The sequence below is a fragment of the Corvus hawaiiensis genome, chromosome 6, assembly GCF_020740725.1.
Source record: "Corvus hawaiiensis isolate bCorHaw1 chromosome 6, bCorHaw1.pri.cur, whole genome shotgun sequence".
NCBI classification, from domain to species: Eukaryota; Metazoa; Chordata; class Aves; order Passeriformes; family Corvidae; genus Corvus; species Corvus hawaiiensis.
The window spans coordinates 28,191,596-28,460,000 of record NC_063218.1 but is presented as its reverse complement, the minus strand read 5'-3'; the positions used below and the strand labels follow the sequence as shown (position 1 = coordinate 28,460,000).

Below are 268,405 nucleotides of genomic sequence, written 5' to 3'. Positions count from 1 at the left end.
AAGAGTAAATTTTACTGCACAGATTTTGGAGACCTCCAATTTGTGCAGGCATAATGAATGCAGCCAACAGACAAATAGGTAGTTGTTAATTATCCCAGCAATTTCTTTTTTTAATGTGCTAAAAACACAGAATGTTAAGCCTTCATATTTTACACTGTTACCTGATGATCTCATCCCCTTTGAAAAGATGGTAATCTGAAGGAAGGCATTATTATTGTAAGTGTCCATGACAGTAAGTTGCATCGGAATAGTCCTTATATTTTTTATCATTTAATAACGTGTCAGAACAAAATCAGATTCTACGGCATCTTTCACAGTGGACTGAAGTTGTCTACCTGTATAATAATCTTTTTGGAGTAACTTAATCTTTTTGTTTTCTTCACATAATTATCCCAAAGCTTGTGTATACTAATTTAGTGTCATATTACTTATCAGAGCATTTTGTGGATGAATAATAACCACAGGGCAAGACCTATGACCTTAATAAGAACCTTCAACGAATTTTAGAGCAATTTGTGCTGTTTGCATAGGGGTCTTTTAAAGCTCTACTGTTCTGTGCAGAAACTTGATCCCTATTGTACTTAGAACATTGTTTTTGTTCCCTCATATTTAGTGAATAAATATTTGGATGGTCCTGGTATTAAGCACCAATAAACACAATAATTGAATACAGCAATTCATTGTTGTCGGGTGTTTAAGAAGTTGATTGTGGTTGTTTTGTTTTGTTTCATTTCCTAAGATGAAATATTTTGAAAACACAGGCAGGCTTCCTTAATGCATGGACTTTCACTTTACCAAGATGTGCAGTCATTACTCTTTTTCCCCCTATGTTATATTAATTTTTCTATGCATAAAAGCCCCAACATGGACAGGTTACTGCATTGACTCCAGTCTAATGGGTGACACAGTCATTTTGTTTGCTTCTATAATATTCTTTCTTCTATTATAAAATATATTTGCATAGCTTATTGTGTTGCTCTCTGTTTTCTGAACTCCCCATTCACATTGCTGAAGAAAATAAGAATAAAATGTACTCTATTTTCTAACAGAAGGAGCTATAAACTTTTGTGAAGTCTAACAGTTGTCAGCATGTCATTTATAAATACTGTTACAATCCTCTACCTTCCTAAAATTTAAATACAATTCAAAGAACTGGCTTCTATTGAAAGGCTGTTATTAGCATATAAATACAACAGAATTATTTTGGAATAGTACACATATCCCGAGTATGACATGGTAAAGAATTTACTCATAATTATAAAACCCATGAACTCTATTGAGTGTATAATACTGGTCTTTGTTGAAACCCTGTTACAATTGTGTGAGAAACATGCTTTTGTGTTGATGAAAATAAATTACTTTACATCATTCAGCTTTGTTTGTCAACTTAATTATTACACTGTTAAAATATTGCTTTGCATTAATCAGAACAGAGCAGTTTCCTTTTATATAGTTTCCTTTTCCCAGGGGTAAATTTTAATGCTCTGAAAGGTCATCAGAGGTCAGGACTTCTTGACTATATCTCAACAGTGCATTTCTGGTCATCAAAAGAAATAAGCCTCTGACCACTGGTAGCTGCTGTAGGGGTTTCTTTTATCCTGCACCTGTGACAATTACCCTGTGTTAGTGAAGCTAACAGGAGTCAGGTTGTAGGTTAAGGGTCAGGGCACTGTCAAGAGGAAGTTAGTCTTCAGTCCACTAAATCTGTTATCATTTTCATCTAATGTGACATCCATCTGTCAATCAGGGAATTTAGGCGATTGTCTTATTCTAAGTGCTGCACTTTATGCCTCAACCAGCTCACATTTTACTGCTTTTCCTATAATTACATTTTTCTACCTTGGAAAACCCATCTGCAAAATAAACAGGGAAAATCTTACTCAATCATTTTGAAGATCCAGGCTTTTTATGCTAAAAGCTGTTTCACTTACGAAATTGAGTGATTCCTCTGCAAAGTTTTATATTCATTTAATTTTCATTGTTATGGCTTTTTAACACAGAGAAAGAGAATAAAGCTCCTCTAACTACATGGATATCAAAATAAGTTTGCATGTAAAATTGCTTAATGCATACCAATCAAAAGGCCGTATGCCTCATACCCTTCTCAGAAACACCTTACCTCTCAAACACCACAAAAACAACATGCTGTAGGTTTGAATGGCAAGGATAAGTTTTTACAATGGACTTCTGAGGAATTATAAGATAACATATAGCTAAACTGACTACTAATAAGCAAAGATTTTTAATGTCTCCAGGTACAGAACCACAGAATGAAGTTCAAACTCTGTTAATTCGAATTCAGTGCTGGTCAATTTCAAGTACATGAACAGTGTCAGCCAGATACCAAAACACATAGCTAAATAGAAAGGCATAAAAAACCTAGGTGTAAAGGTAAATGCTCTACTGAATATGAGTGGGATTGCTCCTACACCTCAGTTGAGACATACTTTTAATTGCTTTGATGAACAAGAATCTAAATAGTTTGCCAAGCATAAAAATCGTGGTGTGGTTATATGATGCATTTGAGCCAATCTAACAGCTTGTTACCACTGAAAAGGATAGTAATGTTCCCCCTATTTCCTCCCCCTGCCTTCCCACCCCAGATTAGTTTTCTGCTGGGTTAGCAAATTTAATTGCCTCACCAAGTGGTTAGGCAAGCATGCAAGCCAGTGTAGGGACAGTGACAAGAGTACATGGCTGGAGCGAATGTTATTGGCACACCATTACACAGATCCAGTCATATAATTAAACTGGAGTTTCTCCTTTCACTTTTCCAGAAATTTCCCTTTTTAAAAATTACACCTAACCAATAAACAGTTTTATCAACAAACTCTCTAGGACATATGCTGCTACAATTTTGCTGACAGCAAAGGTGATAAATATGAGATAACTCTTACAGATTCTAGAATAGAACCTGTCCCCATACAGCAGCAATATTAATATTAACATTGACTGCATTACAGGTATTTTATTAGCAGTGCTTGGAAGAAGACTAGGATTCTCATTTGTATATTAGAGATGGGAAAATCAAGGCATTGAAAGGGGAAAAAAGGTGCCATAGAAGTCATTATGGAAATATAAAAGGACTCCAATATTAGATCCATTACAAATCTCTGTGCTCTAGGTGACAGTATTCTCCCTATCAAATTTGTCAGCTTGTCTATATATTGATAATGTCAGATGTTTAATTGCTCCAGAGCAGGCTGGGTTCCTCTCAGCACACATGCATTCTTGCACTCTTCTACTCTTACCGGCATGGTTTCCTGGTCTGTCCATACTCTGTGAACTCTCTATTGAAGGGTTTCTCTCCAACTACTCAAGGTTTTCCTTTTTGTAGGATTTACTGTACTTGTTTTTGTCTAATTTCTCCAGAGATGAGTTAGATATGCTTCCCTTCCTGCCACAACCCCATCGTTTAACTCTTCCTGACTTCTGGCTTTCATCATAGGCTTTTCAATTGATTCTGTAAGTGGTTTTTGATCAACTTATTTTTATAAAACCTTGCTTCACCCCGCCATGCAATTCTGTTTCTTGAAGAAGCCCATGACTGCAGAATCCATTGCAGTTCCAGAATGGGTACACAAACAGGATTATTCACACAAGAGAGCAGTTGTGAAGAGCCGGGTGCAAAGAGGTAGAGTTAATTTTAATATCTTGTCCTCACACTGTGGTCAGATTCTTGCTGGGTCATAAACATAGACATGGAAGTGGAGAAACACTTCTCCTTTTCTCATTATAGCTATGACTCTGTAAAAGTTTCAAGGCAATTGGTAGTTGTTAAATTACATGTCTATGTGGCTTGAGGGTGGTCTACCACAGTCTGGTCATCTTCTCACTTCAGAGCACCCTACATGCTCATAATTCCTTGATAGATTGAGTTAATCACATAGTAACAATATAGATTACCTTTGGTATTTGACATGCTGATATGGGATTTATGGATGAATCGTGATGGAATTGTAGGTACCATTTAGAGCATTAAAATATATGTTTTAAAACTGGCTGCAATTACAGGCTGCAATTTCCATACTCAAGGCCATAGGAAGAACTATCCAAGAAATGTATTTCATCGTAGGTTACCTTGTTTGTTGATAGTCAAATTCAATGGAATATTTCAGAAGAAATAAGTCAAAGTAAGTTCCTTATGCAAAAAATATACTGATAATAATATGAATCATCCATATTAATACTGTATTTTGTTTACAGAAAAGCATTTTACAGTTTTGGTACTAGCCTGGTACCTCTTACATGCTACATGTACTACAGAAGTGCAAATAAAATTATAGTACCCCTGCATGTTTGGATGTCAATAATTTTCCATTAAATTTCCAGGAAATCTTCCACCTGATATCCCTGAAATACCATTTTGTCATCCTCTCTCTCTATGTCTCTTTTATGACTAAATTAAAACCACACCCATTTATGTCTTTTGCTGTAACTCTTTTGGAAATTAGTAAATTCCTTAGACAAACCATTAAGGCTGAGCAAATCCAAGTAGGCATTTTTTAATTTTTTGAACACTGACAGGGCCTCTTGAACACAAGGGCAGTGACCACCTCTCTAGGAAACCTGTTCCAGTGTTTGACCACTCTCTCGGTAGAGAAATGCTTCCTAATATCTAATCTGAATCTCCCCTGGCACAGCTTTGAATCATTTCCACACATCCTGTCACTGGATACCAGGGAGAAGAGCTCACCTCCTGGTGCTCCCTTTCCCTCCTCAGAAAGCTGTAGAGAGCAATGAGGTCTCCCCTCGAGCCTCCTTTTCTCCAAACTAGACAAGCCCAAAGCCTCCAGCTGCTCCTCATAGGACATGACTTCCAGACATTTCACCAGCTCTGATGACCAGAACTTGATACTGACTGGACTCAAATATGCTCTATCACTCCCCTCCTCAGCTGGACATGGAAAAGAGCATATAAGGGAAGGCTCCTGCTTTGAGATAAGGGCCGGGAGTGGTTGCTCACCAATTACCATCACAGCAAAACAGACCCAGATTGGGGAAATAATTCTAATTTATTACCAATTATATCAGAGTACAATAACCACAAATAAAAATAATTCTTAAAACACTTTCTTCCTACCCTTCCCTTCTTCCTGGGCACAACATCACTCTTGATTTTCTCTACCTCCTCCTGCCCATTAATGCAGAGGAAGAGGGAATGAGGGTTGTGGTCCTTCATCAAGTGTTGCCTCTGCCGCTCCTTCTTCCTCAGTGGGAGGACTCCTCACACTCTGCTCCTGCTCCAGCATGGGGTTCCTATCATGGAACACCATCCTCCATGAACTTCTCCAATATGAGTCCTTCCCACAGACTACAGTTGTTCATGAACTGCTCCAGTGTAAGTCCCTTCCATGTAGTTCAGTTTTTCAGGAAAAGGCTAGTCCAGTGTGGGTCCCCCATGGGGTCACAAGTCCTGCCAGAAACCCTGCTCCAGTGTGGGGTCCTCTCTCCATGGGGTCACAGATCCTGTCAGGAGCCTGCTCCACCTTGAGCTTCCCATGGGGTCACAGTCTCCTTCAAGCATATCCACATGCTCTGACACACAGTCCTCCAGGGGCTGCAGGTGAATTCCTGCTCCACTGTGGTCCTCCATGGGCTGCAGGGGCACAGCTGCCTCACCATGGTCTGCACCGCGGGCTGCAGGGGAATCTCTGCTCCAGCAGCTGGACCACCTCATGCCCCTCCTCCTCTGCCTGCAGAATTGTTCCTCTCACATATTCTCACTCCTCTTTTCTGACTGATGCAGGTGTTGTGTGGTTTTTTTCCCCCTTTCTTAACTATGTTATCCCAGAGGCACTAGCACCATGGCAGATGGGCTCAGCCTTGGCCAGTATAAAGTCCGTCTTGGAGCATTGGCTCTATTAAATACAGAGAAAGCTTCTAGAAGTTTCTCACAGAAGCCACCCCCATAGGCCCCCTGCTACCAAAACCTTGCCACAAAAACACAATACAACAACATAACTAATATAAAAGAAAAAAACGCTTATCCACTAACACAAATATTATTTCTGTTTGTAGTTTCAAGGTAACCACACATTTTCTATGAATGTCTTACGTAATTTTTCATGGATTTAACTTTAATAAAAGAGTCTGATGCTTGGTAAACTGGTTCCAGTGTGTGACTAGTTTTGAAAGAAAGGTTTACAAGAGCTCATTCAAATTATCTTAACTTTCTGAACTTCATATTTGTTGGCTGCTGAAGTATAATAGCTTATGAATTATTATTATTATATGAATAACACGAATATTCTACTATATATATTGGTGTAACTGAAAAGAAAATCTGTGCTAGATCTTAGTGGCTGTGAAGTCACAAAGTCATTTTGTCAGTGATAGCTTAAGCTGAGAAAGTGAAAAAGCACCCAACTAATATGAGACCAGCTCAGGAACACCATCACATCCTCAGCTTTAGCACCTTGAGACTGCATATAGACCTAATGATTCCTATGGCTTGATGGAAAGTTGTGCAGCCTAGTTTTATGTCCAGAAGAAAAAAATTATCTAGAAATATTTATGCACTAAGTCTTATGTCCATATTTGGTTGTCATAGAAGGAATAATTAAAATAGCATTGATTTGGCTTTTTTGTTAGGTTCTCGCTACTCTCTGACAACAATTGTATAGGAAGCTATTAGGGTCTTCTGATATCTGTTGTATTTGTGCAATTCCTCCAATTAAATGAGGAATATCTGGCTACATTTAGCCTCCAGAAACTTTGGGACTACTGCATTTCCAAGCAACAGTTAGTTTTCCACATTGACTTTGAAAATTGTGACTACCATGGATTTGCAGAACCCGGTCACAGGTTCTCTATTAATAGGTTAAAAAATAAGGTTTTAATACACAAATTCTTCATGGAAATGGTCTGTGACAATTCTGCCCTTGCACAACAACTGGCCTCACTTTCTTTGATTTTTTTACCTTTAGCCAGTATTTGGAAGTCCCCAAAGGTACAGACTGTCTCATTTGTTTATCAATAGTGTATTATCTAGAGTAATTAGGCAACAATAACAAGAAAGAATAATTATAATTATCTCTGGCATAAAAAGATACTATTTATTCTCATATGTTTGGTTGGAGAGAGTGAAATTTACATGTGATGATAGTGTACACTTTAATGACTAACTTCATGACAAGTAGTAAGAGGTTAGATTTCTAAGAAGTAAGGCTAAGTAGTCAGAAAACAGTAGAAATTGCAACCAGGCTTTGAAATAGCTGACTCTTCAATGTTTTGTGATTAGGTTCCCATCAGCCCAGCAGAAAACCATCAAATTAGATGGAAATAGGATATGCTATCAGCTGCAAGTAGTCATCTTTTTATTAGCTCTGCAACAACCAATCAGTCACATCACAGTGTGCAACTGTAAAAAAATATAAATCTCTTTTTTTTGTTAGAAAGAAAACCCTTCTTTATGAATCTACACATGCCCTTTAGTCAGCTGTAGATGTCACTGCCAATAACATACTAGTCTTTATTTTTTCAAGTTTCTTTAAAGGAGCAGACTGTCAGGTATGTGAGGCATGGAAATAGAAGTCCTCAATTTATTCACTGAATTGTTGCACTGTATGTCTTATTTCCCTATCCAGTTATGATTGTATGCTAGAGGCAAGTGAGGGTAAGTCATATTTTTCCCATTAGAAATCTGTGTTGAGACTACAAGCAATTACAACAGTCATTACCTACTGTAATGATATCTTTTTAATTTTGCAAACACCCAGCCATTAAAACAGGACTGAAACAAAAAGTACTTATTTTACATATGTCTGCTAATGGTTGTCCAGAGGTAAAAACCTTGAGGGAAAGATTTTAAAATAACATGAGAATTAAAGGGTTTCAATTACTTGAAATATTCATATCTAAGAAATTAACTCCCACTGCAAACAAAGAGGGGTGTAAGCTGCTCCAACACAGCTTGGGCAGTTTAACTCTACAGCTGTGAGTCACAAGGTGGCTAAACTCACAAGGTAAGACCTAGACAATCATAAATCTTACAAGTCTTATTATCACAATTCCTCCTCATTTGACTTCTAGTGGGAGGAAAAGTACATTCCACTTCTGTAGCTCAGTCTCCCTGCCAGTATGACTTTTTACAGTGGAAACAAGTTACATTGACTGAAGATGCCTCTTGTTAATTTGGAGTGGACATTAGTGTCCTAAAACTCTGGTATGCACAAGGTAGGTTTCTTTTCACTTCCATTTGACTATGTTCAATGCACATTTTATGCCAGCCATTTAGTTATTTTCTGTAATCAGTAGAGAATAAAATTATTCCAAAGAATAAATCATTCATCTGGCTTTGATCCTGCATGGGGAAAGAATGAATTGTACTCTAGAGATTTGTAGCCCTGCATTTTTGTAGAGGGAGAACTGACAAATTGCTTAGACAGTTTAAAGTTAAGTGAGATGAATCCTGCCCATCACTCCTGACACACACCCTCAAAAGATAAATTTCAGCTCCTTGAAATCAGTAGGATTCAAGCCATCTAAATAATTTTTAGAATTTTTGTCATTCATCTTAAAATCTACTAGCTCTTCATTTGTGTGAACAAACGCACTTTTTTATCTCACAAGAACACTATGAATTTAAATGCAGTAAACACAGTAGAGCAGACAGTAATCATTGCAATTGAGGTCAGATACCTTGTGTAAATTCCTAATCAGTGGTATTTGGAAGAAATGAAAAAAAGATTTTATATTTAAGCAATTAGTGAAAAACAGAAATAAGTTGGTTTTTCTTGGTGGCTTCATAAATAAAACCTGCATGCATTTAAAATATTTGATCCCCTTCTGGTCTGAGCAACAGTTCTTCTCATCTGTGGTAAGGAGGATGTGTTAATACAGCCTTCTTTGAGCCTTTGTGATTATCCTCTAATTATGACTCTTACCTATGACTTATGAGTGAAGGCATTTGTGCATAGATGATAGATATATATTAAACATTTACTTCTAGACAGTGTGCTACTTCTCATTATTAAATCAATGCTGCAAAATTGACTTAGGAGTGCACTGGCAGAAATAATTTCCACCTATAAAAAGATGTCACTTAGGAGGAAAAGTTCCTATTAAATCAAAATTTCCTCTGTTGTTCTGGTTACTTTTGCTGAGAAGTGAAAGTCAGAGTCATTTTCATCCAAGGGGAGTAGGATTTTTGACTGTAATACTGAAAAGAATACATAAAATATGCATGGCAGTCAGGAACACTTGTTTCTCAGGAACTGTGTCTCTTTCCAGTCACAAGGTCAATGTTCAGTTGCTAAGCTTTAGCATCCACTTTCTTCTTTCCCTGCCATCATTTCCTCCTCCATTAATTACCATGTTCACTGGAATCCTAGTACATTTTTTTAAGAGAAAAAGTTTCTCTTAAAATTTCTACAGGCTGGCCAGCACTGAGAGAATAGTAGATAAGGATCTTAAACCTGGGTCCTCTGTATAACAGTTGGATTGCCTGACATGAAGGTTATCAGCTATTCCCTTTCTTCTTTCTCATACAGAAAGTTCTGATTTGTTCCTACAGCATGAGAAGAAAAATAACTGAAATCTTGAAAATTTTATGGGATAGAAAAAATTTTGTGGCTCATTTTAACACTGATTAATTATACCCATTAAATATTAAGTGGTTTATTTTTCATTCAATAACCTTCATATGATTATTACAAACTTATCCTTATATCATCCTTGAAAAAAATCCAGTACTTTCTGTAGCCATTTGTGACATGCTATTTTCATGTGTTAGATCAAGATTATTGTTCATTAGGGAAGAGAAATGTTAATTTGAAATCTGTCTCCTCCAGAGCAACAGTGTCTCTATGAGACACCTGCAGAGCCCTTCAAACCTTATTCCATAACATGTGCAAGTTTTGTTCTGAATGTAGATATGAATATACCTTGGGTATTATTTACTGAATGAAGCTCTACACTCATTACATGTCATTTGAACTACATTTATTTAAAAGAGGACCAGTAAATTTCCTACACAAAAGAATACACCTCCATATTTCAAGCTTTCATAAATTTAACTTTAGTTACAAAGTAGAAAATATAGTTCCTATTTGAAATAAATGGACTATTGTTAGTTTAAAAAAAATCCATTTATCCTTTCGTATTGTTCCTCTTTATCTTGGTTGATTTCTTTTTTTAAGTTCTGTACATCCTCTTCATAATCCTACTGGAATTCCACTGCTACTGCATTTACAGCCATAGCACACTTGCAGAATTCCAAAAGGTCTATTTTCTTCCATTTAATGTAGCAAAAAGAAATCTTGCCTGAATATAAAACATATCTGTTTTGATTATGCAAACTGTTGTGTGTAATTTTGCATCTTCTTTTTATATCATGTCCATTGAATCCATTTTAAAGGGAAATCATTTTCTAGACTAAAATGTTATCCTAAGAGCAGCTCCACTTTTGCTGACATGATTATGATTAGGAAATGTAGATCACTGCATATGAATACATTTGAAAAGAATTTTTCATATCTAAACTCTACAAGAGAACAAAATAGACCACAAATAAATAATCAAGCAGCTTTTATAAGTTTAAAAATAAGTCATGTATTTCAAAATTTTAAAAAAAAGTAACCAGTTTGATCTGAATAAAAACATATCTAATTTATAGCGGAGAGAATCCAGCAACATCATTTTTTAATTGGGTAGTGGAAGTGTTGAGGTGACAGGGCTGAGAACAGGTAAATCATCTAGGAATTGAAATGCTCTAAGACAGAAAGCCAGCTGGTGTAGTGCTTCCTTTGTGTCAGTGATCCATGTTGCATTCTGTAATAGGAACTGTTCAGACAGTCTGTTGCACAGCTGTTCTTCCTTAGAAACAAACAGCCAGGTCTGTTAGTGGTATCACTCTGCAGGTATTATAATGACAGTAGGGTTTTTTGGTTTGGATTATTTTATTTTATTTTATTTGAAAGTGGTATTCAACTTTTCGAGGAGTAGCTATATAAGGACATAAATTTAAGTTTCTTTATGTCACCATTCATGCTGGATTAATTACTTCTAATATCTCTGTAGAAGGAAAGTGTTAGAGGATGTCTATTTTTTAATGTATTTTTAAGTGTTGCTGTGATTTGTGTATATGGGAGGATTGTTTTGGTGGTAAGTATTATGTAATATTAGAAATAATGCTAAAGCACCTGCACTTTGATGACTTTATTTGAAGTTTCATTTTCACAGCCCACATTGGGTTTCTTCTCCATCACTTACTGCTGCAGTGGTGCAAGGAGATAGAGAAATCCCAAAAGACGTGTTATGTTGTTCAAACTTACCAAGCATATCCAGAAGAGGAAGATGCTCCTAGGGTAACTCTATTCTTTGACTCTTCCTGTGCCTAAGATTGATCTGGATCATGGACTGCCAGTTATTAAGGCAGGTTTAGTCCAGCAGTCCAAATATTTTTAAGAAAATTGGCAATGCTCTACACTCTAAACACTGTGAAGTTATTTTCCTCCAAAGCATAGAATCAAATCATAAAGAATCATAAATATTTTTAAAGTCACAAATGAACTGTGTCACACCACTAATTAGCTGATTATTTTAAAAACAAACACAAAATTAATTATGCCTGCTAGTGAGAGGGGTTTTTTTCCCTTCGTGTAGTCCTTATGGAAGGAATCTGGAGAAACAAATTGTGATGATATTCAATAATGGTATTCTGGGACTGGGTTGACACACAGACATAGCTGTGTGTAAAATAAAGCTTAAAGTCATACTGAGATTTTAGTCTATGCTGGGGATGAAATAGGAATGTGTTGAGTTGAAATCCAAGGTGGCATGGTTGATACTGGGCTTGAAATTCTCTGGTGAAAGAAATGACTGACATTATTAGGACTGAAAGAAGTTATGGAGTAGGAGACATTACAGATGCTGTTACCAGCAGTGACTACCAGTGTTAATCCACAACTAGACAAAGTTCTGTTTGCTGTAATGATTTTTTCTTGGCTTCCACACCACTAATGCAGACAGGATGTCTTCTTTGCCATTCTTTTGCCTCATCACTTTCAGACAAACAAACTGATTGTGTGGTCTCTGTGCTACACTTATGCCAGGGGCACCGCTAAGTGGAGGCCACTGCTCCTTTTATCTAGTGCTCAGTAAGACAGGAAGTAGAGCTGCCACAATCTCAGCCAGCTAAATTCCAGGTGTTAGAACAAACTAGAAGAGTTGCTGGTACAAGCTGACACAGGATTGTCCGTCCTTATCCCTTCTACCCCAGGGGTACCTTGTTGAATATTCTTTTTTTGAGCGCTAAAATTTATACCACAGTACAGACTGGTGTTTGGACCCAAATTTTGGGACTCAGTACTATGCAGACAGGAAAAAATTTCTTAGGAGAAAGGTCAGAAGAAGCATATTTGCAGTTTAACTGCAAAATTTTCAATCTCCAACTCCAGGTGATATGTATGCATGTTCCTGATTTCACTAAGCTACAGTATGTGTACATCCAAAGTAACTCAGAATCTAGATCTAGGAACCCCAGGGAATTCATGCTCAAAAAATTTAAAATGTGGGATTTAGCAGGACTCTCACTTATTTTGTAGCAAGTTTCTCTGCAAACATTTAAATTAAAACTAGATTTCTGTTTGTGAAAAAGTTGGAGGCTTTGAAGAATCAGTTCTATGATCAAAATAGATAGCTGTTAGGTACGCCAACATAAAAAGAAGCCTCTTATACTATTGCATTTATTATGATAAAATTTTTGGCAGAAACAGGACAACAAGGATACAATATCTCACATGGTGACAGTGCTAAATTGTCATTAGCCAGATAGGAGAAATCATTACTGTTACTTCAGAAGTGAGAAATTAGGGATTTAATCCAAAACCAGCTTGAGCCTGAAAAACACTATTGCAATAAGCACATAGAAAGGAACTTAAGGTAGAAAGTATCAGAGTGACACTGACGGTTTTGCAGAGTCAGTCAAAACAATCTATAATATTAGGGAAGTTTTGAAGGGTCGTGAAGGAAGAGGAGAAGGTGGTTATTTCTTTTTGTTTTAAGAAGCGTTGTTTTAAGAAGAAAGTGTTGATAGATAGATAGAATTAATTATTTTTCTTTCCCAAGTTGCCTGCAGAAGTACCATTGTTTTAAACCAATAAGCTGATCACCAAGGATCTCAAAGGAGATAACTAAAAATGTGCACTTGTAATGGGATGTTGATATGTAAGGAGAATGTTTATCTCAAGAGGCTACTGATAGTTTAGAACACTTCGGTTTAGCCGTTATATGCCAGTGAATTTAGCAAAAATTGAGAAGGGAGTTCTTGGGGCATTATCTTTCCTCCATCCCAGGGTACGAACCATGAAATTCTGTAAAAAGTTCAACGCTGTGTTCCCTGTGGGTTTGCTAATTTAGTCTGCTATGGAATACACTCTAAATCCAGTTTCTATGGCTTTTACATAGTTTACATAAATAATAGTGATCCTATATATGATAGGTAAAAAACATATTGTTTTCTTCTCTATTTTTACCCTTTCATACATGTTTTGTGCAATTATTAGGACATGATCTAGAATGACATGGGAATGATATGAACTGTTTTCTATCAGACACAAGGTCATAGTACAGAATAATAAAATATATTTGGAACTAAAAGTTCTGTGTTTATTAAGTTAAATTCACAGTTGACTGGAGGTAGATAAAGACTTACTTTTCTCTCTCAATACTCTGGGAATTTTCTTATCATGGTTATCAAGAATTAAATGATTCTGAGGATAATTTTGATAGATGCTGTCATTTTTCATTTATTGTGTATTTGATTTATCATATGTAATGCCAAATAGAAAGTAAAAAAATCTATAAAAAAATATAATCATCTAATAGGTGATTTAATTAGTGCATGTATGGAGAAATGTAGTCTCTGGTAATTATCTATAATTATGTTTTCCTTCCAATTTAAAATAACTTGTCTTTTTCAGTAGGGAACAGCCCTCTTTTTCACTTTTCACCACCTTCCATAACATTGATTGCCTTTTTGTCAAGAAAGAATGCACCACTTGAACTAGAAGAAATATCAAGGAGTTAGTAACTGGTTATAGTTATTCAGGGACAGAAATACTTTATATGGAGGTCAAATGGGTTATTTAATCAATGGCTATCAAGTAAAACAACAGTGTAAATTATTAAAGAAAATCTTCCCAACACCAAGATCTATTGCATCATTCAGAAGTCTCCTGTAGGAAAGTGGCAGAATCTGTAGTGTTTAATTTGTAACATGAATCTGGTGCTCGTTCATGAATCTGCTCTCTGACAGAGATGACGGCGGAAATGGAATGAGGACATAGGAGAAGAATTAACTTGGACTTGTACTGGGGAGACTTACAAGGCACTTAAGAGAATTTGCAAGGCTAGTAGGGCACAAATGTAAATAGATCTATGAGTAGAATCTACAGAGGTGTAGTAGAGATGGGTTGAAACCTTGCATGCATCTGAGCATAATAACACACTAGCACAGATAGCAAAGAATTATTACAATTCTGAAAGATATATGTGAGAAATTATCAAAATATGAAGAGGCCTGTCCAGCAATAACCATAAAAAGCCTGCATAAGCATTTAGAAATATATGCCCCAAATCCTGCATTCACAGATATGTGAATTGTAGAACTTGTTACTGAATTCCTATAGTAATGGAAATGTAAAAAATTCAGTATTAGAACAAAAAGATGGAATATCAACATTTCAGTAGGTTTCAATTTAAAATTTTGTATTGTATTATTTATGCATTCCTATTTCAGCCTTAGACAATCAGAAATATTCCACCTGAATTTTCTTGGGTAATAAAAGATTTTTATTTTCCATATAACATACAAATTCTCTGCCCTGTGATACTGCCAGAGTCCTTTATTTGAGCCTATACCTACAGTGGATCTCTAAGCTTTTGAGGCATTTAGCCAGTCTGAAAGACATGAATATTAAATGATTTCCGTAAGACAATCTGTTAACAGTAAAATTAAACAAATACAAAAAACTGATGAGCATATAGTTACAAAAAATGAAATAATATCAAAACCAAATAATTTAATTATGTGTTTCTTAATCAGAGACAAATATCTGGGGTTTGATTCTGTTTCTGAAAGTTGCATGATTTTCACTTGAAAAATTTGATAAGGATGAAAATATATTTTGTCTCCCTCTGACTGGATTGAACAGATATTCTGCTTCAATGACTATGTTCTTGACTTATGCTTGATCTTTGGTATTAAGAGAGAATTTGTTGGGCATCTACTTCTAGTGGCATAGTATACCATTAAGGATGAAGAGGTAAAGATAATAATGCAAACACCAGAGAAGAAGCTTGAGATTTAATTTTGAATGTGCTAGAGATATTATCAAGATAATACAGTTAAGAATAAAGGCAAGAAGTTTCTGTTGAATGAACAAAGGTATAGCAATAATGAATAACATATAGCTTACTTTTAAAAGTAGCTCAGATCACAAAAATATTAGGATTATTAACCGTCCCAGAGTAAATCACAGTGTTCATAGGTGTAATGAGAAGCTGGGCCAGCTAACATCTTCATGGTTTCATTTACCTCTGTCAGCCAAGAATCAGCAGTCAATGAGACAGGCATGTCAAGACCAGACACTATGCAAAGTGTTTCAACGACTACATTGAGAAAATATTCAGCAAATTTTCATACCCATATGGTCAGTGATCTATACTGGAGTTCTCCTCCCTCTATTTCTGAAGACCCAAGAGACAGGCCATAGCACAGCATGTCTAACACTGGTTCTTCACTCTGGCCTCTTTCTTGATATAGTTTTTAGATAGTGTTACTCAAGCCAAGGCTTCCTTACTTTCCAACACTTTTTGCACATAAAAGTGAGATTGAGACTCCTACAAAATCTTTTTCTGAAGAATTTGCAACCTTTTTAAAGAGGAAACCTAAGGGGAAGGGGTTGGATGGGTGAAGTGTTCTCAGAAAAGGCCTTTGCAGTAACTAGTTCTTAGGCAACAGGCATAGGTGACTGCTATCATATATGAGTAAGTGCAGCTTGAAATGTAACTCAGTTGTTTATATTGACTGGGATGTCTCTTTTCCAATATTAAGTAGCAGAATATTTTATCTGATGCTAATTTATGATTAGTTAATATTTTATGCAGACAACAGATCTTATCTGTATTATTGCCAAAAAAGTGTTATATTCTAACAGTTGGATTTTAAGGAAAATAGGAACCCGATTTTGGAATATGTAGGACAGATTAAAAAATTTGGAATAATGAAAGATTATAAAAGCTGCAGAGGGATGTTTCAATTTGACATCTGAAACTCTGCATAGGTGATTGAGATCCATGTTAAATAACAGTGCTCCTAAAAAGATGGCTTCAATCATTTTAGAAAAGACTGGTGCATGAAATTCACACTGGAAGCATAGAAGATTTTTTTTTTAAATTATTAATTCCTATTTTTCATGTTATTGGTCATGACATCCTAAGATGTCCGGAACATCAATCTGTAAGTGTAGTGGGTTGAGCCTGGCTGAATGCCAGGCATCCAAAGAAGCCACTCTGTCATTCCCCTTCTCAGCTGGACAGGGAAGAAAAAAATGTAGCAAAGGTTCATAGCTTGAGATAAGATCTCAGAGAGAGATCACTCACCAAATACTGTCATGGGCAAAACAGACTCAGCTGGGAATATCAATTGAATTTTACTACAGACAAAATCAGAGCAGGATAACGAGAAGTAAAATACATCTTAAAAAATACCTCTCCCTCACCCCTCCCTTCTTCCCTAGCTCTTCCTCCTCCCCACCAGCAGTGCAGGGAGATGGGGAGTGGGGATTATGGTCAGTTCATCGTTCATTGTTCCTGCTTCTGCTCAGGAAGAGGAGCCCTTCCCCTGCTCCAGTGTGGGGTTCCTCTCACAGGTGACAGTCCTCCGGGAACTTCTTCAACATGAGTCCATCCCATGGACAACAGTTCTCCATGAACTACTGCAGTGTGTCTCACTCTTCCATGGGGTGCAGTCCTTCAGGCACACCCTGCTCAAGCTTGAGTCCCCCACAGGGTCACAGGTCTTACCAGGCCACCTGTTCCAGCATGGGCTCCTCTCTCCACAGGTCTGCAGCTCTGCCAGGAGCCTGCTCCAGACCAGGTTTCCCCTGGGTTTATAACCTTCTCTTGGGCATCCACCTGCTCCAGTGTGGGTCTCCTCCATGGGCTACAGGTGGATCTCTGCATCCCACATACATCCCCATGGGCTGCAGGGGCACAGCTGCTTCACTGTGGTCTGCACCAGGGGCTGCAGGGGAATCTCAGCTCTGGAGCCTGAAGCACCTCCTTCCTCTCCTTTTCCACTGACTTTGGTGTCTGCAGCACTGTTCCTCTCACATATTCTCAACCCTGCTCTTCTCTGGCAGCAATTACATCTGCACCATATCTTTTTTTCTTTCCTTCTTAAATATGTTATCACAGAGGTGTTACCACCGTTTCTAATTGGCCCGGCCTTGCCTGGCAGCAGGTCCATCCTGGAGCCACCTGGCATTGGCTCTGCAGGACACGAGGGAAGCTTCTGGCAGCTTCTCACAGAAGCCATCCTTGTATCTCCCTCTGCTACCAAAACCTGGCCATGCAAACCAAACACAGTAAGGTTTAGAAATACTATTCATTTCTAGCCTGAATTTACTTAGGGCTCGTTTATATCTGATTTCTCTTTTGCCAACATCAATTAAATAGTTCATCCTTTCCCCTGACACCTGAAGAATCTAGAGATAAAAATTATTTTCTTTTTAACTTTTAATTTGCTTGGTTAGACAAACCAGCAAGGTCTTTCAATACTGTTTAGAAAAGATCAGCTCACCAATCATCTGTTCATCCTACTAGTGCCTCCTTGCTCCTTTTCACTTTGAATTTACCTTTTCTGCATATTAGTGTCCAGAATTATCAACGTGTTTCACATGAGATTTTATATATTTATAATAAATACATAAATACGTATGTATTTACATAAATAAATATATATTTACATAAATATATATATTTATGTATATATTTATTTATACTAATTGCATTGCCCAAATTTGTGGAAATGAGGTCAGACTCATGTTTTGCATTGAGGGACAGAGATTATGAAACTCAAATATCAAACAAAAATTGTTTCTTCCCTTCATATATTCCAGGCATTATATATGAGAAACAGAATCACACCAAAGAAAATATATTAATTTACTGTGTTATCCCTGTTTGCTGAATTTCTCCCTAGCTACTTTGAGGTGCTTTTTTTTCTTGCTTTTGGGCTATGAATATCAATGAGTGTTTCATATTTTTATTTCTAAAATATCAGTTCAGTTCTCTGTAAATTTTCAATATTGTGCAGCTCATGTAATTGCATATAACAATAAATCATGCACCTTTATCATACCACTTATTCCTACTCAATGAATATATAACTGTCAAGAAACAACTATGCCATCGTATTTCAGTTTCAGTAAAAAAATCTTATTTTATTGTGGCTTTCACTCATTTCCAGATGTCCTCCCTTCCTTGAAAGAGACAAGTCTGGGCGATGCCAGATTAAGATGAAATATCATCATCGCAACATATTAATTTTTCTTCAAAGATCTTAAAATAGCTTTCTTATGCTTTTGCTGGAACATTTTTCATCTCGCTTCAAGGGGAAAAACATGGATAAGAAAATCAACATCATAACTTCAAATTGAGTGGTATATCCTCAAAATGTGGGCTGCAAGTTTAACTGCAGTGGCGCAAACACTGTGCAGAAGTAAACAAATACATCCTGTTATACTGGAGAAACATGTCCTTTTGGAGTCTGCACCCTTTTTACATAAGTAACAAGATGAATGTTAATAAGTAATATTTTCTAGGCATACTTATGAGATATATGCAAATAAGATAAAAAGGCAAACTTCTCTTGTGCACATTTGAACACTATATAGTATTTTCTGAATAGGATGCATAATTTTTAAATTCTTAGAGATATATCAGCACAAATTTTGCTTGGAAAAAGAGCTTATAAAAAATGTTCATCTCATAATCACTGAAGTTATTTTCACCGGTCTAGTATCTGACAGTATCTACTTGTCTTAGTTCAAATAAGAGAACAGTGTTAGACTAATAACACATATGGTATGAAGTTTTACAAGGTAACTGTAGAGACACTTTCAAACAACCTAAAAGGCAAATAGAATATCAGTGCTATGTTATACAGGAAGATTTTAGGATATATGAATGTATCTCTAATTATATTTTGTTCATATGAAATACTTTATTTAAAAAAAGCACTTCAGGCTGGGATTACAGTGCCACATAATTGAAAAAGATGGAATTGAAAAGTGTTTGTATTTTCTGGCGCTTTCATTATCAGTCAAGATAACAGTGAGTTAGTGAAACACTACCAAGAGAACAATCAAGTGTGAGAAAGCAAACAAAAAAAAACCTATGTAAAACCACATTGGCAGAGAAACACCAAGTTCTGTCACTCTAGGCTTTTTATTTCAATGCTGAAGAGTGGAAATAGCTAATTTGGATTTTTATTTCTTTTTTTTCTGTCATATGCAGAACATATAACAATTATAGTTAAAGTCTCTTGGTTCATTTTAGCAGTTGTGTTCTGGCCATATCTCTCCCTGACGGATCGCTCATTTTGTTGGTATAATAACCAACCTCAGACTTAATCTAAATACAGATTGGATTATTCTAATTATTTTTGTTAGTGAGGAGACTTTTTCATCATTATCATACTGTAACTTGGCATTATGATGTGTTTCTCAAGACGTTCAAGACATAAACGTGCTTCCTGATATCTCACTGCAGACCAGAAAGCTCATGTTCTTGTGGCAAGTTTTGTCCCTCCTGGCCTCACTGGGGTCTTCACCTGGCCTATGCAGTTGAAAAAGGAGGGCTGAGAAATTAATGTGGTCCAACCTCCCAGTTTAAGCATTTGCCATTTTCATGCGTGTAGAGTAATTCACAATTAACTTTTTATGGTCAAGTGCAAATACAAGCATTTATTCATGACAGCTGAAGCAGACAACATGATTGAAAATGTTTATAAAAGACAGAAATGCTGAGATGGAAGGAAGAAAGCATATGTCATTTGCTTACACTAAGGATACATGAGGTGCATTGCTCTCTTTCACTTACCCAGCCAATTTTATGTCCTTCCTGAAAATGTGGCATTCAGGGCCATGGAGAGAGAAAGCTGCTGTCTGAGATTTCCATCAGAGAATGCTTTCAGGAGCACTCCCAAGGAGCCACCTTCAGAGGTATATTCATGTTCTCGGGCTCAATTTCTGTGAGACGTGATATTTAACTGCTCACAACCACTAAAAGTGGCAGAAAGAGGGAGAGAAGTATGAGAGTATAGGAAAATACTGCTTTTTTTCTTTTGGCAGCAGTAATCTGTTATGTCAAGATAACTGCCTTTGAGATGGAAATCTAATTCCTCAGCACCCTGAGATAGCCACATTTGGGAAGAGTATACTTGCTCATACAGTTCATCTGCTTTTTGAAGTACTACTATGATTCCAGAAGGTTTAAATTTTTTTCTAGAATACCACAACTATAAAATAATGAATAATTCAGTAAAATGTCATAAGTAATAATAAAACCATAGATGACAAGAAAAATTATTAGCAAGTTGTGGGCGCAGGGGATTTTATGTGCCCTGAAATTTTATATTAAACTTAGGCATACAACACTTACATGGTACCAAATATCTTCTTCCTTGATATTCTAAAATTTTAGCATGCGGACACAAAGATTCATTCACCTCGAGAGTTTGCTAGACTCAATCCAGACGTTGCGTTGTGGAGGCAAGAATGGATGGAATGCTGAAATTACAGAACCATGTATGTGAACGATTGGAATCTGTTATATTAAGACAAGGTCTATTCTGTGCTACAGTGAAGAACCTCCCTTGCTATCACTGAGTTTACCTTTTTGCCATGACTGTCCAGTGTCTCTTGCCTTTCCCTTTCTATAAATAGTGTCCTCCCACCCACCTACCCACATGCCTGGCCAGGAGATACTTATCCCATCCACTGCTTTGAGTTTGGGGGGTTGGTTAAAAGCCCAGCCAGGAAGCACACCCTGATTTTTCTAACAGTACACATTGCTGTTAAATAGTTGGCATGCTAGAAAAGATGCTCTGCAGGCTGCACGAAGTCCTTGAGCCGTATGTTATGCAGGTCTGTTCTCCAACTCAATTTTGTTTATTTCTCTGTGTGTCAGTGGTAGGATACGGAACTGTGATCTCTTTTCTTATTTAAATATATTAATGTATTTCAAAGGCAGAGGGCTTTTAAAAATCATTATTTCATTGGTGTGTTATCACTTATTTTTAATATGAATTTTTATATATGGTAGTTAGTCATCTCAGAGTAAACAACAGATGTATACACCTATATTATGGTTTAACACTGACATTACTACTAAACAATAATAAGAAAACATGTCAGAAACTTTAATGATTAATAAATATGACAAGAAGAAGAAACACTCAAAGTTCAGTTCTGCTTTCAAAAAAATGTCTGAAAAAGGCATGTACTTCTTTTCAGGACATTCTAAAATGCCAAAATTCCTGATCAGACAAGTCTATATTTGCTGCTATACATGAAGACTAATTTAGCACAGATTTGACTTTTATCACTATTTTCCCCCAGATCATGCTTTCCCCTGCTTCCAGGGTAAACAAGGAATAACAAAAGAAAAAGTTATTCCTACAGTGTAGCAGCTACAATAAAAGTGTGTAGATTTAGTCCTGAATAAAAAGAAAGGCTTGTTAATACTTGAAACCAAATTTTCTTAGCACTCTAGGAGTTTTGCACCTCACTGTTGCTCAAACCAATTTAGAGCATTACCTATGAGGTATCAAACATGACCTGTTACCTCTGCTAAAGGAGTTGAGTCAGTTCAGCCCTTGTCAGTGAAAACACAGCAAATCAGTGACTCCGATAAGGAGAAAGTAGCAGTAACTTAGGAAACAAGTGAAATAGAGTTGGTGTGAATGACTGCAGCACCTTCTAAGAAACTAGTGCAGGGCCAGAGGACAGATCTGACCATCTCAGGATATTAAGGGACATGTATTGAAACTTAACAGATTAATAAAATTAATTTATTTCAAACATAGGCATACTGCATGGTATAAGTTTGGTAGGAGATAATCAAGGCCATCATCCATCAGGATGGAAGTAATTTTTTATAGCTGGTTGGAGATGATGGAAAACATTCCATAAATTATCATGTGGTAGCTTACTGTCAACAGCATAGTCATGAGCACTTATGACCTGAATTGTTTAATTGTGTGTGTCAACCCACTAAGCAGCATGATTTAATACTTTCCAACATGATCTCTTTTTGTTCTCTGTAATCTCTAACAGAACTGTGATTTTTAATTTGACTATCTGGGCAGGGGTAACTCAGCAAAGAAGTAACTTTTTCATAATTGCGCAGTATAGGGATAACACTGAATCAATATATTAAAAAGTTCTCTCTAGATATCTATATATATAAATATACACAACATTGGATTTATTAATTGAGAAAGATTATTTCAAAGTATTGCAGGACTGTAGAGGCATAAAAGCCCCAAGTCCCGTTGATCAACTAGATGGAAGTGTTTTATTCACTATAAGCAAGAAAACAAGTTTACTTTTCACTTTGCAACTAACAAACCGCAACAGAATAAGAGTAACTGGACTTAAGAAGGAGATAGCAGGAAACCTTAGCTATGGAAAGATGAAAAATATCTTATCAGCAATGTAAGGTGTTACAAACTATTTTCCTGTCATCTACTCCATATTTGTATTCTTTCTGAGTGGTACAATGCAGCATAAAAGTGTGTTGCAGGCAATTCTTGCAGAGTATGAGAAACATAAGTTCAGAGGGTAACTCGTTCATCTGCACACACCCTTAATGCCTCTCAAGTTGTCCAAGTGAGGGATGCTTACAGATAAGACAAAACAATTATGTAAAAGCAAGTCCTATCACATCTGCAGCTGACTGCAGAAAACTTGCAGCCTGGAGCAAGGTTTAGCATCCATTTAGAATGAGACTACACCACAGAGATATATATTTTCAGTAACTGAACTCCATCTATGTTTCATGTTCTAAAACACTCTGTATTTTGTGAATTTTTAATATAACTCTGTTCCTCACTAATGGTTTTCCCCCATATGGCAGCTTCCACAGATTCCAGGTTCCTAAAGCACAAGAAAGGTTTTAGAATTATATCCTACACCATGTATTGATACATTAAAACTATTTATTAGATGAATGAGGAAAAATGCTATTGTAAAATGCAATTTCAAATCTTGTTTAAGCCTGTCAAGAAGGAAAAATAATTCCGAGTTGTAAGTGTAAGAACCACACCAATCACACTACTTTGTTGTTGTTTTCATTTTTGGCAGGTACATTTATCTGCTTCCAATTTTGGTTTAAAATACATTCACAGAACAAAGGATCATCCTTTTGTTCTGACTGTACACATTTGTACAGTTTGGTAATTAGACTCTAAGGCACTTCAGCCTTGTGTCTTTACTCTTGTAAAGACTTATCAACTCCCTGCTTCAGTCTGGTAATATTTATGATGGAACAATGAAGTGTCATTCTGCCTTAAACACAAGGTACAATAGTACCACTAGTGAATGGATATGATAGTTCTACTAGTGAGTAAATAACCACTGTCAGAAAAGTTATCTCCCTCTGCACAGCTCTTACCCCTTATCTGGAGGATGTGAAGGAAATCATTTAGAAAGTGTCAAATCAATGTTCAGTACTCGGCTCAGTATTGTTTACCTTATTCATCAATGCCTTGGATGAAGTTGCAGACCCCTCCTAAGCAAGTTCACAGGTGACACCAAGCTGGGAGGAGTGGCTGATACCCCAGAGGGCTGTGCAGCCCTGCAGAAGGACCTCAACAGATTGGACAGATGGAGAGAGAAGATCCTTCTGAAATTCAGCAAAGGCAAGTGCAGGGTCCTGCACCTGGGGAGGAATAACCCCATGCACCAGTATTGGCTGGTGGCTGACATGCTAGAAATCAGCTCTGAGGAGAAGGACCTGGGGGTCCTGGTGAACAACAAGCTGTCCATGAGCCAGCAGCGTGCCCTGGTGGGGCAGCAAATCCTGGGGTGCACTGGGAAGAGCATTGCCAGCTGGTAAAAAGAGATGGTTCAGCCCCTCTATTCAGCCCTATTGAGGCAATATCTGGAGTGCTGTGTCTAGTTCTGGGGTATTCATTACAAGAGAGACATGGAGCTCCTGGAGTGGGTCCAGTGGGGGCTACAAAGATAATTAAAATACTGGAACATCCCTCTTATGAGAGTAGGCTGAGGTAGCTGGGCTTGTTCAGCCTCGAGAAGAGATGACTGAGAGGGGACCTCATAAATATCTATCAGTATATGAAGGGAGGGTGCCAAGAGAATGGATCCAGGCTCTTCTTGGTGGTGCCAAGCAATAGGACAAGAGGCAACAGGCAGAAACTGATGCACAGGAAGTTCCACGTGAATGCGAGGAAGAACTTCTTTCTTGTGCAAGTGGCTGAGCATTGGAAGAGATTTCCCAAAGAGGCTGTGGAGTCTCTCACACTGGAGATATCTGAGATCCATCTGGATGCAGTTCTGTGCCATGTGCTCTAGGATGTCCCTTTTTTAGCAGGAATTTTGGACCAGATGACCCACTGTGGTCCCTTCCAACTCATTCTGTGATTCTGTCATTTTGTGAAATCAAATGAGCATTCCCAAAAGAGGGATGATTTAATGAACTCATCCTTGTTCAGTTTTAATCTGCTGTTATAACATTTTCCATTAATTGTTGAAAAGATTTCAATTTACCTTCACCTCAGTACTTTACAACTAACTGGCAAAGAGGAGGTTTTAAACTTACTGGATTTGAGCTGCAAATGACTTAAGCACTTAGGAGAATTGTATTATATAAGTTTAGGTTGATTTAAAATTGTGAAAGGAATTTCTGAGATGATAAAGAATCTTTTAACTTTTGTATGCTGAGTGTGAACGAAGACTACTAAAGGCCATAGAAAGTCAGAATCCTTGTTGGCAAGCTATTTTTAAGTAAACATGGACAGTATATTTCAAACTGAGATTGTAAAATTTGTTTTACTATACTCTAGGCATTTACCATTCCTATACATCTAAAAATTGCCTATTTTCATGTGACACTATATATAAAGAAATATATGTAGCTAATTTACATACGTCTATGCAGGTAATCCCAAGAAATTTATGGGTTTTGCATTACAGTGTACATTATTAGAAAAGCTAATTACAATCTAAAAGTTTATTTGAAGCCAGGGAAACTACTGACATAAAGGAAGTTAAAGTAATAAGTGATGGCAGTAACATATATATATATATATATATATATATATATATATGATATTTATGAAATACTGATTTCCACTACTAAATAAACACTGCACACTTTATAAAATTTTTTCCAAAATGGATGGTAAGGGTGTGATGGTATTGGTAAAGGTGATTGTCCCATTTAAGAATGTTTTTTCCAGAAATAACATTGCTGTGGTTGTCAGGCCCACTTGGTGAGGTACAGATAGGATACAATTCAGGTTGCCTAACTTTAGCAGCCTAGGAGACAACTGCATATTCCAACCTAAGGGGTGGCATCCTCTGTGATGAACATCTTCAGAAGGCAGCTGACACCTCCTTTCTCAGATAGCTCGGGAATTACCCTTCTGGAGGTGGTTCTTCCATTGACTACAGGAAAAGCTTAGAAGATTTATGCAAACAAGATGCTTAATTTTCATATATAAAATTACATGGAATAAATGTCATCATCTGACACACTTTTTCCAAAAATAACATAATTGTCATAAGTAGTAGTTAATTAATAGCCCCATTTACAGCAGTAGGGTGATCCAGGTGCTTTAAGTGCAGAAGTGCCTAAATTTTTTGCTGGACCTTGGTTTAAATCTGCATGTTGTGAGCATCTTTTCTCTTTCAGTTGCTGAAGTTTACCAACCCCAGACTGCTTTCAGTAGCTGCCATCCTTAGTTTTCCTGGCTGAGCTGCTGTTGAGATTGCTTTCTAGGCTATTAAAATTAAAATGAGCCAGCATAAACCACTGAAATAACAGATCGTTTCTGCTTGCCTGCTTTGCTAACCAAGTCACTTTGAAATAAATTAGGGAGTGATCACACAAGTAATTTAACCAGTGGATCTGGCAAGCCACTGTTCTCTGGCAAGAGGATGGCAATAAACAGTTGGGGGTTGGCTGGGGTTGGTAATCTCTTCAGCTGGTCCTGTGGGAGCAGTAATGCAGAAACAATTACACAAAGCTCCCAACTGTATCTTCTTTTGAGGGCCATCATTTGTTTTCATCCAATAGTCTTCAGTCCCCTCATTTACCACCAGAAATAATGCTACGGTTTCCTATTTCTCATGTAAATATAGGCAAAAGAAAGAATTTCATATTCTAAGTAAATAAACTTCACAGGATATGACACATTTGTATTAAGAGTATGCAACTCTAAATCATAAGGAAACAAGTTCTCAGTTTACAGATTGACTTTTTACTGAAGTTTTCTGTAGAAAAAGAATGCCTTAGAAATTCAAAACAGTGAGATACTGTAGGAGAATTCCTGGAGTTGACATAGACTCGGAAAAATAAAAGAAAAACAAAAAGAGAAAATGCTTTGCAACTGTTTTTTTTTTTTCTTGGCAAAGTCCTCTTGGATGTTGATGAGGAAAAATAAGAGTATATTTCTTTTTAATTCTTCAGATATAATATGTTTAATACTACCATTTATTCATTAAATTGTGTGTTAATAAGTCTATTGCTGGGAAACTTGTTCAAAAAGAAAATCTCTACAGTTTCCGTGTTGGTAGTGTAGCTATTTGACATTACTCTTATTCTTGAAGGAATCTAATTCTTTGACACAAGAAAGATATTCTGTTCAGCTCTCTTCTGCCCTTCCAAGCACCGTCCTATCTTGTTGCTTTATGAATTGTGTGAATGTGATCTTTAGGTGACTTGATAATCTGTAAAAATTTTTCTTTAAAACCTGTTTGCTCAGATTTTAAAGTTCATAAGATATCATCTATCAGTTAAGTTTTGCATGTGTAATTCTTTGCATTTTAGATAATTCATAATTTGCTTGGATTTTAAAATAGTGTTTCAAGTGTCTTGCAGTCAAGAGTTACACTTTTTAATGAATAAGTATATTTGCCAGCGCACAAAATTTATTAATTATTACTGCATTAGGCATTTTTACAAAATGATTGAAATTTTCTGATATGATGTATAAATTATTTGGCAAATCTCTGAAAGGAATTCTACTTGACACAGCTGTGAAACTACTTTAGGACGCTAAATCACTTCCACACTTGCAAGGTCCTTAATTGTTTCTATCATATATTAAAATTGTTCTCATAATTGTCTCTAATCACACAGAAAATGGGAGCCATCAATTTGTTCAAACTAATACTAGTTACTTTTGGCTAAATGTTTTTGTCTTGTGAAGAGAGTTTATATAATTTTGTACTATACTTCTATGATATAAATTTTGCACTATTTCTAATTGATGTGAGCAATCAGAATGCCACACTCTTTTCTCACTGTGGTGACTAGTCTTTGCTAGTAATTGAATGGTAGCCTTAAACAAGGTGAGGTCATGAAGCTTATTTATCTGACACCATGAATTCTATGCCTGTGTAAGAGGGAAAAAGGATGTTTTTTTGCCCTCAGGGTATTAGTCATGGTCCATAGGTTCGTGGGAAAAATGTAGGAAGTCTCAAAAGTTTGTTCCTATTATTTCAAATTTTCTTAGACTCCATTTGAATCCCAAAGTGAATTTTCTATTATTCCTTTGAAGGGTGCATAGGAGGGTACCAACAGTCTTTGAGGAGCAACACCTGCAGTTGCATTCAAAGGCATGACTTTTTCCAAGCAGTTTCTGAGCTGCCTGGTATTGTCCCAGGAAGGATAAAGGCCTAGGTTTTTTACCTGACTGGCAGAACATTCCACCACCAATAGAACTCTAAACATTGTTTTAGAAGTAATGAGTCCTGCTGGTTTCATCCTGCAAGACCTTGAAATCCCACAGGGCAATGTGGTTAGAAATAAAACAGAAGGCTGAGGCTTTTAATGAGTTTCCTATCCACAGATGCCATCAAGCTTTTATACTATTCATTTTATTTCTACAGCTTCAACAAAGGAACCCTGAGTTGTGGGCAATACTCTGACAAGTGCAGTTCACAAACTCGGCAGAAATCTAGAGTTTAGACAATAAAAGATCATTGAAAGAAGTAAAAGAAAATCAAAATAATTTAAAAAAATGAACTTAAATATGGGATACTTTACTTACAAAAAGTGAACATAGTGCAATTCAGATAAGCTAAACTGCTTGGAGCATAGAATGAGGACATGTCTACACGTTTCCATGATGTTTACAGAGGTTATGATGACAAAGAAAAGTAAACTGAATAGGGCCAATGAGAGGTCAGTGTACATTTTGGGGATGTTCTTAAAGCCATATTAAATTAACAATTCTTTTCATTGTGTGTGGATGAACTATTTGAAGTCTTCTATACAGTCAGAGAAAACGAAGAATTTAATGAAGAAGCAGTATGTTTCTTATGAGACGACGAGGAGGAGAGCATCTGTACCTATATACAAGAATGTAGAATATGCGTGTGTGGATTTGGGGTACATTACATTTTATATTACTTTTTCCTCTTTTTACCTAAGGAAATCATCCTTTTCACTTCTTTCAGGCCCTTCCTTATAGGAAGATCATGGCCTGGAATCAATGGGAATAAAGAAATACATGATCCATGGACCTCCAGTTCAGAATGAATAATATCACGCTGATTGTCCTCGATTCATCCTTAGTAAAATATGGAAAATTTTGTGCCTGTAGGATAAAAAAACCTCAACATGTTGAAAAATGTGCCTTTCATCTTATCCTCTCAGCCTCTGTTCAGATACAAATGAAAATTCTTGTTGATAAGCACATAAATATTTTGTTCTCAGTAGTTTCTTCCTGCCGTTGTCATGAACAAGTCTATGTTGAATGCTTTTGGGAGGATGGTCCAAACCAGTTCAAATGCCAGAAAATACTTTCATTGTAACATGAAAAGGGTTATTTTTTTAAGATTCCCAGTACAATTTTGAAGTCTTTGGAATATTCACCAAAAGATATAAATCCACTATAAACCAAATATCCATCAAGAGTTTTTCTTTTTGAGACGTGCACATCAATGATTTTTAGATGATGAAACTTTTGATGGCATAAAAAATAGACATTTCTGAAAACAATAATAGCATGGACTCCTTGCATATGTGCAATGCACTGTTCTCTAAATTTCAATATTTGTCTTTATTTTAGTTTTCATTGATACAAGAAAAGATGCAATTGTTAAAAAACCTTTATGAGTTGTGGAGAGCTATCAGAACAGATTATAAGTATGAGAATATTTTCCTGTTCAGCATTAAATTCTGAAAATGGTATTTACTTCATATCTAGATTTATATGTCTATGATTTCAGCTGGGGACTGCAAACACTGAGTCAGACTCAGCCTATTGACTCAGTCATGGCCAAGTAGGTTGAAAAGAAGAGATGAGTTTGAATGCCTCAAACTTCTGTGTACATTCACTCTAAGAATTTTCCAGGGCTCTCAGAAGCACTTAGACAATCAGTATTTACAGCTCCACATTTCAGCACTTCTCAAACCTGAACATCTCTCATTCTGTCTTCTGTTAGTATCTTACACTAATTAGCTGTACAGTGTTTAAATTTTACTATTATTGAAAGGAGACTCTCATTCTGTCTTCATGTTCTCTTTGAAATGTCTTTCTTTTTTCTAATATCATGTGTTTAAATTTAAATAAATCATGTGATGCTGTCATAAAGACAGCAATGGAAGAATTGGCTTTTGAAGAATATATATTGTGTATATGCTGCATAACCATATATGCATACATAGACATACGTACATGTACCATACATTACTATTACCAAACCTCATTTGTACTGAGCAAATTAATGCAGTATTGTAGTGGTTTACCTTTTTAAATGAAAAACTTCCAGATGATTATAAATTAAGCAGCACCTAACATATAATGCTGCCAGTAATGACTAACCAGATATCTGCTGGTATTTCCCAATACTCGTTATGTATTACAGCTTTTAAAATAAAATTGAGATTACTTAATATTAAATATATAGCTTGCAGTTACACATTCTTATCACACTCCCTAAATCCTTACTCCCATATTTCTGTCTGCAAAGCTTAATTCAACACTTTTTGAAATTAATTGGCACTTTTAGAATGAAATTTTGGCATTTCTCAAATCTGAACATCTCTCTGTTAGTATTTTCCTAACAATGAGCAAATCGTGCAAATCATTGTAGCATCTAGTTCTGTACAAAAGTCTAAAATTCCAGACCTATAGCTGAATCTACAGCAGCATATGTGTCTGCTCAGCACTCCAGTTCCTTCAAGTAGGCTCTGGTTTGGTATGAGAACCCTGAGCTCAACATTTGGTTTTGACACTGGTATTTGGCGCATAGACCAATTTTCTAGAAATGTCCACGCTGCTTACTATAATTTGATAACATCCTGAAAAAGGTACTTAATATTTAGTAATGTGAATGAAGGAAAATTAGTATTAAAGTAATAATGGTTAAAAAATGTTCTGCTTTGGGCTTATATGGCTGTTTCTGGTAAAGCCATAAAATTCCTTCTTTGTCTTTCAGTGACCTTCACAGTGAAATAAAGGGAAATAAAATATTAGAGAAGGCAGAATGACTAGTTTTAGAAAAATATGTTGTAAATTATGTTTTTTCTAGTTGAGTGCAAGTTTAGTGCTAACTAGTATTTTGAACACTTACCATGATATATCAAACAGCATGTGCTTTCTATTTATATTGGTTACCAATCTCAATATTCAGAGGAAGAGTGTATAAAGTTAACAAGCAATTATTTGGCAAATTAGTACTCAACAACCCTGAGTAAATAGGAAGTTTGAAACCTATCTGTTATACAGCTACTTTAATTTGCATAGCACACTGGTGTGTTTGCTTTGCAAATACTTTGCAATGAATCATCATTTGTACTATACAGTCCAAAGAAAAGCAATCAAAATTCACAGCAAGACAATGAAATTAATTATAACTGTTGAATTCTGTGGTGGTAATTCCTCCTCATGCAGGAAGATTAATTGCATTGCACTTTCCTTGCACTCCACTAAATGATCTGATGAATGTATAATCATTTACAGATTTTTCAAATGCTGAAAATTGATTACCTTTGATTAGCTCTGATCTGCACAAAGAGCTCTGACAGAGTATCAGTGAAACATTACAACATTACAGACAAAGTAACAAATGATTTAATTACCAGTGTGCTTATTAATGTTAGATTCCCTGCAGTGATCCTGGCAAATCAGGGACCTGTAATAGACCTGTGGGTTTCGCTGAATTCCATTAGGGTTTAAATAATATTTCTCACTATTTCTCAAATCCTTCTTTTCATGGCTTCTTAATAACTCTAATTAATTCTAATTTGCACAAAAATCCATTGCATCTCCATAAACTTTTAATTAGATGTAAAGTAAGATAAGTCACTGCTGTCAGAGACTAGGGAAAATGCAAACTGTGGCTTTATATGCTTCCAAATAAGTTTTTCATTAACAAAAGATATTTCTCTGCAAAGCTTTTTAATGAAAGTTTAGAACTAATTTTGAATTAGGCGTGTGTTTCAGCTATACACTTTCAGTTGCAAACATAATAATAGTTGCTTATAGATGAAGCGAGTGGAAAAAACAGGATGGTAAAATGTTTAGCTGACAAAATGGTAAACATAAATTTAATACTTTTTTTATGTATTGCCAATATATACATTCACTCATTTTGTTAATTGTGGTAGATAAAACACTCTGATTAAGCAGCTACACTGTACACTGAAAGACTATTTGAAAATTAAATAGCAAAGGAACACTAGCCCAGTTACAGACCATGCTGAATGTTGTTGGCACAAACAAATCAGGCTTTTCTATGCTTATACTCGTGAACACTTAGATCAGTTCAGATTGGCAGCTTCTGTGGTTTTCCCTGGTTTTATGTCATTATATATGACATTAAATTATTATGAAGCAATGACAATGAAAACCCAGATGATCAGAGAAGTCAAACAGAGCTAAAATTAAGCTCTGTTTCTGCAAGTGTTTCTTAGAGAAAAAAAAAAAAACCAAATGTAGGTAATTAAAAGCTTATTTAGCACTGAAGCACCAATACATAGACAACTTATAATAATATTTTTGTATTTCAGTTTTGTAGGAAAGGAGGGACTGTAATACCGCAGGTGTTACTTTGTCATTCGTAATGCACAAGACGGAAAACTTAAAAAATAGAAATATTCAGCCCCCAGTGTGGATGATTACATTTATTACATTCACTGCTGTCAGCAGCTGAAAAGCTATCCATCACACTGAAACAGCGATGAGAGTCAGAAGTCTCTTTTTGTGGAGAAATATTGAAGTCAGATTGTTGATGTCAAAAGTCAAACTCTAGTTCAGCTATCTGTTTTATGAATCTGACTGAGACACATTGTGCCTGTGTTCAAACTGATATCTAGCAGAGCTCATTTTAGCAAATGTGTGATTTAGAAGTCAGAAAAACATTCGTACCAGCAAAATATTAAGAGGAAACTGATAGGGCACTCAACTGCTTTTATATTTAAATATCACATCATTCAATAATAATGCATCATTTGTTTTTCACTGATTGTTATAAAACTTGCTGTGTATGATACAATGATGTTACCGTACTTGCATACAGTAACCACAAAAATATTTTATGTGCACAAAAGCATTTGAAATATGACCGCTTTTACTACACTAATGAAGTTTTTCTGTTGACAAGAGTATAATTTTTTTTCAATTTATTTTGGATACACATACATAGACATACATACACACACGTACACACGTGTGCGTATATATATATGAGAGATGATACATTCAAGTAGTTCCAAAAGGCAAGCAGAAGACTTACATGGAGGTATACTGACATAAGGATGAAGCAGTGCACATATAATAGCTGAATGAGAAAATCCAGTGCAGACATGATGAGAAAAAAAAGAATGTTTTAAGCCCTTAGAGCCTGATTAACGTTCACCATTGGAATTATCTGTATTTGCCGACTGCAGCTACCACTGTATTTTGCTAGCATAGGAGAAATTCTTAGAAAAGCTATACTGAATAAAAATGTCTAAATGTACTTTCAACTCTCTAATTCTTCAGGTATGACTTCTGAAAAAGTGAATAAATCAACTGCTGCTTTTCATTTCATCAGAATTTTTAAAACAATTTTACAAATAATTGGGAGGCAAACAGGTTCCAGATAATAAACTGTATTCCATTAAAAAGCACTAAAAATAAAACAAGAAATGTACTCACAGCTTGGGGAGTACTACTTAATATGAGTATCTTCAGTAGTTTACATTGAATATTTTAAAAGCGTTTCTTAAGGAAGGTGCTTTCTAGCTGAGAGAAAAACGTATGCGCTACACGTTATTGAACTTGCTACCGTCACCGCAGATTTTGTTCTGTTTAACAAAAACAAGCACAGTTTGTGAATTCAAGTCAGGGAGTTCCTTTTATTTTTGCTAATTTCACCATCCTTTCTCTTTTTAAGCACAGCCCTCAGGGTACATGATGTAATGGTCACCATTATAGTACAGAACAGGAAAAAAGGGTATCATGAAATGCAGAATTGAATGGTATTCTTAGAAAAGAAAAATGTATGCCAGATTTTTTCCAAGGGAGCTCTACTCAAAAACAAACAAATATGCAGATACTGTAGAAAGCTTCTTGAATCATCATTAGTGGTTAGAAAAAAAATTGGCAGAAAGAAAGTGGACGGTTTAAAAAAAAAAAAAGCAAGCCAAAATGGAAGGACTAATTCAATGATACCAGATGTAACACATGACTGTGGGGATTGAAGGGTCATGAGTTTGAGTCAAAACTCAACTTCGAGTTAATTGGCTGGCAGTGGGGCTGCACAAATTGCAGAGATAGAGTACTTGTTTCCTAGTGCAGGAGGTCAGCCTTCTTATGCATTTGCACCCTTTGCATGGCATCCAAGAACTAACACTTTTATTTGCTAGAAAAGAGTTTGCTTGCTTGTCATCTTTTTAAGGAGAAGAAAAAGAACTGGCTGAGCATAAAACAGAATGACACATTTAAAAAGATTCAAAAGCTGCTCTGTCTTGAACTACATGTATTTCCTTCTTCGTTTTTTTGTCTCTACAAACAATCCAGAAAACAAATGGTACACAATAGTTTCAGGGAATATTTTAACCCAGTGTTATGAATTCATTGATATGAAAACCATATATAAAATATGTAATCTTAACATATTTTCCCTTTGAAAAGACCAATATAGTTCTTTCCACCTTATCCAAGTTGAAATGTTATTATGCTTAAAAGAGGAAAATAATTGCGGTTACTGACTTTGCTGGGGGAAAAAAAATATAATGTTCCTTAAAACATTTAAATGGGCAAGTGGGAAGAAATTTTTTTAAAAAAAAGCTTCTAGCTGTGTGCGTGGAAACTCTGGCTATGTGCCTGAGACATACAGCAAAAAACAACATATGGAACTCACCAGTTCCTAAAATCCCTTTCCACAAAATTCATGCCACTCCTCACCACAATAAAATGACTCACAGAGGGGTGTGTTTTATGCCTCCCAGGCAGAACTCCCTAGTCCACAATTAGTCTATCTATTGAAAGGCCAAAATACCTTATTGTTTTACTTGCTGTATAATTATCTGTTATGATGAACTGTGATTCTAAGGACTATTGTCCCTAGGCTTGGATCTGTGTGTGGAGCAGTTCCCTGGCTGAGACCCAGGAGTGGACCTTCCATTTAGAATCCATGCCTGAGTGATTTCTCCAGTCTCTCCCTGGCTGGCTGAAACAGGGACTGTTTCTGCATGATTTCTTGGGTTGATGAGACGCAATTATGCCTTAAATGAAGTCATTCATGTCTGCCATTTTGTTTGCATATTTTTCAGCATTCACCTGTTATTAGACCTGTTTTTAAACTGTAAACTAGTTTCAAGTAGACTTTTGTGTCTAATGCGGTTTGGTAATCAGAAAAAAATATATATGTAATGTTTTCTTCACAAATCACTCAAGCAGGAAATCTAATAGAGTGATTTAGAAGTAAAATAGCATTTAAGAATGTCCCAGACATTTCATTTCTGAAGTGATAATGTATAAAGATAATAATCTTGAGATATTAAGTAGGATTTTTAATGTGTATTCTTTAAATAACCTTATCTGGTAGAGAAGATTGCCAAAACAGTTACTTTACACCACTTAAATCTGGTAATGTTGGCAGTGTAAACAAAATACTACTTTAATATTTAGGAATATATTTGTGTGTACAGCAAGGTATTGTGTGCCATTTTTCAGAATTCCTTTAATGTCTTTAAACAGCCAGATTTTCTTTTGCAAAGCATTTACTTCTGATTGCTCTTAAATTATTATAAAAATTCCTTCACTATGTATAGAATCTTCTAAGTAGTTAACAAATAATTTTCTGCTTTCATTCTCAGTGTCTGGTAAAGCTTTTCCACAAAGCAGTTTCCAAGGTGATGTTAGGTACAATGCTGATAAAAGGTAGCCATGCCATGAAAACAAATACTGTAGAAAGAGCTTTGTCAATTTGTATTAAGCTGGATATATTTTATGCTAATTTACCAAATCTTTTGTTGATTTGTCAGGCTTCTGAATGCTTTTATTTTTTTTAATGAAGATGAGTGAATTTTGATAGATGCAATTTATGTCTGAGTATCTCCTCCCAAGAAACAAATTGCTTTGTCACATTTTTCCCAATGGTAAATATAAAAGACAAAAAAATATGTAGTCCTGACAGATCTTTATGTAATTGTAAAGCTTAAAACACAAACCAATTTTCAGATATTTGAATGAATTGTATGTGTAGATCACTGATTAAAACTGTAAATGTGCTTAGAAAAAATTCCTCTTTTCATATTGAATAATCCCTATAGCTAAATATAATGAAATTAAACTGACAATATAACCTTTTTTTTTTTTTTTTAAGTTTATATAAAACATTGGAAGGAAGTTGTGAGTACTTCTAAGTGCATAATTTATCAGGGTAGAAAAGGGTTTTTTATTGTTGTTGTGGGCTGTTTTTTTAGAAGAGACTTGTACTAAGGTGACCTCTACTGTTTAAAAAAAAGGCTTGCAAAAGCAGCCCTCTCTTAAATCATCCAACAATCCGAAATTGCCAAGACGGACATGGATACTGCTGTGCTTAAAACTATTTATTTAATTCACTGCCGTTTGGATTACTACAAATGATTTTAAGGTTTCTTTCTCATACATTGGAAAGTTCCCCTGCCATTTACTTCCTAGCCATTTGCGTGCAGATTCTGCCTGTACTGGGATCTCTGCCATTAAATTTTCTTCACACTGAAGGGTTTTCTCTGCTCCTGGCGGGGCGAAGTCATGACCCAGAAAAAAATTGATTCATGAATTCTCAGGGTGCAACTAAAGAAGAGAGGAAATATGCCTTGGCTGAGCTCCTACTAGTGACAATTTAAAACCTGTAATTAGTTTGGATTCAAGCTGCAAAAGGAATCTGAATTTAAAATGCATTAATTCAAACTGATATATTAACTTTAACAAAGTAGATCAATTATTATGTAGAATCATTATTACAGTCTGTTTTGCTAACTGTTGGATTCCAGACTTTATTAACTTAGATTTTATTAGAAAATGCAAGTAATTGCTTGCGAACACTTTATCTATGTGATGGTTTTCTTGGTGAAAAAGAACTTTTTATTGGGGTTAGTTAGCTTTAACACCTCAGTTATGGATTCTATTTTTGTAAATTCCCATCATCCACATGCAGCACAATGGTTGAGGCCACTTACCCCCCGCTGATATCAGGACCCCACATCCCCTTTAGCTAACTCCCTGACATTTCTATGAACTACACAGCTGAAATGTTATACAGTAATTAATGTTGATCCTAGCACACACACAGCCTCCAGTACAAATTAGGATAGAAAAGGTTATCATAATATTTTGCTAGACTGTTTGGTAGACTTGAATTGCTCCCTGTGGGGGACAAACAAGAAAAGGTATTTTTAAGGTTTGCAAGCTGGAGGAGCATCCAGGTATTTTTTTCAGATAAAGTAGAAACTGTTTTGAACATTTGGTCTGGGAAATGTTAGTCTTGATATTGGCATGTTTTGATACTTGTGTGGTTGCAGTCCCTTAGGAGCAGTTTGCCTGTGGTATGTGTTTTCGAAGATGAAACAATGTATGGTGACTAAAACTCTGAACCAAAGCTCTGTTATCTTGTGGAGTTCAAATCCAGGTACAACCAGCAGCTGGATCCTCTCGGACTGTCAGTGGTGTCTGAAAAACACTCAGAGACTAAATAATTTAGATTACACCATTCTGACCTGTATAATTGTTTAAATGAGTAATGCAGCCACTAACTGAAAGAGGTCAACCATCTGTAGAGGAAACATAGAATTTGGTTTCATTTCCAAACAAACTTTTGAAGCGCCATACTGTGGGAGGTAGGGAAAAGTCTGCTGACAGATCAATGGCTTATCTGCTACACCAAGGTTAAAACTTCTATCACTTGTAGAAAGCAATGTTAATAGAAAATGCTCCTGAGAGAGTAGGCTTAGCACAAATAAAACTTGATCCACTCAATATGCCATTAATTGTCTTTTTAAATTTTTTGTGCTTTACGATGAATGTGCTTTAAACACTTGTGATTAATATTGTTGGATTCTCATTACTAAGGAAGACCACAACCTTATTTAAATATTTTTGAAAAATTAGATTCAACATGGAATTGCTGGGTGGTATATGGCCTGTCAGTTTTCCTTTTTTAGGGAAGAAAAAACCCTACAAAAATTGCTGTTACATTAGAAAGTACAATTTCACATCTCTTCTGAATACGTGAAGAGAACAGGTTCCTCATCCAGAAGCAGGCATTTGTGCACGTGTCCTGAATTTTTTTATTTAGCCCATATAAGTGCATAATATTTGCCTTTCGACCTTGAAATGTCTATTTTCATGAATAAAAAAAGAATTTTGCATGCGTAAGGATATTTTTTAAAAATTTAAGTCCCAAGGTACAATTTGCCCCACCAGTTTGTGCACAGCAAACTCAATGTGAAACATTCCCAGTGACTAATGTAATCTCTATAATTTTGATAGCATATATAGTGGCATCAAAGTTTTTCCCTGTCATTTCCTGTCTTGATTTTTTTTATTTTTTTATTAGAGAATATACTTTATATGCAGGCTGAACCTCACTTAACACTGCACAAGATTGCAACTCGACAAACATATATTATTGAATGATGCCATTCATCACATTCAGAAACAGAAGTGAAGGCCAATTTCATTTAACAGACAGTGTGAGGATTGCTGCAGAATGCACAAATGGTACTTTGTAAATATTGCACCACTCATTTATTAAGACTCTCTTAAAAGATAACTGTTCTTTGGAGACACAAGACAGAGTAAAAGATTTCGTACTGAAATTAGAGGAAACATGTTTTTCCCTGAAAACATGCTCAGACTCATATAAGCTCACAGAAACCAATACAAATTGATGAGTTGGAGAAATCCATTATGATTTCTCACCCAGTGGTGAACTTTGTTCTTTTATATGGGGAACAGAGTAAAGTTTGGATTTATCCCAAAGCTATGGTTACCAATCCTCCTGCAAAATTCTTATATAGTAGGAGGCTAGAACAATGTTCTCAAAACCCAATACAATAATGATGAAAAAGGATCATGTCTGTGCCTGAAAAAATATTCAACCTTTTCAGGTTAGGACCGGATTACTCCAACCCAGACTATTCTAGTAGGAAATATTCATCACAGGTCTGAGAATTAATTTGTCCCTTTATTTACTTTATCTCTGAATTCTTTGCAGCTCAGTGCCCTAACCTGAAGAAGTAAGGACTAAATTATGTCCCTCCTAAGACTGCCTTGTCACCAGATGCAGGTTTAAATATAGGAGCCCAGAACCTATATTCTCTAGCTTCTGGTTAAATATGTTAGCCATTGTAACATATCAGAAATATTTTGGCCCCTAGAGATACAGTGAGACAAAACAGAAAGGGATAATTTGAGAGTCAGTGAAGAATGAGAGCATGAGCTGTAAATCTCAGTATTCTGTAGGCACCTATGTCAAGATTTTAGAGAATCTTGACAGGTGTGTCACAAGGAGTGTATCACAAATAGGTCATATGAGGCATTGACTGGGAATAGGTATCTTCCAGAGATGGACGTACAACTTGTTCTCGTAAAGCAATGGTGTCTTGTTAATCTTGACAATTCAAACTCAGAACCGTTCTACCAAAATTCAGTCATTCAAGAATTGAAATTGAGTCACTGTCCTATAAATATTACCCCTCAATAATCTATATCTGACATTTCAGAGGAAGGTGAAATTCCAGTCACACACCGATAATTCATTTGTGTGTCCTGCAGTATCACCCAGGCCAGGCATTAGCATAGTATTATCTTAGAAATATTTGAGCCTTTTTTAATAGACCATTTTTCTGAAAAAGTTTTAGAAATGGGTTGTGGTATTTCAGCAATACTTTCTATAAGAAAATTTCCAATAGATATCCTTTTATGCCCATACATAGATCATATTTTTTAAAGTTTAAAATTTTGAATGTAAAAGTATAAAATATTGCTTTATTGGCACAAATATATTATTTTTGCTACCATAAATATTCTGTATTACAACACATTCAAAATTATGTAAATAATCAGATTCTGCTAATTACATTATCTTAAGTTAGAGTCAGTTGAGATAGTTGGATTTTAAATAGTGTGACTGAAAAAAAAATCTATTCTTGAATAGAAAGCTTTTGTAGGTAAGCAGGAATAGTCATCTGTATAAAAGATAAAATAGGGGCTAAGCGCTTCAGGGAATTTGCAAAATTGCTGCCACACACTCTGAGCACTTGACAGCTTGCACCACCCAAGCAAATGAGGTCTAAGGAATGGATATCCAGCAAGTATAAAAAGGCAGCATGATCTTCAAAATGGGCCACGTGAGGGAAGCAAGCAGCGACAGGTAATGACGTTCAAGCAACAGATCTTCACTGCCTGTTCTTCATTCTTTCCTAAATTACCGTGTTTCAATAGAGTAGACAGATAGATTCATAGAGGTACAAATTAGGATTGAAATTTACAGTCCTCATAATGAAATCTGTGAACATGAAGTTCTTAAAGAGTTCCAAATATGGCATTTAAATTTGGTGATTTTGTCTTTGCCAAAAGCAAGTAGATAGATGGTAAATAAATGGTAGATTTTATGGTAAAGGGTTTTTTGTGGGGTTTTGTTTGTTTTTCTAGGTAATGGTGAACATAAAAATGATACTAATGCTTTATCTGGTAACTAGTAGCCACAAATTAGATTCACCAAATTCGCTCTTAGAATATGAATATATTTTCTGATCTAGGTAAGGGGATCTGCTGTAAGTTCCAAACAGAAAGCAGACTATTTAAAAAAATACATGCATCTTTTAGTTCTAGTAGCAGAAGTACATGAGCAGAAAACAAAGTTTGTTCTATTTTGTGGTACATTAATCTCTGCTAGTTTACACAGTTTCTGCCAGTTCTTGAATATGTGCATTCCTAAACTAAGGTTTATGAACATCATGAGGAACACATGCAGTGCAGCTGATGTTTGTCATTATCTGTTTTATACATCATCAAAATCATGATGTAGGAGTGTCATGTTATGGTACTATACTGCCACATTTAAAAGATGGATATTTTAAAAGATGGATCTTTTAGGATCCTTTAAAATATTTTAATAGATTTCCTATCTGTTAATTGATAAGCCAGTTTTCCACATCCTGTTTAGATGGAAAATCTCAGGATATTGATGTGACATGATAAGCTCAGTTTCACATACCACCTACTAGAACTGCTTTTCATTCCTATAAGCTTACCTGTCAGGTCCCATTAGAGGAGATGCAGGTTGATAATTCAGGGTATTCACCAGTGTAGTACCCACTTCATGGTTAGTTAGGGCATTGGCCATCTATTTTGTATTTTGAAAAGATAACTTTCTTTTAAAATGATGTGCAGAAATGCAAATTAAAATAGACTCATATAGTTGTGATGACACTTTTTCCATTTGTTACAGTCTTCGCAATATTTTGTATTTTTCTTCAAGCATAATTTTGGACACATTTAAATATAAGAGACACTAAACTGTCATTTAAAAAAAAGTGTTTTGGTGAAGTGCTGGAAGGCCTAAAAGACTCAGGCGAGAGTAGGCAAATGAAAGGAACCAAAACTTTCTAGTTTCACACAAAATATTTTTATATTATTTTAATTTAATGTAATCATAGTACTGGATTATTGACAGTGTGTACTAAGGGTACAAAGTCCTGGAAAATGAAGATTGCACAATCTGCTGCATAGCTCACATTGGTAAGACACCATTTATTTTTACAGTGTTTTATTCTGTAAAGATAAAAATGAGTAATGATCTGGAGATTCTATAAGAGAATACAATTTCTTTAAAATCAATACAACATGAAAAAGAGATAAAATTTAATTTCTAATGGGAAGAAATGCTGGTTTATAATTGCAGTATACATTTGTATTTACTGCAGACAACATGCCTTCTCCTTTAAAGTATTTTAAGAACTGTTTAAGCCTCTTTTAAGTTACCAAACCTGGGACCTCTTGTACAAATCTGTGCCATCACATCAGCATGTAAGTGCACTCTGCATAAAAAAGGATGGGGATTGATTTAGGCCGCACTACGGAGCCAACCCCAGGCTGAGAGTAGCTTTATTCTCTGCTTGTTTTCTCAGCTTTTTATTCATTTGCAATGAGGGAGTGTGGTGCTTTTTTGAAAATGACTCTCTTGATGAGGCCTCTGATTGTAAAGTACTTTCAAACTGGGAACTTCACCACCTTTGTTGCTGAGTGGATAACTTTTCCATTAAAAAATATGAACCTGCTTTCCACCAGTCCCTTTCCTCCTTTTCATTATTGTTCATGTTCATCGAAAGCGACTTTCCATAGCAGACCACTTACAGGAAGCTAGCAAAAAAGATACCTGTGTTCCAGTGCAATTGCACGATAGCAACCAATATTTTCATAGCCAGATGGTACTAATAGCAGTTCTCTAAATGCAACTTGAGTATTTATCTAATCCACTTTATCTCTGCAGATCTCCTATAGGCTTCCCATCCTAATTTCATCTCCTTACAGTACCTGCACACCTAGCATGGAGATAGGAAACAATTCAATGAATTTTAGTTACAAAAGTAACTGATTTAATGACAGACTTTTAGTGAGAATTTGTCCCTGGAGATGCTATCATTTCTGCAGACTATTCCTCACTACCCACCCTACTTCCGCTCTTTGGATGTTTCTGCCTAGACCGAGCCCACATTGCCTTACTCTCTTGCTCTCTCTCAGAAATCTCTGCTTCCTTCCTCATGAAAATTGGATGTTTTTTTCTCATCATGATTTGGAATTTACCTCTTCTATACACTAACTGTTCTTCCTACTATTCTATGGCTGTAGCTGTCAGATCTTCAAATCAATGGTAATTTACCAGTGAAAAAAGAGATAGATACTTAACATTTTAGCAAAAGTTTGGGCAATATTTAGCACTTGAGTGTTAAAAGAAGTGAGAATTCAAATTGTCAGCACTTAGCACTTTCATTCATATTCACTAATCTCAGGAAATTATGTCCTGAGAAACCGGCACATACTTAAAATTAAAACAGGCTGTTTAAAAAGGAGTCTGTACGGCATCATATTTGTCAGTATTCAAAGTAGAGATGATTATTTTTCTTGTCTTTATTAGATTGGTAGCTGCATCTCTTAATAATTTATTGCCTCTTTGTTTGCGACATCCCGGACAAAATCTCTCACAACCCATTATTGGAAGACATTACCAAACTCTGTCAAATTTGGATGTCAGATTATGTTATACATTATAAATTACAGCAGCAGATGTTCTTTTAAAAAGTTGTGGTTTCTTTAAATGATCTAGCTGATGCAACTCTTTGAGTCACTGTGGTGAGAGACAAAATTGATGACAGGCTGATTTAATGGTGCACTTTTTAACCAACAGTTTGAAGAGATTAGGAGGTTGTCAGAAAGATATCAAGAGAGGTAAAGGGATTAATTTCAAAAGTAGTTTTAAATTAAAAAATAAAGAGTTTATTTGAAAACTCTTTTATAGGTGGGAGTACCTCTATGGAAAATGGGCCATGAAGAAAATTTTTCATTTAGTATTTTCTTTTCTTTTTTTTCTTAGGCAGATGATTTCTGGATGCTCAGTACCCTGCTAATTTTCATGGAAAAATGTAATGTGAACATTTCTTGGCAAACACATTAATCTGTTAGTTTTCTTAAATATTTCTTCATCCCTGGAATGTTTAAGCCTTAACAACAATAAAAGATATCAATCAAGTCAATAGACAGGAATGTGTTTGGTTTGACAGCTAAATATTTTAAATAAAACGTGTAATTGTCATTAAAGAAATAGAAATGAAGATAGAAAATTACAATTAAAATATTTTCTTTTTAAATCTGTTACAAAGTAAATTAATGTGCAGGAAATGTTAATTAAAATGTGTTTATAATTTTGAAAGAATTCATCAGAAAATGCTGGCATGGAAGATGGGATATAGAAAGATTGATAACCTGTGATGCAAGACAGTGAAGTTTCCAATGTTATAAACAAGCCCGTGCCTTAAAAATAATATCTGCAGGTCCACTGTTATTTTTTGGAAGGAGAAGGGCTATTCAAGCATACAAAAAAAGAGGACTGGGAACTCCCAGAGAATTTTACTCCTGGAGTTTCCATGCAGTGGCTTAAATTGTATGAGTCATTGTCCCAGGTACTACTCCCAGAAATAAAGTTGTTCAATTCTTTTCCATTAAAAGAACTATTTTTTCAGCATGTTGTAGCTTAGCCAAAATTTAGCAAACTTACCTGAACCCTACCCAGACTTCTATCTGAAATTTGACATTTCAGTATTTTGCTTAAAGCTAATTATATTAAATTATTTGTGTGTGCATATATGCATCTGCATATATATTTAAAAAAAAAAAAAAAAAAGAAGTAAAACAGAGCTGCTGTTTCTAAAGTAAGTAGATGGAAAATAACCACCACAAGCCAAACACACCCTCACAGAATTTGGTTCATGTTAAAAAATTACTGAATCACTGTAGTTCATTTGTTCAGATGCTCTAGTACATAGCACCTCATGTACATTTAAAGTACATATTGAAATTTGTTTAAAACTCACGCTGCTTCACTGACTGGGAAAAAAATCTGAGTTCACATGTAATCAGAGTTCTCCTCTCTGGGCAGTCCATCTCCAACCTGAGAACAGAACCTGGCCTTCCAGATCTCTACGTATCCCTTTTGGTTGGCAGGCAATGCAGGCAGAGGTGGGTATGGCCTGACCAATGTAAGCATTTGCTCAAAATATGCAAAAAATATAGCCCAAAAACAGAGGAAGTAGCAGAAGCTCAAGCAACACATTTACAGATGGGAACAGGATCCGTATGATGATATCAGGTAATTGCAGAGGCAGGGCTGAAGGGAGAATTGGATTGGGCATGACCAGGAAAAAGTGAGAAGGAAGAAAGGAATGAGACAAAGGCAAAGTCAATTGATCATTATGTTCTACAGTTAGGGTTAAAAACAGATGTCCTGAGAGCTTCTCTCTACTGCAGTTAAAAAGTAGTTATGATGTTAACCATTTCATACATGGACCAGGGTTGGTTCACATAAAGAGTAGTTACTGTGTTGATGTTTGATACCAGAAATTCCATAGATTCAGAAGTCTTCTTCGTGACAGGGAAGTCCTTTTCTTTTTTAAGTTAGAAACTGAGACATGAGATGTTTGCTTTCTCAGTTAATGAATCAAAACAACTAAAGATATTCTATTTCCTAAATGTTGCAATTAATAGTTTGATATAAATGCATAGTGATGCAGCCATTCACCAGATGATCCTATCCATTTTCCTCCAGAGTAGCCATATCTTTTTCAGTGAAACCAATAATTGCTTTATACCCAGGTTGTCACTTACAGAGCAGGGATAATAACACCATCTATCTTCACAGAACTTTGTGGAGATAAATTAATTAACTTTTTAATAGCATTCAGATGCTGCAGTAAGTGTATCAAAATACAGGAGAAATTTGTGGTGAAAAAAAGGAGATCACCCTTTGAATAACTAGTCAAATACTGAATAAATAATCATTCATCAAAAGAGGCAGAGGGTGTACAAAAATAGAGAGGCTCAAGCAAAGAAGCATAATCATGATACATGCATAAAGGGGCCAAAGTAAGAGTGCTGAAACTATTACAGTTTTAGCATTACAACAGTTTTATTTTCTTTTTATAACCTCTTTTTAAAACCTCAAGGCTATTATTCTATATGTCTGTCTCTGTATGAAGAACAAATAGGACCCACTATAGTAGAATACATGTTTTGGAATCTTCCTTTTTTATATGTTTATATCATATTCCTGTGAGTTCAGAACACAGTTCCTGTGTTTCTTTGATTTTACTTGTTTAAAGTTTCATGTGAATATTCTATAAAGTGTAAAAATTACTCTGGTCTTCCTTTTCCAGCTTTCATGTAATCCATCACATTACTTATTTTGTCCCTGTTTTAAAGGAGTGAAAACAAGTAACCTGTAAAAGAAAATAAGAGAGTTGAAAGGTAAAGTACTAATACCAAGTAAGGAACAGCCGTATAGGAATTGTGAAGTATTCCCTGTGCATTACCTGGGAAGTGACGTAATGCCTTGTGTTCCAGTCCATGCATGCATGTAGCACATTTAACAGCAAAGGAAAAGGGAGAATGAGACATAGACTCATTTACCTATATGCCATTGCCCTATGCTTAAACACAAAAGATAGTAAAGTGCACCATTAAGTATGTTTGAAGTGATGCAGCTGTAAGCAGAGCAGTGCTCTTTCTAATAATATATCTGTATTCTTAAAATTATCATCTTCAGCCTACTCCTACTGCCATGCAACATCTACAGCAACTGTTTGAAGTTTTCATTAATGCAGAATTTAACAAACTTATTTGCTATAAATTCTACTGTTCTTTATTTTTGCTTGCATAATGCAACCTCTTTTGCATCCTGCCACAATTTCTCACAAAGACAATGTAAATGACTGCAATGTGAAAGCAAGCATAATCTTTTAGTTCACTAACCAATAGATTATTTGGATTTCAACCTTACTTAATCACATTCAGATTACCACAGAATGGAGTCATAAATAAGGCTTTCAAATATTTTGGCAGAACACATGCTGTCCCATCCATTATGCCTCCCAGAGCGCTCCTGTATGGCTGTCCCCTATCCTATGCTGATAACCACACCAAAGCAGGGGTTGTGCTGCCTCCAGAAACACACTCAGAATCATGAGTTGGCCCAGGGCCCCTCAGCCTGTGCTGTGCCATCACCCCACCACCACCGACACTACTATCGTTACCACTTACTGTTCTTGATATTTCCATACCACCTGACTTCACATACTGCTCAGTATTTTTTAGCACTCATCATCCAAATGCTGTAAAACCCACCATCCAAGTGCTTCAAAATATATATGCAATATACATATATATATACCCCCACACTACCCACAAAGGAGTAGCAGAGCTGTAGACAAGCAAAACTGAGACAGCCAAGACAGAATGACTGAGCGGAAGGCTGGGATGCAGAGTAAGAATCCAGAACATTCTTTTTGAATGCAGAGATCAGACATAGCCAGAGGTGAATCCTTGGCCAGAACAGTCTGTAGTAAAAGTGTTCTTTCTCCTGTACTTGCTAGAAATCTGTCCAGTATCACTGAATAGGATTGAAACCTTCATTTCATGCCTGGTAATAAGACTTACAAGTATCTCCAACTGATTCACTGAAGTTTCAAGTACTGTAGATAGTCCTAAAACAATAGGCTTGTTATAAAACTCAGATATTTAAAATACTATCAGCAGTGACTCTGAAGACTGTTTGGGCTATAATTCAGTCAGACTGTTCTGCTGAATATTTTTCATGGAAATTTAATGTACTGTGTCCACTACGTGAGGTTGTTTAGTCTAAGCTCTAATGGACACAAAATATAATGTGATAAATTTGTCCAGAATAGCTGGCATACTAGTACCTTTTGGAGTTTAGAGGCACAAAGGGGTCAAGTGTGTACATGTCTGTAAGACCTAATACTTTAGACCAATCACAAAAACTCAGGACCTGCAGCTCAAGGAATCTGCACTTAAATTGAAACTGCCTACTCAGGGTTTTGGCTACAACATCTATGGCAACTGTCAGCTTCTAGGAGTAGTACATCACTGTTTCACAGGTGATACACATTTATTTGATTAGGACTTTAGCAAATGTATCCCAGAATAAAAAGAAAATATTAATAAAAAATATTTGCCTTCTTAATACTGCAGTGCTGTTTAAAGGATAACATAAACTACTTTTTTTTTTTTAATGGTGTATGACTGGTATGTAGTGTTCCTTAAAACTTCCCCCAATTCAGGTATAGACACCTTTTTCATTCTTTTAAAAATTTAGTTGGGGATAGGAGGGTTGGAGGATTTTAATTTGTTTGTTATTCTCAGAATAAGAGCAAGAGAGAGAAAAAAGAAACTTGTTGTGTAGCTGTCTAATCATGCTCGGTTCAAACTTTTTCATAGAATTTTCAGTACTCTCATATTAAGCTAAATTCTTACGTAATTAACAAATATGACATAGTTTAACTCCTGAGAAGTCAGTAAGCATGGTGGGTTAACTCTGAAATCTTAGTAGCTACACGTCTATATTTCGAGTGACCCTCGTTGTCCCTGTTCCACCTCTCTGCTGGAAGTGTTATCCCATAATCAACATGCAAAGCAATAAGAGTAGATGATATTAACTGGGGATCTGTTTCTGGGATCACAGACTCACTTGTGAAAAACTGCTGTGGGAAAAACCAAGGATATCAAGTGCAAGAGGACAAGAAATAAGAATCTGACCAGATTCCATATCCAAAGCAAGGACTTTGTCTTGACCATCTTCCTAGCTGAGAAATCAGTTTCAGGGAGTCAGCAACATCGGTTTTCTAAGTCTACAGTAAAACAGGATGCTACAGCATGTTTTCTGTTCAGAAACAGTAAGTCTGCTTCAATCGGGTTTTAAATGTCTTCCTAGTCCTGACATAATCCTAGCTGCAGGCTTTGTTGAACCAACTGGTGTTTATTTTGAAACTGACATCTTAATTCCCATAATCTGACTGCACGTTGTAGGTCATTATCTCACCAGCAATGTGCTGACCACTATACAAAAAGGTGGAAAGAGTAAAGAACCTTCAAATGATATGTTAAAAGTCGTACAATTTTGTTTGAATTTCTGTGAAAGTTGTATTCATGTTTCTGTTTTCAGCTCCACTCATCAGTTGTTTGTAACTATGCTAGAAAAGATTCTCTCCTGGCTGGAGCCCAGCAGATTGGTGCTCAGCTTGAGAGGAACAGTATTATTTAACTTTGAAAATATTTATTGATTCATGTTTTAATTAGCAGTAAAAAGCAATTTGTTTATTTTCAGAACACTTTCCCCCTCACATTTAAGGGCAAATTCTACTCGTTTTGTGTTTCACTTGCATAAAGGTGACATTTTCATAGATGCTTGCTTGGCACAAGGCAGAATCATGTACTTGGTATCCTGCCCTTGCTTTTTGAAAGATCCAGAATTGGCAGCTATGGTTATGCGTAGGGGGTTTTTGCTCTCTCTATAATTTGCTACCCAGATCAAATATGGAAATTTTTAACCCATATTTTGTGGCTTTATTGCATTTATGCATTTGTAGGTGTTTTTCCTGTAATATGCTTTGTTCTGACATTTAAACACAGAACAGATATGTTTGAAATGCTTATGCTTAAAATACTATTCATCATGTTTCTAAGTTTGTACAGTGCATTCCAATGAATAGTTAACATTTTGGGTCCCAAAATAATCTCTACAAAGCACCATTTAATGTAGAAGCCAGGAAAAATGGTGGCAAGTAAATTCAGGTTTAAATGATACTGTATTATTATCCAAAATCATGCATTTCATCTATCTCAGCAGCATTCAGATGAGGAACTTTTAACAATGTCACTAATGTTACTGGTACTTGCAATGAATATAAAGTACTGATAGAAAGTATTAATTATTATCATTGCAGGCTTGAAAGTTGAAGCAGTGTTATTTTATATGACAAATGCTTTGAGCATCCAACATTGCTTCTGAAACATTAGAACTGGGCAAAATACTCATGAAAAAGGTATCATTTATTTGTTTTCAACAACAGAAAAATAAAAAAAATCTATTTTCTAATCTGTAATTGATTCAGAACAAAATAATGACATTTTCAAAATAGTGAACTTTCATTATTCATTATTTAGTTATTTTCAGAAACTCGAGAAATATGTCCTTCAATACCCCTATTTTCACTCATGAGTACTTTAAAACCCTGACGAACTATATGGACACTGGGAGATGGTAGGTTTTTTCCACATTAGAGTCATTCTTACCAGAAAAATATTTTTAACCATTCTTTATGCATTGGAAAAGAGACGTTCAGACAAGTGAAGGCATATGCTTTGTATAGCACAAGTAAAGGTACTCTGATCTTTTGTGTTGTGTTGTTGCAGTGCACAGCTGACTATCTTGTTTCTTTGCTGATTGTTTCCAGTGTAGAGGACATGAAAGAGAAGCTAATAGGTATGCCCACTGTCCAAACCACAATGTGCTGCATTAATTCATTGGTGGCTATTGAAGTGCACGTACCAGGATGTGAAATGCCAAGCTCTGTTTCACTGACCAGCTCCCCTGATGGGGTGGCAATCTCTAGCAGAGAAACACAGCAGCTAGCTAGGGGCAATAAGGTTTCTTCCTTCCTCCACTGCTATGAAAAAGAATACAGGTGACAACACAAGGCTTGCTGGACAGCTGTTTACAGAGCAGATGTTAGGTGAGTTGAATGCCACACTCAGAGCGACTGCAAAGAAGTTCCAGCAACCATGGGTGCATTTTTGAGAACCTTCTGCTCATAAATGCCCATTTACAGGAGAAGATAGTCTCAGCAACAACGATGTCAGAATGTCTGGTATATCTTCTCAATCATCACTGTGACTTCTGCAAGAGAATACAGAACAAAAACCTAAGTGCCTGATGACAATCTTCAGAGGTCCTATACTCATAAACAGTGGTCTGATTTTCAGTAATATCTGTTATCTCATGCAGTTAGTTACAGGTTTTTAGTGCTTTGCTGAAAAAAGTTTGTGAGTTTGAATTAATTTATGGATATATCACTCTCATTTTGACCCACTGGGTGAGAATCCCTGTGAAACAAATCAGTGCACTCAAAATTCTTTAGATTAATTTTATATTCTTTTTCCATAGGCAGAGGGGAAAAAAGGAAAAAATATTGTTATTTTCCTTATTTTGAAGGACAATAACTCCTCTTAAGGCTTTCACTTGCTCATCTCCCCACTTCAACCTCAGATATTTCTAACATTCTGCTGCTACCTTTGTCTAGCAGAGAGGTTCCAAAGCTGCCATTCAAAGTGTTTCTCTCCCCACAGATGGGAGCAGATCTATTATCCATAGCATCATCAGTCTTTGTCAGCCAATCTGTCAGCTATGAAGTCATAAATTACAGCATCCAGAAATTCTTTCTGTTCATGCTTCTTCACTATTATTTAAAAAAATATTTTAAAAATATTTATTTCAGTCAATATAAATAAAAATCTGCATTTAACACTTCTTACAGTAAGATTCCTCTTATTCCACCATAAATCTCTAATGGTGGTGATGAAATGGCATAATCTTGGGGATTAGAGCATGTCTGACTAGAAACAAATGCCGTGAGTTACAGTTTACAGTTTCCTCTAAGTGAAGAGTTTAGATGAGAAAAAGGGTTATTTTGTGTCTGAACATTGTATGTTTTAGTCATGCTGTGTAATTCCATGCAGTTGCACATCTACTAAACACAAAAAGAACAAACAATTTTCACCTACAGGCCTATACAGGCTCTGTCTCCATTAGTGCCAGAGCTTGTATTCAGTTCTGCTGCCATTCCTGTAAAGGAGCTTCAGAATCACTGTGTCCATCACAATGCCACCACACAGACAAGCAATATATATGTGCAAGTTTCTCAAGCCCTCAAAGCTGGCTAAGCAGCTTGCCTGCACTGCCAGCAGGGTGTTCTTGATATTCACACATGTTCCTGAACTCTTTGGGCCATCTCTCTGTACTTCATCTCTCTATACTAATCAAGGCAATCTCTATTAATCCCTTCAGATAAGATCCACCTCCAATCATTCCAGTAGTTCTCTTCAGCAGCTTCAGAATGATCTTATCTCCAGTGACTATGGATGACCACAGCTACACACAGTAGTAAAATGATCCTGTCAGTTTCTTGTGCAAGGGCATTCGCAGGTACATGGCTTTTCTGGAAATACTTGATTAATCCAAAGTTGGTAAAGGAGAGGATTGTCTTTGCTTTTTCATCTATCTTTTGGCAATGAACATGAGTCAATTAAATATAAGAAGTGTTTCTCTTCCTCTATGTTTTCCAGATAATGATTTATCATATATGTTTCATTACATGTCTCTAATTTCACTCCTTAGTATCTTGATGCTGTCCCATGGAACATTTGGATTATGAATACCTCCCTCTTTTGTCATCAGAAAATTTCAAAACAATTTTTTTTTTTTTTGGTCAGTGTTATTAATGAAAATGTTAAGTAGCACCAGATCCTGCTCAAGTCCCAGGAAAAACTGGAAATCTCTTAGCTTAACCATTTGTTTTCAGACCAAGTAATTCTTATCTCTCTTTTAGTAATCATACACCACTTTTATTCATGTTCCTCTTATGTCTGTCCAGTTAAATTAATCACTATTTAAGATATCCTCAGATTGTTTATATAATCTGCTACATTTCCACATGAAAATGAGTGTGATGATTAGTTTGTTGAAATGCAGTGGCTTGAAGAAATTCTGCACTGTCCTTGTGTCTCACTAACCTTGTTTACTCAAGTCCTAGAAGTCATTGGTTCTTTGTTTTCTTTCCTCTACCTTCTCTTTTTCCATTGTCTTCCGTGTAATTCTCATTAGATCTCTCACATTATTCCAGAGAGTTAAATTCTATCTTCTCAGTCTCTTCTTCCTGATTGTAGTCACATTTCTTTTCCATGGCAAACTCTAGATGATGTCTTTTCTTTCTGAACACAGTAGCCTGGTTAAAAGCTTTTTATATCACAGAGAAACAAATTATTCACCAAGTTTCTCCTCTGACATTGATGATACCTGAATTTTGTTCATGAAGTAATATACCTGAAGACTGCATGTGTTCAAGGTCCTTTAGGAGCATGATTAGCTCCGTGTGGCACAAGTATTCTAGGGCTATGATAACTTTATAAAATTTAGGTCATTTATAAAGAATCATAAATGTTATAAAAATTCTTAAAAAATATTTTCCTGGTTATTTCTTAAGTCAGCAAATCTTTGGCCTCTTGGATATATACAATGAAGAAGGAAAAAATGCAAATTGACAATTGTCTGCATATATTTATACAGAGGCAATGCTTCCATGCATGGGCATATATATATGCACATACATATACATATGAATATAGATGTATATAAATGTATAATATTCCTAAACTAGTTACTCCAAAGCAGTTAGAATGTATAATGCAGATTTCCATGAGGTGTCACACTGCTTGCAGAGAACTAGGTAAGAGACTACTATATAATTCACAGCTCTGAAAGATTATGTAGCCAAAGAAAGAAGAGATCAGCTTTAACATGTCTTTTTAGTTTTAATTTATATATCCGTTGGATATAGTTGCATTATTAAAGATCCAGCATCTGGAAGGACACTTTTAGTAAGAGTAAATTAAATATAGTTCAAGTGAAAGCTTTACCAATGAAATGCATGGTCATCAAGAAGACTCTTAAGAAATTTTGTCTCTTTTCTGCTCCAGTAATGTCATTGTGACAGTCAGTGAATTGGGTTGCTTTATGCAATACAGCAGGTATCATTTTACCATGTAATTCATTATTCTAGTTTAAATGCAACACTGTTGATGATCTGGTCTGTAGCTAACTTGGAGTAAATCCCCAAGGTAGCCACTCACCTACCCTTTTGCTACTGAAAAAATAATTGAAAACACCTGAACTTTCAGGGTGAAATAGAAGAGCAAGGCATTGCCACCAGTAACCCCTTATCTGGAGATATTTCATGCAATGCTCCAACAGGAGGATTCTACTGAACTTTGAGCCAATAAGTGAGTTAACTCTAAACTTCTCTGAGACGTACAAATGAAGGTTCCAACTGCAACTAGAATATTTCAAGTATATGATTTTGGTTATTTTGCATTTCTATTACACAGTCAATATATTTATTGTGGGGTTTTTTTAACTTGGAAATATCTGATTTACACTACTTAAGTTAAAATTTTTTGTCACTGTAGAACCTTTGGAAGGAATATCTGTATTCACTCACAAGGGATGAAAGGTGACTGAAAACATGGTGCAATGGCATGGACTTACTCTAGTGTGTTTATACCATACAAATCGAGGGCATGGAAATATTTTGAACTTGCTCTGAGTTACAATCTGAAAGTGCTGGCTATCAAATACATATGAAAATGCTGCTTTGAAAGAAGCAACGTGAAAACAATGTATAACCTTTCTCAAAGGGGAAAAAAAAAGTGTGGAAAAGAAAGAGCATGCAATACCCATGTTACCAAAAAAAGCATGATTTGTTTGTTACTAAATATAGGGCAATTCTCTCAACAAGGTTGCAGACTTAAATTTGTTTTTACCAATGCCTGTGATCTCTTTCCAATAAAAGTTGGATGTCAAAGCTAGAACAACAATATGAAATTTAAAGCAGGTGTTTTCTAAAATAATGTTCACTGAATCCTACTAACTTTGTACTCAGGAGAGTGCACATATCCACACAAAGAGAACATTTTTTTCTTTAACCGATCTTTAGGACTTTTCTCTTAATCATGCAAATGTTTTTCACCCTGCATTTTCTTTCCATTTACTTCTCTATTGAAAAATAAAACTCAAGTTTCCACAGTATTTAGCTACACTATCAAAGCTGAGCTTTACTTTACAAGGTTTCCTGTATAATGCATGTCTCTTAAGGATTTCAGTTCTATTTTATACAGTTCATACTAACGAGATCTCTGTTTTGGGAGAACAGGGCCAAAAAGACATTCTTCTTGATAGAGAAGGTACTTCTAAAGATATTATTTCATCATGAAATATAGACATACATGAAATACAGAGTTTTACATATTCACAGAAGCTGATAATCAAAATTGGTTAATAATGAATTTATAATGATTTAAGTAAATTTATATTCTGAGCCTGCCCCTACATTTTGAATATCACAACAGCTTTTAATATCTGATCCCTAGCTATTTCCTCAAAGCTGTCATAATTTTATTAGACTATTTATTATTATATTCACTGAAAGGCAGCTATTTAATAATAATTAACATGTCTTCCCATATAAAAGATGAAAACATCTTTTAAAAAAAACATTGCTCTACTTTTATTCCATTGCAGTAGTCTTAAAAAGAACCATCTTCTTCCTCCAACTGCATATTTTTAAAATTATGGAAGAAAGAAAACAATGTTTACTACCTTTTTTTCCCTTTTTTGCCTGTTACATTTTTTTCATGGTGGTGTGAAAATTCAGGATATCTGACATATATAATGCAGTCAAATAATTTTTGAGAAGTCAAAAATTATATTGGTCATCTCTCTTTCTTTCCTCTTTGTAATGAAGATGTCATTTTAAATCAAAGCTTTCCGTTTATAAAAGTAGTGATTTAGTTTTAATAGCAATATGGTGTCATTCAGAACACTTCTCAGCATTCCCACGGTGAATGCAGAAATTTATCTTGACTTAGTCCATAAATGCCCTCTGGTGACTATCTCAAAAAATGCAAGCAGTTTGTCCTTAGATATTACCTTTTTCAATCACCAGTACGGTAGTTCAGCCAACTAATGTTGAAATCATAACAGGAAATAAGCAAATAGAAATTTTAGAGATAAAACTTCTGTGTGTAAAAGGCTTTCTTTAATTTCTGTTTGGTATGTCAAGCCTGAGGTTTTAAGGGAAGAAATGGCAAGACTGACCTGATGCAATTCTCAGTTCCTATGGATTTAAAATGCTGTTCACAAGAAAGTTATGATAGAAAACCTTAATTTACTTAAATAGCAATTTGAAAAATAGAGATGCGACCAACAGGTCAAAGAGAAAGCAATGCTGAGAATTTAGAAATCAGAAAAATTGTCCATAAAATGAATATTAAAACATTTTTTGAACTATAGAAAGGTTTATATAAAAGTCAGACTAGTAAATTGAACTGAAGCAGCTTTCCTTAAAATTTCAGGTAAACTACAAAATTATTTACACATATTAGAGCTTATTAGTTCTTTCTTTACCTAACAAATTTCCCTATGTGTTACAGATCATTGTTCTCTAGGTTGCAACAAAATTACTGAATTTGATACCATTTCATCACCTGTGCATAGAGAGCACTTATAGTTTGCTCTTACAGTGTGTCCGTACTTCATCTCTTGGATTTTATCAACTTAATATAAATAAATATTTGAAATTTTCATTTGTAAAACTTATAGGATCAATAGAAAAATCTCCAGCTTATAAATATGCACTGCATACTATTTAATTTGCTTGCTCAATTGAAAATTTTCCTCAGAAGGGTTCCTCTATTTGACATCTCATTCAAGGCAATTCTGGAAATCTCTCTAAGAGAAGGTCAAGAAAAGCTTTCCAGGTTAGTCTGAAGATGCACAGAATGAAGGCAATGGCTCAGAACTGTCAGTAGAAAGAAAACTAAGAATTTTAGAAGTTGGAAAGGTAAAGGTAGGAAAATATGCCATTACCCACCTGATGGCCTGGTAAGAAAAAATGTACTGTGTCAGTTCCCACAGCTCACTAGGACATTCCATGGAATGGACCAGGTTAATAAATACATACATGTTTTATCCTTTCCTTAGAAACATTCTAACCAAACACTGCATGTCTTAATAGAAACAAAGAAAAAAAAAATCAGGTTACTCTATCCTCATTTAATATTTTTCCCTTCAAGCACTAGACATGTAATTTAAAACAATATAAAATGCATTGAATTTGCTGAGACTAAAACAAGATAGCCTGAGGGCATCCAGAAACATTCCAGCAATGAGTTTGTGGAATGCTTTTGTAACAGTTGGTTTGATCCAAAATATCTGTATTGAAAAATAATTTCAAATTTACGATAGCCTTAACCCCATTAAAATAATGCACTCTCATATGACGGAATAAATATAAAAACAAAGAAAAAGTCATACCTTGCAATTCAATTCTCTTTGGGGAATCTGGCCAAGAACAAAAAACCCATTGTTGTTCCATAAGTTAGCAAAGAAATGCTCTTCTTTTACAATGCTCTGATAATATACCTAGAGAATAACAGCACTCAGCAGTCACATTGAGTACAGATTTGATTTGCTACATTATTTCAAATGCATCATTAAACAGTGAAAAGCATGTCTTATAAAGATATCTTAGCTGTGTCAACAAGTTAATCTTAAGAAAAAGGTTTGATTTTTCCTGTGTGTGACAAGATGCCAAACCATGATGTTTCCTAAAATATAAGATTTACTATACTCAGTGTTCCTAAATCTAAATATGTCCAGAAAACTAGTTTGCTTGACAAGCATAAGCACTGTCATGACAGACAAAAAACCCAATACAAAACAACAACAGCAAAAAACTATATACAAAAAAAAGACCCAAACCCCTAAAACTATGCCTATACTATTGTAAGTACAAATGGAAACATCGATCTTGTGTGTTAACTTTTACTATTTTAGAAGTTAGCTAAATTACCAGATAAAAATAAGCCTTAGTATTGATTGAATAAAAGAAAATAAAATAGGTGGTTTAAGTGCCCCATGACTGTTCCTTTCACTAAGAAATAAAAATAATTTCCTTTAGGACTCTCTGTGTTATCTAGTGTCAGGGCTTGGGACATTAGGATAGGTGGAACTAGATGATCTTTAAGGTCCCTTCCAACCCAGGCCATTCTAAGATTCTATGATTCAGTGTTTGTGCAGGAGGCAATTGTAATAGGCAGGTAGGTAGGTAGGTAGGTAGGTAGCTCTCTAAATCCTTCAAATGCACATAAAAGTAGCTCCTGTAGCCGTGAGTTTTACCACTTTCATCTTCATCTTTCCCTAGTTTCTCATGTTTAGGTAAATTCACAAGTTGTAGAAATTTCCTTATAAGATGTTTGCAGGTTCTGTCATCCCTTCCTGTGTTTTTGTCACATTTCTTCCTTAGTGTGATGCTGACAAATAATACTTCTTATTAGATATGGCAGGTGGAATGAAAATATTCCATGTAGACTGTACCCCCTGGAAATGATCAATAGCTTTATTTTTACATTGCATGTGTTTTTGGTGTGTCATTGTTATAGACAAAGGAACCCTGCCCAGTATGAATACCATACTTTTATCAAGATGAATCTGGAATGCATCCTAGGTTATACATCTGCTTGCTCCATCTAATTTACATATCAGAAGATATGCTGACCAGGGGATATGGAGAGTAATTATATGTATTACAAGTTGTTAGGCTACTATTTCTACAACTGGCAAAGACTCATCACCACCACCCCCTAAATCTAAATAAGCTTCTGGTGATCTGGCTGTCAGAAGCAAGTTAGAATGCTTGTGTGCCAGATACAACTAGCTCTACTGTGTTTACATGCTATCGTGGACATATTGCAAGATTGTCACAAAGTAAACATTTTGCCACTGACCAGAGGACAATAGCTTTTAAACATCCTAACATTATATATTGCACTTAAGATTCTTTATCCTTTCTGACAGCTTCCCATTTCTTTACTAATTGTTTTTCATAAGCTGTGTTCATCTAGTTGATGAGCTCTGGACAAAAGCAGTGGTAGAGGCAGATTGAAAATAAATGAGCTGCCTTTAAGGAACAGAGTCTCTTACAGTAGCTGCTATAGCTGGTTGTCCTGTCCCTCCAAACACACAGGGACAGTGTCAAGACAGCAGAACACCACTCTTTGCTCACAGTGTGCTTCATAAGTGAAATGGCATATTAAAGTGAGGCCAACACTACAGGAAACCACCTAAGTTTTGCTACTGTGAATGTTGCTTGACACATGTCCAACAATTAAGACAATAATTATTGGGTAGTATAATAATTGGTACCTTAGTTTTAAAGAACTTTAAATTGGTTTGAATCTCAGCTGTCAAACGGTATATGTCAGTACTCAGGTGAGTTACTAGAGAAGAACTAGTTTTTGCATGTTTCCCTTGAGAATCCAGCACAAAAGTTGGCTTTTCTTTGTTTTTCCTGCTGTTCTTTGTTCTTCGTGCCCCATCAGGAACGCTGAAACAGTAGCCCAGGTCTTTTATACACACGCAGAGTAAGTGTATAGCATTATACACAGTGTCAGATCCAGAATGCTTGAAAAAAGATTAGCAGGGAACATGCAATCTAAAGTAGATATGTTGGTTAGCAGTGACAGTGTCTAAGGGGCAGACTGTCATTTTGTAGAGAACACCTTGGTGCAACCACTTAAACATGCACTTGTATATAAACCTTTTGGCATGAATCTGAATTTGCTCTGAATTACAAAGGTCAAAATTCTGCTTGCTACTGATTAAATGAGAAATGTAAAATTAAAATTCTGACAGAGATTTTCAAAAGTATCCAATATTTTTAAGTAGATTTAAATGCTGACTTAGCATCAGCAGCTCAGCAGAAGGCATTGCTCCATCTACTTACCCTGCCACATATTTCCTTCAGAGAAGTAGGACAGTAAAATTGTCCTTAACTCGCCCTTAAAGGACTGGTAAGGAATGTAGGACGTCCAGCAAGAGATCTTTCATGTCTATGCTGTTGAAGAAATCAGGGCAAAATTTACCCCAGGTCTGGGTTCAGATAAGAGTCGACAATTTGATTTGATATGGACACACTGAGATTTCTTTGCTTGTTAAAAGTGTATGCTCAGAAAAGCACATTTCTTGAGAACAGGTTTCCTCAATGATGTGCTAATACACACTTATGTTCTAAACTTCAGTAGCCACTTTTGAAAAATAGCCTTTATCTTCAGAATCATTTGTATAAATGTTTCAAGTTAGTAGGTTTGGCTTGTACAAAGAGAATGACAATAATAACTGTCACAGAAAGTCCCATAACTATGACTTGTATGTAACAGTAGTCAATATTGAAACCTTGTATTAGTGGTGATAGGGTGTAGCTAGAAAACTTTCATCCATTGATTTAAGCTTTCATATACATTAACGTAATGACTTCTACAGAGAAAGCTTATGATAGTTGTTTAGTACAATACGTATTTAGTACATATGTTTCTAATCATACTTAAGAATCTTATTTCTCCATAACAGTTGTGAAACATGCACAGTCATCTAAAGAGAGGATACACTATTCTGTTTGATAATGAAAAATGTCTTGAATACTTAGGTCAAAAGAAAAACATTATAAATTCAACATTGAATTAAGTATATTAAGTTCTTTTTATTATCTTAAGTAGTCAGAAATCAGTCAGAACCAAAGTATTCCAAAAGCTCAGGGTCCTGAGAACATTAGAAAGTAATTGATATTGCACTCTACAGTAGGTAAAGAATTTCTTATTTATTCAGTAAGTCACCACACTTCCCTTATCTCATACTTTCTGTATATACATGAAGAGATTATTGATTTGATTCTCCTGTCAGAGGTGGTGTGATGTCTGATCATGAGGTGAAAGAAAATTTAAGTAGGCTACACAAATTTGGATCAGATGTGCTATATAACTCCCATAAAAGTTCTGCAATCCTCATGCTCACAAGCTTTTCTCCTTCTTGTTTTTCCTTATTAGATACGGTCTTTAGAAATATGAGGTGTTCAGTGTTACCACATGATCTTGTATCAGTACAACATCCAGCTTCCAGCATGGAATATCATTTTAGAAGCTAAGAAAATGTAAAATTTAATTTCCTCAGCCAAGTTAACCATGTGCTGGATGTTAGCAGACATCTATAAAAAGCTACCAATAATACGGAACTGGGTTTGTAGTATTGCATCTAGCAAGAGATTTTAGCTACTCTATTAGCTCTTTATAATTATAGCTGGTTTATTTGCTATATCTGGAGATTATTGAATATAGTACCTACATTATTTGAGAGCCATCCAATATGAGCAATCACATTCATTAATCTTTGAATTGCACAATATTAATCTAAAAAATATTAAGATCTTAGTCTAGAAATGGAATTTGGCTGTACAGGTGACAAATACATTTTAATGGCTAAAGTGCCTTCAGTTAAAAGAAGTCTTATTTCAGGCTTTACAGATTTATTTTTATTCTTCAACAAATAAAATAAAATATTAAGTAGTTACAAAAATTAGATATAGTATTTCAACATTGTTTTCTGTGACTCTGATTCTGTTCCATGATTGTATTCCAGAGGCAAATTATTATACATTATATTACCATAAGTTTTTCCTTTTAACTTTGGAAAAGTTGTTCAGAAGACTTAATAAGATTTGATGCAAATAATTTGTGAGATACATTAGAAAGTTTCATAATTGTATTTAACTAAATCCTCTTAAAAAAAGATCCCACAGCATTACAGATTTGCTAGGTATGGTCCAAACAGGTTTAGAATTATTTCTTTTTTATTTTTGAGAAAGTAAATTGCCCCACTATCTATACTGTGACAAGAAACTGAACTGTACTGAACCTTTCTAGGATATGTGTGTTAGTCCAAGTAACTATAGAACTGTAAACATTGATGATGACTTATTAACTGCTTCTTTGGGATGTGCAACAGACAGAAGTTGCCCTAGAAAAATAATTTTTTCTTGATAGTGATATCTAAAATATAATGCTGTTTATTTTAGTACAGGGTTCTCAGTGTGCATTCCAGATGTAAAAGGTCTGTTGTTAAAAACATCCATTTACAGGTGTGCAATGATCTAAGAACAAGAAGTAGGGGTGAGACCATTCTGAAGGTGCAGACTATAACGAGAGGAATTACCTTTTCTCCTTCTGCATTTCTTTTCCTTATCAAATATTTGCAGTGCCTCAATTCACATTAAGTATCATTTATGTCTACACACATATATATTCATATGTACTTAAATGAATAAAATGTAAGATATGATCACTTAAGGGAACAGGATACTTTAATTACAGCATTTTAGCGGTGTTAAAATTCTAAGAAACATCTGGAAGATCAGATAAAAGAGATAAATGTTTAGCTTTGTTATGAGTAACACACTAACATACAATTAGGTTTTAATGGTTGTAACTTAACAGAACTGTTGTATGAAATATTTTGTTTAGCATTCATTAAAAACTGCTAATGTACTTGTGGCTTTTCATGGACTATATTTTTATGCATATTATTAGTGGAATACAAATATGCAAAAACCAACAGTTTGGTGCTATAATGTGAAAAGAAACTTACACCAATCTTATTTTTAATTTGTATGGGAACAATTTTACCACAAATTCCATATTTTAATAAAACTATCCCAACTCTATTTTTTAAACTCATTTTGTCACTGTTTTGTAACAGAAACACTGTAAATATTATAGATGTGGTAAACTATTATACTTGTTTTCTTATAAATGAAATGATCTGTGCCAACACTGACAAAATGAATTAATGTGTTACTAAGGCAACAGTCACATTATATGCTTTCTCTTTCACAGTATGCGGTAGAGCATATGGTTTACTCTTAATGGAACACTAGCTTCTCATTAACATACCAGTAGCAATGTCAGAACTTACAAACCAGCATAACAGAGAAATGGAAAAACTTATAAATTAGACCCTTTCAGTATTATTGAATAGAAAATGACTGATGTTCCAAGGTACAATATTTAGCTAATACAGTGCCCTTTTCTGCATCTTTCTTCTCAAAGGAAAGAAAAACAAAAAAAACCCAAAGCAAGAAACCCACAACTTTTTCTTGTTACAAATGCAAATATTGAGGTCCTGTTCTACTTTAAAGTGATTGACATTCTTATCATTTTTAAAAACATGTTTCAATATTTCTCTTTCTTATGCCATGTTTTACATAAGCTTTGTCTTCTCAGGAACATATTAATACCGACATCTACATGGGGAAATAGAAGTGCTCACTTCTACAGTGGATTATCCCTACAGTAGATACAGTAAAACAAACAGGAATTGTAAAATGAACTGTGAAGTTTCCTTGACCATTCAGGATCGTGCAAAAGAAATGGATATACCAGTTCGTTGGATCATCCTGTGGGAACAAAACCATCCATCAGATTCTCATCGGAGTGGTTTGGTGTTGGCTACCATATAAAAACCAGTTTCCCCAACTGGAAAAGTTACAACTAGTGTATGCACACTGAAGTATTTTATCTTTTTTGCCTAATGTCTTGGGAGTGTCTGTGGCAGGACAGCACTAGGGGGTAAGTGTGTGCTGTAAGGAGAGAGACTCTATAAAGTTTTCTTATTTTATGCCTTTACAAGGAGATCGAGTGTGAATTCTGAGTGTGAGTGACTATGGCAACAGCAGAATTAAAACTCCATGCGTGATTAGTACTTCTAGTTTAAAAATCCATAACAACTAATCTTTCCCTCTGGAAGTTAAAAAAAACCTCCAATAATGAAGAAAATACATATTTATACTGTATTTCTTTTGCTTCAGTACTCTTATTGCTACATCTCAACACATCAGTGATAACAGCCAGACGATGACCTGGTGGTAAGTGCTTGTCTTCTAAGTCACTGCAGGGGTAAAACTTGAACTGTCTAAGGCTGGGTCAGTTCAGGGTTCCATGAGAACTGAAATCTGAAGTTGAAATTCCAAATATTTGATACCACAAACTATTGAATCTCTAGACCCTTGGTAGGCTGCAAAACATACCAAGGAAAAGAAAGTGCCACATCCCACTGGATTCAGCATGAATCATTACTTTTCCTCACAGTGAAACTCTTACTTCAGCAGTAGCTGGTCCAGTGAATCAGAGAAATTATATAAAATAACTCTTGGAGGATCACCACAACCTTGTCTTTTATGTTATATTAGTTTAAAAATTGTAACTATAGGTGGGTTTTAGAAGTTTGAATGTTATACTGTGTTGAGGGCACAAGAAAATCTTGATTAAAAAATTATGTGTCATGAAATACAGCGATACCATTTCAGACAGACATTTAAAGTAATGAAAGACCAAAAGTTTGCTCAACTTAGTCTGCTGACAATTTTCTTCTTACTTATTATCAATTAATTTTTGAACCCCCTTTTTCATTCTTATTCTTCCATTTGTGCATTTCTTTTAACTCTGCAAAATGCTCTTCTGTTGTTGGTGATGTTTCTACAAATAATATTTAATGACCTAAGCTCCTTAGAGTCAGCAAACAGTAACCACAGGCTGAGACCAAAGAAAGACAAGGCTCCACAGTCCGAAAGCAAGAGCTGTTTATACCCAGGTGCTTGTGGGGGTGTGTGTCTGTGTGGGTGTGTAAATAAACACAGTAAGGCATACTTCATTTGTGGAATCCTATTCTTCCATTGAGAGGAAGTCATCAACAAAAAAAGTGTAATTATCAGACTGGCCTAGCTTCTCTTTTTTTCAACTGTATTGTGTATCTGCACCTGAGTGAACCCTTATCTCACCTCATCGAGGACACCTAAGCTGAGTATCAGTTTAACGTCAATAACACAAATTGTTACTGCAATTAGTTCTACACTAATTTGGCAGTGATGTCTGTCCTGTATATATTTTTACTAATAGAAGTAGTACATCCATATCATTTGTAGAATATAAACAGGTTAAGGAGGAGGAAGCTTTGCAAACTACTTCAACTTTATGAAACAAAAAGATAATTTCCCTAAGTACAAATTGCTTGTTAGCTCTATTCTTTCACAATCAACCTCTGCTAAAGAAGCATTCATTTTTAGCATTCACCTCTGCACTTCAGCATTACAGGAAGTACACTACCATTGAACAGTAATGCTGCTAACTCCTTCCACTTCAATAAAAATAAAATGCAAAGGGTTGCTTATTATTTCAGCGTAGACTCATCACTTGATCTGGTCACTTCCTCACTGGACTATACCACTTCTACAGGGAGAAATGAGTGTTTGTGAAGGAGTTGCACAGTTATTTGTAACTGCTTTACAATACAGTACATGGTAATAAATGTCTCTTAATGAAGTTACTGATTCAAACAGATAATTAAAACATATGTCTATCTGACTCCAGTTTCTGCCAGTTTTATGTGGCCACTATACTGCCAGCATCTTTGTTATGTTTAGATAAAGAAACTCTGTGTGGCACTAACAATGAACAATCTATGTTGTTTTAACAATACTTAAGGCAATTGCTGAAATAAACATTTGGTCCAAGCTGGAGAATTACAATACTCTTGTAATTCTGGTGAGGTGCATATACTCTACAGTGGTTTATTTTCCTAGGAAAGCATTATTTCATTGACTTTCTGCTGGTGTTAAGACTTAAAGTCTTAGCTTAGGCATCATGCAATGCCAGGTATTCTCTTCAAGAGAGAAAATTAATTAGAGAGCAAAGGAAGCCAGCATGCTTATCATTTGATCAGGTCATTGACATAAGTGCTTCGCACCTTTTTAAAGCCAAAAGCTGTCTTGTACACCTGCTCAGAGGTCTCATCAATTTTATTTGAGCAAGGCAGTTTTTTTAAGCTTGTCCAAGGAAAAAGGTGGCAATTTTGACGGAGAGGGAAAAAGAAAGATGTGTTGCAAGCTCTTTATCTTGATCTCATTGTTTGTTTCTGCACTGATGTATGTAACAAAACAAAGAGGATTTAATCACGGCAAACAGAGGACTATTGGCACCCAGAGGGATCTCATTTTCTCTCTTACTAGTCTGTTTCGTTTCAGGTTGCAACATCTTCTTTTCAGCCTATCCATGAGGCCGAGTTTCTTACCTGGGGCTTAAACTTGTGAGGCGTGAAGCTCTTTTGTTTTGACAGGTGCTCTTTGCTACACATCAGCCTGGCATTGGTGGCACTAATACACAGAACAAACTCAGTATGCTAATGACTGCCGTTATCAAAATTCTGTCTGTAATGAGTTTTATTAGTTTACTTCAGTTTTAATTCTTAGCATAAAGTGGTAAAAACAAATTGTGCTGATACAAGAGTGAGAAAGATGGTTGTTCGTTATGCCTTGTATGGATTTCTCTGGTTTCTATAAAATCTCTGGAGTAATAGAAATATCATATACTAGTAAGAATCAGACCATAACCTCTGTCATAGGATAGCTGCATGCAAGGTGTTTCAAATGTAAAGAAAATGTGCAGAGGGAACTTAAAATAGTCCTATTACTGTAAGGGTTTCAAACTCTTCCAAAAAAAAAATTGGTTTTTGCTGACCAGCTGCCCTGAGCCTTACATATTATTTGCACATTTTGACCCCTAACTGGTGGAGTAGAAGGTGATAATATAATATTAATATAATACCAGCAATAAATAATAACACATCTTTAAGAAGAAAAGGTGGACGCTAAGGCCTTAAAGTTGTGAACCAATATCCTTGCATTGCCTTGCCTTGCATTACCTTCCCATGCCCCCTCCCTTACAATGCCTTCCTTTCCCAGAATCCTTCATCACTTATATATTCCTAGATATATCTTAGGTACAATTTGATGATTAAATTCTAAATATTTATTTTAATTTTGTCAATTATATTATGTGGAAGTGATGTACACATTGTTCTTTTGTGGTTTAGAAGGAGGTTTTAGATCTCACACTGCGGGGGTAAAAAACCTGAAGAAGCAAGGAATATCGGGTATGGACAAAATGTAGGAAAAAAGAAAAGAGAACTCTCTAGGTAGAGGATAGCAATTAAATTCAAGGAACAATATAGCAAAATTATTGCTAAACACTAATTCAGTTACAATTTTTTTGATTGCTCTAGTGATTTCAATCCAGTTTTAGAAGAATGACTATCCCAGTGGTTTGGTAGGGGTTTTTTTCTATGCTTTTCTTTGTACTTTGAAATAAAAATACAGCTGTGGAACCTTGTAAAAACAAGGATGCATCACTTCTCTGGAAGCTATTCAGATCTTAGTGTATCTGAACTGTCTATAAGAGGTCAAAAATTTGATAACTTGGATCTGATGTCATCAAAGGTTTTTATTTTTCTCACCTCTAATTTTATCTTATTAGTAAACTTTGGGAAAAGGTGACATTTCATTGTCCCACTACAACACTGGCTAGAAAGGTGTGTCTTGTCATCCCCATTTCAAATAACTATGAAAGATTATGTCATAGAATCTTTAAGGATGGAAACATCCTCCAAGATCATCAAGTCCAACCATTAATACTGCCAAGTGTACCACTAAAACAAGTCCTTTAGTGACACATCTACATGTTTTTTGAACACTTCCAGGGATAGTAACTCCACCACTCCCCTGGATAGCCTATTACAATGCTTGACCATGCTTTCAGTGAAGAATTTTTTCCAAATATTCAATTTGTGTATACTTAAGATATTTATCAGATATACAATACATGTGTTTCATAATCTTGCCCCTTTTAATGAACTGGCTTGCCTACTATGATTAAAGCAATCAGAGAAAATCTAAGTAAACCTAAAACCAGCGTGAAGTACTGCTTATCAAAAACAGTAGGGTTTCAGGCCTCAACTTTTTTTCTTGGAAAAGAAAAGTGATTTTTTTTTTTATCTGTCTGTGAAACACAAGTTTGTTAAACTCTCATGGGTTTTTTGTTTGTTTATTTGTTTTGGTGGTTTTTCGTTTGTGGTTTGGCTTTTTTTTTTTTTTTTGTTGGAAGGGTACTCTTGACACTTGAAAACAAAATTCTGCATAAACAACTGTTTGGATGCCAAATATTTGATCACTTTTATTTACAGCTTCCAAGAGCTACATTCATACAGACTCCTACAAGGGAGAAGGGGCCTTTATTAAGACTTTGAAATCTGGAAGGGAAATTTTGCCCAGGACCACCAGCACAGTACTTGCCTATGGCTGAACTCCTAGGAGATATTTTAACTTAGTGCTGGCAGGTGCTCCTCTTTCAAGGTTTCATCCTGATGCCCCATGTTTACTTACATTAGGTACTTTGGAAGAATGAAGAGTGGAGCAAATGCTGATGAGATTTGACCTGTGATTCCAGAGTTCTGGATGTTGGTGATGTGCTTTTTAAAATAGGCATCAGTTTCTCTCAGTGAATTGGGCAGGAAGGAGAGAGGAAAGCCTTGCAACATTACCCCAGTTCTGTTATTTTCAGGCAGCTCTGTTTAAAGTCACAAGGTTTTGTAACCTTGTATGGGCAGATGGACCTAAAATCTTGCAATCCAGATTAAAATTTACATCAAAATACAAGCAAGGAGCAGCACTAGTGAATGTGACAATTCACTAAAATTAGAGAGAAACTGAGCTTACTAGGCTTGTTGGTAAATGTCTGGAGTACAGGGAAATGTGCCTCAAAGTCTGTCTATGTAAAGCCTGGAATCAAAGCCTCAATGGCTTTCAGGTACAACTTGCACTACTGTTGGTGAGCCTTTCATGACTGTTAGATTGGTCTCCAAATCAGGTTTTGGCCAGGGCTACAGAGATTAAAAATAATTGAAAAATAGTCCACTGTTCACCAATAAATGTTTTCTTTGTTTGCCTGTTTGTTGGTTAGCTGATTTTTTACACTGAAGCTCTTGGATGCAAGCGCTTTCAGCTTGGGGGATGATTGAGGGCACAGCTGGTTTCTTTGTCAGGCCTGAAGATCAGGGTCAGAAGAAGTGGAGTTTTATTCCAGAATGTGGAATGTTTTTCTTTTTCTTTTTCTCTTCTAATCAACTCTAAAACATAAACATAAGGACAAAATAAAAATGTATCAGACAGAAGCTTGTGGAAAAGAGTTTTTCCATAGGTACTATACCAACCAGCTTCCAGCCTCTCAATGAGGTCCGGGGGGGAGGGTGGGGGGCTTGAAGTTCTGTCTACAATATTCAATCAAAAGGTTTTGCCCTTGATAGGGAGGATAACTAGGATGAGGTTCTACATCCATCATGTGGAAGAAATTAGAGTGTCTATATGTATCATTTCTTCAGGAGTAAAAAAAACCCCTATTGTCTTAATAAACCTTGCCCTTGTTCTTTTGTCCTGTTGTTTTCTGGATTTGTCATTGAGACCTTGCTTTTGCACTTCCTGCACATTACTGCCTCTCTGTTCCATCTTAACTCAGTCTAACACAGCAAAGTCTCTTCACAGCAAGGTTGACCTAGTTGTTTCACAACCCTTCCAGATTTTTTAGTATGCAACACGATACTCAGTTTGGCTTGTCTAGTTGTAATTATTTGCTACTTTGATGGAGTGCTGTATTAATCCCATATTCTCCTTGCAAAAATGCAAATAATGTGTGAATCTATCAATGCATAATTTCTGGAATGTAAACATATAGATAATCACATCAGATTGCAAAACCCACCTTGTTTTCAAGTCTAAGATGCATTTCCCTACTTTCCCTTTTCTACTTTTATTCTCGGGACTGCAGGCACAAGACCTACAACTATAAGCTCTAGTTGCTCTAAGCAGTGGAGTCACTACCTGATAGCAGTTTGCTTGCAAATTGCGGCAGGTGGAATGAGAAGCTTGGAGCTGATGAGGCATTCTGCTGAGGGAAGACATAGAGTCTTTCCCCGTCTTCCTGAAGACAGATGAATTTCCAAGATTTTCATAAATAGGGGCAGATAAAAAAAAAAGCATTACATTTAGGATATTTGTTCTTTTTCCAGAACTTTATATCTCCTCCCTTGTATTAAGTAAAAACCAATCCTATTTTAAAAAAGGAGGACAAAACTTTTGCTACAATGAAAGTTGATTGCATCATTGATTTGGCGCTTGAAGGGTTAAATTGTAAACCAGAGAGCTCACTTTTCAGAGAGATTCTAGGACTTTAGGTAACAATGGAGTTTGAATTTACTGCTGGGATAGGAAGTTGAACAGCAAGGTTCAGCTTTTCTGAGGGAATCTAAGAGTAAGCCAAGAGGCCAGAAGGTTAAAGGGCAGTGCTCAGGCTTCCCATCAGTTCCAGAGACTCCAAACATTCAGGCATTCAGTGGCTGGATTCCCTCATGACACTCAGATGAATGGCCAGTAGGAACGAAGAACTAAAACTGGTCCTGCTTTCAACTCTGTAACTTGTACCCTCCCTTATTAATTTAAATGGAGTTAATAATCAAAGAATAATTCTGCTAAAAGTGATAGGCAAGAAAAAATAAGAACATATTTTCTCAAATGACTTTGACCATTATTCCCTTTATGTTGAACTGCAAGCAGAAATGCAGATAAACCCAGTGCATGTACAGAGAGCTCTGACTCCATTGTCTTTGGCCATGAATGTGTGCAGTAAGGTGTATTTTGCACTAAATATAGCAGTTTAGAGGATGTAGCTTATTAGAGTTTCTCAGAACATGTAGTTTAGAGGGTTTCCTGAAGCTCAGAGAACAAGGTTTAGGGAGTTATAGCAGTAAGACTAGAGGTTAGGAAAGAAGAGCTGTTGTAGCTCATCATTGTGCAGTAGAAAGACTGATTAATATTATAACATTTATTAATGACTCCAAGCAGCTAGGGACTATCCTGTGTGCTGCTTTTGGCTAGGATGAGAAATGTAATCTGAGTTCTTTTTCTGGTTGATTACAAAGACCATGCACAATTTTTTATTTCCCTTTTCGCTGTAGATAACAAAAAGGTGAGAACATCTTTGTTCATAATTCCATTTGCTTATCCAGCTGTTAAATTTTTGCCCCAGTTCTTTAATTTTTGACAACATTACATTACATTTAGGCTGTTTCTTTGATGAATAAAATAGCGCCGTACTGTAATTTTTCCTCCTGGAATCCTGATGGTCTCTACACTACTTTGCTTTCAGTCCCCCTGTGTTTATTTTCAATTATTATGCTCCTTGTATTATACATTCTGAGTGATTTTGTGTGTTTTGAGCAATGGCTTCTATAATTTCTGATTTCACAGAATCATAGCGTGGTTGGGGCTGAAAGGGAGCTCCAGAGGTCATCTAGTCCAATCCTCCTGCTAGAGCAGATTGACACAGAACAGGTTGCACAGAACCACATCCAGGCAGATTTTGAGTATCTCCAGAGAAGAGGACTCTACTGCCTCTCTGGACAATCTGTTCCAGTGCTCTGTCACCCTCTGTGTTAAGAAGTTTTTCCTCATGTTCAGACAGAACTTCCTGTGTTTCAGTTGGTGCCTATTGTGCCTTGTTCTGTTGCTGGGCACCACTGAAAAGGGTCTGCCCCCATTCTTTTGACTCCTGCTTTTAAAATATTCCTATGCATTGATAAGATCTGTTATCAGCATTTTCTGCCTCAGGCTGAACAGGCCCAGCCCCCTCAGCCTTTCCTCACAACAAAGATGCTCTAGTCCCCTAATAGGTTTTGTAGCCTCTGCTGGACTCTCTCCAGTAGCTCCACGTATTTCTTGATCTGGGCAGCCAGAACTGGACACAGCACTCCAGATGTGGCCTCACCAGGGCTGAAGAGAAGGGGAGAATCACCTCCCTTTCTGTTTTAGTAGAGAAGTTTTTGTACCCAGATTTCACATGGGCACTAGCATGCTTCTAGAAAATTGTATGCAATCCTTCTTACAACAGCATTTTCATCAGAATTTTTAGTGCAGAGCAGTTCATTACCCCCTGCATGTTTTCATGGCCTGGTTTCTTTACAGTGAGACGTACACACAGCTCCTGACCTAACCCCACCAGAAAATCAAAATTGGAGCCCTGCTTTTCTTCTATTTATTCAGCCCTCTAAAAGTTCACCTTGCAACCAATGAACAACTGATAACCTAGGTGTTTTAATCATACTTAGAGGGGCTTCTATGACAGAGTTCGACTGTCTTGCAAACAGCTTACTGAAATCCTTGTAAAAATAGATTTTTGACAGCTTCTGGTTGTATTTGCAGAAGACAAAAGATCTATTCATAATCTCATATGCTGTGGCATATGAGAAACACAAGTTTGACAGCAGATATTAGTAACAAGGGATTTTTTAGTTCATTGGGTTTTTTCAGCAGGAAGTAATGGGGGAGACATAAAAAAAAAAAAAATCTGTAAACACCAGATCTATATAATGAATTTTTTAAACCAAAGCACATGAAATTTAGCTCCCTGGGTGCTGAAGCAATATGTATAAGACTAGTTACTATGATTCACAAAGAGCCATCTTGCTGCTTAAGTACACTTTCAGCTTCAGCAGCTGTTTTGATTCATAATCTGTTCTGTAGCAAGGTTTATTTTAAAATACCAAGCAGGAGACAGGGCATTCAAACATCAATTACTTAACCAAGAGGATTCAAACCTGAAGTGCTTAAAACTGAAATGAAACACATGGCAAATATTTTGCTTCCTGTCACACAAGGGATTTGATCCTGCAAGCTGTGTGAGTGCAAAGCTCCACTTCGTCTGCAGTTAACAGGTGAAATTCTGGCATTGTTTTCATCAACTGAAATCTTTATTCACCCTTCACAGGACCAATTCAACCACAGGGATGTTCTCAGAGCAGGGTAGGGTAAGGTCTCAGAGCCTTTAAACTCTTGTCGTTTTAAGTTGGATTCCCTGCAGGCTTGCAAACATAAAATAATTTAATGCTACTCTTTAGAGATGTTGGAAGAATGACAAAGAATGTCGTACCTTCAGCCTCTGGGAAGGAGCGTCTGAATATTTGCATTTGGCTCTTGCAGCTGTGAGCTAGTCCACATCAGCCCTTCTCTGACACTGCATTCAGGTCTTCATGAGAGTTAGTGGCAGCCTATATGGGGCAGAATAAAATAAAATTTTAAAATAAATAAATAAAGCCCCCAGCCTATTATATATGGATATATATATTATATCCCTATATCCCCTCAATCCTATTTCCAAATCAATATATACTTATCAGAGAGGAAAATGCTTGCCCAGTATCTCCTAGCCTCTTCCTGTGTTTGGAAAATCCTGATCTGCCAACCTGAGCAAATAAGTCACCAGTGAAGCAGCATGAAGGACCCTTTCACCATGCCTGGGATCACTGGCATGCGAGGATTGCCTGGATAAAAGATTTGCAGGATCACGCTCAGACAACATCTGGAATTGCCAAAGCATTCAGACGTAGAGATGGTAAAGAGGAACTTATACGGGGCACTCAAATTATTTTGTTAATAGTGCCATCTCCTGGTAGCAATTTGCTAAGATAATCCTTGCCCCCACAAATTTCTTACACTTTTTATTTTAGTACCACAGCCCTGAAGAGAGGTAAACAAAGTAACTTAGATTGCTCTGTCTGCTGATCTTTGTTTTCTTATTTAATAAGGAATATTCAAATAGGAAACAAGCTTTTATTAAACAGCAATGTCTTTTAGAACAGAACTTTCAGGATATAGGCCCACTGCTTTTGGAAAAGATTGTGTTTTTTCCTGCTCAAGCTGCTTTCATCTATTTCTTTCATAAATATCAAACAATATAAAAGTAAGTTAGATGATGCTGACAGAAAGCAATGAGTCTGCATACCGATGCAGGTCCTAAGACACCACATTTTGGGGAAGCAATAGTGCAATTCAGAGCGGGTTAAGAATATTTGACAAACAAAGGAACTGTACACTGGAAGAGACTGATGGCATGCCTAAGTCAATAAGAAATATGTCTTCAGATTTTGAATGGGACTAGTAATGTTTGAATGCAGTGTCCAGAGCCTTACAACGGCTCACTTTTCAGAACATCTAAGAAATAAAGCATGGTTGAACTAAGAAATATTAAGACATCACAGTGGAATAAATGAAATATACAAGTAATGGATCTAATTCCATGATACTGCTGGGGAAAACAGTTTTTCTGAACTTAGTCAGTAACTTCTTTCACTGACACAGAAGGATTAGTACAGTTGCATTGTGGCTAAGGTACTGTTAATTTGTTTTCTTTAGATCTCTTTCTGTTCTGGTGCTGCCAGACTAGGCTGTTACTGTGACAAAAGATGCTTAACTGAGATGCACCTCAATGCTTTATACGAACAGAAAGAATATATAACAGAAGGGATGGTAGTTTGATCTTCACATGACTTCTGTAAAGATCGATAAAATAAAGTCTGCAAAGTGCTTATATAGTGTAAAGTTCAGAAGCACACAGTAGGTAACCTGTGATATAGTGCCTGTAGACTGGAAAAATTTTTAGTGAAGGTGAATTTGGCTTTTACTGCACTTAGATTTGATACACAAATTTCTGTAGGATGACGGGTAAGCTACCTTTGCAGAAACAGCCTCCTGAATGTATGGGTAACCTCCACTTACAAGCAGGAACGGACATTTATTCTGTGTAAGGACTTCATTGTTGCAGATTCCATTTTGATGTAATATTTGTTTTTCTTCACATTTCTACGCTCAGAAGCCAGCATTAAACTTACTCTACCTGGTACTTGAACAGTGTTATCATACCCCAAAGTTTAATCAGCCAAAACCTCTGGTTTTTTTGACTGGATGAAAGCAGTCTTGTATTTTAATTTGCCACCTATTTGTCCATGTTTTTCTATGCTTCCATCCTGTTGCCCTCCTCTCAATCTTCCCAGCCAAAGAGAAGGAGATGCAAAGGTAATCCAGTTCCAAACTGGCCACTTCCAGACTGCAGCTGGTTTACCCTGACAAGTGTAAAGATGCTTCAACAGAAGGGCTTTGCTGGAAGTAGGTCCTATTCAATAAATTCATAAAGGAACCCAAGCATGGCCAGTTTTAGAAGCAGTCCCATGAGAACCATGCTGGAAGATATTCCAGAGGAAGACACTATTTCTATTACCATGTGATGCCTAATGTGCAGACAAGCTGAAATGGTAGTAAAAGAAATAGGGAAAACATTGCCACAAGTAGTGTGTGGATTACAACAGAACAATTTGCAAGCGAATGCAGAGGTGAACTGCACATCTACTGGGAAAGGTCAAATTATGTAAGTGGCAGAATTTTTACTTGGGTAACTCTAATGGTAGACAGATGTGAGCTATACATTAAATTACTCAGTACAGTTGGATATCTAGTTGTGCAAAAAACAGCTGAAGAGAGACTCAAAACATACTTAGGGACACATTATAATCAAAATGTAAACTGTCAACATTTTCAATATATATTAGATGCCACATACTGGAAAGTTTGAAAGCAAAACATATATGGGACCGAACAGGAAGAATATCAAGAAGTCAAAAGTAAGCAGGTAAAAGAAGTCTAAGAGCAATAATCAGCTCATATCTACTTGTAGGTAGTTGAATATCCTACCTTTCTTTTTGTGTTCCCAAGTGTATCTCATTATAGTTTAGCTGTGGTTTTTAACTTGCATTTCCAAATATGTGTCTCTATTTAAAAGAAAAATCCCTTTGAGCTAGTGATAAAAACATTGTGTTTTCTTTCTCTGAATAGAAATTAACCAGATTAATTTTTACTCATGAATATATTTTTTCTTTGCCCAACTTTTCTACGGAACTTTCAGGATCTTATTTATATTCAAATTGTTTAAAGATTTTTTTATGCAAGCTAAGCTTTTTACTTCACAGCCACTCTTTGCCCAACAATAATTATCAGTTAAACTGCTAATCATTTAAATGAATGTATCTTACTACTGTCTTATGGATTAATGCTTTTGAACAGAAAGTGGGACATTCAGCAGTCTTCCTATGCAGCATTATTTTATAAGTTAGTTGGAAGTGGCTGCCTGTAAGTTGCTGGCAGCACTGCTCCATAACCTCTGCTGACTAGAAGCTGCCAGAAGTACTGTAACTTCTAGGTGTTGGCATCTGCTTCATTATTTTAAAAGAATTTATAGCTTTTTTATGCAAATGGAAGGCGGGGGTGGGGGGACGACCTTTTTGTTCTGAAACACAGAGTAATTAGCAGCAGTGGAAACTCCAAAATATTCTGACGTCAAACAGAAGGAGACTTAGTGCCTACCTTAACGTGAATTACTGCGTTTTCGCATTAAAAACGCCCTGGTAGGCTGGCAATTACATACTTCTCTATGCCTAAGGCTTTGTGAAAACAGAGCGATCGCTGGCCTTGAGAGCGGTCTGGGCCCCGCTGCGCCGGGAGCCGCCCGAGGCAGGTGCCGGGGCTGGCCAGGAGGTGGCGAGGCACGCACGGACACGCGCGGCTGCCGCGGCTGCGCCGGCTCCGGGCTGCGCGGGCTCCGGGCTGCGCGGGCTCCGGGCTGCGCCGGCTCCGGGCTGCGCCGGCTCCGGGCTGCGCCCGCTCCGGGCTCCGGGCTGCGCCGGCTCCGGGCTGCGCCGGCTCCGGGCTGCGCCCGCTCCGGGCTCCGGGCTGCGCCCGCTCCGGGCTGCGCCCGCTCCGGGCTCCGGGCTGCGCCCGCTCCGGGCTGCGCCCGCTCCGGGCTCCGGGCTGCGCCCGCTCCGGGCTGCGCCGGCTCCGGGCTGCGCCCGCTCCGGGCTCCGGGCTGCGGCGGCGAGCGCCGCGCTCCCGGCCGGGACGTCCCGGGGAATTTCCCCGCTCTCGTTTTTTCTCTGAGGATGGCTCCTTATTCAATATTACAGTTTAAAAATAAAGTCTGCAGTGGGTTGGAAATAAGAAGTTGTTAATATGTATCTACTAAAAAGAAAAAAAAAACAAAACATCAAGTCCACATCCCAAAACCCCGAAAGTATGAAAAGATATTGATAATGGAGTAAAATCACACAGCCTCTTATTTTACAATTATCATGCAAATCAGACAACATAAGCTAATGGTTACTGGATGGCTCAGAGAATTGGCAATGCCCTGGCATTTTTGTCTTTGATCACTGGTTTGAGTTCAATCTAGTATTGTGATATTACCCACTTGGCTCAAAAGAGGTTGCTTTGGTGGTTTCAGGCAAATGCATGGTTCGTCACATAATAAAATGATGACAGCTACTTGGCAAAGAGATTTGAAAGAGGAGGCTAAGGCTTTGTCTGAACAGTAAAGTTGGGCTACTTATGAGAGTTTAGTTCAAGTGATAATATTGTTTGGATCTACTCATACTTGTATACCTATTTTTGTATGAGTAGGGATTTAACCACTACGGTTATAAGATACTTTTGTGCTCATATAAATATGTCTACTTTAGAAGCTGTGCCAATAGAATTTTACTGGTAAAAGCCCCAGCTTAGCCATCAAAAGAGTGCAAATATTGAGAGAGGATTAGAGTAATAAATTAATTTCAGCACTCTTAAGGCTATGAATACATGAATAAGTCTGCTTGAAACAAATTAAACCAGGAGTATGTGAACCAAGATTTTAAATATATGTGATAGGAGAGTTGTTAAGCATGCAGAATATTGCAGCATTTATAATACTAGTCCTGCATCCTCTGCAGTACCTTACCTTTTCACTCTGTTGTCTCCTTCCCAGAATTAATATCTTCATATGCTGTCTGCTATAAGAGTGGAAGAGCTGGAAGGCAGTCTCCTTCCTTCTGTCCAAAAGCTGCCTGAGCCTCCTCAAAAGCAAAAACGTGTAGCAGATCTACAGTAAATGTGGTAACAGTGGGTCTGTGAGATGCAGAAGGCACTGGGTGGATGCAAGGGCAAAGCCCTGAGGCTTTTAAAGGAAGGGCAGGGAGGGCCCTCTGCCCCAGGAACTGGAGCCTAGCCACAAGATGCTTCCAGGGACAAACAAGGTCAGTTTTGACTGGAAGGCTGGGAAACAAGACACAGAAGAAATTGTATTTCTAGTACAGTCACTGACAACTCTGTCCTCTTGATTGAAAGAGTAAATTATGTTATGTAACCATACGTTTTATTCATATAGCACTGTGAAGGATTTTACTGCTATCACCAATCACTGACAAACAAGTCTCTTTGTGTGTGCATTCATTACTACCTCAAGCTCTACATTTTGCACAGGGATAGGGGATGCATAGGTGAAGTTTAATCTAACATACCATTAAACTATATTCTGCTTTGTCACAGTACTTTGTTAGTAATGTGCTGAGAGATTTGTGCTAAACAAGGCTGGAAACCCATGGATCTGCCAGGACTAACTAGTGCCTGTCATTAGGACTTCAAGGGCTGTGCCTTTATTGGGCAGTCAGCCTATGGGCACTGTGACCTCTGAGGCAACTGTGGTTGTAGTTACAGGGAGTCTGTGTATTTACAAGTACTTCAAATGTGTGACAAAGATATATTTTTGTAAATGGATTGTAATTCACACTTTATGGACACAGTATACCCTTTGTCTCCCACAGAACATCTCATCTAATGGTCTTTGGATGCATCTAAGTTAACTGGAAAGGTGAGAATATATCACTTAGTATGCCTGCCTTTTATTGGCTTTGGGTTCAAGGTTACTGCTCTCTGTGCCCAAGTCATTCATTTACTTTCTTTGTCAGTTTGCCATCTACAAATGTAGCTAAATATAGAAACATGAGAAGCTGACTGAGAATATTGTACATTCCTGCATATTTTTGAATATTGCATTTTCCGTGTGTCAGTAATCCACAAGAAGACTAGGATATGTTAGGTTAATATCTGTCTGTGTAGGTACTCTTGTACTGAGACTGATTTTTTATTAATGTGAGCTAGTTTAGAGCAAGCCAGTTCATGCATTCAAACCTATGTTACCCCAGCTGTGAAGCTCAAGCAGTTGTATCCTTTCTCACAGGCAAGTGGCTAATAGTCATAAATTGTCAGAATACGTAAAAATATTATGCATCTCAATTGTTGCAAAAAGGGGAACAGGTATACTGGATACCCAGCAGTTTTGCTTTATGGTCTTCCCAATTTCTATGTACGCATTCAGCGTCCTAATCCTAAAACTTTCTCTGAATTTCCTGAAATGTTGTGATCTTGAAAAGCAACAGTCTATGGAATTTTTCCTTCCTGTTTTACTGAGCTCTGAGAATGAGAAGGGGTATTTCAGCTTTAAATAAATACTTCCTGATGACTCTTTGCTTTAGTAGGAACTCTTCCAACTTTAATGTTAGCGTATACGCATATACATACATCTGCATTTTTTAGCCAAGAGAGGCTGTTTTCAGACCACAATGAATATGAAGAGGCCATTATCAGAGTCAAAGCAGTTAACCTTAAACTGGCCCATTTTCCAGATGGAACTTGATGTGCAAAACTTCCCATTAGGATAAAGGCGAAGTTAAGTTCAACCCAGGAACATAAAAAGTGCTCCTTATTAAGATCTCCTTATTTCCCTTAGAAAGACTACAGTAATTATGTTTTACTAGTAGGTCTCATTTTGCCTATTAGAGGTTTTCCAGTCTGGAGCTGTGAGCCAAATGCCTGCTCTAACTTTTCATCACTTAGTGCCATGCATATTCTTGATTGTACTTCCTTTTGGCAGATGACACAGTAAAGCCTGTGGATACATACATTTTACGTGAGCATGCAGTTTTTAAATCACCTTAATTATTGTTTTTATTAAGATTCCTATTCATAACACATGTAGGGATCAGCTGTGGTGAGCACAGAGATACGCCATGAGCAAAAGTGGCAAGCTTAGAAACCCCAGCAGTGCCTAATTACTCTCTGAAGACCTTAAATCCTATTTCAGAAGAAATCAGAAAGCCTGAAACACCTAGAAACCCTTAGGGATTCATGCTTGCAAACATAATTCACTTTTGAGAAATACAGTTAAGCACTCGGATGCGTGACTTCTGGCAAACTCAGCTACAGTAGCAGAATGCCCTCAGCCTCCTTCCTGCCCTTTCCCAGACGCCAGAGCCAGCAGAATGAAGCATCACAGCTCTAATTCACAATTGGACAAATTAAATTAAACATTAAGATAAAAACTGTGCTTAGATTCTTCTGAGTGTCAACCAGAAGAGTCGAAATATTCTATTTTTGCTCTGTTATAAGGCCAGTAACAAACAGCTGGAGGCTGAGACAGTAACATCTTAAACTGCTGCAGCTGTTTACTTGGTAAATGTGAGCCAGGTCCCTCAAGTCAATTTTTATTTTTTTTAAGAATGTGTCAGTTAAGTTTCCATGTATTAAATTCAGTGACCTAACTGCTCAAATAGCTCATGTTTTATATGCCTAAGTCAACAGAGGAACCAGAACATCTACTTGCTTTTCAAAGGGTAGTTATTAGGACTCTGAAAAAACAGTCCCCATTAAAAGTGTCAGAGGTCATTACCAGTAAGTCACTCTTCATTTTGGAAGTTATACAGAAAACTATTTAAGTTATAGTTGGCAAATGTATCATAAATTTATATTGAAAAATAGTTTGTCTTGATAGAAATACTTCAATAGAATCTGCCAATTTTTGTCAAATTTTGGCAGCACACACATGCTTACAGATTTCGGCATTTGCCTTAAAGGCACATTTTCATCATGCCTGTTTTCCTTGTAGCTCCCCTGGTTGGCACCCTGCCTGGCAGACTTCTGCAGCGTGAGGCCTCAGGTTCTCCAGACTCACAGAAGAGATAGATTCCCTCAGTTTAGGGCCTTAGTGCTTGCATGCCCAAGCAAAACATTTCATTTCATGGAACCTTTCAAAAGAGCAAGTTTTCAGTCTGAAACTGAAGTAGACTTTTATTAAATTCTTATTTGTGAACAGCTGATGTTCAAGCTTGTAGATGTGCTTAGGCAGCAAAATAGTTTATGCTTCTTTTCATGTCTGCTCCCTGTTCTTCACCAAAATAAAGCAATGATCCACCAAGAAGCACAGACAAATATTAGCTCACCTAGCAGACTCCAATTTCAGCACTGACTCGTTCCAGCTGCTAGAAACTAGGTAATCAAAAAACAAGGTGAAATTGCATCCCATTCACATGTCAAATTTGTCACCACTGTAAAGTGCCTGATCTACCAAGACAGTTCCTCTGGTTTATGTTTGATTTGGTTGAGTTCTTTCCCACCTGGCATATGCATGGGAAAACCCCAGGAATATGAGATTTTAGTTCAGATGCCATAGGTCTGGTGAGGCAGAAGGTGGCCAGTGCAGTAGGTGCCTGCTTTCCTTTGTTGAATACATTATGGCCTATTTTTCTAGGGAAAAAAAATTAGTTTCTACATGAAAGTAGCAAGTTTAGCTAAGTTTGGGATGCTACATAACTACAGGTACTAGTCTCTAGAGTATGTGCATGAAGTAGAGCTTTTCCAATATTTTGCTAGACCTAGCTGAATAATACTGCACCATAATCCATAACTACCCAACTGATCTTTTGCCCAGTCTTATGGACTGAAGTAGTATATGAGGGTTAACCTACCTAGTGATTAATTCTTAAAATTTGCCTAGAAGGTTTTTTCCTTTTTCCCCAGTTTGAAAGGATGCCAAGTATCTTTATCAGCTTGTTAACATTTTCCCATCACCTCTACAACTTCAATGTCCAGGATAAATTCAGGACAAATGCAGAAAGGTGTTGGTTTACCCAATAATGTAAAACAAACCATCTCTCAAATAAAAAATACTGTTATTAACACAAAATACAGATAGCTATTGCCTTGACATGAGAACAGGATGTACTGCTTTCTAATCCCTGGGGAGGTGAATCTCTAGGAAGGCTTTTCAGGAGTGAGGTCTAGAGGAGTAAGAAAAGGGAGGATGAAAAACAGGGAAGGTAGAATATCCAACTGGTTTTGAAGAGATCCTGCTAAGATGAGAATGAGGAGGTCTGATATATATCTGAGACAATGGCAAAGAAAGGCATACTGGCAGGAATTCCCTTCCCTCCTGTGATATGAAGATGTGGATGGATGGATGGATGGATGGACGGTCACACGTGGCTGAGCAGCTGCATGACACTTGAGCTGTACAAATTGCACAAGTGCATGCTTTTGCTCACCTTGTTTTAGTTAAACTACCTGGACAAGACACTGCATAAACTAAGTGTATCTGAATGACTAAGGATTGTAGAAGTGAAAATGGCAACTTAACATAAACCAGAAGTTCTGACTTCCAAGTATATGTTGGATACCTCTCTGCATTTCACAGCTAAGTTTTGACACAATAAACATGATAACCTGTGCACATGTGCTTGATATGCATAGGATATAGTGTTGCACAGCAGGAAAGGAAATACCATCAACAGATCCTCAGGTCAACACTTATATGCAGCATAATCACTTGGTTTTACTTCCATGATGCATGCGCAGGAACTGTTGGCCTAATGGAAAATGGTAAAGGCCATGGAAATATTATCACAGAGTAGCTTACCGTTCTCTTTTCCCAAGTAAAAAAAGCAAAGGAAAATTATACAGGACAACACAACCCCAGATTTGCTTCAGTACACTTTGATGCTGGTGTGTCTGGAAGAGCAAGTTTCCATTTAGGCTAAGAGTTAGGAATCAGTGAATTCATCCGGCTGGCTGAAATGCAAACAGTTCAAATTTCACAGTGCAACATTTTTGAACAGCAGCAGGGAAAATTTTAATGTATTATATTGGCTAATGGCAGATCATTATTTGAAAAGCAATGAATATTTGCACAAGTTTCTTAAAGTGATGAAGCAAGCTTCAGTGCTCAAAAACCCCCACAAAAACAGAACAAGCATGGAGAGGAAAGGAAGTGAAATATTCCCCTAGTAATAAGAGTTCCTTGGAAATCATATTAAGTAGCTAGTCAGAAAGTTTCTCAGGATAGAAATTCATTTATACTTTTGTCTTTGCTCTGTTAGCAAACAGTTTATCAAAAGTGCTCCATGACAAAAAAGTTTATTAACATAGCCCCGTGCTTAGCAAACCCATGTGCATGCTGAGGATTTTGATGGAAGAAATCAGCAGACACTGGGGTTTAGCTAAAGTACTCAGTGGTCTTCTTCCTTCACTAAAAGTTGCACTGTTTTTATTTTTGTCACCCAGCTTCTTAGAGATGCTGTTGCAAGTTGCAGTGGTTTGCTATCTCTCTTAATTTGTACACTACTGTCCATGCTTAAGAACAGAGTGCCAGTATGCTATTTGGTATTTCTGAGAATTCATCTGTGTTGCTAAAAACTACCTTTGCTCAAGAGTTGGTACACTAATTGTAAATGAAACCAAGTCACTAATAAAATCCCAACTCACCTAAATTTGTCAGTAGGAAATCTGAGCTCTAAATCTGTTACTGATTAATACCAAGAGAATGACACAACAAAATTAAGGCACTTTTGTGAGTCCTGGCTCCTTATGAGCAGTCATGATATCAGCATCTGAACCAAGTCTATACAACTCTGGTAATTTTCCTAATTTCCTTTAAGAAAAATTAGTTTATTTGACTTGACCCCTGGAGTACTCATAGAATGGAATATGTATAATCTTTATATATATGTTGAGTCCACCAGGGCACCTGTAAGTGGACTTACTTTTAAATATACACAAGTACATACACTTTTACTGACAGAAAATTTGATAATCAGCCCAAGTCTAATTTTATGTTTACTTTACAGTCAACTGATGATTAAGCTTAAGGCTGAAAGAAAAATAAACAATGGCCAATCATTAGCCAATTTTCAGTCTTATAGGAACTTCCTGACAGAAAACATAGACATGGCAGAAAATACAGCATGGCAGAATAATCAACACATTCGAACTTGCCCAACAAGAGCTGCTTCAGAAGATGTCACAAGGCCAGGATTATCAGAGACCTTCTTCAAAAACTGAAGTAGAAAAGGATTTCTTTTTTTGGCAGTAGGAGTAGGGAAAGAAGGTAGGGAGGAAGGAGAAGATATTTATAAATAATTTTTTACAATACTTTTTAATTTTCTAAAATATCTTTTTTTTCTGTTTGAATAGAGGTGCCTTTTCTTAATTTCCTTAACAGTACATACTATCCAGCAGAGGTGCAAAATACCTAGGAAAAATTCTTCTGGCTTTCGTTATGTTATGTATCTGGCAAAAATCTTCTCAGGAAAAAACTCTTCTACAATGAAAGAATGGATTTATCTACTGAAGAGCTCATGATTCTAACAAAAAGCCAAGATTTGAGCAGTGAAGGTTTATCATATGTGGATATTAGCTCTTATCTTTGCATACTTCTGCTTGCCATCCAATGTATTTTTACATTTTTAACCTCAGTCTTCAATACCTATACATGAACTGTTTTTTTGCCAAGATAGACCATGGGGTAGAATAAATTTCAGCTTTTCTCCAAATCTTTTACTCTGTCATGTGTTTTTATAGTGCAGCCTGAACATCTCTCACTGTTAAAACTAAATGGCGTAGTGTTGGCAGTCTACGTATTTGTTAGAAATGACAATTAGTATCTTCAAAGTTTTCAGGGGAAGAAGAGCAAGAAAGATCTGCAGTACCTTTTCAGTGCAGTGGAACTCAGAGGAAAAGCAGAAGCAGCACATTTCTCGAAAAGCTAAACTCCCTTCAATGCATCCTCAACTTCCCAACTCCCTCAGTATGCTTCAAACCTGACTGAACTCCTGATACAAAATCAGTCCAATTAGGTTCTTATAAAACATGTGTGATAGGTAGAGAGGTTATCCAGCAGCATTTTCCCACCTACCTCCACACTGTCTTCTAAATGATGAATTATTTTATTCCATGTACTTCTGAGGCCACTCCAGGAATACTTTAAACAGAAAGTTTCATCAATGAATCTGTTTTAACAAGACTTTTATTGAAAACATACACAAAGTCAACACGTTATTTAGCTTCTGAATTTACATATTAAAGAATATTCATATTAGAGAAGAATATTTTAAGAAAAGGGGAAATACAACTGACATTCTGCAGTATATATTTTACTAAGGCATTTAGGCTTAAGAGCAAGTTTACTGTGTGTATGCGTATCTACATGCACAACCACACAAATACACACAGGTTATCTGATTTGAAACTGTACAGTTCTATGCAAATCATTCTTTTTTGCCTTTCCTATTTTTAGAACACTAAATAAAGCTTTTATCCAAATGGTAGAAGTTGTTCACAGAACAGCAGTTATAGTCTACTCTTCAAGAGTTTGCTTACAATTACAATACTAACAATGCACAAAAAACCCCCAAGATCTTCACGGGAAAGTTCTCTCTTACCAAAATGAGGCTCAAGTAAGAAAAACACTAGTTTGCAAAGGCACCGTGGAGACAGGTTTTAATACATTAAATACAACATGAATCATTCACAATAACAAGTTTAGTGTTTCTGGGAACTTTTGTAAATACAACACAGTTGGTCACACAAAAATGTTTCTGTTGATTTGTCTTGGCAACTCAGATATATCAACAGTGTAACAGCATAACAGCTTTGTTCCCATCTGACAGAAAATAATGGCAGTTCTGCAAGGCAAACGTTAAACCTGACCGTATGTATTTATTAATTCCACAGTGTTTTGACAGATTATAGGGGATGCAACTTAAAGGATGCTGACACGCTCACTGAGGGCTTTCATTTCTGCTTCTTCTAGCTTGGTGTTTTCGTTACGGTTAGCACTTGGGCTGATGAGGTGTGCTGGATACTGCAATCCATGTTCTTCTGAATACTGTTCCCACCGGGAGTCATCACTTTCATGGGTGATGTAACGTTCCCCCATTTTGCATTCCAGTTCCCTTAAATCTAACCAGGTTTGGTAGTCCTGAAAAAGAATAACAGTATTACTTTTAGATTTCCTAAAATAAATTATATTTCCTTCTGCTATCAATAATATGCAAAGTGCTATTAACTCAGCTATCTAAGGGTCATCTCTATTGCTCTAGAATCGAAAAATCTTATAATATATAAACATGAAATCTGCCTAAAGATATAAATCTCATCTCTAGAGGATTTTTTGATAATTTTATTAAACTCTGTCACAAGTATAGTATTGAGATATTACAGGTTGTTTTGCAAAATGGACAGATATGTATAGATTGCCATAATGTCTAACTGAGGAATGGTGGTAAAGCAATTCCTCACGCTAGTCACAAGACGAATAAGGAAGAAGAAACATCTTTAAGTCATACATGTACATTCTAGTGATCTGTATCAGATAGTCAAGGCAGTTGAGTCTGCATCTCAGTAGATGCAGAATATAAATTCAGCTTGGGCTAAAAAAACCTCCATTTCCAAACTTGGGCAGTTACTGGTGTGCTCAAAGAAACGTATACATCTAAACATTAAGGTAGTTTGGAACTCCCTGTTGACAGTCAAATATAAGGCTGAAGTTAGTTTGAGTCTCATGCTTTTTACACCATCATGCTCTGCAGCCTCCCATCTGTCAAAAGTATACAAGTTTAATAATTTCTTTTCTTATTCCCACCCAAAGCACACATGAAGCTGCAGTAATAGAGCCAATCCTAGCCCCATCCAGACTAATCTCTCCTCATGATCCTGTATCCAGTTTTCTTTTTTCTCCTTCATCTTGTCTCAGCCTAAGACACAATCCTAACCACCTAGCCAAAGCACCAGAAAGCCCAAACACTGTAAATGCATAAAGCTTTCATCTTTAGTATCTCATATGCTTTGGCCCATTTCCTACAGTCATCCTCTCAGAGACCACCATTAAGTCTCACTGCCCTGTAACCCTGCCCTGTAAGGAAAAATAACCATTTCTATCTTTCCTTAGCCTGCAAGGTAGGACTCTTCTAGACAAGAGGACTCATCCCATCCCTGGTCCTAGAGCTGCTGCTGAACCGCCTCATCTTAGTTCACCTCCACTCACTATTGCACTAGCAATAAAATTGGATGCAGAGGAGAAGGACCCTGTCCTGTCACATGAGACAGCCAGCATCCTTGCTGCAGACCTTAACCCAGACACTTCTGGTTCCCAAAGACTCAGGCAAATACATTCTGGAATGGTTGCCAGGGAGCAGAAGAGCAGTCTTGGAGGAAAAAACTAGTGAGGGACAGGAAATCTGAGATGAAGAAAGCAAGCTCCAGATAAATGTCCCTGAGAAAGGTGGGGTGCAGCGTGGGAGGTTACAGCCCTTTTCCTCCTATACCAGAAGGTCACCATATACTTTGAGAAACAGTATCAGCTATAAAATACCAGAGTAGGATCAGTTTTCTGGTTTGATAAAGATTCCTTTGGGATTGGGGATTATGTATCTGATCTATACCATGCCTGTGCCATGATTACTTTCTTAGATGCAAACAAAGATCCCTTGGGAGATCTCACAGGCTGATGTATCTGTCTGGCCTCAGCCTGTCCTCATCCTCAGGGAGGGACACAATGCCCTGGCCTGGGCTGTCCCCAGGCTTCCCTGCTCCTTAGGGATGGTAGGACAGGCCCCGGCTCCTCACTGCACTGTCTTAGGCCTTGAATTTGCAGTGATTTGGCTGCTGCCAGGATAAAAAAAAAATTACCATATGTTGAGCACGAGACAGAGGCTGCTAGCATCTTAGAAATTCCTTACACCTCAGTTTTTAGTTGAAGAATTCAGTTGAATGGAGCTAATATATTTTCCTGGAAAGCATACAATTTCACTAGTTTTTGTGATGACTGTGAAGTGAAAGCCTGTTGAATAATTTTAATAAGAAGTGAATCAGAGTAAACTCCAGGCAGTGAAATAATGTAAGTCAAATGACTACAGGGGGGTTTTTTATATACATAATTTTATCAATAGACAAATATAATAAAATATTTTTGTTGTGTATTTTGAAAGCATGAGACTGTTTCATATTGGAATCTAGTATTTCAGAAATTAATGAGAAACTATAGGTAAATTGGTGAATGAGCATGAGGTTCTAAGGATCTGAAAACATCTTCACGTTTTTAGATTTTCTTAGATCCTGCTGTGCTTAAAGATGAAGATTTGTTATACGTTTAGAGTCTAAATGCGTAAGTAAAACCATGAAATTTGTAGAAATACCTGTAACCATGGGTGGCTTAACGTTTTGTCCACACTGTAGCGCTTTCTCATTTTCACTTGCAACAAATTATTTATGAGATCAATAGCTGAAAAGAAATAATATTGGAAAACGTTAGTTTAAACGTATTTGTTTCAACTAGGACATGCAAAGAGAGAGCTACACAGACATCGTAGTTGTAAAAAGTGGGCAGTAAATGATATATATGTATATTATTTCTTTGAGACTTTCAGTATCACTTTTAGCTGACAGCAGCACCTTCCCGGTCACTGAGTGGAGAAATGAGGTTTTGTAAGTCACCAAGTCTTGCAATACTATTCTTTTGAACTGAGCATTGCTTAGACATGCTAGTCAAGAGACTACAGTTTCAGAAACTTCTTTTACAAATTTCATAATTTCTATGGTTTTGGAGTCAATGGTTCACTGAGGTTCACAGAATCGCAGAATGGTTTAGGCTGGAAAGGTCCTTAAAGATCCAACTCTCCTACCATGGGCAGAGACACCTTCTACTAGCCCCGACTGCTCAAAGCCCTGTCCAACTTGAACACTTCCACAGATGGGGCATCCACAACTTCTCTGAGCAATCTGTCCACTGTATCATCACCCTTACAGTGATTTCTTCCTAATAAGCAACCTCTTCCTAATAACCAACCTAAACCTATCCTCTTTCAGTTCAGAGGAATTAGCCCTTGTCCTATCACTACATGTAAAAGGTCTCTCCAGCTCTCTTGTAGCCTCCTTTAGGTAGCTCAAGGTGCTATATGGTCCCCCTGGAAACTTCTCCAGGCTGAACAAACCCAACTCTTTCACCCTGCAGGTACGTGTGCTGTGGTTCCTGAAGGGATTAGGCCCATGAGCCAATTACCAGTACATGGAACTGCAATGAGTGACCCATATGGAAAAATCTCTGGAATGAGACTGGTGAGCTTTGAATGCAATTACAAAAAACATTAAAAAAAAAAATGAGGTTATCATGAAAGGTTAAATCCTATTAGGTGCTAAATGTTCAGCATGTGTGCTGGTGGAAAGTTACTGTTATTACAGAACAACTGACAAGCCACAGGGAATGATAATATTCCAGCAATTTCTCCATTTCATCACATTATCCCTTGGCATGTCCAAAGCATGCTGGTTGACATCTTTATTTCTCTGTTCATATCATGGTGACAGGGAAAGATGGTCCTTAAAGTAACATAGACACATGGCACCACTGAGGGGCATTGGGTCTGAAACATGTCAGATGGGTATTGTCGCCAGCTGGGTATTGAAGGAGCTGAATAATCTTCTTTTCTGTTTTAAGAGTACAAGATGGGACAGAATTCTTTGAACCAATTACCTCTGGGATTGTATTTCGTACAACAATATGGAAAAGCTTTTCTTTATTAAGAGACTTCCTCTCTGCAGGCTCAATTTGCCATCTTGGGCTTTATGTGTGTTTCTGCCATGGAGAAGAGCACAATGAAAACAATGTCCAGGAAAATGGGAATGCACACAGCAGTCTATCTGAATTTATGCAGTTAGTTTGACAGACAAACCTATTCTTAGCAATAGGAGACTATCACTAAAGCAACCCTGACTTCCTGGTGATGAAAACTGTCTTGGAAATCAAAGCAATTGTGGGAATGAGAGAAAACAAATCTAAGGACTTTTGACAAAGAAAGCATTGCCAGAGGCTCAGAGCCACTTTTCCTGGAACAGATGGTCCTAATTTTACTTTTCTGTTGTGGACAAACAGATTCTTATCTACTGTCTCTTTTAGCATCAAGTACAGTTATGGTAAATTTTCTAACTCGTGTTTATTGTGTTCCCTCTCAAAATGCTGGTGAAATGGATATGGGATAAGAAAGTCAGTGGATATCCAATAGGACCATTACTGACAGATTATATAATTCTTAAAACTCATTTGTTTTCCAAAACAGTGCTGTTAATCTTCTTTATTGGTAAGAGACATTCTCAACTTCAAAGCTATGGGGAAGAGATTGGAAAGTCAGTCATACACGACCGTTTTGATATCAAAAAGTAGTGACCATTGTTTTTATCTGATGTTTTGAAGAGGAAAACATAGTCCCTTACCCACTGCAGTATATCTGGGTATCACCTAACATCAGCATCTTCTGCAACTGTCAACTTACCCTAAATTCAGAAGAATTACAGTAAGACTTCAGTCTGTCTTTTGATATATAAGCCAGTGCTGAATGTGAATTTAGTAGGGCTACCACTTCTTTATTATTTTCAGTGGTATTTGGGTGTACATGATCTTCAGAGTTCATTTTTCAATCATTTACTATGAATCTCAGTAGAGTGAGTTTGGAATATAGGTCAAGAACTTGACGACAGGATTGATTGTCCTGGTAACTGCTGCAATGTAGGTGCACATATCCCAGCCTTGGTAACTGTCAAGTACCTACTGAATGTTCTTCCTGCCGCTGAGGATTGATAATGTCTCTATTACATTTCTTCTCTGCAACCCACTGGAAGCAGATACAACTGTGAGCCTTACAAGTGATGAAATTATATTTAGCTATTCAGCCTCCCTCAAGTTACAACAGGATGAGGACCTCTTTGCCCCTTTTTTCCACTTCAGGACTAGGATGTATTACATGTAATAACATATTTCTTTGTATTCTTGGGGGAAAATTGCCAATGGCTTGTTGAGCAGATCAGAAAGGAACTGGTCTTCAAAAAATCACTAGAGAAGGTGCACAAAAAAGGACAGGGAAGAAAACTGATGAGAGTGAGAAGGCAGCTTCACTGGACGGTTAGAATTGTCAATATCGAGCAATCGAGAACAGTTTACACAGATAGTCTGCTTGTTCTGCCACTGGAATACTGCTGTCTCTGTCACCAGTTTTGCTGTTTGTTTTTAGTTTTTTATCTAGGGTTCTTTCTGCCTGGAAACTTTTGCCTATCACTTGCCTCTCAAGAAATAAGCACAAATAAATATATAAGCAGAAGTGCAACATGACTACTAAAAGTAGTCGCTCTAGCTACTAAAAGATGGCGCTCTAGCTTCAATTCACTGGAAAGAACCTTCACAGTCAGGAGGTTCATGATTCTAAACTGCTTATGCAAGTTTATTAATATGGCAAATAATTAACTGTAGAACAGACAAAGTCACAATTTTCACTCTAAGCATCAAATTACCACAATAATTACTTTTCATGGGAATGACTGCTTTAACTCAATTAGGATGTGACCCACACATAAATGCAAAAGTTTACATAGTATCTGAAAACCCTATTACAAACATTCATTTAGTCCTTCCCTACAGACTTAAAATTTTAATGTAAGTTATAAACAAGAAATCACCTTAAGGATATCAAAAAAAGCAGTCCTAAATTAATGATACATTTTTAATTGGTTCAGAACTTTTAAAGTACACCTAGAATTATTACCTACTCTTACTGCTATCATTTGTAAAACTTTAAGCTGCTTCCACTAACACAGGAGGCCCAGGACTTCCTAAGCCCTGGATTTTTCTAATAGGTTTTTTGACTAGAGGTACAGTATTTTCATACACACAAATCCCTTTCCTGCTGTTGGTCAATACAGCTTTGTTGACAAATGCTCTAGTGTACATGCAATTATTTTAGCATAAAACAATCTTCAGCAGTCTGAGATTTACAGGGGCATGGATTCAGCTGTACTCTCAAAAGAAGTCCTTGGCAATTCTAAGCTGTATCCCTACAAGAGAGGTTTCCTACTAATTTATCCTAGCAAATGTGTAAGTAGAGGGAAGACCTTCATTTCAACAGCTAGCTAAACGTTTACAGAAGCAGAGAGCATCTTTGAGCTGTAACATGCATTGACCTCCTCGTAGTCAATACTCACTCATTCATGTGACTTTCTGATTAATGTGTCAAGCACTCAGAGTTTCTATTCACATTATGTTGTAACAAGTATAAATAAATACTGGCTCGAAGGCAGCCGTGGTATTTATTTATGACACTACAAAACATTGTAACAGGGACACCATGGTCAAATTTAATGCATGATAAGAATTGCATTTTTTCTTCCCAAATTATTTTAATAGTATTAAGTAAATGTGAAGCACCTAATCAGTGATGTGCACATCACACAGCCCATCAGGCCAGTAGTAATAGCTGCGCTGGTGGTAGCTGAAATAAAAAGAATTATGAATACAATGTTTTAGGAAAATACCACAGCAGAATGAAACACACCATGAATAATCCAAAGCTTGACATAGTACACTTTAGGACCATACAGTTCAAAAGAATAGGCACCACAGTGAAGACACACTACATAAAATATACTAACAGGTAGAGAGACAAAATTAATCATGGAGTTCTATCTTTATATCTCTCAGTATTTCCTTCTTGTAACATGTAGCCAAGTCAAAACAAATCTTTAGAGATTATACAAATTTGGTAGACTGGAAGCTCAAAGTTGGAAACAAACATTAAAGCTGTTGAAAACAGATTCCATGTTTGAGAGATGTGAAATTTAAAGCTATAAAATAGATAAGATCTCTGTAAGTAGATTCCTCTATATCAGTATCTAGCAAAACGCCACAATGAAGACTGATTTAAATTCAAATTGTCATACAGCAATTCAGTGAATTTGGAAATAGTCTGGCTTGACAAACATTGAAAACAGAGCAAACTGAGCAATGGAATGCTGAATGGCTGCAACAAAACCTGGTTTTCTAAAACATACCCAAAGTACCACAAAAACTACCTATCTCCAGTAATGTGTTACAATTCTATTTAGACATCCAAAAACAGACTCAGGTTTTGAGATGTATTCTTTCAAAATAGTGAAGCTACTGGAAAAAGATGGAAAAATGCAACCACCTAGGTAAAAATCAGAATTCCTTATGGAGAAATCTGAGACCTACAAAACTGAAAGGTCATAGTTTTCATAATTTACATTTTAATGCAGAAAAGGAAGGACAAAAACATTACACAAAAAAGCTAAATTTCTCATCAGGAAGAGTTGATGAAATCAATCCAGGAGTTATGACATCAGGAGAAGTCTCAGTCAATGACTAGACCATATAAATGATTGGCAGAGAAGACAACTGTTGATGGTGACTTAAAAACATTAGGCACTTAAAAAATATTATCCTCAAATATATTCTGTCTTTTTTCTTGTCTTGTGACTGCAGAATTTTAAGAATTGCTAGAAAATGCTACAGAAAAAGTAACTACCAAGAAAGTAAACTAACACAGACCACAATACTGCACAATATGACATGCTTTTCCTCCAAAATACAACTTACCTCCATGTACTTTTCCTCTGAATCTGTTAGACTTTGTTATTTATATTACCATGCAGTTTAAACTATTATGGGTCATGTGTTTTTTACGAATCTATCACCTCATCAGTGCAATTTACAATTTTAAAAACCAATTTTGCCTAAATGCCAGTAATTGACTAAGTAACATATAATGGGAATATTTAGGCTACTTTACCACTGTTGCTACCTTTCCAGACACGTTGTTTACATATGGCCAGTCTCATCTTTTTTTCTTTTAAAGTTTTGCTACCCTCGACCTTCCAGCTCACAAATTAGCATGCTATGTTTAGCAAGCATCAGGAAAAGCATGTAGTGTGCATTAAAACCAAAGCGGTGGTAAACACAGCATCATTCGCTCTAATTTCTGCACTATCTATTAAATTCAAACAAATACATGTTTTTTCCTGATTACAATAAAAATAGAAGATGGCAATAACTAAGTTTAGCTATTAAACTTTTTACATAAGCAATGGTCTGAAGAGAGCACTGAAATAGCTACAGTTGCAAGAAGTTTTAGACATTTGGTTCTCTGAGTCACAATAATCATGGACAAGACACTAAAGGTTAAACCGCTGCTCCTTAGCACCAATTCCTTCCTTAGCACTAATCTTTGCAATAGACATGCAGAAGATCCTTCATAAAACCTTTAAAATAATGTGTGTTTCTCGCCTAAATAATTCAATCATTTGCAGCATTAATTAACATGGCACTGTTCAGAACTGTAATCCAGATTAGATGTGATAGGACAGCAGATACAGGTTTGCATTTTAATCATGCTACATTGTCAGAGGTAACAGAAACTGGATGGAGCCAGCACGTCCACAGGGCCAGCTCCTGCTCTCTCACAAGTTGTGCAGGAGAGTGGAGCAGGACATGAGAAAAACATTCCTTTATTTTCCCTAAGTAATATAGAATTGGAATTCAAATTTGAGGTCTAAAACTCAGCCTTATCACCTAATACTTGGACAGAGATCCAGAGTTCAACTGCCTGTGTTAGACATAATGGAATCTCTTCAGATATTTTCTAGGTTTTCATTTAGCACAACAGAGTGGTTCATCAGCTAGCAACTCAAAATATGCAATAAAATCACAATGTATAAGCAGATTTTAATTTAGTCATTTGTTAAATGCTTTTCCCTCCCTTCTGCATGCTCACAGCCTGGTATCCATCAACTCTTAATGAAGGCTGTGATTCTACAAATGGAGAGATAACACCCAAGTAGGTGAGTTTTCTGTAGGTGCTCTACTGAATCTTCACCTCTGAGTGCAAAAATTGATCTTCTGTCTACCACAGTAGAAACTTGTGGGAGACAATTTCTTGCAGCTTCCCCTGTGTTGATTGCTGTTTGCTTATCTCTAGCGACAGATAAAGCATTGCTGCCAACAGATTCTGTCAGCTTACATATCAAAGTGTGTGGAGGTTCAGGAGAACTTCAGTGTGTAATTGTGCAGATTTATAGCTTTTTTTTTTTCTCCAACAGATTTCAAACTTCATCTGCCACTGAGATAAAATAACAAACAATGCTCTCAGAGCATTTTCAGAAGAGAATCTCACACGGCTGTAACATATATTACAGTAAGCATTAGGCACACTGCTCTAGACTACGCTTAACAGGTATGTTAAACACATCACCTGAAAATCAGATAAACTGTACTATAAATGCCAGAAATTGTAAATGCTAGTATTGTAATTCACTTTGGCATATATTAAAATTCAGAAAAGGATATAAGAATCTGATGCTTATAAGGTTTCTTTGCTTTAAGACTTATGAAGCAATCCTGCAAATATTCTGGACTAAAAAAAAAAAAAATCCCAAAGAAAATCAAGTTGTCTGAAAATGTTATGTACGTGAAAATGTTGGTGAAACCAGAAGTGCCAATTTTGTTAAATGCCCTATTCAGTTGTGTTTAGGGACATCTCTAATAGAACTAATTTACCTTCTTTAAAGATGTTCCTAGTGAACTAGTCACAACGTTCTTTTGTCTTTTATCAAAAGTCTTTAATGCCATTGACCAGAACTCGAGTTTCAAAGGTCTCACAGTTATCGCTAAGCCTCTTCCCCCCGCATAAAGAAAGTCTTGTATGACATCTCACACTGTTCCTGAAATCTCATCTACAGAATTCTTCAGTTTTATCTTCTCCACACAAAGATATCAGAGTACACCATCCTATTGAAACCAATTACTGGAACAAGTAGAACAAGAAACAGACTGCAGATGCAATAGAGCTGAATGATGAGGTACATAAATATACACAAGACCAATCCAGCAGCTGAAGCTCCCCACAGGTTCTACAGCAATCTCATCTGTAGGTGGTTATGTGCCTCCTTCAATACCTCCTGGAGAGATCCCATGCTAGAAGATTATACCATATGCATAGTCTATACATGCTCTGTAGGAAATGCCTAAAGCAGCTGATAGCACAAAACAGACACATTACATTACTTGGAATTTTTAAAAAAAAAAAATTTTTTTAATGCTATCACATACAGGAACAAAATATAAAAGCAAAATACATCTAACTCTTTTTAGCATTTATATAAGAAGCCCCACAAACAGGTATTACCTTCAAGAGAAATTTCCTTCCATGGATTAGGTGGATACATGAAAGCAGCATTCTGGATTTGGTCATGTATGTCTTCATCTTCATTGAATGGAAAGGTACCACTGAGGCTTACATAAATGATGACACCCACTGACCACATATCCAGAGATCTGTTATAGCCTTTGTTTCTCAGAACCTCTGGGGCAAGGTAGGCTGGTGTTCCTACAACTGAACGCCTAAATGATTTCTCTCCAATGATTCGGGCAAAGCCAAAATCACAAAGTTTTACCTGTTTAAAGAAAAATGCTGTAGTAAGACATACATTATTTTTATTATCAAATACATAATTGAGGAACTTTTATCATCAATTAGTTGCAAGATGGATCTCTACTGTTTCTTCAAGGATACTTTTTTTAAACTCCTCTTTGAGAGGAACACTCTTATTCCAGTGAAACAGTAGACCAGATTACCAGCCCATAGCATCTCTTCTATTCCTTAATTCCACAAATAAAACACAGTTTTGGACAGGTTTAACAGCTCAGGTTCCTAATGGAAGTAGTAATATATAGTAATACTTATTCATTCATAGCATAAGAACACAAAAAAGAGAAAATTTTTTTTACCTATGGCTTTTTCCTAAAACAAGCAACTTGACAGAATTTATTTCTTAAACTTCTACTTTTATTTCATTGTGGACCTAGTTATACTCTGCCTCTCTGCAAACTACCTTGTCTGAGTTCTACAAAGTAACAGATTTAGCTGCTTGAAAATTCTCACTTACAACAACTCAGTATAGATCCTCCCCTTCCAATTATTGATATTATTTAAAAATTATCAGTAGTACTCATTTTGAATATGGGGCAATTTAGGGAGATTATAGATGAACTCTGAAGACTGAAGGTAACAGAAGCTGACAAAAATACCTTTTAATGAGAAATACAAGTCAGAAAGTATATTTAAATATCCTGTGATCTACCTGGCATTTAAATTCATAAAATTAAAGAAGCTCTGGTTCTTCATGACCCCTACCCAAACTTTAAGAAAAATAACTTTCTTTCTGGAGCAAATGAGAAATGATCACACAAGCAGCTATGTCACACTTGAAAATCTAGTTCAGTATTTTAGACAAATGACAAGAATCAAGGATTTTTGAACATGACTTCTTTATAAAGGGGTTTGAATAAATGATCAGCTTTTTCGTATCTAAAGGTTCTATGCAGACAGGTTACTAGTAATTTTATTTATACATAAAATAAACATTGCTAACACTTATTACTTATAACAGTTTATCTTAAGGAAGGGCATTTTCTACTTGCCTGTGGGAAAGGATCAGCTGATGCCAATAACACATTTTCTGGTTTGAGGTCACAATGAACAATATTTTTGAAATGAAGATGTCTTAAAGCAACAAGGATCTGTGAATAAAAAAATCAAATTATGGTTATTTTATATTGTTTGAACAGTATCAGTGACCAGAGAAGCAAGGACTGGTGTGAAGAAAAACAATCCAACAAGAATGTACCTTTTACAAGAATGTCAACAATAAAAAAGAAAAACCCAACAAAAACCAAAATGCTGTGCGCCTCGAGTTTTCTTGATGTTTCACTGCATCAAATATGATTTTTCCCTCTCCAAGAGTTTACATTATAAAAATTTTTTAAAAACTGGGTTCTAGGTATTTGTTTACTTTTTGTGTGTGAAATCTTCAAACGTAGTAACATTTGCAGAATGACCTTTCATATATAAATTCAACTAAATTCACAGAAATATGATCCAATTGAAGTGTTTTCTTGATGAGAGAAAGAATGGAGAGTCTTGTATGTATTTCTGTTCTGTTATATACACATGAATATAGCAACAGTGTAACAGATATCCATCCTTTTTGTGTGGCTTTAACTCAATTCCTTGTGTTTGGTCAGGGGCAGAATATGCCACTGTATTAGAGCAGTGGATGGTGAGGAGGCAGAATGAACCTGTGAACAGAAGAAATCAAATTCTAAAGCTGGTGGCAGCTTTCCCATTAAAGCCTGGAAACTAGGAAACCTGTTAAATTCTACCCCAAATAATAAATTTATAATAATAAACACCACAATAGTGTTTGTTCCTGCATCTTTCTTTTATCCTGACTGCTGTAACGTGGGCTTCTCTGACTGTGAGGTGGCTCACTACTGATGTGTGTATCTAAATTTAAACCAGTATTTCAGGCAGCCAAAGAAGCAGTATGATAATATTGCAGGAATATAACAACAAGAAGCTCAAATAAACCCCAGAGCAAATTGTTAACAGAAGTCATAGTGGAAGCCACTATGTAGTCACAAGTAGCAAGATCCAGTCTCAGCACAGAAAACAGGTGTGAACAGGGCATAGCATGAACTGCAGGGGTTTGATACTGGGCAGTTCAACAGACTCAAATTTCTTTGTGCAGTTCTTCAACAGTTTGCTTTTAGTGCTTTTCTTTCTTGTGCTTAATTCTTCAATTGTATGAGAAACTGTACCTTGATGTCCCCTCCATCCAGCAGTCAACAGCTCTATATGTGTCTAGGTTTAAGTCCTCTTAATGATTTACTATCTATCAGATAATGTACAGTAATGTAAACAAACCTGTTTTACCACCCCTGTTTTACTCAGACTTTCATAAGCCAGACAGGTAAATTATGTCAAAAGGAAAACATAAGAAACAGTGATAATAATTGACCTCAAATCTCCTTCTAGGTCTGCAAATAATTTCTTACCTGAGTAATTAAAAACTTAGTTATTCTCTCTGGCAGTCTGCCCTTTTCACTTGACAAGATCATCTCCAGCATGTCTCCATGGAGTTTTTCCATAACTACAAAGACTCTTTCTGGTGTCTCAAACATACACTCCAGATTTACAACCCCAGGATGATGAAGATTCTATTAAAGATAAATACAGCACTGGATTTCTCAATATGATCAGTAGCTTTTATCATTACATATCCACACTTCAGACTCCCACCCAAACCAGACAATGTTTCAGTATTTCATAATTTAAACTGTGTGCCTAACCTGTAGGCAACAGGGACAAAATTTCTAAAAGCAGTACAGGAAAATATATGAATTTCAAATTAGTTTAACATGTATTTTCCTTATTGTGCCTGGTGCTTAAAACTGCAGATATTGTAACTCCTAGCATGACATTGTCGATACATTTGTTCTTGTATGTTTATGGAGAATAAGCAGCAAAAATACTAGTATTTTTGCAAAATCATTAGTCATAATAAATTAAAATAATTATATTATTATCTGGTATTTACAGAAATAAATAATGGAGCTAATACATGAAAAAAGAACAGAAAAATACCTGTAAAATGGCAACTTCATTACGAAGTTGACTTTCCTGTTTAGTTGGAAATCTTAGTTTATCAATTATTTTAATGGCAACATCTCTTCCAGTTTTGCGATGTTTTCCTGCATTAATAAAACAAAAGCTCGCTATCAATTAACATGATTAATTATGAAAAGTGTTCCCCTTTCATGGGTTGTACAAGTGGCCATAACCAAGTAGTTCTCAGAGCTGGCTTGCAGATACGACATTAAAAATTTTCTGTCATTTCTTTTCTTTCCTCCCTTTGACAACAGAACTTTTCTTACTATCTCCTGACAAAGCCATTTAAATATGTAAGAAAAAAACCATATGAGAAAGTCAGCTCTACATTTCAACAGTATAGATTCAAAGTTAATTTTCTTATATATATATACACACACACACACACACACACACACTAGCTGCATTCTCTGCAACTGGCTGGTTGTAGGCTTAATCTTTCACTGCAACTGGCTGGTTGTAGGCTAGGTCCAGACTAGCAAATAATGAAATGTGTGATAGCCTCTAGGCATGTTAGTGCACATCCCAGGTTTATCAGAGAATCAGAGATACACCTCAGTGAGAAATTTGTTGTTAGTTCTCACTTCACACCGTCTCAAACAACAGCTGTAACTAAATACACCCCCAAAAAACTGCTGAAAAAGGGAGAAAAGAGAGAGGAAAATCAATACGAAAATAAAAAGAGAAACAATTCTAACAAGCTACTGAAAAAACAATAAAAAAATGCCTCACTGGAATATGTAAAGGAACACAGAAGGAAGAATAATTTTTTTCATCCATTACAGTTCTCAAAAAGAACAGCTTTCTTCACTTCAGGGCTTGCTTTATTAGCATTTACAGAGAATATGAAGCTATTGATATACACTGACCCACTACTGGACAGAAAGCTTCAATCTACAAAATTACTTCAACAACACAAAACATAAATATATACTTTTTTGAATGTATGCTTCTTAAATGAAAAAACAGACAGCTAATTTCTGCAACAGAACATTTCAGAGTCCAAATACTTCCCCCGTTCAAGAAAATTTGTACTTTAAGCACAACTGTACAACACCGCAACCCTTACCTCCATAAACAATACCAAACTGTCCTGATCCCAATACTTCATCGGGGAAGATCTGGTATACAGTGCTAATATCCTGTTTATATAAACATAACAGATATTAAGCCCTAAGAATATGCAAAGAAAATTCGTATTTCATTTGCTTTTTCTAGTGGGAAGTAGCATACTTTTAGTACAGTGCCTTTTAAAATATATTATCTGCCAAAAAATTCAGGTGTGTTTTCTTACAAGTCATATTAACTGTAATTGCTGTAAAAGCTGATGAATCTTCAGCAGGTTCACTGAGAGGGGTAAAATATTCCATTTGTGCCAGAGAGGCAGTCTCACATCTCACTATTTCTCAGTGTTGTAACACAGGCTAAAGCACAAGCTGTTAGCAGATTCATTTGGGAGACTGAAATAAAGATCAAATCTTGCAGCTCAGTTTAATTTTCCTGATATTAACCAGCAGCATATACAACAAAGAGTAAAAGAATGCCTAATTCATAATAAAGGCTGTCTTACTTTTTGTTAGGAAACAAACAGACACATCCCTAGCAGGCAATCTTTTTGCAATCTTTTTCTGACAACTACCAGAGTTGTCCCAAAGCTTTAGCTGGCTGCAGGGAGTATCTATTTTTTCCCTCTGCCATGGGACAGAAAGCAAGCAGTGTGACTGCTCAACTTGACCACATGACCTGTGTCTAACTGTCCTAGAGTAAAAGAAACCCAGAATTCTCTTTGTGTGTGTTATGATATATGCAACTCTTCCTTTGGATAGAGTTTCATCTTCATGCAAGAGAGACTATCTGATCTCTGACATATGACAGGAAATGGTATATTTATCAAGCCTTATGGTCAGTTTTACAAAGTTCAGTTGACAAATTCCATGAACTAGTAATTTCTACACCTCGCTTTCCATTTGGTGATTACCATCCTACACAGGTCCACAATTAAAGTCTGTGAAATTACTCATACATAATTCTTGCATCTCAAGAAAAGGTGCCATGAAGATGGTTTTTGTCAAAAGTTAAAAAAGCTAATTGTTTGTTAATTTCTTCAAAGTAAATGAGAAATAGCTGATGGGAACTCCCCTAACATGCCTCTTGAAAAACAGATTAATGACTTTGCAAGCTTAATCATAGCATGTCTAGCACCAGCATCCAGAGAACACTCACCACGTTTTCTTGGACTTGGCAGTTTGACACAGAAATACTGATGGATATATCCCCTGGGGAAGAAAGCAAAATATACTTTAGATTGCTGTGCTTTTAGTCCAAACATGTTGTAATAGGAAATGACATTCACATTACATCAGTATCTACTGACAGCTCTAGAAATTGGACCAATTAGGTCAGCTTGCTTGTCTACCAGCTAATATAAAATTATACCAGCCCACAAATACATGAACTGACCAACAGTTTTGCAGTGTAGAGAAAAAAACAGAATTATACAATTCAATATTTTTTTTAATAGTGAAGTCTCATAATTCCCATTTATAAGATTCTTATTGCTTTTTTCCATTCTGTTTTGAGGCTTTGTACCTCATGCAAGTAACAACTGCAACTAAACTGGTTTTATTTAGTGGATTTAATAATAATGTTGATTTATTTAGTCACCTACAACATATTTGATGTTATTCAGATGAAGGCAAATACACATTCAAATTAGACTGCATTCTGTTACAAGTAATACCCATTTCAACTGGCTTAAGAGACATTATTAAAAACCTAAAAATTAAGACAGACTTAATGGAAACAAAATCTTGCACTTGTGTTTTAATACAACAAACACCAGATCCAACTTCTATCAATTCAGAGCTTAGGATGCCATAAGCATGTCATAAGCATTTTGAACTGCAAACTTACTGAGGGGTTCAGTAAAAATTCAGAATATGCCTACTGCTAACTGCATTACACAGACAATACTTTGGGAAGGAAAGAATGCTTCCTCAGAACATTGTCACTTCTGCCTCCTACTTCTCTGTAGAACCCCATTCATGGTGACTTTCCATTTGTTCAAGTAAAAATTTTGAAACCAGTGTCCCCTACTATAAGGCCTGTATTACACACTGAAGATACTTGCTACTACCCATCAGCACCAATCCCAGATGCAGTATGTAACATGAGTAACTTCTGCTTCACATGGCTTATTCCCTTTCCTTAGGAAGACTGCTTTTGGCATAGAATGTTTGTTATGGAGAGGCTTTTTTATCATTGCCGATTTGTTTTCAAATATATGTACTGCTGTGTTTACATGAAATAAAAACATGGACAAAGACATGGACAATTCTTGGACTTTGAGCAAAAGAAAGAAGGGTGCTATCATTCTCACTGTCCACACAAAATTGTTCTAAAGGTCTCAGATAACCTTAATTTTTGCATGTATAACCCAAAGATAACTACTAACTTATAAAGAAATTTTTCAAACTTCCCAAGAGGGAGAGAAGACAGCTGTCATGCCCAGTCCAGCATTTTAGGTGATTTGTTTGGCTACACTGGACTCAAACCAGGGGCACTAGGTAACTAGTCTGATGGAAATGACATCCAGAATTTGACACTATTTTATGCAGGATCCCAGTCAAGAAAGCAAAGGACATTGCTGATCTAATCTGATATGTGAGCTGTTGTGCCTGGAGATACAATGCCACAGCCTGTTGTATTACTTGGTTTCTGAAGGGCTTGTGGTCTCATTAGCATTTTATGCTGCATTAATAGCATACAGATGTCAAGTGCTAAAGTGGGTGTATATTACAACAAAAAGTCTAATCCAAATTGTGTAGACATATTCAAATTCTCTTTATACTGACTAGGCTGAACAGAAGTACAGAGCAACCACAGCAGCACATGGCTAGTACTGGGGAATTGTTTGCTCTGTATCAGTACCCAAGCTAGATTTAAACAGGTCTCGTATTTAGTTTACATAAACTGTCACCTTTGGTAGAGAATTACACAAAGGTATGTAAACTGGAAGCAAAGATATATTCAGTCCTTTTGGTCCTGGATAACACACATGCCTTGTTGTGCTTAGATTAGCTGTTCTTCACACTTGAGCTCTTTTCATCTCAGCATGAGACAATGTTTCAGGCAGCTGTATAGCCAAATATGATGAAAGGGAGCAAATTATCTATGCTGCAGTGGCCCAAAGAGTGAAGAGCTGCTTCTACAGACAGCTAGAAACATAAATTACAGCCAGGATGGGGAAAAAAAAATCTATCAGTTCTGAACTGGAGCTCAGAAACTTCATCCCTCTGCACAAGGAGGCTATTTCTCACACCAGCAATGCAAACTTGAATTAGAAGCCTTACTAATTTCATAACTATTTTCTCACTAAAATATCTGCATCTTGTATATTAATACAGCTGTCCTACTATAAACTGAAAACACATGGATAGGAAACTGTGGTGTTTAAAATAATATGGAAGACAAGTGATAAGCCATGACAGAATAGCCTTTACCAGTTGTGCGATACATCCTTTCAACGTGTGCAGAAGACTGAGCAATGTCATTTGAGATGTGATTCTACTTATCTGAAATGGAGGTAATGAACAGACTTACTGTGCAGGCTGGGTCCTGACCCAGTTGATGCCCCTTTAGGGATGACAGGCATCAGGGCATGCTGGATTGCCATCTCCCACATTCGTGCCACATCAATGCCAACACCACTACTGATAACACTGTTATTCAGTGGAATGCTTGAGAGGTTGTCTATGTTTTCTCCAACATAATAGACTATATTTGCTGTGCTTATTTCAAAACAATGAGCATTGGCTCCTTGAGGCAGCAAAGTGAAAGTTTTTGCAGGTTCCAGAGACAAAATTTCAGACAATGGGATTTCCTAAAATGAAAAAACTATTTTACTTTCTGTGTAAAGATTATCAACATATAAAACTTAAGCATGAACTTTATTTGATGAGTTTATGATATCAACTGTTGCCTTTTACCATATGCTTCTTGTACAAACAAAAAGGCTCTTGTAACCTGAAACTCTGTGACACAGAAGACTGTTGATGGTAAAATACTAAATGTTTCTGCCCAAGACTAACTAGAACTTTAATTATTTAACTGAATTTATCAAAGAGAGTAGAGAGGTTCCTTCAGAAAAAAACAGGGCCATCTATATATCAAGAGAACTCCATTAGAAAATAAAACCCTGTTGACTTCTCATATAAAAATTTTTCATTCCCACAACACACATTTTATAGGTCCTTGTTAGCTGACACCTTGCTGATCAGAGACTTATTTGTGAAAGGCAGAACACACATATGCAGCTTAAATAATGAGAAAAAAAAACAACAGACCAAAACCTAGATAGAAGTTATACTATTATTGTACTTTTAGTAAGCATCAATTTAGAAATTTAGTCCTTATATTCTGCTGGTATAAAAAGAGGTTGGAAAATATTCCTTACTTTGTAATATTTGCTTCCAGTATCATTTTGAAAAAGTGTAATGCATTTGCTGTCCAGCCTCCAGTAGTGTCGCTTTCTCTGCAATGAAAAACAAGCAAATTAATGAAATGTTCATTTCACAAAAGCACCACTGCCAAAATGTTTCTTTAGTTTGAAGAGATGTTCTGTGAACGATAAAGACCCAACTGCTATTACAAGATTTTAATGAAGACTTTATAATTGAATTTAGAATCTATAGAGCTCTTATTATGCTCTGCTGCTTCAGTAATAGTTCTGTTAAAATTGTACAAGTTTTAAAAATTTAAAATGTCATTTTGATGTCTGCATAACATTCAGCACAGTTTGCTGATATATATGATCCTAAAGCAATTACAATTTCTTTTTGTATCCCTTATAACACCCCAGTTCACTTTTGAAGCTCACATACTGAAGGCTTTATTCATGTTTTAGCAGGTTGGAATGAAAATAGCCTTTTTCTACACTAAATCTACTCTACAAAAGTCTCAATTCAACTGCCAGTATCAGGGAGAGTGTAGCTGGAAGGTAAAGCTACCTTACAGAATCCCTCAATGTTATGTTTCACTTCCTTCAAAATGACTACATTTGGCTGCCTATGATAATGCAACAGATATAATCAGATGGTTTTTGCGTGTTTTAACTGTCTCCTGTTCTTACAAGCAGTGCCAGTCTTAGTTATGATAAGAACTGGGACTTTAGGAATCACCAAAATTGCAAAAAATGCCTTACATGAGTGATTGTAAATTATCAGAGCATTGTTGGAATTTGACTCTGTACTATAACATAACATGTGCTGGAAGACAGGCCTTCCATAACAATTCTTACCAGTGTGTCCCTGCTTGTATAGTGAACCATCCAACCTTCCTTCATTACTGTGCTACTTCTCCGTTTTGTGTGCTTCACAGACTGTACCACTCTCATTAATGGAATATTGTTGCTGGTTGAAGGGCTTAAGAATAAATCATTAGAGGCTTTTAAAAAGAAGATAACTTTGGACAAAAAGAAAAAAAAAATCTTTAAAATCAGAATATATGTATACACACACACACACTATCCATATTTATTTTTAACATCACTAGCAGACCTGGTTTGCATACAATTTTGTTTTGTCATTCCAAATATTTCGAGATTACAAAGAAACAAAGCTTGTAATACTATACCATGAGAATGTCAGAGACCTTCTGAAGGCCTACACACATTCTTCCAAATGTATTTCTAAAGATGAGCTAAGAAAATGGGCAAATAACTAATACAATTCAGAGCAGTATTGATCTTTAATCTCTCTCGTAATCTAACACTGTCCCTCGGATTACTGTCCTGTGATCTTGCTTGGGTTCAAACACACAGTGGAATGATGACAGTTTATAGAATAGAAAATGTGCCCAGCTGCACACACCCTGGACAGGCACAGCAGAGAATCTGCTGAAACCTCTCAGAGAAAAGAGGTTTAAGCTATTCTACCCTCAAAGACTTAACGTGAAACACTATTGCCTTGTGGGGTATGCACACTGAAACTTTTACCATTCAGCTGACACACTAAGTTGGGAAGGCATGGGACTGTGACAGCATGCCTGACAGCACTGTCTGGAAAAATCTGGTAGTAACCAGAAGCAAACTAGCCCATCTTCCTTGCTGTTAGAGTAAACAATTCCAAAAGCAGATTCTGTGTAATGGAATATGGACTCAATCCGCTTCAATCCTAAACATGAATGCTTAGTTATTTCTGGCAGAAATTTAAACAGTGATGCTGCATTGTATGTGAAAACAGAGCACAACACTGCTCTTGTATTCTGCCCCGCTAGCAAACTTATTGGTGCAACAACTGCAACAAAAAAGGGCTGATAGTGTTTAGGAAAAGAATAATATGTTAAGTTCCCAAAGTTGTTGTGACTGTATATGTCTGCAGATGGCCCTGCTTCACTGTAATGCATTCTGGAAATAAGTTTTATGAATTGGTAGTTTCCCATCAAAATGAAGAAAGTGCTGTCTGAAAGTTTAACTAAGTATGTAACATAAAGTTAACATCTCTTTTCTGCCTAAAAATGATCAAACCATCTGCAGTTCCTATTTAGCTATTCTTATCTGTACTGACAAAAGGTTTACTTTTTATTTGCCTTTTATAGGCAAATAGACTTAAAAAATATCCATGGATATGGAAACTACCCTTAGAAATAACTGAGGAGAAGTATTATTGGAAACACAGGAATATTCCTTAAATAAGGAAAACACGTACCTTAGTTATAAATATTTTATTAGTACAACTGGATATTTTTATTTTGAAAACTTGCAGGGCTGTCCGCTTAATAAAACTTGGAAATTTAAAATGTTCTGTGACAATGATTTCGTCATCTAAGCACAGGCTCATATTCCAATGATACAAGGTACACATATACATCATACACATTGTATCTATGCAGACAAACATGACAGTAGGTCACTGCTGCATGAAGTAAAACTGCATATTGAAATGGATTGCTTTCTATTAGTGCAATGGGTGTATGACAGTAACACAGAAATAAGGGGAACGTATTACTGAAAGAGACTCCCAACAAGCAAAATAAAAGAAGAAATTGCAGGTCAAACAGACTTGTAAAAGAAACATGTTTTATGATTCTTAAAGGTATAGATCCATCAGATTTCCTAGATGCATCTAGGAAATTACAGCTGAAATTACCTTAATTCATTTTAGGTTCCCTGACAATGAATAATCCCTACTTTTTCCCTACTATTCAGACAGTTCCAATAAGTGAATAATGTTTCTTCTCTTAATACACTTCTGAGGTACGTTGCACAACTCAGTTCCCCTTTTCCTTCCCGAGCAGTCATTTCAAAGCACTAATCTATTTTGTAACTTGCTTCAAATTACTACTTTAAGTTTGTCAAACTTTCCTTTTTTCTAAAGACATCTAAAAATACAAAAAATTAATCTAGATCTGATCACACCATAGCTACTTACTCGTTTATTTATTTAAATGACCCGGCATTGCACTGTTAAGCCAGGGAAAGAATGGCTTCAAAAATAAGTAAACAATAAATAAATAGTTTACTATTGCTTATGCACAAATAGTTTCACATCATTTTCATGAGAACAGACCTGCAAGAACTACTTTTGCATCAGTTTTCACACACTACTTCAACTTGACAATAAAGCTTCTCTTAAATTACTAATACATACGATCAGTGAAGCATTCTCACTGCAGTTTCAAAACCACAACATTTCACCAGCATTCCCCATTCTAAATGAGTGAGAATAGTGCCCATGTAGATTCCCCCTTGAGCCCTAGACATGCTACGTACAAATAAATACAAAGAAAGACGGAAGGTACACTCACTCCCCCCAGCTCACCTGATCATCCTGTTAGATTCATCGTGATCCAGATCAGCATCCTGCATTTCTCCATTGTCACTATGGCATCCTGTCATTGACATCTCTGAATCATGAGCCATAGATTCTTCCATGTCATCTATAAAGCCACTGTTTCTTTCACTGTCGTTGTCATCACTCCCTTCTTCCATGACCACATCAGACTCAGCCCCAGGACTAAGAAGGTCTGGAATATCATTTCTCAAGTTATTATCTGAAAACATACAATACTCCAACTACAACACCCTGGCACATTTTAAGCTTCCAAAAAACTCAAGTTCTCTTTGGAAGTCCATTGCCTGGATTTAGACAATGTAAGTAGACAATTACTTATGTGAACTGAATGTTCCTTTGCACAGGAACAGTATTTTCTATGAAGCCTGCACAAAGCAGCACAATAATCTATACCACTGAAACAATGTTCCCTGCCATTAGAAAAGAAATACTAAATAAGCACCAAAACCAAAGACTTGGGATTTAACTTATTTGACTGTGGCATAGCATTAATAGTATCATCCAGCTTATATTTAAATTATATTAAACTTTCCAGTTTCCAAGTTAGATACGCCTAAGCAAGATCAGAGTAAGAAACAATTTTTTATTGCATTGTTGCTTGTGAATGGATTTATCTGGAATACAAAATCATTAGTCCAGTCAGAGGGTAAAGACAGCATTAGTTTTTCCTCAGATGTTGTAGTGTTTCAGAAATTTGAAATAAGGTTAAAAACACATGGAACTCATCAAATAGTTTCTCCTAGCAACTTTTGTCCAATTGTGTGGAGGAAGGGTCTTGACAGTCAATGTAGGCAATGTACCACAAGAAAAAGCATATTGAATTGTTGGACAGCACAATGTTTGGAATTGATGGCATTTCACTGAAATTAGAAGTGCACAGCTGAAAAGTTTGTTTTCATGTACAGTAGTCTTAAGATATTTGGATATAAATTACTGATGTGTGATTAAGAGACGTTTCATCTCTAGCAGAACCAGTCATTCAGTCATGAATGATACTTCACAGCGCAAGGCTCTATCTTTCCTATTTCTACAACACTTTTAAAATCTCTATTTTTAATAAACCTACAATCAGTTAAAAATAACTCCTTACATTTAGTATATAATGCATTTAACTAATGACACCATGCTTGGAATTTCATTGCTTCAGCTCTTCTTTCACTTACTATTTTAGGGAAGATGCATCACACAGCAGATGGACAAGATGACAGATATTGTATTTTGTTTATAAGTTTTAAAATAATGTCAACCAAATTACTGTGAAAATACAAATGACATACAGGATGAAATTGCCTTTGAAAATCCTGAGGATCCTCTATCAGTCATTCAGGACACACAATTCAGGGTTCTATGAGGATTCTATGTATACCATACTACGAATATTAAGTGGTGTGTAAAAGCCACATTCTATACATTTTAAGATTGCAATCTTCAAGGAATATACTTGGACTAAGCCCAGAATATGTGTTCTCACCCCAAGTGACTCTGCACAAGCTTTCCTGAGACAAACTATCACTTCCCACTAGCCCAGCATCAGATTCACATGTAAGGAGGAAAGTCCAAACAAAAGTAGTGTGTTGCTTGTGAAACAAAGGTGGGGAGAGAGCAGAGGGGGTGTGTTGGAGGGATGAAACAAAGCTGCCTCAGATGGAAAGAGGGAATTTGGAAGAGTAATTCAGAAACAAATATAAATTTTGCTCATTTAGTTCAGTTGTGCAGAAGCAAAGTTTACATCCCTTCCTGTCTTCTCACAGCACTTTAGATCAACCACTCCTCTCTAAAACTGCATCTATGCAGGAAAAAGTTTATCATTTATAAGCATATTTAGTTAATTTCTCTGACTGCAAATCTCAGAGAAAACTTTACACTGCTATCAATGGAATTAACACATCATGGTGTATATTTTAGTTTTTGAAAACCAAACCACAATTTACCATTGGCAATATTACTCACACTCCTGAAGAAATAGTTGTGTTGTGGGATCATTAATGGTCAAGTGAGGTATAAATGGTGCAAGATTTAAAAAAAGAAAAAATAATAGTGGCTCCAAGAGTCCTGTGAGAGGTCCATCAGAAAGGACATTCAATAGGAACACATCATCTATTTTCCAGGAAATCATGCACCTTGTCACATTTCAAGTGGGATGCTTAGTGTCTGTAGTAATTTTCCTATTAAACATAAAAACTTAGTAATGATACAGAGACACTACTATGAGAAATGCTATGAAAAATATTAGTTAGCATTCCTAATTTTGTAAATTCTCCATATGTCTTCAATAAAGTAGATCATTGGTTTAAATGAAAAGGAATGCATCATAAGGTAATACTTTATTAACCTCAGAAGCAGTTTAGGCTGACAACTTAACACAGTAATATGCATCAGAAACTGAGCACTTCACCACACTTCTCATTCCCTTATCACACAGGAAAGTGACATTTTCAAGGCAATCAACAACTCATCTACAACCACTCCTTTTTCCTCTAGTACCGTCTACCTACCCATACACCCCTATACTTAACACAAAACCAGCAGCACATGCATGGGAAAATTGGAGGATAGTCAAGACTTGATTTCTGGCAACTGGTATGATTAGTTTTATGCCATCAGTAAACGGTGGAATTTTTTCCTGAAGGGCATTTTTAGTTCTTCTAGGTACGCTTTTCCTTCTCAGGAAGATTATCTATAACCACTTTTTTCTCCCCTCACATTAAAAGACAATTTTGTGCTTCTTATAGGTGAGTGCCAACTTCTCACATGTGGCTTTTGGCTTTTCTCTGGCATTCTGCATTTGGCTTTATCACAGGGCCATTTTGCTGCTGACATCACATCTGTGGCACAGCTCAGCCTGTCTACCAGTGCTGCCTATTTGGAAGAAACACACCCCGAACTGATGGTGTACGAGCCACTCGCAGCGTTCCTCCCACACTTCATCTTCAACATACAACAGAAATATTGCAGAGGAAAGGCCACTCCCAAGCAATGGAAAAACGTGTGTTTGTACACGTCACAGTTTTATATTTCTCTTTTATTTAACTGATGGTTTAAACAATGACAGGAACAACTGTTAATGCAACTTACCTCCATTAATGGCAACTTCCCCCAGGCAGTTATTTGGCACTTTAGGAGCACAGCGTTTGTGACAGTTGAATCTACAGTCTGTTAAGTAAAAAAGGGACACAGCCAAATTATTTATTTTTCTGTGACACAATTATACTTTTTCCTGCTATCAGCCTATAGAAGTCAAGCCCTATCATTTTATTAATACAAGTCATATGCCCAGAGAGTGTCCCCTAGCCAGGCTGCACGCTGCCTGTCAGTGGAAGGGACAGGATGAAGATGCTTGGAGCACGTTTCTGAGGGGGGGGAAAAAGCATTTCCAAGGGTATCTGGGTGGAGCGGCACTACTGCAGCCAAAGTGGTGCTCAACTCATCTAGGGGAGTGATGAGGGGACACAAGCGCTTGGCTGCAAAGCCAGAGCTGCTTTTCCAATGAAAGAAGCAGAATGGGCTGCAGTGTATCAGCTGCAGTTGAAGAGACTGACTACATATCAAATACTGATGATTGAAAATTGAAACAGGAGAACCCTAGCTAACAATCTTAAGTGAGAAAATATTCGTTCTTTACATCTCAAGGCAACTTCTAGACAGCTTGGAACTGCAGGTTCCTTCAGTCCACCTATTTTTGAAATACTTTTCTTCACTTCTTTCATTTGTGTATGTAGCACTTCATTAGATGTCATGTGAACTATTTTCTTTTGGCTTATGAACACATTTTACTTAAACTAAGAGCTGTAACTTACTAACACACCAGGAAAAGCAAAGACCAGGAAGGAAAAAATATACTAAGGTTGTCTATATCCTTGTAATTATTTAAGATTGATCCAAAAACCAACTAGAGGTACTGCAGTGCCCAACTACAGATAATAGAATTTTTTTTTTTTTTAATTAGGTTAATATTTGCTCGGGTCACCAGGATTCAAAATGAACTGAAACAGGTGATGCCTTGATAGATATTTTGCTTTAGTTAAATTGTATCAGAATCACACTTTAAGTTAAATAAATGCAACTTTGAAGTTTTGCAGAGTTCAAAGAAGCAGCACAAAGTATACTGATTAATTTTATGATAATTATTATTTATTGTAATAGAAGGAAGGTAATTTTAAGCATCCATTAGCCAACAATCCAACCTCATAGCATGCACAATGCTTTGTATTAACAGGCTAAGGTGAGCCAGGATTCTAGGCTATGATCCAAGGGGCCTGACTCACTTCAGCACCTACTGAGGTATTCAATGCCATGAGACTTGAGAGCACATTAGTCACACCGAAAAAATGTGGGTTTAAATTCTCATATAAGCCCATCTTATTTTCCTTCCATTAGAACTTCCCCAAAATGCTGAACTGCTGAGGCTCAGGCATATGCTTCAATTCACACACAGGACTTTGTAGCTTGAAAACAATGAAGATATATAAGAATACAGTAACTATTCTGCTGTAAGCACAGGTTCACCTATGCCAAATACAAGATCATTTACACCTGAATGAAAAATGTGATCTACTGCACATACACCAAAGGATAAGAATGAACAGCCATGCAGCCAACTCCTACAGAACACCAATTACCATAATTTTGACTGCAGCTTAATCCAATGTAATTGTACATGTGCCTACATGTATATAGTTTAGTAAGGAATAAAGCTACACAGTAAACACTCAAACACAAATTTATTAATTTTATTATGCTCAGCTTTTATGTTCCTAAAGGACGTTTACTTACCTTTGCACTGCAAACCCTGTCTAAAAAGCCCTTTGAGAAGCTTCTTGCAGTACTGGCAAACTGTTGGACGTGTGTAGGAGTGGATGACAAAAGTGTGAGGCACTTTAACCTTGGACAGTAAAATCTTGTCTAGTTGAATAGGTCGTCCAATGTAGGACTGTGAATTCGACCTCTTCTCTCGCCCAGTGTATGATTCTGATGGTGTCTTTTGCTGTAAAATACATAAAAAGGAGTTTGGTATTCATTTTTAAAAGAATATCATTTTCATATATTCCCTCACTTGAATAACGCTGTAATATGTCATAAAAAGTCATGTAAGTGCCTTTAAACACTAACAGAACATGCATCATGCCCCTCTCAGACTACTTTTGAAAAATGTGAATGGTACTGAACAACACCTTTGCCAACACTATCATACACTTCAAACTGTGACTGAAACAGGCTTTTATTTTAAAAAAATTATTGATCAGAATTAAAATCTCATTAAAATTTCTCAGAAAAGCATTTTACATTCTGATAAAAACCATTTTTACTTCTTATTTTCTGTTTCATGTCAAAAGTACCTTTGAAGGCTGTATTTTTTGAATAAACTTTAAGAAAATTATTCCTTTATTCTATGTGCATGGAGGCTAATGATAGAAAAACTATTAGTATTTTCTATCCCCTTTATTTATAATTTTTGCTATCACTAAGCCTACCACATTTAGATTATGCACAATAGATCACAATAGGTATGTAAATGTGCGTGTGCATGCATATATACATATATACACACACATATATATACACACACATATATATATACACACACGCACACACACATTTAAATACCTATTATTTATATATGAAGTGAGACACACAGTCTAAGGTATGAAATCCAGAGAATTTCTGGAAGAAAAGTTACCTTATTTTCTCTACTAAATTCATCTAGATGTTTATATGATAATTAACCCAGAAAACAACTCACCTAGAAAACTGCTTTCTCCTAATACTCGCCCTTGGGAAACAACCAAACTGCACTCAAAATTAACATCGAAAGGAGAAAAAAAAGTGAGAAAATGCAGCTTGATTATTTAAAACTCAGCACCTTCTCACTATCATCTGCAAATAATCTGATAACTGAAGGCTGGAAAACAAATCATTGAGAGTGAGCCTGCACTGTTCAAAAACTGTAGTAGCTGAAGCTTCAGATAGACATTAACTTGAAACACTGCTTAGACTCAAACACATAATGCTATAGGAAATCCTCCATCTGAGAAGGTTGACTGATTACTATTTCCCAGTCACCAAAATATAGAAAAATAATTTTTTTTATGCTTCTGTCTGAGACTTTTGGAGTAAAGAAGGATTGAAAAGTCATTTTAATGGCAGAAGAACCTATGGAATTAGTTAGAGGCTTTGCCTTCACAGCGTATCTGCCAGGGTGAAAAAAAATTTCTTCCTTACAAAGTTCATATAGATTTCTTGCCGTGAAAATAAATTCTTTTGGTTATACTGTAGAATTAGGTGTCTTTTCCAAGAAGCATAAAGATCTACTGTACTAATGCAGTCCTTTCAAAAAAAGGAAAAACATGCAAAATACATGGTATGAGCCAGGTACATATGGTCACCAAAAAGACACTAGATTGAAAGAAGTATAAGAAAGCATCTGCCTTTTCTTCATCACAAATAATATTGAAAAAACCTGAGTACATACTCTGATATTATGGGTTTACTTCCTGAGGTTTAAATGTCCATGCTGTGTAAAACACTTATGCATATTAAAAAAACCCCAAACAATTAATTAGTCTCAATTTAAGATTAAATTTATTTAGTATTTGTTAACTAGCAATAAAATTTGCCTAATACTTCTAAGGCAGATTGCACTAAGTCTTATGAAGTCAACATGACCAGGCCTGTAAAAGAAAAGGCAGAAGACCATCAGGACAGAAGAATGAGCCACATATTCTGCACAAAATGCATTGCTCCGCTAGCGCGAGCCACCTGGAAATTACAGCCCTCAGTGTTTGTGGACAGGGCAAAGCTCACAAAGAGCAGCCAGAAACAGAGATGAAGTCCTCTCAGCTTTATGCTTGTGTAGAATAGGAAAAATTTTGGTCCAGACTGATGCTATTTCATAGCCCTAGTTCAGTGCCTTACAAGTTACAGCCTCAACCCTACCCTATGATCAGATACTTACCCCTGAGTTTGCTCTTCAGTGCCCACAAGAAGAGTTTTACTTGTGGCTTACTCCAATTTAACATGAATATTTTCTTTTTGAATAAAATAATTCCTAAGGGGTTTGCCTTAATTCTAACCACTACCTGCAATCCGTTAGTCACAACACTATGCTCTCTCTTTCTTGCATCTGGACCTTTGGTGGACTTTTTGCATCTAGTGATGCTAGTCTCTCAAAATGAAGTTTGACTGAAAAGGAGTGCGAATATGTAAGGGAAAGAGTTCTATTGCTTGCTTTCAGTATGTCACTGTAACAAACTAATATTTCAGTTTACCATTCTTACTGTAGAGCTATTTCTTGACAATCTTACCCTTGTCTGCAGTACAAGTGATCGAAATGTCTAACACTATCATCTCTCTTAGAACCCTGACTAATACCATCTAAATTAAACCTATTTTCTATGATCACTCTTTGCCTTCATTTTCTAAATTATTGCCTAATCAAAAATTATTTTGGCAACCGAATACTGCTAAAAGCAAAGTCCAAATTACTTATAGCTAGGTGACTTCATGCTTAAAGGATTTTAGAAAGCTGTTTTGGCCCAGTTTTCCTCACCAAATGCCTTGCAGGTTTTAGAAACGTCAGTAGTGTTGCTGAAATGTACTGAGACTAATCTTGGGCAGTTATGATTAACAGAGAGAGACAGTCTTCCCTACAGCTTTGGTTCTGACCTAGATGTCTGATCAAATCTCAGGTGTGGTACAGTACAAGTGTGGGAAAAATTATTTGCTATATTTTTTGCTCAGATTGCTGTCAAATTTTTTAGTTTTGATGTGCTAGTATATATTTCTGGGAAAATGTCAGGTTGAACAAAAAGTGAACTCTAGATGCTCTACCTTGAGTTGATTGTTTCTGAGATAACTCTGAAACAGTTACTCATCATAACATCAACCTTGATCAAACAGAGTTACCATTAATAAAGCTTTTGTCATGTTGTTTGGTAGGGTATTTTTCTCAAAATTTGTATTAGTCAATGCACAGTTATAATTTCTGATATATTTACTTCAAGTCTCATTTCACATGGCTGCCGAGTTGTGTTCCGGAACAGACAATTAACTAAGTTTCTGTTAGTAATTCGTAAGTGTTCCCTACAGCTCAAGCAGTAATGGATACTAAACAAATGACAAAACAATGGAAAACCTACTGTAAGATGTCAGTCTTCAAGTCCAATTTACAGAGAAAAGTATTTCAGCTTGTCTTTGCCATTCTACAAGTGCTGGGCTGCTACATGCCAGCAACGTAGCACACCATGTAATGCACCAGCAATTCTCAACTTACAGCGCCTTCAGATCAACTTACAGTGCCTTCAGAGGTAAAGCCGAGTTTCACCTTCTCCCATGCTAGAAAAGAAATCAGAATTTGTGGACCTGGTCTCACTCCTGCATGCCCTGGCCTGATATGCCTGACTCCACTCCCTTCCTCTTCCAGCCAAAGGCAATGTGCCCCTTGGGTCCTGCTCAAAAGTAGCAGGGTAAGGGAAACTGGTGACCGATAACTCATGGCAGCAGCAGCTGGACCATCTTCAACACACCTCTGATGACTGACAGATTAGGAGGAGTACCTCCTCCCTCTTGTCAGATAAGCTTCTCCTGCCAATATTGTCCAAAAGTCCTGTCAAGATCCCTCAACTCTAACTTCCAGCACTCCCAGAATCAGATATGTCACAATTTTAAGCCCCTGAAAGCATAGGAAACCAAGAACTGTCCTATTTTCACTGGAAATGCAAGAATCTCCTCTGCAAAGCACCTTCCCCTTCAGCTAGCGTGCCTGGTTTGCTAGAAAGATAAATGAGTTTTTCCTGGTAGACAGCCAGACTACTGACTCAGCAAGTCTGGAAACTTCCCAGGAAATGATTGCTTAACCAGATTACACCATGGAAACTAACAGCCTCACAGCTCCAAATACTAAACAGTCCTTTAGAACAATCATCCCAGCAAGGTAATCTATACTTTAACAGCTCAAGAGTATGATTTTCCAAGTGACAACAAACACCAACAAACATGTGCAGATACTCAACTGTCCAACCAAACCAGTGACACTGATCACAACCAGATACTTAAATTATGCTTTAACTGTGAGAATATCTAATAGTTTGATGACTCTAATTTTGAAACAAACAAACAAACAAACAAAAAAAGGTTTGGTTTTTTTAAATCCAAGAAGGCAGATGTGCCAATCTTTCCCCAACATGGGGCATTCCTCATGACTTTTATTTAACTGATGCCTTGTTTCTCCTTCTTGTTCAATTTCTTTGAATTTTTGGAATGCATTGAAGCCCCTCATGTAAGTTCTGGTGAGCTTTGTTGAAATCTATTAGAAGACACAACAATTTGTCTACACTAGCCAGAAGCATAAAATCATTGTACAGTCATTGCAGGAAGAACACAGTCCCCCAAAGGTAAAAATAGCTCAGCAGACCTTTCCTATTTTTTCTAACTTGTCCAAATACACTGCAAAATGCAATTACAAAACTGAAATAAATGCTGATTCCCACCAATGGATTCAGCTGTTCTTATTACCTGGATGAGTTTGACTGTCTTGTGGCATTCACATCTATTATTCCCAGGCATAGAAATCAAAGAAACTGTAGGGAGATGATGAAGGGACTAATGGGAAGCAATAAAAACTGACTGCTTGGACACAGAGATGGCCTCTTGGGAAGAAAGACAACGACCAGCTCTGAAATCCAGCTGCATGGGCTAGTCTAAAACATAAAAAAGACTGCTGTTTGCCTTATTTCTTTTAAAAGGTTTTGACAGCCCCACTAAAAATGTCCCAGGGATTCTGACAAAACTTGACCAAAAAGCTTCATGTTCTTTAAGAGTCAGAAAGCAACTTCTTCCATTTTGGTAGTCATGCTTACGGAAACACGCTCAAGCCAGTAACCTTCACTCAGAAGAGAGCAGGCTACACAACCTGTACTCTCCTAAATATATATTTTTTTCAAAATTTACACAAAGAAGTGCTAACCTTTTGCAGGCTCAGTATCTAAGAAGTGTTGCAACATTATTCCTGTACTTTACACTGAGATATTCAATCAGAAATAATGAAAGTATTCCTACAATTTTGAAATGTTTGCCTTAACAAAAGAATAAACTATTATGATCTAGGGTTTTTTATTTACTTGGACAACAGAAAAAAGTGATGTGTATTTTAAAGAACCAAACAGCAGTAACTGTTTGCATGAAGTTTCATTTTTAGTGTTGAAGCAGACTTGTTGAAACATGCCATTTCCTTCCTGTGAGGATAAAGCCATAATATGTTCATACACAATTTCTTCACAGGAAGCTACTGTCAAGTGAGGTGCTAGATATCTATGTAACCACAGGAACTCTGTTTTTAATGCAATGCAAATGTTGACTTTCTTTTACAAATTAAACTATGTGACTGTAATTAAGTGAATTCAAAGAAACAAATCTTCAGTTAAATATACTGAAATACCACACTTAGACTGCAATCAACTGTGTTGTCTTTCAAGGCTTCTTGCACTCCTCTCTTTAAGTCAAGTGTATGATTTAATCCTACAAGCACCACAGTTAGATAACTATGGTCTGAAAAACATTTCACTTTCACATGTGTAAACACATCAAAGAACTGACTTCAGTACAAGCTGTTAATATTAAACTATCCACAGATGGAAATTATGTATGCTGTTCTTCTACTCAGACATCAATAGCAGCAGACAGTGGTTTGAATGCTCTGTCTGTAACCTGCCTTATTTTGAAAAGTAGCAAGAGAAGATTACTGGGTTTCAGCAGGCATTGCGAGACTATGCTGACTCCTCAGAACCAGGGAATTCCCAAAACAAAAGCCCTTTCTTTTTGGACTTGCTAGTACCAGCAGCCATAGTAGGACTTAAATACCACAAAGCTTTTTTTCCAGTATCTTCCAGACACAAGTTCCTTCAAAAATATTACATTTAGTTTGATCTTGTATCATGCACTTCATAATTTTAAGTATATTAATTAGTAAGTTATTTTCATGGAAGTATCCTGCAGTATTAGAATGCCCACATCAGAAGCCAGACCTGGCAGCTTTGTTATGCCTGCTGAATAAAGGCGGCGGGGGGGGGGGGGGGGGGGAAGCACACATGATGATACAAAGGTATCATAGCCAAATTATAAGTCAATACAAAACCCTTCAGATAGCTTTGCACAATTCTGATTCATCCCATCATATATGAATCTTGCCATTTTAATTTTTTTTCCCCAGTGTCTATATAAATGTGTCCCATCTGACACTGTCTACACACCATCCTTACCAAATCAGGGATAACCAGCAGGTCTTTAGGCTTGACCAAAGACGCTGGTTTGGAAAGTTTTGGAACTGGACAGAGGAGGTCTAGACAAACCTACGTGGTGAGGCTTGAAGTAAGCTTGGGGGCAGTACTGTGTTACCAATACAGAAAAACAAGATTACATATTAGAAGAGAGGGAAAGCGCCACTGAATACACCTGGGCCATGTAAGAGGAGATAAAAGGTTGCGTTGATTGCCATTATTCCTCAAAATGCAAATAACATTTTGGGATCTTGTACCAATTCACAACACCCCAAAGGATCATGAATGATATCGGAGATACTGCAGGGAAGTAAAATGTGTGCTGCAGCATTCGGCAATTTTCAATGTGCGCAAACCCTTTTGCGACTACTTAGAAACTACAAGAACTTAGCTCCTAATTTTCCTTAGAGGTACCATACACTCCTAAAGAATTCCTACTGTTACAGTCACAGAGTTTCTACGAATCCCCAGTTTAAGCCATGGTGACTTAGATGTAGGGTCATAAGCAGGCAACAAATAGGTGATTTAAGAATAAGTGGCAATTACCTGATGACAAAACCAACCTGAACCTCTCTCCTCTTCCAAGTTGAGGAGTGAAATACTCATAAAACCTCTGGGATCACTAACAACTGCACTCAAAAACATCAGCAGACACAGCACATATGAAATTTCAGAACATGTCTATCTTAAGCTGTTTAGCATTTTCCGTTCTACCTACCTTTCTAGATACTTAGAAAATATTAGGTGCACAACTGAGGCAATATTTAATGGTTTCCTAAATACACACGTGTAACTTGAAATTATAGGCTTAATCATCTTCTATACCTTATCTAGCTGTAATGAACCTCTGAAACTATCATATTGGGGCAAACTATCATATTAGGTCAGAAAAGCCCTAATGTAGTTTGCATTAGTTACACTTCTACAGCATTTAGTGCATGGCAGATAGTACTAGGACTACTATTATTTTATGGCACAGCAGTGTGCAAAGTGAGCCAGTCCAAATTTACCTTCTGTATCCTAAAATGATTTAATTTGGGGTTCAGCTGAACTTTGAATACCACGGACATGCAACACTTAAAGAAAAGAGAACTACATTTGAAATACTTTTTGATTTTGACCCTTAGTATGTTTTACTATTTTAAATTACTGTAAAAAGGCAAGAAAACTAAAAAAAAATACATTAAAAATTGTGCAATTAACTTAAATTCCTATTTATATATTCAACTTTCAACATCAGATTCACTGAGTTTTCAATTCTTAGTTCTGTTTAGTGCATGACCCTATATTCACCTGGTGGATCTGGCACTAGATCAATGTGAACATTAATTAGGATTGGATAAATTACTCAAAGCCTCTATTTTACCTTCTATTATTTTTAAATAAACTCTAGCTTTTGGAGCAAATTCCAGGAGCACTACCCAAAAGAGCATAGGGGGTTTTATTAAACATATGAGCACACTGAAAGCAAGTTCCCACTAAGACAAAGAGGAATGCGCAGTGTGTATCACTGGAGCATGGCAAGATAACTTGAGGGTGACAAGAGTAAAACATAACAGAACGGTATTAATTTACAGTCAACTCAAGTGTCTTCAAAAGAAAATATTAATTCTGCCTCTGAGGATCTTCAGTCTAATGAACTCTACTTCAGCCATTAGAAAAGGATTTGTAATTAGAAGTGGTTTAAGGCACCAAAATGCTCTCAGCTGCAACACCCGAGCTCTTCTTTAATCCCTCCCTCAAGGGCCCTTTTTTTCCCAGTTCAGTGAGCTGGGGAGGCATACAAGACTCTACAGGGACTGGAACTAGGAAAAGGAGATGCATCTTCTGCAGGAGTGTGGAAAACAAAGGCTTCTTAGAGTGGGTATTTCTGAGTCACTGGAAACAAGAACTCCTTATTTCAGTGGGCTAAGACAAAAGGGCATCTGTATTAAGTGTTGGGTGTGAGGAAAGAAAGAGAAAATGGCCACCTACGACTCAAGACAATTCCCTCCCAGAGAGCCTACTGTCCTAGTTCTGCAGAATCACTCTTCTATATATAGCTAAAAAGCCTCAAACCAGCTCTGCTTATAACAAATCTACAGAGGCAAGCAACACCTGGTGCTTTGTATTCTGTCAGTGATACATAGTCTTTTTAACTAAAACTATTTATATTTTAAATTTTAAGTTATTTAGCAAAAAATAACTGTAATTCCTGATTCTTCATCAAAAAGCAAAGATAATATGTAACATATCACCTACCCCCCATGAGACACATCATTCCTATTTTAAAAGCAAAGCTCAGCTAGACTTTTTCTGAAAAATCACTTCCAATGTGTCTGTAAAATGACCTGACTATATCAGCATTCATTGCTTCTAGAAAACAAATAAAACTTACCAAAATAATGGAAACATATATTAAAAAATATAAATAAAATTCTATTGTGTCATATGACTATTTTGAAGCAAAACCATTGATAGCTACCACATTTTCTTTTCACAAGAGAAATACAGTTTTGTTTTTCCTCCAAATACCTTCTTTTTTTCATTACTACCTTTAATTACTGCTACCTTAGGATAATCCACCATCATCCAGATTGATGGATTTATCATTTTTCAGACAGCACCATACTTAGAATAAAATTATATTAGATATTACAAAAACTGTGCTTTATATACACCTGTTTGTATTGCTTTATGGATACTCTGTGGAGCTGGAATTCTGCGGCACACAGTAGGAATGTATGTGTTTCAGGAAGAAATACAAACCTCATCCCTGGAAGTGTTCAGTGGGCTTTGAGCAACTGGTCTAGTGGAAGATGACCCTGACCATGGCAGGGAGTTGGAACCAGATGATCTTTAAGGTCCCTTCCAACCTAAACCATTCTATGATTATAGGAAAGAAAGTTATTTCTTTCAAAGAGAGAAGATGTTTGCCGACAGAAATCTTCATTTTAGCATAATGAAATATTCTTCAGACTATGTAATATTTCTAAAATGTAGTATTTCTAACATTTGCAAAGCCTGCTCTTCTCTGGCTGCATCCCAAATACATGCTTGCAAGGGTAGGTTTGCCAATATTTCTTAGTTTCAAAAGCTTTGAAACTTTAAACGTGAACCAAACTTCTTTGGAAAATCCATACTGAAAGTCAAAGAGAACGTTTGACATGAATCACCCACTTGAAAAGCAGTATCGTTTTCTCATTTAGACCTGAATTTTTTTCACATAGAGCTGTAACTTATTTGTACACTGTTCATGGCTATTTCCACAGAAATACAGAATCCTAGACTATTTGGGTTATTTTTAATTCAACCATAGTCTGAAAGAAAGATGTACCACAACGGTAGTATGGGATCAGAAGTTTATTGCTGGTGTGCACTTGAATGTGAGGTTTGTTCAGCTTAAAAAGAAAATGTTTATTTTCTACATTACTCCAGCAAATTCCCAAGTCCTGAAAGTCAAGGTAAAATCTTTTTCCCGTGCATTACTACCACATAAAATAGGGCTTCAGTCTAACCAATGACCTCTATCATGCCTAAGAAAGGAAAAAGTCACTCTTGTATTAAAATATTTTTATGTTCCCTAATTTTACTGTTTAGTCTAAGAATTATGACCCTCACTTTGGAATCTGGACTTTACTAGTCTGATTTAATTCCTGTATGCCGTCAAATTCATACTGATAATCATAAAAGAGGATGTTGCTGATAGCATGGTACAGAATAAATTCAGTACATACCTCATAGCCAGGGCTGACAGGAGACTGACAGGAAGTTGGAAAGAAGAAAAAACAGAACAAAGAATTAAGGGGGAGAAAAAGACAGAAAATAATGTTATTTTAGAAGCAAGCATGAATGTGGGATCATATTATACTCTCATTCTTTGTTATAGAATACATGCAGAAGAACTGCATTTGAGCTGAGACATAAAAATCTGGGTTGCATTGTATCCTCCTAGTTCTACTTTGTTTTTTACCATTTCTTTTGATGAGTTTTACACTACTAAGTTAAGAATCAAGAAAAGATTTTATTCTTTGGAGGTAGACGTTTAAACCTTTAATCAAATATAGTCCCCATTCAATTTTCAGTTCAAATGAAATGCTTTATTGGCTGATGAAAACATTTATACCCGAACTGACACTGTTTCTGTGCGTGGCGGTTCCCTATGCAAGGATAATTAAAGTATAGGTACATTTTGCACGATTCCATATTATCCTGTGTCAAAGATTTTTAAATGACAAAATCTCAGCAGATAGGGCATAACTTATTCACTTTGTAAGTGTCATTTTCCTGAAAGCAGGCTTACATGCTGTGTCTCCTATTAGGTGCACACAACATCAACAAAAAAAAAAAAAAGAAACACCTCAGTTTAATAATTACATCTATCAAAGATCTCCAGGAATTATTCTCTCTCAACTGCTCTGACTCTACAATGGTAATTAGGGGTAAAAATACATTTATTTTAGTCCTATTTAAAGAACTGATAGATATAACAGAGATTATATTTTGTTAGCAGTGATTCAAGTAACACATCAATATTAGTAATGAACGATACACTTCTATGAACAAGGGTGATGTTTTTCAGTATATTCACACAGACTGTAGAAAAATGAAAGACATTCATTCCAAAGTGCATGGTTTGATTGGCATCACCATATAAACTGTCATAAAACTTATCTCACAAGTACTGTGGAAGAATTGAGTCCAAAGGACAGATCTGGTACACGAGAACTGACAAAGCTTATGCCATTTAAAAAAAGCAGGGTGGGGGGCGGGAATGGAAATACATTCAATGGAAAAAAAACTAAACAGAACAAAAGACATATAGAAGCCATATGCGAGAGCATTTCTGAAAATCTAGTAAACAATACCATGACTTCATGAAATCAAAGTGAGATAAAAAAAACTATTTGATTTCTCTAGGCTAATGCCCAACCCTTTACCTATTGTAAATATATTTTCTTTGTGCACGCACATGTGATGTTCTGACTCATCAGCACGGGGACACCAATGTTTACAAGTTCTTAGAGAAGTATAGCCTGCAGTATAGATGACACTTACTGCATTTCTCCACTGTTAAGTTTTAATGCTTTCAACCATTTTGAAATATATAGCTTTGCAAAACAGGTATTTCGTATAAGAATGTATCAGCAAACAACACAGTCATACAATTTAAAATGTGTTCAAATTGAAATTTTTTTGCTACATTTTAACTGTACAGTGCAGTGAATATTTATAGAGGATATACCAGGATGCTCACACAATTTTTTTAACCAAAATTTCAGAAAAAAAGAGATCAGAATTAGGGCCAGCCTTCCTCATAATTTTCTGTCTTGGCCCAAGTAATTTCTGAAACAACCTGCTGAGAATTATGATTAATCCGTAAACATTTGTTGCTGTAGCTTGCAGAACTTAAGCACCTTACTCATTTATGCAGCTTTTCAATTAAAAATACAGATTCATAATGTTAACCTTAACTTCCAAGTAGCTTTAGACTAATGATAATCAGTAGCATAAGTACATAATTATGGTTCGTAGATAGTACTGCATCTAACACCAGGTCTACATAATTTGCAATAGTGTCCTTTTAGTATGTCAAGTTTAATAACTTTAATATTCTAATTGAGAGGAAAACACGATAATTGTTGTGTGTACTTATAAATTCTTTCCTCTCTTTTAAACCTTAAGGTTTTCAAAACTTTCACTTAGGAGTGGAGTCATTTACACACTGTGTAAAATCTTAACTATTCAAGCATATTATGACCATGAGTGCTTAAAAGAACAAACATGCCAAAAATAAAAAGTAGGTATCATTTTGATTTACTTCAATCAACATTTTGTTCTCAGAAGAGTTACTTTCATTTTGGAAAACTAATATATTAATGAATACACAAGTACACCATATAGTTATGTGCTTTTGTGTATACTGTACATATATATATACACACAGCTACACATATACAGACATACACATACATGCACCACAAAAAGCCATTTAAGGATCTAATGGAGATTTCTCCTACTTTCTTCTGAACACTTAGAAATATGCTAAATATGCAGGCTCCAACTAATTAATGACAGCCTTGACTGTGACAGATACTCAGTTTAATGCTGCGGTGTCTGGGTCACAGTGTTCTAATGAGGCAAATCTTTCCTATTTAATAAGACAAGGGATATAATGGTCTGATACAGAAGAAATTCAACATCTAGTTCCAGAATAGATCCTCCAAGATCCAACTACTTATATTAGCATGGGTGGCAGTTTTAGATCTTAAAAATAACCTCATTCTTGACAAAGGAGGAGACTCCCAGGAGTATCAGAAGTGACACATACCTTAAACCCACATACCTTAAGATGGTGACCTCCCTTTCACGTCAAGATGCCTTCTCTTACTTTATAATTTACATACCACCCTCCTCTGTAGTCTGTAACAGGCAAAACCAGATTCTATAGCACTAAGAGACAGTTTCCCAGCTCCTCCCATGGCCTCTACAGGTAGGGAATCCCATACCAGAAGGGCTTCATCCATCACGCTGGGTGAGGGCTCTGCAGAAACTGTACGAATGGTACTCAGTCCTGTTAGGGACACATTTGACAGGCGTCTTTTCCTTACACCACTGCAGTTGTTAGGAATTTTAAATGCACATCTCTTATGGTAGTTTAGACCACATCCTGAAAAGAGAAATTTAAAACCATCTGATTGTGGTTTATTACTCAAAAAAGCAAATAATTTTTAATTTTTTCAAAAACAACACAAATTCAAAAACACTAGCCTTATTTTTGATTAAACTTTTTCCCTCTACTCTGCTCTTCTATTCTACCAAATTTTTAGAGAGACAATGTTATCACTTCCAAATAGATATAGATATAGATATACACAACCAGTGTTTTTTCTCTGATTTTTCAAAACCTATGGTCTCAAAGTGCAGGGAATTTCTACAACCAGCACTTGTGAGGCAAGGAATGGCATATTCTGCTGCATTCAGTTTACCAGAAGTCAAATAGGTGTGCCAAAATGAGAAAACTTAGCTATTACAACTTCATATGGATTGACAGTAACTTCAGTTAAATAATCTGAATTACTGCGGTACAAAAATGATACAGGCTCATTAAGAATCATAAGGCAAGGGTAAGCCTTTTCTTAAAAGTACATATTGACCAAATTTTTTACACTCAAGGTTACAGAGCCATATCTAAGAGGCCTCAGAGCAGTCAAAAATATAAGTTCTTTAATCAGTTAATTACTTTGATAGTTCTTACTGTCTCCAACCAATTTAAAAGCAGCATTAGACACAATACACAGAATTGGAATGGAAAAGCCTCTTCTTTAGACTGAAAAATTGCATCTCACTGCAGCTTACCTTCACATTTGAGTCCCTGACGCACCAGCCCCCACAGCATCTCTCCACAATGGTCACAAAAGGCTGGAGCTCGATATGAATGAACAAATAGAGCATGGGGCCGGATTTGAAAGTCTTCAAATGTAGCAGAAGCTGTAACAGTAAGATCACAGAATTAGTAACATAACTAATAATCTCCACTTATGTGGTACTTCATCACAGAACAAAGCAAAACTCCTTCTGGCCACTATGATGCTGAACCTTGAATTTGGAATTGTTCACTGTACAGTATTTTGAAGATAAAAAGAGTGACAATATACCTTCATACTACAGTGACCACTGGAAAAAGCATAAAGCTGCATTTACAAACCTGAAGCAATGACGTCTCTGACAATATTCTTCCTATCAAACACAGGAGTATAATAGCGTATCAACATTTGCCAAAACTGTCAGAGTTCAATCAAACGTCAGAAATTTTTCAAAATACTCTTTTACAGGCTTGACTCACTACACCTGAAGTTATACGTACATAAATTAAACTGAACACATCCAGTAAAGAAATACTGCGAGGTTTTTTTGACAAGTAAATGAAAGTGTATCTAAAACTTCTCCTGATCATTTGGTGTAATTAATTCAGCAGCCTATGTTGGTATTGGTGAACTGATCACTCAAATTAAAAACATACATTAGAGCTTAAAAACAAAAATGTAATGATATACCCAAATTTTCAATAAAGAAAAAAACTTTGAAGAGCAGCCTGGAAGATGGTTGTGCATTTCTTGAAGTACCAAATCCTTACAAAGTGACATGAGCCTGCAACTAGTGTAACAGCTGCAAAAGTTAGGGGCTAGTCAAAGGCACTAGTGCAAACCATAAAAATAACCAACTAAAATGTTTATAGAACTATTTATAATACAGAGACAACCAGTACCACACTTAAAATCAGACTCAAACGAAATATTTTCATTTTCTTATTAAATATCTTGAACATGTATCAGATAGTCTAAAGAAATATCTGTCAAATGTTGTTAAACACTAATCACATACGCAAACATTTGATCTCATTCAGACTGCCATTTAAACAAGTTATTTGTGTGCTCACTCTTCACAGATATCAGGATGAATGCAATAGGTATTGTAGCCACTTAATAGAAATACTTTGTCTTTCAACAGAAATACATTCCTGATTTGCAACTGACAGAAAGAAAGAAAGGGGGGAAAAAAAAAAAACCAAAACCAAAACACACCCCCTCCCCACAACCCAGTTTTTTAATGGTTCAATTCAAAGGAATTCTTAAAAGATCCAAATACCCTGGCTTGTTCCTTGTCTGCTAATGAAAAGAGAACCAAAAATCTGCACACCGATCAAGAAAACATTTTTAACTAACTAGAGGAAGGTACCAATAAAGACCTATGCCCAGGCCTCAGTTGCTTCTCTGTAAAAAACTGCTACTCTTTCCCAAAATCATCCACAGAAAAATATGTTTCTAGCCTCAACCAGTCTTGAGATCTAATAACAAAAGTATTTAGAATACTATCACAAAAGTAGGATCCAATGATCCCAATAATATCAAAGTTCACTTTTAAAAAAAATTTTTACTAGACCAATCCAAACCATTTAACAGCTTGTTTATTTCAGGATTTCCCTTTCTTCTCCCAGGATTATTTCATAAAAAGCCACACTGAAAAAGCTTACTTAATTCATAACACTAGGACTTCATAGAATAGTCCAATGCAGACACATCCTGGAACTAAATTAAATAGTTTTGTATTTATCTAAAAATGTTAAGTCAGGCATATTTTCCACTCAAGGGCTTTCAAATACTTGCTCAAATATATTATTTTTCTATTTTTTTCCATACTACAGTGGTCAAATTCACTGTTAAGACGTTCACCCTGTAATGACAATGCTCTCCTTGGTCTACTGAAAACACTACTCATCACAGAATGGGTGAGAATTGGAAGACACCACAGTGGGTCATCTGGTCCAACTTCCCTGCTCAGGCAGAGTCATCCTAGAGCACATGGCAGAGGATTGCTCCAGATGTTTGTTGAAAATCTCTGGTGAGGGAGACTCCACAGCCTCTCTGGGCAACCTGTTCCAGTGCTTGGTCACCTGCACAGTAAAGAAGTTCTTCCTCATATTCAGGTGGAACTTTCTGTGCATCAGTTTTTGCCCATCACTTCTTGTCCTATTGCTTGGCATCACTGAAAAGACTCCATCTTCTTGACACCGTCCCTTCAGAACACATTTTTAGATGTTGAACAGATTTCTTGTGATTTTACTTCAGGACTTCGAGTTAACTATCTTTTTGTGCATATTGCCACGTGTTTTTCTGCAATTCCAACCACATGAAAGAGTATGTTGGAAGGGTCAAGCACTCAAAGCTTTAAAATATATTTTGATCTTATTAAAATACAAATAGATATTTATATACTTCACTTGTACAAAGAGAACCAAATACAGGCATATAAACTTTCCTACTTCATTTCATATTGAAGATAGGAATTTGGACAACACCCTCCCAGTAGACCACTGGTCTGTGAAGTTCAAGAAGGATTTATTTTTCTGGGCCTCTATTATTACCAGCACGCAGCCACAGGAGGAAAAGTTGTCACAGTCAGGCAGCAGACACCTGTATAGTCCTATCACCTGTGGGTACCAACTGTATTGCAATAGGTCAGCAGCTGGATGAGATCAAATTATAGATGTAAATCGTACTGGCCCTTGATAATTCACTTCCTCTTCTCTTGCCTGGTCTATGAAATCATGATATATATGTGAAGACATGTTCTTCAGCATTTTGGAAACTCCAGCCACAACACACTATGACACGCTACAACATATCTCCTCAGCAACTCAGACAGCTATAAACACAGCACTAAGCCATCCCATCTTTCTACTGGTCTCCTTCAGACTTTCCATCTGGAGTTTAGCGCCTCATCTCTGCTGTTCCAGACTATTGTTCATGGATTTTGCACATTTACCTACAACTTCATGAGGAATACTGTGATTAACATTTCTGATTCTTTGCAAAATGAAATGATCATGGAAAAGATACGTATGCATATAGGAGCCTTTTCAAGAATAAGTGCCAAAACTGGAACACTATGCCCTACCAGCTTCCAACAGAACTGCAATGTACACTTCTTTGCTATTGCGTCTCTAGCTTAAATTTGCACGTGCAAATACAAAATCAAGAAGCTTATGAAAACAAGATACTCAGTATGCATTGCTCTCCTAGGAGAAGACAAGGAAGACTATAACTACTATAACAAACTCAAGACACAATAGCCATGAATTTTGGTAACATATATGTGAAGTTTAGAGATGCAAACTTTTTGTTTACAGACTTTCCTGAGGTTGTTTCTAGAAGCATACAAGTAATAATCAAACCACTATTAAAACAAGGGATATGTACAATAAAAACAGTCTGAATCTCAATCTAGCAAAGGATTTATGTAACTAAGTTCATGACAATTGCTTTGCATAACCTAACATTATGCATGTATTTAAGTTCTATTTTGCATCAATGATGCTTACTAAATTGGAAGACTGGAGAGGAGTTTTACATTGATTTACTGGGTAGTTTTACAAATAGTATGAACAGTATACCAAAACCACAAATAGCCTAAAAAAAATTCAGTAACTCAGTTAACTTTAGTTAGTTAAATAATTTAGATAATGGATTGAAAATATATTACCTTAAAATAGCTTTAAAAAACTGGGGATTTTGCAATGTATATATTATTTTCTCTGTAGAAGCAAACCTGAAATCAAAATCTCCCATGAGTAGTTTTGCCTTAGGAAGTGATTCATACATTAGGTCCTCCTTTTAAACTTCTTCCTACCATCTAGTCAGTCAACTTTTTAAAATTACATGTCTAGGAAGCCTTTCATACAGCCACTAACACTCAAAGCTTTAACTTTCAGAATATTCCTGTTATTCACTGAAAAAAAACCAAACCAAAGCCTTGCTGATGAAGAGAAAGATATGTATATTTTTTCCAAATTAAATTGAGGCCTTTCTTGGTAATAAAAAGCTTCTGTAATCAGACTACCCTTTTGCTTTGACAGAGCACTGATGGGGTGAAGACAATTTTGTTGCTGTATGTTAAATTGTGCTGTAAAAAAAGGGGGGGCCTCCAAATATGGCTATAAGCACATCCTAAAAAACTTAATTACTCTGCAGAAAAGTTTGAAATATTATGTTCTTAATATAACACTGTTACCTCTCAGACTACCTTGTCATCATCTATTTAAGCTTTCCTAGTATCACCAAAACACAGACACTGAAACTTCAACAGTTTTGACAAGACTATTTCATCAGATCTACTAATGACTTGGCTGTTAATGGCTAGTACTCCTTGTTCTGGGCTCAGTAGGAGATCTATCATTCAGCACAGCTGGAAAGTAAAATAAGAGGACATTGCAAATCAGAGAGGCAAGGTAGGTCTTGCTTTCAAAAACAGGCAAATTATTTACTTCATCATTTTGTGTTCCAAGTCCAAAAGGGCTTTGAACTATAAGCAGAGGTGAGATCCTGCTATTACGAGTAACAGAGCTTCACACAATGGGCACTGTCATCTTACATCCTTGCCTCTCATGGCAGAAGAAATCATCTATCACAAGACTAGCAATATCTTGCAGCTATGAAAAGCAGGCATTCTCCTGCTACCTTCTGCCATTTGGAATGCATTTAAGAGTAATGTATCCTGTTGAGTTCCCACAGGCATTCGTAACTTGAGTCCTTACTTACAAGAAGTGCTGGCATCCATCACTTAAAAAATTAATATAACTCACAACTATACACTACTAAACTTCAAGCACTGCTTAAACCATAACAATTAAGGACTGCGTATACAGCTCAGCTGGACTAAGAGAAAGGAAACCATTTTATTCTTTTCAATGTTCCAGTCCTGGCAATCAAATACAGTTTGAGTTTCTGGAGTTTCATTTAAGTTAGCAGAGTTCTGGCAGTTCATACAGGCCAAAGACTCCATCTCTGATCACTAGAAATAATCTTTTCCTAGAATCTATACATGTACGTATTTATAATCATTCTGTTTCTTTCTTTGCTCTGCTCTGAAGTAGGGAAACTTGGATATGGAAAATTTGAATCTATTAAGCTTTCTGGATATGAATGTATTTTAGCACTCTAAATTTTACATGCAGGGAAAAGCCTTTGAATACAATAAATTTGATTTCGTTTTCTTTACCTATTATTGCTTTATCCCAATGCTTTAGGTAAAACCAGTTCTAATTAGGAATGCTAAGTTGACATTCTGTAGGAGGTAGGGACAGAGGGAGAGATACATTTTCAGAACTGAATTTGGAACTCTTGAGCAGAAACCTGCTATTGCTAATTGCAACTGGTACTGGCTAGTTGCAATATTTTTATAATACCCAGACTAATCAAAAGCTGCATGTTCTCAATCCTCCAGCGACAAAGATACAGGAAACTGAATCACCTGCCACGAGGCTGAAAACATGTTGTGCTTCTGCACCTGGACTATTTAGTTTGGAAACATGAGCTTGGGTGTCCAGAAAGCCAATGAGAGGGAAAAGAAAGGTCCCCAAAAAGAAACAGTCATGTCAGAAAGAAGGGGGGCTGGAAAGGCAAGGGTGAAAATCCTGCATAGAGGTAAGATGCTAGAAATAGGGGAAGATCCCAGAGATCAGACAGAGAGGGAAGCCAGAGAACCTCCATGCATTTTGATCAGTGATGGCCAAGGTTGGTAGCTGCATGTGGTGGTACAGCACGAACAAACAAGACTTTGTGCCCAGCCTTCCTTGGCCAGCAGCTACCTCCTTACTGAGGGGAGCAGTGGGCAGCTGGCAAATGTAAGGCTGGGAAGCGAGCAAATGAGCCAGCATGGGAGGCATCCAAGGTAGGATCTCATCTCCTTCCTTCTTAAAGCCCAGTATCCAGATTCACTATGGGCTGTTGTTTACACTGTCTCATCAGTGACATGAGATTTAAGTAATAAACTAAAGAGACAATAAACCATTTGCAATCATTTGTCCAGTGCTAGCTCAGAATTTAAAGGAGTGTTAATAAAAGATTAACATTTATGAGTCAATGTGCTTGATTCATCTGTACACTCTAAATTTTTAAAGTTCAGTTCTGATGTACTTCTATATATTTGTGAATGATTCCACAGTTTCAAACCTACAAACTATACAGCTCACTGTGTTTAAGTTCATTTGAAATCCCATCACACAATTGTTTCATTATGAATTTACCTATTTTTCACACAAGTGGAAAAACCAGCAATACCTTACTTCACAGCTTCAGGCCCTGTTAATCATAAAACACTGCAGAGGTATAAATTTAGCATAGGAAAAAGAAATTAAATACTCTGCAGGTTTACTGGAGCTATTGATGCAGTGTTCAAAACTGGTTCTGACTAATGGCACTAAGGAGCAGCCTAACATGAAAAATAAAGTCTCTTGCTCCTTTTCCATGCTCTGACCAATCTAAATTAGTATCTTAAAGTAAATGTTATGAGCCCTTTACATCTTTATTTCCTCTGACATTTTTTTTATGTTCTTCAGTGTTCTTTTCCAAGGATTCTTAAAAAAAAAAAATCTCAAAAAGAAGAGGTGCTCAAAAAGAATAGCACTTGCAAAACTTACTTAATTCCCACAAGTTTCTTTCATAAAAGGTCAAGATTTTTTTTTTTTTTGTTATATGGTGAATAAATGCTATTGGCTAAAAGTACAATGGAATTAAAAATACAATCTTATATTAAATTCAGTAAGGAATGAAGGAACCACCCCTGCATACATTAAATTATTTTTAACAAACTATATTGTTAACTATCTGCAAAAGTTTAGATATCTTTTAGAATTACCCTAAGAATTCATAAATATATAGCATTACAGAATAAATACAGCTGGGTTGTTTTGGGGGTTTTTTGCATAGTTTTATCAGATGTCCACAGGCCCAGATGGGACGCACGCAGCAGTACTGAGGGAACTAGCTGATGTCCTTGCAAGGCCACTCTCAACAATCTTTGAATGATCATGGTGATTGGGAGAAATGCCCAAATTCTGGAGGAATGCAAATGTCATTTCTACCTTCAAGAAGGGCAAGAAAGAGGACCCAAGGGAGCTACATGCCAGACAGCCTCACCTGAAGCCTCTGAAAAATGATGAAACAACAAATCCTAGAAATATATGACCAGTTCTGGAATACGCTTTAGTGTCTGATTAATAATGCTTTCTTAAGGTCTCAGACCTTTGATGAGACCACCAGAGATATTTAACAGAAGCATGACTGTATACAACCATTCAGTTTTCTCAGGCCCACTTGAATCTTTCTAGGATAACACTAGAAAAGGGAGAAGGGAAATTAAAAATGCTAAAGAAATGCACAAGGTGACATAACCTTGAAGAAATAAATTAATTATAGTTCTGAATTGTGGTTGACTTTTAAAAATTGTTTACAAAAATCCAACAATAACTCATCATAGAAACATCTCCAGTGCCTGGCCAGGCAGATCAGAAGGTCAAAATTATATAAGCAAAATGTTTAGTTGCTCACTAAAGAAGTGTTCTACTCACAACATGTTTACCCAGTATTTCCCCCACACACATAAATAACTAAAAATTAACACTAGGAAATGGTGATACTAATATTCCCCACATGACATTCTGTGTTCAGTTGCTGTGAACAGCTGTAACAGATGAGGAAAACCACTAGAGGCATGGAAGAGACTTAGATATAAGGAGAGATTAAAAGATTGGAATGGTTTTGTTTGGAGAGGAAATGAGTTAGAGTTTACTGGACTCAAGAAGAGGAGGAAGCAAAAAAACAAACCAGGAAACAAACATAATTGCTGCAGAATAACCTTCTGCACTACCAAACTACAGTGATAGAAGTCTTCATGTCCTAAAAAGCAGGAAAGCTCTCCAAACTTCTTTTTGGCAACAAGTCATATCTTAACTATGTTAACAGAAACATTCTTGGGGCCTCTTTAAAAGCCAGATTCCAGCTGGAATGACAATGTCTCCAGGTCTGAGTCACACTACCATCAAGATATAAAAACTAGCAGACTGCAACCTGTGGCAGTTCCTGTGTATTTTCCTCCTTAGTTGCCATTTCAAATTGTTATATTCCCCAAGGGAAGTAGGTTTGCTTGCTTGTGCTCAGACCTCTTTTAGCTACAAACCTCAAGCACTTCCTGAAAGAAGATGTGTATCTTACCACAAAGGACTGCAAACATAATTTATTGGAAATTACCATGAGACTGTGTATTTCTATTTGCTCTTTCAAAATCAAAGTCAGCAGTCAGCCAATGGAAGTAAGTCCAATGAGTTCAACAGTGATATTGAAAGATATATTTTTTACATAAGCCATTATTTAACTTGAAGCCTACTGCAGCACCGAGTTATTCAGACCATAACTTCAGAAAGACTTGAAAAAGTAGAGAAATTCTCCAAACACTAGGTTTTTTCCTGACATACATCTGAGCAGTGTAGAATACACTGTTGACCATGTGTATAAGTTGTCTGATGGGCAAGTTATTCCAAGTAGGTTACCCTTTATTTTTCAATGTTCTGCATCATTTATAGCTACTCTCTATTCAAGACCACTACTATCATTTAACGAACACACTGATACAAATGTTTCATCAAGCATGTACTGGTCAAAGAAACTATTAAATAAATCTATTAAACAAAACCCTGTATGACAAATCAAAGATTTTTCTGCTTAGCTGAAGCAAGGCTTGCTCCCCATTAAATTTGTAGCTAGTGAGAATGAACTGGGGAGGCAATTATTTGATGAAAGTGGATGGCGTCTGGTGAGGAAAAGAGAATTCTTTGAGTGGTGGCAGTTTTATAATTAAAAACTGTGTTAGTAGCAAAAACAACTGACAGAACATGAAGAACTGTGAAAAGGAGAAAAAAATTTAATTGAAGTTTTCTTACTCAAATATTCAAAAAAAATTTCATAAAGAGATGATTTTTTTTTTTCCTTATATACAACTTCAAGTGAAACTATAGCAGTGGTCTCCGAAGTGAGGTGCACACACCCCTGGGTATACAAAAGACAATCCATTAGGGTGCAGAAAGAAAATATTAGAACTTCAGCTACATATATAAATTATAAAGAAATAAATACACATATATTGAGGGTGTATGCGTGAAGATTTTTAGTGATGAGGTGCACAATAAAAAAATTTGGACTTTGCCACTATATCTTTAAGAAAAGCTCAAGTGCTATTAAAGACATCCTGTGAAATAATTTATAGCGATACCCAAGTTTCACACACCATAGATGTAAAGAAAGACTACGAAGTAAATAAATTTGTAAAGCAGTAAACAGAGTTGATGAAAATATGTTTTTGTCTTATCTTCCACTTTTTTCCATAAATGCATTTTTAATTATAAGCCTTCCATTTGATTCCCAAATGCTAATCAGATGATAGCATTGCATTTTAAGTCTAAATGAACACACAAATATCCATTAAAATATTGGACAACATACTGCAGACTCCCAAGTTTCATTCATCACCTCAAGTCTTTTGAGAAAGGATCATCTGACATGGGGGCTGCTGAAGTATAATACTTGAATAACATATTGAGTTACTGTTACTAAGAGGATTGTGTTAAACTCAGTCAAAATGATAGCATCTAAAATCTTTTTTAAAAGGGTAAATGTGAGATGCATCATATTAAGAAAACTGAGTAAAAGTTAATACGAAAGGTAAAAATAATTGCCTCACTGAGCTGAGAATATTTTAAGGAGAACAAGGGGTTTTTTAACTCCAGAGGCTTTAAAATAAATATAATATACAGAGAAAATCAAGATTTAATTTGGTCCACTTTGGAAGCTGATAGGCATTTTTTAATGCATTAACTGCAATTAATGGAACGAATCAATTCCACCTTTCTTGGAAAGCTGGATGTACAACTTACTGGGGTGAGGCCTGTTAAAGTGGTGTGACATGAAATATGTCTCTTTTCAGTGAAATCATGTGATAAGAATACAAAAGCATAAGAATTACTGGATCAGACAAAAATCTACTAAGCCTGGAATCCTGTCTTTTTGAAAGAGGAGTTCTCAAAGCAACATCAGCATTCTCTGAAGCAGAGAAGGTGACAAAGGTAGAGCACACAAGGGCAGTGATACTACAAGCCATTTTCTGTTTTGTTGCTACACCTGACACTTTACTAGTCATGCTTTCCAGATCATTCATGAATGTATTTAACAGCACAGACTTAAGTACCTTGCTGGTAACCTGCTTCCACTGTGAAAACAGCATGCACTCATACCCTTTGTTTCCTAAGTCATAAACAGTTATTTACCCATTTAAGCATTTACCCTGGTCTCTCATGAAAGCATAGTTTCTTTATGAGCATTTGGACTGAAAGTGTTTGTATTAAATCTGGAAAACCAAGTGAAATATCTCAAATGAACCGACAATTTCATTAAAGAGCACACAAACCGAAAATGTGCTCTCGCAAAAAATCAGACCATTAAAGATGTGTAAGGTTGGATATTTGATCTATTAGGTTGCAGTGGAACAGTGACCTCTCATATATAGGCACTGTCCAGAAAGTAACAATTAACACAGATATAGAAGAAAAGACAGTGAGGCAAACATAAACAAAGAAGGAAAGAATCTTTGAGTCCTGAGAACTTCAAACACAGTCATCTATCTGAAATTCATGACCCAAGAACGTTAGACTAATGAACCGTGAGGGACACAAAATCAAACAACTTTTACCTAATCACAAATGAGCCTTACCTCCATAGAAGAAGAAAAATGACAGCGAGAGAAAATTGTAAGGACATAGAGGAAGAATAATTGTTAAAGATATTATCTTAGACAGAATAAAGATATTTGTATTTCTCAAGACACCAAAAAAACAGCGTGTTACCATAGCCATGAAGGCACCAAGAGAAGGATGCTCTTCAATCACAACGAAGCAAAATCACAAACTGTGCCCAACTATGTAAGTACTATAAAATTATGTTCAGAGATATAACATCATAGGGTTTCATCTCAAGTTGAACTAACACTACAATCCAGTTATGTGTTGATACATGGCATTCACTGTAATTGTATAGCTATCCACAGCTTTTATTCAGCTCAGTATATTTTATCCTAGGCAGTATAAACTGTACTGAATCAAAATAAAAGGTCCGCATCTAACAACCAGGTGATCTACCATCTATGTGATATTATAACAGAAACAGCTTCTTAACAAAAGCAGTGGATCAATTCCTGCCCTCATCAGCTCAGCAAGGGAACATAAAATAGCTGCTATTTGACTTTCTTGCCTCAGGAATCCTGCCAAGTTGAGCACAACTGCTCACAGCAAGCAGTTGAAGTACATTCCACTAATTTGCACAAGATGCTAAGGTTTCATTGTCTGCTTTCCAGCAGCAGACAAAAACCTCTTACACCTCAATGTAACTTCGCCCAGTAAAAACAAGGTAGAATTTTTATAAACAAACCCATATTAAAACTGTAAATATACAAATTTTTTTTCTCTATATCATGAATAGACCGGGCAAATTTACACAGCAGTTTTTAATAAACTTCATGAAAAAGGTACAGAAGAGGACAAACTATGCTGGCAAAAACAAGTCTAAAGACATCTAAAGTAATTGTTTCCCTGAAGTCCTCAAAAAACAGAGCTTTAAAAAAAGAGTACAGATGTACAGCACCACAGCAATTAAGGGAAAAATGGCAAATACAGTTATTCTGAAAAAAGTCACAGATACACAGATGAAAGGTGGCAATTGCATCTACAGACAGCTTAAAATAACAACTTCGACACACCATTCATTTCAGAAAGGGGCTAACTCATCTACATTCCAGATCTCATGTAACAACTTAAAGTAAAAACTTGTTAACTATTTAACTTCTCTGCAAAGAAAGGGTACGAAGGACAGTACCTATCATTAATATCAATTGATTGGCATCAACAAATTGCAGTTGAAATAAATTATTTTTACAAGCTAGTCAAAAAAACACTGAAGGTCTTCAAAAACCTAGGAGTTAACTTCAAGAGAGTTTATCACAGCAAAAATAATCCATTCTGTTCAAATTTATTGTGATTTTTTGCATCCTTTCATGAGTGGAACATGAAAGTAAGCTTTCAGAGGTCCAGTTGAAGACTTCAGCAAATACTACTTGATCACATCAAGACTGAAGAACATTTTTCAGCTTAAACTCACTTCACATAAATATGCTTCCTTTTCTTGAGCAAACAGTAACACTACATTTTAGAGAGAGATCTAAGAAGACGTAACTTCTGGTTTCTTTTCCTTTCAGTGTTTATATATGACTAACTACTCATCTACAGCCATCTTGGACTGAAACTTTGCAACTTCTGTACCTTGCTTCCTGATTTTGGGCTGCCTACTAATTTTTGATAGTATTCTAATAAAAGGAACCCTTCATACAAATATACTTTGAAAAAAAAAAAAATCCTTTCTCTGAAGATTCAGATCCTTTCAGTCTGAAATGCAATAGAACTATGTAGATGTTGGATTCAGTGAACACATTAGTGAAGACTTCCACAGAAGTAGTAAAAATTTTTCCTCTTTTGTGTATCTGAAGATGAACTTTCCAACATTTTGAAGAAAAAATGAAATAGAAAATGCACAGCTAAGAAAACAGAAACATGGTGAGTTATGTGTTACTGCCGGAAGAGTATTAGTGATACTGTTCAATGAATGCCCAGCAGCGCAGCCTAATAAACCAAATGTGTTCACCGTACAAATATTTTGTTCTAATACATTTCTCAAGTGTTCCCACATTTCTATACAAACTCTATCAGAATCCCATAAATAGTGTTCAAACAGATATTTTAAAAAAACCATAAAATAAATGGAAGAAAATACTGTAACTAAAATAAACCCATATTTATTAGGCTACTACGATCATAATAAAAGTTCCCTTTTCCTCTTTTAATGTGCAGCTGACCAAATCTGTAACTCAACATACTCTATTGCTTCCACTCTTACAATAATGCTTGACCTTTCAATTCCAAAATGCCAGAATCTATACCGGCACTGAAACCACAGTTCATCTGGCTGACTGCAACAGCCTGTGCTTATCTCCTCTGGATGAGTCAGCAGACACACAACATTTGTTCAGCACACTACATGATTGTCGCGGTCCATTAAAATACTACTGCATATTGCACCAATGCAAAACGCAAGTAATAATGTTGAGTAGGAATAAAAAGCACAGTAGGTGCTGCAATATGAGCTGCGTAAATTTCTTGTGTTTCACCAGAAATCTTTAGCTCTAACACAAACTGTTTCAGTTATATTGCATGACATCTGCAGGTACAACTTCCTTCCCTAAAACAGACTAAGGTGCTTCAGCTACCGTGAGCAAAACCTCTCACCTGTAAGTTTTTCTGTAGAAAGTTTTCAGCTCTTTCAAGAACTTGTAATATAAGCTCTAAGCCAGAAAACTATCACATTTACTAATCCTTAAACTGCCAAGAACAGAAGTGTGGCAAAAAAAAAAAAAATCATCACAGGTGGTCCAGCCTTTTTAATAAAGTTTTAACTACAATGAAAAATAGAAAATGCATACTACTAGGATATGAACTGATTGTATAACCCTGAATACGAGGACTGACAATTCATCTTTCGCTACTCTGACCAATACTGACCTGAGCAATAAAAAATGAATGCAGTCGATCAGTACAGCTTTTGACATCAGATATCAGGGCCTCAGGGGATGCTGACCCAAAGCACAAGGAGTTTTCAGCAGCAAAGCCATAGCAGTAGCAATGTGTTCTACTGCCCCTTTTGGACATTACAGTCAAAAACAATTACCATAACATACCTTGAATTCACAGAACTTTAGAATGTATATCCTGTTTAGATCTCTATAATGAAGGCTAGAAATAAAACACTTCAATCAGTTCAACATATGCATCTGAACACATACTGCATTTCATTTGTCCTTCCACCACTCAAGCACTCAATATCATACACTGTAGTGCTAAAGGCAAATCTCTTCTGTTTTCAGAAAGTTTTTTTAATCCCTTCAAAATAAATTTTCAATGCATATTATTAAACATCCCAAAAAAGACTTCTTATGGCCCTGTATTTAGGCAGACTTTGTCCTTTAATTAAAAAGAAAAGATAACCCATCTACAGCTACTTTGATATGCACTATTGCAAAAATCCGTAATAACTTTAAACTATGTCTGAATATTTTTCAATTAAAAACTGCCTGCATTAGTTTGAATAATTCCCTAAACATTACAGACTATTTGTACAGTTCTATCTCTTCTTCAGTGTTGCAGAACTGGGAATACTTTCCCCCCTTTACATCACACAGGAATTGTCTGTGAAAATTAATTGCTGCATTTAGTTTAAGCTCATTTGGGGGAGGACACTAATGCTTTCAAGTGTTTATTACGGAAACGTGTTTAGTTTCTTGTATTATTTGAGACATCTAACTGAAGGTTTTCATTTGTAATAGTGCCATGAGTCAGGCAATGACATATTAGAAGTTTTATGTGCTGTCCTTTGCTCTTAGAGATTTAAACAGCTACTTCTCTAATTTTGGCAACTAGAAGGCATCTGATCTACACTCCAAAAGCATATAAACAATATATCAAATAAAGCACTAAAGTCCTTGTTAACTTTTTTCACTGCATCCCAGTTACTGAAGTGGAGTGATTATTTTCTGTGGGAAATATTAAGTTCAGATTACTAGTATCTTTTTTAAAGTGAAAAACTTATTTCCTGACATGGAAAAGATGAATGATGACTTACAGGAATGACATGCATTATTCCTTATTTCACTTTTTCCTATTCTAATCAAAGAATATGGAATAGGCTCCCATACAAGAAAACTATGTTCAAAAGCTCACTGAGTCTTCCACTCTTTTCAGCATCCATTAGGACTTGGCCTTTCTCTTCATTAATCCTACACTCTTCTACAGTTGCAATTTTTACTTTCATATGGCATATATGTCTTTGTATTTTTAAGCGATTTTCCAGATGCTCTGTGTGTTCCAACTCCAAAAATACAGCCCTTCCTTCATCCATCTTCCAAGTTTTACTTGTCAAATAACACCTTTACATCTTTACTACTGCACACCCATGTAAACTTTGCACCATTCCTAGTCACATAACTCGTATCTTCTTACATCTAAGCTTTTGACAACTCCTGTTGACACCTAATGACATCCTCAGACTTCCTCTACATTTGAGTCACATAATTGTGTTCTCCCATTCTTATAATTAAAGAAAATAAATCATGTAAAGAGTCAGAGCAGTCTTGGCAAGCATAATTCTGCAGGACTTTGAAAAAGCAATTACTCTATTTCCAGTGGACATTTTCATGGCACTCTACATAAAGCAAAAGGCTTATTAACATTGACCTGTTGCTTAACTAGTAATATGGATGAAAGAGGTTGTTACAAAATATACAGGGCAACAGAAAAAGTAAGTAAAAGGCATAATATGCCTATATACATCTGAGAAAGGAATCAAGAAAAAGGAAATTTTCCTTGTATGGACTCTCACTTGTGCTGGGTCAAAATCTAACTGGGAGAATACTACCCTGGGTATTTTCATTCACAAAAGAATGACGGTAATTTTCATTGGGTTTTTTGTTACCTGATAAGACAACTTCAACTAGGTCTCCCTCTTGGATATCTGCAGCTGATTTCACCAACTGGAGAATGTTTTCAGAGGTAGGGTCATGGCGGAAGAGCAAGATTTTGTCGTACATTCCATAGAAACCACATTCAGGAAACTGCAAATACAAACCCATGAGAATTTACTATGCTATAAAACACATAACTGTAAAATACAGAACTGTAAAACACAATTAATGTATAATGAAATTTTGAGGGCAGACTGGACCACTTCTCAGACTGGTACCAAATAGGATATATCTTTTTACACCTATGAAAATATTTATCACTGTATTCTGAAAATGTTTTTTACCCCAAGCAAGTAAGCTCATTTGCCTTTTTCTTCCTGTGAACAATGCAGTATCCACTAGGAAATGAGACAGAAGTAAATGTGTCCCTCAGCCACTGCTGGTAACTTTTTCTCACACAAGTTCCTGAGTAAAATCATTTAATTAGACCTGGAGCAGGTGTTTGGACCAGGTGTCCTTTGGAGTGCCCTTCTAGTCTATATTATATTATTCCATGATTCTATCATCTCTCCCCAGATGTCTGCCCAAAAGACGCTTTGAGGCCAAAAGAAATATATTTCAGCTCTGCCTAAGATGCAATGCCTAAATGATAACTCAATATGAAATATCTATTTTTTGAGACTGAAGATACCAGGCACATAAAACAATGCTTCAAAACAATGTTTGAAAACTTAATCATAATCATTTGTTTCAATGCAGAGAAATTGGAGCTTCAAAATCAGATTAAATCCTGTTTAAACTAAAGGTTTTTTAAAACTCTGAGGTTATAAAATGGAGATTATTATCTAGATAACTTCTTTTCCTTTTTTTTTTTGTTTTCTGCAGCACAAAAATTAGCATTTTTTTTCATGCTCTCAGCCCAAAGAACTAAGACGTTGCTCTGAAAACACAACCAAGAAACCCTTTCTCTGTTACAAAAGAATCCACTCAACTTTACATCAATGCACTACTCCGTGTTTTAGCAACATGCAATGAAAAAAACACAGTGACAAGTAGAGCTGGAGAAATAAACTGGTATGTTTTGAGGTTATACACAAACACAGTGGCATTCCTAAGAATGTTTTTTTATAGAGGCAGTGAAACATTTTTCTTCAAAATGAGAGCTACTGATCCTTTTCAAAAACTGCAAGGTTTTTCTCATTTCACTGGATTTCAGAAATACCACAGGCATTTCCCTCTAAATTCATTATGATTTAAATTGTTTGCTCTCTTTATATTCCCATTCCATTTGCTCTTTTCAAATAGGTCTACTTTTTCTACCTAAAAGAAGTTATTTCCAATATTACACATACTACGTATGTATGTAGAAATATGTGTATTGTGAGGTATAATTTAGTACATTATGCAGAAAAAAGTAAATTCAATTGCAGCATTTTTTGATAATTTATATACAAGAAATATCTTCTGTTTGAATTAGTTTTCCCCAGATACACTACTCGCATGTCAAAACAGTCATTTTGATGGGGCGATTATTCAAACATTTTACAAGGACCAACTGTTGCAACAGTGACAAAAATTCCCTCAGCAAAGCTTATCCCTGCCTACAATAATGCTGATACACACAGACCAAAGTAAACAAAAAGCAGCCACGATGCTTGGTACTACACCACCATGAAGAGCATTCAGTTTTGCTAAACACGAAAGAAAATAGGGAAACCATGGTATTGGAGCTAAATTCCCCAATACTAATAAAAGGCCTAATAATAATATATTAATAAGGCCTAATAAAATACTAATGATAGCTGCTTAAAGTGCAGTTAAATGGTCATTATAATTGCCATAATGAGGAAATGCAGCACATCTGTAAGAATCAGGAGTGGAAGACTTCTTACATGGGGTTCAGACACAGGATGTATTTCTGGCTGCTTAACAAGTCATCAGTAGTCATTAAGACATCGCAGCTGTCCATAAACACCTTGTTTGCCTACTCCAAGTGAGAAGTAGAATGAATCACTTTAATGGCCTTTCAGTGTGGTTCAGTCAAAGGTGCATTAGTTTATAAGTGAAACCAGATAAATGACCTTTACAGCATAATAACTTGCTTAACTGCCACACTTTAGCTGTGTATTTCAAATGTGTCCTGCCTCCCCCTACTTAGAAATAAAAATATCAGTTTTCTAACATGATCACTTACCAGCAATTCTAGGTTCCAGATTTAAAATTTAGCAAAATTTCTAAATCAACGCAAGTCTATCCCCAGTCTTGATGTTATTTGTTACCCTCCTGTTTTGGTTTAAGAAAATTTAAAGGGAAACACTCTAAAATGAGTTCTCCCCCCTTGTTTTAACTAATCCCTTTCCACCAATAAGGAGAAACAAAATACAAGTACATGTAAGTGAAAAAATAAATCTACTAACAAGTGAAACTGCAACAGGCAAAAAATAAAAGTAAATAACCATTAGATAGAAAATCACTTAATATCATGAACTCCCCCAGAACAAAGAGAACCCCAAAAAGGCTCTTTTCAAGATGGCACCTGCCACGGGCAACCAGTGTGGGGAGAGAAAGGGAAAATGGCATCAGACCCTGCCCCTGAGATGGCATCTTTGCAGGCGATCACACAGTCTGGGAGACGAAGGGAAGAGATGGTGGCAAACCCTCGGGAGGGCAGGAGCTTATGGAGCGGTTCTAGTGGCAGATGAGAAGTGCTGGTGCTTGCGGGGTCAGCACCACTGCCTGCCAGACTGATGATGTTGGTGCTGACGTTCTCCCACTGCGGGTGTGCTGTGGGGGGAGAAACCGGTGTGTCAGCACTGACACGGGGTGACCGGGCCCCAGCGACCGGCTGGCTTTGCAAAGTTCACTCCAAAACGGTTTTTGATTGCAAAGTGCAGTTTTTCCGAGTGGCTACTATTGGAAGCCCAGAAAAAAAAAAAAAACCAACCAAAAAAAAAAAAAACCACAACCACCCAAAGCAACCCCCTCCAAAGTCAACCCTTCACCTTCAGCAAAGGCTACAAGGCGAGAGAGACTCCATCCTTCCTGGCTCCAACTTGAAAATGGACCTTGGCAACACCCCATTTCCCCGCTTCTGTTTTCCAGCTGCCGGGTCCTAAAAAGTCAGTAACAATTTTTGGGCACAGATCGATATGGAATACAATAACATTTTGGGTTACCTACAACACTTCCAGTGTAGAGAGAAGAAATATTGGACAGTACACTTGGTCTGAGAATGAAAGGCTCAGTGCAACTGAAGAAAGTTCAACATTGGGCTCACTATAGACACTAGAGTTTGGAAAAGCTGATATAATTCCTTTAATAAAATCACTTAGGAAAAAATATCGTATGAAAATACAAATAAGAAGGAATGGAATTACTATTGAAGAGACTATCCAACATGCAATGTGAATCCCTTTAAGGCTTTATTTCTATTTTCCACATTCTTTGCTACTTAAGGACAATTTATTAGAGATGTGTAAGACCATTAGGAAGATACATCATTATTAGGTAAATCCTCCATAAACACAAAGGTTCTTTAGCCTAGACGCATTTCATGTCTGAGACACAAGCGTAATCAATTACAGTCTTGTATGTACTTAAAGACTGGTGCCAATAGGAACAGAATAATCCTTTTCTCCTCTGCACAGAACATTACGGATTAGCAGATCTGAAATACAGGAAGGGATAAAATACAGGGAATTGGACTGAAGACAAAGAAAGCTTTGTACAGCTAAGAAATTTTTTTAAATTCTTATCTGTCATCTTAAGAGTATCTATTACTGGAGAGCTTTTTTTAAAGGTTTTCAAACAAACATATTATACAAATGTCAGGAACTTGACAGCTGATCTTTCTGTTTTGGATAGAAGATTAAAGTAGGTAACATCACATGACATGAAAAATTTCCTATCTAGTACAAATGGATACAGTTTTGATCAACAGTATGGCTAAATGTGTATTGCTATTTTTTTATTTTATTTATTTATTACCTACTGTAAGTCTGTCTGTCCACAAGCAAAGTTAAATCTTGCATGTGGCTATCCAGAGTGATATTAGGCCAAAAAAAGTGCTGAACTTGGCATGACTGTTCTCAATAAAACGGTTATATCTTACAGAGGACAGTCTGTACTATACATCCACAAGTTCCATTCATTAATTTATGAAATCAAAGGAATTCATAAAATAGTTTGGGGTTTTTTTAGTTAAAACAAACTATCCTAAGAAAATGAACAAGTATTCTATTTTCTACAAGAGCAGTTAATGTTGTCCAGCCTTGCTATGTAGATCCCATTTGTTATTATGTTTATGACCCTGCAACAGCCTTACAGTGGAAGCCTGGTGCTGTTCCCTAACTGTATTACTGTCAAGCAGTAATGTACTGTAATGTACTACCAGAGGGATATTAGAGGACACTGTCAAAAAACTGCTACACCAGTTATACCATGTATAAACAACTACTAGTCCTAGAACAAACCATTGTCTAATCTGTAACATGCTCTTCTGCAGAAATGTAAATACAATACACTGTTTTTCCTCATATTGACAGTTGCATTTAAAAAAAAAATTATTTGCTCCTATGAAGAAACAAAATTCTGGCAGTAAGTAAACGGATTATTTACCACACTTAAAACTTCAAGGAAGATCCAGTTTGTGTGTCCTGTAGAGCTGCATTTATAAAGCAGACAGATGTAAGTTTGCAGGGTAAAGTTTTTAGAGGAAAATAGCATTCGTGTAGACAAGTAATTATGTCACAATACAGCCAAAATAATTTCAGCCAGCCTGATGAGGAAAACTTGTAATTTAGAGATCATCTCCATTTAAAAATCAGCATTCAGGGATAGCAGATGGGGACTGCTATCTAGCTATCTGCTATCTAGCAAGAAGATGTTTCTGGATCAAACTGCAAGTTATTTTTTTACTTTTCCACTTTAAGGTGAAAAATTAAACATTCTATTAAGAAGAGTATTCATTACTGTGGCTTAGAGCGATTACAAATGTATTCTGAATACAACCCATTTACTACTGGATAGTAGTGATTTAAATTTGTTAGCTTTTAAGCTATTAATAGTTACTGAATGTAGATGCAGCAATCATTCACAGACTGTGAATACTACTTTAGTACTACTTTAATCAATTACATCTCCACAAGAAGTAAAATGCATGTCAAAAGGTGTGATTACCCTAAAATTTTCTTCTAAGAATTTCAACAACAAAAACCTAAATGTTAGTTTTCAGTATTCCCACTCTTGCCTTCCCAACGTTTGTCTCATATTATGCCGATAATTTTTCTTTACATGTACTGTAATACAACCACAATAAAAGCATATTATTTAGGAAAAGCATAGCAGACTTTTATTCCAAACACTGAGCATTAAAAAAATGCTGTCTAAACATTCATATAGAACATGTCAATATTGTAGCAGCTTTTATGGTAAAAAGAGGAAGTGCTACTAGCACTCGAAGTCACCTGTAATAAGCACACTGAAACTGTGTGCTTCTTTCATTATCTAAAAATAATACATCACAATTGTCTACCCATAAAACCTTAAAGAAATAAAAAATAAAATTAATTTTTCCGATGAAAAAGACTGCTGATCAGGATCTCAAGTAATAATTTGTCACTGCCCAGCTTGTGGGCACTTTGGCAGCAGATTGTCCATAAAACACAGGGTAAAAGGAGCCTCAGCACTTATCTTCCTCAGCAGATACAAAACAGAAGCAAGCATTGAAGTGTTTTTACCCTTAGCAACTGTAAACATCTCAAGAAAATCCACCAAAATATTTCACCAATAACCAAAAAGAAGCAAAATGATTATGCAAATTGTGGATTTTCATTTAAAAAGCCTTCAAGTGATACCACAAAAAAAAATTGCAAAGTCAAATTACAATAACTAGAACTTCTATTTATAAGTATTCGATAATTCATTTAATCCACTACCCATTGCATCAGTCAGTAATTTCAATGGCATTGGTCCCTCCACATGCAAATACAAGCTGAACTATGTACATCCTTAACTGTGCGGTTATTAACAGTTGTTCTCAAAACAAGGATCAAAGAGAAGCTGACAAAAGAAAAGATTTGTTATATTTAAGAATCTATTTATTGTGACAGTCAAGCGGTTTAATTATTAGAGAATGGAACTTTACAAGACCTGATCTTTCTAAATACTAACATATCTCCAAATTGAATTGTGAAGCTTTCAAAACTTAATTAATAATAAAAAACCATATACACAATCATCTGAACGGACAACCTACTCAGCCTCCTTCTTTTCTGGCAAACCACAATTTAGAATGGAAATTAACTTCAAAGAAAGATAAGACTGTCTAAGGTGAAACAACTCTTCACCAGTTTGGTTTAATAATTATGTATTTGGAAGATTAGCACAGTAGATATGTCAAATGAAAACCAGATGAGAAATAAATTTCTTCCACATGAAGAACTTAACTTGGAAGAACTGGAAAACATGTACTCCAAACAACGATGATGGTTTCATTGCAATTAGTAATGTAGTCCAATAGTCAAAAAAGTCTGCTGCTGTGATAATTTTGCAAAAATACTTCTTTCAACATAATAAAATTCTAACATACAGGTAGACAGATTCTCATTGCTAAGAGTGGAAAAGAAAGAAAAAGTCATCTTCCTGTTTCTGTCTTTTTGTATGTTACTACAATATTGCACATCTCCTGTAAGGGTTAGTTTCTGTTGCTTTATTCTAGGAAGGGATGAAAGGTGTTTTTTTAATTTTTTCAGTCATCATTGAACTTTTCCTTAAAATTAAATTTGCCTGTTTTAGTGATGACTTCTTTTTTCTTCTAGATTAGTCAGATTTTTAGAAGCCCTTAGTGATTACCATAACAGCACCTGCAACAAGAACCTTGATAAAACCTAAAAGTCTTTTACAGCACAAAGATATTGATCCAGCACACATAAGGACTGTAGGCTAGACAGCGTCTTCAGAACATGTGGAGATGCTGAGTCACACTGAATGATATTTAACTTAACTTGCTAAAGCACAAGTAACCTTGACCTAACCTAAACAAGACTGTTGACCTGACCCTAACGTGATACAACTGTTTTGGTACAAAGATATAAATGTGCAAAACTTTTGAGACAATCACAATAACCAAACTGAAACATTTTTCTTTTATATTCTTAAAATAACAGTGCATTTTGTTTTTAGAAGCCAGAATTACCTTTCTCTACAGAGGTCAGAACACAGCAAAATTATGACACTGAAGAGCCAATGTTTCATCAAGAGGACTGCCTAAATTTTCACTTAGTTGTGGCAATCATTATTAACTCACTTGCAAAACTCAAGGGATTTTTAGAAGGCTCTATTTTCCAAGCACAAAGCTATCATGAAAACTTTAGTCTTATGCATAAAGAAAATACCACAAGACTTCATGGGTTTTTTTGTAAGAAACATCCGTAAGTATTCAAAGACTTCCTTCACATATACATTACTGCAGTTACTACTAAATAACACAAACTCTGAGTTTAAATAGAAGTTTACACTATGGCTATATAGAACATATGTAGCAACATCGGGGTACAAACAGGAGGTGGAGCTTGCTCCAGCAGTGGTGGCATCTCCATCCAAGATGTCACATTCTGTGCCCGAGACATCTCAGAAATGGTGACTCACCCTAGACCTTTCCTTTGCATTTGCACTTGCTAGGCAGACAAACAGCAAGGATAGGCAATAAACTATGTCCTTTCCTTTCTTTCCTTCTTTTTTATTTTTCCCAGGTAGTCTTCAAGTTATACAGGAAGGAAAAGGGTCAGAAAATGTAACGAGTAGTACTGATCAACTTGATGCTGCCTATGTTGCTGTACTACCCAAGACAGGCTCAGGTCAAGCCCATTTGTCACAGGTTCAGAAAAACAGACAAATGATAGATGAAAAAATATCTTGATTTGGAAAGGCAAAGGGGCAACTGAAGAAATCTTGAAAAGCGAGGAAGAGATGACCAGACCAAAGAAAATACAGTTAGAAGAGAGGCACGGGAAAGACCTTGATTGTCTCATGACCCTTGAGGACAGCAGCCAAGAACCAGATTTACAAGGGTTAAAGTGGTGAATGGGAACAGCAATATAGGTCTTTGCTCCTTTTTTGGCTTTGCATTCCTAGAAAAGTCTTGGAAAGTTTGCTTTCAATCTAACTGCTAAGTGAAACAGACAAGTTACTAAGAATACAGCAGCTATACCAGCCAGGAGCCATTCTCTGGATCCACAGCTAAGTGGCACAGAAATGGCTCACTGCCATATAGATGACCTCTTTCCCCAGAAGCAGGGAGATGACATTCCCCCTCCTTATTTTAAACACTCTCTTACACATGCTAGGACCCAAACTGCCTGGGCATCATCTGAAAGAATGTGATTTGGCACAGTTCAAACTGTAACAGGAAGCATGCAGTTAAACAACTGAAAAGTTTATGTGATTTTGGCCAATGCTTGAGCCTCTATTCTCATTTTGGTTTATTTCTATTTTAGATATAACCCCAGAGAACTATCACCATTTGCTACATTCCTAACATCCAGTTCAGCTTAATGCTTTACTGCAGGCAGTGTAATTCCTTATTTACACTATTCATTATTCCTTTTACCTTTTTACTACAACACTTGATGTACGTACATGTTCTATAAAGGACTTGATGCATGAAGAATGGAAGTTAGTAAGCAGTTTCCTAATAGGCCATCAGAAAGCAGCAAACTTATTGACTGCTTTATGATGTAAACAATAGTTTAGATAACAAATACGTACATACAAATATTTCACTAATTCTGTTTGCAGCGGTGATCTGCTGCAGAAATCAGCTTCCTTCATCTCTCTCAGATTAGGAACAGAGTATGTTGCCCACACACACTGACTTGGACTGGCTGTGGAACAATGAAGATCCACAGAGTTAAAACACAGCTGAGCTCCTTCACAGAACTATCCATGAAAACGAAAAAATATGGCCATGGTGAAAGATAGAAATATGGCCATTTTGGAGACAGCCTGAACTCTGAACAACCTACTCATCAGCCTTTTTCAATACAGGTTGTTTCCTGTGGCCATTCAGGGCAGGAGTTGTTTCCTTTGTATTTCTTTAAACAAATAGGTTCTCTTGCTACCTATGCCTCCTGCCACTGTATGTCAGTTCACCTTTTGTCACTCAAACTGCTCGCTGCCAAAAATACTGACTATATACCACATTACTCATGCTACTTCCATGCAGACTGAAGAACTCCCAGTTCAGGGCAAGCAGCCCTGGGTCTTCTCTCCCTGTTCCTGAATTGAGTCCGGCAAGTGGTTGCTTGCTGGGGTCAATCCACCACAGCAATTAAACATGAAAATCTAAAATAATAACACTTTTCTCTCAAACAAAGAGAGAGCATAATTAGTGTAACTTTTTGTTCTATCACAAGACACCAATACAGCTATCTCCATTTCCATAAAAAATACTGGATTTATTTTTCATTGAAACTTCTATGGAAGTACTTTACTCTGAATTACTATATGCAATGGGTTACGAAAAATATGTTGATTATATGCTGGAAGTTGATTTTCCTTAATACTGTGCAAAGACCACCTTAATATATAAGAGCTTTTGTCTCTCAAATATAATGTATCTTCTCCAAGACTAATCTTTTTTACTATTATTCCTTCAGCATTGTGTGAATATTCTATTACAGCTTCCAATGCAATGAAGACAATGCAGAGACAAGAACATGTAAAGAAAGAATAAGTTCAATAACTCAGAAATTGAGAAAAGACTCAAAATAATTTTGTCACACAAAAATTCTATAAGTTAATGTGCCATGCAAATCAAAACACACTTGTATAGCTGACTGCCCTAACATGTAGATTAAGAGGTTAATTCAATAGAAACATTTAGAAAAGTAATAATAATTAAATCACAACAAGAGTCAGAAGATAAAACTGTTTTTTGCATCCTGTTGGTGACAAAAATATCACATCTACCACATCTGCACATGCTGCATTATTTCCCTGAAAATTTTCACAGGCAGAAGCACTGAGAGGGAGCACTAACAGTTACTGTCTTCTCGGTTGTTTCATGCTGAGAGTTTGAGATCTACGCTGATCCATTAATGCCACATTTCTCTAAGACAACGGGGGACCTCAGCAGAAAGGCTCCCACAGTTCCTGTACATGTTCTCTGTGCAGCTCAACATTGTCCACCCCAGCGCAGAATTATGGAGCTTCCTGTGAAATGTTTAGGAGAACGTGACAACAAGTGCCAGATTGTTGACAGGCATCCATTTACGTAGATACTTCATGAACAGATTGCATTTCTCACCAAGGAGGTTGAGAAATGGAGCAGAAACTTTCATGCCCTTCAGCAAACAGGCAGAAAAAGGATGATGAATCACTAACAAAATCAAGATTTTTTTCTAGTTCCTTTAACATAAAAACATCTAAAGAGCCCCTTGCTCACAAGTATTGACTGCTTCTGAAGCTGTAGTCTTACTAGTTCTATGCCATATACTACATCTGGGAAAACAGATCTCTAATTTAATAAAGATGAAAGGAAACAAATTCAAGAGCCAATTCCATACACTACTATTAAAAAAACCAAAACAAAACAAACAAAGCACCAAACACCCCATTTCTGTGAGAGTGTCCCACCAGATGCATTTCAGCATCATTGATGCACTACATCAATTCAGGAGACACAGTCACCAGTCACGTACCTCACTCAATAGACTACACAGATGTAGAACAAGTGTCTTTGATCTTTTCACAGACTGCACAACACAAACTGCTTACATGCAGTCAAAGCTTCTGTTTTTGAGATAAGAGATCTAGAAAGATCTAACAAAGGTAAGAGACCTACAGATCACTCTCACTTCCTTATACCTCTGCTCTACTTTCAAAATCAACTTCATTTCCTTCAAGACAGATGCCAGTCTACATAATTGCTTAAAAATAATTTTTGTTTTGCACAGAAACAGAAAATAACATCTCTGATCAAGAGTACTAGTGTAAATAAGGTATTCTCAAGTATATAGTTTACTCCTGAAAAAGCAGAATTCCCTCACATTTCAAGTAAAATATTAAGAGAAAAAAATTAATTACTCTTTCATCCACTCCCAATATTAAATCTATATTCTTAGAGTATTAGGAAATACAGTAAGAGTCATTTGAAAAATACTTATAAAGGGCTCTCTCATACTGAATTTGATAGAAGCATGAATGTTTAACAATCATACTGGTTCTGGTTTTAGTACTAATAATTAGTTTGCTCTTTAGTCAGTTTTCAGTTTTACTTCCATTTATTACTAACTAGAACACCACCAAGTAACAGGATTACTGGGCTCCCTAATTCTGCAAGAAATATAATCAGGAGGGAATTCTAGCAGAAGGAAAGGCTGCGGGCACTCATGTTGGACACCAGTTTACATGAGCACCCTTACCTAGAAGCAGGTCTGTATTGAGCATCAGACAACTAACTTAGAAAAAAGAACTCATAATGCTGTGTTATACGTACTAATTCCCCATTCCAAAATACTAAGAGGAAGCTGTCCAGAAGACCTAGTAAAAAACATTAGAACAAAAGTGCCTGTAAATTATTGTTTTATGCAAATTTAGCATTGCTTTGTAGCTCTGAGTAAGCCATGTCATGGGAAGTTTGGGTTTCATTGTCTACAACACCCAAAAGGATTTTCTTGCCAAACACCTGCTTAGGGATAAGAAAACAATGTGATTTTTTTCTTTTTTTAACATGATAAAAAATGGCAGCTTCTATATAATAATACAAGAGCTATATATAGGCTTCTAGAGAGTGAATCACTCAGGAAGAGGACATTTGGGTTCCTGGCCTTCCTACCTAGTTTCAAAGGTGGACTGTACAACTTTTTGAATGCACTCCTAATCATGATACTAGGACATGGTCAGTAAAGAAACGGAAACCACTGAAAAGAGAATGGGATCACAAGCAGACCACAACAAAGTTTCTGTCTCTGTAATGGGACCATTTGCATCCAGTGCTTCCTTTAATTGCATGTATTCACTGCAGGAGCACACAGGGGCATAAAGATTCGACATATGTCTAAGCCTTCTGTGAATCTAGAAACACACAAAATGAAGACAATTTAAAGATAAGTATATGAATAAACCTTAAGGATAATTAATTTTCTTTTTTTTTATTGCTTTCAAAAAAATAACTGCATTAAACACATTTTCCAGGCCTCAAAAGAAGCTTTAAAGTATGTCCCCCATACATACAGAATTATAATGTTCAAAACAGAAACTTGATAGCAACAGATATACATAGAAAATTAACAGTTGTAGAAAACCAAGGAAGAAGCCCAAAGTAATGTGGAAATATCACTGTCAGCATACTTAAAGCACATTAAAAGTTTTGCTAATACTTTAGAAACAAAAAGAACTTCAACAATTCTACCACCCACAAATATTTATCAACCACTTTCTCATTTGGAGAAAAGATATTATTGAATATTAATGAATAAACACTTTGTACTCTAACATCAGTTGATATGGATGCTGAAAAGGACTCACAAAAGCTGCACATACATTGTCAAGTCCAAAACCAAAATTGAAATACCTGAAAAAGTCAATGGTTGGGTTCTGGAGTAATCAAGATGAAGAAAACTAATTTGCTGCTCTTGATAAACGGACACAGAGCTGTAGGCTTCTCAAAATCATAGAGCAAATGAAAACAAGAAGGACAGTATTACTATTGAACTACCTTGGCTTATGGAAAAACTAGATTACTTGGTTATGTAATGAGGAAAATGCACAAGCACAGTTTAACAGCGACACAGGTTCAGACTTTGCAAAACGTTATTTCAGACGTGTGGAAACATGGAATACAAACTCCTCTGTTGTAAAAGGGACTCGATTCTGAAAAGCAACAATGAAATTTAGCCAGTGTAGTAAATCATTGGGGAATATCAAAATAGTTTTAAACTGGGGAATATCAAAAGTATATGGATTTACTAACTCTGCTTTTGGCAGCGATATAACTGCAATGGGAAGTCTGTTCATACCTAGCATTTAGAATTCAAAAACCTAGGACACTGGCAAAAGGATTCAGGGAGGACTAATAGAATAATTAAGGAACTGAAAGACATATTCTCCCATACATGGCAGCATGGGATTAAACCGTTTAATTTCTAAAGGCAGGTCAGGATTTGATCATTTTTGATAAGCATCAGTACTAGAAAGTGAAATCTGATTTTCTATTGATTCATCTGCCTAGCAGACAAAGAAACTGCAAGTTCCAATTTCTAGCAGCTGAGACTATGTAGAATTCGATTACACAATAATTAATTTGCTGGTCCAACTTCTTTTTTTGCTTAATTTAAGTATCCAAAACAAGTGCTTACTGAAAAACAAATATGGCTGTGCTATTTCCACATTACAGGATTTTTGTTTCTGATAGAGACACTATTTAAAAAGGAGTTAATTCAGACAACTCCTATGGCTTTTTAATACAAAAAAGTATCAGAACAAATTGCCACAATGTCATATTCTTCAACAAAACTGTCAGGATAAATTGGAGAAGGCTAACAGATTTCTTGGGACTCTTCTCAGAACATCTTTTTCTTTCACTCTCAGGACATCAAAAGAGGTATTTAATACAACAGGTATCTGAAATTATCCTAACACTCATTTTGGCACTGACAAGTCCTCAAATGCAGCAGTCTAGTTCTGTGTGTCCAAAGACAGTCCAAGGACAGCAGCAGAAAAAATTTTGCAGAATGTGCTATAAAGGCAAGATTTAAAGAGCTAACCACTGACTAGGTGAAAGAAGATAGACGGAAGGAGACTTTGACAGTCTTTATTTCTGCCTCTAGATAGGCAGGAATGAGTAAAAATAAATAAAGGGAACTAAAGTTCAATATTAAGAAAAAAGGATAGTTTAACCAGCAACGACTTTTCAAGGGAGCTTGTGATACCTCCATCACTGGATGTTCCCAGAACAGGTTAGACTAAGAAGGGTGCAGACAGAGCTGAATCTGACTTGAAATAGGAAGAAAACCTTTGGGGTCTTTTGAAGTTTATATCTACAACTGTCCTGGATGACATGAAAAAACCCTCAACTTTCAGTTCGAAGTAAGAAAACTATGTAAGGCACATTCCTGCAGTTTAATGATCCTTTCTGCAAGTCACATTCCCGTGACTTTCATTTCAGATATCTAAAATTTCCATTGTAAGTTCAATTGGATAAATGCTTCCCCATTTTTTATCCTGAACGGTTGCACAGAGCTCCTAAATAGCTGCCACATTTCACAAGGGAAGTATTTGCATCTCAGTGTGGGTGAATACATGTCCACCCCCATCCAACTAGTACTGACAGATTATTTGACAGTTTAATTTCAGTCAGACCTATCTGCCTCAAGAGTATTTTTAAACATCAAGACAAAAGTTGTCTTAGAGTTTAATTTGTCTGGGATGTGCATCTTAGAAATCATATATCTAACACATGAAATGAACACACTGTCAACCCCAAACTCCTGCATGGGTTTGGTTGTTCAAATATCCACTTCCATATTGCCCTACTTAAGTTTTTCCAGTAGAGAATGTCACACTCATTAAATTTCACTTCTCCTACAACTGAGAAGATATTTGTCAGTATTGTTCTCAGGCACAACAAGGGACTGGAATTTTTCTCATGGCTCTGCCCCTCTCTCTGATTTTGGACTTCAAGTAGGTTCCTTCCTATTGCTTTTGATGAGATGGAAGTTCTCCTGCTGCTAAAAAAATAGTAAATGCTTTTGTGAAAAGATATTGCCTTAATCATGTCTCTGAATATTTAATTTCAAGTGTTGGCTCCTGCCTTCCCACAAACTCCACTTTTTAAAAGTCTTTTTTAATGCACTTTTCATTCATTGAGCAGTGTTAACAATTTTCAGTTGCAGAACTGTGTTCCACAATTGATGCTAGAACTTTTTAAGAAAGCATCTTTTTTTTCTTTTATAGTCATCTTCCTAAGAATCGCGTAAACAAGCCCATAAAATAAAGGGATTTTTTTTCTTACTTAAAATCAGAATGGTTAATTTATAAATGATGCAGAGAAGAAATTTACACTGAGAACAAAAAGGTGAATCAGCTCCTTGAAGCTTCTGGTTCACAGGATATTTTCATACAGAATACCATATTAAAAATATATTGCTTGCAGCAAGGAAATCATGGCTTCCTGCCTTTTATAGAGAAATTTAAGTCTTTGGCATTAACTACAATATTTGAAGAGCACTACAAGCAAAGTCAAAATTCTGTTTCTGCCAGGGGAAAAGCAGCTGTCACAAACTAGGAAAACTTTTTAGACCTTCATTTAACATATAAAGAAACCCTTCTAAGTTCTAAAAACAAAAGAGTCATTGTAAAATAATCTTATTTGCTTGAAGTCTCAGGCATTTGGCACCCACCCAGCCAGGGTGAAGAGACAGACACTTAATACACAAAGATCCTAGCAACTAGAAGTCTGCAGGGAGCAGGAGATTGTATTGCCAGCAACTGAGTGATCAAGATCTCATATATTAAAAAGGAATATACAAAATTAGGTGTTCATGGGCCACCTTAGTCTTTTGGAATAGACCAGAAGCAGGAAGATGGGCAGTAACAATCATAGTCAAAGGGGGCAGACACCTGTATGTCCTGTAAGCTGCATGACCCTACAAATGTGAGTAAAAACGTTAGATTCACTTCTGACAAAAGGAAAATAGAGGGACCAATACAGCTAGCTTCATTCACCACCATTTTAAAAATCTAGTAACTCCGTTAAGCTGCTCATTTTCTTCTCAAAGTTGAGACACACACCTATCCTGGTATTTGGCAAGACAAAAAAAACATTCTGAGTTTTTTCATCTGAACTTTTACATTTCTCCCCCACCCCAGCAGAAGGGGCAGCAAGCAAAGTGACAAGTTAAGAAAAAAAAAAAGAGTAATGTCATTTTTTTATTCAAAAGTAGTGGTGGTTAATCCATTTAGCTCTGACCATATGCATTTTACTTGCGTGGCAGCAAGCCATGAATTCTCAGTGCCCTTCACAAGGAGACTCCTGGCCCACGGCTTCTGACAATATGCCAGAGTCCAAACCAAGCCAGACCAGCTGTAGCTGTACATTCTTTACATGTGAAACCCAACAGTGTTTCCCATGCCCAATACTGAACATTCAAGGGGCTGCATACACAAACACCTACTGTCACATGCTACCTAACACCCTCAGGAGCCAACCAGCTCCAATATTTTACTTTCTCCTCAAGCACTTGAAGGGGTCACTGTTATCATAAGAACATTTTAATTATCTTTTAGAAGTAAAAACCTAAGTATTTTCCCACAACACGTTCAACTGTTTTGATTCTCTATAAGTGGCAGTGTTCTTACTATGCATAATAAAACCATGAAATAATGGATGGATGTGTTATTATGACAAACAGATCCTTTTCATTGTATCAGATCCTCTGTACCTGCACAGAGAAAACTTGGGGGGGTTGTCCTTGCAATGTTTACCAAAGTACTCTAGAGGTAATATTTGTGCTTTGTGAATGGTTTCTCTTTTTTTCCCCTCACACCAACAAATAGTTTTACTCAACTAATTACATATTATCAGCAGGTAATTTCACCTCAATTATTTTTTGCCTCTAAAACCAGCAAGTGCACAACTGTGAGAACAAAGCTATAAACATTTCAAATGAGCACTGATTTGACTGCAGTGATCCAGCATGCTGAGTTAAACTGCCAACATGTATGGCTTCAATAATAACAAGTGACATTTCAAAACCCTAAAGCAGTCACTGAAGAATGCTTCGTGGGTTATGTCACCTTTATGCAATGTACCATTAGAAGCATACATTGGTCATTAATTATTATGCTTCAATAAGGTAAATGAGCACTTGAAACTGGATACTATGCACTGACAGACCAGTGTTTGACTTTCTGGAATTTTCAGCAGGGTAAACTAACAACTGAGGCCATGATTTTTAAAAGCATCAGGTAATTGCTTGTATGTATCTAACTTAAAATAGACCTTTAGGAACTAGATTAATTTGGTTTACATTAATTTCTTATTGCTGTGCTAAGCACTTGTAACCTGTACCACACCAAATCTTAAAATGTAATAAGAAAGCTAAAAAAAAGTCAAGTGAAAAGAATCAGACCTGTCCATTAAATGGATGCATATAAGCAAAGGTTCTATGTATATTTGATCACATTTTCCACCCCAAAAAGATTCACCAGCATCATCATTTCTACCACTGACAACTATGCATGGAGGAGAAAAGGGTTTTTATTATTCACAAATAAACTCAAAACCCAGTAAAATGAACAAAAATTAACAAGCAGCAAAAAGAAAGCTTAATGAAATAAAAATAAAATGCCTGTATTGTTATGTAGAGGGACGTCTGAATATAGACCAAATTTCTAGGGCCAGAAACAATTTTGCATGCACAGACGTGGCACCACAGGCAGGTGCATATTTAAATTACGTGCACATGTACATTCTTGGTTTCTGACCATTCCCTCCCTTCCCGCCCACTGGTCCCTCTTTGGACAGATCTGATTAGAGACTGAAGATCATCTCAGCCCACAGCCACAAACCTAGTTGCAGCAAGAAATTCTGTTTACAGCCTACGAAAATCTGTGCAGATAATCTCCCTCAAAATGCAAAAAAATACACCACTCTAAAAAAGTTAGATTACAGAGAAACCATAATAACTGAATACTTACAATGATACAGCAGAAAATACAGATACACAAGGTTTGAGTAGTCTAGAAACATTCTAGAAATATTCTTTGCAAGCATATATTTTTATTTTCTTGTAAAGGGAAGTAGAAAAAATGTTTAATGTTCTTTAGTGCAATAATGCATCTGACATTCCTCACCATTACTCAGAATGTTTCCAATTTGCAAACTTGCCTATATTTTGCTAAATCTTATCCTAAATACAGTCCAGTTCCCTTTTTCGTTCTAAAGATTTTATAACCATGTAAGTGGACAAAAGTGACCACTTTGCAGGGGTTGTCTCATGAAAAAAAAGCTGGGCAAATCACTCACAGCTTTGTCTGCCTACTGGGTATAACAACCAAAGAGCCCACGCCAACTTCACCACATCACATCAGCCTCTTCCTCCCTTCCCCCTGAACTACAGCTGGATCCAAGAAAAAAGCATCTGATCTCACCCAAAAGTCCACACAACCAAAGTAATGGAATCATCCAATCCTGAATGGAACTGGTTGTGTTTATGAAAAAGCTGAAGTGAAAAAAAAAGAATGATTTATGCTGTTAAGATTAATTATTAAACAGAAAGAGAAGTCTTCACACTGGTATTTTAAAAAGAAGAAAAAAAAAAAAAAAATTTGCCAATGATTACTTCTGCCAAGCTGGAAAAATATCCTTTTTGTTTGAAATGAAATATGCATAAATATACAGGAGTGACAAAAGACTATTTTTTTTGCTTTCAGAGCACTATAATTTTACTTAAATGGTAGGTGTTCTTTCTAAACAGAATGGCATTTCAAAGAGGCACCCAATCCTGTATTTTAAATGGAACAGTCATCTCTGAAACAGGGTCTTGAAGAAAATTTCAAAATAGCAAGAAGCAAATTAGCAAAAAAACAAACTTATCAACTCTACTTTGAATAAAAACATAATCATGAGGAAACAAATGTACCTCTCCCTTCCCCCCTTCTCCTTTCTCTAAAGTCTGTGCCTGCACAAAGATATAAGAAGCCACTAAACCACAGCGTCCCACGCCTGCCAACCGCAATGGCTAAATAACTCACCATGTATCAGCAACATTTTACATGAATGTATTCCCTTGAGATTTTGAAATAAAAAATGTATACAGCAAAATGATCACTGAAATTAAATGAGAAAATTTTAAAATCAACATCTTTTAACAATTAATTTTTCTTTACTAAAAAGGGTGAGTTTATGTATTCATTCAAACATACAGCACATCTCTTTACAGTGGCTTGAGTAAGCAATCAGGTCAAAGAGCTTTTTCCCTAGTAACAAAAAAAGCAAACTTGCTACATAGGTTATTTTCACTAATTGATTCTGATTGATTAACCTCCACAACTATGATTAGAGGAAGAAGAAAAACGAAGGAATATTGAAGATGAATTTAAATAACAAGAACATTAAGTTTGGTCAATGCCAGTGAATGATTGTGATGAGAGAAGAACAGGGCGCAAAATTCCTTGAACACTGATTTCAGAATTACAATGAAGATCTTAATCTCATATTCAACAACTACCCCTCTCCTACCCCTAAAGAGCAGCAGAAAAACATTTTAGACTGTCTTCCAACTGGGGTTCTTTGCAAAGCCTAAGAACGTAAAAGGGAATGTATTTCGCATTTCTATCCACAATTATATTATATCAAAGGCCAATGACAGTTCAAATTTAGAGACTTCTAAAGTTGACACTTTTATTTAGCTGTTTCTTTTATGCCATGCTTACTCCTTTTAAAATATTAGTGATTTCCTTTACACATTGTTACCTACTATATGAGCTAGTGTATCTTTTCAGCAATAAGACATAAAAATACTCTTTAACTGTTTTTTATAGAGTGATAAAATCATAGCATACCAGACCTTAGGCAGGGGTATCTCTCGTATGGCTCCTAGCAGCTACAAGGTGTAGCAAATATCCTAGGAATGGATGAAACAGGGAAATGAGAGGCTAGAAACTGGGACAGACATATTTATGTACTAAATCCAAAGATTTCAACACCTGTATCCTGAGTTCTGACACATGCCATATATAATTTTTATTTCTACCATTAAGGTTTTTTAAGTTTCATAATTTTTACAATTTAAGAAATGCAGTGGAAAGCTGGGCTTCACTAGATTCTTGCTGTCATCTCATATACTCCACATGTGTTACCAGTACATTGCAGAGACACTGCTGTCCTCTCTATCAGGTCAAACAGAAGTTATAAAATTCTGATTTAGACTGGCAACTCAAAAATGAGTCAGGTCATGTCAAGTAATCTCTTTCACCCTCTTTTGAACACATCATAAACTCCTTCAGAAACAACTTTTGTGTACACAATCCCTTACCAAATTAGACATCAGCATTCTGCCTCATATCCAGCAGAAACATAGTGTTACACTGTAAACAATGGCCAGCTGACCTCACCTTCAACAGAAACTTAATCATAAAAGAATGTTTTGAAATAGATTTTCTAAGTCAATTAGCGAAGATGACTTCCACAGAAATAAAAGTATTTGTGTTTATTTATAGCAAAGCCAAGCCGAGAAAGAACTACCTCTCAAGATATGCTATTTGAGGATACATGGTCCTGTGTTAATTTTGTTAACTCACGAAGTTACCATGAAGTACAGTGTTGCACTTAACCAACCACAGAAGCCAAGTACCAGAATGGAGGTTTGCCTCTACAAACAAAAATCTCTTCCTTTGACTCTTAAGCATATTCAGCAGAGAGTGATCTGTTCATGCTCTAGTAAAATGCACAGGTAAAACTCAACATAGGTATGACGCATAATCCCTGCACTCCACTGCCAATAAATACATAAATAAATAAAATATCAAATAGATTACTTGGAAATAAGATAAAATGAATAGAACTAAGGAAATACATAATGTATCTTATGGGATGAGACAAAGTTTTGTTTGGTTAACCTGTCTCAATGAACTTGAAAAAGAAAGTAGGAGAAGCTTCCAGAGATATCAATCTAGAACAGAATGAAAATAACAAGAAAACCCAAGATATAGACAACAAAAGTGACTATCAGGTGACTAGGAAGAGAATCAGGCTGCATATTTTAAAATAATTCTGTAGCTCCAAAGAAATTTATCTTTCAGACAGTTTTTCCAAGTAAAGCCCCAGGGGCAGAAACCCGAATCTTCTTAAAGTCAAGTTTGACAATTTTATGACAAGTTAAATGATATGACTGTCTGCCATGACAGACAGTAACACAGGAGATCCTTGCCAGCCCTAGAATCCTGTTTAAAGTTTAAGAAGGAAAAAAAACCAACACACCCACACTGCTATTAATCTTACCAAAATACTAAATTATTACTAATCTGTTAATCAGTTTTATCCTCTTAGAAGTAGGCATAAAGAATAAGCTGCTGAAGCAACATAAAATCTTCTGAACCATGCCAATATTACAGCTGAAATCTGCTGAAATCTCCCAGAGCTAAGTTTTCATGTTTTATACTAGCTTATAGCAAAGAAATAAAGCAGAAAGCATTAACTTTTGCTAATGTGCAAATACTTTTAATACGTATGATAAATAATTCAAACAATGCAGCTTTCCTCCAGGAAGTTCTTAAAGATTAATAGAAATATAAACCCACACTCATTAATTCTACTGCCATCACCCCAGAAATTCTTTCCTCTTGATCTGAGAACTTTTGTAGCCTTTTCGTATATATCTATCTGCACCACATTATAGTAATACCTAATATATATAAAATGTGTCTATTATATTCTCTCTGTTGTTCCACTATCTATATACTACATGAAAATTTAGTTTAGGTATTTTTATAACAAGCTACTTCTGTTAATAGTAATGTTCAAGTGAGTTTTTTGGACACAGATGATTTATTTCTGAGGTGTCATCTCACAGGTGAACTGGAATCCCAAACTGGACTGACTTATCAATGCTGGCAAATGAACTATTGGCAGAAAGAAGGGAAGAAAAATAAATTAGTGCTGCAGTTGTGATGATGTAGGAATTCAAACAGTTCTCAGTGTTATACAAGCAATAACTACTTGTTTTGCTCCCTTTTTTTACACAGGCTGACAAACTTACTGCCACTCCCTTTGCTAATATTTCTCTCTGTCCACAGGTTCCAAGCTTCGTTTCACTGAAACCTGGACTAAGATAACTAAGAAAATTTCAGAGAAAATGTTCTCAGGTGTACTTTAGTTGTACAGCCACCACTGTTGTTTTAGCCCTAATGAAGGGCTGATGTTTCCAAACATATCAGTTAATGCACACACAAAAATGTTACCACTTCCTACCACAGAAGTCAAAAACCATAGTTTTAAATGTTTTCTGCCTTTTTTTAATTTTATAATGAAACTACATAAATCTTCCCTCATACTTTGGAAAGCCTTCAGCCATTACAACAGAGGTGCTCTCTTCACCAGTCTTAAGTACTTATTTCCAATAAGGCTCCATTGCTACCACAGACATTCGTTCCTTCTGTGGTATTTCAAATATCATTCCAATTATCATTACTTCCTGCTTTAAGTTTTATTCTCTTCTAGTGTGACAGTATGGCTTTTTCAAAGGGTTGGATGTTGCAATTTCCCATACCTATCAGCAATAGTTACAAAACTCTGATTAATGCTTTCTGCATTCTTCATATGAGAATGATTAAATCTGCTTATACAGTTTATTATTTTATATTTTCTTTTAATTTTATTCTAATTTTAATAATTTAGAATTTTATAACGTACATTTATTTAATATTTTAAAATTATTTTTCCTATCTAATTATTGTAACAACCTCATATCTTGCATCTCCATCAAGTCTACTGAAAGCTCCCTCACATGCTTATCAACTGTAATCTAAAGAGATTCAAAGTAAACTAATATGAAACAAATTCATTGGGACTGAGGGTTGACAAAGCTGCATCACTGCATTTATTCACACATCTGCAGAATCAGGTCTTAACCTCATACTTGAAAAGTGTACACACTGTTAAAGAATGATCTACTGTTTATTTTTTAAAAAGCAGTTTTCTGCATTAACACCATCTTAGTCATACCTTTGAAAACAGTCAAACCAAACTTAAAGGAGGAGGCTAGAGTAGCACAAACACATCCTGTATTTACACACAGTGAATGCAGACATGCTTAGCAATACCAATGCACAGAAACAACAAGCAGCATTTTGTCACAACTTGAGAAACAATAAGGGGTATCAATCTTTGAGGGGTTTACACTTCTTTATGGGAATTAAGTTAATACTTTGGGTTTTAACCACCTCAAGCTAAAAGGAAGCTGCAGTAACATCACATAACTTTTGACTGCCTTCTGAATAAACAGTGTATTTATTTGCCTGCTAAAGCTACCTGACACAATACCAAATCACTTACTGAAAGAAATTCCTCCCTGTGGGAACTTCAGCCTTGAAGCAAACAAAAGGCAAAGCAATGTTGCATTTCAGTCTAAGAAACTAAAAACCAAAATCGAGTTTGAATTTCTAGAAAGTCAAATCTCCCATTTCTCTTATAAATGAATATGATCTCTAGAACATCCATGGTGGTTTAAGAAATTTTCATTTTGCACAGGCATTTGTACATAGCATCACAAGGAAACCAGAAACCATGGTTATACAAAGTCCTCCCTGTTCTTTCTCTTGCTCCTCAGAACAGGGTTACCACAGCAACAAGTGAACATCTATCCAGCAGCTAACACCATCAGTGGATGTGTGCCATTGGAGAGCGGAGTTCACTGACACTACATTCAATAATTTAAGCACCATCAGACACAAAGAGCTATAGAAAAAGTAAAAATAATTTAATAAGAACTTTAGCTGACTGACTACACGATTTTACCCGACAGACTATTCCAACAGCAAACACACCCAGGGGAATATTTGCAGTAAGTTTTAACATCACTCTCCTCAGCCCTCTCTTGTGGATGACAAAAGTTTAAACATTGTTATATATATATATATCTACACACATATATGTATGTACTTACATCTGAATGCATGCTTGTATACACAAAATTAAAATAAATTTAGGCTTAGTATTTGTAAGCACGAAGAGAGGGATGAAAGAGATGCCATTAGCACAGGACTAGTATTTTCCTTCAGTAAACCACTACAAATCAGAACACAATGCACAGTCCAACCTCCCTGAGACACCTGCATCTTTCTGGTATGCCAACACTTAGGTCTTACTTCACACAACATAAAAATTTACATTGATTAGAAATATAAATGTCAAGAAGTCCAAGCCAGAAGGTTCAAACAAGTTTCCTTAAGAACAGAAGGATGGAACAGTAGCAGAGTCCTGCCTAGGAGACAGACTGCAGCCTGCAGCTTAGGCTTGAGAAAAAGGGAAGGTGAGGGTTCTTTAGCCACGGAATACTGGAGGAAAGCACCAACTCCTGTTATGCTGTCTCTGCTGTATATAAACACCACGCTGATGGCACTTCCTGATGTCTCTTGCTGGCTACATCTTTGTAACCAAAATGGACCAGCACTCTCACGCCACATCAAAGACTGGGGGAAGAAGAAGGGTAAAGTTCATGGGAAAGCACTTGTGTTATCTGGGCAGAATATTTTGCTGATGACCCATCCACCAGCTGCCTGAGAGACCACAGCATCACTCAGTACACATCCTGGTAGTCCAGTCCTTTCTCACCTGTCCCACCCACCAAAGCAAGTGCCCACATAAAGACTCACTGAAGTTATGCTTTCCACACAATTATAAATACTTGGAGAGTCAGATCACCAGTTTTTCATGTTATTAAACCAAAGAAAGTCTTTCAAATCTAATGCCACACAAGAGCTCATGGTCCAAGCTTATAATGTCCACAGCCTCACATCATAACCTTCTGTAATATATGTAAGTCTCCACAGGGACTTATGCTGCTTGGGTACTTATCAGAGGCATCTTTCAACAGCATGACTGGGATACAAATAGAGAACACTAAACTGTGAGGTTTGCCAGGACCCCTTTAGAAGGCTACACTATTCATGGTGCATTTGTTGTAGGCAGGGTCTTGTCCTTGCTTCATGTAGAGGTGAAGTTCTACCTATAGAACTCTATTCTCCAGTTGCCTTCCTAGCGGAACTAATTACAACAAATAGCCTTAATAGTCAATAAGACAGGATAACGACCTGATTCATGGAACACACCAACACAATCTTGCAGGTTGGAAGAGACCTTTGGAGCTCATCTAGTCCAACCTCCTGCACCAAGCATGATGGAATGGACTAATGAATTACCTGTTGGACCACCTGGTCCAAAACCAGTGCAGCAGAATTTTAAAATAAAAATCCATCATCAAGATTCATTTTGCTAAGACAAGACAAAGACATTTGCATAATACTAGAATTCACTGTAAGTCATCATTCCACTATTACATTTCTGTTTGTATTGGTAGCTGGGGAAAGCATTTATTACTCCCTTTTTGTGTCAATGATATAGATAACATACCTCACCTGTAAAACAGCTTTTAAGTCTCACAACACTATGAAGTATCTTGGAAGAATAAAGTCAGTTCTACAAGCCAACAGCAGAAAACATGGACTGTTAAAGCACAGGATTTTAAAGCTGAATACACAGGCAACACAATGTAAATACTCTGGATGAGGAAAAAAAAATTCTTATTTCCTTCACTTACCAAAGTCCCCTCTCAATGGTCTGACAAATTATAAAGTATTATCTTTTTGTTTTTAAAAGTACAGCCCAAGATAAATGATGCATTATACGGACTACTCCTGCAAGCTTGTCCTCTGTATTCCTTGCTTTCAAATTTTAACCTAGTATTCTCACAAAATCAAGTGCCTAAAAATATCAGAGATATATTTATCCCAAAGTAACGGTCAGAGATCAAAATATATATTTTCTCTGTAGCAGTCTTGAAAAATACTATACTATATTGGTATATTACACTACCAAATCTCAAACTCACCTAAATTTTCAGGTTTATTAAATTTAAGGTGGCCATTAAACAGGAATGTTTTATCATCAGTCATCCCACTTCTTAGATATCTGCTATTGAAGAATTAAAAGCCATTTCTGAGTGCTTTTATACAAAGACAGGGTACATATGAAAAACAGACATTCAAAATCCCTATGAGCAATGCAGATGTCATTAAATGTCTCTTGTAATGGAAAGTATTGCAAATTGAAAGGTTAAATACTACTAAGTTGAAGATGTGAATACATGATGTGTAGCTATATAACAAAAAAACCCAGATGCTTTCAAGGCACATGGTCCGACATCTACTAAAAAAAACTATGTATGCAATCTATAAACATTAAAACAAACAAAAACAAATTAAAAAACCAATCACTTAACTCCACATTGTTTTCTCAGGGGGGACAAGGAATAAACATTTTGCTCAATTTTAGTATCATAACAAAAATCTCATCTTGCATTCTTGCTCTAAAACCGATACAGGAAAAACAAACTGCTAAAAGAAGCACTGTGTAAAATGTTAAGTAACTTGAAAAGTTTTAATAAATATTCATGTTGGACTATCCCTTGCCACAACAAAAAGAAAAAAATATAAATAAGCTTTCAGCATAAAACAATCATTAATTTCAAGTGGTACTTAATTAGTGAGTCTGGAACAAATCTACATAAATTCTCATTACCATATAAAGCACATTTACTTCCACCTTCTAAGTAAAGCTAACTGTAGGTAAATTAAGGGTTTGACCTTCCTATGTCAGCATGGTGGTTACTGCTTCATTTCCTGTTTTCCAAAGTTTCAGTTTCCTGACACTCTACTTTCTGCAGCAACTTTTATCTAGCAAAACCAGCTACATTTTGACAAAAAAAAAGTCAGTGAAGTCAACATCTTTTAACAGAAATAGTAGTTTTAGAAACTAATGACGATTCTATTAGTTACAACTTTCACACGTTTGCATTTAAAAAGCTATGTGATGCTATGCAATTCCACATGTTACTCCGCCATCCAGGTTAATTTAGCACAGTAGATGTGTATTTATAGTCCCACAGTGCAAGATTCATTTTATACTTGCTAATGTTACCAGACAGAGGATTCACAGACATGCCTTGTATTTTAATATCTGAAGCATTTTATTGCACAATTTTAGCAATTTTTCATTTGTGACAGGCAATCTGCGCCTTGCATTGTCCAAACTGCAGCTTCCAGCTATTTCTATCTTCCCCAACATTTTCATCCTTATTAGTCCATTACCAATACATTAACAATTAGACAGAGCTGCTCCTTGCAGATTTAGCATCATATGCTGTGTTGTAACACAGTTTACCAGAACAGTGTTCCTCTACATAGCTTCTATCACATCTTAAGCAATGCCTGCATCTGCCTCCCTGCTGGGATTGCCCAGGACCGCGCTGCCACATGCCTTGACCCACCAGCTGCTCTGTCAGTTTCTACACTATATTCCAATGACAGCATAGATCACGCAATATATAAAATAATGTTTCATTTCTTAGTTTCCAGAAGTTTAAATTTCAGTTATCTTCATGACACCATCCCATATTGTGAGTATCACTGGAATATTTCAGGAGGACATAACCTAATACTAAAGGGTAACATCTTCCCAAGTGCAAGCAGAGAAGGAGCACTAAAATTCAAAGCATGGCTCTTCCATCTTTGCTGATCTATGTGGAGTAAATAACAAACAGCTGGAAAGCTAACAAAGTGCCTGTGATGTGGCACATCATGGAAGTTGCCCTTACTGTAACTCCTCCATTGTAAAAAGGGGCACAACACTTCAGATGTCCTCAACTTTTTTGTCCCAATACACTATTTTACAAAAGAAACTTATCTATAAATATGTACAAACAGCTTATAGTACTAATCTATTTTGAAGTACGTGTGTTGTTAATACACTTATTTATCCGTGCATGTGACAGAAATCCAAATGTCATCTTTAGAGAAGGTATTGGAAAACAGAAAAAAAGAAAAATCACCAAAAAGCTCACAAAACTAAACATACCCAAAAGAAAAAAACCAAACACCAACACCACTAGTCTGATCCTCGTGTTTCATAAAATTCTTTGGGATTTGTTACTTGTTTTATCTTCTTTGAACGTTTCAACAATTATATCAAGATATCAAACCCTAAAATAAAGTCAAATCTTTGAAAGAAAGCATGGTCACCATGAAAAATAGCTAGCCTCTGAAAGAGAATTATAATTTAGCAACATGTTCTTGGCAGTGATTAATATCCATTTACTGTGAGCTTTCAATACTTGAGTGGCTAGTTTACTGTTTGTACTTTGTCCTATAATGAACTGACACAGAATTTTGTCATTTGTTTCCTCATAAAATTTTCCATTTCTCATCTGGTACCAAGGACAGCTCAAAATTTGATAAACTGTTTTGCCAGATTTTGTACACAAAATCCCATCTTCACTGACACAGGTTTATATCGACTTATTTTCACCTCCTGCACAGCTATGCAGATTCTGCTATATATGTAAATACATCTTGTGACAGTTTTACACTTTGGCAGATTGCAAATGCTGTCAGATTAGAGTTGGTGTCTTTGATAAAGTAAATAAGTTACAGGGAATTACTACAGCAAGGGGCAGTGGGTATGAATGCCCACATTAGTACTTAATGCTGAAGCTCTCAGCAGCTGAACATTCATGCCTAAAGGCTAGGTGTTGCTGTTCATCATATTAAAACTCTGGTTTACATAAAGCAGCAACATATTTGACACTTGCTTTTATCACTTTTTTAACCCCTGTACAAAGGTTCCAGTAGTTCCCCAGAAGGTATATAAAACAGAGAAGAAAAAAAACCCAACTCACAGTATAAAAAAATCCATGCATGCAAGGGTAGGAAGTGTTACTAGATCACAAACAAGCTATTTCTGGGGCTCATTCTTTATTCTTTTAATACCAAGCTCATTGTTAGCCCATAAATGTAGCTCTGAGAATACTTTTGCAAACTGGCAAGTTTTGTATCATTACAGATTGTTGTTAAGATTATGACAGAAATATTTATAGCAACAGACAGGAGACAAAGCAACCTCCTGTGACAGCTCCAAGCATTAGATCTTCAATGGGTTAAAGGCAATAAAAACACAAAGAGAAAGAACATATATCTATATGCACACACACGTGTGTACGAAAAAACACTAAACATACTGGGTGACAGTTTTCTACTTAATTTCAGGAAATGTATCTAACAATTTCAAATAGCGCTTAAAGGCGGCTGCTGTGAACACATTCCATGCAGTTATCACCAATACATGCTAACACTTACCTTCAGCAAATGCTGAGGAAAACCCCTAAAACCCACTGGGAGTAAGAAAAAGCTGCAGACTTAGAATATGGACAGATGGATAGGTGTATTCAGAAATTAGTTTTATGGACTTTTAAACACAAGAAATGGCTCTACTGACACACAGAACAGCCTGAGAAGAGATCTCCATATAAGCAGCTTTATGTAATTATACAAGAAGGCCACATTAGGGAAAAAGAGTTGTGAGCATGTGCAGTATGAAGAAATGGTGACAAATCAGTATTCCCAAATGGTCTGCCTTCATGCCGCTTACCTCCCCCTACTTCTGGGATTTCTTTGTAGGCTTTGTCTTTTCTTTTCCACAATACCTAATATGGCCTGTTTCACAGACAAAAAAAAAAAAACAACCACATTTCAGAGTTCTTCATTTGTTTGTACTTCCTGTAGTTGTACACTAGCTTAACATTCCTTACCATCTTATTCTCATCTTACATGACTCTCTTCCTTTCTGCTTCTACTTCTCCTCTCAGATTTCTTTCAAACAGTTGCCTCCCTGACCTGGACCCTATCATTTTACCTCACTTAAATGTCTCTTGAGATCTCTTTTCTTCTGTTCTCCACAAAAATTAAACATTTCAGGTGGAAACAGCAAGCTCCAGATGCAGGTAGGTCCTCATAGTATCAGTAGGTTCTTTAATTCCACCACCACTTCACCCAAGAACCACAGCACCACCGCGGCTTCCTGCATTTCCACTTCGCAGAAGTAATCATTAGAAGAAAACCTTGCTGATAGTGAGGTTGAAGATGTTTCAACTCAGTCACTCAAATTCTTCTTATAGGAGAACTCTGCTGTAATTAACATCAGTAAAGGATCTACGGAAATTTTATGGTGTTGCAGAAACATTGTTCTACTGCTTATACTATCTTCTTATCCATCAACAGTTAAGACATGAGCCAGAAAGATCATCTATTAATCCATCCAAAGAGCACACTGAAATTTACAAAACTCTCTGTAATAGAACATAATCACAAACCATGTGGTTTTTATACCATTCCCCAAAAAACACCACCCTCCACTGAAACACAACAATATTCATAACAGGCCAGCAAACTCTAACATCCACCTTCCTATTAACTGGAGTTCTTTTCTGTTTTACAAACATCTGGCTACTGCTGTTCTCAAGCAAGGAACTGTAAACTGTTGATTTTCAATAAAGAAAAAATTAATTTAGTTTTAAAATATACAGTTTAACATCTAAGAAAATTCAAGTGGAAATTACACCAAATTAGAGAAATCGATGTTTGGTCCTGACACTAGTTTTGAAATTGTACACCTAAGGAAAAGAAGATGTGACCTGTATGAAAATAAGAACTTTCTAAGAACGCATTAATTTTAATGCCAGTGTTCAAGCAGGTCTACAATTACTATTTGTTCACTCCAAGTAAATGACTGGACAGGAGGGAAGAACTGGGTGAAGTCACTTTAACAGCAGACTTTATCAGTGCTTTAGCAAAATGTTCTTGCCAAGGAACTAGAAACAAACCATTTTCATTTTATCCAGCTTTATAAATTCTCAAGTATTTTTTCTCTCTGCAGCAAAATAAACTTCAGATCTTACAGAGTTTTACAGAAAGAAAAATATATATCTGACACTAGAACATCCAACAGCTATTCACCAGCACTTTTAGGGAGTTCAGAGTGTGTTTTGGCCATAGTGCTCCCCAACTCATATAACAAATTCCAATTTGTTACTATATGCCCACAGTTTTTTTACAGTGCAATTCCTTCTTGCTGAGCACCATTAATTCCTGGGGTTTGTGTCTGCTGTGTTAGGGGAAGAAAAAACAAAACAAAAAACCCAAACCCTCCCTGCAAAAAGAAAAAAAAAACAAAAAACAAAATCCCCAACACACAAAAACACACAAAACCCCCACAACCCACAACACAACTCTGTCTAAATCAGTGTAAAAATATCCTTAAAAACAGATATTAGAGTGCAAAACCATCTGTCAATTATGGCACAATAACAGTTTGTATTGATAACTGCAAATAACAGTTCTGCATTTGGGTCATTTTTCACACATTTTGATGCCTTCTATCACACACACTGGCAGGCTTGAAAGTTGAAAGGTACGACAGCAAAGCTTTAGTGAAATAAGAGCCGTCTTTCATTCTTGCAGTTTTAGGCCTACTAGAGACAGTACTAAATGCTGATCTTCCCTAAAGTTCATCTACTAATCAGGAAACTGCAAGCAATTTTATTGAAGTCCTGCTAGTCTCAAACCCATTTTTAGGTACAAGAATTTTAATTAATTTATGAACATTATAGGAGAAATCTGGGGCTTCATTCTCATTAGTAACTTTATTTGAAATGTAATTTCCTTAAAAGCTAATGAAGAAAGTGGAACTATTACTGCCAGCCATTTGCGAGCAAGAGGGTCGGCTAAACACTTCTTGAATATAACATTAATTTTAACTACTTTAACTTCAATGTCAAATGCATGTAGAAGTGAAAGTAAGTCATGGAATAGTTACCAGATTTTAGATTGCAAGTTTACTATTCATTCAGTAATAACACTGAGAAGCTTATTTAAATGAAAAATCCAACCCAGTGTTGGTGAAAAATCTTTCACATTTCAAAACAGTGACTCTAACCAATAGCTAGATTTTCTAAAAGAAAAAAGCCTATTTAGTCTGCATAAAATTTCTCTCTTTGCAGGGCAAAATCTGAAATATGTCTGTACTAAAAAAAATAAGAAGCCAGAAAATTCTTAACTGGAACCAAGCCACATCTACAAACATAAAAAAACATACCATAAAATAAAGGACTACTCTTGGTTTTCTTCATTCACATCTCACACCAATTTAGTGTCAGAATCAGTACTTATACGACAAGTACATACTTGTAATCATTTACTGTGAACTAGTGCTGAGAACCAATTCAGTGAATCCAATTCTTCGTATATTTAAGGGTATTTATTCATTGACTCTGCATCTACCAGTATCTAGCTCATGGATTATACTCACAGTCTTCTCCCATCAGCACAGAAAATGATCTGGTTTTCTGGATGAAAGATTTGAATAAATAATATATAGTTGTTTAATGCTAAATACTCATTACGTTCGAGACGAAGAGTTCAGTCACCAGCAGATCAAATTTACTAACTCCAACAATTAACACAATGGCTTTACTACAGTCTTTGTACCTCACAAATCTCACAATGTGATGATCTGGTATCACTGACAGTCACCTGCCCATCTTAAATACCAGCAACGTAGTTTGCACCTTAATAATAAAATATGATATTCTATAACAGGATTCCTTCTGTAATTTCCAATTTCATAGTAATGATTAATATTAAAAATAACTAATGCTCCTCCTTCAGAAACTTCTGTCATGTTGCCTTCAGTATTCTTCTGTAAACAAGAATGCAAGTAAGATCACTCCAGTAAAGATAAATTTTAAAAAAATCTTACAAGATCTTACCAAAAATTCACCTTGATAGGTAAAATTGAGTAAAAACTCAGCGGTGACAACAGGATTCAGTAAACCATCTAGTTTGTGCTATTAGTTAAACAGCTAGCATTTATACAAAAGGTATATGAAAATTGAACATCTGAACTCCGAATTATGCGGTAGTGCCAGGTCTTTCCTTTTTTTTCAAAAGCCCATTCATACCTGAGAATATTACGCCCATTTTTCTCCATTACCAGTTTTATTACACAATTAGTATTGAGCAGGGTTATACCAAACGCCTGCCAGTTCTCCGTGAGCAAATTCCCAGCACACACCGCGAGCAGCAATCAGAACGAGCACAGCTGGGAGTCCGTGCTCAGGGCACTTCAGCCGTTTAATCAATCCATGTGCATTTCAAGCGAGTTATCTGCAACAAGAATGGTGGTATAGTCCCAGCAGTGCTTATAGTGTTATTCTGAGCAAACAACAGAGAGCAAAAAATGTTTTCATATTAGAGAGAACATGAGGTATGGAAAAAATGACACAAATTCTCTTTTTTAATTATTCTTCTTATGGTTATCAGTGCTCCACTGACACTTCGCTGCCTCCAATTCCTCTGTGCATTTAACTCGAGGTCAGTACTGGATGTGAGATACAGCCAGTAATAAGACACTTGGCTTATAGGTTAACAATAGAAAGCTGATGTATCTGTACCATTGTTTCCAGTAACTGCAGCTGGACTGCTCAACAAACAGTGAAGCTTAGCTTTCAGCATGCTGATATTACATAATCTTAAATTTGGAAGCAGTGCAAAAAATGTCTTACTTATCATATTCTTTTTGCTTGGAGATTTATTTTTTTAATTTATCTTTTGCAGTGTTCCAGATACATGGGTGAAAATTCTCTAGTAGAGGCAAAAACATTAACAGTACTAACCATTTCAACTCATATTTGAGTACTTAAAGGGTGGGTGCAGTGAGGACAGAAACTTCCCTCTTCACAAGGAGCCATGCAGAGAAAACATGGGCAACAGGCAGAAGCTGCATGAGGAAATGTTCCACCTCAATCTAAGTGCTCTCTACAGTGAGAGCAGTCAAACTGTATTGGGTTTGCATGGCCTGGTTTTTGGAACTGGGGGAGCTACAGGGGTAGCTTCTGAGAGAAGCTGCTAGAAGCTTCTACCATGTCCAGCAGAGCCAATCCCTGATGGTTCTGAAGATGGACATGCTGCTGGCCAAGGCTGGGCCAATTAGAGATGGTGGCAATGCCACTGTGATAAAATATTTAAGAAGAAATCATAACAAAGGTTGTGCAGTTTTAATTCCAGTCAGAGAAGAGTACAGTGAGAATATGCGAGCAGAATAACATGGAGACACCAAGGTCAGTGGAGAAGGAGGGGCAGGATGTGATCCAGGTACAGGAGCAGAGATTCCCCTGCAGCCCATGGTGCAGACCATGGTGAAGCAGCTGTCCCCACAGAGGTCCATGGGGATGCAGAGGTCCACCTGCAGCCTGTGGAGGAGCCCAACACCAGAACAGGTGGATGCCTGAGAGGAGGCTCTTACCCCACGGGAGACCCGTGGATAGAGGGGCCCTGCTTCCAGGCTGGAGCAGCCTGTCTGTCAAGGACTGCACCCTGTGGAAGAATGACCCACAACACAGCAGTTTGAGGGGAACTGCTGCCCATGGGATGGACTCACATCGCAGCAGTTCGCAGGGATCTGTTTCTCACAAGATGGGCTCACATCAGAGAAGTTAACAGGGAACTGTCTCCCGTGGGAGGGATCCCACAGTGCAGCAGGGGAATGACTCTTCTTCCTGAGCAACAGGAAAAGCCTCAAGTGATGAAATGACCATAAACCCCATTCCCTGCCTCCATGTACTGCTGGGGCAGGAGGTAGAGCTGGGAAGGAGGGAGAGGGGGGGGGGAAGGTATTTTTAAGGGCTTATTTTATTTCTCATTATCCTGCTCTGATTTTGTTAGCGTAAGAAAAATTAAAGCATATCTCCAAGTTGAGCCTGTTTTGCTCATGATGGTATTTGATGAATGATCTCTCTCCCAGATCTTATCTCAACTCATGAACCTTTCATTAAATTTTCTCTCCTCTGTCCAGTTTGCAGAGGCAAGTGAATGAGTGGCTTTGGTGGGTGCCTGGCATCAAGCTGGCATCAAACCATTGCAACAACCTCCCAGGTACATGAGTCCTTATCACTGGAGGTTTTCAAGATGTGATTGGAGAGGATGCTAGAAAATGTCACCTAGGCTGCCTTTCCCACAAAAGGTTGGGCCACATGATCTTCCAAGGTTCCTTCCAACCTGGGCTGTTCTATGACTGTACGATATGAAAATCAGAAAAACAAAATAAAGGAACATACACAAAATATTGTCAGTACTGCTAACAACCAACCAGTAATGGTTCTGAAATAACATTACTGGTAAAAAGAAATGAACAAATAAAGCAATTTTTCATGTCCTCTTTGTGACTAGAGAAGGGTAATAATAATGTTGCTCAACGCTTTTGGGTTTACACATACTGGTTCTTTTCCGCCTGCAAGGCTGCTCTGTAGCTGTCCTCCATCAATTTGAAATGTACTGGAACCATCGCATTCTGCAGGAACCTGCTCAAAGTCAACTTGAATTCAGAAAGGCTATAATAACAACATATGGAGACTCTTTTTACTATGTATCATGGAGGAGAGGTTCGCTGAGAGACAATTTTTATTACACCAAACTAAGTCAGAAAATTAAAACATTACTGAATGGCCTGTCATTCCTGATTTTAAAAAAAGTATTTTGTAACATACTCAACTGCAGTATAGATAGCTCCTATATTTGAAAGTAAGCTCTGTATCACTTCAGACTTTTAGCAACTCCGACATAAGCCATTAAAAAGATTATTTGGGTTGGCTTTATTCTGAGTAGAGAATGTATTACAACTCTTTGTTGATTTCTCATTAAAGTATCTGTGGAGCTTACTTGTTTGGAGGCAAATGACTTACATCAGAAAAGCCATTTAATTAACTTAAATATTTCTTTAACCTAAATATTTTAAGAAGCAGGGCTTCTAGCTTGGTTTGCCTTAAGTTAGCTAAATCAGGTAACCCAACAAGACATAGATCCAGCAAGTACTGTTTGCTAATAAGAAAAACATTTAAAGCAAATTCTTTTAAATTAAACATATTTTATGCTTAATTTTAAGGATTAAAAATCACATGTTACAAAGTATTCAATAGCAAGACATTTTTGTAAGATTTACAATTACTAAATTAAAGCAAATTAAAAATACTATCCCAACTGGCAGTGAAATAACCTATCTGCCAAAACTGTAAATTTCTGAGTATCTAAACAAACAGAAAGAAGCTCTACTTAAATTTTAAGTATGTTCATTATTGTCCAAAATTTGCTAATAAGTCCTTGGTGATCACAACTTGTACTGCCCTCCTAGTTAAATAAACAAACAAAAAAGGCCTCTCATTTGGATACTCTTCGTTGTTTTCAGAATTCACATAAGGGTTTTATTTATAGACACACACATATGTATGTAAAATATTAATGAAGTAACAGTGTTATACGCAGACACAGCCTACTTTGTCTCTTTCACTGATAAATAGATTTTAAATGAGCTAATGGAGACAACACATTTCCAACTGCAACTGCTGTTGCTTTTTCTCAGCTTTTAGTCACAATTCAAATCTTAAAATAGCTAATCTACAGCATTCTGGGGATAATCTATGGATACTGTACTTAAGAGTGCATTGTTTGAGCATCTGGAAAGCTAAAAATCTACTAAATAGCCAACCCCCTAAACATATGATTAGAGAATAAAAATCTGTCTTAGTCTGTTCATAGAAATGGTTTGTAACAGTGTATGTTGCAAAGTGCACTTATTTCTGCTGAATACCTTTTTTAAAAAGTACTGATTTTACTTAGACCTATTTGAAATCTGGTCTGAAAAAGGACATTCACCTCATCAAATCTACTTGCTGAAGGTTACCAAATTATTCCTGTTAAGAAACTATTTAAGAAATGTGATTTTTAAATATTAATTTAGCTCCAAGAGATTGTATGGTATCAGTCTGCCTTGGTAATGTCTTTTTGCAGAAAACCATTTAAGGGGCACCAAAATATTAATTTCCAGACATCAGCCTGTAGTCAAGGTTCAACTAGTTATTATTACAATAATAACAGTGCTTAAAACATATTATACATATATTGTTTAAAGGTTGGTGAACATTTTAAAGAAAAAGCATATAATTAAGTTTTATTCCTTTGAAACAACGTTACTGGAATAACTATGGAGAATTGGGTTAACACTGAAACACAGCTGAAGAGAAAAATCTCTTCACAGAGATCATAATGACAAGACAACATACATTTTATTTAAATTTTTTCTTATTGGGACAGCCTCATGAGATGCATATCTCATTTAAATGAGGACATTTGGATGACAATTGTAAAATTTGACTATGAAATGCAAAGAATAAGCTCTAAACTGCATGAATTTACAGACATAATTATTCAGCATTTACCATACAGTATAAGAAAATGAAGTCAGAAGACATATTAATCAAGTTTAAATACAATGATAATGTGGTACAAACGATACCCAGCAAGTGTTAGAAATAATACTCTGCAAGAGTACAAATTAAACTGCTCTGTGATGTAATATTACTGAAAAAATTCTCAATATATTTAAAAGAGTTCCTAGTCATTTGATAGGACTCAGTCCTACCACCACCAGCTGCCCAGGAGGGTGACTATATTAGAGGTAATACAGGCCATTAGGGCAAACCCTAACAGAGGTACTCTAAATTATATTTCTCTGAAACTTCCTTCCCCCTATTACTATGCAGAAGAGCCCAGTGTATTTTAAGTATCTCTCAAATATCCTCCCAGCCCTACCATGGACCTGCTTACAGTGCTACTAGGACAGCAAGCCTGTTAATTGTACTACTATTTTAATGTATTTCAGCTTATTGCAGCCTGACATTACAGTATTATCTCTGCAGACATGAAAGGAAAAAATTCACACTAAGTAAAAAATTTGGTTAGCTTCAGAAGAGAAGTTCTGAAAGTCCTACCAACACCTTTTTAGTTTTTCTGATGTATATTAATTCTGAAACAGTGGTTCTTGGCTTTCATCATGCTAACTCCATTTTACAACAGACAAAAGCATTGAAGTCCTTATCCATCTGATTATAATTGAATATAAGAAGCTACCTATATTTACTATGTGTACAAACATTTTTAAAGAACATATACAAAAAAGATTGGAAGACCTGTTAACTGACTTGCTGACTGAACATTTGCTTGACTGTTTACATAAACCATAGCTAAAAGACAGAGGAATCAACCAACCCAGAAGACAAATTTTACAGTTAATTTCAATTTCAGTGATAGCTGGTTCTAGTCCCTATGGAGACAAGGCTCCTGCAGCAGTCAAGATTTTCAGATTGACCTGCAGCATAATTTTATGAAGCAATGTTGGCAGTTTACCTCATTTCTTTTTAAACATACAAATATCTTCATGATTAAGGAATCTGCTAAGAAGCTGTGAAATTAGCATATTTAGTTTCCATTGAAAACATTAACATGCAAATTGATGAATATCAAATGAGAAAAATAACGGAGTTCACCTTTGTATAATCAAACATTCTGCAAAAGACATTCTTTTTCTCCTCAAAAATGGAAAAAAAAAAGAAAGGCAAAATAGGAACAAGGCTACCATCAGTCTTCCAATACAAGTAAAAAATGTAAATCAAATAAATTTACTACTGATTGCCTTTAGCTGTATGTTACATGCAAATTATAATATCAAATAGGTACAAGATTTAAGTTCTGTAAGATAATTTTAATGGTAAAATCTGAGAAAGCAGTTCAGATGTTGAGCACCAGATTTAAAATGCAGTACAGTTACAAAGCAAGCCATCAGTAAACAATATACTCAACTGCTCCTAGTCCAAATCTAGCAGGACCAGCAATGACAGCTCATATTTGGAAATTCACAAAATGTTCCTTCTAGGAAAAGCAAGACAAGGTAATCACAACACACCACCACATAAAAATCTAGCAAAACATATGCAGGGAAGTCTGCACAGTGAGGGGGTGGGGGGGAATCTCGAAAACTCTTTTCACTATGCCAGTAAAATTAATACTGAAAAATAAAGTTACTGCCCAAAAATATATAAATGAAATTGATAAAATACCTTTGAATATATCTCCTTCCTGAGTTTTGCCTTTAGCGACAGCTCATGCAAGAAAATGTGCCCTTTACTTCCATTTTTTCTCAACTCTGTTGACTATGAATTGTTTTTCAATTCAGTTGACTACTGAGGTTCTCCTCAATTCTCTCACCAGAATCTAGATTGCTATACATGAATGTAAAATATCATACACTATGAACTCTAGTTATAGTAAATCCTGTCTCTCTCTTTGTATATATACACGTATACATTTGCATAATGTTCTATCATTTACATTTCAAGAATCTAGGCAGTGCAATAAATTGTCTTCAGCAATATCCAAAATAGACACTCAGATCTATAATTTACCCATAACTTGTATAGATCCAATATAATAGTTGTGTACATGAGAACAATATGTAAAAAAATACGTAAGTATTCCAAAACTATTTTTCTCAGTGAATATGGCTGAGCATGCGTAAAAATATCCTAATGAGTCATTGCTTTCAAAAGAAAAAAAAAAAAAAAAGGTGACTACAAGAAAAATAAAGTAATTGCTGGGAATATGATCAATATTTAAATAGTGAAACTGAAGAACATCCAACATCCAAAATCCTCACTATCTACTGCATCTTTCATTTTTCACAAACTGTGAACTAAAACTACTGTTTTGCCTGACAAGCTAATACCTACCTTTCAAACTTGTGTCACTATTTAGTGAAGTGGGGGGCTGGAGTGGGACAGGAATGAGATAAAATGAAAGCAAAGACTGTTGTTCATACACATGTTGCTTAGCAATACACCATGGGAAACAAGCAGAAACGGTGACATTGGCCCCCAGTTGAATTTACATAAACCCTAAATGTGCGTCACTGAAAGAGTTGTGAATGCAAAGTGTCAAGTACATGACCTAGGACAAAAAGAGACTTGGGAGAACAAAGATATATGTTAACATTCCAAAATCTAAACAGAAATGTCACTTGTTTATAGTAAAGCCTAAAGCATCAGTCTCTCCCTTTTATGACCTCAGAATTGATATGAACTAAAATTCAAAGTATTTTTTCCCTGATATGCACCACAACAAATTAATTGTATTCCTGTAAGAATGATTAAATATCTTTCCAACTCCCATTTTCTACATATAAACTTTGCCTGCATAGCACTAGTTGTTTCTGCACACTTTATTAATCACCTATTCTTATTCTGAATAGAAATAAATTTTTTTAATAGTTAATTACTAGTACTATTACCAGTGATGCTCCTGTAAGCTTTGCCCATTGATCTCAAAGTACACAAGTGAAGAAAGATTGAAATATAACTGTCCTTTCCAAATATGAATAAATAGAGGCACAGAGTGATGCAATGACTCCATCACTTACATGAAAGTGTCAGAGTAAAATTTTCACAACAGAGACAAAATACTGAAAGTAACAGTAACTTAATGTCAGCACTTGCATGCCACTTTTCACACCACAGTCCATATGTAAGGTCAGTTCTATCTACAGCAGTATGTCAAAACAGAGAGATCAAAGACTTAGGGAAGAAAGGCTTATGTTTTGAAATTTTTACAGGTTTTAGACACACTTTTAAACACATTAGCCAGACACACATAAAACAAGTGTATGTATATTCCCTTCCTCATTTAAGTGCAATCTTTAGAAGACAGTTAAGGAAACTTCCTAAGGAGTTTCCTAAAATAAGATATGTAAAATAAATATTCTTTACCAAAGGAGAGGAGAGAAAAAAAATTGGAAACCAAAACATTTTTTAAGAGCTTCAATATAAAATAGTATATGTTTTGAACCCAGTAATGTGCAACAGCCAAAAAAAAAAAGATACAGTAATTTCGTATTGAAATGCCTTGTTGCTACATAGCCAAACTTCTTAGGAACAATCATTTTTCAAGCAAGTAGTGATTCAAAAGCTGAAAGATCATCATATGACACTAATTCCACAATAAATATACAAAGAAAGAATGTAATCTACACAATGAAGAAACAAATACCACTCTATCAGTAGATAAAGTTCATTAACCTTTAAATTTTTTTTTAAAAAACAGTGTTTGAATAGGGGCTTATATTTCAGGATAATGAAAATTCATATGCTCTACTTCTATTTCCACTTACTGTTTTTTACATATATAGCAATTAGTCAAACAGCTGAAAACCAAAACAACCTGCCAGATTGTCTTTTCCAACTGTGGATCCCTACTTGTACAGCACATGCTGCTGAGTATTCAGTCTGATAAGACAGATGTAAAAATTAATTGGTGGTCTATTTGGGAGATGAGGGCAAAGAAAAACAAAAAATCTTGATAACCTGTCCAGTGCCACTTACAGTGTACAGTCATCTTACCACCTTGAGAGCAGCATATATCCTCACTGGCCTTCAGAAGGCAAATCTCTACATTACTGCAGCATAGACATTACCTTATTTCCTCATCTGAAAAAGCTGTAATTGTCCAAGTCACTCTTTTTTTGACAGCAGATCAGCTGAGTGGGAAAAATAACACAAACTTGAAATATGTCGGGATACAAAAAATGCTGCAGATTATTGTTCCATCCAGAAACTTTCCTTCCTGAACAATTCAGTCTCTAGTCTTTACCTACATTAATACATCTTAAAGCAAGCACATTTGCCAGTGTCTATGTTCAGTTATAGCTGTTTCACATCTTCTGAATTAGGATGCCTTAGAGATGCAAAAGAAAACTCAAAAATTCAAAGAAACATTTAATTTACAACCAGGAAAAATACTAAGATACTTTGACCATGCTTCATTAACTGTCCACACTCCAGCTAGCTCATACTAAATCAACCTAAGCAGACCTACCTACTCCTCAGACACATATGACTATCCTCATACCCTACCAGCAGTGCCCATCACAAGGCAGAGGATGACTGCATTTTTGCCCACATTAAAACTTGTGACTCTTGAATATCTGCAAGGAACTCAGGGTGCAAGGCCCAGTTTTGACATACCAGACTAACGGATTTGGCTGCATTGACCTCTCACTTTGTTCAGGCCCATAGTTCCAAAACCTTCTGGTGTATTCCCAGAATACAGTGCAAAATACTAAAGAGGACTGTGAGATATGAGAAAACTATTCCTGATGGGAGAACAAGGTTTACACACACAGCTCTCAGCATGTTCTATCTGACAACCTTTCCCCTCTAACTGGAAATACCACTCTAGCAAGAAATGCCTCAGGTTCCTTACACAGAGAGCACACAAGGGGTACAGAAAACTTCTAAGCTCTTTTTATAGAGATCATACAGGGATCTTCTGGAATTTATGTGAAGTGTGGAAGCAGAAGCATTAACAATCAAAAACATATTACACAAACAAATGGACCACAGGTTCAAAGCTGATCCTGAAATAAGAATGGATATGCCCTCTAAAACCACTAATAAATGATAGGGACTTGAGGGGGCAGCATGAGAAATAAGCTCATAAGAGGGAACCAGGCATGAGAGGCCTCCTTGAAGAGCTTCTCGTAACTATTGCTGCTGGAGACCAGTGTACTTGGCTAGACAAACAGCTAGTCTGACTCACGAGATTTTTGATGTACTGAAATCCTTATGTCCAAGAGGCAAATTGGTGCACTATGGAGACCAGAAGAAAAACAAGGTATCATTTTATAAAATTTAAAGACCCAAACAAAACATTTTAATTGTTCACCACCACAGTTACAAATGTGATGGTCATTTCAATCCATTTCTTATGTTCCTCCCTTAAGCAAAAATAAGTGAAGGCAACTGAGGAGAAAGGAAACAGAACTCCTACTGCAGATGTTCTAAGTAGGAGAATGTCAATAACAGCATCCAAATTTAACATTCTTCATGAGGCAGGCAATTTTTTAAACCTTATTCCAGGTACAGAAAGTATTTGCCTCAGTGGATCAATTTTAAAGAAACTTCCAAGACCTGCAGAGATTTGCAGAAGGGACAGCCGACACATCTAATTGCCTAGAAGAAGTAAAGTTAAATGCACCATGTAGTTTCAAATCATTGGAATGAGTGATGGATGGACTTGACCTAAGATTATGAGGCTGAATTCAACTTACTATGCTGCTCATTAGCATTAGTTACGATACACTGAGAGAAAATTTTATATGAAATACATTCACTTAAGATACTAGTGCCCTTGAACCAAATGCATACAATATACTTTTTAATTAGAGGACCTAAGTACAAATTAGAACTGTTTCTGAGTATGAATCTGACTAATGTACATAGCATGTAATTCGTAAGAACCGTATGACTTGATCACAAAGTCTTTTTTCTGGCACTGTTTTTCTTCTGCTATACTGTTCAACAAATGACCCAGTAAAAGAAAAACAAAGTTTGATCACCTGAACTACTTACCCAAAACCAGTCTGGCAAAAATATTTAAATACATTACTATCTCAGAATTTCTCTACATGTTAAGCATTTACAGATATTTTCTAAACATAGAATATTTCATCACCTGAATGTGATGATATGACCAGCTGCAGGATGAAAACAAAAACATTACACATATTTCTCTGGATTATTAGGTCAATTGGCAAACTGTAAGAAGCATTTCAGTTTTTCAAATCTAGTGATAAAGCACACAGACTTTGGTACAAATAACTTCCATTCCCTTGTATGTTTCTGAATCAGTATAACTGTATATACATCTGAACACACACAAAAATATGTTTAAGTTTGCAAAGCCAGACATTTTAAAACTCGAAGTGCCAAAATTAAGGCTGTCTATGAAAACTCCATCTGCTCCGCGGGACCACTCTACTGAGTCACTACACTTACAATTATTCTACTTGTGATGCCTCCATCAATCCATGTCTGGGATTAATTGGTTTGTTTTCTCTTTACTGTTTGGATACAGTATGGAGCAACTTATTTGAAGATGCTGATCATTTTTTTAAATAACAGTTGAAAAAATTTTCTCAATTACTTTTGTATGATACTGTTTGTTACAGTATATTAATATTTTAAAAAATATCGGCACGATAACAGGCACATGAAATGAGAAATATGATTAGATCTGTGAATTATCAGGAACTTAGTCCAAGGAAGAGTAAGCTGCCTGTGCCCAGTTTGATCTTCCACGTTTGTTTGCCTTCCAAAGTACTTCCCATTATATGTAGCAAATGCAAACTGAGAAACTAAGGTGGCACACCCTCTGCGTCGCAAAATGTAAGGAAGGGATGTGGTTAGAGCCACAGCATGAACAGCAAGGGAAAATACTTTTTCATATAGTTATATAAATATATACATGGTTATAGAGATGAAGGGCAACAGAGGGTAATCAAGAAGATAAAGCTGCAACTGTTTGCTCCTTTTTGCTCCTTCTCTACATGCAAAGTAAGTCTGTATTTGTTATATCGTGTTTAATTCATTCAAAATGAAGCACTTCTTAAAGTAGCAGCTGCAGGCTCTGACACTTTAGCAAGCCAGGTCTCATGGATTGAGCAGACAAAGCAACAGTGCAGTATTACTTAAGTTACTTGACTTGCTCCACAAAGCAATTTAGCAGCAGGTGTGGGGATAAATACAAACTCAAAAAATGAGTTTATAAACTTTGTCATTATATAAATGGCAACTTTATAAACTATGCCATTATTTCTTCTCTTTTTTCAGTTTTTTTCCTGCCTTCTTCACCAGATACACTTCGATATTTGCAACAAATTGGACTGGAAAAGAGAAGGTTTTATGGAGACCTACAGCAACCTCCCAGTACTGCAAGGGAACCTACAGAAAAGCTGGAAAAGGATTCTTCTTTAGGAACTGTAGCAATAGGACAAGGAGCAATGGGTACACACTGAAAGAGGGGAATCTTAAGAGTGATATTAGAAAGACATTTTTCACTGTGAGGGTGGTTAGACACCAAGAACAGGTTGCTCAGGGAGTTTGTAGATGCCCCGACCTTGGCAGTGCTCAAGGGCAGAGTGGATAAGGCCTTGAACAACTTGGTCTAGTGGGAGGTGTCCCTGCCCATGGCGGGGGGGTGGGACTAGATGATCTTTAAGGTCCCTTCTAACCCCTTAACATTCTCTGATTCTGTATTTTCATGTTGGCAACAGCCTCCTTCATTATTCAGTCCCAGGTCAACCCCAGAGCCACAGCCCTAAAATTTACACACATCTGTATCGCACTGTGTATGTTTCAAGTTTTGGTTTAGTCTAGTACTGAGGTTCACGATACTGCTCTTCTTCTGGAGACAATTCTGCTCATCTTCTGTTCATTAGAAAAAAAAATAAAATAAATGGGAATTGCTTTCTTTACCAGTGAAACATCTAGCATGGACCTATCACTTTAAATCTACTAGATATTCACTACTTTAAGGTATTTGTGCAGTGAGCTGTACAAACATGACTTCCTGCTCTGCTATTGCAAGTAAATTAGAACATAGCATGTAACTGGTTCCAGATACAGATGTTGCATAAAGAACCAGATGTCAACAGCTTTACAGCTCTGCCCTAATTGTCTTCTATTTCTTCAAAGGTTAACCTCAGTTTGTACATTTTATAGAGTATCTTATTCAAGTTTAAAAAATAAAATTAACAGATATTATTATTAAAATTTTTAAAACTGGCTACACTTCTTCATGCATTATTTCAGTCAGTAAATTCCACTATGTTCTTGTTCCCTAGGTTTCATTTCAAAAATCCTATTCACTCACCCAATGCTGGGGAGAGGCTCTGAAAATTTGTTTCTTCCAAGGGTTGGTTCTTGCAGCTACAGGAGCACATGCACTGACTAGTAAGAACTCACTCACGTGTTAGTTGTAAAAATTGGTATCTAAGTATTTTTACAGCTCTGAAAGAATTGTTGGGCTTGCACGAAAAGAATCCTAAAAGTAAAAGAAGAAAAAATTTCAGGTTCCCCAGGAAACAGATACACAATCTCAAGTGCCCTCAAGTGCTGGCTGACATTCAGGGAGCTATGCAAGAAGCATGCATGTGCAAACAGTTGATGGAAAAACAAACACAAAACAACCTAACACTGGAAGTGTACGGCAAATTAAAAAGTTCACAGGCAACTATTTCTCCAGGCTTCAAGATCAGATCTAAATGACCACTTCCATCCAGGCTCAAGTATTTATTTTATTGTTGCTTAATTTACTTTAAGGAATGCAGGAGACTATCCTCCTCCTAACAGAAAAAGAAAATCTGTGGCAGCAACAGAGAGAATTAAGGACATTACCATGTTTATAAACAGTAAGAGACTTGTTTTAAATATAATGATATTCTTAAGATGTAAAGTCAAGTCACAGTAAAGTTTTACTAGAGCTTCAAACTCTAAACGAGATAAAAGTGTAGCATTTTCCAAGTCAGTTTAAATCAAATTTGTTCTCCTTGGAAAAACACAGTCAAAATTAAAACACAAGATGCCTTCTGAACTAAAACAGTGCACAGCACTTCCTTGTATGTTTTTTAGCATACTATTTCTAAGTTTAATTATACATTGTACATTGCATGAAATGTAATATTTATGCTTGTCTATGGGAATAAATTACATCCTCTTAACAAAAACATGTAAATAGAAATGTAACTGATACTCTTCAGTTATGCTTCTCATATTGAGTTGTAAAGGTTTTTTGAACTAAACTAATTTGGTAAGCCGAATCTTTAATTTTGTTGCAGAATTCTTCATCTACAATCCCTTCTCCATAAAGACAAACCAAAATGCTTCAAAATGCACCATTATCTAACCTAGACCCGTATTTTTGTAGTTTCTGTAGTTCAAAAAAATAAATTGCCCTTGCTCTCAGTTATAAATATTCCCAAAACATAAACACATTTCCAGGTATTTTTCCTCATCTTGCTCCCTACTTTTCAAATTAAGTTACCTCTTGCAATGCATTGGTCATTGCTTACCCAACTGATTTCTCATGTCATGACAACACAGCTTCTGTTTCACGATTACCCCAAGAAGGTCACACAAATTGTAATTCCATTTTTAATTAGAGAGAGAAGAAAAAAAAAAAAAATGGGTGCAATCAGAAATTATTAGAACCCTTGTTCAGATTCCCTCCACATTCCAGAAGACAAAGACCAAACAAATTAGGTTTAGTATATGATGAGCAAAAGCACACCCTTTCAGCTGCATGCTCTTTTACATAAGCATTCATGCATACTAATATCATGAAAACAAAACGCTTGACGATAACTCCAGAGTATCTAGTTTTTGCTCAGATTTATGATTATAAGCACAAATAAAGTGACCAACGGCTTGAAATTTACATTCTACTGCTATATCATTAAGCGTCCAATATATGCGAAACATGAACCAATTTATCCTATTAAAGCATGGCAATTTTCTGCATGTTTTTAGACATGCCAATCAGTTTAGATCAGAAGACTGGAAAACCACTCCAGCTTGCTGCTTTCAACCAGAACGATTTTCCAACCTTTTAAGAAGCAACCTCACAAATACAAAAAAACTCAGTTTTCAACTGAAATACAGTATGTCTTACTATATGCAAAATATCTGCACCTGCTACCTTATTGCAAAGTCTAACTGATCTTGGAGACATCCTAAATATTTTAGCAAAAGTCAAGGGTACACTTTTCTGAATCTTGTCCAATAGGAAAAGGACACCACTTAGGATACTGAGAGACAGATTGATAGTTTTAGGATGCAGATGCCAGGCTGCCTAAATAAGCACTGTTCAACAACCATCCTGTTTACTTCATAGCTCCTACAGAGAATATTACTGATGGATAAGAAGTTGTCATTGAAATGTCTTCATGTAGCCCTCAGGCTCATTAAACTGATTTTCATTTTCTTGATTTTGGGGAGGAAGGATCACATTATAATTTTCATACGTATGTATGGATTTCTGTTGATACACCCTAATTACATTAAATCTATTTTTAAAAGGCCACTAGAGAGATTGTACATAATATCATTGAAAAAGCATGCAAAATTAGCATCTTTTCACATTTCATTAGTATGCAAAAAGTTCTGCCAGATTTTACTGAAAAAACTGTAAGGTTCAAGCATTCTTCAGGGAAAATACAACTGATTTCCACATAATCCAGACAAGATAATCTACTGTTTCAGACGATCCATAACTTCACTCAAATCCATATATAAAACCAAGCAGTGGAAACACGTGGAAAAATATGAAATTCATCATCTTTTCTTAACTCCTTCAGGCTCTTTTCTTGGTCAGTTACAGTGAAATAGAGACTTTTTAAATTATTATTTTTATTAAGAAAAGGGTCAGCATAGCCATCGTGACACTTGAAAAAACTGCAATATATATTCCGTAGGAAAAATAACACAAGACAAATTACATCCAATATGCCTTCAGATTTATGAGTCACATCTGATTCACTTGTAGTAATACATTTTAAAAATGGGTTGAAAAATAAAATTGAGGAGCTGTAGGAACTTTTAACAAAATACAGCAGCGTACACATTTCCAAGTCTTATGCTTTTCTAAATACTATTAATTTATGTGTTTGACTACTTTTCTCTTTGGATAAAGTGATTACATGCAGATCACTCTTTCATTCCCCCAGAAACAGTCTGATTAATTTTTAAAGCACTATTTTGTCACTAGTTAGAGATTTGGCAGAAGAAAAGACAGCTGAGACACATTAATGTAGTTTCAGAAAGCAGAAGATAGAAGATAAACAGTGTTTGAAACTGTGCAACATAAGCAAGCCTGCACACAAGGAAACAGAAATGTGAAAATACAGGTAAAGTGTTGCAAAGATTTTTTTTCCCCTGTCAGAAGAAAACAAATATCTACTAAGACAAATAACCACTTCCAAATTATGGTCCTGTTTCTAGAGCTGCTAGCTGAAATTTGTCTTTGTAGCAATAGCAGCTCACTTACCTGGCTGTACTACAAACTGGCACATAACTGAAGATAAAGAGCAGATATATACGTATTCCACTAAGAACAGACGAACAAGTGTGCTACACTTCTTTTTCCTGAAGAAAAATTCAACCAAAAAATAAAAAAACCTCTTCCCCACACCACAAGTATGTACTCAATGCTTTTTGGTTTCCTTTTTTATTTAACAAATATTATCAGTTGATCATTACCTCAAAGCATGAACAAACAGTTACCAATATGCTGTTCACATGCAGTAAAACACCTAATCAGGGAAATCTTCAGTGGCCATTTATCTATCTATCTTTCTCCACACAACTGCTATCCAGAGCCACTTTGGGCTGAGTGCATCAGACCTCATTTGCACTTGGAAGCCCTGTATCTGGCTTAAACACTACTCAGAAATCCTTGACATCATACATAACCCAAGTAATTAAAACTCAGTGAACATACCAGTGAAGATACCAAGTACATTGGGGGGGTAGACAGGGGAATGAGGGAAGCCTAAACGTAAGACAGTAAAAATTAAGAGTATTGCCTAGAACAGATCACTAACTTAGATCTTTAGTAGAACTTTTAGATCATTTATTAACTTGAAAGACTACTCTTTCTAGACCTCCAGTTGGTCTAAACTGATTTCAGAATTAAACTTTCAAACACTGCAGGTATCACAGGAAAGCTCAAAAACTCTATCAAAACCTGCAAGAAGTTATATTTCATCTTTGCATCACTGTACTATCCATAGAGCCAGTCCTGTAAGCTGAGTAAATATGCAGTGTTGGGTACAGCAGCACAGTCCCCCAGCAGCACAGCGATGTAATGAAAGGCATTTATAACAAATAACTAATTTAGGAAAGTATATTAATATTCAATCAATATTTAAGAATTTACATATAACTAGAGAACCTACTAACAAGCTTCTTTAGGGCTGTCTGCTGAGGCAAATTAGAATGCAAAACTAAATCCAAGGATTTGCATCCATTTAACCTGGTAATAATAAAGCTTGATTTCCAATGTATTTGTCTCACAATAGTTTGTAAATTCTGACACTATTTTTTCTATGCTTAAGCCTCTTGCAATGTTTGAATCCCATATGAATTCTCTCCAAACTAAAAATCCTGAAGTCCAAGGCAGCCTATCTTCAGTAAGGTTACTTGGCCCCTTGTTTTACCCAGATGTTGGCCTCTCTGAAAAAAACAGAACTAAGTTTTCTTTGCTATTACTAGTTTTTCATCAAATGTAACTGAACTTATTAATATGAAAAAAGCCCGGGGCATGAGAAGGCAGAGATGAAAGAATAACAAGCAACTTAAGTCTCCAAAAAAACCCAAGATCCAGTTCTTTCAACAGTGTCCACCCAATTCACCTGTCATTTGTTCCCATTCCCCCACTGACATCGAGAAAAAGAACAAAAATACAGATTATTCTAATTTAAAGCTTCATGTATTTTCAAGTTGTCACAGAGCTGGTTGATCATCATTTCATAAGAATCTGAATGCAAACTCTGGAATCAAAAAATAGCATCTTTCTTGGATTAAAAGAAAATAGTTATTAATATTTATAAATGTAGTTATCATAAGGTGCAGTTTTAATGCTTTTTTTAAAGTCTTGTCCTATTGTTTATCTATACTCATTTAAGCACCTTCTCAACATGGCAAGTGACATTTGACATTCTTTTTTTTTGAAACACGCAAGGGAAAGAAGGGGATAACAATCAAGCCACACTAGTGAAAGATTTTTAAGCATTCCTATTCAAAAGATACAAGTTAAGGTTTCACTTGCTCTTTGGAAAGCCCCTCTTGTTATATAATGATTTTTTGTTGTTTTCAGAATCTCTCTTGTACTGCTAAATAGAAGGGGGGGAAACAGTGACACTATAACTCAAAAACTCAGTTAACAGAATAAAAATATGCTTTCTAAATTAAACAATATAGCTTCACTCACCAGCAATTGATGGAGATGTACTCTGTATTTCAGTGAGACCAACAAACAAGTTTTTTTCCCCTTCAGATCTTTTCCTCATCTCCAAATATATTCTATCAAGTTTTTACATACTGATTATTTACCTCTTGAATAAGGAAGCAGATATTTGCTGACCTTTTAGATTGATGAGATGAAGTTTTTTGTTCTTAGGCCACCTTTGAACAAACAGGTGTGATTTTCAGTAGCTTTAAAAAAGTTTAAAAATTCCTGTTTCACACATCAGTCTTCAAAAGGGTTTTCATACTTAACTCTCTTAGCTATATTATACGCAAAAAAATGAGACTTTTTCAACTGTCAGTAAAACTGACACAAATTTATTTTTCCCTTTTTAAACAAAATAATGATTTTACTTCTGGGTAAACCAAGGTATTTAACAAAATTGTGTGAGTGCAGTATGAAAGAGTGCTCTGAATGTTACCAAGTGTTAACATTCTTCAATTTAAACATACAATTGCACATATGTGCTAACTGTGAAGGCACAGCGCATTAAAATATGTTGAAAAATCAGCAGCCAAATTTTAGCTTGGACTGTATGCCCTTAGTTTACTCAACTGTCTACCAGTCCAGGATATTAACTTTAGATGCCTAAATTACATAATGTGACCAGTCAGTAAGAGCCTGTTAAGAAGCACAGGTGAAAGAGGAGTTAAAACAAGAAGCAATACAACAAACATCAATTTTAGCTTGGCTGTTACCTTGGTCTTCCCTCTAAGCCCTAACAGCAAGGTGGGGTCTAAATAATGCATCTTCTGTCCTGCAAAACATCTCTAACATGCACGTGTCCTCCCTGCAAAGACAGATAAATCAAACATGTACTTACCGGTTCACTTCTCAAGCAGTGTATCATCTTCCTTCCTTGACAAGTTGCACATTGTTCCATTTGAAACAAATTTTGCAGCAGATGAGCATGTAACTTCATTGTATCAATCCTTCCTTTAATCTCCGCACAGACCAACCCATCACCATTCCACAACAACAGATAACTCCGCAGGCCATTCCTCTAACTATTTTTTATGTCTAATCTGTAAGATTTGAGGTCTTTATTTCATATGGGAAGGGTTGGTGTGGTTTTTATTAACAATTCTTCCCTAAGGAAGTACTCTGCTTTTGCCCACAGCCTAAGATGGATTTCTCACAGGAGTTTTTTTCAACGATACTGAAAATAAACTGCTGGGTTTATATGCTGAGATATGATTCCATGCAGTTTAAGATGTGGTGCTATCACCAGCTGTCCAGTACACCTTGACTGCAAAGTACTGAAGGGAGGGACTTCTTCCCTGTATACAAAAATATAGCAATATATAATAAGGTCCTATTATACTACAGGCCACCTAATATCTATTAGGCATTAATGTAACAAATGGACAAATATAAACAAATATTCACTGCATTCTCTGAGAATCACAGAAACATCAGAACCTCTGAAAGTTATCTAGTCTGACTTCTCTCTTATAGCTGAACTATCATCGACACAAGGTTTTGTCTACCCAAGTCCAAAAACAAAGGATGAAGTTTCCACCACCTCTCTGGGTGCCTGTTGCAATACTGCACTACTCTCCTAGGAAGGAGTTTTTTACCTAATGTCCAACCTGAATCTCTTTCAAACCATAACTCTGTTATTCTTGGTTTCAGCCTCCGTCATCAGCTGGAGGAGTTTAGCTCTATCACCTTTGTAAACTCTTCTTAAGTACTTACTTAGTCCAAGAATCAATTTGGCACCAGAATACAGCTCAGAACATCCCCATTTTGTGAGAGTTGCTAAATAAAAGTAGTCAAATGAAAGAAAGAAAGAGTAGGTTTACATTGGATGATCATTTAAGCTAGTTTAAGAACTGAAGGTCAGGACACTGGCATTTCTTTGTAAGGTTTGAAAAATGTGTCAATGTCTGGGTGAAGTCTACATGGCATGATACATGATAATAAACACAGATTAAAGATATACTAGAGATACATTTCTAGATGTAGAGGACAAGTGTTTTTATTTTCCAAGGTGTTTGATTTTACTATATTTTCTGCCTGACAATCTGTTACAGTTACCTGAACTCTTGCTATGACGATTTACCAAGCCCCTTGTGACAAAGTGGCCTGCAGACATACTGCTACATGAGAAGGATAACATACAGACAGCAATATTTTATTTTCCTCCAGAAATCAGGAAATCACAGAGTTTAAAATCAAGAGAGCTCTTCCCCTAACCTAATTCCCTCCACCCCCGCACACACAGACTTTGACCAGATTGTTTCAATTTTCACTCAACCTTGGTTTTTTTCTTTTTAAGTGTAGGACAGCCAATTCTTTAGGAAAAAATGCAGTGAAAACTGTGTGGGTTTGGAATTGAACAGACTCCTACTCATATTCTACATATTTTGCTGCATTCCTTCTATTTAGAGGTAAGTGTAATAAATGCAATGGAACAAAAGGCATGAGTTCAACCTTTCAGATATCTGTAACATGTGCGCTTTTTATTATTCTGGTATGCAATTTTCACATTTTCCTAGATGTAGTTGATTTTGGGTGGCAACATGAAACCCTCAGAGAGATAAGATCAGCACTTACAATATTAAACAGCGTGGTCAGCACACCTAGAGTCCTGTCACATAAACAGACAGCAAATCTGTAACCCAACCCTTAAAAGCTGATGCAGAAGGGGCTGAACTTACAGCAAAATGGGAAAATTATTACAGCTAAACAGAAAACATCAGCTCATACTGTTGTCTCCTTATCAATGAGGTTCCACATGCCACAGATCCTCATTTCATGGATTAATAACACAATTTAAGAAGTTTAACACTTTGCGGCCCAAGGTTCTATGGGGCTTTCAGAAATGTTTCAGCCTAAATACAGACCCTAGCCTAGCACCCATAAAGTACATAAGGACATACAGTGCTGCCAAGAGGGAGAGCAGGGTATGCTTGACCACTACGGCCCACATACATTAGTAATTTCTATTTTTATGTAAAGGGATTTCTCAGGAGGAAAGATCAGGCAATAGGTAAGTTGACATTTTTAAGGGCAAGCATCTTTCAGACAAATTGCCTCATAGCCAGAATGTTTCTCCCAGACCCAGCTGGGTCTTGCCTGTGCTTTCGCATCTGACAAGATGTTGACAAAAACTATTTCTAACACCTGGGAAAATAATTATTTCACAAGGTCGACTTTTTTAAAAAAAATTTGAAGACAGAAGAAATAGAAGATGCTTTCAGACTACACAGGATACATTCAGATACAGCTTTTCAAAATGTACAAGGTAGAGGTCAACACAACTGTGGTCACGGTTTGCAGCTTTTCTTAGTAGATCTTTGTATACAACTTGTGCCTAAAATCACATTGGGAAGACCTTTTTATGCCCACCAATAATAAAAGTCTCCAAATGCCTCTTTTCTTCACTAAGGAAGCAGCCAAGAACCAGATCAGATGATGCACATTCATGTTTCTTAATTTAAAAAAAAAAAAAATTGGTACTTTTTTTCAAAATAATTACCTATGTTCTATCTTGAATGTCGTAATACTGTTTCTGATGTGGTTCTGACTGCAGAAGAGGCACACACAACAAGCTATGTAAGAGATACAAATCACTACACAAATACACGCACTGTATAGTTGGAGAAGTGAAAGCTTACCTCTTGACCAAGTTTTCCTCAGCTAAAAAAGAAAACAAATACAAGGAACAAGAAGAAGGAAGCCACAAATAGGTGGAGGAAGAGGAACTGGACAACAGAGATATACACTGGAATTTATGCTTAATGTTTTGCCTATGCATAAATCACTGCAATATATCCACAGTACTATCTCAACATAGTGTGATACATTATACTACCCTTCCAATCCTACATGTGCTTCAGCAGATAAAACTAGAAGAGCATTTAGAAAGCAAAAATCTGCTTCATGAAATAGCTGACTTGAGGTGCGTACATCAGTACTTTATACTCTAAGAGATCAAAAGCTGATATGCACAATTTATTTTAATCATACCCATGGTTTTTGAGTGACAACATGTCTGCCATAATTTTAGACCGTTTCCTGGATAGAAATACTTGAAAGAAAAGCCTCAAAAAGCAAGAGCTCATTTAGCAGTACTAAAAGTATATGAGGAAGAAAAAAGTTGAAAGCCTGTAGAAGAAATCTGATTTGCTCTGCAAAATCCAGGACATTCATACCAAAACCACAAGCCAGAAAAATGTAAACAAAGGGGATGTCAGAGCAGATTCTTTTGTAGCAAGTAAGACATACAACAAAATTCAGGTAGCCTTTCTAATAGAACCTCTACAATCAACCCTGCAAAAGTGACACTCAAGTCTGATAAAAAAAAATGAAACAATTTTTTTCTCACCTCAGTGCCTGGCAAAATCATGGAGAACTCCTCTTGGACACTATGCTAAGGCACATGGAAAATAAGAAGGTGATGGAGACAGCTAACATGGCTTCACTAAAGGCAAATCATACCTGAGAAATCTGGTGGCCTTCTACAAAGGGCTTACAACAGCAGTGGATGAGGGAAGAGCAGTGGACATTATATACATGGACTTCCGCAAAGCATTTGACACTGTCCTGCATGACATCCTTTTCTGGAAGCTGGAGAGATGTGGACTTAATGGATGGACCTCTCAGTAGATAAAATTTGGCTGGATGGCAGCACTCAGAGTTGCAGTCACCAGCTCAATGTCCAACAGAAAGTAGTGACAAGTGGATGTTCCTCAGGGGTCGGTATTGGGACGGACATTTTTAACATCTTGGTCGGTGACATGGAAAATGGGACTGAGAGCACCCTCAGCAAGCTTGCTGCTGACATCAAGCTGTGTGGTGCAGTGGACAAGCTGGAGGGAAGGAATGCTGTCCAGAGGGACCCTGACAGGCTTTAGAGTTGGGCCTGTGCAAACCTCAGGTAGTTCAACAAGGCCAAGTGCAAGGTCCTGCAACTGGGTCGAGGCAATCCCAGCACACGTATAGGCTGGGCAGAGAGTGAATCAAGACTAGCCCTGGGGAGAAAGACTTCAGGATGCTTGTGGACCGAAAAGCTCAACATGAGCTGCCAACGTACACTTGCAGTCCGGAAGCCAACTCTGAGCAACCTTACCCATTCTGTGATCTTTAAGGTCCCTTCCAACCCCTAATCATTCTATGATTTTACCAGAACACACCCTAAGGAAGACTTTACAAATGACAATTTGACAGTATGCAAAAACCATGTAGTAGCTCCAGAAGAAAGGTAAGTCCTACTTCCAAGCAGCAAGAAACATACACAAGTCAACTGCTAGCACTGACTAAAGATGTACATAAAGGTATACTATATATACAGCCACACTCTTCTGCAGGGAAGATTAATCAAGTATTTTCTAGAACAGGTCACCTACACTTTGGACAAACACTTGAAAGAGAGATTTTAATTATATACTTGATTGCAACTGTGTAACTGCAACCACATTACATAATGTCAACATAAACACGTCTGATGCCAACCAGAGGGCAAAGTCAAGGAGCCAGAGATGACCTACACCATTGTAATTTTTAAAAAAAATCAACAAACAGTGCATGTGCTTATCACAGGTTGCTTGAGATATACACAGAGTACATTGAGACCAAGAGTTGTGTCTACTGTAATTTTTAATTCTACATAGCTACATCCTGAAAGTTCTACAGATGTCCTCAAAATAATTGCTAGCATAGTCACTAAAAAAAAAAGCAAACACACATTTGGCAGAAGTTTTTAACTGAAATAGTTTAATATACAAAATACAGTAAAAATAAGAAATCAAAAGTAACACTACACAGACTTCGCTAAATGTGTTTGTTTCCTTGCAAGTAACCAGAGCATAAACATATTGTAACCGTACAGGCAGATTTCTCCAAACACAGAGGAGGCAAAATAACTTGTTCTTACCTAGATTGTTTCAGACATTTGTGAGAGATTTCCAGAAATCACTGTCAAAGTCTGCACAAAGCCATACAGGGATTTGACACATACCAGGGTGTTTCACACAATCCACAGCAGAGATCATCTACGTACAAGCATAAACCCATCGCACCTTCAGGACACACTGGGCTTTCAGGGCCTTCTCAAGTCATCACGTGGTTTACACCCAGTAAGTCTTCTATGGGACAGACAGTCAGACCTTGGGTATTTCAAATTCACTGAGCACATGCCATACTATGTCCACATGGCACCTCTGTCTGGGAAATGTTGCAACTTCATTCAGCAAATTCCATCCTTTCACAGGCAACAGAGCTGAATCTCATGAGCAGTGAGAGAAGCATCTCATATGCCTATTCATTTTCTACTTTCTTTAAATCATTATGGAAATTATGTATTTCCTGGGGAAAGCATCAGTAGAAATAACACAAGATCAACACATTGCTTTTGTAATTCCTTTAAAAATTAAGATGTGAACTGCTTTGGTTACAAGCCTGTCCTCTATCTAGAGCTCCATCTTATTTTTTATTCTATTACAACGCATTCAATAGTCTTTAATCATTAGCTAGGAAATCCTCAAATCCTCTACACAGGTTTGTGGTGTAAGACCCATTTTCCTTATCTGGATGCATGACAGATTACATAACAAAGTTAACTTTTCTTAAAAAGCCCAGTTTCTTTAAACTAATTCAGATTACTCCCTTTCACTGAAGTTATGTTTTTACTAGCATCTTCTCAGATATGGTCCAAAAGTAACTGTAACTAAGCTACAAACTCATGTTACATACATCAACTTACAGTTTCCAGGGTGGAGAACAAAAAATGAAAAGTCAATAAAAGATTAAACTGTAAACATCAAAAGTCTCCCTTGAGTTTGGTAAATGTTTATGTGCATAAAGACAAGGCACCTTGCATTCCTCAAATTCTATTTAACAACTTAGTACTTCCATAACACAGGCATAGGAAAGCATTTGGTGCTGAGAAAAACTCACTTTACAGGGAGAAAAAAAAAAATTAACACTTTGTTACCAGTGTACACCAGTAAAAACACCGTGAGAATTTAACTGTCACAGATAAACCCCACATCTGTAATAACTTTTCTAGAACATATAAAGACTGTGACTACAAGACAACAGTGTTGTGAATACATGAAATGTTTACATTCGTATGTTTGAATGAAGATATATGACTTTTGGTCAGCATGGTAAAACCTGTCACAGTTTCTCTGTTTATCCTGAAGCTAAAAATCTCTATAGCACCCTATTTACTGAGTCCCAATCCCACCCTAAAGGAATTGATTTCATTATCACCAGGTAACAATAAACAAGAGTTTATTTTAGGAGAGTGTGTAGGTTTGGGGGGGGAAACAAACAAAAAACCCACCCAAACAAAAACCACCCAGAAACAAACAAAACCCCCATCATTCATATAAACAAAACCCCACGTGTTTTCCATGACTGCTTAAAAACATTGCAGAAAAAGATAAATATATTCTCACATCAACCTTTGGAAAAGGTTTTCTCCTTTTATTGCTCAGACCACAAGTTTAGAGATTCCAGCCTGGGAAAATAAAACTGAGTTCATTTTTGTTTTCCTTTTCTATTTATTTAAGAATAAGTTATAGTTTCCTTATAATGACAACCAGAAGCAAAAGTGGATGCATACCTGTTCCTAAGTGTGTTTGGTTCAATTCTCAGGAATGCTCTTAAAAAGGCTCTTGATTTGATTTGTAGCAATTCTCCTAATTAAATACCAGATACCTTACATAAAGATGACTCTGGGCACAGTATTCCAGCTGCAGTATGCTACTTGAACCAAGTACTTTTCTTTTTTGTCCTTTCCCAAAATGGCCTCTCTTTTTATCACTTTTTCCCCCCCCCTACGGTAGAATTTCAGAATTATTCAAACAACTGAACCATCTACAACACTAGTTTTACAAATCAGTCTAAACTACACAGGCTATGCAGCTCAAATCTTAACTTTCTCTGTTTCTCATCAATTTTTTTTCTTGTGTTTGTTTTATCATTTTTGCATTCCTTACAACTTCTAAGCCTTCAAGTGCTGAAGGCCTAGCCAGCACATGATCTTAGCAGCTGACTTAAGGGCTATTTTATAAAGCACACATTCTCACGTCAAATAACACTGCATTATGTACTCAAAGTTTGCAAAACTTGGCAATGCCACTAGAGTACCCCAACTCATCGTGAGATATAACGATGACAAAGAATTTCAGTAAAAACAAAATACAAGTAATAACTAATATCCCCTTTGAATTGAACTTGTATGAATTTGTATTAAAAAGCTGTATAAAGATTACTTTCTTTGTCTTTTTAGTATAAAAAGTCTTGGTAACATGGTAATTCCATATAATTAAAGTGCGCTTTACATTACACTTTTGTCCTGGAGAAGTGATTTTATTGTGTGCAGCTAATTCAAAAAGGGCAATAATTCATAGTTTTTGTCTTCAGAAAACAAAGATCATATTTTACAATATCCTCCCACTGTTCTTGTGGGGGAGTCAGCCTAGAAGTCAAACACTGGCACATATTTTAAAGTTGATCCTCATTTCTTGTCAACTACATCATCATTTAAATGCTAAAGTTCCATTTTAACTGAAAAAAAAAAACCAGCCCCACACTGACAAGTCTCAGGGTTTTCACATCACTGGTTCTAAGCAAGACAAACAAAACACACAAACTCAAAGGAATCAAATTTCATTGTCTTCAGAAGAGTTCTTAACAGATTTAAATGTGTTAGAATTTATGTCAGAAATCAGTATGTAGCATTTCATCTTCTGATCTGTAAAGGAAGTGTCTTTACAGTTATCTCAGGATAAAATTTCTGAAAGAATGTCTCTCATGGAAAATACAGAAAAAACCCCACACTTTGCTCATTCCATTTTTCACATCATGTACATTAGATTATCACTATAATTACACTCACTACCAAAATTTAAAATCTAAACAGCATCTGAAGTGCAAAAGTTAAAGTACTCTAACGTAAATAAATGCAAATACATGTTTATAAGGAAATATAAACTTCTAAATTATACATAGCATTAAGTTTTACACATGTGAACCCACATGCATATTATTTATATACAAGACCACCACATAAAGATACAGAAATATGGAGGGTCTATACATATATACACATACACACACTGTATTAACATCCTACTCAGGCCTACATATGATCCACTCTGCACACTTTGAGAAGTTTACTTCAATTTAACGTAAATTGTGAGCAGGAGTAAATTAAGCAGGTGTATAAACCTGTGAAGAGTAAGGGTCATAATCATCTCAAATCAGGTATGCCCACATTACCAGGGAAGAGGCTCCCTATAAACACATCATCTGATTCTGATACTGAAGAAAAGTCAGCACCTAAAAATCCTAAAAATAAAGCTGTGTGCAAGAGGACTGCTTAAACATTTAACAGCACACCACAGACACGGTGTTGATTTTAGCAGTCTAAGATGACAACCATTGAGAAATACAAAACCACAATTTCTCATCCTTATATACTGCTTCAACAGTCCAGACCAAATAGAAAGTTTGGAAGAAAATTGTTGATCACTACTCTACAGACCCAGAAAAACTTAAAAAATAGCATGAGATTTCAATATAAAATTCTTCACAGTGTAGTCTCCTGCTTGACTATGATAAGCAAATACATCTTTGTTATCAAATCAAGAGCAGACAATATTTCAAATCATTTCAGGAAAAGATAAAATCATGAACCTACAACACACAAATAACTACCTCGTAACAGTTCCAGATATCACATGATTTTTTTTAAAGTCTCTGCCAGTATGCCAAGTAACTTTGAATATGCAAACAATCCCATCAGGTTTAGTGAAACAATTGTGTATATAGATACACTTGCAGGCTTAAGCTTAAAATGAAGACTCTAAGGACTAAATAACATACAAATTGCTCTGTAGGGTGGAGGAGGTAGAGACTACCACTTAACAAGAAAAGAAAGTAAAAACAAACAAACCAAAGCCTTTCTTCCAGTTTTCCCTTTCTTTGAGCCACTTCCCTCTCGACAACCTTGGGAAAGCAGATATTTCAGCTCTGAGAAACTGTGACTAGAGGAAAGTTCCTCATTCAAGTGTGCCCTGCAGAGAAGCAGCTAAATGATGCTCTCTTTTATGCAATTAAGAAACTGCAACAAACTAGTGTTCAAAATTTTTATGTCAGTACTCACTAAAGTAAGTTTGACTTTTTGAGCACAGGCCAGCACATTTAGTTTTCTTTACACAATGGTACATTGTTAGGAAATGAGGTTTAAAATCAAGTTTGTAGTAAGCCTATTAAATTAATAAACTACTCAAGAACAGTAAATAGAAACAATGAATACAACAATCTTAGCTTTTCCATTCTTGCTAGCACAATAATTTCTGAAAGGTGAAATATGAAAAGTATTCAATCTGTTTCAGACGTGTATGTGACCAAGTGACAAGTGTTGGCCAAGCTTTGAAAACAAATATGGTAACGTGAAATGGTACACCTTTCTACAAAAGTTAATTTAAAAAAGCAGGTAGCCATTTCTTAAACTATAAAGAATGCAAAATTTAGAAATAAGGATGTATATTTTATACTTTTTTGAAAACACTTCATTAGTTGCTCTTCAACAAAAGAGAAGTTCCACTATTTAGTGAAGTCCAGATTGATGATCTACAAAGAGATGTAAGGCAAAGCAATCAAAAAAGAAAAAAAACAAGAACAAAAAAACCCCACTCCTGCCTGAAATTATTTTACCTCGGTAAAAACAAGGGGGAAGAGGAAGACAATTTTTTTCCATTAAAATCATCCTGAATATTTAGGCTGGCTTTTTTCTCCTTTGCAATCACTATGATAGTTTTACCTGGGTCTTTCACACAATAAATACGGATAAAGTAAAACTTAACTTTATTATACAACACGATTGTTAAAACAGAGAAATCGCAAAAGGCAAAGGCAGCGGTGGCTCAGGCAGAAGAACAGTGGATTTCAGCGTATTGAGCGAGGTTTACCGAAGTGCAGGTGAACTGCGCCTGACAATGGTGTCTCTCCGGAGGGTCTGCGGTGAGTGCCACCCCCGCCCGCCCAATGACCCACCGCGGCCAGCAGCAGCCGCCAGCCAGGGCTGACTCAGTCCCCTCCCGCTCCACGGCCACCTGCCAGCTCCCGGGGCTGGCCCCCAGCGCCACCCCGCATCGCGCACCCCTGTCCCCGGCGCAGCGCCCGCCCCCACGGCCCGGCACCGGCCGGGCAGCACCGCGGGCGCTGCGGGACCCCAGCCCCGGCCGGCGGCTCTGCCGGGCTGCCCGGCACAAGGAAAGGCGTGCGAAGCGCTGCGCGCCGCTTTGAATCCTGGGCTGTCGGGGTTGGTTTTTCCTTGTTGCTGTTTGTCTTTTTTTTTTTTTTTTTTTGGTGGAAACTTTCCTTTCCCAGCAGAGGCCGGTACAGCGTGAACTGCCCCGGGGCGCCGCGCTACCATCACAGCTGACAGCTTTCTGCCCCCCGCGCCCCCCCCGTTCCGCAGCACTAAAAAGCAGCGGATAGATCCGGCCGGAGTTTGTTTTTAATAACGGCTTTCAGTTCGCACAACCACTTGCATCCCCTGCCAGCAAAATAAAAGCCAGGCTCGCATACGAGCATCCCGCACAGAACCTCCTCCACACCGGGGTCGTGGGGGGCACGGCAGAGAGACAACCGGGACGCCGCGGGGCAGGAAGTGGGGACGGCGGCAGGGAAGTTGGGATGGGTTTTGTTTATCCCTGGAGCAGAGCCGCCGGGAAAGGAAAGTTCACAGCCAATAACAGCGCCCACGAGCAGCGGGTCCGGGCTGGAGGGAGGAGGCTCGCTTTGGGGCCTTCTTCTTACCTTCTGGTCTACGATGGAGCAAGCCATTTCCCGGACGTGGGCGAGGCTGAAGTCGCCCGAGGAGTCCTGCAGCAGCAGCACCGGCTCCCGGCTCAGCCCGATCTGGAGGTGGAAGGCGACGCCGCCACCGCCGGCAGCAGCCCCCGGCGGCGGCAGCGGGCTGGGCGGCCGGGCGCTCATCGGAAACTTCCCGCCGGAGCCGCCGCCGGAGCCGAGGAGTCAGGGACGGAGGGGCAGAGTCAGGCACCGCCGCAAAAAGTTTGCGGCCGCCCCGGAGGCGCCGGGCGAGTTTCCCCGCGAAGTTTCAGGAAAGTCCCGCTGAGCTCCTCCCGGGTGAAAATGGCGGGGGGGTGGCGGGAGGACCGAGGAGGATGCAGACAGGAAAAGGCGGCGAGAAAGACGCGCGGGGGGAGCCCAACCCAGCGCCGCCGAGGTGGTGCCGTCGCTCGGGCTGTTGGCGCCGTGCGCGGCGCGGGGGCGGGACGGGCCGCGCCCTCCGCCGGGACGGGCCCGCGCCCAGCTGGGCTGGGCTGGGCCGCGCAGGTCCGCCACCAAAGGGCGGCCGCCTCCCGGCCAGGCGGCCCGGGCACGGGGTCGGATGGTTCTCCGTGGTGGAGCGAGGCTCATCTGGCTCCGGTATCCCCACCTGGCCCAGTCAGTGGGTTGCAGTGCTTGCAGGGGTGAGAGCTTCCTCGTCCCCCATGATTCCCGTTGAGCAGTACCTCAAGAGGCAGGTGGAGGCAGAGCCTGAGGACAGTCGGGGGTTTCCCTTGCTGGCAGGCAGCACGGTGGCCTCTCCCGGGCAAGGCGGCAGCTGCCCTCGAGGACGGAAAATAGTGCCAGGGAAGCGGGAGCTCCCGTCTGGCTCCGACTCTTCTGCCCGGCCTCGGCCGGCCGCTCCGGTCAGCATCGTGCCTCACCCTCCAGCACTCGCCGCGGGTTTTGGGAAGACGTAGGGACAGGTCGCACCCATCTCTTCTCTAAAACAGCTTCCAGTTTCAGGTATAGTCTGTGTTAAGGAGGAACACCCTGCCAAACCAAAACCAGGATGGGTTACACTTCCCAACTCTTGGGATCGGTGCAAGACCCACACGTTTGCACAAGAAGCACTCATGGCAAGGCAACATTTAGTCTAAAAAACCTTCTCTCGAAGATGTGCAAAGGCAGTGGAAATCTGAGCTGTAAATATTTTAAATACCAACGGAAAAACTCTTAAGCTAGGTATATGTGGCACCTGTAGGGATGACTACTACATGTGTATGTTTGAAAATTCAGTAGTTGATCTGATTTACAACTTGTTTCATTGCAAATTGCTTTTTTTGACCAAAATTTACGTCTGCAGCGTTGTTTTATTTTGATCCTGTGTTAGTAGGACCCATTCTACTGTTGTCAGCTGATTTCCAACCCGGGAAGTACTGCAAGCTTCCCATGATCCCGTGGCCTAGCCAGCTTTTCTGTACAGGAGTCAACGTAAACATACTAGAGAAACATATTAGAAAATCCTGCAGCCCTGCTTAATTGTTGAATCTGAGGTTCAGAGTGGACCCTCTTACTTCCTAAACTCCCAATGAGAGCTTAGGCATGGCTAGTTCAAATCTTTAATTCAGACGTGGCTCATATCTTAAAGATACAAAAGAATACCTAAAGCACTCAACAGGAGGGTCTCCCTTACACTTTTGTGTTTTCATTCTAGCTCAATTCTAAATAGATTTTCCTTTGTATGTTTCATCCATATAGTAAATAATAGAGTGAACGTCGCCATCAGACTTAAAGTTGTGCTTTCACAAATTCATATCAAACCTACTTTTGCTGATGCGTTTGATGGCAACTCTTTAAGAAACCTAAACCACTCATTTATGACACAGCCCTTTAGCAATTCATCAGATAACTAGAGCAGAGGTAGCAGTAACAATACTGAGAATTACATGTCCTTGGTTTTCTCATGTATGTGAAATCAAGTGATAGAGGTGATATGACATGACTTACCTGCAGCTCCACATCCTCTGTACAGACACAACTTTTTCTTCAAAAAGAAAGGTTACAGTATTTTTTTAAAGTTGTAGGTTGCTGAGTTGTTTGTTAAGTATGGCAGCTGTGTTGAATACACCTTTGTAATCAGAATAGATTAGGGCAGGATTTCTTCTGCGCTGTGCCAGCCAGTCATATACAAATGCCATTTATAAAAGGATTCAGTGGCACCACGTGATGTGCTCCTGAGTACAACCTGGCCTGTTGTATATACTGAAATGTCATCTATTTCATGATCCTTCCAGATCAGGGGATTGTTGTGCTGATGCTAGGGAAAGGAAAAAATCGTTCACAGCAGTATCCGACCTCATACAGTGTGCATGCCTGGTTGCTAATCTGTACATGCACAGGTGGAAAAACCACTGGAAGTTTAGGTTTCACTGCGCCTGTACAGATCAATTTAGCAGTACATGAACTGCCACCTCGAAGTTATGGGGGGAAAAATGAGTTTGCTACACACAGTTACACAGTTTATGTATCTGGCCATGTACAGGAAGAGGGCAGTCAGCAGAGGATGTCACTGTAACATCACATTATGAAAGCATCTCTAAGCTGCCCTCAAGGTACAATTTCTGTAATGTTACCTCTAATTGCTCTACATTGCCAGACTATGAAGGGTGAATAGTAGTCTTTGTATGTTCTCATGCATTGTATGCATTGTATACTTGACCCTCCACTTCGGTGTGTTTCTGAACCTGTGATCTTCTGTTCTTTCAGCTTTCTGCATTGTATAGATGGAATTCTGTTCTATTCATTGGGAGTAACATCCCCTTCATAAAGTTTTTATTCCTTTTTGCTTTTCTCTATCTGTGATATAACTGGTCCTTTTTTGAACAGACAATTGTCCATTTATCTTCCATCTTTTCAACAAAAGCAATTTTATGGCACATATGTTTTAATTAAAAAACAAACAGCCAGCAAAGACTAATGCAGAATATGCCTAAGCAATGGAGAATATTGTGTAAGTCAATTTCTTTGACCTAGATGGTGGTAGTTTCTAGGTTAAAGTTGTTGACATAAAATTTAGTTCCTGTATGTTTACAAAGAGAGAACACAGGTCATTACAATGAGATGTTTACTATGGGTTTTGTGAGGCAGATAGTGGAATATCATATCTCATTCTGTGATCACTATTTTGAAAAATAGGTTGCTTGGCAATATGCTCAATAGTATAGTGTATCTTGGCAGGAAAAAAATAATAGAAGAAAAGCAAATAAAGAGTAAGAAGAAGCAGTCACTGGAAACTAGATAGAAAGTGAGACTGAAAATAAAGTTTAAATTTTAACTGTGAAAACAAGTAGTCATTAGAATGAATAAGCCATGAAAGTGACAGGTAGCCTTTTCTGATGTTTGCAAGTTTAGAGTGAGTGTTTACTCACAAGCTTTTTGGGCTCAGTACTGTGGTAACTTCTTTGGTTTCCCAAGGTAAGAGTGGAAGACATCTGCCTTTAGCTGTTTGTTGTGTTCCTAATGAGATCCAGAAAAGACAGACCACATGAATTCAAAGATGTAAAGATAGTAATTTTTCTTTCTCCCTTGTAAGTAATGTATCTTTTCTCAGAAGGAAAGCATCACCTGTCTAGGAAGAAAGTGATTTGGCATAAATCCTTTGTGCCTTAGGTCACTTTCACATGTGCACTTCTGCTGGACTCCATAAGCAGTTCAACACAAAGCAGAAGCCTGTAGAAGAGTTTACCTTCCAAGCCACTGCTGAAGATAACGGTTTTTCATCCTTGAAAATTTATCTCTTCTACGTGCAACAGATCAAATGTTAAAGTAGGCAAAGACACTTCATTGCTGAATCAGGCCAATACCTATTTTTGCATTCTGACACTAAAATTGTTCAGTTTCTTTCATCTAACACATTCTCAATCTACTCACACACCTCTATGCTAGAGCAGAAACCTCAAATTTTACAAGGAGTAGCTCTCATGTCTAGAGGTGGTTTACATATTCTTTATATAGACTTAGATTTTAACATTGAACATTCAGCCAAATCTGTTTATGTCAAGAATAAGTGAACATACCTTGTTTCTACAGTTGAATACAGACTGTGTTATTTGCATTCTTACTAAACAGCAAAATGTGCTTTATTAAAGACAGGTCTACAAAAGTGAAAACCTTTTTTCTTTCTGCTGTTTTCAGGTGCCGAAATGATGTTTAAAGTAGACTGCATGCTCATGTAATTTCTCTCCTGAAACAAAAGCAGAGCATTGAAAACTAATTAACAAAGGAAAAAAAGAGTAAAACTGACTGGTAAATACAATGGAATGAAATTTGGGAAGAAATGTGTAGACTATGATGGAAAGTAAAAGGATTCTAGAGTTGGAAATGCAAATGTCACTGAATCTGGAATTGGTATTGTGTTAGGGCTGAACTGGTAAGTAAAATGGAGCTGGTATCTGAACTACTGACAACATAGCTTCACAGATAAGCTCCTGGGTATTTTTTTGGAGAGACGAAGCAGATGTTAGCTGTACAACTGGTTAGGGATTTCCCGATAAACTACTTATGTCTGTGAGAAAATGATAACATTTCAAGATCTAAATGGTTGTTGTGAATACTGTCAGTAAATCTCCCAAATTTTTTGTTTGTTGTTTTGGTTCTGTTGGTTTGTTTTAAAAGAATGTTTCCAATTGTTGAAAGTGCTTCATCATTTCTAAAAGGAAAGGAGTATTATCTTCCATGACTTTATACTAAAAGTAGATCGTTAGGACAAAACATTTAAAAATGGTAAGCTTAATAATTTAAAACTCAAGTTTAAAAATCTGATACAACTCAATGTAGTATTTTTTTTAATGAATCATAAAACAAGTCTCATTTTTTTCTCTTTTTATATCTTGGAAATGGAAGTTAAGGTCTGGTTCAGGCTGGCAAAACTGTTTGCTGACTATGGAAGCATGTCACTGGGCAAATGGATCACAGACATACAAGGTAGATAACATTAAAATAGAGCTGAAGTATTGCAGAATAAAGCATTTTTATGCCAAATATCTGCATACTCTGTTTCTTTGAGCAAAAACTGTGCTGCTTTGAGAGGGAAAAGGTTTTTTTTGTTTTCTTTATTCTCTGTGCACCAAACTGACCTCACTATACTTGAAAAATTCTGGGAGAGGGCAGGCTCTGTTTATCCCAAAGTATGCATTGAGGATGTTTGTTATGGCTTGATGATAGAATAACTGATACATTCAGATAAGCATGAGTATCTTGGCAGTGTTTGTGCATATTTGTACAAATTGTCCTCACTGGCTCTCTGGTTCTTAGGAGCACAGTATGCCTGGAACAAGATGGTCATTGCTGCTAAAAACTGCTGAGACACTCTTCCCATCCTGGGGATACTGAAGTGAGGTAGCCATTGTGCCTAAAGGAAGACACAGCACAGGTTTAATTCAGTAATTTCTTAATTCTATGTCTTAGGTGATTTCTGAATACACTATCCCGTGTGAAGGACACCTTTTTTATCACTTACATACCACCATTTCACTAAACAGTCCTGAATGGTACTGTCTTACAATTCTACAGTGACCTGACATTTATGGCTCCAAGAGCTATATGCTTTCTAATTGTATATAATATGCATTTCCTCTTCAGAAATTATTGCATGATTTTCACTTTTTAGTTGGGCATAATTTTCAATAAGCAGCTAGTGTGTTTGCTGCATTTGGTAATTTTCTTCAAACTAGATTGATAATCCCATTAGTAAAATATGTATGCTATTGAAAATCAATTATACAGTATTTTAGAGGTTTTTTTATTATTATAGCAAATTTCTTGAAGTACTATTCACTAATTAATACATATGAACATAACCAATTTACAAATGTCTTGGTTTGAAAGACAGGTGTCTGCTAAGGAAGGCAGAAGCTTCCCTTGGAATGGCAGATGCAACCCCCTTCCCTCCGAGTTATTATAATTTTGAAATCAAGGGGCTTTTAGGCAAAGATGTGGAAAACAGGAATAACAATTCTTTACTATTATATATCTATATGTGTATAAGCAGTCAAACAAACAACAATAACTCTGGCAGTAACAGCAAACAATCACAAACCCAGTGCCAGCCTTCTCGGCTGTCAGGCCCTTTCCCCTCGGGTGCAGTTCCGCTCGCAGCCGGCAGGGGCGCTGGCGGCTCCCGGTGAGCAGGGCAGGTGCGATGGTTCCCCCGCGGCTGCAGGGGGCGCTCCGGGGCGAGCTCGGGAAACCCGCGGCTCTGGTGCCCTGGGATCCCGGGAAGGGATGGAACAAAGGCTTCACAAACCCCTGGGCAGCCGATCCCGGACTCTCAGGAACAGCAGGCTGGAACGGCAGACTGGAACGGCAGGGACAAGCACAAATCCTGGATGGCAGATGAGATGTATCCGAAAGGGGAACCCCCCGGAGGTCGGGGCAGGTCGAGCACGGCTACAACGCAGCGAAGGCTCGAAGCAACGGCGGGGCAGGGCGGCCACAGCCCGGCTCCCAGCGGGGCAGGGAAGGCGGGCTTTGGGAGCCCGGGGCTTCTCCAGCAGAAGGAAAAGCAGCCGAAGAAAGCAGCTTCCCTCTCTGTCCAAACACTGAGACGGACTGCCCACACACCCAGGTGAAACAAAAAGAGCAGCCAGCTCTTTTGTTTTTCTGAAGTATCCAGCCATTTGTTCCCCTAGCAACATGTATGGGGGAAAATTCCTTTAACAGAAAAAAACCCAAAAACCAGGAGAGCTCCTAAAACCCCAACAACAAACTTTGTTCTTTTACTCAGCAAGAGGGCATTATACTGTTACTTAATTCTAATATTTTTGTGGCTACTGTCCAATTCTCCTTGTCATTATCATTGAAGTTCTTCATCAGTTCAAAAGGGACCTTCATCAGGTCCTGGGAATGAGAGTACTGCTGCTGCAGAATCAGATATGTGTGGTGTAATTGATGCATGATTTTGACCTGTAGGAATAGGTGTCATTGTTATAGTATTTCTGTGAGTGGATACAGTGTGAAGAGTCTGTTAACTATCCATCAACAGTTGTGTCCAAAGCTTATGGAGCCAAAGTAGAGAACAAGCAGAGTGGCCAAGAGAAAGTAAGGATAAGAGTGTCTTATTTGTGAGCTGAGCAATGTCTGGTAGTACAGAAAGGACACAGGTTTACAAGCAGTTTTAAAATTGAGCTAGAAATTTATCTAACTGCTAGATATGTCTGAAATGATTACTGACTTTCTTCTCTGATATTTTAAAATATTGCCAGGTTGATTAGTCCCTCTATGACTAGTTTTAACATACTTTTATGTGGTTTGATATTTTTATTTGATATTTATATATTTACAACATCATTTTTTCTCCAGTGTAATCTGAATAAATTAAATTATGGTTAACCTAAATTATTTAATGATTGTTGCATGAATAATAAGACCACACACAGGTCCAGGTAAAACAGGTGGGATTGTTGAGACAAAGATATAAGACAATCAATAAACACTGCTCCTGTATTCTTAAGTGCAAGTTTCCTCACTTGTAATGATTTAATGAGTTAAGAGAGACTGCCTATAGGAATAGGGAACCAATAGATTTCTTACCTAAATTATCATTGATCTTTTAATATTTATTGATGTTGGTTACTGCTGCTGCTTTGGTTTCACTGCATGACACTGAAAAGCCAGAGCTGAGAATAAGCTCAATTATGGGGGAACCTAGTATTTTACACAGGAGGAGAAAGGATGAAGGAATGAAATGATGCAGGGGATCACAAGGAACCTGTAGAAGAGAGGAAGGTAAAAATGGATAGAGAGAAGATTCACAGAAAAATTTATTGCAAGGAGTACTACAGTTGTACATCATAGCTTCTTACTTTAGAATGTTCAGATTTAAAAATTTGACCCTAACAGTTGAGCAGACTCTGTTCTAAGATAACTAAAACTATATTTTGCCTTCATTTACAGCCACTGCCTTGCAATGTTAACTTTACTTTATCATAGTTTTTCAGTTTGGGGTTCAAATTAAGAAACATTTAATTTCAATTTTCAACTAATGGAAGACTGGTAAACACACTACATGCTGTATGAACGCGAAAAGTTGTTCCATACAAGGCTTGAAAATAATGAAAGTTCGCTCTTACACCAATTGCATCACATGTTTATTCAGGATAACCTCATAGAACTAAAAACATGCATAAAACAAAACCTCTGTTCTTGTATCTTACTCCCAACATAAAAAAAAAAAAACAAACCTACACATAAAGAAGACTTAGTTGGTGAACTTCTTCAAGTAATAAAAGGCTCTTTAATTTAAACCATAATTTAGGCTTAATCACAGGGAGAAAAAGGTGTATCTTTTCCCTGTTGTAATAGACAAACGTCTCAACATGAAGCTCTACACAATGCTGCAGCATTGTCACCCTGGGTTATATAAACAAGGAAATCGTAGAGTGGAAAGACATTTCAAACAGATTTCTGTGTTTGATTATGCTTAAATTTAATGGATCTTGACATGATGACGCATGTGAAGAGAGTCTTAAAAGTAACTTGATTGGAATAATGTTTTTTGGGGATATAAAAGAATGTAGCAATTTGAAATTAGACAGAAGTATAGATAGACAAACAGAAGCAGTCAAAAATAATGCATAATTAGTCTCATCTTGATCATTGTTTATATTATCCAGAATAAAGGATTTTTTAGGGGGAAAAAAAAAGTTTTAAAAAAAACTGCATGTGGAAATCAAACATAGAAATAAGTCACATTTTTTAATTTTTCCCCTTGGAGTTCCACAAAGAAAGTCAACAAATTTGTATGTGGATATCTTCCAAACATGAGTTCTATGTGTTCATCCTCTGCCACGTGAATACACCACTGGTTTTGAGTATATTTTTACTACAGCTTTACGAAGCAGAGCAAGACTGTTATTTCCATGTGGAGTGCTATGGAATGAAGCATATTTTTAATTCACGATACTTTGTGAAAACAAAGGTATGCAGTCTTTATTTAAACATAATATATATGTAAGATTTATACTTTTGCAGTTAGCCAGCTAGAGACACAAATTAATTTATTTAAAGCTGAATTTCATACCAGTGCACTGTGCTTTACAGCTGAGACAATTTCTCATAAATTATGGACCACATCGTTCCTTAATAGGGCAGGGAATTTAATTTAGATATGACCAATATCAAATTAACTCAATAACCACTTGCCCCCCACCTGCCTCCTGCCTAGAAAGAAAGAAAATGCTCTCCTCTGAGGAGGAGACTGTCCATGCGTGTTTGTTGGGGCAAACCTTCAGCTGCTGCTTTCCCTTCAGACTTGAGCACACAGCGTTGCAGAGGGCTCTTTATATATGTCTGCATAAATGTGGTACAAGTTGGAGCTTTATAATAAACCTGATGTAAGAAATTTGATGAAATAATAGTTTTAGGTAACTCTGTATCTTCCTTCTTTAAGACACTGAGATGTGAAAGTCCCCACAGACACAGCAAAGAACAGGCATTTGTCTTAAGCAAGGTTCATTAAGATTCTAGGTGGTCCTGTTTGGCTGATCCATATTAATTGCAGCAATGACATTTGGGGTCAGGGGATCATTAAACAGCTGGTCTGTATTACTTTGACCTAGTCTCAGGTGATGTGATTTAGGAAATAGTTAATTACATTTTTTTCAGTGACTCACATATTTAATATTAGGGTGGTTGATCTTTGTGCACTGTAGACCCTTGCAGCTGTTTCTCATCATAAGGTTCCTTCTCTGTATTCACCACAACACTTAAATACATTCAGTTAAGTTTCATAAATTATGACTCCTCGACCAGCAACATGGTATCTAGAAGTAAGCAAATATAAAGCATACAGGTACAAAGCTCTACTGGAAACTCTAGGACCTTGAAGGAAAAAGAGAGAAGCAAATTATCAGAAAACATTTTTTTCTCATTTCAATCAACCCAAAGCCCCCCTCCTCAGCAGTTTCAATTAAAGTTTAGAATACGTTACCTTTTTAGGCATTTTGCAATAGACAAACCATACAAACCAGGAACTGAAAATATCAGTTATTAAGATAAAGATTTGAAGTGCATTTAATATATAGCACCTCATTGAGTCAGTAGTTGGTAGATTACATAGGTACTTTCCAATGAAAAATTATCTGTTTTTCCAAAAGCCAAAATAATTCAGTGTAGAATGCCATATATTATATTCATTACAAATATTTATGTTAGTTCAAGAGGATATGAAAAGTGTGGGGAAGCTGGGAACTTGAATTTTATGTTTTTCACAGCACCTGTCACTTAACTGCATTGTAGCCAGCAGCATATCCTTAGAGCATTGATCTAATAAAATTCAATGCTTCTGCAAAGGGGCTCAATGCCAATGGCTGTGAGAACCTCAATTTTATATTTCCTGAGTCTGGCATATTTAAATTTTCATCTATAACACTAGATTAAATTTAATCTTTATGTTGAATATATGGTAAGAAACTGGATTAAGCTCTGAATTCTCTAGTTAACACTCACAAAGTGCTTCTTGTAATAATATCACTTGGATTATTTATCCTGTATACTGTTCATGAAGATAGATGTCCAACATTTCCGCCAGAACTCTTTGTCAAAAGTTTATTCTGCCCAGGATAAAGTTCAGCTGTTTTCACAGAAGTGTTTCATTGCAAAGGTCTGAGACCACTTCCCTTATTCCTTTCAGGAATACAATAACAAATGTTTGGAGGGATAGGATGTTCATGAACATTATCCAACAGATTGTTATTTGCAGAAGAGAGACAGTGTTTTATTACCATTTTGAAAATGTAGTTTCAAAGTTTTAGCTGGGTCTATAGAATTATATTTTCTTTTTAAGTCTCACTGCACTGAAAGTTCTACATAAAAATTAGACAGGGATTTCAAAAATATTTCTTAAATTTATTTTAAACTTTAAATAAATTTTCATTGATATGCATACCTATTCTGTTCTTTTTCCACAGTACTATGTATTTTTAATGACAAAAATATTCACAGAGTTTCAATAAACTTCAACAATCACAGTTGTATGTGCATGTAATATAATTTACAATAAATTCATCCAGATAGGATTTATCTTAGGTATCACACTTAAGCAAGAATTATGGGTAGCAAATTTTAATGTCTGTTCATGATAAACTGATGTTTAAAGAGTAGTTTGAAAAGAATCATTAGGTGATCTTGTCTAAAGAATAGACTGGACTTAACTGTAGTCTACTTAAAGACATTTCCCCAGACAAAAATCTTTCTGCAAAGAAGAAAATAATTTCACAGTTCTTTGAGATCTTGTAAATATTCTACACTTGAAAACTCTAGCTTTTATACCAACATGATTCTTCTCACATGAGATTCTGGTGTTTACGTACACTGTACACTTTTAATTTTGATACTAAAGATTTCAAAAGTTCTAAGCATTCTTTCTGGATGCAGGTGACCTTTCTAATTCAGATATACGTATTGCAAAGAAAAGCCTACTCAGGGTAGCATTTGTCTGGCAGTTTGTTCTGTAAATTCACCACTTTGCTTGCAGTGAATTAAACTGTAGAGATACAGAATAAAATTAAGAACCACCATATTTCCTGATCAAAGGTTTGTACATGGGTTGCTTTGCATCAAAAATTTCCATAATACTGGTATTTCTGCCTTGGGGGAAATGGTGGTTAGAAATAAAAAGAAATTATAATTAAGGCATATCAATCATATGTTTTGCAACACTCACTCATATCATTGTTACATGCCATTCTTAACTAAAAGAGCAGAGATATTTGTAATTCTTTTTGACTGCACCCTGACCAAAATAGAAGATACAAATTGTGATCCTGCCCACTTCTGAAGCATAATCAAAAAAACCAGCATTGAAACATGTGGACTGAAAAACCACTGTAATAGAAATATTCAACTATGTCACATGCCGGCCTATGACACTTGAGATTCTATAATAGACATAGGAAAATTTGTTAGCATGCTTCACAGCAAGAATTGACTTAATGTAACACAAGACATGGCACCTGGATATAGTTATCCTGGAAATTTTGAAAATTTAATTAGTTACAATCAGGTGAAGACAAATTTAATAGGGTAGTTTATGTGCAAAACCTGCAGATTCCAGGTTTATGTCAGAGTACTATGACCTACAGACAATTTACTGCACTTTAATGTAAGAAGATAAATATTTTCATTGACTTTCGTTTGCAAGCAATTAATTCAAAATTGACTATTATTTTCTCTTTCATTTGCTCCAAACCTTCTCAACAGGATCACTTCCCTAAGTTAGAGGAGTGTTACTCAGTGCTAAAGAAACAGTTATGCCAATGTGTGTTTCACAGCAAAATCCATGGTGATGTGATGATTAAGGCAAACAGGATTTCTATTCTCAAAGAATAAATGCATGGCCAGGATCATCTGTGGTGATTTTAACCTCATCCCTTTGAACTGGGTTTGTGTGGCAAGGTTTTGGTGGTGAGGGGGTCTGCAGGCATTGCTTCTGTGGGAAGCTCATGGAGGAATGGATGCCAGCCAGCTCCAAGAGAGAGCCACTGCTGGCCAAGGCCAAGCCCACCAGTGACAGTGGGAGCACCTCTGGGGTAATACAATTAAGAAGGGGAGGCAAAACCTGCACACCACCAACAGAAGTCAGAAGAGAGGAGTGAGAATATGTGAGAGGAGCTCTGCAGACACCCAGATGAGTGAAGGAGAGGGAGAAGGTGCTCCAAGTGCCAAAGCAGAGACTCCACTGCAGCCCATGGTGAAGACCATGGTGAGTCAGGCTGTGCCCCTGCAGTCCATGGGGGTCCACAGTGAGTAGAAATCTACCTGTTGATCATGGAGGACCCCACGCTGAAACAGGTGGATGTGGCCAAAATAGGCACTAATTTCCCCAAGTCAAGCCTGTTTTGCCTGTGATAGTAACTGTCTCTCACTGTCCTTATCTTGACCCACAAGCCTTCCCTTATATTCTCTCTCCTCTGTGCAGCTGAGGAGGGAAGTGATAGAGAAGCTTTGGTGGGCACCTGGTGTCTAACTAGGGTCAGCTCACCACACCCTTCAAATGCCTCTTTTCTTCATTCTGTTATCTTTCTCTCATATGAAAAAATCATTGAAACATTTCAGGAGTGTGAATATTTGTCCTCATTTGTTGCTCATATATAAAATTTCAGTCTTTGTAATATCAAGAAAATTATTATTTCTCTTTACTCTCTCTTAAAAGCATCTCTGTTCTGGAAAAGTTTAACAGTGACTTCAGTAACAATTGAATTAATAAGATCCCAGATATCTAAGGCAGTGCACATTAAGTTAGTTTGTATTTGAATTTTTGCTTCAGTGCTCCTCTGTTCCAGTGCTATTGAAAAGTTATCCAAAATCCTGTATCTGATCCACACTACTACTGAACAACTTTATGTCCTTCCCCTTTAATTTTTTGAACTCATCAAATTAGAGATCCATTTGTCCATTAGTTCCAATGAATACCATGTTTCTCAATGCACTTAGCAAAGGCTCCTATAAGAGAATTATTTTAGGTGCCTTATATAGTCAGTGGTGAGAGAGGCACTCTTTTATGAGCTGACTCACCCTCCGGGGCTTCTTGTCTCTCTCCATTGTCTATACAGGAATGTTGAATAAACATGTTCTCCAGTCCTGTATTCTGCTATCATTGTGTGGGGAATTCGTGCCAGCATTCATGCTTTTTAAAAAAAATTTTGGTGTTTTCAAAATGGCCTTGTTAGTCTGGTCACACTCTCAGTTTCAGCGAGAGCTAGCTGCTGTTTTTCAAATAAAGATTTTGAAAATTCCAGTAAATGTCTACTTCAGAACCTTTTTTGCTTATAATTCGATGACCTAATTTCCTAATACTGATAGCTACCACTTCCATGCATGTGTTTGTGATTAGATTTTTGGCCTAAACCTCTAGAGAACAGGAAACTTGTTTTTGACATCTGCATGTAAACAAGAAGCCCCGGGCTGCTTTACAGCTCTCTCTGGGCAGAGCTTCTAGAGGTAGTGATACTCTCTGCTGCGTTTGTCACTGAACAAGGGGGAAAAGTGATTAGGCCAGGCCCATTTCCCCTACACATGTGTAGCAGCTCAGGTCTTTTCAGTTAAAGATCTTGCTTGGAGGGGAAAAATACCCTTGTTATGCTCTGCTGACAGAACAGGTGACAAAAGACTGAACTCAGTATTTCAGGGGAAAGAAGGTAGTACAACTCTTTGTGCAATTTTTCAGTAAAAGGACTCACAATACTGACAACCATGATTTGTGGGTTATTTGGGGGTTTGGCTTTTGCATCTGCTTTTGTGGGAGTTGTGGTTATTTGGGGTTTTTTATCCCTAGATTGCTAGTAACACTGAACAGTATCCCATTGGAGTTTATTGAAACTACACAAACAAGGTAATTTCTGGGTTTTTTTCATTGTTGGGTGGGGGGTTTTTTTACAATTTTCAAGAATTTTAAAATCTCATAATATTTGCTGAAAATTTACATAGCAGTATATTTATATTGAAGTACACAGGATATTTCATAAATTATTTTGGCTTCAGATATTCCTGTTCTCTTTTGTGTTAGTCTTTGTCATGTGTTGCTGTGCATCTTCTATGGGGCTTACTGCTTTATATATTAGTGACATATTGAAGATTTCCATTACAGGAGAATTCTGCAATTTTCTGTGTTGTGGTCCTGTTGTGTGGTAATATCAAAAAGAATAAAAATGTGATGGAAATTAGTTCCTCAGAAATACTTTGCAGGTGATAATCAAAGGGAAAGCATTCAGGGTACATTCACTGCTACCATGCTGCAAGAGGAGTGTAAAAAAAAAGTTATTGTTGTACAGTGTTATCCCTAAATACGCATTCAAAGCTTTAGTTCTAGATCTGTTTGACATATTTAGAGCATGTGACAAGATCTTCAAAAATTTTCCACTTTCTCAACTAGCCTTCAACACTTGTGAAATAAACTGACTACAGAGTGCCATGTTAAAGCTCCATTCTCTCTTTTTTTAACAGTAATGTGTTCACAGGGAATAGATTCAAGGCTCTGGACTGAATCAGGCTGACAAAGTCTTGCAATATTATTAGGTAGTGAACATTGTTTGGTTTGGCCTACTTTCTGAAGTCTTTTGTTCTTTTATTGCTCACCTTTTTTTCTATATTTTCAGGGAAAGATTATTTTTCCCAAGTGAAGTCAAGCGACCAAAAATATGGAAGATAGCTGAGGTTAATGCTGCTACTTAATTCTAATGAAAAATCATGTCCTTTCATCATCCTTTCATTATCCAAAAATAAAACTGTCCTTTTCACATTTGAGTGGTGTCCTTTTGTTACTCTGCGTAGCCTGTACATATGTAACATGTATATGCAGTAACCCATTTAAACACAAACTGATTAGCTAGAATTTTTAAAGATATGTGCAAACTCAATTTTTTTCAGCTAAGGAAGTTCCACTTTTAACAAGCTAGGATTGGTTTCACATTCTTGTAGAAGTGGCTACTGTCTGAGGACTTAAGCAGTTGTGGTGGATGTATAATTGGTATCTATATTTTTTATTGTACTTATAATTAGAGGAAACATCTCAATGTTTTTTAAAAAACATATCTGAAGGTGGATTAATTAAGCGATTATATTGCATGTTATGTCTATGTGTGTGAGGGGACAGCAAAATGTATCACAAAAAAATGAAATGATACAGAATCCCAAGCTTGGAAGCAGCTTTTTATTCTGATTGTTAACTGGGGCAAGGCAGCCTAGATAAAGTTAAGTACAAAAGAAAAAATTTTGTTCTTTTGATAAATAAAAAAGGTTGCATTAAAGTCATAATTGTCTTCACTAGAAATCACTCTCCTACTCAAATAAAAACAACTCTTGTGATCCAAGTTATGACCTCAGTGCAATGGCCAAGGCAGGAAATAGGCAGAGTGCAGATGAAACACTGGGAAAGGTATGAGAAGTGTTTTTTCCGAAGTTATTGCTACCTTGTGCTTTCTATGAACACATATTAAATGCAGACCTGGTTATCATCACCTGTTGTTAGTTTTCTACTTTTTACTAAGGTTACTTTTCTATTATCTGTGTCATAAAACTTTATTTAATTTATTCATTTCACTGAAGTCTTTCATGTTTGGCACCTGCACAAGAATTTATTTTGTTTTATTTTGTAATTCAGCCAAAACTAATTGCATGGTTTCCAAGAATGAAGCCGAGGAAAAGAACTTTCCTGATCTTTTCCTTGAAAAACTTTGCAATTCACATATTTATAAGTGGAAAAGGAGATTTGGCAGCATTTGATTCATAAAAAAGTCTTCCCATTTCTTTTAAATAGGAAAATTGTTCAAGTAGCAGGATTCTAGGGAGCGTCACTTTGTGCATGCTCACTAGATGTTTCATAATGTTCAATGTTGATTCCATCACTGCTTATGTCTCTCACACAACATAACATATTACTGACAAGATTGGACTTTTGTCATCTTCACCTTGGGACTGAGCAGGCAAACTTTAGAGTACATGACAAAAGCCAGGTTTCCTTGCACGAGCTTCTTCATTTAAGCAGAGAGTTAGTATTAGGTGCTGGACTGAAGAGCATAACAGGAATTGATGTGTTCATGATCATCTCTTACCAGTTTATTTTGTGACATGGTGTGATGCCTTGTTTTGTGATTTTCAGGCAACAGAAATAAGGAAAGCATCTCATTCAAGTCTGGCATCTTAGAACTGGAGTGAAGGGACTCAGAGCTCCTTAGTCTAGAGGAAAGAGTAAAGGCAGGAGAAAGGATTCAGGTGTCTAAACTGTGGAAAGTTGAGATGAGCAGCGAATTGCCAAAATGAAAACAAAGTCAAAATCAAAGTCAAAATTGATTACATAGGAAGATTGAAACAAGATACCAAGTATATTGTTTTCAAGGAAGGTTGGAGGAGGGTTAAGAACTACAGAAGATGATTTGGCCTGACTTGGAATGTGGAGGAAGAAGTTAAATAGTCTGGCAGATAGTTGGACATAAGAAGCCAGGGAGAAGGTTGAATGGAAAGAAAACTTAAAAAGCAATGAATGCCAATATTGGTTAGAGGACAGAAGAGTTAACTAAGTACAAAGATAAACTGACTGAAATTTAATGAGAGGCAGCTGGGGGACATGAGGTCCAAGACAGGAAATTAGGCAGCATAATTAGTATTCACATAGTGAGTTTGAGATGAGAAACCAAGGACAGTAAACATGCTGCTGGGATTACTCCACTCCTTCTTTCAGTGCTGTATGACCAAAGAGGGGACAACTACAGAAAACAACTAGAAAGTAGGTGCTGTTCTCTTTTGTGCAGAAGATGTCATGAGGCATGGAATAGTAAGAACACAAGATATAGTTTCATTATGATAATGGGGAAACCTGCCTGAAAAATTGTATTTAGATGATGATTTTAATGGCAGTCTGTGTGTGATATTAGTCTTTTCCTTTAAACCATCCATCACAGAAATTCTCACTAGGTGTGCAATTATCTTTGTTTGTATTCAGCTTGCACTCATGACTGAAAAAAAATTAACAAAAAATCATTTTAACCTATTTGTACTATTATAATGCTTAACATGTACCACCACTGCCAAAAAACGTCAGACAATCCAATAAACATTTGCAAATGTTTTTGATGTTAATTTCAAAGCATCTCTCTCTCCCCCTTTCTAAAACAGAGATGATATCAGAAAGCAAACTAACCAAAACTTGGTCAAGAAAAAGTGGCATTCATGACACTATTAAAGCAAATAGCACACAAAACGTTCAGAGTGGTTCGAAGTTGTAGCAGTGTGCAATGAACAAGGCATGGAGTCACATACTGAACAATGGAAAGAAAATTAGAGGTTTTGTTCCTAATCTGTAACTGTATATTAGCTGTTCTGTGCTCTGAGAGAGGAGGAATTCCTCTGCTTCAAGTAGGATTTTATAACTCAATCTTGCAGTAAAAAAAGAGTCATCATTTTTTGTGTATGTTATCTTGGTTTAACCAACATTACTGCTTGAATCTCTGAATTTATAAATGCTTGACTGTCATAACATGGTTCTTAATTTTTCAGTGACACATAACAGAAAATTCAAAGTTCCTTTATGGAAAAAGATACAAATATTGCTTTAAAAAGATGCAAATTTATGAAAAAGAGAAATAAATATGAAGGTTTTTTTATTCTAAGTTCCTACTGTAAGTTTGCCAGTTTTGGCTTTAGTTTGTTTTGAATATTATTCTAAGCATTCCAGTTTTCTGTGCATGTTCTTCAGTGTGTTCTTTCTATTTTTATTATTTTATAATTTGTTTTCAGTACTTAATGTGTTTGTATTAAACATTTCTTTTCATCTTGGCATATCTTCGATAATGATATTAAATGTAAAAATATATGCATATGGAAAGGGTTGTATTATAAGTAAAATTTCCCAGATAATAGCATATTACTTTTTTAAAAAGTGAGGAGTTTTATGACTTTTAAAAAGTTTGAAGTACTATACCTGCCATCTACTGGAAGTACAAGGACAATGCATTGAAGTTGTATCATGTTAACTATTCAGCCAGTACATGTACGACTTTATTACTTGACTTCTTTCAGTGAAAAAAAAATTAAATTAACTTAAACATGCATTATTTCATTTATTGCTTTAGTTAGAAATTGAAGTCTTAAAATTTAACTCAGTTTTTCAATTCCTCAAATTTCACAGATTGTTAATTAATTAATTTTAAATTAATCTAAAAAAGTATTAAGAATCAAGTGTAAGAAAAACCTTTGCCATTTTTCCTGACCCATTCCCCATGACCATCCATTTCATGGTCTGTACAGTGGGTACAACTGAATGTGGACAAATAATTTTCAGATACTTATTTTTATACATCTTTAGAAAAGAATAGTTATAGTATTTTAAAATGACACTTACATAAGCAAGTGGTCTTGTTGCTGTTAAGGTGGATTTTTCTGATGTGGGTCTCATTTTTAAGAGACTGGTAAATTACATCAGGTCCATTTTCATCTCTTCTTGACTTTTATTTCTGGTCCCTTAAATCACAGTAATTTCTTTCCAGCATGGTCACTTGGGCTGCTTGAAAATCAGACAAAGTCATTAAAACATGAAGATGTGCATTAGTCTTTTGTTGCCACTGGATTTGGACAGTCTAACTAAAACATCATTTGATGTGGTTTACTAATTCAAAAATACTTGGAACAGAAAGAAAAAAAAAAAAAAGATTAGTTGTGGCTTCCAAGAAATAAGACTTCTCAAGGTCCATTTTGATATGAGAAACAGTATTTTGCCTGCATATTAAAAAAAATTCTAATATCAATTGTTTGGTAAGCTAGGTTTCCATCTGATAAAACTGTGAAAAGGAAGAGAAATAATTAAGTGTCTATTTACCTTTTTTAAATCTATAGTTAAACAAATCAGGCCTGAAAGGAAAACAAAGGTCAGTAGTCGTCATCAAGGAAGTTTTGCTGAATTCCTAAAAGATTATTATGAAAATAAACCTTTTCAGCCCAGGGAAGATTCTTTTACAAGACTGTAATACTGAATACCATTTAATTTTGGCTAATACTCACTTTTATTGTCCATTATTAAGGTCCTCTCAGAGTATTACATTCTGAATAATTTATGGCTAAAATTGTCATGCTTTTCTAGAACTGTTGCTAAGCAAGAAATTACATATGTTTATTCTTCTCTGTTTGCTTTCTTTTAGTTTCATTACCTATATCAGTATATTTTATCACTTTACTAGAGAAAGAATGATTAAGCAGTAAAATTAATTTTCAGTCCCTTGAAAATTAAATTTCTTCTTTCTTCTTTTGAAATTTGGATGCCATTAACAGACAGAGTTGGACAATAGTTACTCTCTCTGGAAAATATGAATGCTTTAGGCAAAGAAGTTCTTGAACTTTTGCCTTCTGTTTGAACTGTATATATGCTAGTTTAATTTTGCAAGCATACACAGGGCCTGGATTCTATATTAGCTATTTTCTTATTGGAGTAACATTTATTTTTTTATTAAAATAAACTCATTTATTGTGAATTATAAATACATTTTAATAGTGTCATTTATTAATAAAATATGTAACCTCCCTTCTGATAATAATGGCAAACTCCCTTAATTGGAGAGATGCAGTTAGGCCCCATGCTGAGGCTGGGATTCCTCTGTACAAAGCTAACCATATGCACCTAAACATCTGTAAACCATAGACATCTAAGATACATTTTCCATAAATGCTTTGTGTATGCTCCCCTGATGACCTCTAACTCCAAACTCCATTGTAAGGCATTTCTTACAATTTTAGTACAGGTAACCCTAAGGCTGCTAGGCTTCTCAGTATGAACTATACATTTTTTTACCTTTCACTGCACATTTCGGGAGAAAAATAGTTCACATAAGAGATCTTCATATTTTCCAAAAATATTTTTACTCTCTCTCCCTTTGACTTTAGAGAAGAAAAATTTGAAGGGCATTAGAAGGGATTTTGTTTATGGATGTTTTCCCCAGATCGCCATAGCTCAAGGCCAGACCTGGTTAACCATTACCAGTTTAAATTAAACACTTCACATGCATAATGAAAAACAGGTCTCCTGTGTTGCTGCTGAAACAGAATTGTTCCTTTATTCTACATGTGCTTTGATAGTATTCCAAATTCTAAATCTTTCTGCATTTAGATACGTTAAATGCTGCCTGAAGGATGTTTCGCACATTATTCCAAGCAGTGATGTGGGTAGTCCACAGCAAAAGAGGAAATACTAAAATACGGTTTCTTTTTCTAAGGAAAATGTCATCCCAAGTTTAAAATCCATGTGGAACAGACATATGCTCATTCTACATTCCTGCATCAGAGCTGCTCTTTTACTTTATGTCAGGCAGATTTCTGAGCTATTGGCTTCCCCACAGATGTGCAACTTCTGCCACCTAATAGAAAAAGGGCTCACCACTATCTACTCAATTGATTCCCCACAAATCTTCTGTAGAGGTTCTGTAATCACTTTGTTCTATAAATGTCTGAAGTTACTTTTTCTTCATGGAGACCTAATGTGTGAGATTCCTAAGCATGCCTAAGCATGCAAGGGTCTTACTAGTTAGATTTATTCAAATCAGATGAGAAGCAAAACAAAATGCTTCCATTAACTTCATACAGGTAAATTTTTATTTCTTCTGAATGAAAATATACTGAACTAAGTTAAACTGTGTGTCTGTTCATGGAGTGAATAGCTTTTTTCATTTCCTTTCAATATTCTAGGTTGTCCTGTTCAGTAACTTTGGGGTTGGATTCTAGGAAAAAAGAATCAGTAGGAAAGCACAGTTTTGGTTTTATGCTTTCTACCTTTAACCCTGTAATTCTCAATGGGTTTTGCTAAGTTACTTTGCCTCCAACTTAAAAAAAAAAAAAAGGGATTTCTTGTGGTTACCGCAGATTAACTCATTTTTTAAATTTCTTTTTGTTTAGGGAGTTGTCTAACAATATTTCCTAAATAAATATTGTTGTTACTTAATGTAACTAACGAAATAGCATGAAGGTCTTCAATGACAATCTTGTTTTCTTGGAGAAAGAAACTGGGGCAGTGTGACAGGATTTCCTATAACCATTTCAGTTAGTGATAATCCACCTCTTTCTTTTTTTCTTTTTGCAGGGGTTTTCTGTATTAAATCTTCACAGGATAGAAATAAGAGATTATTGGTATCTTTTTTAATAGAGGAAGTTATAAATTGAAAATTGATTTATTCATCAAGGTGTAGATTCTCATACTAGAACGAGCTATGTATTGGCTGGAATGTATGATCACACTATTTTAGTAATTGAAATGCCTGGAGGAGCCTTAAGAGCACACTGCTCTTAGTGTGAGAAGTCTGGTACCTGCACTGCATGATTTCTTTGCTCATCCTTGACTGAAGATCTGAAACTCCTCTAAGAGTTAAGAAAAAACAGAAAGGTACTTAAAACTGGGATTGGTCAAATTAAAAAGAAAACAAAAAGCTACTTTTAAAGTATTCCAGAAAGACTTTGGTAAGAATTCCAGAGTCATAAATTGGTGAGAAATTTGTATGTAACAGATGTGATAAACAGATTAAAGAATACTAGAATAGATTAAATCAGATTTTGGCCTCACAATTATGCCTGTGGAATATGCATTCTGGACTAGCTCTACAGAAAGGACTTTTTCCTGAGGTACCTAGTAGAACATAATCAGCCTTGTCTGTGATTTCTCCTGTTGAGGCCTTTCAGAACCAGATGCACTTCTGTCTGGTATGTGCTATCTATAAGATGATAAAAGGATAAAAATCTTATTGATTCCATGCACACATTTCACCCATTTGTGTAGGTGATTAAGGATCAAAGAAAATTAATGACTGCTAAATAATCTTTGGAAGTAGCAATGTCATCCTGGAACAGCTGCATTTACCTGGTTAATAAAAAGGGGTAAGAAGAGAAGTGAGAAGGAGTCAGATGGTTATGGTGGATCACAACATGAAGCCTACATGCCCAAACTGACTTCCAGGTCTCCCATACATGTGTGGCTTTGAACACACCAGTTAATCTTTTGTTAGCTCCAGCTTTATAATATCAGTGATGATGTTATTTTTCCTATCTCTCTGGAGTTTCTGGGGGAATTTTGTGGTAAAAAGTTCTATTTGAAAATTGCAAACAAAAATGTTCAAAATGCTTTCAGTCTTTAGCCAAATAAGAAGTAGTGATATTTTATCATATATATTTCATTTCTGTCTAAAGCACTTTTTTTAAATTAAGCATAAAAATACTACCTGGAAAATCATGTTTTGAGTAAATAATTTACGTGTCTATACTCTTATTAATCACCACCTTAACTGCTAGCCAAAATTTCTGTTTCATTTAAGTTGATTATTCATTTAAGGTATTTATTAATGTGTGTCACTTACTACCAAAAAACAAAGAGGAACCTAATGTTTTTCTGCAAGTTGTATCTGGTGTCCTAGAAAACCAATTCCTTCTTCAAAAAGTATTTCATACAGAAATAAGATTTCTTTCAGCAGTAGTGTATCTAAGATGAATGACGCTTTCCATCTCTGTATTTTGTTGGGTACCTAGGAATAATATAGACACCCAGCATCTGAGCTACATGTGAGCTTTTACAGAGAAACGCCTAAACAGAGTGAAAAGATCATTAACAGCCCAGATTTCAATCTTCTTTATGCAGCTCAGGTATCACATGAGTAATTTGCTGTCCATAGCTTTGAGAAGCACAAATATAAAAGCTACAAGAGACAGGATAATGGTATCTTGGTGATTATGCTGTTTTTCTAACTACTTCCAAGGCTTTTGCTTTCAGTTCTGCCTTAAAAAAAAAAAGATGAGCCTGAAAAGAAGCCAGGTCCTTATTAAAAGCATAACATTTCCTAGCATGTCTAGCAAAAAAAAAAGTCTCACTGTTCAGTCTTTTGGCAGATTTATGAGGTGTTTATGTATAGTAGATTTGATCCCATGGACAAATGCTAAATTCTTAGCTTAATTCCCTAAGTATTACGAAATTATGACTAAAAGAAGTTCTTGTAATAATAAGATTGAATTCTCAGTAACAACACTTTTCAGGATCAAAAAAGGTGGAGCTTTCACCTTATTACAATAAGCATGTTTCACAACCACAGCTGGAAGGGACAGCCAGTGAGAAACAGGTGTGTTATGTGCTACATCAGTCCAAACTTTGACAGGCCGTTGCTCTAGCGAACATATAATTTATCTTTTTTTTTTATTCTGACATATGCTCAGTAGGCAGTGGGATAAGATCATGAATTCCAGACAAGTAGCTGCTATAACTGGCTTTGCTATATGGAGGAATTTATTACAAGTCTCTGCTGAAATGATTTTAGATCATGGTAATTAAACCAGGATCAGGTCTAAATGTTTCATCCAGATCCTTTTAGCTAAGAAGAACAATACTTCAGGGACTTACATTCTAAGTAATCTGTATTTCAGTGAGTATATGCATGTTCAAGTGAAATAATTCAGAAAGGGAGGACATGTGAAATGTATTAATCCTGCAATGTACTGCTTTTGGTCGTTTGCCACAGGAGAACTCTTTCATAAGTATCTTTGGTAAAGGCTGCAGAAATCTTGGCCTAATCACATGGTTAAATGGGTACTTGGCACAACAGATACTCAGAATGACATAATAGATTATAACATAACTTGCACTAAAGTTTTGCTACAGTCCTAAATTGCAGGGTTAGTATTTTCCATGTTTTAATATTTATTATTCTGTAAAGACAAAAAAAATGCTTTTAGATATTATTCTTCTCATACAGTGACCCAAGTCACTGATTTTCATCCATTTGGTAAGCTTGAAGTTGTAGTGTAGTACTACAAATAATGAAATGGAGAATCCTCCCTGGAATGCCTTATTGTTTTTAAAAGCTCCTACATTAATCTGAATTTTCAGCTATGGATTTTCTTCTGATGTCTTTTTTACGGTATTTCTTTCCTGTTATTGTTGTCTCTATGTCTAAAAATAATGATGTAAACCATGAACATCTTCAATACACAACTTTTAAATCTTAATAGTTCTAGCATCACTTAGAAAAAGATGTGGGGGGGAAAAAGCATTCAAATGCCTTCATTGTAAGACAGTTTCAGTATTTCAAATAAAATTCACAGAGAAATGCACAATAGAGATGGCCACTAAGGCAACATAATTTCACCACAGTGTTATTCCATTATATTACTGTCAAACACTAGTATTCTTTATCATGCAAACAAATCAAGATCCTCTTCCTGTATATAATTAAATGTTTGTAGAGAATTGCAGTATATAAAACATTTATTTTTTCTGTTTTCTTGTATTGAAAAAAAACCAAATGGCTACGTAAGGAATGGAAGACAGAGAGGGTTCTGGCTAACAAGAATTTTTGACTCAAACAATGCTAGCTTCATAAACCTTCCCTTTGCAGTTTTTACGGAAAAAGTCATATCAGTAAATTATATCTAAAAAATTGTAAGCTATTCTGTATTTCTCCCTTCCTCTGCTAACCCTAAACTTTTCTAAATTTAATCTCTGTGGTTGATAGAAAACTTTCCTACTCCTCTGTCCTCTAACACCATTCCTTGACATCTATCATTTATCTATGTAAATAGACACACTTGTGTTAGTAATGGTTTCACCTTACTATTTTGTTCTCTGCTATGATAGGAATCCACAGAAATCCCAAAGTCTTGGTAACAAAAAACATTTAATATCTCAGCTTAATCTAGTCCATTTATGATTTCCCTAGTGTGATGCTGTGAATGTCTCTACCAGTTTCTCAGTAAAGCCAGCTGTTGGTTCAGAAGCAACTGAAAATGTGCTCTGTTGAGAGAAGATGATACTTGGATATCTTACATAGGTATCTTTCTGTTATTCCCTGTGAACGAATTATTATTATTATTACCATTGTTATTATTATTTATTATTGTTGTTGTTGTTTCATCTGTTTATGGTTCTCTAAATGTCTCTAGAATGTTAATGCAATTGTCTAGAGAAGTAGGAAGAAAGCCCTGACTCTGATCTCAGTGCAGTAAATGGGAATTTTGAGGTTTTGCAAAAATGCAGATTATATTTCTCTTAGAAGGAACTTTTATGGCAGGAAGAACATTAATAGTTGCTTAGTGATGAGATATTGGCCTGAGAAGGCAAAGGTACAGTCAAGATAAATAAAGCTGTGTAGTTAATTAAAAGTATACACAGCGATCACAACTCACAGGTACTACTGTTAAAATTACAGTGGCTTCAGAAGAATTTTAAATTTTTTGAAAGTCTGCTGTTTTAGAGGTAACACATTTCTTCTTATAGCCTGCATCATCTGATGAACTTTACAATCCTTGTGATCTTTTCTAAATTGATATCATTTTAAAAAGAAATATTTGTGTTTGCAAGTTACAGGTATTAAGCATTAGAAATGACGAGGCTCATAATAAACCCAGACTTCAAAACTAGGGTTATAGATCTAGAGACATTCACCATAAACTCAGTCATCTTGGGAATTTTTCTTCTGTCCAAGAACTGAATACTCATCAACACCTTTCTTATAAACTATACTGAGTAACAGATGAGCAAAAGTTCAGGGACTAAACTGAGTTAACTTCCGTTATGCTGTTGATGCTACCAGTAACAACATTTATTATAACCAATGTTGATTGGCTATAAAAATACTCAAAAAATCCATCAAGTTTATAATTGTTAATCCATCACCAGTGTCTAATATTATAAAACTTATAATTCTACAGTCACACTGAAATTTAGTTTTTAAATATCTGTAAATATTTTGTCATAAACACTTTATATTTCAGCTAAAGCAATGTGCTATCTCTTTTCTTTAGCAGTGCAAGTCACAAAATTTACTTTGCATATTCAATGTGAGTGGAAACAATTGGATTTACAATGAGAAATACATGCTGGAGTTTGCAAGTGAATTCCCTGAGATGTAAACTCTTTTATATGTGGTAAACTAGGTCCCAACCTCTGTGTCAAATGTCACTATGAATTATAATAATTGCAATTTATGGTAAAGACTAGAGTAAGGTTTGAAACGTGTCGGCACATATCATGAAGTAGAAATAAATTACAGCTTGTCAAAATTGACAGATTTCTGTTAGGTGCTTTCTTTCACTTTGACTGCATCAGACCTTCATACACCCAGCAATTAACTTTATTCCCATTAATATTCAGCAGTGTTGACAAGACTGACACAGTAAGACTCAGTTTGTATAAAAGTAAAGACAGTTTGATGTAGATTTATTATATTGTCTCATAATTCACTGTTGAGAGGTAGATCTCTATAAATGAAGAATAAAGCTATTGACTCTGGTGTTGACTTACTGTGCCAAAAAGGATTCTGATTTTCTGTTTCTCAAGGTACACAGATTTTTGTTTGGAAATAAACAGTAATTTTGTCTAAAGCCTTAGTAAAACTAATATTAATAAACTGGTATCACCCTGCTTATTATTTCCATATATTCCCTGGTTCCCTAGATCGTTTTTGAACATTTAGAACAATTGTGATGATATATAATGTTAAATAAGGCAAAACATATATTAGAAGCATGGTTTTAACTTCTCTCAGAAAATAAAATGTGTACTCTACTTCTACCCCTGATAGGTTACAGCCTCACAAAAGGAAAAAATAACTTTTCAACTGAAGTGGGAAAATAACTCCTGAAATCAAAAAAGTCAGACCAGTTGCTGTATCCATGATATATTACCTTACCCAACAAGGAGTTAAATCATGAGTGAGAGCAGGTTTCCTAGTGTTTAAAAGAAACTTTACAGATGTTAAGAGATTTAACAGCTTTTCTTTTTAAGTTTGTAACATTTACTCAAACTGCATTTACAGATTTGTTGGTGCACTGTTGAAGCAATTACACAGACACAAAATTTAAATTAAAGTACAGATACAGGCTTTCATTTGATGCCACTTTACTTTCATAGCATCTTTTATGGAATAATCAGGAAGCCCTAAATTCATCCTTACCTCAGGTATTTCAGCTAGATAAATTAGATATTGCATGGCAGTAGTTGACAAAGTGATTTCTGTAGATGTTCTTGCTGAGTGTGGCAGCCTTTCTCAACGGCGTCTCTAAATAGGATGAAAACAGTAAGAATTCAGACCAGCATTGTCTATAAGTTTAAGCTGTTTTCTTCCCTGTTCTTTTACATTGAATCTGGAGACCTGGAGGAAATTTACTTAAAAGCAGTGTGGGTCACTGCTGTGCAATAACCCTTTTATAGCTGCTTCAATATAATGAGATTGCAACACAGGAAAAACAAGAACATATCTGAGAGCACTCATAAATCCTACACAATGTATTTTCCTGTGTACTGGACAGAAAGGAGGTAAATGTCATGGCAGAATGACTAAAACTTAGCTTATTGCTATTTCTTGTGTCAAAGGGTTTTCCTGCAGCAAGACTAGCTGAGGACCAATTGAAGCTGCTCCTAAGCTGTTATAATGTACACCAACTGTTCTTGTCCTAATAATGAAGAAAATCTACTTAAAATCCATTATGCTTCTCCTTTCTCTTTCTCGTTGTAGGTTTATTTAACAGGGAACCGGGTTTACTTTCTGTGCCTTTTAGGGAACCTGAGTAAAGTTGATCCACCCTTCAGAGTTAGCTGGAATGCTGAATCTGGGAGTTGCAGATTTTGCTACTGATTTTGCTGTCCAAACACACAGTCCTCTTACCTAAAGGTGGAGGTCCTTTTCAGCCTGGATGACCTCCCCTAAAGAAGAATTTGATATAGAGGGGAGAGTGCTGATGGCGTTGGTCTTACCTCTAGGAACCCAGGATGAACACGAATTCTTTGCTCAAGGGAAATTTGTCCCATTGCTTCCCAGGAAAAATAAATATGTCAACATTCCTCATGAGTCTTTTTAATCTAAGGTGAAATGTGATTTTGACTTAACTGTTTGTTAAATTTATAAATAGTTTTGTGATTAATTATATAAATAAATGATGAATTTAAGATAAATTTTTCAGATCAATCCTTTACTACAAATGCTCACAAACTTATATTTATATATTTATATATTTATATATTTATATTATAAATTCTGCCTGAGATTTCTAAGATTTCCTTTCATGGGAAAAATTATCTTGCTGTTTTTTAATCTCTCATTTCTTTGCTATTATATCACATTCACCTGTTCTCATTTCTCCTGCTGAGTTTAATCATAATTTTTACCAGTGCTGAAGACCTTCAGAACTCACTCAGACTTGTTTGGAGATGTATGCTGTGAAAGTGAGATTTGCAGTTGTGCTCGTGAAAGAGAGAGATAGACAATTGCAGCCTTTGGCTCTCAGTTGAGTTCACCGTACAAGTAATCTATACAGTACATAGTTGAACTGGAATTGTGGGAGACACCAAGAAAACTGGGGCTTTATCTTGTCTACTTAGGGATCATTAGGAGCCACACTGAAGTCTATATGAGTTCTTGTCTGCTGAGAGGTGATTAGATTTTATCAACCCATTTTTGAATGAGGAAAATTAACTGCACTATTAAATTATTACCAATGGTGCCCCTGGGGGTAGGAACATTTATTTAAATGTGTATTCTGGCCACTTTAGAGGAAAACTTTGAATACAAGTCTCTGGAATATGGACAAATTGTGTGGCTCCTGCCCACTCTTTGATGAAGTTCTCTCAGTCATTCTCTTTCTCTCTCTTTTTTTTTTTCGCTTTAATGTGGATGTACGTTCACACCTGACTTCCTGTGGCACTGTAAACATTTCTGATCACTAGAGGATAGAGATAACCTTCTGATATTCTCTACTTTGTCCAGCAATCAAAAAACTATTGATCCACAATGAAAGTTTGACCCAAAATATCTTATAATCTCAGTAGATATTCTCTATGTGCACAGAATAACAGAAGTGAGCGGGAGCTGCTTAGACGCAAATTCTGATCTCACAGGTCTCCTCTCTGATAAAATGAAAGCCCTGACCATCCACTGAGAAAAGCAGAACAACCTTATTGCTGTCACAAATCTTGTCCTTGGGCTTTAAGGTCTCATTTTATATCTGCATTTTGCAAATGTCCTTAAATGTCACTTTAAGTGTTGAGTTCCACTTTGGGTCCAACCTCTCTGTGTCTTTTGGAGATTACGAGGAACTGAAAGACAGAAATATTAAGCACTGGACAAACCACAGAATCACAGAATGGGTCCATTTCTACTTCTATGGGTCCACTTCTACTTCTATGGGTCCACAAGCAGGGTCATCCTAGAACACATGACACAGGATTGCCTCCAGGCAGTTGTTGAATATCTCCAGTGAGGGACACTCCACAGTCTCTCTGGACAATCTGTTCCAAATGCACACCTAGGGGGGAAAAAAAAAAAAAAAAGATTGGTAGACTGGACTGAACTGCTCTCAAATTTTCCATATTGTTAGAGTAGTCGTCCTAAACTTTTCACTGTCTATTCTGTGCGTCTTTTGATAATTGTCAGAATAGAACTGCCAAAAAAATAGCTGTGAAGGAAGAGGACTTTCATTTGGGTTTTACTGTATTAGCAACATTATAGTGATGAATTCTGAATGAGTATAAACCCTACACATTTTAATTGTTATCCAGCTGTTATGCCAACAGTGTTGCCCATATTAAAATCCGAAGAACATTGTTGGTATTCTGTAATAGTGTAAACCTTAGAGTATAGTGTGGTTCTTCAAGAGTATCATCAGGAGTTATTCAGTCTTTCCTAACTTCATTAACATTAAATCTTCATTTACATATTTGTACGTTGATTCTAAAACACATAGACTCTTACATTTGTTCTCAGATTTTCCAGCTCTAATCCTGTCCTCCAGGATTTGAATGATCGCCATAGCTTTCTAAATGTATTCACTCCCTTAACTACAGCACCTGCCTTAGATCATATTTGTGTGAGAATTGTCTACCTGGCTGCTTTCTTTTCCACATCAGGGTAACTGCAAAGTAACAGCAAGACAGACCTTTTCATAGCTTCCTCCCTGCTGCTTGATGTTATGCAGCTTGGTTCACCTGTAGAATGGTAAAGTTCTCATTTTTGTGATTCTCTGCTGTCAGTGGTTGGGTATGGCTATTGTAAAAAAATCATCAGCAAGATCTTTTTATCCATTCCTCCTTTATCCATGATACTTCTTTATCATCAGGATATTGTTGGCTAGAACTTTTTTTTTTTTGTAGCAAACTGATTAAGCTGTAACTTAGTTAAATTTCATAAACCACAAATTGGCTGCAAGCCTGGAAACACTGAAACTTTTGCCTAATTGGAACCAATTGCTTCTCTGTTTATACTGGATTACAATGATATTGGCTCAATTTAGTTTGTGGGAAATAAATTGTTGATGGTTTGGCTGAGCAGCTGTAACAATGAAAAAATGCAAAAAAAAAAGATGTGAAGATAACAGGCACAGCCTATTTAGCGTTGCTAAAGCCATTGACATTAGCATGGAGAAGTGGCTTAAAGCCAAAAGAAGCTCATTTGGACAAGAAGGAAGAGAAGAATTGTGGAATGTTACTGAACGTTGCAGACGCAAAAGATATGTTTACGCTGTCACATTGGCCCACTCCCTGTTTATTGCCAGGGTCTTAATCTACTGTTGTTCATGCTGCAGTGATGTTAATGTGCATGCAAACTCTGTTCTGGGATGGACTAAATATTTCTCCTGAGGGGAAATCCTACCCATGTGATCTCTGTGGCCATAGAGTATGCTGATTTCTTAACCCCTCAATGTGCACCAAGAATGTAAGACATGCTAGCTACCCTTAAAGGACCTCTTTGCATGCATTTGGAGAGATCTTACTATATTTCTAAGAGTATTAAACCCATATGCCCATCCCCTGCGTAATGTTATAAGAATAAATTTCCATCAGCCCCAGCAAGGAAGAACTTTTAACAGCTTACTAAAGGACACAGGTTGGCTTCTTCTTTCCCTCTTCATCTCATCAGTACTTGCTAGAACGCTCTTTTCCTACAGTACATTAGAGTTCTAGAGGAATAGGAGCACTGATCTCAAGGCTCTGCCTTCAGACTTAAGTCCACATATGCTTGCCAGTAGCTGCTATATCATCTTGGACCTCTTTTGGTAATTCTTCTCTAGGGCTGCAAAGCAATAGATAGATATATCTGGGCTTAGGCAGTCAGACATTTGCAAAGTTTACTCAGGGTTGGCTATGGGGCATCTGTTGCGTGTCACATGCATTGCTTTCTGAACAGCAGTGCAGTACATCATGTGTTAACAGGCATATCATGTCATCAAACACTTCCAAGAATCGGTGTATTTGGTTTTTTTTAACTCCAATTACTGATAGCTGAAAAGCTTGAGGTCTGAATGTTTTAAGACTAGCTATTATAATAAAATGTAGGATTTGGCATCAGTAGGCTGCCTGCTATAAGACCTGCTGACAGAACAAGGAAAATGCAAGAGAAATCTTTCTCACCCAGGCTAGAAAGATCTGGGACAAAAGAGATAGAGGTTGAGAGATAGCTGCAGAGAGTGCAGAAAAAAATATTACCTATGTGGAGGTGGCCTGGAAGGCAGTGTGGTTATTCTTCTACACATGGCATAAAGTCTTTCTTGAGGCAAGCTGGCCCAAGTGATGTGGATGGCTTTGAGTGCAACAGTGCCAAAGCCATCCCTGAGGACCTGCCCTCCTGCTGCCAGGCAGCTGGGCTCAAACCTGACCTCTCTCCCTAGACACGGTAGATTAATGGAGTGCAGGTCTCCCTCTGACGGAAAATGACCATTTTTCAGAAAATAGGAGTGTATCTGACAAAATGTAGTAAACCAAGAATTTTTGACTATTACTGACTGTGGAAAAAAGCCTCAAAAAACCAATAACAAAACCAAAAAACAATCTACATCTCTGGCTTGAGCTTTCAGCTGAGGAAAATCAGACACCCATACAACAGGACATGCGTGCTTCTTTGCTTTGCTTCGCTATTGACGCAATGGTATATTCAGATTTCATAGGTTTTAACCTTAACCTTAAAAAGAAACCCAAGCTGTTGAGGTTCTTTCAAAGCAAAACATAAAGTAATGCAAACTGTGTTTGCAGACAGACTGAAACCATGACTGCAATGTATGAGCATTTCCCATCTGTCATTAACCTCATTGTGATATTTAGCTCTAAAGCCCGATGATGTTCTGTTAGCAACCATATTCACTGTCTTAGGAGTGATTATTTTAGTGTACATACCACAGAAGGAAAGGAGGCAAAACTGTTGGGAGTTATGGAGACTTTTTCATTGAATAAAATATAGAGGGAATGAATGAATTAGAACAGAAAAAAACATTAGTAATTGAGAAAATATAAGAGGAAAAGAAAAAGTAAATAAAACTGTAACTTGTAAAATGAACCCTTTTCTCACAGGGATCTTGCATGTCACATAAAGACAGTGCACAAAGGTAGCGACAAAAAATCAGTCTGATATTTTCCTTAATCACTATGCTTGTTGCTGATATTATAAAGTGGTTCACTAGGAATTGAGAACAAACCTGAATTCATCTGTAGCTCACAGGAAACTCAACTATCACCTTAGAAAACATTTAACATTCTTGTCCTAGTCTATCTGACACACTAACACTGCAAGAAGTCTTGGGTTTCCCCTGTATAAATTAATGTGGTGGTCTGTGAACTCTGATTTTGATTAGTTAGATGCGAACACTATTAATTGCTCATATGCTGAAAGATGCAGAAGATATGTTTATCAAAAGTTTTTATCCATGCAGGACAGCCCTGCCATTCACTCTTGGAATTCCACCCACCTAAGCAAAAGTATTAGAGAAAAAAGTATGGAAGAAAGCTTAGGAAGTGAGGGGAAAGTGCCTCCTTTTATGTCTCTTCAACTTCCTCAGGAGGGGAAGTGGGAGAGGGAGGCACTGATCTCTTCTCCCTGGAATCCAGTGACAGGAAATGTGAGAATGGTTCAAAGCTGCACCAAGGGAAGTTTGGGCTGGATAACAGAAACCATTACTTTATCAAGAGAGGTAAAACACTGAAAGAGGCTTCCCAGACAGGTGGTTGATGCCCCAAGTCAGTCAGTATTTAAGGGACATTTGAGCAATGACCTTAATATGTGCTTTAACTGTTGGTGAGTCCTGATCTGGTCAGGCATTTGGGCTAGATGATGCTGTAGAACCCTTCCAACTGAAACAGACTATCTATTCTATTCTATTTTGGGGGGGTGGGTTGGGATTTTCCTTTTTTTCTGAGACATTTCCTGTTTTCTCTGTAAATGACTGCTGGAGTTCCTAAATCCAAATTTCGGCATGCCACTGAAATGAATACACCCGTTTACCCAGATGAGAACGTAAGTAAAGAATATCCATCCATTTTCAAGTGTATCAGCTGCAAGTATGACCATGAATACACAGTGGTTTGATAACACAGTGATTAACCAATCCATTTTCATTGCAATTTTTTACTGGATAGAATTTTTTACAAAAAATGGGGAAGGCTTTTAATTTTACTGAGTAGCATCACAGCTTCTCTTTACAGTACGTGTAAAGAAGGTAAATACATGTACCATACATGTAAATGGTAATAAAGGTGTGACCAAGAAATCTGAGTCATTACTTCAAATATCAATTTGAACACTTTTTGTTTCCAAATTCTAATGGATAATTTGCCAACAAAGATGTCAGCTTTCAAAGTACTGTCGGAACAAGAGTACATAATCAGATAAATTACGTGCATTTTTCTAACACCTTCTCACTAAACTGATTTAATTTACTATAATTGAAAGCTTCTTTTCTTTTAATAACTTGTATTGAGATGTACTTTATGTGTTGGTTCTAGTGCCTGTGCATTTCAGCAGCTGAGGGATAAGTCTCTAACATCACACTGTTGCACTAACAATTATTGGAAAAAAGGAAAAAATAGGACCAGACAGCATCATGAAGCCCTTCTTCACTTGTCTCCCCTTCTCCCTTCCTTCCCCTTCAGCCAATTAACATGCCCTTGAGCTTGCTAAATAAATATAATTATATAAATATCTATATGTATATTGACTGCTTGAAAAAGGCATTCAAATCAGGAAACTGCAGATATGTGCTAAACATTCTGCAAATATTTACTTAGTATTTATTTAAGAAATTGTTACTTGGGACAAAAGTGACACCTTGTCTGCTCATTGTTTACTTTTACATCTTCAACTATGCAACTTGTGACAGGACTCTAAACAGACTCTGGTCTGGACATTCTGTCACACATTTACTCAAAACCCTTCAGCCCACTGAGGATGCTGAGTTTTGTAAAACTATGCTTTATTAGATTGTTAGAAATAGCTTTTGACACAGAGAGAACTCATACTTGCTAGGTGGGACCTGTAAGAAATTCAAAACCAAAACACAGTGTGACACAAATCCTCCCCTCTGTGGCTGGCTTACCTTCCTCATGTCCATGCTGCCCCAACTGGCTGGACAGACTGTTGCTGACAAGTAGAAACAGGTACTAGTCCAGCAAATGCATCATTCCTGCTCTGCAAGGTTTAACAGGATGTTCTCTGTGGGATTAGGCATTCAGCACATGCACTGTCCTTCAGGAAAAGATATATTTCTCTTTCTTTCCTTGTTTTGATTTATGATGTGGTTCTTTGTTCTCTTGGCAGTTCAAATTTCTTGGTTTCTAGTCAGGAAACTGCTGTCAAATAGGTGAGATTATCTGTTGCTGCTAAATCAATCTGAAACATAAAAATTAAAGGTACCCCTTTATTAAAAATTGCTAACCACTACAGTGGGTCTGCAAAAAGATGTGGGGCAATCTTTCATTAAAAAAGTGAGAAATAGAAGTTAAAGTGTTCGTTTTCATTCAGCACCCAGCACATCTTACATCAGCATATATTTACTAATTCAGAACCTGTAAAAATCAGGAATTTCCTTTGTCTTGTCAAGTTTTGGACTACAAAGTTCAGTAACTGGGTTTTATCAAAAGAGGAGATTTTAAAATACAGAAAATTTAGACCTTTTTTTCAGTTTTCACTAATTAGCAGTAATAAATGAAAAACCATTTTTCTTCCCCTGAGAACATAACTGCCTTTCTTTTTTCTCAGAACTTGTTCTAATTAAAAACTCCACCATATTTTATATTAATTCTTTACATACTTTTATGTAACAGCCCTGCTCATTTTGCTTGTGTGTAGCAGCTGAATCTCACAGTTTATCAGATAGGAAGGAACATGAGATTTTTCCAGCTAAAGAAAACTAGATCTGTGTGGTTCATTGGTTCTTGGCTTCAGGAAAGAGGCTGTCCTGGAGAGCAGAGAAATTGCAAATTTAACAAACAACTTATAGGAAAAGCTTAACTGTCACTGAAGAGAGAAGTGAGAGGACAGTAAATAATAAAATCCTCTCAGTAGTCTGGCATAGGGGACACCTGTTAGTTGCAGGATGAGAATTGCAAGTAGTGTTACCACTAAAATTTTTTTTCCCTGCAGAATGAAAGTTAATAAAGTTTAAATTATTGTTTCTGTCTGGTTTAACTCCTTTCTTTATTCTAGCTTCCACTAGCGGTCCTTTTACTTTATTTACATATTTTTATTGTACAAAATTTTAAGCTGCCAGGTGAGCCAAGGACTAGAAATGTTTGAGGTTTTCTGTTGTATTTCTTTCCAGGCAAAGCATGAAACTCTCTTAAGTCAGCACCATTAAAACAGCCCCAGTTTGTAGAATCATAGAATCATATAATAATTTAGGTTGGAAGGAAACTCTAAAGATCATCCAGTCCAACCCCCCTGCAATGGACAGGGATATATTCAACTAGATCAGGTTGCTCAGAGCCTTTTAAAACCTGACCTTGGATTCTGCCAGGGAAAGGGAATCTGCCACATCTCTGGGCAACTTGTGCCAGTGCTTCACCACCCTCATAGTAAAAATAATTTCTTCTAAATCTATAATATTTTTTTTTTAAAAGCACTAACCCTTGCCCTATCACTACAGGCCCTGCTAAAAAGACTGTGCCCATCTTTCTTGAAGCCATGTTTAAATATTCAAAGTCTGCTATTAGGTGACCCAAGACCCCTCTCTTCTCCAGGTTGAACAAGCCCAGCTTTCTCAGCCTTTCCCATAGGAGAGGTGCTGCAGCCCTCTGATCATTTTTGTGGCCCTGCTGTGGTCCTACTGCCATGGGTCCACAGCCTTCTTTTGCTGGGGCCCCCAGAGCAGAGTGGAGGGGCAGAATCCTCTCCCTCACCCTGCTGACCACACTGCTTTGGATGCAGTGCAGGTTAAAATTTAGTGGAAACACTAAGTGCTGGCTTGCTCAGGAAGTCATTTAAGGATGTGCAAGTGAGAAGTGTCATAAATAGGTCTTTGTAACTTTTGACCATTAGGCAAAACATGAAAACTCATCACCTGCCCCTTATGTTGTCTTTCAGTGTTTCATGTGAATTACGAAAAAGTAATTACAGTAGGTTTTCAGAGAAAGGTGCAGAGTGGTACAAAGTCTTGCTACATAATTTGAACATTCTGATTTATGTTAAATATGATGTGTCTGTGAATAAGAAGACTAACAGGCTAGTAAATTATGTCCACTCTGCAACCAATCTCTACAGGTTTTTGTTTTGTGCTTGCTATATCTAAAAGATTTTTTAAGTAAACTTCTCCACAAAGGAGTAAAAAGTGTAATTTGGATACAATGCATTTTTAGATATAAGAAAAATGAGAAAATCTTAGGACATTTAAGATTTGTAGAAAAAAGTTATGATGATGCAGTTAGTTTGCTGATGGGAATTTTTTTCCTGAGTGCTCTTCTGCAACCGTGCACCAAGCACAATAAAATTACTTCGATTCTATTGAATATTCTCTTTTGTCAAATGTTAATAGAGAGGTTCAGATTCAATCAGTGTAAGAAGCTTTTAGGTCCAATGGATTTCAAGGATGCTTTGAGTTTGTCAATGGAAAGGTATGAATCTCACTTTGGCCTTGAAATAGCATTAGGAAGTTTTTGTTCAAACCTTTGTGCTTAAAAAAGTTCTCTGTATTCAAAATGTCACATCTTGAGATCTGTTCAATTTTCCTTTATTTTTGTCACGTACTTTTTCTCCTCTGCAAGACATATACAATGGGAACAATAGTTGGAACATGAGAAAATTTGAGCTAGGATTTCAAAATGATGAGACCAAAATGAATCTGTCAAAACAAAAGCTTTGAGTCCAAACTAAACACATCGCAAGCTTGATAATGAGTATATGTTGTTATGAATAATCACTGAGAATTCTCTGAAACTGTATAGATGGTGTTTCATGTTTGCTGTTGTGAGTCATGGATAACAGCAGGACCTCTGACATTGCATTAAGCTGACACATTTGTTAAGCTATTGTTTTCCAACTGCCCTTCATATCACAGCCCATATGAACCCAGGATGATCATACATAGTTGTGTGCAGTAAAATGCTGGATTTGCATTTGAATCCTGCACAGACTTTTTAAAATTTTTTAATAGACTAAATATTGTTTGTCTTTCTGAGTATGGGTATGAGAATTGTTTATCTGACTGACCATCTATAGCCAAACATCTTTTGAGATTCTTTTACCGGAGTCAATCTATTGAAACTTAATCTACAGTTCTGAATCACAAAGAGTTCTTTTTAATAGGGATGTAAATCAGACAAAAAAATGAGAGCAACTGGAGTTGAAATAGAAATGCATCAGAGCATAAATAATCTGTTTTTCTGGTTAAACTGAGCAATGAGAATTTTTCTACACCAATTTATATAGAAAAATATTTAGCTATGTAAAAAAAACAAGACACAAAATGTTCTGAAGGTGGTAATAGATAAAATCACTGTAAGGAAACAGCATTGAAAAGAATAAAACCAAGAAAAGTTCAAGTGTTTAACTGAGTTCTGAAGAAACTCTAAGCATTCAGCAAGATCTTGAGTATCATGATGGACATAGTAGTGTAAACCTTTTCTTCTATAATGTTCTTGTTTCATGTATAAATGATTTAAAAAATTGCTAGCAACAACATTTGAAAGATAAGTTCGGGTTTAGTTCAGACATCTAGCTTTCTGTTTCCTAAACTTCCCCTCAACTTTTCGCTTTATTTTAATATGATGCTGCATAAGATTTTGCCTATCAGTAGAAAGACCATCAAAATGTCGTAAGTAGCATTTTTATGCTGTGTTTCCCACTCATGACACATCTATGTTTGTGTGGGTGGATTTCTTGTCAGAGTTGGCTTTAATGTGGCTATAAGTCTTATCTCAGATTAGCTGTCATTTCATGAATCAGTAATTTGATGATTTTTAGGAGAAGCTCTTAGCTTCTCTGAACACATAGCAGCATACCTTTAGAACAGTCTTTTAATTGATGCTGAATGAGGACACCAAATGTTTTAAGAACTGGAATTTATGGTGTGCAAGTAGATAAAGGATGATGAAGTTCTGAGTGTTAGATGACAGAGGGAAGAAAATGAACCTCTGGTAAGGATCCCTTGCTATTCAGAAGTCACAGATCTGAAGTCACTGTACCTACAGTGGGTAACAGTACTTAGTGCTGTCTGCCCAGGAACTGCAGAGTGCTTTGTTAACACTGTGTGTTGTGTTTTGACACAAGTGTTGAGAGCTCTAAATATATGAATTGCCTGTGTTAGCACCATTAACATAGAATATTCAAATCTGTGACACTTTCTATAAGAATGAAATCTTGCAGAATTGAAAATGGGATAATACAGAATCTCCACTGTTGGTCCTTTAAAATTCTTGCTGTCTTTCTACATGTACAGAAGTATGAAAAATTAGATATCTGCAAATCAATTAATCAATCAATCAATCATTTTTAAGCATTTACTTCAGTGGGGGGATTCCTCCATTATTGCAAAAGGACAGGGTTTTTTCTTGTTCTTTTCTTTTAGATTAATCATACACAAAAAGGTCAAAACTGATCCATGTGAAACAGGTTCCTGTGAGTATCATTTTTATTTTATTTTATAGATTCCAGAAGATTTCAATAAGATTATAAGAGTGGTTTCATTTCCTTATTTGACAATGTGGACCATAATTAAGGTTTCTTTTACCTATTAGCTAAAACAGGAAAGCAAGCAAGGATAGAAGTATTGACAAGCAGCCTTAGAGAAACGCATATGTGCTAGAGAGGCTTAAAATCAATGGTGAATAGTCCTGTGCGTGCCATCCATTACATTGCTATTTATAGTAGAATGGTTTCAGACCATGATAAAACATTTTCCAGACTTATTCCTACCTGATCCTAATCTCTAAATCAAGGAATTGAATATATTATGAAATATATCCTCTTGCAAAGATGGCTTGCTCTTTATCAGTTTAATTATCCTTATTTCATATAATTTCATTTTATCCTACTGAATGATGAAATCTAAGATTACAGATCTTGATCTTTGCTGGCTTTTAAAGAAGCTAGGAATTTTTTTTAATAATAAATAAAAGTTAACTAGACTAGTGTGGATAAAATCTGACTCAAGAAACAACGATGTTTGAATAACTCAACGAAAGCAAAACCAGATAATAAAATTGCAACATTATTTTACAACACCACAAGTACAACTCAGCCCCATCAGAAGGCAAGGTGAGGTTCTAGAAGATGAGCTACACATGTAATCATTTCACCAACTGCAGATATAAGTGTTATTGGAATCTAAAACCAGCAAGGAACAAAAGATAGTTTATTAGAGATTCACTGACAAAAAAGTGCAGATAAAAACCTTTTGTCTGATAGAGGTGCACCTCCCAAGTACTATCATTGAACAACAGGCAGCATGCTAACCACAAGGAAGAGCTGTTTGCATTAGTAGACTTATAAAACATGAGCATGGCCACCCCAAGCTTTGAAGACACAGATCATCAATTATTGCACTAATTGTTTGTTCTGCTTGTGTCTCAGGCTAAAAGAAAAGAGTCACTGAAGCAAAAATGAGACACTGAGAATTACAACCTCAGTGACAGTTCAGTTTCACCATCTCATTATTCATTACTTGTTTTGCTGTGCATGTGTGACTTTAAGTTGGGTGGACTCATGTATTCTCAAAGATGCACACTGTGCAACACTGGAGAAATCATTATGTGCATTATTCTGCAGTTCCAGGCATGAAAGCTTTTTCTTAAAGTTCTGCCAGCTTCTTTCTTAGCTTTTGTTTCCAACGCAAGTAAGAAATACCAAAGGTACCAATTTTAGGTTTTGGGTATCTCTATTTAGATTTGAAATCCAGGTGTTAGCAAGCACATTTCTAGGAGGAAAATACTTCCATCTGAACAAGTGCATCTTATGACACAACTTAGAAAAAAGATTTTTTTTCAAGCCATGACTCATTCATCTCTCTGAAAATGACCCAATTGCAAGATCTTAACAGTAGTATTGCCCAAATGAAATAGTGATCTAAGAAAGTTCAAAAAGGACGTAGCATTGATAGTAGAAACTTCCTTAAACATGAGCAAGAAGAATAGTATGGAGACATGAAATTTAACATTCACATACTATACTTAACCTTTTTTTCTAATACTATAAAAAATAATTTTCACAATATAATATATTATAAAAATTATAATATATACTAAATATGTAGAAAAGCAGTAATAGTGCTCTGGTAGCAGACTTGTCTGCTTTGCTATCTCATAGCTGGAGAACTGTGGTCCTTCACTATCATGTTGATATCATGGTCCTTCACTAGCAGTGCATCACGTTGACTCCTAGCTTCCATCATTTTTTTTTTTAATTATACTTGACTTTGAATCCTACATATTTTTTTTAATTCCCCAAAACTGGTTAATTAATAGATTAATTCTTTAAGTAAACATACCTAACTTTACAATATCTGTTCTAATGATTATGATAGAAAGACCAGGGAGTTTGTGGGAACTCCTCTGTGAGAGACTCTTTCCCTCTCAAAAAAACCATTTTTAAAAAGCAAGGACTCTTCTTGCCTACTTTTATTAGATGAATGAAAGCCTGAATTTAAAGAGTCGGTAGTGATACTTCTGTATATAGAATCTTTTTAGTTGTCCCTTCCCAGTACTAAAAACACTTGTTTGAATAATATCTGAAAAACATAAGTTCTATCATATTCAAATTGTATTCAGCTTCCAAAGTGTGAAGAAAATATTTTCTTGCCTCTAAGGTCCTGTTGTTTCTTTGCAGAAGAGTCTTTAGAATGAATTTTTAGTTTAAAGAAACGATATAGTATTGCAAATACGCAAAAATGTTATGGTCATCTGGTTTTCATTTCAACTCAGCAATTATATTAAGATTTTAAATGTGTAATTCTTTGCAATTATATATTCAATGTATATAATTAAATTCTGATTGTACAGCTCTAACTATGGATTACATAAACCTTTTCATGTATAATTTAGTTTAAAATAGTCCAAATAACAGACATACTGGTGACCTATGTATTTAGAGAGATATAAGAATTACATTCAATAATAGTTTACATTTTATCATATATAATGGTTTGGCAATATGAGAGATATTACCATCACTTAAATATTCAGAAAGAATTCATAATTTGAATAGGTATTAATTCTTCTCTTTTTATGACAGTAAGTTAAACTTTTTGACAATGTACCTACATTTCAGTTGTGAATTGGAAAACAATCCTACAATTATTTGAAAGACTACTATTCTTTAATATTCCACATTTCAAAATTATGTCCTAATATGAATGAAAACTCCAAGTGAAATGTCATTTGTGATACACACCCTGATGTATTAGGTGTTTATTTTTTATTTCTGATGTACTTTTTGAGGCAAAAGGTAGGGGGTTTTTAAATGCACAGAACTAAATGACAGGGATCAAAACAGTGTTGACAGACCAGTCATACTGCATCAGACCAAAGTTTCTAGTCCTCTTTACCTGCTTCTGCCTGGACCTGCACAGCAACTGGGGTTCCAGGCAGAGCCTGCTGCTGAGTCCAGGCCAGTCTGAGAGTTCTCCATCACTTGTCAAAAGCACTGAGCAGTCAATATCAACAGTGAGAAGGAAGTCTGAGCTGGTTGGCTGCTTCTCCAGGAGCAGGGTTGGAGTCTTTAGACCAAAGGTACCTGTTGTGTGCTAGTAGCAGTTCATTGATCTGAAGGGGAAAAGAGGACTGGCTAAAGGACTGTTTGTGGAAAAACAACAGGCGAATATGCATCCTCATAATTCCCTTCTTACAGTGTCCCAGGCTGAAATCCTAGGGGATTTCCTGAGCATGATGCAGTTTGTCACGGTGGTGTGGTTTGGCATTTACAGAAGTGTGAACATACTGATAATAGAAAGTTTGTGGAGGTGTCTGTGGCAGTGTTGCTGGATCAAGGAACTCTGCAACAGCGAGCAATGTATAAAGAGAAAGCTTTTTTGTGTGTTTACAAATTTGGAAGCTCCAAGGAAAAACACTTCATTTTTACTGGATTACACTTTATTTTGAAGTCATCCTACTCCTGTAGGTTTGTATTAACTTAGTAAATATCATAAATAGTCCTTAAACATGATATTATACAATGTAGTCTAGATTGGACTCTGGTTAAAAGAAATGTAAGATTCACATATGTATGTCCTAGTAGTAGTAATTCAAGGTATAGTTTATCAGCATCAACTTAAAGCCTTTTACCTCTTGATAATTGTATATTTGAAAAAAAGAGCATACAATAGTAGTATAAGACATACAAGTGATAATGTTTACTTTTCCAATGAAAAGCCAGACTGCAATTTTTTTCTGAATTTCCTGAACAGTAACCCTGCATAAGGCTGGAAAAAAAAAAAAAAACAGAGAAAAGATTTTTGTTAATCTCTTAAACATAATTTTCTGAGAAAGTCTAGCTCCTCACAGTTTTTCTATATTTACTTGTAGTTTGTGGTGAGGGTCATGGTGGTAAAAGCCAAGTGATTTGCACCAACCATATATAGTTGCACTCGAATCCAGCCAGTGGCTATATCTGTAAAAAATCTCTGTTCATATAAACCCACAGAAAAAAGTCCTTAAAGTTTGTATGTACAAGGAGAATATTTTTATTCACTTTCTAGTGTACCATTTTATGACACTCCTGAAGATAAAGACATGACAGAAAAAGAAAAACTGACAAAACAAACCCAGCGAAGATCTAGGGGCTTTGCTGGTAAACAGGAAGCTGCCTTTATGCAGGTTTCCTACAAAATTACGGTTCTGCCTTGTTTAGCTTTAAGTACATAATCAATGCTTCTGGGTGCACTAAGTCAAAGATGACAGACTAGTCACACTCTGTAGACAAAATTTTCAGTTGTGTTTGGGACTGAGAGGGTTGTTTTCAGCAGCTAAAAGTGAGATTTCTGCATTTTGACCATGACAGCTTTTTTCATTATAGAGCCACAAAGGAACCCAATTTCCCAAATAGGAATGGGAAATAATTGTGCAGGGAAAGGCAAATATTCTGTTCTTCATCTTAAATGACACAAAAGTAAGAAAGAAACCATGGTGATTAGGGGGTATAGGCAAGAAAATGAAACTGGTGGAAGATCAAACAGTATTTACAAGCAGGAAGAGTCTCTGTGATTCTATGGCTGTATCACTAGCCAAAGTATTCAACATCTCTGCATCAAATATTGCTAAATTTTCTGAAAACTCTTTACAACTAGAATGGGCAGGTGCCATAATATTTGAATCAGATTTCTACTAGCATACAAATGGGCACTTATAATGCCTCCCTACTCCGTGTGAACCTTGCAGATATCATTACTTTCTACTTATCATTTTGCTGAAGGGTTTCTGCTAAACATTTTAATGACTTTTAATCATGTTTCAGAATTCCCCTCCAGCATGCAATACAATGATAATATGAAAGAAGTAGTGGAAAAGAGTGAGTAGAAAGTTTAAAGAACAAAATGAGAATATACACGACTTAATTTTGCTTAGTCTATTTTGTGCATTTTCATACATAGTTGACTTTTAATTGTCCAGCCAGCAAGTGGATAATTTACACATTGTATGTCAGAGCTTTACAAATAAATACTTTTTCTTGGTTTGCAACACAATAAAAAATAAAACAATAAGGTAATAATAATAAAAAACCCCAATAATATATAACCTGAGAATCACAGAATGATTGAGGTTGAAAGAGGCCTCTGGAGATTATCTTGCCTGACCTCCCCATTCTCCCCATTGAGGCAGAAGTCTGGAAGAAGTATATTCTGCTCTCCCCTCATAAAGGAGTTCAAACCCATTTCACTGACTTACAAGAGCAGAACTGCAGGCAGCTGGATTTAACTTAGGGATATTACCAGTGTCATATGGACTCAGTGATCTCTTCATCACTGTTAAAATCTGTTGAGCTGTTAAGTATAATTGATTAAGGTAGTGAACCTGGTATGTTCCTAGTATGTCAAATGTCTTCATTTGAATTCCTTTACTCTAACTCATTAAATAATTAAGTAGTGCTTGCAAGATAGAGCAAACAGGTCAGCATGAGAAATGTGATAAACAGTCCTTACAGTGCAAAATAGTGGACAGAACATATTGATAAAAACTCTGAAACCCTCAGGAAGGGCCTGAGGTTTTCCATATATGTTTGCATATAACATACAATAATTGGACACCTAAATGAATGACAAACTATCATCAATAAAACAAACCATTACGAAGTGCTTATGACACTCTGAATATGAGATGTTTAAAAAGATCTTTCGCTTGTGTTTGAAATTGAAATACAGGGTTACTTCTGTTCCTTTTAACTTGACCAGTAATTTTGAATCAAATTTCCTGAATAATGTCATTGCCTTGATTTTGTTTTGAAATAGAAGTATATTTTACTTAGAAGTTATGTCATTCTTTAATTTAAAAGTTTATTCATGTGTTTTTTAAATTACACACCATTGTAGTTTATTATTACTTCCCACCTGCATTATTTTTTGGTTGCTCTTAGAGGTATGATTTTAAGTGTACAGAGCTTGGCTAAAGGAAAACTTCTGCTATGGTTTTACTAGGCCTGAGTTGTTTCACAGTTTCAGTTGCCATCCTTAAGAACAAAAGTAGCACTCAAGCATTCACAGTGTAAAAAATAATAGTGAAGATAAAACTCTAGAAAGCCAAGACTGGTCTTGTTTCTGGTTGACTTCTGTGAATCTGAAACACTGAGATGGACATTTCATAAGAATATTTAATATTTCTGCATAGATTAAGTAAATATCATTTGGGTGTAGTAGTTTGACATTTCTAATTGCATTCTTGTCTATAAGCAGTCCATTCAGTAGTCAAGGAAAGGAAGAGAACTTAACCTTTCTTAAAAATATCCAGTTTTTTATTTGGGGTCTATAAACATCAATACTGCTCTTTTCAAACATTTTCCTTCCATATTTTACTGTCCCTTCATTAACCTATTTTAATTCTAGCTCTGCACAGCACATATGTCTGTGATTTACCACAACATAAAATGGTCTTTACCCTGTCAGTAGGGCACAAATTATACCATTTTTTAAAAATTTATTTCTGCAACGAAGGAAATGAAAGAAAATACATCAAATGGCAAAATAAGTACTGATAGACTAGAATGCAGACTAAGAGACAGCACACAGCAATCTTCAGTGTTGTACTTCTGATAGATTTAGATGAATTCTGAGGTTATTATAAACCAAATCTTAAGGCTTATTAGAAAGTAAAGCGTGGCATCCTCAGTTCATCATATGGCACATCTTCACAGAGAACGCAAGCTTTTCAGTAAATACACTGACTTTTGCAAACTGTAAATCATCTGCGAGCCACTACTGTTCTACTAATTACAGCAAGAAGCTGTGCTCATTAGCTGTTCTCATCTGGTTCACTGCACGAGCTAAATAGGCCGTAAATGAGCTAGCAATTATTGCTGTATTACTGCTACCAGCTCTGTTCATATCAAAATATCTTCACCAAATGTTGTGCTTCTTGGTATTATCACGTTAAGAATTTCACAATTTCATGTTGAAGCAGTTAATTGGGAGGTTGTTCTTGGAAGATGGAGGAGCTTCTATAACTTCCATGAATGACTGCCTCTCATAAGTATCTTCAGCCCATTTATGACAGCCTCTTAAACCAGGCAACTACATGAATACATAAATATTGTACTTGATGCACTAAGGAAGAAAATGCACACCTTGCTATTCATCCTCAGTTTTCTTCTAACAGTAAACCTTATTTATATAGTAGATTAAAAATATTTAATTATGAAGGAGAAGCTTTATGGTCTTCGTAGCAGTGTGATAAATTAGTTATATGAGAGTTTTTAGAGGTGTATATACTGAATTAGGTAAAAGAGAAAATACAAACTTATTGTTGTATTCCCAGGGCCACCTTCTACAGCGAGATTTTTAAGAAAACAACCTGTATGCCAAACACAGCCTGTATGTCCCATCCAATGGCCTGCAGGTGGGTTTTCAGATGGGAAGTTGTGCTTTAGCCTCAGAGGGATAGCTAGGGGTTATGAGCTTCCCTTTTTTTACCCCCAGTCTCACATATATACTAAACTGTAAACATTTGTCCCCTGTTTTTCTGAGTACATCTTCCACTATTTTCTCACTTGCTTTAGAATTTATACCAAGTCTGTTCATGTCAGTCAAAAGGCTACCCATTTGCTCTCCCCATTCTTATCAAAGAAGTTCAGACTTTCTTCCTTTTACTGCCTGTCTGGCTCAGGAGAGTTCTGCAAGAACACATAATTAGAATCATTTTTCACATGGGACACTTTTTGATGTTGCTGAGAGAGAAAGCATTCAAAGAGGAAACAAATATTGATCTGAAAGATCTGACTTGTCTCCCAGTGCTTGCTGAAAAGGCAAGCACTAGAGCAGCAGTTCCTAAACTATAGCATATTTCGTGGACCTTGTAAACTTGATTTAAATAATCTAGTGGTAGTAGGATAAAAAATAGTAGCTGCAATTTCCCAGATGTTTCTGTAAGACTATATGAGGCTGTGAAATTATCTGTCCTTTAATATGTGAGAGTTTCTATGTACAACTTCAAACAGCACAAGCACCATTCATTCAACTGAACTGGCACACACAGATGTCTCTTTCTTCCTAGTTCTGGGCTTAATTCTGCTGGTCCAAGGCTTAGGAAGCCAGGAGCACTAACACATTAAAGGAGAGGCTACTATGAGTAGTCACTGGACAATTACATTTACATATTTTCAAAACTAGCTCCAGGATCGTAGTGTGCATCCCTGAGGTACCTTTGTAGTGACACAATGAGTGACACCTTTCCCTACCTGGAAAGTAGGACCTGCCTGGCAGTGGCTGCTTGTCCCACTGTAGCTGCTTATCAGACAGTGATGTTAGGCATCAGGAATACTTCATGTGCAGTCTGGGACAGGATTCTTCCAAAGGACCTTATGGTGAGTGAAGAGAGAATGGAAGAAGAACATCAGAAAGTGATCATTTCAAAAAATAAGGAGGAAGAAAGTATTTCAAAATATAGTGGTGGAAATACACAGATTACTGAGGTTCCCAGGATTCACAGTTTTGCAGAATATTTATTGTCTTCTTTACATTTTGGCAGTCCAGTAAACCAAAAGATCACTGAATTATGGTTGTGGTAGCTGCACTACTCTGAAGCATCATTTTAAAAGAGGTTTAACAAGGTGAAAAAAAAACCCCAATGCTCTACAAAATTTGCATTTTCCTAATTTAATCATCCTGCACTTGCAGTAAAATTATATGCTATACATATTCTGAAGCCACCAAGTCCCACTCAATAGAAATAAGAGAATAGGTGGGAACCAATCTCATGGGTAGCATTCAATTGTATGCTAATCTAATATTGGTTATATTATCCTAATCCTCAAACCCTCTGTCCTTATTTTCATTAAAATACAGCTAGACCTACAGACTGGGGACCAATAGTTGTCATCATTTCTTTCTGTGGTGACCACAAGTGATTTTCTTGGCAGTTTCTGCAATACTGTTTTAAATCAGGACCTGACAGAAAATTGAACTTTTATCTTCCAGATACTTCTGAGGCTTGTAAAACTATTTCATCCTGCATTAGAGAAAAACCAAACCCTTCCAGAAACAGCATGAGAAATGTAATCTGAGCAGAAGAGGTGTAATGCAAAGAAAAGAGAAGAGTAGAATTTAGGGCGTCTATTTGGATATGGGAATCCTTATGGAAAGTCTCACACTTAATGCTCCTGTAGAAATTATATATATATAATTTATGTATTTATAATATTATATATTTATATATATATATATAAAAATATTATCTTTTTAAATTTAAAGCTTTTTTCACTGACACGCACTTCTCTGATGATAAACATGTTGTCAAATTATTCCAGTGTCCCCCTGGTTAGGACTTCTTTGTATCAAGTGATTGCCCTGAACTTGTTAGACATTATTACACCTAACATGGTGAGTGGACCCTGGCTGGCTGCCAGGTGCCCACTTCTGTCACTCCCTTCCTCATCTGAACAAGGAGATAGAAAATATAATGAAAGACTCATGGGTTGAGACTACCTTCTTCTTGGGCTCAGCTTCACTCCTGATTTTCTCTAACCTCTTCCTACCCTGTGGCATAGGGGAATGGGGAATGAGAGTTATGGTCAGTTCTTCAAATGTTCTCTGCTGCTACTTCCTCCTCCAGAGGAGGACTCCTTACACTCTGCGCCTGATTCAGCATGGTTTTCTGCCCAGGGCTGCAGTCCTATAGGAACAGGCTGCTCCAGCATGGGTCCCTCATGGAGTCACAAGTCCCACCAGCAAACCTACTCCAGTATGGGCTCCTGTCTGCATGGGGCCACAGGTCCTGCCAGGAGCCAGCTCCAACACAGGCTTCCTACAGGGTTACAGTCTCCTTCAGGCATCCACCTCCTCCACCATGGTCTTCTGTGTCAGGGGAGTCTCTGCACTAGTGTCAAAAGCCTCTCCTCCCCTCCTTCTCCTCTGACCTGGGTGCTGCAGGTTCCCCCAGCCCACACTTTCTCAACTCTGTTACCCCAGAGGCACTGCCACTGTTGCTGATGGGCTCAGCCTTAGCCAGTGCAGGCCCACCGTGGCATTGGCTCTATCAAACACAAGGGAAGTTTTTAGGAGCTTCTCACAGAAGCCACCCTGGAGCTCCCCACTTCCAAAACCTTGCCACATAAACCCAATACAAAAGTAAATTATCACAAATTACTAGCCTCTTAAACTGACTAAGTAGCCCAATTTTTCTTTTAAAAGGTAGTTTTTGGCAAGATGTGATGTAAAGATAGCTTTGAAGCAATTTATCGTTCTCAGATGAAAAAAACCAGATGCAATGAAATACTCACACTGACATCTTTTTTAAAAATTTAATCAGAAAATAATCTGTGGTGAGTGTGTTATGTAAACACTGTTCTTTGAGAGAGTAAAATCCACATTTTATACAATGAGTTATTTTTCACTGTTTAAGTTACACCTTTAACTAACTGGCTGTTCCGCAGAAGAACTAAAGCACAATTGGTGCAAGTCCATGTAAAAGGTATTTTCAGCCAATAAGCAGTCATCTATTTCAGTAAAACCCTTTTGGATTTAGCAGCATTTTCTCTCATTCTTCATTTTAATGAACATAGTTCATTTTTGTGAAAAAAGTAATCTAGTTTGGAAAGGTCTTTCTTTTGTTGTCATTGTTACAAGCAGCAACAAACAAATCAAGTAAGAGGGGTACAAAATCTGGGTTGCAGTGAAGCAAAAGGTCATGTGCTGATGTTTCGTGTTGATTCTGGAGAATTATTAGCTGAACAGTGACTGGCTCACTTAACAGTACCTTCATGACTCATTTGCCAGTCACTGCAATTATTCCAGGTGCTGCTGGGGAAGTGACTCTCAAGTTTTAGAGAAGTAATCAGCATATAAATGTTGGCAGGATAAAACCTCCAACACAGGCTTCAGGTGCAGTACTCAGTGCAGATGGAACCACTTCAGTCAGTTCTTAAAAGCAATGGTTCTATTTGGCTGGAGAAAAAAACTTGTTCTGGTGGAACCTTGGTTTTTATCCTAGTCTTATCTGAAAAATGGAACAGAATGTAGATCTTAAGAAATATTTTACTATTTGAAAATAAAGAACTGGTTTTTTTTAAACTAAGTCCTTTGTGTAAGCAAATAAGAAATCAGAACAAAGGATAATGGAGTTGAAGGGGACAGGCTGTGTTATTTTTGTTCAAAGGAGTGACTTGCCTCATCTCTCTTTCTTCTCTTCAGTAAAATAATCAGTGATGCTAATGTGGTTCAGGTCAAGGGAATACAGGCAGCACTCTGTTGTTTAAGTCTTGGCATTTCTGAAACGTTCTTTCTTTTCCAAAAGGGTTTGAACCCATTTTAAAAGATAACATCATAAATACAATAGAGTCAGCCAATCTAATAAATGTCATTTACATAAAAATATAACAACTTCAGAACAAAGTATTTTCTGGGACTTAATGACTGAAAAGTAGGATGAAGGGGTTAATTAGTAAAGGTGTCAGGAATGTTTGATCGAAAATTTTCCTCTCATACTGTTAGAAAGAACAATTTGACCTAAATGAAATTTTACACCCGAGAAGTACTTTCACAAGATTTTAAAGGAAAATGCCTGATATCCAAAACATTGACAATGTGGAAAAATTATATTGTCATTCTGTATTCTTCTTCCATATTCATTGGAAGTTCCAATAGTTTGTCCCATGCCTCTATTTTTCGTTATGGTATAGATTAACCAGATGAATCTGAGTTGAATTAATTGAGGTAGACATTACTTCATTTCAGAGTATGGAACGTCTTAAAAGAGATTACAAGCACCTAAAAACAAGTTTGAAATTTAATCCTTTTTGCTTTTTTTTCTCCCAAAATCATTATTTTGTCTCTAAAAATAAGTTATACAAATTATACTCATTCAACTATGTAACTCTAGGAAATAACATAGTGCCACTATCCCTTAAACAAGATTTGAAGGTAGCTGTAAATCAAAGAGTCATTCGTTTCTTTTGCTGAACTGAGATTAATTCACGCATAGTCTTTTCAGCTAGTAACTCTTAGGCTTGGTTTGGAAATTACCTTTCATTTTCTTTTAAAAAAGCATCTGAAAGAGTATATCTTTAAGTATACTTACATGTCCCTGGCTCATCCGAGAGATTAAGGTGAGAGGGTGCATCTGTTGGGTTCCCATCCCAGCGCTGCATAGCACTAGAAACCATATATGGCACAGTAGCATTGCCCCACTATTGTTAGAAACCACAAGGCATGGTCTGTTAATTCAAAGTATTGGAAGAAAAACTTTACAGAGGAGAGCATTTACTGACAAATGAAAAATTTAACTGGACAGAATAGGAAGAATCAAAGAGCAGAGTTCTAACATCTCTGTGTGGCATAGGTGACCTGGTCCGGTAGGCCTGAGGTCTGCTCCTTTCTACTTGCACAAGGACTAAAAAAATTTTTTTCTGTCTTTCTAAAGCTTTAAATTATTTATTTGTTATCTTTGTGATGCTATCTTTTTCACCAATCATAAAATAATATCATCTGCAGTCCTGGCATGTAGAGATTCTGTTGAGGGAGCACATTAAGCTTCTGCACAGTTTTGGGGTTTACACTGTCCTGCATGAGATATGGTTTTGCAACTGTGGCCATATCTGATGGGACAGCCACAAATTCAGTACCTTGAGTGTTGCTAAGGTTCACTCATTTTACTGGGAACAACAAGGGATCCACAGACTGGATCAGCAGCTTGATGACTGTCCATGCATTCAGGAACATTGTAACTACCGATATTTTTCAGACACAGAAAAGTGATGTCAGAGGAATGACTTTTGCATTTCGCTTAAATACTTTAAAGGAGGTGTCTATTCCAATTGAATTTTTAAGAAATAGTCTGAGTTGCAAATATATTACCAAAATCTTGTCACTGTCAGGGCAGAGCCATCAACTCTGTGACTGGCTGTTCTATGGAATGCAGCTGTAGTAAGGTTGAACATTGTATAAGAGATTTCTTGGCCATAACCTGGACAAACCTTTCTTCAACAGACCTTAATTTCCTATGCTGTTCTGTATTCTCTATCAGTCACTTAAGAAAAATCTTCATTTTTCTATTAAAAAAATTATTGGTTTTATATTTTCAGTTCTGAAGATGAACTCTCTGAAAGCTGTTCATGTGTCTGCTTACACAACAGTTATGAAAGACAGGATAACCTGTCTACATGGATGCAATCATCTAAACACATCAATATGTTACAGCAATAAGAACCCTGTTAAAGGCAGTTACATCCTCACAGTTTTACTTCTATGCAGAGTTAAAGAACAAGTAGGGATTTTGCAGTTAATATAAAATATGTAAATGGGAAAAAATGTGAACCACAATGTAAGTTCATTATAAACTTAACACAAGAGGACTTTGAGACAATGCATTTGTGTAGCTCTTCAGTTCCTACAAATTGCACTGATTTTTATAATTAATGGATTTACCCTACTGCTAGAAGCATCTACATTTTTAAGTGTTAAGAATTTGTCAACAATGACAAAAACTGCTAATTATTCCGTTTTTTCATTCATTACAGGTTCTAGTGGGAGAAAAACATTTGGTTGGAGAAGGATTAAGAACCTAGGGTGTCATTTCAAAATACTTGGAAAAGTTGTGGAAGTAGAATGTGAAGCTAGTATTGACAAGGAGACACTATGAGACTGTTTCTTAGCATATGATGAAAACTGCCTTATCTGTTCAAAGTTCATATCATTAATTAATAAACAGTTTAAGTGCCAAAACAGATAAAGCCAAGTCAGCTTCAGATTTTCTACACTCTGAAGGCTGATCAGATTACTGTAGGTTGAATTAAACCTGTCAAAACAATGACCTTTTTTAATGAAATGACATTACCTTGTCATCTTGATTTGCTCACAAAGAAGCTAAATTTAGTAATTTGGATCAAATTTACATGGTCTTTTTTTCCCTCTACTGCATTTCAGGTGTGCAATACTACTGGTGTCTTTGAAACCACTCATTATTTCACAGAGATCTTCAGGAACAATTAGGGTATGGAGCTAAAACAAACTATTATATATAAGTTCGTGTTATATATATATATATATATATAATTAAATTATTAATATGTAAGTTTTCTGAAGTACTTATCTAATATGAAACCTCATAAGCGTTCTAGACAAAGAACAGCCCATTGTTTCTTCTCTCTGTGCATATAATTCAGTGACATTCTCTCTTCTAGTTTTAGCATCTAAAGTAGAGATTCTTCCACATTCTCCCCAAGGGTAAAAAGGAAAATATTTTCATTAGTATTGTCTTCTATGAAATCTCCTCAGGAAACTCTGGAAAATTTCCTTTGCATTTAGCAGATTTGTAAAGAAATCACTGAAGTATATTAGATTGCCAGATAGCTTCCCAATTAATATAATGATTTACTACTAATACGGCTTTTTAGATGCATAAGTAAATGGGTTTGTTACACTTAAAGTGCAAATGTCTAATTATGAAGTAATGAATCTCTCAGATTACTAAATGAAAACTACACCAGGTATAAATGATATTCAAATTTTATTTCAAGAAACCTGTGATAATTCTAATCATTTTGTAATAAAGAAATATTCTCTACAATTTATAACTAAAACTATTTCCTTCACACTAAGGAAAGACTTTAGAGCAAAACTCTGTAATATTTTTTTGTGTACAGCAGCCACCACTAGCAGTTGTAGTTACTAATAACCACCACCATGAACAGCCTTTACTTCTGTATTGAAAAAAATACCTTGTGTGTTAGGTACCTATTTTGGGAGCTGCTGCTACAGAGATTTTATAGGAGTATAATAGTCACTATTGATATTTTTAGTCCTGATAGGGTATTTTACTTCTGTCTAAATACTCTAGGCAGGACTAATTAATTTTTCATCTTGGTAGGATATTTGTACTTGATAAAACTAATGGGAAAAGGAATGACATAAACTGGGACTACTTTCCACATCTAAACACTACCTGTCATTTCATTTTGAAATTTATGGAAAAAAGCTAGAAAGGGAGGCACTTAATTTTAAAATAGTATAGAGCATAGCCTCTTGATGACATTAATCTGTGAAACAATTCTTCTAAAAGAACGGGATTATAAGCCATTTTGAGAGTAACACACAGGAACTGCTGCACAGACATTTTAATTTTTAGAGGTTTAATCATCATCTTTAAAATCTAGAATTCCAATACAATTTTTAATTTTTATGTGGAATCAATAAATGTTGTTAGTATAGAAAGGAATCCTCTCCTTAACTTAATGGTCTGATGCATTGTGAGGCCTGAGAGAGATAAAAAATGGCTCTTACATTTACATGGCATTCCCATAGAAAATTTGTGCACTATGTGGATAGCACACTAGAATATACTTAATGTATGATCATGTACACAAAATATCAACTCCTGATCTTCTGAAAAAAAAAAAAGAAAATATGTAGCATAACAAAGCCACTTCCTAGTGGTAGCAGTATTACTGGGGAATGGGAAAAATGTTGGTTAATTGAGAAGATCAGGTATTTATTCCTGCTCACATGAAATAGGAGTAGGTCAGTTTAGATAGATGTGAGTATGAGACCTGGCTCAAAACTTCTTCTGTGGCACAAAACCAGCATCCCAAAGTATTCCAGTAAAAAAAAGTTTAGCTTTTTTCAAAGATCTTACACACTAACATCTAATTCTGAAATATAATTAAAGTTGAAGAGCTGTTTTTTTATAAATACTTGACATTTACTAGTGTGTAGCTTCTCTCATCAGGACTGCTTTCCTCAAAATGTTTGCAAGCTGAACAGGAGCAGAAACATTAAAATGCACCAACATCTAAATGGTAGGAGCCAAATAGCTTAGGGAGCAACAACATGAATATTAAGAAACTTTAGGACATTTGTACAAAGAACAAACAACTTTTTAAATATCCATCAATAATATATTATTTTTTTTGCAAAGTGTAATACAAAAGATACATAATCAAGAATGAATACATTTCATTAAAATATTCAAAAGAATATATTATCTCCGCAAAAACTGTGATCTGTTTGTCCCTGCCAGGACTCTCAGCAGAACAGGAGAGGTAGATCCTTACCCAGAAGATAACTCTTCTGTTCAATCTCACAAACGTCCTTTCCTTTCCTTTCCTTTCCTTTCCTTTCCTTTCCTTTCCTTTCCTTTCCTTTCCTTTCCTTTCCTTTCCTTTCCTTTCCTTTCCTTTCCTTCCCCTTCCCCTTCCCCTTCCCCTTCCCCTTCCCCTTCCCCTTCCCCTTCCCCTTCCCCTTCCCCCTCCCCTTCCCCTTTCCTGCCCCGCCCCTCAATGGGCTTGTCTATTTAGTTACCTGCAAAGGCTACAGTCCATGCAAAATATTCTGATATGCTCAAGCAAAATTGTGTCACAAAGTAAGGAATAAATAGGCCACCCTGAGAAAGCTGACTGGGAAACTGATTACACTGGATCTCTTCAGAAGTTAAGAGCAGCTTATCTGCAACTGACTGTAAGTCTAGCTGGTAATGGACCATCCATTAACAGTGTAAGTAAAGCCCTTCAGTTGCTCAACATGCACTTACAAGGTCTGGAATAGCTCTGATTTGAGTGCCTCTTGTACCTCTGCCTCTGGCCTCCCATCATCTCATCCTCAGTTCCCACTTACCTTCTGAAAAAAGTCCTCTTGACAGGTAGATTCTTGATTTATTCCTTCCTTTTCCATGGGTTGATCTGAATTGCAACTTTTGCTTTCTAAATTTAGTCTTTTCTGGAGGTGCAATTCTGTGTCACTAACATATACAGTCCTTGAAAAAATGCTTTAGTATATTGTGCATCTTTAGAGAGAGACCCTACAATAATAAAATAAACAGAACACAAATGCCTCTGTTTTTAAGACTTATTTCTGATGTCATGTTTTTACTGCTCCATGTCTTTCACTTAAATGACACAGGCCCATTCAGGAGAGAGTGTAGACTGTGTTATTTGAGCATTATATGAGTATTATGTGAGCATAAAAGCTGGTTTGCCAAGGAAGGAAAATTATCAGAATATGACAGACGTTCATTATCTGCTGACTGCCGATGCTTGATATAGATATTTGCTGATCTCTCTAAAAGTTGGCAAAAAGCAACTGGTATTAGACAGGAAGTAATCACTGCTCTCCCAGTACATCTCCTGGCATTTTAATGAAGTTTCTCTAAACATTCTTACACTAACCAACCATTTATAAGAAAATGAATTCATAATAACCTAAACAATTACATGATTAAACAAATAGAACAATATGGGTTTTTAATTACAGAATCACAGAATATGCTGAGTTGAAACGGACCCACAAGGATTGTCAAGTCCATGCCCCAGCCCTGCCCAACAGCACAGCCCCAAGAGTCACATCATGTGCTTAAGAGTACTGTCCAAATGCTTCTTGAACTCTGTCAGGCTTGGTGCTGTCACCACTTCCCTGGAGACCCTGTTCAAGTGCTAAAACACCCTCTGGGGGAAGAACCTTTCCCTCACATCCAACCTAAACCTCCCCTGACACAACTTCAGGCCATTCCCCTGGGTCCTGTCACTGGTCACCACAGAGATCAGTGCCTGTCCCTCCTCTTCCCCTCACGAGGAAATTGTAACTGCAATGAGGTCTCCCCTCAGTCTCCTCTTCTCCAGGCTGAACAGAACAAGTGACCTCAGCTGCTCCCCATACAGCTTCCCCTCCAGGCCCTTCACCATTTCTGTTGCCCTCCTTTGGACACTCTCCAATAGCTTTATATCTTTCTTCTATTGCAGCACCCAAAACTGCCCCAAACACTTGAGGTGAGGCCACCCCAAGTGCAGAGCAGAGCACGACAATCCCCTCCCTTGCCCACCTGGTGATGCTGCGCCTGATGCCCCCCAGGAGACGCTTGGCTGCCAGGGCACTGCTGGCTCATATTCAACCTGACATGGACCAGAACCCCCCGGTCTCTTTCCATGGCCCTTCTTCCCAGCATCTCATTCCCCAGCCTGTCTGTACATCCAGGATTACCCTGTCACAGGTGCAGAATCCAGAATTGTCCCTTGTTGAACTTCATGTGGTTGGTGATTGCCCAGCCCTCTTGCCCTAATCGAGGTCTCTCTGCAGGGTCTCCCTGCCTTTGAGGGAGTCAACAGCTCCTCCCAGTTTTGTATTAGTGGCAAATTTGCTCAGTATCCCTTCCAGTCCTGTGTTCAAGTCACTTTTGGAGATGTTAAAGAGCACAGGGCTGCAGATGGAGCCCTGCAGAACCCCTCTAGTGACTGGTCACCAGTCTGATGCCACCCCATTCGCTGTAACCCTTTGTGCTCAACCTGTGATCCAGCTGGTCACATATTTCATGATGTGTTTCTCCAGCTGAATGCTGGACATTTTGTTCAGAAGGATACCGTGATTATTTTAAATGTAGGTCATATTAAACTACAGTAAAAAATACCTTTTCACATTGTCAAATACATCTCTCCTGGATTTCAACACAATTCAGGTCATCAAAACTTGATAAAATGTGGATAATACTGCAGCATGAACTCATTGTCTTGTCAGAGAAGAAAGAAACTTATTTTGAGCTTATGCTGCTTCTGCAGAAAATAAGAATTAAAGCAGATTTTTTATATAACATTGTATAATGCCATGCATAAAGACTCTTTAAGTTCAGTTTAAACTTGACATTGCCTACATCAATCAAACCATGGAAGAAGTGATGATGGAGAAAATCAGTCAATTGCCTTAGAAGATGAGATTCTTTTTTGTTACAGGAAAAATAAGTCTACCTAATTTTTTTACTGATAAGTTTGATAATGTTTTGCTTGGTTCCTTATTATTACAGATGCCTTCTTGGAGGGTTTTCTTAGAACAGCAACTCCAGTGCAAACGACATCTTGCTGTAGTAAAGCCAGGAGAACAGATGATATATTACTGCTTACATCAGTAAACCTCACATAGGTTCTATTTTTCAAAATCTTGCCTGTTCATACCTATTGACACAAGCTCCAAAAATGTAACAGACTCCCACCTCCCCCTTTTTTCAGGCAGACAGAATGCAAAACAAAACAGTAAAAAGGGCAGCCTATGTCCTTTGCAAAAGTGTATTTTTCACTTTTGGATATTTCTCCTCTCTCCTCAGTAGTTGTGGAATTCCCATGTTTACTCTCTTGTTAGGCAAAGGCTCTGTACCTGCATTGCAAAAAGTAAGGCACACAGCCATTATGTAGTGCTTCCCACAAATAATATCACCCGTCAAGTGTCTAAATTGAGTAGTTGCTTGAGGGTATCTTTCAGAGAGCATGTACAATGCTACAGGAAGCTTTTCTTGTCTTTGATTAGACACTTTTTTCCTAGGTGAGCTTTGTAGCATTTTGTCAGTTTTTGAAGATGACTCCCATCCTTTCTACTGAGAAGGGGTAAGTATGCTTTTAAAGTCTTGAATTACAGTTAAAATTCTCCATTGTTATTAGGTTGTTTTGATATCTGAAGAGAGAAATACAATTTTAAGCCACAGCAGCTTGTATTACTTACAAATTCTAACATTGTTAATTAGAACCTGCCTAACGTAGGGAAAAAATTCTGGCATACCCATACAGAATAGTAATGTAGTCACTTTCTCTTGATTTAAACCCTCAGTTATGGTAATTATATATTGGACAAGTCTCCCAGGGAACACGGCTCACACTTTTTTTAACCGGACATAACCTTGGAAACACTTTTGTTTGTCAAGCTGGGTACAATTCAATAGACTCCAGAGGTATCTCTAATTCTAGCTTCTCTAACAATGTTAGAAAGCAGACATTATATTTAATATTACTTCTTCTAATATTGCAAGGTGTAATTTTAAAGAGAAATGACACATAAACTGAAAAAAGTAAGCCTATCTTCTCAGCTGTTAGGAAGTATGAAATAACTAGGGATTTAAGCAAAACACCACCTCAGTACAAATTCTCTCCAGCTTCCTAAAGTTCTCCCTGAAAGACTCTACCTATGTACCTATGTCCTTTATTTCAAGACTGCTCAACTCTGACTCTGCTGATCCACTTCAACTTCTGCTTTCCTACTTCTGTAATGAAATAACACACAGGAACCCAGGATGCTGAGTCCTGCTACTGACAAGTGCAAAAACCAGAGAACGAGCAAAGAATTGTCCACAAGTTCCAGTACGGGGTTTTTTGTGGCTTTACTGGGAATGTCAGTATTCCATCAATGTTGATAAAGAAGAGCAATCTGTTCAGCAGTCTGAAGCAAACATACTATTCCAATAGCCTTCCACACCCATAGATTCAAGAAGAATCTGCTTCCATCTGCAGCATGCAAAATTTCACTAACCTGGACATTTTTATTCATCAATAGTAATAGTAGTAACAGTAATAATAGTAATAATGGTAATAATAGTAATAATAGTAATAATAAAAAGGAAAGGAACCACATGAATTTCCATATGTACTCTAGTCATATCTGATTGTAGAGTTCAATTTCTGTCTTATAACAGAAGTGGGGAACAGTTCATTGAATGTAGCCTACAGGATGACTCCATCTGTCTGCTACCTTTGAGTCTGAGGTATTAAGAAATAGCTTAAAATAGCAAATAAATGCTAACAGCCAAATACTTCTCACACTGGCCACGTATGGTCAAGCATTTAGAAGCAGAAGTAGTTGTACTGAAAGTCCTTAGTCTATGAGAGAATGCCATAATTGAACTCAGTCTTCTTTGCAGAAAGGATAGATTGCCTTGTTTTGTGAACTGAAGTGAATTGCTTTCTGTGGTTGGTAGGGTTTTTTAATGTATTTCTGTTTCTTTTACTCTCTTTTCACGTTATATTGGAACTTAGGGATTTCAGTTTACTTTGGCCCATGTTTTGGTTATGAGCAATTTCATTCTAATTGGAAACTGTTAGCTGGAACAGCTGCAGGAGTCTGAACAATAACAGCTCATCTCTGAGAGTCAGTGTCATTTACCATAATTCCAGGGCTTATTTTCTTTACTAAATAAATATGGGCTCTTTACATCTCCCAGCTATTGCTTCACCTCTGTGCTAACTCAGAAAGGCATTGTTCTGTGATTTATACTGAGGCATATGCTTTCTCAGTTTCCTTCACAATTGTTTTGTCTAAAGACTTGTTAAAAATGAAAGCTTGGATGCCAAGTAGCGAGTTTGCTTGTGCGTGTACCCAGGGTGTCATCTTGCCTTTCGAACGCTTGTTAGCAATCCTTGAGCTGGAGAGCAGCTCCCATTGTGGGAGGCCCCACGCCACTGAAATCTTTGCATCTTGCAGAGTATTTTGCTGCTGCTAAATGTAAACAACATGCATGTTTTAGAGGTACTAGAAACATTTTCACGTCTCCTCTAGGGCTCACTTTGCAATTTTTTTTCAACGCATTAACTTTAGCATAGCTGCACATTCATCCAAGATACACTGTCCCAACTGCTAGAAAACCTTACTAAAACCAACTGAAATTATGGGGCAACAAGGCTCGTGAAAGGACTAGAGAACATGTCTTATGAAGAATGGCTGAGGGAGTTGGGTTTTTTAGTCTGGAGGAGGCTCAGGGGGAAGCTCATCACTTTTTACAACTGAAAGGAGGCTGTAGTGAGGTGAGGCTCTTCTGCCATGCCTGCAGTGAGAGGAAATGGCCTTAAAAGGACAGAGAAGATTCAGATTAGATTCTGGAAAACAATTTCCATTAGGGTGATCAGACACTGGGATAGGTTGACCAGGGAGGTGGTGGAGTCACCACCCCTAGAGGTATTTAAGAGGAATCTGGGTCTGGTGCTGGGTGGTTTAAGGCTTACAGTGGTAGTGCTGGGTTGACCTTTAGATTTGATTATCTTAAAGGTCTCTTCCAAACTTGAAGAATCTATGATTCTGTTTTCTCCCTATTTAATATTCTTCTCTGTATTTAGAGGATTCCTGTAAGGACCCAAGTTAAATTATTTAAATACTTGTTATTTTTTTTCTCTTCAGTATGCATGTGCAGCTCCTATTAATTGTAATGGGTACCATATACAGTTGTTATGGGTAGAATATTTGGTAATTAATATTTCTTAGCAACACCCCTCATTAGCATTTGCTTAGATTTACACAGGACACAGTCCTGGATTCTTATAGGTGATCATTTTAATGTAGGCTGACATTGTCTCTAAATAGGCTTTAGTAAAAAATGGTGTAATGGATGAGGGGACAAAGTGATGGCAATTACCATTGAATGGTATGTGATATGGCATATCACCAAATATCTGCTACTTGTCTCCAAAATAAGTTCAACTTGATAATACTTAAATTACTTGAAAATACTTAAATTTTCCATTAAAATAAATACCTAGAGAAAGTCATAATGAAGAATTGCACACTTCATATTACTGTGATGTAACCCCAAACACATGACCATGCTGACACAGTAGTAATTTGAACCAATATTTTTTTGCATTATTTTGCATGGCAAACCATTTGCTACAATTTCTATAAAGTTCTGACACAGAAATCTGTCCACTGTACTAGATCTTAGGTACTGCTTTTATTCGAAGAACTCAAACCATACTTGATATTCCAACCATGAAAAGCTGAGGTACACAGTCTTATGAGGAGCACTTGAGGAAACTGGAGTTGTCTAGCCTGGAGAAAAGAAGGCTCAGGAGAGACTTCTACAACTGCCTGAAAGGAGGTCGTAGTGAGGTAGGTCTCGGTATCCCAACTAACAAGACATAGGACAAGAGCAAATGGTCTCAAGTTGCACCAGAGGCAGTTTCGATTGGGTATTAGGAAGTGTATCTTCACCTAAAGGGTTGTGAAGCAGTGGAACAGGCTGCCCAAGGAAGGGGTGGAGTCACTATACGTGGAAGTATTTAAAATACATGTAGATGTGGTGCTTAGGGGCATGGCTTAGGGAAGGAATTAGTACAGATTCATGGTTGGACTTGATGACCTTAATGGTCTTTTCAAACCTAAATGTTTCTATGATTCTATGAATCTTCCGAGATATACTTGTCTCAGTTACTTTTTTTCAGGTATACCTATAATAATTCTAAACAGCTTTCTCTTTCCCTTATTCCATGGTATCCGTCCTTTATATACATACATTTGCTGTCATGCTGCTGGTACATTTTCATATGCCCCTCTGCCCTGATGGACACACATACCCCTTGCATTTACTGGTTACATTTACTGGTTACACATGCTGGTTACATTTAGTCCAGACATGTTTTAGTACACATGAATGTGTAAGTTTAAGTGTTCCCAATGTGTTCAGAGGGAAAAAAATCTTCAACTTTTCTCTCAATGCCATGAATCAGTGCTGTCTTCTGTTTGATTCCTCTCTACACATATGGATGGCTCTGTTTGGTTAGCCCTAGTGCAGCCTTTTCCTGCATGTACATTCCACAAATGTACCATAGCTTGGTGAAAGAATAAAACAGAAATAACTCTCAGCACGAAAAGTTTTAAATTTTATTTCTTTTATGAAAATACTACCCAATAAATGTTGTATTTGTAGTAAAAGTGCAGAATGCTACCCAAATAATAATTTAAATAACTTTTGGGACAATGTTAGAGCCAGTTAAATAATGAATGTATATATTCATGAGCAACATGCATACAAAACTATTTTGATTATATTTGCGGACTACTGAGATAAACTGTGACATTTGAATGTCCATTTTGGAAGCTTGAACACCAAAAAAAATTATTTTTCAATATCTATAATCCTCCACTTATTCAGTTCTTTATTAATTTATAAATTAATCCTAAAAAATGAGATTATTCCATAGAGAAAAAGCTCATATTTCCTCTGCAGCTGGTTACCCACACACCTCCCAATATTCCAAATAAAAATTTGAGTGAACTTTTCTAATGCTTAGCATTTGCAAAGTATTATTTTGCTAGTTCTAAACAAAAGGTATCTAGGTGCCTACACTATAATAAATATTGTGGTGCTTGGCCTGCTGCTCTGAGACATGAACAATTCTAGGTAGTGCACACTCCTCTCACGTGGCATTCAGGAAGCAGGCTGGCACGGTGTGAGCTAAGAGCATTAATGTGGAGGTTTAAGGCGCTGTTACTCTGTTCGTTTCCCGAGGCAGCAGCCGGGCGCTCAGCCCCGGCTGCCGCTGTGTCCCACATCCCGGCTGCCGCTGTGTCCCACATCCCGGCTGCCGCTGTGTCCCACATCCCGGCTGCCGCTGTGTCCCACGTCCCGGGTACCGCTGTGTCCCACATCCCGGCTGCCGCTGTGTCCCACATCCCGGCTGCCGCTGTGTCCCACATCCCGGGTACCTCTGTGTCCCACATCCCGGCTGCCGCTGTGTCCCACATCCCCGCTGCCGCTGTGTCCCACATCCCGGCTGCCGCTGTGTCCCACATCCCCGCTGCCGCTGTGTCCCACATCCCGGGTACCTCTGTGTCCCACATCCCCGCTGCCGCTGTGTCCCACATCCCGGGTGCCGCTCTGTCGCCCGCGGCCTGCAGTGACATCTAGTGGGGGCTGCGCTTCCCGCCTCCCCTTCCGCAGGGACGGAGCTGGGAACACCAAGAATCGACATTTCGAAAATTTTCTTAAAAAGAAAAAAAAAGTTTTACATGCACTCTACAAAATTTTTGTCTTGGGCAGATGTGTGAGTGGGTGGCGCTTATACTTGTTATCCTTGAGGTCTTAGGTGGCGTCATAGGAAAATAATAAAAAGGCTCTTTAGGCCACGTTTAACAGACACACGAGCACTTGCCTTTCTTTGAGACATTTCTTTTCTTTGTCACCTCCCCTGTTTTCACTACTTAATATTACCTCTGAAAATAAATCTTAGAAATAAAAGTCATTGCTCTTATATTTTATCAATAAATAATAACTTTTTAAAGTTATTTATATACATCATTGTACATTGTATATAATGTTTAGGTCTAACTCTAACAAAAAAAAAAAATCAAATTGCAATCTAAATTAATTCAGATTTAAGTAATTTTTATTTTTAACCAGCAGCCCAAAGTAGGTTGCTTGCATTTGATACTCTGTTCCTAAAGTATGATTCTGGATTTGGGTCTCATACTTTGCTACCTCCCAGAAGAAGATGTAAAATATAGAGGCTTTTAAAACTCAACAGGATTAACATAGTTCCACGACACACTAGGCAGATTATTCATGTGGGGAAGAGCCTTTATTTTGCTCCATTTTCCTTCCACCCTCTCTCCACTCTTTACACAGTAAGGCAATTCCCTGGAGAAAATCTCCTTAAAACACACAAAGTACTGTAATGCAGAACAGGCTGATACGGACATGAACACATGAGCCTTTCCTTTGCTTAACAAAATTAAGCCTGTTAGTGTCAGGCATCATCCTGTCTGTAAAAACTATTGTAGCTGGTTACCTATGTAGCAATTTTCTAAAAATACTTATCTTGGCCTCTTCTCAAATGTATTCCTGAGTGTTGTACTTGGCTCTCTGGAGAATTGTTTGTTATTCAGCATACTTGTAAAACAGTGTCTGTTAAATATGAAGAAATTGCCATTTTGTTTCTGTAATATTGCATTGCAAAATGGAAAGGTTTTCATTTTTATGCACTATTCTGCAGTAGATATTTTTCTGTGACAGACATTCTCCTGACACTGCAGCGGAACTGATTGAGCAGAGATTTCTAACACACCTGAAAAATAGTCTAGGATTACATTAATCTTTTTCAATGTCCACCATGGGTAACCATGGGAATTTTCTTAAAACTCTACCTTCACCACCAAAGATCTTGAACTGTTACTCCACTTCACAGAATAGCAATGAATTGTGGAGAATTAAGCAGAGTGTCAGAAATCTCCCATGAAGTTAACAATCTAATGACATCAAGATTTTACTTCCATTACAGCACAGTTAATTTTTAAATAACAAATGAAAAAGAAAATATATGGAAAACAACAACGAGATGGAGAGAAGCAAGATAATTGCTCC

General features: G+C 36.6%; 1 protein-coding gene and 2 long non-coding RNA genes across 7 annotated transcripts; all 3 read right to left on the bottom strand.

The window, feature by feature from the left end:
- Positions 1-18,024: 18,024 nt before the first annotated feature.
- LOC125327836 lies at positions 18,025-33,535 on the bottom strand. Its single transcript, XR_007204392.1, has 4 exons — positions 33,410-33,535; positions 20,674-20,801; positions 20,113-20,294; positions 18,025-19,848 (listed from the first exon to the last, which is right to left on the bottom strand). It is a non-coding gene; the product is annotated as an uncharacterized LOC125327836 (long non-coding RNA).
- A 10,015-nt stretch (positions 33,536-43,550) lies between these two features.
- LOC125328163 lies at positions 43,551-72,237 on the bottom strand. Its single transcript, XR_007204569.1, has 6 exons — positions 72,150-72,237; positions 71,837-71,954; positions 56,460-56,567; positions 56,017-56,152; positions 45,829-50,210; positions 43,551-45,735 (listed from the first exon to the last, which is right to left on the bottom strand). It is a non-coding gene; the product is annotated as an uncharacterized LOC125328163 (long non-coding RNA).
- Positions 72,238-83,659: 11,422 nt separating this feature from the next.
- Positions 83,660-203,643, bottom strand: PRKD1 (protein kinase D1). 5 transcript variants are annotated; one of them, XM_048307401.1, is made up of 20 exons: positions 203,176-203,643; positions 141,054-141,192; positions 125,455-125,586; positions 124,605-124,765; positions 121,833-121,856; positions 111,620-111,830; positions 109,922-109,999; positions 106,814-107,018; positions 104,293-104,416; positions 103,450-103,527; positions 102,597-102,876; positions 100,218-100,270; positions 99,064-99,136; positions 97,971-98,077; positions 97,382-97,543; positions 95,966-96,064; positions 94,671-94,938; positions 90,899-90,962; positions 88,181-88,282; positions 86,846-86,932 (listed from the first exon to the last, which is right to left on the bottom strand). In XM_048307401.1, exons 1-20 carry the CDS (start codon positions 203,353-203,355, stop codon positions 86,926-86,928), a joined length of 2,547 nt encoding a protein of 848 aa, XP_048163358.1. In that variant the 5' UTR covers positions 203,356-203,643; the 3' UTR covers positions 86,846-86,925. The 5 variants fall into 5 exon arrangements, with proteins under 5 accessions (XP_048163356.1, XP_048163359.1, XP_048163357.1 ...); XM_048307399.1 differs by lacking the exons at positions 88,181-88,282; positions 90,899-90,962 and adding an exon at positions 83,660-84,631 and having other exon boundaries at positions 86,847-86,932; positions 203,176-203,640; XM_048307402.1 differs by lacking the exons at positions 88,181-88,282; positions 90,899-90,962; positions 203,176-203,643 and adding exons at positions 83,660-84,631; positions 170,246-170,263 and having other exon boundaries at positions 86,847-86,932.
- Between the last annotated feature and the right edge of the window lie 64,762 nt (positions 203,644-268,405).

What these genes read in the sequence shown, in the direction of transcription:
- PRKD1 (XM_048307399.1), bottom strand. Translation starts at nt 203,355, where the DNA reads ATGAGCGCCCGGCCGCCCAGCCCGCTGCCGCCGCCGGGGGCTGCTGCC. An exon ending in TGATGGATGAAGCCCTTCTG is followed by an intron (nt 121,857 to 124,604) that starts GTATGGGATTCC and finishes ACTTCCTGTCAG; the next exon opens with TCTCCTGTCAGCCCTGGCTA. An exon ending in CTGTCAGCCCTGGCTATGAG is followed by an intron (nt 111,831 to 121,832) that starts GTATGTACTGAA and finishes TGTATTTTACAG; the next exon opens with CAAAAGACACCATCAGAATC.